At 38.2% G+C, this 288,358-nt stretch overlaps 5 protein-coding genes and 2 long non-coding RNA genes across 8 annotated transcripts; 4 read left to right on the top strand and 3 right to left on the bottom strand.

Moving 5' to 3' along the window:
* Positions 1-24,674: 24,674 nt before the first annotated feature.
* Positions 24,675-33,840, top strand: UCP1 (uncoupling protein 1). The gene is made up of 6 exons (XM_058550113.1): positions 24,675-24,864; positions 25,804-26,002; positions 29,984-30,184; positions 30,283-30,384; positions 31,173-31,353; positions 33,265-33,840. Exons 1-6 carry the CDS (start codon positions 24,739-24,741, stop codon positions 33,377-33,379), a joined length of 924 nt encoding a protein of 307 aa, XP_058406096.1. The 5' UTR covers positions 24,675-24,738; the 3' UTR covers positions 33,380-33,840.
* A 3,445-nt stretch (positions 33,841-37,285) lies between these two features.
* LOC131411347 (uncharacterized) lies at positions 37,286-39,785 on the bottom strand. The gene is made up of 2 exons (XR_009221544.1): positions 39,003-39,785; positions 37,286-37,913 (listed from the first exon to the last, which is right to left on the bottom strand). It is a non-coding gene; the product is annotated as an uncharacterized LOC131411347 (long non-coding RNA).
* A 26-nt stretch (positions 39,786-39,811) lies between these two features.
* On the bottom strand, positions 39,812-73,854 carry ELMOD2 (ELMO domain containing 2). The gene is made up of 8 exons (XM_058550112.1): positions 73,678-73,854; positions 71,746-71,774; positions 63,078-63,175; positions 61,305-61,434; positions 58,698-58,831; positions 54,586-54,654; positions 53,662-53,795; positions 39,812-41,037 (listed from the first exon to the last, which is right to left on the bottom strand). Exons 1-8 carry the CDS (start codon positions 73,817-73,819, stop codon positions 40,892-40,894), a joined length of 882 nt encoding a protein of 293 aa, XP_058406095.1. The 5' UTR covers positions 73,820-73,854; the 3' UTR covers positions 39,812-40,891.
* A 15,031-nt stretch (positions 73,855-88,885) lies between these two features.
* MGAT4D (MGAT4 family member D) lies at positions 88,886-133,069 on the top strand. Its single transcript, XM_058550111.1, has 11 exons — positions 88,886-88,985; positions 104,515-104,673; positions 107,269-107,406; positions 111,800-111,933; positions 114,418-114,464; positions 121,520-121,633; positions 123,362-123,437; positions 124,748-124,862; positions 127,408-127,538; positions 131,156-131,263; positions 132,899-133,069. The coding sequence occupies exons 1-11, from the start codon at positions 88,892-88,894 to the stop codon at positions 133,046-133,048; spliced, it is 1,266 nt and encodes a 421-aa protein (XP_058406094.1). The 5' UTR covers positions 88,886-88,891; the 3' UTR covers positions 133,049-133,069.
* Positions 133,070-150,908: 17,839 nt separating this feature from the next.
* Positions 150,909-192,939, top strand: CLGN (calmegin). The gene is made up of 15 exons (XM_058550110.1): positions 150,909-151,012; positions 165,766-165,918; positions 168,252-168,325; positions 168,988-169,046; positions 172,246-172,387; positions 176,278-176,359; positions 177,796-177,988; positions 181,020-181,209; positions 185,296-185,409; positions 185,534-185,684; positions 186,908-187,123; positions 188,219-188,344; positions 188,553-188,712; positions 189,968-190,068; positions 192,063-192,939. The coding sequence occupies exons 2-15, from the start codon at positions 165,775-165,777 to the stop codon at positions 192,141-192,143; spliced, it is 1,833 nt and encodes a 610-aa protein (XP_058406093.1). The 5' UTR covers positions 150,909-151,012; positions 165,766-165,774; the 3' UTR covers positions 192,144-192,939.
* Positions 192,940-198,685: 5,746 nt separating this feature from the next.
* SCOC (short coiled-coil protein) lies at positions 198,686-207,624 on the bottom strand. Its single transcript, XM_058550109.1, is given in 5 exon segments — positions 198,686-200,279; positions 201,743-201,826; positions 202,205-202,276; positions 207,434-207,584; positions 207,586-207,624. Coding segments are annotated over 5 exon segments (489 nt in total). The 3' UTR covers positions 198,686-200,136.
* LOC131411342 (uncharacterized) lies at positions 207,570-276,600 on the top strand. 2 transcript variants are annotated; one of them, XR_009221543.1, is made up of 4 exons: positions 207,570-207,883; positions 216,880-216,920; positions 275,667-275,836; positions 276,397-276,600. It is a non-coding gene; the product is annotated as an uncharacterized LOC131411342 (long non-coding RNA). The 2 variants fall into 2 exon arrangements; XR_009221542.1 differs by having other exon boundaries at positions 275,667-276,600.
* The last annotated feature ends 11,758 nt before the right edge of the window (positions 276,601-288,358 follow it).

Genomic DNA, 288,358 nt, shown 5'->3' with positions numbered 1-288,358 from the left:
GCTCTAGTACTCAGTTGTATATCATAGTTGTAGAGTTATAGCTCTTCGATGTGGGATGGCGCCTCAGCACGGCTTGAAGAACGGAGAGTAGGTCCATGCCTAGGATCCGAACCAGCTAACCCCAGGCCACCAAAGCAGAACAAGCGAACTTAACCACTGCACCACCAGGCCAGCCTCTAATTTTTATAGTTTCATAACAACTTCTAATATCTTAAAGATCAAGCATCTGCTCACATTTTCTTTTTCAGTTTTTTTTTTTATTGTGCACCTTTTTTTTTTCTTTAAATTGATGTCTTAATAGTTTGTAACATTGTGAAATTTTGGTTGTACGTTTTTGTTTGTCAATCACCCTATACATGTCTCCCTTCAACCCTTGTGCCCACCCCCTACCCCTTTGCCCCTGGTAACCACAATACAGTTCTCTCTGTCCATGTGTTGGTTTATATTCCACATGTGAGTGAGATCATGTGGTGTTTGTCTTTCCCTTTCTGGCTTATTTCCCTTAACATAATACCCTCCAGGCCCATCCATGTTGTGGCAAATGGGACAATTTTGTCTTTTTCCATGGCTGAGTAGTATTCCATTGTGTGTGTGTATATATATTGTCATAAATAAAAATAAAATGACATAAAATGTCATTTTGTCATAAATAGCCTTTATTATGCTGAGGTACTTTCCTTCTATACCCATTTTGTTGAGGTTTTTTAATCAAAAATGGATGTTGGATCTTGTCAAATGCCTTCTCTGCATCTATTGAGATGACCATGTGGTTTTTATTCCTCATTTTGTTGATGTGGTGTATCACGTTGATTGATTTGTGGATGTTGAACCATCCCTGTGTCCCTGGTATAAATCCCACTTGATCATGGTGTAGGAATTTTCTTAATGTATTGCTGTATTCGGTTTGCCAATATTTCGTTGAGGATTAAGCATCTGCTCACTTTGATATGCTCTTCTTAAAAAATGTCATTGAAAATGGTGTTGGGAAAACTGGACAGCCACAAGCAAAAGAATGAAAGTGGACCATCTGCTATCACCATTCACAAAAATTAACTCAAAATGGACCAAAGACCTGAAGGTGAGACCTCAAACTATAAAACTCATAGAAGAAAATATAGGCAACACACTATTTGACATTGGTCATAAAGGAATCTTTTCTCATGACATGCCTACACAGACTAAGGAAACTAAAGAAAAAAATAAGCAAGTGGGACTTTATCAGATTAAAGAGCTTCTACAAGACAAAGAAAACCAGAATCAAGATGAACAGACAACCTATCAGCTGGGAGAAAATATTTGCAAAACATATATCTGACAAGGGGTTCATCTCCATAATATATAAAGAACTCACACAACTGAACAACAAAAAAACAAACAACTCGATCAAAAAATGGGCAGAGGAAATGAACAGACACTTGTCCAAAGAAAGTGTACAGATGGCCAATAGGCACATGAAAAGATGTTCAACATCACTAATCATCAGGGAAATGCAAATCAAAACAACACTAAGATATCACCTCACGCCCCTTAGAATGGCTATAATCACCAAGACAAAAAAACAACAAATGTTGGAGAGGATGTGGAGAAACAGGAACCTTCATACACAGCTGGTGGGAATGCAAACTGGTGCAACCTCTATGGAAAATGGTATGGAGATTCCTCAAAGAATTAAAAATAGAAATACCCTATGATCCAGCTATCCCACTACTGGGAATCTATCCAACGAACCTGAAATCAACAATCCAAAGAGGCTTATGCACCCCTGTGTTCATTGCAGCATTATTCACCATAGCCAAGAAGTGGAAGCAACCCAAGTGTCCCTCGACTGATGATTGGATCAAGAAGATGTGGTATATATATACAATGGAATACTACTCAGCCATAGAAAAAGACAAAATTGTCCCATTTGCAAGAACATGGATGGACCTGGAGGGTATTGTGTTAAGTGAAATAAGCCAGAAAGAGAAAGACAAACACCGCATGATCTCACTCATATGTGGAATATAAAACAACACATGGACAGAGAGAACTGTATTGTGGTTACCAGGGGCAAAGGGGGTAGGGGATGGGCACAAGGGGTGAAGGGAGACATGTATATGCTGATTGACAAACAATAATGTACAACCAAAATTTCACAATGTTATAAACTATTAAGACATCAATTAAAAAAATAAAAAGAAAAAAATTTTTGAATGAAAAGCCCTACATATACACACAGGCAAAACATATGGAAAATATTTTTTTAAAAGGTGGTGGTGAGATTATGAGTGACCTTTTTCTTGATAGATTTTCTCTATTGTTTTTATAATATCTTCTGACAAATGAAAACCTTGAAATGTAAAAAAAAAAACACCTTAATAGATGAGTTCTGTAGAAGATTAGACAGAGCCAAAGAAATGTTGATAAGCTGAAAAATGTCTAGACAGAGAAAAAAAATGTAATAGAAAACAGCATAAAAGACATATGGAACTTGGGGAAAAGGTCTAATCTACATAATTGGAATCCCAGAAGAGGAGAGGAAAGAAAATGAGCAGAAGCAATATTCGAAGAGATAATGAGAAAAGGACACTTAGTTGAGTTGTCCACCGGCCCCAATCAAATTACCTATCCACAGAAATTAGCTCGTTTAAAACATATACTATGTTTGCATGTGCCAGGCAAGTAGAGGGCACAGGGGATACAATGATGTAGCATATGGTCCTTGAAGACCTCACAGTCTTTTGGAAGATGCGAATGCAAAAACAATTCCAAAACAATGGGCAGGTGCAATGGCGGGGACAAGCCAGGGAATCTGGAATCACTGAAAAGATCCCTAACCACTCTGGGGCGAGGGAGGATGAACTCGGGGACGTGATGTCTCCTCTGAGTCTCAGGAGTGAATGGGAGTTGGTTAGACACTGAGGAAAGAAGGGCATTCCAAGCAGAGATAGAAATCAGTTTGGTGTTATTAAGATGTAAAAATGTTGCGACTTTTGCTCCTTGTCTCATTTATTTATTTATTTACTTATTTATTTATTTATTGTTGAGGAAGATTAGCTCTGAGCTAAAACGTCTGTTGCCAATCCTCCTCTTTCTGTTGAGGAAGACTGGCCTTGGGCTAGCATCTGTGCCCATCTTTCTCTGCTTTATATGGGACGCTGCCACAGCACGGCCTGATATGTGGTGTGTAGGTCCACGCCTGGGATCTGAACCTGTGGACCTTAGGCCACTGAAGTGGAGCCTCTGAACTTACCACTATGCCAACCGGGCCAGCCCCTCATGTCTTCTCTTTTAAAATCACTTTTGTGTTTAGTTTTATAACCATGTTTAAATCTTTTTAACTGCCTTTAAAGCTGACTGCCAGTCCTTTCATATTCCGACTTCTCCATTTTTTTAATTGACAAAAATATTCAAGTTTTTATAATATCAGTCATTAGTAAATCTCAGATTAACATAGACAATGGGCATTCAATAAAACTTTGATCAATGCAAACCTAAAATGGCCAAATGTACTCAACTTTATCCATGTTTGTCTTAAAAACAAATTTTGGTGGATAACTTTCTTGGACAAGTGTAAAACTTTTCTTGGAAGGTTTTGTTTTGCTTTGTATCATCTTACAAACAAATCACGGTCCCAAGTGATACTTTTTGAATAGATAGAAGCTTCAAGGGGAACTTAAGTTCAAATTTAGTTCTTAAGCTTTGAGTATGAAAACCCCAATCACTACTATACCAGAAGTATCAATTCATTCAACTAAGTAAGCATTTTCATGTGGTTTGAACCATCCTTCTTAGGATATTCTAGAATTTTTTTCTCTTTTGAATGCAAAATATTTAAGCTTGACCTCCAAGTATTTAGATATAACAAACTCTTTTGCTTCATTTTAACATGGCAACCTATTAACAGATTATTTTTTATCTGTTTTTCCACCTATTCAAGATCATGATCTTTAAATAAGAAAGCTGCATTTAGAGCTAATAAGCAGATTCACATGTAATGTCTGTTTAACTGAGCTTGTGACACCTAAACTAGTAAATTGTAAAAAAAAAAAAAAAAAAGAAAACTATTGATAATGTATACACAAGTGACGTTCATCTCAATATAGGCTGAAGCTTATATTACTACAAAAAAGATTATTTGAAATAAAATATAGTGCCCAGTTTCCAAAAAATGGATAATAAGCTAGGGCAAGTACAGGATAGAATCACATCCAAAATGAAAATATGGACGGGCTTAGTCACGTTGGAAATTATCCTAATCATCTGTACCAGGATGGCAACTTCTGCCCAACAAATTACAAAAGCCGTACGTATGCAAGTCATCCATAATAGAAAAGATACGGACAAAAATAAAACTTCTGTTAATTCAGACTTTAATACATAGATAGTTGGATCTCCCAAAAGAAATGTAGGGCATTGCAAAACAAAGTTACCATAAGAAAATGAAAAATCTATAATGAATATAGGTGGTTTTTAGACAAATTGAGTTAATAAACCAAACAATTTGCTAATAGAAAAAGCCACAAAGGAAATAATCCAAAGACAGATTTTTAATAATTCATTGCATAAAAATACAAAATCTTGAAACAGAATACAATGGATAAGTTTACCAAAAGTTAAAGGTTGATGAATGCTATTGAAGTGCAAAATGTTCCCTAACACAAGGGCATTTGTTCACAGCCGTATCAGGAAGATTTTCATGTTTTCTCAAGAACAATCTCAAGAACACCAGGCAGTTGTCATTTCGGGGCTGGTTTGTTTGACGGCTCTGGGGCTGAGAAGAACACTTATCTCAGGAAACAGTCACATCCCTCTGGTTAAACTTCAGAAGTCCTGCGGCTACGTTGCTTGATTTTCTATGCCCTGACTTCTCCAGCAGCTCTTTCTAACACCCGATGGCCTTTCTTGGTTGATAATGACTGGAATTCTGTTCTTCCGCCGCTTATTCTCTTACTCGTCTCTGTACGTGTCAATGTCGCCACTCCTGAAAGCTGTGGACAGTGAAGGCGCCAAACCTGGTGGGCTCCTCCCCTCGGACAACACGATAGGGGCACTGGGGCGGGTTTCCCCGAGCCGCGATCCCGTCGGGGTCCCTAACGTGGCCGACATCAGCATGGCAGGAGCTGGGGCGCGAGAGGATGGTTGCTCGCCTACCTGCCCGCGGTGATGGAGGCTGGGAGGGAGCGGCGCCCGCCTGGTCCAGCAGCGTCGGGGGCAGGATGCTCGGCCCGGGCGGGCGCAGACCCTGCGGGCTCAGCGCGGGGCCAGGAAGCCCGCGCCTGCCCTGGATCCCTTCGGGCCGGAGCCGCACTGCGACCAGCCCAGCTACGCCGGACTGCAGCAGGCCCCCTCCTCCAGCTTCTTCCTTGGGCTCTTAATTTTGACCATCTCTCCAGGAGCTGGCCTACTTGTTCAAGTAATTTTTGCCAAAGAGGATGTAGCTATTTCTGAGCTTTGCATATGTTATAATTGAATCACTATTCTCTTTTCCATATTTATCATCACTCTAATCAGCTTTATTTTCTCTTTTCCATATTTATCATCACTCTAATCAACGTTCTCTACAATAGGGAAGTTTTCTGGTTTGTTCTCCAATCACTGATTTAAATTCCGTTAGTGCCTCTAAGACGGCAAATTCAGGGATGCAACTTCATTTCTGATTCCTAGTTCCTTTCTGTAGGTCTGTCAGAAAACGTATTCTTAATTATTCTTGGGGCTTCTGCATCCTGGGCTCAGGCTGTGGATCTTACAGTGTCAAGGGTGGTTGAAGGCTCTGGGAGCAGCCTGTCTCTGTGGCTTTCATGCTACATCTGGGCAGGGAACACTGCTCTGAAGCTGCTTCTCTTTCCTGGGGACTGGGGGAATGGGAGAGTGAGGTGAGTGGGCAGTCCATTCTAAGTTAAATGGACTCCCTCTCCCTTTCTGGGACTTGGGTTTTTGGAAACAATAGCGGGTAAGGAAGCATTTTCAGGACAACTTGTCCATTCCATTCTACCTTATATCTCCTAAAGCAATGAACATAAAGCCAGCTACCTGCTTGAATGAGGTGAAGGGAAAGAAGAAAATATGGGGAAGGAAAAACACCAAAAAATAATATTTCCAAATATTAAGTAGCCCTATGCAAATTCTGTTTATTTCTGTCACTAAATCAGATTTCCTTTTGGCTATCGAAATTTTGATTTCTCTACATTTCTTCTTATCGTCCCCAGGTCCCTTTTCTTCTCAACTTGTCTGCATCTCACCCTCTTTTCTTTTTCATCTAAGTATGATTTCTTTTTAGACTTTCTGCTTCTTTTTTCAAAATTCGTGTCTTCTTTACACCATTTTTTTGTGTGTGTGAGGAAGATTGTCACTGAGCTAACATCTATGTCAGTCTTCCTCTACTTTATATATGGGACACCACTGCAGCATGGCTTGATGTGTGGTATGTGGGTCTGCACCTGGGATCCCAACTCAAGAACCTGGGGCCACCGAAGTGGAACACACGAACCTAACCACTACACCGTCCCCTACATCATTTTTAATACGCTGTACAATTTTTCTTACATTTTTTTCTGACTCCTGAAGAAAGAAGTTCTCTTTCCACCATGTTTCCTCTTTGTTTGTTTTTCTGTTTATTCATTTTTAACCCGAGGGTGACCTATACAGACTCAAGGCCAACAGAGGTTTCTGTGGCTCGTCTTTGGCACCTGTTATGGGTTGAATTATGTCCCTTTCCCCACTAAATTCATGCACTAAAGTTGTAACCCCCAGTCCCTCAGCATGTGACTTTATTTGGGACTAGGGTTGTTGCAGGTGTAATCAGTTAAATTAAGGCGAGGTCATTAGGCAACATGCATGAACCTGGAGGACATTATGCTAAGTGAAATAGCCAGACACAGAAAGAAAAAAACTGGATGATCTCACTTATATGTGGAAACTAAAAAAGTCAAATACATAGAAACTGCGAGTTGAACAGTGGTTACCAGGGGTGAGGAGGCAGAGGGAATGGGGAGACGTTTGTCAAAGGGTTCAAAGTTGCAGTTATGTAGGATGATGAACAAGTTGAGATCTAATGTACAGCATGATGACTATAGTTAATAACACTGTATTGAATACTGGAAATTTGCTAAGTATATTTCAAGTGGCCTCTCCACAACAAAAGGAACAAAAAGGTTAACTATGTGAGGAGATGGCTATGTTATGAGCTTGACTGCAGTAATCATTTCACTATGTATATAAAATTATCTTCAAATATATACAATTTTTATCAGATGAAAAAAAAAAGATGAGGCCATTGGGGTAGGCCCTAATCCAGTATGACTGGTGTCCTCATAAAAAGGGGAAATTTGGACACACATCAGAAAAACACCACATGAAGGTGAAGGCAGAGATCAGGATGTTGCTTCTGACTCCAAGATTGCCAGCAAACCATCAGAAGTGAGGGGAGAGGCATGGAACAGATTCTTCCTCATAGCCTTCAAGACTTTCACCCAAAGCCACATAAATCTATCGTGGGAGGTCAAAACTGGCCACCCTGAAATATGTCTCTTTACCTTGATTATTTTCTCTGACGGACATTTGACCTCCCCCAAACTGCCTAAAGAATTTAACATAGAAGGCCTGTTTCAGGAAGGAGCCACTACCATATGATAGCTATAATATAATGTAAAATGGATGCTTCAATAGGAAAGGCACCAACAAACCCATCTTATCAAAAATTCTGTCTCTCCCAGGCCTCATTCTCTAAGTGGCCCCGTAAAGGATTGTCAGACAAACATTTGCATTTCCATCTCCATGTGAATTGTCTTCTTCCCCTTTGAAATCCCCCATAGCTGTCTCCTCCTCCACCCTCAACATCCTCCTTTGTCTTTATCTAAATCTATTTAAGGTGAAAAACATCTGCTATTTGTTGAGAAACTCAGTTTCCCTGGTTTCTCCCATGTATACATGTTATTAAACTTTTTTTGATTTTCTCCTGCTAACCTGCCTTTTTAATTATTTGGCCAGGCATAAGAACCTTAAGGGAAAGGGTGGAGGGAGATTCTCCGTCTTCTCCAACACTATCAAAGACAGAAAATGAACTTTGTCACTTCCCTGTTTAAAACCTCCTCGTTACTCAGGAGATAATAGGATTGAAGCCTCCAGATTTGCCCTGCCTCCTTAGGCTCAAGTCTAATCTCTTGCTTTCCCCTGCCTGGCCTTTTGTAGTCCAGAAAAAAACAATAAGCTTTTATTTATCTAAACTTACAATGATGTTCCTTGGCCCCATGTCTTGGCTGTGTTGTCTCGTCTGTCTGGCATGACCTTGCTCTCTGTGTCCCATGCCCTGTCCCTTGCCTGGGTAGCTCCTACTCACTCTTCAGGAGATAGATCCATTGACACCTTCTTCAGGAAGCCTCCCAAATGCCCATAGTCTGTGTTAGGTACCCTTCTTCTCTATTTCCCAGTCACCTGGGTACATCTCTAACACTGTACTTAGCATATTGTATCATAATCATCTATTAATGTGTCCATGTCATCAAACCTTTGCACAGTGCATACAGCAGGTGCTCAATGCATAACTGCATGTGGAATCGGACATTCATTGAATAAACAGTTACTCCAAGAATGTCAGAACAGCTCCGCCCAATGGACAGATACCCCAAATGCCAATCCCCTTCATACCCTACCAAGAAATTCTGAACAAGAGAGTTTAGCAAAGGATCTAAACCAAGGGGGCACACCTCGAAAGGGCAAAGGCCCACAAACAAAGAGGAGAACATATGCCAAAGGATGGCTTCTGAGCAAGCTCACCTCCAAGCGAGCTACTTCATTACGAAATTCAGCTGAGCAACAAAACCCTCCTGGAGCATGACCAAAAGGTCATTCTACAGAGCACAGGAAAATAGTGGAAAGCAAGCTTTATTCTCCTCTCTGTGAGATTCAGGCATTTTAAAATCAGTCGCATATGTATTTCCAAAAAGATCATTTTAATCACACAAGTGAAATGTAAAAAAGAGAGCTTTTATGGAATTTTAAGCACACAAATATATTTGCACATTATAAAGAGTGCATATACCCCAGATGTTTTTTCCCTGTCCTCTCCCTTCAAACACAGCACCCTGGGCACCTCAGACTGGGGAGACACTGAATTCCCTTGGGGAGGTTCCCCATTACCTGCTCCCTTAGCATTTTCCTCACCATACTCAAACAACAAAGTGAAAACAGTTAATGGAAGTAATTTCTTTTCTTTATTTTGCCCTGCTCCATCACGCTGTGGATGAAATAAAATCTATCTTATTCTTAGAGTGAAGGCTTCATCGTTCCCAGACACTCGGGATCAACAGCTCGCCTCACAGGAGCTGCAGTCGGTCTATTCACAGTGAGTGCAGCGGCTGAGAAACTCCTGGTGCGTCTCTGACTCACATGTAGTGTTGGAAATAAGCAAACAGGGTTTGAAGCAACAACCCGGAGACATCACAAAGTGATCCCATGTGACCTGAGTTAGCCTTTGCTAATTTCCCTGGTGTCTATGTCACATTCACAGTGGGGCTGCAATCCCCGACCTTTAGCCAAGTCCTCTCTGCCAGGCAGGATGCACCACTCTGCAATTTCCATTTGTCTCGGAGATTAGGAAGTGGAGGGACGAGGGAAGGAGAGGGTCCTGGAACTGGGCTGTGACCTCTAACCTGGCAACCACGTCCTCATCGGAACAGAGGCTCAGCTTCCCCAGCCCCAAGAGCCTCAAGGCTGATTCTCAGCTGGAATGTCCCCATTTCACCCTCATGCTGCTCTCGCTAAAGAGATCTGGCTCTTTCACCCTGCCTGCTCTCACTAAAGAGATCTGGGTCCCAGTCCTGCTTCTCCTATGTAATAACTGCATCCCAGGGTGGGTCACAGTCATGAACACAGGATCTCAGAGTGCGAAGAGACCTTGCACATCTTTTAGTGAAAACTTTACTTCAATGCTTTGGTTCCCTACAAACTGCAAAGTGTATTAATACACAAAATTAATACATAATTTTGTGTATTAATAAAAAACATAATTGTAATGATCATTGATTATGCCCTTTCTAGGTGCCACTCTGTAGTTACTATGCTATTTAATTTTATCCTCACAACATCACTATAATTATGATTACTCTCTCCATTTTGCAGACAGGAAAACATAAGTGTAAAGAGATTAAATAAGTCGCCTTATGCAACTTAGCAAAACGGCAGATTCAAATCTAGGTCTTTCTGACAATAAATTTGACACTCTGAATTAATATTACACCAAAATACCTGAAATTTAACACCTGTAGTGATGAGAACTCATTACCCCAAATAGCATCCCGTTCCATCTCCGATCACATTGACTAGTAGAACATTTTTTATACTTATCTAAAATCTGTCCACCTGGACTTTCCACTCCTCAGCACTAAGTCTTTTTCTTAATTGTGTTCAGAACAAATGTAACCTGTCCGCTGGATATGCCTCCAAGTCATCTGAGGACAAGAACGTTCTATTCTCTAAGTCCTCTCTTCCTCTTCATTCTCTGGTCTCTCCACTGGGCCTCAATCCCTGTAAATCTCATTTTTCTAAATCTCATATATCAGCTTCCCCACCTCTTCCAGTAGGTTATATTGAAGATGAAATGAAATAAAGTGATTTTTAAAGTAAAAGTGTTTTATTCTTTTTTTTGGTAAGTTCCCTAGTAATGTATACAAACCAAGTAAATTTTTAAACAAGTGATTTGTAAAAAAACTTTTGATATGACTTATTGGAAAAAAAAGAATATATCTAACCGTTATACACCTTCAAAGCCTAGGAGAGTATCATGTCATAAATGTATTGGGAAGGCAGCTTGGGTATCATGTCATGATTGAGAGTCTGGGGCTCAGACAGATCCTAAGTGTACCATTTAGTGGTTACGTAACGGAGATGTTACGTAACTTCTGAGCCTCTGGGTTTCGTCATCCATGAAGTGGATGTACAATACGTACAAGAGGACATCCTCAGAGGGCTGCAGTGAGGACTAAACGTGTTCCATTTTGTGAAGTGCTTAGAAGAGTGTCAGGCACTTGTTAAACGCTATATAAGTGTTTGTTAAGTGTATGAAGTGGATAAACCTTTCACAGGGTTATGAGGATTATGTAATCAGGTGCTTCCCACAAAGAGTGATCTATTTACTAAAAATAACCTGATGATGCAGGAATATTCATTGTAAGAGTGAAAAATTTGAGGTTCAGAGAAGTTAAGTAATTTGTCCACGCTCATCTAGCTAGTAGGTATCTTAGAATTTGAACATGGGCCTGTTGTTCTCTTAATCACTATGCTATTCACCTTAATCAGAATGGAAATGGAATATTTTCTCTTAATACAGAGCTTGATGGTCTCTCTGTCTCTGTGCTGGGCTGGACCAAGAAAACCCCATCCTGTCCTCTCCCTACTCCTTCCCAATTGCTAAGGGCAATCTCCCTTGCCACTTCCATATCAAGGTGTGCTAGTAGATACCTATGAACCACTGACATGCACAGCCCTTCAGACAAACCCAGATATGCACACCTAGATCCCAACTGAGGTTGGTACTCCCACTAATTTGCTGTAATAAATATTAAGCTGTAAAAAGCATCATCTTATGTATGACTGTTTCATATTTTGGCTAATTATTTTAGGGAAGATATCTAGAAGTAGAATTATTAGATCAAAAGATATAGACATGGTTCAACGTGTACTGCCAAATTGTTTTCCAAGAGAACTATGGAAATTTATAATGCCATCATTAATATAGCATGATATTATAATTATCATATTTTTACATTCACAATTTGTAATTATAAAATTCATTATTTATGTATCCTTATAATATTAAATTAAAATGTATATGTAAATGTTATAATAATTATAATTTTGGTAGGGTCAAAGTATTAATTTATTAGGTGAAAGAAGTAAATTTCCTTACTAGTGATATTAAACATATACCCTGTATTTTTAAAATTTGTATTTCTTCTTTTATCAATTGTCTCTTCTGTCATTTGCGCATTTATCTATACAACTACGACATGGTATTTCCTACTGGTGGTTGATGAGAGAACTATGGGAAAGTGTAGAACAGTATTTTATGCACAGCTTTGTTAGCCTTTTTTATTTAATGTGAAGGCATTTTGTGTAACGATTCCGAGTGACCACAGTTTGAGCAAGTGCTGTTGTAAATGTTTCTGTAAATTTTAAAAGAGGAAAATAGGAGTTGAGTACGTTAGGAAAGCGCCGCCGCTCCTCAGCTACGTCATGAAATGTCCGTTACCTTTACTCACACTGACCTATTCTTTACTTCTTCTGCTTTGTGCCAGAAGAGCAGCAGTCTGACCCTTTGGGGACGCCACCCTCTCCCCTACTGTGCTCTCGAACCTGAGGCAAACTTTCTCCTACTTCCCAGAGCCTCTCAGAAGGGGTGAGGTAGCCTGCTTGGAATCCAGAACCATTTTCAGAATCTTGAACTCCTGCAACCTCTCATGAGGCTTTTGACTTCTGCTTCTTCTCTGACCCTTAGTACTGGCCTTGTGCCTAGCACATCTTGGGGGCTCAGTCACTACTGAACTAAACTGAAAACTGTCTCCTGGAGAAGTCTCTAACTGACCACGTCTATTTATATCCCAGAGGCTCATGCTGTCATTCTTATGATCTCAAATAAGTCAGCCTCTTTATCTGTCACAGCTCCCCTGTCCTACCTTTCCTTACCATCTTGGACCCTTCCTATTTCCTAACAGATCTTTTTCTCACATTCCCTTTCGTTCTAAGAGCTTTCATTTCACCTTCTCCTCTAGTTGTCATACTCTGCCTTTAAAATCTGCAAACGTGTACCTTATGGAAACAAAACAACTTTTAGTTTACCTTGCCTCTCCTTCAAAAATGTACTGTGACTTCTTTTTATAGTCCAAATCCCAAAATTCTATACCCACCCACTGCATCCAACTCCTCATCACGAAGGTAGCATTGGAAGGAAGGGCAAAGACAGAATGCATGCCACTCCCAACTTCTCAGAAAAGTAAAGTTGGTGTTCCAGCTTAAAACAACAACCATTTCTTTATATTTCACAGTTTTATGGGTCAGGAAATTGGGCAGGGCTCAGCTGAATGATTCTTCTGTCTTGTTGACATTGATGATGATTACTTGGTAGTATTCAGCTGGCAGGTGGGTTTATCTGAAGAGTCCAAGATAGCTGCACACTCATGTCTGTTGCCTTGGTGGGGAGGGCTAGAAGTGCCTATATGGGGCCCCTCCAGTATGACAGCCTCAGAGAAGTTGTATTTCTTATATGGTAGCCCAGGGGTCCAAGTGTTCCAAGTGAATAAGACAGAAGCTGAAAGGACTTTTATGATCCAGCCTCAGAAACAACATAGCATCAGTTTTGCCTTATTCTATTGGTCAAAGCATTCACAAACCTGCCCAGATACAAGGGGAAGGGACATGGACCCTCACCCTTTGATGGGAGGAATTCACGATTATGCTTTAAAACCACTACAGATGGAACCACTGTGAAAGATTCAGGGGCAGGGTTGGGTTGTGGGTTGGGGATTAACCGGTTGATAGCAGAGGATCACTAGAGTTAGCAAGGAAAAATGCCCCCCTCTTATACATTTAGGCATACTATACTGAACATTCTCAATCTCTGCTTAGACATCAGCCTCATAACCTAATAACTCCACCATAGCTGCACTCCCTAATATGACCAACAATGTTAGAGCCAAATCCAACAGGCTTTTCTTTGTTTTTGTCCTCTTTTGACATTTCATTTAAACTTCACACTTGACCCTTAGTCAAAACCCTACCCTTCCTTATTTTTTTTTTTTTTTAAGCATTGAGTCTTTTTTGTGTGTGTGTGAGGAAGATCAGCCCTGAGCTAACATCCATGCTAATCCTCCTCTTTTTTTTGCTGAGGAAGACCGACCCTGAGCTAACATCTATTGCCAATCCTCTTCCTTTTTTTTTTCCTTCCCGAAAGTCCCAGGAGATAGTTGTATGTCATAGTTGCACATCCTTCTAGTTGCTGTATGTGGGACGTGGCCTCAGCATGGCCGGAGAAGCGGTGCATCGGTGCATGCCGGGGATCCGAACCCGGGCCGCCAGTAGCGGAGCGCGAGCACTTAACCGCTACGCCATGGGGTGGCTCAAATACCACAGCCATTGAGTGCCTCAAATACCACAGTTCCATGACTGGATACTCTATTTCTTTTCCTAACTTTACCTTTGACAAGGCCATTTGTCCTAGACCATAACTCTGGGTACCCCTATGGCTTGGCCCTTGACCCCTTTTCCTAGTCCCACTGTACTTCCTCCCATGTAAAGTGCACCTTCTTTCATCACATCCATATTGCTGACTCCCAAATACCCCCCAGCTCTGATTTCTTACTCTCTTCGCATATTATACGTAGTTTCCTATGGTAGCTCTTTGCCTATGATAAACACCCTTCTCTTCAAATAATTCTAAGACTTTAAAAGCTGATGTTATCTTCTTGCCCCTAAAATCACCTCCCCTTACCAATTGTCTTATAACAACCAGCGGGCACCATCGCTGAGCCTACTACGCATGTTCTTAAACTTAGAGTCATCTCTGAAAATCTTTGACTCCATATCCAATCCTTCATAAAACTGTATTGTCTACCAGATTAAATGTGACATTTATGTGGGAGCACTTTACAATCTGTAAAGTACTACACAGGCATGAGGTGACAGCATGAAGCTACATTCAGAATAGATTTTCAGGGTCGGCTCTCAGGGCCTCATTTGGCTTCTACAGCTTCACATCTGTTATGAGAGGTTCGGGGATTTGATCGGAGATGTAAAAGACACTCTCCACTCCAAACAAATGAACTGAAGGTATATTTTATTATATAGAGGATAGCAAAGGTGATAGTCTGCAAACAGATTCGAATAGGTCAAATATTAAGAGGGAAAAAACATCAGCTCAACTGGAAAGGGGAAAACATCAACATCAGCTGAAGAGAAATGACACAAATCAACCGGAAAGAGAAACAACAGGTTGACCGAAAAGAGAACACATCAGATCAATTACTTCATATCAAATCAACTACTTCACATCAAATCAATTACTCACAATATCCACACCCCACTGCTGGGAGAGTTCTGTCAATCGACGTGGCTGGGCAAGGATCACACGTCCTGGGCAAGGCGCCCCTTCCACAGGTGGAACTCTCATCAGGTCTCAGTTTCCAGCAGTTTTTATACCATCAATAATTTTCAGAGTAAGCAATTACAGAGTTTGCAGAGCAAGAATTTAGTGTTTCCATGCACAAATGGTTATCAGTGGCGTACGTGCACTGAGCCCCCTGGCTAACGTCCCAGCCCAGTAATTGTGTACATGCATTGTTCTCTCTGGTCATCGTCCTAGCCCGGCACAGATGGCCAGTCCGTCCCGCGCTATGACGCCCAAAGAGCCTTGAAATGTTACAACTTGCAACTCTTTCCATGGGAGAAAGGCCAGTTCCCGGGAAAAGGCCAGTTCCCACCACACAGAAAGCAGCTTTATATTTCTTTGTGCACTGGTGACCATAGGTCAATGGAGCGGCCAAACATGGCTGTACTCATGTTAAGACATTTTTGGCCGTGGCCATCTCCATTAACCATAAGACACCATATGCACAGACAATGAACTTCGCACACAAGTACATAAGGCACATCCAAGAACCCAGCATTCAATGACTACAATAATTATAAAACTATCTCGCAATAAAGGACCTAAACCTCAAGGTAACCAATCAAATAACCCCTTAGAATATGAAATATTATTAACTTGATCTTGCAAATCATGTACAGCATCAAAGATAACATTAGTTTGATCTGATACATTGAAACAGCACATACCTGGTATTTTAATACAAGGTGTTTGATGAAGAAGAAACAAATAGTCTAAAGCAGCTCGTTGTATAAGAGTCTCTCTACGCAGTTCTTGTAATTCCTGAGATATAGCTAAGAAGGCTCTAACAGTATCATTCATTACGTGTGTCAACAAGCAGGAAAGGTGTTCAATTTGATGATGGTTGTCTACAATCAAGCCAGGATCAGGTAGTAGGAGGGCAGCAAGCGTTGCCACAGTAGAGATGGGAAGAAGGTTAACATGAGGGTCACAATCGGTAGTGAGTGCTCGTCTTACTCAGGAATTCTTGGTAGGGAAGGCAGCTATAAGGGGAACTATTGGGCCAATACCACATGCAACAGATGTGTCAGTTGGAATGTGTGAGTATGCAGCATTATCACATAACCAGAAATATCCAGTAGGTAATCGTGAGGGGGTAGGAATACTAACAGGGACAGTCTTATTATAATAGAATGGAATATATGTACAATTAATACAATAACATGTAGTAGAAGTCACTCCTGATATAGGCATAGATACTAAAGAAGGAGGAACAGCGACTTTAACATGCGACACATTAGATAAGGTAACACCTAGACCTAACAAATTAGCTTGCAGAAGTCCGGAAGGATTATTACTGTTTCTGAGACAAAAAGCAGTTTCATTAAGAACTGTATGAGCTAGGCCCGGCCCCGTGGCTTAGCAGTTAAGTGCGCACGCTCTGCTACTGGCGGCCGGGGTTCGGATCCTGTGCGCGCACCGATGCACCGCTTCTCTGGCCATGCTGAGGCCGCGTCCCACGTATAGCAACTAGAAGGACGTGCAGCTGTGACATACAACTATCTACTGGGGCTTTGGGGGGAAAAATAAGTCAATAAAATTAGTAACAATAAGAACTGTATGAGCTAAATGTAACCACAGATTAGTGTTTTTAAGAGGAGTAGTGGCATTAGGAAGGGTGCTAATAAATCGGGTTTCTTTAAGAAACGGGGAATCTGGATTTCCCTTCTTCCATTTAATACAAGAATATCAGCCCCCATCACGGAGTGTAGCAGAAGGCAGGGCAATAGAGAAATTATAACTAGTTCTGTGTGACTGATCAGATATAGGCTTATACCGAGAAGTTGCTTGATGTTTCTGAGACCAAATTTCTCGGCCATTCATAGTCCAGGTTATAGGTCCCACTGGTGTAGAGCAGTTGGTCCAGCAGTGCAGGGTCAAAGGTTGTCCTACGGAGACATTAGTTGGTGTGGAGGGCTGCAGCAGACATGGAGGTGCAGCATAGCATAGCGAACACAGCAGGAATATCTATTCACGCAAAGAAACAGAATTTTTAGGAACATGATATAATTGTTCATTTCCTGGATACATAACTATGAGTGTTGCAGTGGGCCCTTGGGCCACTACTGCTGCAGCACGGGGAGCCGCATTGGGCAGATGTATCACCCACACTTTTGCTCCAGGTTTCCATCCATCCAACCCAAATCCTTGCATTTTTCTTTTAGTTAATTCCGTTGGAGGTTGCCCGTGTGACACATTTGGAGTCAGGAGGGGAAGTACCAATAATTGTCCCATTCATTTCCCAGACTTTATAGTTAGTACTGTGTCACTATCATTATATAATATAAATTTTATTTCTCCTTGGTAATCTGAATCAACGACTTCTCCTAGTATATCAATATCTTTTGCTGCTAGTCCAGAGCGTCCTTTTAACAAACCAAAAGTGTTTTTGGGAAATTGTACCCCTACCCCAGTAGGGACTATAGACTGCTTCTTAGGGGGCAATTGAATAGAATAAACAGTAGATAAATCCAATCCAGCCGCTTCGGCCGTGGCACGAAAAGGCGGTTTAGCAGACTGAGTCAGGGGCCAATAGGTTAAGGTCATAAACTCATGGGTGGCGGTTGCCACTTCTGTAATATTTGCTGGTAATAGTCTTGACAAAAGAGTCTCATGAGGGCCTAGTGGCCTGTTATTTAACATATTTAGAGCAGTACCTAGATGGTTGTGCCACCCCTTTAATGAGCCATGACCAAGTTTTCTCAATTGTTGTTTAAGCAATCCATTCATTCGTTCTATGAGGTCTGCAGCTTGGGGGTAATATGGTATATGATAAATCCATTCTATATAATTTTCCTTGGTATAAGTTTGAATCAACTTACCGGTAAGTGGGAACCGTTGTCACTCTGAATCTGCCTTGATGTTCCATAATATAACTTAATTGTATCTAATAATTTTATGGCACTCTGTTGGGTGGCCACTTTAGCTGGCATAGCCAATAAATAACCAGAATATGTATCAACAGCAGTGCAGGCATAAGTATATCCACAAGAATTTGGCAAGGGTCCAATAAAATCTATTTGCCAGGTATGGGAGGAAAATAATCCCTTTTGGATATGACCTTGGTAGAGGTGTGGAACTCCCCATTTGTTTAGCTGTTGGCATAACTGACATTGTTGTACTGCAGTGGCAATATCATCATGGGTGACAAGGATTCCCCTTTGTTGTGCCCACCTGTATGAAGTTTGTTCTCCCAGTGTCCACTCTTTTCGTGGAACCATCGTGCTAAGCCTGGATTGTGCATTGCACGAATCTGCACCAACTGATCAGCATGAGAATCATGCTTTCGTTCTGCAAAAATTAAAGAACTGTGAGTATCAACATGAAATACAGTAACAATTGTGTTTTGACACCATAACCATATGTCTTCCCATAATTTCTTTCCCCATATTTCTTTATTATTAATTTTCCAGTCATGTTTTTTCCATTGTGGCATCCATGTTGTCAAACCTTGCGCCACCACCCATGAATCAGTATATATATGACATTGTTGCCCCTGTTCTTGTTGAAGTGCCTGATACACCACATAAAGTTTAGCATATTGGTTATTCATATTATCTCCGGTGGTGACAATTGTTTGTTGGGTGGATGGGTTATAGGCAACTGATTTCCATTTCCGTGAGCCCGATATCATTTTGGCAGAACCATCTGTAAACCAGGTATGTTTTTGTTGTTCTTCAGTCAATTGATCATATGAGACACCCCATTTAACGGGAGATTCTGTTATATCAATCTTAGGTGACATAGTTGGCTCACTGCTATATTGAGACACTTGTTCACGTAATAGAGACAACCCCTTTGGACCAGGTTTGGCCCGATCCTGAATGTATCATTTCCATTTGATGATATTAAATTCTTGTGCTAGGGGCCGGCCCCGTGGCTTAGCGGTTAAGTGCGCGCGCTCCGCTGCTGGCGGCCTGGGTTCAGAACCCGGGTGCGCACCGAGGCACCGCTCCTCCGGCCATGCTGAGGCCACGTCCCACATACAGCAACTAGAAGGATGTGCAGCTATGACATACAACTATCTACTGGGGCTTTGGGGGAAAAATAAATAAATAAAATCTTAAAAAAAAAAAATTCTTGTGCTTGTCCAATTTTGTGAGTAACAGGCATGCTATGAATCCATTGCATAATGGGTATTTGGGGTCGCATAATTATCTCATGTCCCAGGGTAAGGCTTTCTGAGTCTATTAGAGCCCAATAGCAGGCTAACAACTGTTTTTCAAAAGGACTATATCTTTCACTGGAACAGGGAAGCTTGCGACTCCAAAATCCCAGAGGATAACATCGGACACCTTGTTTTTGCCATAAACTCCAGCTGGCATATTGATCAATGACATCTACCTGTAATTCAATGGGTCCCGGTTTAATTGGCCATAGATCTAAAGCAGTCTGAATAGCATGCTTGGCTGCTTCAAAAGCTTCTTTTTGTTTCATTCCCCATTCAAATTCATATTTTTTCCTGGTGACTTTGTATAAAGGTGCAAGGAGCCAACTTAAATGTGGAATATGTGCTCTCCAAAATCCAAATAATCCAATAAATTTTTGTGCTTTCTTTTTATTACAAGGTGCTGCCAAATCCAATATCTTTTGTCTAGCTTTAGGTAAAATTTCTTGTTTTCCATTATTCCAAAGTATTCCCAAAAATTTAACACTTGAACTTGGGCCCTGGATTTTAGCTAGATTAGTTTTCCATCCATCCTCCTCAAGTGTGTCCATTATTTTTTCTAACTGTTGTTGTACCCTTTCTTCTTCCTTTCCTTGGATCATAATATCATCTATATAATGCACTATTTGGACATCATCAGAAGCAGGTACCTTTGCCAAGGTTTCAGCAACCTGTCGATGGCAGATAGCGGGGCTATGCACAGATCCCTGAGGAAGTCTAGTAAAGGTACATTGTTGAGCCAGCCACGTGAAAGCAAACTGTTCTTGGACACTTTTAGGTATAGGTATGGTGAAAAAGGCATTAGCCAAGTCTATGACTGCATACCAAGTGCCTGGATAACATTGCACTTTTTCTATAAGAGTAATCAAATCAGGGACGGTAGCTTGAATAGCCAGAGTCACTTTGTTTAGGTCTCTGTAATCTACAGTCATTCTCCATGTCCCATCACCTTTTTTAACAGGCCAGATAGGATTATTCCAGGCTGTAGTTACTCTGCGAAGGACGTTTACAGCCAAATAATCTTCTATGGTCTCAGATATTTCTTGTTGTTCTCCAGGGATGCGATATTGTCTTTGACCACTTGCATGGCAGGTGGAATTTCTACTTCATGATGCAACCATCCCACAATTACAGCATTAATATGAAAAGACAAAGCTCTAATAGCAAATTGGTATCGTCCATCAGCCAAATTTAATGTCAATCCTTTTAGAATATCAATCCCAATTATATATTCTGGTATTGGCACAATCATAACTAGATATGTGCGCCGGGGTAGTTGCCCAATTTGGATAGAAAGATTAGTGGTAACTGCCTGGACTTCTTTTCTTCCCAATCCAGTTATCAGAATTGATGTACCTCGAAACTTAGTTGGATTCCCATGGATAAGGGTGGCCTCTGCCCCTGTATCTACAAGTGCCTGCACACTAGTTGTAGATTCATTCTTCCAAAATATTTTAATTGGTATATGTGGTCTAATATCTTTTCTTATAGTGGCACTAATCGATACAGAGGTTTGGCCTTCCCTTCAATCACATAAGTCAGTAAGAAGAGGATCTGAGGGAGGAGGTGGTGCACTAGGTGCAGTAGGCACTGGGTTGGAAGCATTCTCTATACTGTCCCTTTTATTTACTTGTTTTACATTCAGCCCTTTTTCTTTATATAGTTTCCATAATTCTTTAGTGTCAACTCCATCAATCTGGTCTTTGGGTATTCCTGCCTGGAGTAGGGCCAGACACATATCACCTCGAGTAATTTTATCCTTTTTAAAGAATGTTTCGCTTTTTTCCCTTCCTGGAGAGTTTTCAGTTGCCTGCCAGTCTGCCAAGTCTCCCAGCTGCATAATCTTATCTGCAAGTGTTGATATAGGGTTTTCAGTTTCATTCATGAGAAGGGTTGTAATTATTTGTTTGTATGCCAGAGGTGCAGTCTTTATCAACTTGTTTCGCACCTGGACACTTAAAGTCATTTCCTTTAAAGCTTCACCACACCCCAAAAACATAGCCCATTTCATGGTTTCTTCTCTCATCTTTTGGACACAATCTTTTAAAGTACACTACGGTCTGTTAGTGTCTGGCCACATATCATCCGTGGGGTATTTATCTTGAGCTCCTTTCACTGCAAGAGCCAATAAAGTTGTACCATCAGTGTCTTGTCCACGATCATTTGGGGGGTGAGCATTCATGCTCCAATCTCTGAAAGCTCCCCGTATTACTGGATCATTGGACAGAGTTACAAATTTAAAAGCATCTCCTGCATCCAGATTAATTCCTGTAGCGCCCATATCATATAGGCGAACAAGCCAGGTTATAATGGCTTCTCCAGGCTTTTGTGTAGCCCAGGCTAAGATATCAGAAATTTCTTGTTGGTTAAAATCCTCAATCACATCCTTCCTTACAGAATGATTACCATCCATTTCCACCCGCCGACGGCGAAGAGGACGTGCCTCTGTGCATTTGGGCGGTTTTTCCTCTTCCTCATAATCAGTTTCAGAATCATCATCCCAGATATCACCATCCCATGTGTCCGGATCCCATTTAGGGCCGGCTGATGCTACGGCCATATGAACTTTTCGTTCATTCACCTTTCCTCTCCTCTTTCTATATTTATATTTGGCCACTCTTACAGCAGCCTTTTCTGCTATAGCTTGGTAGTTGCGAGCCCGATCTCCCAACGCATGATATTGACATTGAATCATAGCCAAGCGAGACTGCAAATCTGAATTTTCTTTCTCCAAGAGTACCTTCTCTCTCTGTATCCTATCCCTATCTTCTATAGCCCGACGATAAGCAGTCAACAAACACCAACCTCGCCGTGCCAAAAAAGAAACATCATCTTTCTTTTTCCTTTCTACCGTCTGCAAAGCTTTGGTCACATCCAACGGTTCAAATTGTCGCAGACGAGCATCCCAAGCTTCACATAGCCCTGACCTACGAGCCCACTCCCCAGCCAGAGTGCAAAAGGGAGGGTCCTCCCATCCTGGAATCTCTTCCACCTTGGCTTCAGTTACCTTTCGTTTGAATAGGAAAGCCATCTCCTTAATCGAATCCTGCTCACAGCGCCAATTACGTTATGAGAGGTTCAGGGATTCGATTGGAGACATAAAAGACACTCTCCACTCCAAACAAATGAACTGAAGGTATATTTTATTATATAGAGGATAGTAAAGGTGATAGCCTGCAAACAGATCCGAATAGGTCAAATATTAAGAGGGAAAAAACATCAGCTCGACTGGAAAGGGAAAACATCCACATTGGCTGAAGAGAAACGACACAAATCAACCAGAAAGAGAAACAATAGGTTGACCGAAAAGAGAACACATCAGATCAATTACTTCATACCAAATCAACTACTTCACATCAAATCAATTACTCACAATATCCACACCCCACTGCTGGGAGAGTCCTGTCAATCGACGTGGCTGGGCAAGGATCACACGTCCTGGGCAAGGCGTCCCTTCCACAGGTGGAACTCTCACCGGGTCTCAGTTTCCAGCAGTTTTTACACCATCAATAATTTTCAGAGTAAGCAATTACAGAGTTTGCAGAGCAAGCATTTAGTGTTTCCATGCACAAATGGTTATCAGTGGCATACGTGCACTGAGCCCCCTGGCTAACGTCCCAGCCCAGTAATTGTGTACATGCATTGTTCTCTCTGGTCATCGTCCTAGCCCGGCACAGATGGCCAGTCCGTCCCGCGCTATGACGCCCAAAGAGCCTTGAAATGTTACAACTTGCAACTCTTTCCATGGGAGTAAGGCCAGTTCCCGGGGAAAAGGCCAGTTCCCACCACACAGAAAGCAGCTGTATATTTCTTTGTGCGCTGGTGGCCATAGGTCAATGGAGCGGCCAAACATGACTGTACTCATGTTAAGACAATGTCTTACCAGCAGCTTACCCTGCCTCTCTCCTTCTTCCCCATCCTCCAGTTTCCCAGTCAGGCCAACAGAACGCATTCCCATATAGTCACCCTGCTTTCCCCAACATCTTTGCCTTCATGCATGCCATTTACTTGCCTCAAGTGCTCTTTATTTCAACAGGTGTTTGCAGAGGAGAAAACCCACAGTCTCCTCCTTCTCCTCTCTGTTTATCCAGAGCCCATCCTACCTTTAAGGTTGACTTCCTCAAGCATGACCTCCCTTGAAGCCCCTTAGGAATGGCTTCTTGTACAGTACACATAACCTGGTCTTAAAGAGGATTTGGAAATCATTCCCTAGGAGCTTCACGTCTTATTTTTCCTGTTCCTGGACCAAAAGAATAAATGCACGCTCAAAATAAATCTTTGCACAAGGCTAGAAGGAGGAAAAGCTCCTCCCACAACGAATACACATTACAGTGTTTAATAACCTATCACTATAATTGGTAAGTTAGCAGCAGGATTTCATACCGAGGGTAGCTCTGGAACCACATTCTACACAGACGGAAGCAAAAGTGGGAGTAAAGATGAGTAGCCCAGGGTCACAGAGCAGGTAAGCTGCAGAGCTGCACCTGGAGCCAGGTGACATACCTGCCACTGTCCTTTCCTCTGCTCTCCCCTAAGAAATGGAATTGAAAGGAGCAATAAAAGGAGCCAGTGCTCTCCGCCTTTGTATGGCGTTTTAGCAACTTACTATTTGCCTTCTAGTGTGTCTATGATCTCAGTTGACATTCTCTTACAAAAAGTTCAAAAGAAACACTTTATTTCTTTTAAAAGTTCACAGTGTTCTTGGTTTCTGCCTGGGATTTTTCCAGGATTTGGTGGTTGGAAATGAGAAAGGAGGACGAGAAGTTAAAAGGAGAGGAGAGAGGAAAAGGAAGTCGAGCCGGGAGAGTGCCTGCAAGGTTTCTGGGGAGTCAGGAATAAGAGGAGCGCCCCACTCTTGCCTCGGAGAGCTCCAGCTGGGCAGGACCTTTTACCAGGATCACTGCGAGATCGCCCTTGCTTTGGGGAGCCCCCGCCTGCTTCCCTCCCTAGCCCAGGGCGCGCAGCCGAGCTGTGGCAGAAGCCTCGGAGGTGCCAGGCGCTGGAGGTGCCCGCTGCGGTGCGCCCTCCTCGACGTCCCGAGCACAGGGCGCAGACGGCCAGGGGCGCAGCGAGGGCTTTCGGGGTGAAGGGTGACTCTCCAGGCGCGGAGCGAGGAGGGGAGAGCGGGAGGGACCCGGCGCCCCAGGACACGCCCCTCGCAGGTCTCAAGCCCGGGTCTTCTGAGACCTCCAGCGGCGGGCTACATAAGTCACCCGCGGCGGGCGGCGTGCACCGACTCGGCCGCACTCTGCGCTCCGCCTGCTGTGGAGGGCGCGGGGCCCGCCGAGGCTGCCAGCCGCCCCTGCCGCCCTGAAGTCGGGGAGGGCGAGTTTGCTGCCTGTGCCGGCCGGGAGCGCAGAGACGGAGAACTTCTACCCTCCGGGCCGCAGCCCTTCTCCCCTTGCACCGGAGCCTCGCTCCGCCCTGAGTTAGGATGGTGGGGCCCACAGCCTCGGACGCGCCCCCGACCTTGGCGGTCAAGATCTTCTCGGCTGGCGCGGCGGCCTGCGTGGCGGATGTTATCACCTTCCCGCTGGACACGGCCAAAGTCCGGCTGCAGGTGGCGAGCGCGAGGGGGCTGGGGAGGCGTCTAGGGCCGAGAGGGGACGCCTGTTGTGTGCGCCCCTTTGATTCCGGCTTCGGTTTAACCACCGTTTCTCAGTTAAGTAGGGGAGGTGGCCACCTTAAAAAACAGCTTGGCTTGTCACAGGACTGGAGCTTTTAGGGTGGGAAACTGGAACGTTCCTGGGATTAACTGAAGAACCATAAGGGTCACGGAGGATGAGTTGCCATGACTACGGCCAAACTCGCCAAAAGTCAGGGTGCACTAAGTGTTCTCAGAGCTGAGACTATCGGCCTCTCCCGAGTTTACAAGCTAAACTCTTTCTCCTTCTTTCTTTGATTGAGCAGGGGCACTTTCCCATCCTACTCCCTTAGGGGTTCTGGAGAGTTCTCCGGGGTAGGGATGGGAATGTTCAAAATGTGCATTCTGGGGCCCCTCCGGGTAGCGAAGCCGTTAAGTTCTGGCACTCTGGTTTGGCAGCTGGCCGGGGTTTGTGGCTTCGGATTCCCCACGCAGACCAACCCACCGCTTGTCCAGCCATGGTGTGGCAGTGTCCCATATAAAGTAGAGGAAGAGGGGCAAGGATGTTAGCCCAGGGCCAATCTTCCTCAGCGAACAGAGGAGGATTGGCAACAGATGTTAGCTCAGAGGTAGTCTTCCTCACACGCACACAAAAAAGTGCATTGTAACCAGATTCTCTCTCAATCTCTCTCCATAGATAGATATAGATATAGATGATTAAATATAGATATATTGGCAGAGATGTTCCTGAGAAGGGAAAAGGAACTGAAAATAGGAACACAATGAAAAAAAAATCTTGGCTTAAGGTTTCTCCACAGAGGACAACCTGATGCCAGCCTTCCTTTTTTCCTCACCAGGTAGGACCCTCTTACTCAGTTTTCACTTCCCTCTGACCTGTACCTTTCTCATGTTCAGATCCAAGGCGAATGCCAGGCCTCCACTGCTGTTAGGTATAAAGGTGTCCTGGGAACAATCACCACTCTGGCAAAAACAGAAGGGCCAATGAAACTCTACAGCGGGCTGCCTGCTGGCCTCCAGAGACAAATAAGCTTCGCCTCTCTCAGGATTGGCCTCTACGATACCGTCCAGGAGTTCTTCACCACAGGGAAAGAAAGTAAGCCATGAGCATTCCTGGGAGGGCAGATAGTCAGAGAGACATGTCCTGGGCCCAGCTCTGTCCAAAAAATGTTACACACAGGGTAGTGGTCTTCATAACAAATTGGCAAGCCAGCATCAATATTTGAACTACCCCCCCCCCCAAATTAGCTTGGTACTCACTGTTCATAGAAAGAAAAAGAAGTGTGCAAAATCGAGTTTTCAGATGCAGATTTATACTTGTAAAAATCACCTAGTCCGTCACGGAAGTTTTGCGCCTAATTTGGATGTCTGTCTGGAGAAGATGGATGGGCTGCAAAATAATGTTTAACTCCAAGTTCCCCGAACAGCGAAGTCTCACAGAAACACCTGTGGAGCTTGTTAAAAATCCAAAAGCTGAGAACTACCATGTCCCCTGAATCTGAATGGTTCAGGTTGGGACCATGGAATCTTTGGTAAGCTTCCCCAGTAATTTTGGTATGCAACAAATTTGAAACCCTTTGGTTTGAAGAGAAGAAAACCAGACCTCATGAGGAGAGTTGAAAGGACAAGACAAGACTCATTTCCTTTAAGAGGTCCCTTGTTAAGGTCTCTAATGCTGGGGAAGAAAGGGAAGAAAAAGTGGACTTAAGCTGCAGTGAGTTTGTTTAGGGGAAGAAGAAAAGGAAACTAATATTTCTTGAGTGCAGTAAATACCAAGAATTTCTGTCAGTTTAGCTAGCGTTTATTGGAGTGCTTCCTATGAGCCAGACACTGTTCTAAGTTCCTCAGATACATCACCACTGGAAAGGTACTATTATTTTTATTCTTTAACAAATGGAAAAACTGAGGCACAGAGCAGTTTTATAACTGGCCCAAGGTCACACAGTTGGAAAGGGGCAGAGCAAGAGTTCAAACCCAGGCAGTCTGGCCTCTGACCCCACGCTCTTAACCACTCTCCTGCCCCCTAAAATTTGCATGTGATTCTGTGCATCATTCAACCATACAACAATGCTGTGACATACAAAGTGTCATCCCCATTTTCAGGTGGGGAAACTGAGTAGCAAAAAAGTTAAGTAATATCAAGACCACTCAGCTAGCAAATATCAGAGGCACTTTCTTGTGGAGCAGACAATCCAGAGAGAAGATGTACTGATGGTAAAATGAATATGATAACTGACCACCTAGGCAGATTTCATCATTTCTGCTTTAAGGAACATTTGGATAACATGACTTTATGGGACAAGTTATAAATACTCTTTATACAAACGTATACATTTAAGTTTATCTACACAAGTACTTCCAAAGTAAAGATAAAGTCTGGATGTTTTTAGGTCAACAGTGCATTGTCATATTTATAGATGTAGCAAGAGAAGAAACACAGAGGATGTAAAGCTGCTCATTCTAGTGGTTTTCTTCACAATTGACTGTTCTCACAAATTGTTGCATACTTTAGACACCAAATTAATAGGGCATATTTTGGCAGTATTCTATGCTATGCCTATTCCGTTCATTTAGCTAGCTTTATTGAGTGGCCATTAGCCAGAAACTGTATGAGATGCACAGATGACAGATGCTTCCCTAGGCAAGAGCTATAGTTCAGAATGTGGGGTGTGTGGGGACAACAAGTTAATAGATAACTATATGCTGTGACATGTGCTGTGTTAGAAGTAATTACAGGCAGTTGGGCACATGGAAGAGGAATATTTAACCTAGCCTTGGGGGCATGGTTATGCAAGATTTTCCTGAAGAATTGATGTCTGAATTGAGTCTTTTTTTTTTTTTTTGTGACGAAGATCAGCCCTGAGCTAACATCTGCCAATCCTCCTCTTTTTGCTGAGGAAGATTGGCCCTGGGCTAACATCCATGCCCATCTTCCTCCACTTTATATGGGACGCCGCCACAGCACGGCTTGCCAAGCGGTGCGTTGGTGCGCGCCCAGGATCCGAACCGGCAAACCCCGGGCCATCGCAGCAGAGCGCGTGCACTTAACCGCTTGCACCACCGGGCCAGCCCCGAGTCTTGAGGGGCCAATAGGGGTAAACGGGCAAAGTGGGGAGGAGAGACCTTCATTAGAGTGAAGGTCATGTACAAAGACTGAGAGAAGAGTGGCGAGAACACACAGGGCAGAGAGGGAGGATGTGCTGGCAAGGAGGGAGAGGTGAAGCCAGAAAGGAGCCAGATCACGAGAGACCCTACAGGCCATGCTAAGGAATTTGGATTTTATCCTTACACTGATGGGAAGTCATTGAAAAATGTTAAGCAGACGAGTCGCATAAATAATTTCATTTTCAAAAGATCACTTTGGCTGTAGTATAGAGAATGTATAGAAAAAGGGGAATGAAGGGGTAAGTTAGAAAGTAAGAAATGATGGGGGTATGCTAAAGCAGTGGCAATAAGGAAGGGGAAGAGAGGTCAATCAGAAAGATTTAGGGCCGGCCCGTGGCTTAGCGGTTAAGCGAGCGCGCGCTCCGCTGCTGGCGGCCCAGGTTCAGATCCCAGGCGCGCACTGAGGCACTGCTTCTCTGGCCATGCTGAGGCCGCGTCCCACATACAGCAACTAGAAGGATGTGCAGCTATGACACACAACTATCTACTGGGGCTTTGGGGGAAGAATAAATAAAATTAAAAAAAAAGATTTAGGAAGTATAATTGAACTTGGTGGACAACTGGAAGTAAGGCATAAGGGAAAGGTAGGAATATAAGATGACTTTCAAATTTCGGGCTAAAGATATCATTCATTGAGGGAGGGAATACAGAAACTGCCTTAAGGGGGAAGGTAAGATATTCAGTTTAGGATGACAGGTAATGTCCAGTCGGCCCGTGAGCTTAGGAGAAATGTCTGGATTCCAAGGAGTCATAGGAGGAACTCTCAGTATGGTCAAACAGAGCAGAGAGATCTAGGGTGGAAAAGTGATCCATGCACCCCACCATAGAAGCTGATGGGTTTCTTTAGTAAAACATCTTCAGCGGAGTAGTGGGGTGGAAACTAGATTGCAGAGGGTTGAGGAGGAAATGGACCATGAGATGTGAAGACAAAGAATATAGCCTCTCTCCCAAGGAGCTTGATGGGGAAATGAAAAGGGGGTTGGAGGATAGGATGAGTGCATCAAAATAAGATGATAAATGTAGGCCAAGAGTGAAGGGAATTGTAATCACATGATCCTGCCAATTAAAAGATGGTTATCTATTACCTGCTCAGCCCCTGGCCAACCATGATGAGAACAGAGTACAATCATAATAGTAATGAAAAGAATTGCTGCACTTCCTATATGCAAGACGGTGTATTCAGTGCCATATTGGTATTATTTTAACTCACACAATGACTCTATGAGGAAGACAATATTATCTCCATTTTAGAGGTCAGGAAACAGAATTAGAGAGACTGAGAAAGTCCTTGAGGAACAAATGTTATTGATCCATACTTTATATTTAATTATAGGAATGGGCATTGGGCTCCAAGACTATTTGTAGTTTTATTAAATGATATCTGTCTTGAGTAACCTAAGCTAATTTTTCAAAATTTCAAGTCAAAAATCACTTTATTAGCTTCTTTGTTCTTATTTTTGTCCCTTTTGTAGCCTGACTCCACTTGACATCCCATATCAGGGCAGTTTGTCCACTTAGGCTTTTCCTAAGACCCCTAAGTCCAGTAATTAACATTATCATTGATGGGAAGGAGACTAAGCATTATTGGTGACTGGTGCCTCCTCCCAGTTGGGAAGTACTGAAAAAGAGAGCTAAATGTAGGAAAGAACTAAGGCACTGTTTAAATAGGCATTATGTTTTCCTTTTCCTTGAAAGTCTTCATTTTTAAAAATTTTGGTCAACATTGAAGTCTTCTAGCTCTACTATAATTTAGCACATATTTAGTACATGATCCACACATGCGCAAGCATTAGGGAAGTAGGAAAGATACAAAGACACAACAATATTAACCACTAAAAATTAAAAAGACAGATGCATTCTGGGTCGATTTTTTTTCTTTTTTGCTTGATAAATATTTTTTCTCTCTGAATAGCAACAGCTAGTTTAGGAAGCAAGATCTCAGCTGGACTAACGACTGGAGGAGTGGCAGTATTCATTGGGCAACCCACCGAGGTTGTGAAGGTCAGACTTCAAGCGCAGAGCCATCTACATGGTCCCAAACCTCGCTACACTGGGACTTATAATGCTTACAGAATTATAGCAACAACAGAAGGCTTGATGGGTCTTTGGAAAGGTAACTAACTTCAAAGTGGATTTTATAATCATTAAAACACATATATCCAATTAGCATCTTATCATATAATGGATTTATTAAACATTTTCTTTTCCTAGGGACCACTCCCAATCTGACAAGAAATGTCATCATCAATTGTACAGAGCTAGTAACCTATGACCTAATGAAGGAGGCCCTTGTGAAAAACAAACTATTAGCAGGTAACTTTCTTTTTTATATAAAAAATAAAAAATTTAATTTTTAAAATAATTATAAATATAAAAATTTACAATTTCATCTTGGAACTTCTCCAGCTACATTATACTGAATCCTCTAATTGTAATAGTTTTCTCTTAAAAAATTTAAGTACTTTTGAACATTAGATATAACTTTTGAGAAGCAGAAAAAAACCAAAACCCTGAGTTTTTGAAGTTTTGCCACAACAAAATTTTTCTGCAACAAAAACAAAATGCAGCTGTATTCTTACATCAGCAATTATTCTCATTTAATACTAACATATGGGATTTTTGTTAGCATCTTATTCTTTATAAAGCAGAATTCAAGGGGTGAGTCCAACCTGCACTGTACCCAAATGAGCTGATTATATAAGGAGCTCATCAGTGGTTTCATCCAAAGAGTAGTACCATTGGATCTGTTCCTAAAAATAATATTCTAACAGGTTCTAGAGGCATTGAAACTCTCCTTGGACAATGACTTTAATACAGTAAAAAAGTATTAGATGCCTGTGTATTGGGCTTTATGCCATACCCTAAGGGCACAGAGAAAACTGACAGGTTATTTTCCTAAAGCACTTAAAACCCACTATACCATGTACTATTTGCCGTCTTTTTCTAGTGTAAGTGTAACCTTCCTTATTATATTTTCTTTATGTATCAGACACCCATGTTGACCTCCTGTTATCAACAGCTTTACAAGGATCTGACAGATAACTAAAAACTAGAAGCCCCTCCCCAAAGTGATGTTGACCTGTTTTATTGATCCATTTTAGATGATGTACCTTGCCACTTTGTGTCAGCTCTTATTGCCGGATTTTGTACAACAGTTCTGTCCTCTCCAGTGGATGTGGTGAAAACCAGATTTGTTAATTCTCCACCAGGACAGTACGCAAGTGTGCCCAACTGTGCAATGACAATGCTCACCAAGGAAGGACCGTCGGCTTTTTTCAAAGGGTGGGATATGATCTTTCATATGTATAATGTTGTGTTCAGGGTATCTGTGTGCTTTGGGACAATGTCTCCTCTAAACAACTGGCATGTAGCTGACCAGCCTTAGTAAATGCAGTGTACTTAGTGTCTACTTTTCCTTGCCATAAATTTCTCCAATCCACCAGTTGTGCTGTGCCTGAAAATTAAAGGCTGTGATATTAAATTTTTCTCAGCCTTGATCACAGGCTCATTTGAAATCAGTGACCTCTCCTTGGTCCCAACCTATTGGAAATGTAGACAGTATTTTGCCTTCTCTGGGCAAGAGAACTATAAAGTGGAGAGAAATCATAATGGAAGGCTATGAGAAAATAAGATTCGATTTTCACTATTTTAATTTGATAGACTCCGATTTTTAGATTATATTAAAGCAAAACCAGAAAAAAATCATTGCCATTAATCTAGGAAAGTGATGCAGAAAATGATGTGGTTTGGGTAATTATTATACTCACCTAGAAACCAGTATTGTGTAGTAGATCACATTTTCCCATAAAACAATATTATATTGGAAAATACCTTCCTAAGAAAATACAGTAGGAACTAATTTATGGGTATAAGTGTCTGGTTTTGTTTAAACTAGCAATAAAATAACAAAATTCTATAGTCCTTTAACATTATAAGATGATGCCTCAAACCTTAACAAAATAAGCATAAATGCACCATACACATTACACAAGGTTCCAATTCACCATAATCTGTACCTATGATACATTAACACAAATGAAATATATTGTAAAATTAACTTAAAATGGATATACCAGTTATGAACCATTAACCATTTAACAATACTTTTTTTTTCAAATTTAAAACCTTTTGGGGATACATGCTACAACAAAGATGAACCCTGAAAACATTATGCTAAATAAAATGAGCTAGACACAGAAGGACAAATACTGTTATGATTCTACTTACTGAAGTAACTTTGTAGTCAAATTCATAGAGACAGAAGGTAGAATGCCAAGGGGAAGGGGTAGTGGGGAGTTACTGTTTAATGGGTACAGAGTTTCCGTTAGGGATGACCAAAAGGTTCTGGAGATGGATAGTGGTGATGGTTGCTCACAAAGTGAATGTACTTAATGCTATTGAATTATACACTTAAAATGGTAAATTTATGTTATGTATATTTTACCACAATTAAAGCGCACACACACACACACACACACACACACACACACACACACACATCCAGGAGTCAGGAGAAATATGTTGAGAACTAAAAAAAACAAAGAAAAGCCTTTGGAGGATGATTTTTATAGGCCAAGGCAGATTTAATTGATGACATCTTTTTCTCCTGGAATATTTCATTGCTGCCAACAGGCATTCAAAATCAATCATTTGGTCTGCACAGTCTGGTAGAATTCTTAAAAACAACCAAAAAACAAAAAACTGCACTTAGCCACTTGCCAGTCTAAGGACAAGAATTGCGAAGACCTAGACAGCCCTCTTTTCTTGACTCTGGAAAATGGTCCACCTACTCTCACTGCTTCTTTGCTTTCTCCTCTTATTTCCTCTTTTAATAGTTTCCTTTCTCCCATTAAGAAAGCAAAGCAAAACAAAACAAAAATTTCCCCTCTTCTCAAAAAAGAAGGAGTTATTGAAAAAGGCCATGTCAGAAAGGATACATGCTCTGGTTTGGTGGGAATGAAGGATGTTTATGTACTTGTATAGGTGTGACCATCTGGGTTTTGTTGTTTAGGAGCAGTATAGGACATGTAGATGACACTTTATTTTACGCAGAGTAGGGGAAGATGAAGAATGGGTACTTTTAAGCATCTTCACGTGAGAAGAGTGGTAAAATGAGAAGCATAAGCTGCCTGTACTGTAATAGCTTTAAGAATTTCAAGCAGACTAATAGAATGGTGACATGCACTTTTCCAGATTTGTACCTTCCTTCTTGCGACTCGGATCCTGGAATGTCATCATGTTTGTATGCTTTGAACAGCTGAAGCGAGAATTGATGAAGTCAAGGCAGACCATGGATTGTGCCACATAATCATCTTCAGGAAAAGGATGTAACATACCAGTGGGAATCTTTGCTGACTAGATAATTTAAAGAAAATCTGTTCACTTTATTTCATCCTAAAAAGATAAAGGAATTCTGGTAGAGAGTTGGACTTTTTTAAAATTAATACCCATTTCTTGCAACTTTTATTCTCAGTGTTTTAAGGAGGGGAAAGCAAAACAGTCAGTATACGCCCCGGCAAATGTAATATCCAGATAAGTTACTGAATTTGATTGACTTTTTTGGGAGGGATGGATTTTATGATTGAATATGAAGAACTTTAACATGTTTTAATTATAATTCAAACTGACGGAAAGGAAAACTGAGTGAAATGCATTTTATATTTATAGATACTTGAAAATGAACAGTTATCAAAGAAAACATTACTGTTTTCTTTTTATTTATTAATCCAGTTGTCAGTTAATATATTCAATACAGTATTGCTAATATCTTTAAAAGTTTGTCTTTTGGGATCTATATCTGAATGTTAGAGTTGAAGTTCACCTAGATTACAGAATTTCCCAATAGCAAGTGAGGGTCCTGAGAATCAATAGGCATAAACCTACTTTAAATGTTATTAGTACAGATTTTTAATTTTTAGAGTCTATATTTTATGGCATCTGTAACAACTTCTAATCTAAGACACTATATTCATTTGGGCATTATTATTATTAGAATCATGGTATCCACCCTAGAATTATAGAATTTTTGAGCTGGAAGGTACCTTTGGTTAGATAGAGGAATAGTCTGAGATTTCTACTGAGATAAAAATGAATCTTCATGGCATCTTTCCAGGAGAGTTAAATTCATCATTAACACCTGTAGTAACTTTTTCATGCCTACAATCTGAGTGCAGAAGAGACAGGGAAAGAAATAAACAAGAGATAAAAAGAAGTATAAGACAAAGCCCAGGCTTGTTTTAAGCCAAAAACAAGGAATGGCAGCAGAAGGACCAGTAAGCCTACAGGCTGTCAGGCGTCCTTCTATTTCTGTTTTCATCAGCTCCACATTACATTTACTGTTGTTTTTTTTTCCCTCTTGACTTCATGAGGTTTTTCCGTGCTTATTTTCCCCAGTTGTTACCTGTAAAAGCATCTTGTAGCAGATGCTTCAGTATCCCGCACTCATCACTTTGCTCTGACCACTTTAAGGCACACTGGCTCGACTTTCTATAGTCATGTCAGCACCTGTATTTTTTAGGTTCTTCTTCTGGCTACCAGAGCCATCTTTGCCTACCTGTGCATGGTACACTAGAAGAGTAGGGAAAATAACACAGCCAGCCCTTGATCAATAACTGATGGGAGTTGGTGTGTAAATCTCTCAAGCCCCTCACCCTCAGGTGGAGTACCTGTGAAGGATCAAAATCCAGTTACACGTATTTTGCTCAGTACAAAAACCCTTTATGGGATGACCTCACTTCCCTCTCAGTTCCCCACTCCCTCATCAGTGTTTCCTGGGATCACCTCCCCAATGAATTGCAAATCCTTGTCTCAAGGTTGATTCTGGGGGAATTCAAACTAAGAAAAACACGACCTTAGGGTGGCATGTTTCTTTCAAGAATAAGGAAGAAAACATAAAACTTCATTTCTTTGCTGGGGTCCTGCTCAAGCAATGGGCAGTAGTGACAAGATGCTCTCCCTGACCAAACTCCAGTCAGGCTCCTCTGAGCTGCCTTTTTCGGCTAGGTCTCGTCCTTGGGTGTGTCTGCAAGAGCCCAATTTTAGCAAGAATTCTGTTAAATTGGGTTAGCCAGAACCCCTCACCCTCGAAATGTGATCACCCTTGATATCTGATCTCATTCCTCATCCCTGCCCTTGATATCTGCTCACCAATTCTTTTGGATTTTCTGTGTACACATGCATACCATTATGAACAGTAACTTTTCTTTCTTTCCGTCCGTTTGTTTTACTGCACTAGGTAGGATCTCTAGCACAATTTTGAATAGATGTGCTATGACAAGTCGGATTATTCAGCAAATGTTCACTCCTCGCTCCTTCCTATCACAGTACATTTACCTGTTCTGTTGATGTTGGGCTTGGCCATTGACTTGCTGTGACCAACGGAACGTTAGTGGACATGATGTGAGCAAAACCTTCAAATACGTTTGAGCAATTGGGCTTGTTCTTATGCTTCTGTCACACCATGAAAAGAGCATGCCTCAGGTAGCCCACTGGTCCCAGATGAATCAGTCACATGAAGCTGACCGGAACTGAACTCATGGCCTAGATTTAAGTCCAGCCGAATCCAGCTGAGATTAGCAAAGCTGCCTGCTAGCCTACCCACGTGTGAGGAGGAAATTTTTTGTGTGTACCAGTGAGAATTTTTTGTGGTTGGTTGTTATACATTGTTATTGTGGCAGTAACTGACTGATACAAGTGGTGACAGAGGACATCCTTTCTTAATTCTGATCCCAATGTTTTACTATTAAGTATATTTGCTACAGTATATTTTATAAAGATACATTTTGTAAAAGTAAGATAATCCCTATTTCTCCTTTCCTAAAAGTTTTTAATGTGAATGGACGTTGAATTTGTATTAAATGCTTTTTCTGCATCTATTAAGATTATCATATGATTTTCAAGTGTTAATGTGGCAAATTACATTAATTTTATTCTGTGCGTTAACCCTACTATTATTGATCATACATTAAAACAGCTTATCTGTATCTATATATGTAGCTCATTATTTATTATATATTAAATATATTTCTGGATTCAGTATGCTAATATTTTATTTAGGTTTACTGCATCTAAAGTGACATGGGCATGTAATTATTCTTTTTCATACTGTCCTAGGTGGGTTTTAATCATCAAGATTATGACAGTCTCATGAATTGCAGAGTGTACACTCTTTATTATTTGGAAGGTTGTGAAAACTGACATCATTTTATTTTTCAATGTGATAACTCACTGGTGCAAGCCATACAGAACTGCAGGTTTTTTAGTGGAAAGGTTTCTAATTGCTAAATCCATTTAACAGTTCTAAGACTTTTTGCTTCCCTATTTCTTCTTGTGCAGTTTTGGTAAGTTGTATTTTGCCAGAAATTTTTATAATTCGTCTAAATTTTCAAATTTTTGATAAGGTTATTTTTAATATATTTTCTTTTCAATATCCGTAGGATCTGTAGTGATGTTTCATGTTTCATTCTTGACATCATTTATTATATCCTTTCTTTTTTATTCTTAGTCTCACCAAGGTTTATCAATATTGTTAGTCTTTTCAAGCAAAAACTTTTTACTTTTGTTGATCCTACTGTACAGATGTTTTATATTGTGTGCGTCTAAGCTCTTATCTTTAGTATTTCCTTCTCTATTTTCTTTAGGTTCATTTTGTTGTTCTTCTTCAAACTCCTTGAGATGATTGCTTTGTCTTTAATTTTTAGCCCTTCTTTTTTCTAATACATACATTTAAAGCTATAATTAATACTAACTTTAATAAGTACTGCTTTAGCTGTATCCAACCAGTTCCACACGTAGTATTTTTGTTTAGTTCAAAATAAGATACACACACACACTGGAATGCTTTGCAGCTGTAAAAAAACAGAAGAAAGCTATGCATTAATATAAAAATAGATCTAAGACACATTGCAAAGTTAAGAAAAACATTGCAGTGCAGTATGAATTATTCCTATCTTTTGTTAAGAATGGGGGGTGGGGGAGTGGCTTCTTTTCTGATCTCATAACCAATTGTTCTTATCCAATAACATCTTAAATAGGTAATTATTGGATGAGTTAAAGTCACAAAAATAAAAAAAATTTCTGCATATTCTGATTTACTCCATAGAAACATGATTAAAGGATTATATAAAGAAAAGCACTGTTTCATGGACATAAATGAGTTAAATAAGGGATGAGGAGGATGGGAAGAAAGCAGGAGTATTAACAGAAAGGCTTATAATAATTTCAACATTTTTATTTGCTCACAACATTCTGAACAAAATGACATCACATTTCAACTATTGCTTTTACATAAGAAGTTAATTGATTTACCCACAGTAGACAAAAATCTATTTCTTTAAATTGCCAACTAGCACTTTTTCCCCCAGGGAAAGCTACTGCTTAGATATTTTTTGAATACTTTGTTTAACAGAAACATAGAATCTCCTTATAATAGTAATGTAGCAGTTAGGTTTTACCTGTACTACATTTAAAATTTTTCTTGTCAAAAGCTGAAGCCAGAAAAAAAAAAAAAAAGCTCACTCATGATTTCTCTCAGATTTTTAACAATTCCATTAATCTTCATTAAGAAATTGCTTGTGTGGAGAGGTTCATAAATATGAAAATGGAGATTAAGTCTCCCCAGACTTGTTATAGAGAAGTTGGGTGGACTATTTATCCTGAGAAAATAGCTGCTGGTCCCCAATCATTTGTTCAAGAAGGTTAATAAACACTATTGCCCTCTAAGCCAAACCTCTTCTCTTCTGTGCCTGATAATGTGTCATCTTTTCTGCTCTGGCAATGAGCGTTCCACTTTTCACACCCATATGCTTCTACTTTGAGCAAATCTTTGACCAAGTTCTATTTCACTGAATGCAAAGAGGAGAAACAGTACATAAACAATTATGAACACTGGAATAAAAATGAGAAGTCCATATATTTTCACATAGAAAAATACATACAAATTCAAGTGGCTCTTAAAATAGAAAAAAAATCAGAATGGGGATTTTCAAGAAAAAGTTTCTGTTTTCTAAACTGTAAATGGTGCCAGTAAGACACTGATTTTTATATTTAACTATATCACCATATTTATACACAAAGAGAGGTTGGTCTAGGTTCACTGTTATCCCCTGATTTCTCTAATTTCTTTAAAGATTGTCTTTCAGAACATATTTGAACTACAACTATTGTAATTATATTTTTAGACTATTCTGGCCACTGACATACTCTCTTCAATCTGGCATATACAAAAATTCATTTCAACATTGATTCACTTTTTTGCTGCTAAAACAAACATAATTTTCCTGCTACTTCAATTCTATTACTACTTTGGTATTTTATTAATTATTATAGCAACAGGTAAGATTCTAAATATGGACTGTAAGACTACATAAAATTCAAACACATATGTTGAAAGCAAGGAAAAGTAGAAAGGCAGACACAATTACCCTATTCTTCTTTTCATGTATGTCACTATCACATAAAAGTCAGAAGGCTCATGTCACATTCTAATTTACAGCTGGTAACATTTAGCTTGGCTTCCAGACTATCAAATCTTAGAATTTGTGGGTGGTTTTTAGACCAATTCACTATAGAATTATCTGAAATTATTACTGATTTTTTAGGCAAAAAGAGAACAATATCTACATTGTACAAACAGACGTAGATTTACAGAACATATTATTGAGCAAACTTTCTAGGGACATTTTTTAAACATTATTAAAAAGTTTTTTTCTCCCTCGAAGGGGAAAAACTTAATTACTTAAGTTTCCCCTTCCATACTTCATTCATTCTTTTATTAAGCATACAAATAAAGGTTTAAAATCAGATCAAGATCTCAGCTGTTGAAAGATTAAAATATAAAGATAAGTATTTCAGCAGGAAAATTAAAAGACTAACAGAATTGTTTTCCATGTAATAGTAAACATCTTGAGAAAATGAACTTTAAGGGTTATTACCTGATCCTTATCAGGATTTTGCTACATCGCATGGAACTTTAGCTGGATAATAAAGCATTGAAAGCAATAAAAAAATTAATATACTCCCAAGGTTGAGAAGTCCCCTACAAGAAACCAATTTTTAAATTCCTATAATACTGAAAAGCTAAAATGTTACTATTATAATAAAATAAACCCAATTTAAAAAATAGTATTACCTTGGGGCCGGCCCAGTGGCACAAGCTGCGTGTGCTCCGCTGTGGCAGCCTGGGGTTTGCCAGTTTGGATCCCGGGCGCACACCGACGCACTGCTTGGCAAGCCATGCTGTGGCAGCGTCCCATATAAAATGGAGGAAGATGGGCATGGATGTTAGCCCAAGGCCAGTCTTCCTCAGCAAAAAAAGAGGATTGGCAGATGTTGCCACAGGCTGATCTTCCTCACCAAAAAAAAAAAAAAAATAGTATTATCTTGTAGGGAAAATAATAATTTTAACACATGCACTTTTAATGTATGTGCTGTACAACACCGCATCTGTTGTTTTCCAATAGGATATTTTTTACCACTCTTCTCTTTGGCAAGTTTGAAGATAGGAGTTTATCAATAGACACGAACAAACCCTTGCAAGTCGCAGGTCTCGCTATATCACATAAGAGCAAGTCCTTAAACACTTGATATATACCAGGTTAAAAGGTGTGCTAAATAGCATCATGTTTTAGATTAAATTATGTCTTTAACAGGTTGGTTTCTGTAGGATTTAAGGAGAACTTGGTAATCAGATGAGCCTATCTTTAAACTCTTTCAGTTTTGCTCTTTCAGAATTTGCTACGAAATGCACAGTCATCATCCTCAGGCTACTTTAGAATCCCACAGACCCTTAACTCAAAGAATACCCATAAAGTCCAGAAATCATTATCTAGAAACACTATGGAGTCAAAGTAAAGAGAAGCAAGAGTTAACAGTAAGTCAAATAAACCAATGATATTTAAGCAAGATTTTTAAAAAGCTTTAAGTTTTCCTCTTGTTTAAGTTCAAAGACAGCTTTATTGAAATAGCAACTGTCCTTTGAATACAATGAAGATTTTCTTAGCACATACATCTCTTTTCATAAACACACACAGGTAGAGAGGCCTCATAAGAGGCCCTCACATCAAGCACTACAAAGGTTCTTTTCTACAACTGATAAAAAGCAAATACTGAAGAGGGGAAAATGTCTTTAAGCTTTAAAATAACACTACGACATTTTAAAGTGTGGTATTTAAAAACAAAAAAGCTAGGCACCAATACTGTCATTCTCTCATTAACTGTAATGCTAACTAAGCAGAGAAACCAAAAAGGAGACCATGATTCTTCATCCTCTCTGACATACCTATGTTCCCATTGCTACTAATGAAGCAACATTATGATATGTGATTGAGATGAAAACAAAGAAAACTAGGAAGAACGACTCTCCCTGTTAATTAACCTAGAAATAAAATAAGACAAAGAAAATAAAAAACAATCATTTCCAAACTGAAAACCAAAAAATCTTAAAAGAGCTTTGAAAAGATACTATCTTGACAGCTACAACACATAAAAATGAAAACTGACTTTTACACATTTTAATCAACCAATTTAATACAAATACCTGATTTGTACTTTGACACTAAATGGGCTAAATCCCAAGTTCCAAACTGTAGTTCAGTGACTCACAGAGTGGTTCTTTGGAAGGACAACGTACCTTTGGAGGACAGTGTATAAACAACTGTAAACATACACTGATTGTCCACTAGCTTTCTTAAATAGAATTTCTGAAATATTTTTGTAGGAAATTATATATAAGAAGTGTAATTGATCAGATAATTTCTATTATAACAGATAAATTCTGTAGTGTGTGCAACATGTGGTAGAAATAGAAGATACAATGGATGATTTATATCTTTAAAGCAAGTGATACATTACAATCCAGTAAAAGTCCTTTAATCTTTTCATGAAACTTCTCTCTATATATGTTGAAGTACATAATGCTTTCTGGCTTTTCTTCAAACCAAAACTTATCAAATTCATAGACAAGGTAACCTGCAGTTAAAGAAAAATAAAACATAAATATAGTGCTCAATAGTGAAATCACATCCAAATCATCTCGTTTTCAAAGTATGTAACCATACTTTAAATTCCATAGTAGGATACAATAATCAGAAATCATCTTAAGCTACTAGAAACCTGAGGAACTTTACAGAAATATTTTCGTATGTTCAAAATAAAGAGTAATTTCAATAAAATATTTAGTGTACATTTACAATTCGTCTCAGAAATCAATAAAATTCATCAAACTTATCAGGTACAGTAATTTCAGAAGATACCTTGAGAATAGCAAAAAAGTGATACCCAGAGAAACAAAAATGAAAGCAACAAGAAAATGTTGGATAAGGATAAAGTAAGGAAAGCTGTTTTGTACTTGATTTCTAAATCTGAGTTATTTCTACTTTTTTCAATGAACTATCAGCATCTTCTCCTTTTAAAAAGAATATATGAACTCTAAAGAAGCTTAATTAACGTTTTTGTTTTTCAATATTCTCATTACAGTAGCCAAATTAACCCTCAAAATGTTAAAAGTATTTAATAAAAACAAACACGTAGGGGATGGCCCCATGGCATAGCAGTTAAGTTCGCGTGCTCCGCTGCTGGCAGCCCAGGTTGGGATCCCGGGTGTACCAACGCACCACTTGTCAGGCCATGCTGTGGTGGCGCCCCACATAACGTGGAGGAAGATGGGCACAGATGTTAGCTCAGGGACAGTCTTCCTCGCCAAAAACAGAGGAAGGTTGGCATGGATGTTAGCTCAGGGCTGATCTTCCTCACCAAAAAAAAAAAAAGAAAAAATACAACAAAACATGTAAATAGATACATTTATAACAACAAAAAAAATGTGAATGTAAAACCACTCCTAAACCCTATTTGGATTCAACCAAGTATATTAATTAATCATTTAACAAATGCTACCACAGTGCTCGCCACGTGCTCCTCCACTCTCAGAGCAATCCTATGACACAAGTCCTGTTATTCTCATTTTACTGAGGAGGAAACAGAGGTACAGCGAGGTTAAATGACTTGCTTAAACACATAGTTTGCAAGTGGTCTCTATTATGTTATAAATTAGACTTTGTTCCACCAGAATCTCATTTTCCCCTCTGAAAGGCTTTTCAAAAGAAAAAGGACAGAAGTGACTTATTTAAGATAAATGAGGGAAAAAGCCAGTGACTTCACACAAAAGTGTGGCTAGACTATCACAAATTGCCTAGCATGAAAAAAACATAAATTCCATTTTAAAACATTAGTCACAAAGCAAACATTAACAGTTAAGAACAATGACATTTCAACACTGAAATATCACTTACAAGAAGGTCAACTTAAGAAATACTTCAGATTAATCTCTTGATATATGACAAAACAGATTTTTGTCAACCAGGGTATGTGAGAAAATCAAAGAAGAAAGCCTCTTTGAGCTGAGGGATGCCATCTGCTTCTTGTTCCCAAAAGACAAGCTGAGAATGGCAGTCTGGTAATTATTAATAATACTATTATTTTTGTGGTGAGGAAGATCGGCTCTGAGCTAACACTTGTTGCCAACCTTCTTCTTTTTGCTTGAAGGAGACTGGCCCTGAGCTTACATCTGTGCCAATCTTCCTCTATTTTGTATGTTGGATGCCTCCATAGCATGGCTTGAAGAGTGGTGTAGGTTCACGCCCGGGATCCAAACCCACAAACCCAGGCTGCCAAAGTGGAGCGTGCTGAACTCAACCACTACGCCACCAGGCTGGCCCTGTAATTATTTTTAAGTAATATTTTTTATCTTTATTTCATTCGAAACTCATTTTGTGTATACACCAGGACAATAATACATCTATAGAAGTTACCCATATATATATATAAATTGAATCTGTGCTCTCCTCGACCCCGAATACACTGATAGAGAGGTACAATCAAAAAATCTGGAGATTAATGTTCTGGGTAGTAGGAAAAGTCAGACATCCACCCAAATTTTATGGTATACCATTTGTTTTAGTATTTCCGGCTATTAGGTTTTAGCTATTCATCATTCTTAAAAGTCCTTTAAATTGTTTTTCATTACTTTCGGGAATGTGGTCTATTCAAACAACTATATAGGGTCTGGAACAAACTACTCAAGTATAAAGTACTAAAAATTTCTTGCTTCAGAATGAGGTTATTGGTCTATAATGTAAATTGGTGTCAAAGAAAGACTGACTCAAAGAACTAAGACTATAATGGCTAAGTTGATTTAATGAGACATCAGGAAATTGCAGGAGATAATACCAAAATTCTAGAAAGCTGGCAAAGCCATACATGGCATAAGACTCCTCAAGCTTTGCAGAAAGTGATAGAAGAGTTGTTTCCACAAAGCACATCTACTGTCCTTTTGACTCTACGAGGTTTAAAACACTAGACTCAATAGAAATACCACACAAAATTTGTAAACTTAAAATTCCCCATACACTTCCACTGCCTCTAACCAAAGCCACAGGGCACTTGAGGTTTTTGTCATAGAAGTTAAAAATAAGGAACCATAGGAACAGGGATTAACTGTAAACCAGCCTGAAGGATCTTATTGGGGTGATAAAAATGTTTTAAAACTGGACTATGGTGATGGTTGCACAACTCAGTAAATTTACTAAAACTCATTGAATTACACAATTAAAATGGGTGAATTTTATGGCATATAAATTATACCTCAATAACGTTGTTATTAAAGCCATAACTTTTTTGTTATACAAACTTGAGGAGTTTTTTTGGAACCAACAAACCAGCAGTTAGCAACCTCCTAGGATGACAGCAGATATCTGCTTATATTTTAGATGTACAAGAGGGTGACAACGGAGCTAAGAAGCTAAGTTACTACTCACTGTTTCCAGCCTTGCCTATAGAGAAAAACAACAACAAAATGGCAGGAGGGATAAAGGGGAAAAGGGGGAGATGGAGACAGATCACAACAAAATAAAAAATGTAAAGGCTAATCTCTTCATAGATAATCTCTTTCTTCTAGACAGAAACTATGACCTTGGAACTGATTCGTGCAAACAAACTGGGCCCACTCCCCCAACAAAAAAGGTATGTGTGTCCAAAAGATGAGATTTCAAACTATTTTCTAGTTAGAGTGATATCAGCATCACGGCAGAGCAAGCTCTTCCCTTAGACTCTCCCCTCTAAGATACAACGAAAAGGACATTCATAATCCAACTCACAAGACGTCTGAGAGACCCACGCAGCCATACGTCTGAAGGTGGAGGTGCTGGACCCCCCTGGAGGAAGTGGAAGGAAGCAAGGGGATCTCCTCTCCCTCTTGAACACCAGTGACCCAGGGCACAGGACCGTGCATGGCTCTGAGAAAAGAGGGGAGAGGCAGCTCTCCACAGAAATACCTTTGCTCTCCAAGCTCCCTCACAGCCCATGGGAAAGCCCGATACAGAGGTGGCTAAGCTATTGCAGGGGTGTCTTCATCAAACCAGCACCTCAGGAGAGCAGACAGTGAGGGCAGAGCGAGAACACCCCTGGGATCTCCCACATGAAAGAAAGCACCCCTCCCCTCGCCCTGCGCTCCAGCTCAGCCAGTCAGCCAGAGTGCCTGCCCATACGTTAGAAAAGTAGCAGCTGTGAGCAAGCAAATTGGAAATCGCAGACAGGACCTTTCAGAGTAGATTCTAAGGACAGGCACAGATGCCGGGGGTTGCAGCAGGCTCAGAATACACAGCTCTTGACCCTGTGGTGGCAGGTGGAAGCTGCGACCAGATACTATCATTATGCAAAGGTACAAATCCACGCCATCGAATAGTAAGAAGAAATATATTAATACTCCAGACCAGAAGGAAAATGACAAGCACCCAGAAATCTATCCTGAAAGCACAGACATTTATAATCTAAATGACAGAGAATTCAAAATAGCTATCATAAAAAAATGAGTTACAAGAAAATACAGATAGTTCAATGAAATCAGGAACAAAATTAATGAACAGAGGGAATTCTTTGAAACTATAAAGAAAAACCAATCAGAAATGTTGGAGATGAAAAACACAACGGATGAGATAGAGAAAAATCCAGACTCCCTGAACAACAGAGCTGATATTATGGAAGAGAGAATTAGCCGTCTGGAGGAGAGAAATATAGAAATGCTTCAGATGGAGGAGGAGAGAGAACTAAAACTAAAAAGAAATGAAGAAATTCTCTAAGAAATATCCAACTCAATTAGGAAATGCAACATAAGGATTATAGTTATTCCAGAGGGAGAAGAGGAGAATGGAGCAGAAAGCTTGTTCCAAGAAATAATAGCTGAGAACTTCCCAAACCTGGGGAAGGAGCTGGAAATACAAGTAAAAGAAGCTAAAAGAACTCCTAATTATATCAATGTAAAAAGACCTTCTCCAAGGCATATAGTAGTAAAGCTGGCAAAGGTCAATGACAAAGAAAAAATATTAAGGGCAGCAAGGCAGAAGAAAATAACATACTAAGAAACCCCTACCAGGCTTTCAGCAGATTTCTCAGCAGAAAACTTACAAGCTAGGAGAGAGTGAAATGATATATTCAAAACTTTGAAAGACAAAAACTTTCAGCCAAGAATACTCTATCCAGCGAAAATATTCTTCAGATATGAGAGGGAAATAAAAACTTTCCAAGATAAACAAAATCTAAGGGAGTTCATCACCACAAGACACCCCCCTACAAGAAATGCTCAAGAAGGTCCTCATACCTGAAAAAAAAGGGGGGTTACAAAGCCTTGAGCAAGGGGATAAATAGGTAGACAAAATCAGAAAATTGCAGCTAGACAAAATCAGAAAATTGCAGCTCTCTATCAGAAGAGGTTAGCAAACACTTAATTATAACACTAAAGATAAAGAGAAGGAAAACATCAAAAATAAATACAATCTCGTCATTTTATCCACAAACTCACAACACAAGATGGAATAAGTTGTGACAATAATAACTTAGATGGGGAAGAGGAATGGGATGGAATCGGCTTAGTCTAGGAAATAAGGAAATAAGAGGCTATCAGAAAACGGACCATCTCATCTATGAGATTTTTTATACAAACCTCATGGTAACCACTAAACAAATAATCAGAACAGAGACACAAATGATAAATTAAGAGAAAACTGAGAAAATCATCATAGAGAACTACCAAAGTGAATTGATAGTCCAAAATACACAGGACAAGAAACAAGGGAAATGCAGAACAACCGGAAAATGAGTGATAAAATGGCAGCATTAAGCCTGCATACGTCAATAATCACTCTAAATGTAAATGGATTGAATTCTCCAATCAAAAGACACAGAGTTGTGGGATGGATTAAAAAACAAGACCCAACAATATGCTGTCTCCAGGAAACACATCTCAGCTCCAAAGACAAACACAGGCTCAGAGTGAAGGGATGGAAGATGATACTCCAAGCTAATGGCAAATAAAAGAAAGCCAGTGTTGCCACAGTTATATCAGATAAAGTAGACTTCAAGATAAAACAGGTAATGAGAGACAAATACGGGCAGTATATAATGATAACAGGGACACTCCGCCAAGAAAACATAACACTTATAAATATATACGCACCCAACACAGGAGCACCAAAGTACATAAATCAACTATTAACAAACCTAAAAGGAGATATCAATAACAACACAATAATAGTAGGGGACCTTAACAACTCACTCACATCAATGGATAGATCATCCAGACAGAAAGTCAACAAGGAAACAGTGGATTTAAATGAAAAACTAGAACAGATGAATTTAATAGATATATACAGAACACTCCATCCAAAAACAGCAGAATACATACTGTTCTCAAGTGCACGTGGAACATTCTCAAGGATAGACCATATGCTGGGAAACAAGGCAAGCCTCAATAAATTTAAGAAGATTGAAATCATATCAAGCATCTTTTCTGACCATAATGCTATGAAACTAGAAATCAACTACAAGAAAAAAGCTGGGAAAGTGACACATATGTGGAGACTAAACAACATGCTACTGAACAACCAACAGATCATTGAAGAAAATAAAGGAGAAATCAAAAAATATCTGGAGACAAATCAAAATGAAAATACACCATACCAATTCATATGGGATGCAGCAAAAGCAGTCCTAAGAGGGAAATTCATAGCAATACAGACCCACCTTAACAAACAAGAAAAACCTCAAATAAGCAATCTTAAACTATACCTAACAGAATTAGAAAAAGAAAAACAAAGCCCAAAGTCAGCAGAAGGAGGGAAATAATAAAAATCAGAGCAGAAATAAATGAAATTGAAACCAAAAAAACAGTAGAAAGGATCAATGAAACAAAGTGCTGGTTCTTTAAGAAGATAACAAAATTGACAAACCCTTAGCCAGACTAAGAAAAAAAGACAGAAGGTTCAAATAAATAAAATTAGAAATGAAAGAGGAAAAATTACAATGGATACCACGGAAATACAAAGGATTATAAAAGAATACCATGAAAAACTATATGCCAACAAATTGCACAATCCAGAATACACAATTCTTAGACTCATACAACCTTCCAAAACTGAATCAAGAAGAAATAGCGATTCTGAATAGTCCAATCACAAATTGGAACAGTAATCAAAAATCTCCCCAAAAATAAAAGCCCAGGACCAGATGGCTTCGCTGGAGAATTCTACCAAACATTCAAAGAAGATTTAATACCTAGCCTTCTCACACTATTCCAAAAAGTTGAAGAAGATGTTAACACTTCCCACCACATACTACGAGGCCAACATCACCCTGATCCCAAAGCCAGACAAGGAAAACACAAAGAAGGAAAATTACAGGGCAATATTGCTGATGAACATACATGCAAAAATCTTCCACAAAATATTGGCAAACCAAATACAGCAATACATTAAACAGATCATACACCATGATCAAGTGGGATTCATACCAGGGACATAGGGAAGGTTCAACATCCACGAATCAATCAATGTGATATACCACATTAACAAAATGAGCAATAAAAACCACATAATCATCTCAATAGACGCAGAGAAAGCATTTGACAAGATCCAACATCCATTTATGATAAAAACTCTCAATAAAATGGGTATAGAAGGAAAGTACCTCAACATAATAAAGGCCATATATGACAAACCCACAGCCAACATCATACTCAACAGGGAAAAACTGAAAGCCATTCCTCTGAGATCAGGAACAATACAAGGGTGCCCACTCTCACCATTCTTATTCAACGTAGTACTGGAGGTTTTTTCCAAAGCAATTAGGCAAGAAAACGAAATAAAAAGAAGCCAAATAGGCAATGAAGAAGTGAAACTCTTGCCATTTGCAGATGATATGATTTTACATATAGGAAACTCTAAAGAATCCATTGGAAAACTATTAGAAATAATCAACAACTACAGCAAAGTTGCAGGGTACAAAATCAACTTATAAAAATCAGTTGCATTTCTATACTCTAATAACTAACAGAAAAAGAACTCAAGAATACAATCCCATTTATAATCGCAACAAAAAGAATAAATATCTAGGAAAAATTTAACCAAGGAGGTGCAAGACCTATACAATGCAAACCATAAGACATTATTGAAAGAAATTGATGATGACATAAAGAAATGGAAAGATATGCCATGCACATGGATTGGAAGAATAAATATAGTCAAAATGTCCATACTAGCTAAAGCAATCTACAGATTCAATGCAATCCCAATCAGAATCCCAATGACATTCTTCACAGAAATAGAACAGAGAATCCTAAAATTCATATGGGACAACAAAAGACCCCAAATAGCTAAAGTAATCCTGAGAAAAAAGAACAAAGCTGGAGGCATCACAATCCCTGACTTCAAATATACTACAAAGCTATAGTAATTAAAACAGCATGATACTGATACAAAAACAGAGACACCCATCAATGGAACAGAATTGAAAACCAAGAAATAAAACCACACATCTACAGATAGCTAATCTTCAACAAAGGAGTTAAGAACATACAATGGAGAAAGGAAAGTCTCTTCAGTAAATGGTGTTGGGAAAACTGGACAGCCACATGCAAAACAATGAATGTATAGCATTATCTTTCACCATACATAAAAATTGACTTAAAATGGATCAAAGACTTGAAGGCAAGACCTGAAGCCATAAAACTCCTAGAAGAAAACATAGGCAGTACACTCTTTGACATCGGTCTTAGAAGGATCTTTTCAAATACCATGTCTACTCGGACAAGGGAAACAAAAGAAAAAATTAACAAGAATGCATCAGACTAAAGAGCTTCTGCAAGGCAAAGGAAACCAGGAACAAAACGAAAAAAAAAACCCACCAAATGGAAGAAAATATTTGCAAATCATATATCTGACAAGGGGTTAATCTCCAAAGTATATAAAGAACTCACACAACTCAACAACAAAAAACAAACAACCTGATCAAAAAATGGGCAAAGAATATGAACATTTTTCCAAAGAAGATATACAGATAGCCAATAGGCATATGAAAAGATGTTCAACATCACTAATCATCAAGGAAATGCAAATCAAAACTACACTAAGGTAACACCTTTCACCTCTTAGAATGGCTATAGTCACCAAGACAAAAAATAACAAATGTTGGAGAGAATGTGGAGAAAAAGGAACAGTCACACACTGCTGGTGGGAATGCAAATGGGTGCTGCCAGTATGGAAAACAGTACGGAGATTCCTCAAGAAATTAAAAACAGAAATACCATACGATCCAGCTACCACACTACTGGGTATTTATCCAAAGAACTTGAAATCTATAATTCAAAGAGACCTATGCACCTCTATGTTCACTGCAGCATTATCCACTGTAGCAAAGAAGTGGAAGCAACTCAAGTGCCCAATGATTGATGACTGGTAACTATATACAATGGAATACCACTCAGCCATTAAAAAAGACAAAATCGTCCCATTCGCAACAACATGGATGGACCTTGAGGGTATTATGTTAAGTGAAATAACCCAGACAGAGAAAGACAAACATCATATGATTTCACTCATATGTGGAAGATTAATTAACACATGGACAAAGAGAACAGTTTAGTGGTTACCAGAGGGGAAGGGGATTGGGGGTGGGCACAAGGGGTGAAGGGGTGCATTTATATGGTGACTGACAAATAATAATGTGCAATTGAAATTTCACAATGTTATAAACTATTATGACCTCAATAAAAAAATAAATAAAAATATTACCTTAAAAAATTATTTTCTAGTTAGAATAGGCTCCTTCTAAGAAAAGCAGGATCTTAAGACATGAAACTTTTCTAATGGTAAATGGCATGAAAATCAATTTTGGTGGGGAATGTTCTGCATAAAAGATGGATGATGGATATATGTGTGTGTGTTTGTTTTAAATGTTTTAAAAAATTTGAAAAACATAAGCTTCACTGTTTCCAGGGTGATCCACAGCTCTTACGGATCTGAACTGATAGAAACAAGGCAACTGAGAGAGTTCTGTAATGACTTTCCTACTTCAGATATTACTTTGGTGCACTTCCTAGACAGGAGCCAAACGAGATGTTAGTGTTGAGGGCCCTGGAGATCAACAGCAACAAAAATGCTCAAGTTACCCATCTTTAGGGGAAAAATACTGGACAGAGGTCCTTTTGCACGGCTTTCCTACCTATAACACTCCCGTACTTATATTTAAATGGTAAAATGCTTAATTTGGGGAGAAGTTTTTTGGTTGTTTCTTTTTATACTTGTTCTATGTTCGATAGGCAGCATTAAACAAGCATAAATTTCAGAGAGAAAACAAAAATCAGAGGCAGTTAGCAAAGCCCCAGTAGTTACGGCACTATGCTACAAGTCAAGAGAGATTTAGGAGTGGAAATCAAACAAGATGAGTCGGGGGAAACACAGTTCTCCAGCAACAAGATGAAAGAAAAGACTAGAGAACAGGGAGGAGGACTATGCAGATTTGGATGAAAATCTGTTCAAAATGCCTAACCCCCAACAAAGAGACTGGCTGAGTCTGACCCAAGGCAGGTCGAGGGCAAAGGGCTCTTCTCAACTCATACAACAAATATACAGTCTCATAGTCTATACTAACAGATGTGCTGAGGCTATTTTGACCCAGTTTCGTTATTTATATCTGGGAGAAGCAAGGGATGCAGACAGTCTCCAGTACAGTCAGGAAGGGCCAGGAGGATATTTAAACAAAACAACAAGGACAACTTTGGAGTGGTAAAGGAAAGCATCTCACGCCTACTAGGAATCTTCAGTCTACCTAGAGAGAATCATCAACAATGGTCCTAGGGACCTGAAACATCTGTCCGTCCATCTGAAAACATGTCTCATTGACTCCTACTTTGTGTAACCATCTCCGTAAGATACTTTATCCTTATCCATTAAAAAAAAAACCTGGACACAAAAACGCGGGTGCTAAAGAGAGAGGTTGGGCTGAAGATATACATTATGGCATCAGCAGCACACAGATGGTATGTCAAACTGAGGACTGGATAAGATCCCAGAGGCTAAAGAAAGGAGTGGGCCCAGGGCTCGGCTCTGAGGTGCATAGTGGATGAGGAGTCAGCAAAAAAGTCTATGGAAAATCTAGTGAGGCAAGAGAAAAGCCAGAAGAATGTGGCAGCAGAAAAGCTGAGACAACGTTTCAAGAAGAAAGCCATGGCCATTTATGTCTAGTGCTGCTAAAAAGATCAAATAACATGAAGAAAAAAATGTGGCAAGTGGATTTGGCAAAAAAAAAGGCTGTTGGTGTCTTTGAAAAAATGAGCTTCAGCAGAGTAATGGGGAGAGAAACTAAATTGGAGTTAGAAAAAAACTGGAGGCAAGGAATTGAAAACAGCACTTATGTTATAAAAGTTTTATGATGAAGGGGAGCAGATATGTGGAGTGGTATCCGCAGGTGGATGCTGCACTAAGGGAAAGTTTTGTTTTGTTTTTGACAATGAAAGCTCCATAAATGCAGACTTTGCCTTCTTCTCTGCTATATCCACAGTGCCCAGAACAGCATCTGCCACACAGCAAGTGAATGAATGAACGGGAGATACAGAAGCAGGTCTGTAGTCTGACAGGAATATGCCAACAGAGAAGGTAAGATGAACAATGGAGACAAGAATGGATACGTGAAGGAACAAAGGCTCTGATAAGACTTCCCAGAGAAGGTCATGTCTAAACTGAGATTGGAAAGATGAGTAGACATCACCTGGAAAGCAAGGAGGGAGCAGGAACAGCGTTCCAGGCTGAGGGAAAGGCCCAGAGTCAAGAGAGAGGATGATATATTTGTGCAACTAAAAGAAGACCAGTATGCCTAAATTTTAGACTGTGGGGGAGTTCATGAGTGGCAAAAGATGAGTCTGGAGAGGTTTCAAGGTGTGGATTACGCAGGGCCTTGAAGTGGCACTTTTTCAAGAATTTTAGGCAGTGAAGTAAAACGACTAGATTTTCATTGTAAATAACTACTTCCAATGTGGTGAAAAATTGGAAGAGGATCATCATAGAAAACTAGTTAAAAAGCTATAACAGTAACCAAGTAACAAAGGCCTGATCTCGCCCAGTTACAACGGGGATGGGTAAAAGTAGACAAATGCAAGCGAAATTTAGGAAGCAGATAAAACCAGAATTAGAGATTAAGTAAAGGTGAAGGAAGTTTGAAAGAAAGAGAAAGAGGGTGAAAGTGAGACTCCTCTCTCTCGAAAGAACGAGACAGTGTGGGATAGAGAGACACCTTCAACAATGGAGCAGAAAAAGTTATGATTTGACCATTTATTATCCAAGTAGTTTCCCATATTCTACCAACATGCAAATGACATTCTAAAGATACAAAAGGGTCAGGAAAAGTAGAGTATGAAGCTAGGCTAGTTTTGAATTCTTTGATATTCTGAGCAATATCTTCAGAAGATGGATTCATTCAATTAAGCCTTTAATGTTCAAATATCATCATAAAAGTTAATGGAACAGTACTAACAATGACTGCTTTAAAAACAGTTAAGTATCCCCAACCTAACATATGAAAATCTGGCCTTGAAAAAAGGGGGGTGAAAAGTTCCTTTAAATTAAATTTCCTTAGAAGAATAACAAAATAATCTGCAAATGGTCTGTCCTTGACTCAACAGCATGCATTAACCAGTATTCAAGAGGGAAAATTCATTTTATACTTGACCGAAAATTGATGCCTACAGAAAAACTGTAAGAATCCTAAATTTGTGTACATGTGCAAAAACTGCCTTTGAATTTTTTTTAATCAGCAAACATAGAAAGAGAAGTACAGGGGCCGGCATGGTGGCACAGCAGTTAAGTTCACGCACTCCGCTTTGGCGGCCCAGGGTTCACAGGTTCTGATCCCGGGTGTGGACCAACACACTACTTGTCAAGCCATGCTGTGGTGGCATCCCCTATAAAGTAGAGGAAGATGGGCACAGATATAAGCCCAGGGCCAGTCTTCCTCAGCAAAAAGAGGAAGATTGGCATGGACGTTAGCTCAGGGCTGATCTTCCTCACAAAAAAAAAAAGAAAGAAAGAAAGAGAAGTAGAAAATACTCTTGGGGACCCATCTTCCATTATTTTCCTGTTTTCCAAAGATCCTAAATAATAAAATGACAAGCATAAGCTGTATACTTGACAGAGGTATTAAATTTTATATTATACTTTCCTAATGATTTAAAAATACTCTTAGAAATATCTAGTTCTAACTCATTTTAATACTCACAATAAAACTGATGAAAGTGTTCCATTGTTGGCACACCAGGAACAAAGTTGTAGAGATGAAACTTCAAAGCTTCACTCTTCAGCAAGCTATAAGCCATCTCTGTAAGATTGATTCCAACTATTGCATAAGAATACCTAAGTCAGAAACATTACCAGTTATACCAGCTAGCCAAATAGTTCATAAAATAAATTTAGAATTAGGCAAGTAATTAGTAAAAAGTTACTTGGATCCATTTCTAATATAATATCGATTTTATGATCATCTCTACATACTAAGAAAAATAAACCAGAATAGATAAAAATTTTTGTTCTTTAGAGGCTGTTGATCTTCTGGATATAATCTAAGAAATAAAAGTAAAGCTCTGGTCACATGAATATCTAAAACCAAAATCCTTAACAAAAATTTAAAAGAGTACTACATACACTCATTGATTTCTAAAATACACTGGGTAATCTGACATTTTCCCCTCCATTATCAGGGTATTTATTTTTATGATGTAATATTGTTACAATGTTTTTTCAAAGATAGGTATCACCGGAATATAAAAATAAAATAATAACAGATAATAATATGACCTCAATTTGCATTTCACTTCACAATTTTCAAACCTATTTCTCATTTTCCTATACCTATTTCAAAGCTATTTCCTATTCCTATTTTCAAATCTATTTCTCAAAAAATTTTTATAAAGGTTCTTATCTCCATTTTATAGATAAACTATATCTTGGGATAAAAATATACTAAAATGCATACAAAATTGATTTATGATCACATTTAGCCTTAAAAATAATGTAGCATGCAATACCCTTTATAAAGTTCTTATTAATTAAAATAATCTCATTTTTAAAAATACCTTGAAATACTTTCAAATTCAGATCATCTCATCAATTTAAATTCAAAAGTTTACAGTTTCTTCCAGCTTACCCTAATTTTGGATGATTTGAACGGGAAAGAATCTGATGAGCTTCACTGGTATAATTTTCACTGAAATACCTAAAAAAGTTTAAGAAAGATAATGAAATTAACATATGTCATTCAAATTGAAGATATCCAGAAGCAATTTAGAAAGCTACTGCCAAAATGACAGTCCTAGTACTGCCACAATGATCCCGATCTCCATCCCAAATCACTTCAGTGATTCAGAAATGCTTCTGAATCAAAAGTTACTTCTGAGCTATCGGGCCATCTAGCATAGGACATGGGCCTTGGCAAGAGTTTAAAGTATTTTAACAAAGAAATGATCTCATAAGAGACTTTTTATCTACTTTAAAAAAAAAATCTAGAGTTCTTTTTGTTTATTTGTTTGTTCTAAATTTTCTATAAAATAGTCAATGCGTACCTGTTGGGACACTCTTCCTTTCTCCTAGGCTTATTACTTCTATTACAACTTAAGTCTGTATTGTTTAATGTCATTTTCAGTGCAATCAGAAGAAAGTCAATAACCTTCCTTTTGCACTAAAAAAAAACCCTCCTTGACCAGTGGTGTAACTAAAATACTGGCCATAAACAGAAGTATTAGCAGGTACAACAGAGAAATATATAAAGCTATCTATTTGTAGGCTCATACATCCTGTTGGCTTGTACTAACGCAACCTCTTTGAGTTCTTGGAGATAGGGACCAAATCTTCTGTTCAACCTTTGGATCACCTCATAATGCACTGGTACTCATACACGTATACATACATGATGACTGACTGGATGTTTACGTGAAGATAAGAAGGAGAATAAAAAATGGATTTCTATGGTCTATTTAAATTTTAGAGGGCAAAATCATTGACATTTTCATAAAGCATAGAAATTTCTAACCAAATCCTCCCCTCTCTATTTTTCCTTCTATAGATAGAAGACTATAGACTTCCATTTTTCTTCACTGGTTCTAATTTTCAACTAATTAAGGCAGGGGTTGTTAACTTAGAAGTCCATGAATAAAGGATCATTCATGAATGAAAGGGGATCCATGAACCATCTTAAATTATGTATAAATTTTCCTGTGAGTACATTTTTTGGGGAGAAAATATACAAAGCTTTCATCAGATTCTCAAAGGGATCTGTGAATCTCAAAACAGGAAAGAGTCCTGTTTTAGTGCAATGCCTTCCTTACATACTTTTTTTTTTTTTTTTTTTTTTTTTTGTGAGGAGATCAGCCCTGAGCTAACATCCGCCAATCCTCCTCCTTTTTTGCTGAGGAAGACGGCTCTGGGCTAACATCGGTGCCTATCTTCCTCCACTTTATATGGGACGCCGCCACAGCATGGCTTACCAAGCAGTGCGTCGGTGCGCGCCCGGGATCCGAACCAGCGAACCCCGGGCCGCCGCAGCGGAGCGCGCGCACTTAACCGCTTGCGCCACCGGGCCGGCCCTTTTCCTTACATACTTTAATTTTTCTACTTTATCCTTAGGTTGGCTCTAAAATGCCTACAGTAGACTATTTATATTTGCATTTCATTTTTTTACATGATACTCCTAATACAATTCAGTATTACATTAGTATTTCAATAATCAAGCTACCCTTAAAATATTTTATCTGTAACACAGGACAACTTTTAATTTTCTTGCTGAACTTATTTAGTCAACCCCTATCTTAACAGTGTCTAACGAAAACAAACACCTATGCAATAAGGAAAACTATTCCTTACAATAATCTGCATTAACTAACTTCCTTCCTTTCTTTCTTCCCTTTTCTTCTTTCCCTCTCTCTCGTCCTACATACATTTTTGACCTAACATATATTCTTATTTTCTGCTTCTATTCCTCATCTACTCCGATTTCTTCAGTCTCTCCTGAATTCATTTTCTGTACAATATCCTTTCTTCTTCTATGCCTCAGCATTCATTTACCTAAAGCATCGTTATCTATAAAACCACCAGCTATCTTTCAAAGCAACAAAACATCTCAAGAGATTAGATGACAAAAACCAAGCAATTAAAAAAGTCAATTACATAAGAGTATTTGAACAGCTTGCCTGCTTCTTGACTGTATCTTTATTTTGATCCTGAAGAGTCACAGCTCCATACACAGGACAATAAACGTAATTATAGAGGAATCAGAGCTAGCTTTATGTTTTCAACCATTTCTAGTACATCATTAGCAATCAAATAATTATTAATATATGTGAATCTTGGTCATTTTTCAAATGAATAGATACTAGCTCTAAATAGAGTAAAAATATCTGTAAATCATTTAAAGGTCTATCAGAATCCCTTACCACAATACTGAATCAAAGCCTATTAAGTTATTCAAATTTTAAGCTAAATTCTCTTCTGGCAAATGCTGAAACATCTCGATTTCTGAGGAAAAGAGCCAGAAGCAAGGTTACACAGAAAAAGTTAAGAAAGAAAACACCATAATAGTGTATATCTAATTGAGTTTCAAATATCTGTATACTTTACAAGTACCAAGAAGAAAGACAGTCTGTAAAGGCTAAGAACAAAAGATTCATGTGTTCTGAAAAATAATGAATTTTAAAATATTTTATAACTTTTCCAAGTGGAAATAAACTGCATTTATTCTACTTAAATTCCAAATGGAAGTTTCCATTTATCAAAATGGAAAACTGGCAATCTCATTTTTTGTAATTATTATTATTTTTAAGACTATTGCGGTTTATCTCTGGGAGGCAGACTTACAGGGAACTGTCATACTCATAAAATTTAGGTATTACAAGGGCCAGCCGGTGGTGCAAGCGGTTAAGTGCGAGCGCTCTGCTGCGGCAGCCCGGGGTTTGCTGGTTCGGATCCCAGGTGTGCACCGATGCACCACTTGGCAAGCCATGCTGTGGCGGCGTCCCATATAAAGTGGAGGAAGATGGGCATGGATGTTAGCCCAGGGCCAGTCTTCCTCGGCAAAAAGAGGAGGATTGGCAGATGTTAGCTCAGGGCCGATCTTCCTCACACACACACAAAAATTCAGGTATTTCAGAAAATTAAATACTTTTGTAACTGAAAAAATTATAGATATTGAAACCTTGTGTCTTCTATTTTCCCCAAAAATAGGCTTATCCATATTGACCTAGCATTTTTTCGCAATATTAACATAATTTAGCTCAGTTTCAGGACTAATTTTTTCATGGTAACAATTATCCAAATTTTGTTAATGGTTAAGTTTCCCATTCCAGGCATTTAGAGTCTATAAATCACAATTCAAGGACAGATCCAAGCACTAGAATTTCTTCATTTGTATATCCATATCCCTATTAATCTTCCAATTTACTTTCTAGAATAGTTTTGGTTATCAATTCTTTTTTTTTAAATGAGGTTTATTTATTATTTTTGTGTGTGTGTGAGGAAGATCAGCCCTGTGCTAACATCTGCCAATCCTCCTCTTTTTTATTTTTATTTTTTTGCTGAGGAAGACTGGCCCTGGGCTAACATCCATGCCCATCTTCCTCCACTTTATATGGGATGCCGCCACAGCACGGCTTGCCAAGCAGTGCGTTGGTGCACGCCCAGGATCCGAACCAGTGAACCCCAGGCCGCCGCAGCGGAGCGCGCACGCTTAACCGCTTGCACCACCAGCCGGCCCCTTATCAATTCTGATTTTAGTTACATATTTTGGGATTTCACAAGTATTAAAGAAGAAAAAGAGCGAGTTCTTATAGGCTCTACAAAATCAAGGATTTAAATCACTTGTCACAGATGTTGAAGAATAAGTGTGAAGAGACTTTACTATCATCTTATCTGGTTATATTTCCCAAAATGGAATCAGAGAGCTAAGAGAGAAGAGGCAAGAAGATAAAAAGAGTAAGAAAAGAGTGTACATAATTCCTCAAGAGGTATCAGAAAGGAGGTCAGGAAGAGAAAGGAAGAGGAAAAGTATTCGTAAGTAAAGAAACCACACACAGTATGTTTCCAATGTCTTCATACTGTTGCCAGCACATTAGTAAATACTTGTAGCACTGCAGCTATTAAAATTCAGAGATAGTATGATACTAGTATCATACTAGTATGATACTAGATCAATTCTTATTAGAATTTAACAAAATTGGAGACTACATGCAACTTCATTTAGAGAAGAAAAGAAAGTTTATTTTCACTTACACAAGATTGATTAATCCAAGTATGCCCATGCCTCTGAAGTCTGTTTTGGGATCATCACCCTGGAAACCAATGTCAGCCCATTGCTTGGAGATTCTAGCCTTCAACTTTTTCGTAGGCATCAGAAGATTCCAAAGCTGTATAAACATTTGCTTCCATATTACAAATAATAGTGATGTTCTTAACTTACCAAGACATTTTTCTTCTCATAGCTGATATACTAGTAAGTTGAATGCTTTCAGTTATACAACTTTTATACACAAACCATAGGTTCAAGAAAGACTCTATTTAGAGAACTTTTCAATTATCCTAAAAAAAAAATGTAGCATATTTATTCCAATTTAAGAGATTGATATAAGGAACAACAGATTTTGAAAAGGTAACAAATACACAGAAATCTAAAACAATGAGATGTCTTTATTCACTAAGCAATACATATAGATCAGAATTGGTAAACTGCTTCCTCAAGAAGAACACAGTGTTAAGCACTTGGCCCTTGCTTCAGACACTAGACACTTAAGTAGGCTCTATTAGAACAGTAGGTGATTAGTTCCTAATTAGAAGAAAGAAACTAGGTCTGAGATAGGGAGGGGATCATGAAGAAATAATTCTGATAGTATTCCAACCTATATGATCATTATTTTACAAATTTTCATAGTTTTAAAAGAAAAAATAATGTGACTTGGTTTCACATTATTATAAAATGTAAGAGATCTAAGACACAATTTAAGAACAATTACCAAACATTAAATAGCAACAAACTAATCAATGCAAAATAAAGTTTAAAAGTGTTAATCAGTCATTTTCTAAATTCAACACCATAAGTCATCAAACAAAATAGACATACAAAAAAGTTGACAAGAAAGGTTGTGAAAATTTGCAAAACAGAAATACTCGAATTTTTTTCCATTTCACTACCATTTCAGGCATTGTTGAGTAAAGGACTGTTAAAGAAAGGAGTAAAATAAAATGTAAAGACCTGTGACGTTACTTTAAGACAGGGTCAGGACTCTGGCCCTGAAGCTAAATCCAATCACGGATTGGGTTTTATCTAGTCCCTTCTCTTATTACTAACACATGCGATTTGCTCACATTAGGGTCTCTCCATGACTTCAGCAAGGGGTTTGATTATGCCAATCATAAGGCCTCAGTAATGTGGTGAGAGACACAGTAAAACCACTAATTCTCAAACTTTAATATGCATAAGTATTAAATTTCTGGGTTCCACCCCTGGAGATTCTGATTTGGTAGGGCAAAAGCGGAACCTTGGATTCTAAATATTAAGGGCTGGTTACCTTCAGTGAAGATGGTCCTTCGACTACACTTAAAGAAACACGGATCTTCTCAGCTCTTTACGCAGAGAGACTGCTGAGTATGTGTAGCAACTGGGTGGCTCACTGCTGGCAACCGGCTCCTCGCCTCCAAAACTGAGTTTCATAGTGAATCACCAAGATAAAAATTTCCTTGACTAAAATGCTAGCACTTGTATCTTACCCCTTCAAAAGGGAAGGTGTTGTGTAGAAAGGGTCTGAAGTTAAGGGAATAATGACAATGAGGAGGAGGATATAAACAGCGGTCAAGCCTCAGAGAGTGCCAGGCACTATTCTAACACTTTCAATATAAAAAGTCAACCCACACCAACAGCCCTTTGAGGTATATATTTTTACTATCCTCATTTTACAAAATCAAAATTTTTAATTTTAAAATTAGGTAAAGTGCATATTTATAATACTTTTCCTGAAAAAAATAAAACGTTTTATCGATTTTAAACTTGTCTCTTACTGTTACTCAGATATTATCAACGTTTCTTTCTACAACACTTTTAGTTACAACAAACTCCAAACTCCAAGTGCAATGTGTTGTTTTCTCTAACTTTAACCACTTAAAAACAAAATTAGAATAGGTGTATTGGACGGGCAGGAGACTCAGCTCTAGTTCAGAATTTACCATTCTAGGACCTAAAGCAAATTACTTCTCCGCTGGGCCTTAGAATCCCTGTCCCTAAAAGGAAAGTACTAGGATAGATGATCTGGAAGGCTTCCTCCAGGTGTAATATTCTCTAATTTTGGCATCTCACCAGCTTTATGTACTTAAACTTCAGAAATAAGAAACAGGAAAATTCTAAGTAAATTTCTTTACTTCCTTAATTTTTAAATCTATTGTGGCATTATTTGGCAATTAACATTCCATAAATACCAAAAGATCTGACATAATAATCTGAAAAGAGACATTCACATTCACAATTTGAGAGTAAGCTGAAAAAATGCTTAACTTATGTGAGCAACTCATATAAAAAGTAGGGGGAAAATCTGAAGCTTGTGGACTCATACTTTTCAGTTGAAAAGATCTCCATAATTTTATAATTTATTTCAGAGTTAAATTAAATTAAAGCATTAAAATAAAATTTGAATATATTTTAATGATGCTTATCAGAAAATTATAAAAAATAGTTAACTAAAAATCTTTCAACAACATAATAAAATTCTCTAAGGGGCAAAGAAACTGGATGGCTGTATAAACCGCTAGAATCTGCAGACAGACCTCCCTAGCTCAAGCCTGATTTATTTTTCCAATGTTCAATAACTCCAAATACAGAAAACAAAAATTTACCTTGAGAAGCAGCTTTTCATGTTGCATGTTATCAGAATCATACGGCTTTTTTCTCACACTTTCTACATCCAAATAGAGCTGTTTATAACCAGATATCTGTAGTAAGCATGCCTTCATGCAGATTTTAAAACTGAAAATGATAAATTTATTATTTTTTAAAATTATACCTTTTATCACAATAAAGTAATGCTTTCCACAGCCTGTGGTTCACATGTCTATTTAGAAAGCATTTTCTAGCTTTCAGTTTAGTATAATAAGCATCAGGAGCCTGAGTACACACAGAACATTATACAAAGTATCATGCAGGATATGACAGAACCCGGTCTAGAAAGAGGGCAAGATATGGTAGGAATGGCAAACTTTGCAATTGCAAGGATGTGTCGTCTTCTTCTTTCCATGTTTTCTCTGGGCAATCTCATACATTTCCAAATCTTTAGGGCCAGATATTACCGACAGACCTAATTTTCAAAGTATATGATAACAAACAGCTCCATGACAGGTTATCCCAGTTCTCCCAAATACAATAGGTTATCTTCCCTGAAGAAACAGCTCTTTTTTAAGTAAGTCTCTAAATCTATTAATGACATTACTAATCATTAGTTCCCCAAGCTAGAACCCTCCAAGTTCTGACCTTCCTCTCTCCATCAACAATACATCAAAAGATCCCTGAATCCTTATCCTTTCTTATCCCTGAAATGTCCCTCAAAGCAATCATATATCCATTTACCCTGACGTATTTATGGCTTTGTTATCTCTTGTCTGAATGACTCAGATTCCTAACTGTTCTCTCTGTCTTTATTCCCTCTACCAGCCTCCCACATCCCCAAATTTACCCTCCATCTTCCTAAAATATATATCTGATAATGTAGCTTGTTTGCTAAAAAAAACTGGAGGACAACATCTAAATCTCTCAGTAAGGCATGCGAGACTCTTTGCAAAGTATGTCTAATCTTGCACTCCATTCACTTCTCCAACCACTGCTCTGCACCTATTCAGTGCTCCAGCTACAAAAGACTCCCTGTGGTTCCCAAATACTCAAGTACTTAGTGTCTTGTTGGCACTGCTCCTCTGGATGGACTGTCCTCCCCTACCCACTCAACAAGGTCCAGCTCAAACGTCACCTCTTTTATGGAATTACCGTCACAGTTCTCTCCTGCACCTTTCCCTGTTTCAGCCAAAATAAATTGCTCCTTCCTCTGTATTTACACAGGAAATGCTGAATGAAGAAAAAAATGCTAAACACTTATTATCTCAATATACTTGTGCTGGGAACACAAAAATGGAATGAGTCAAGTCCTTCTCTTAGGGAACTTAGAATTTATTAGGGGAAGAACAAGAGTAAACCAATGATTACGGTACAGTGCGTTAAATGCAATGATAGAGAGCTCTAGGAGAGGACAGAGCAAGGGCACTGACTCAGACCGGAGAAGCCAGGGACGACCTTCCTGGAGGAGGTCAGAGAAACTGAATTTTGAAGGACAAGGACATAGTGGCCAAAGTTAGTTACCTTTGGGAAAGTAATGGTAAGCTACCTTAAAGGCGGCAGATGGTAAACTGGCAATAGTACCGGCTTGGGAACCAAGAGATACAGGTCTTAGTCCTGCTTCCATCACTCACCTCTCTGGACCTCAGTCCTCATCTAGTGAAGTGGAAGGGCTGAACTAGATGATCCCCACAACCCTTTCAGCTCCAATGTTTCACAACTTAGTGTGATCTCCACACCTCACAGGGTGTACGTGCACAATAAAAGAGAACCCTGTAAAAACAGCATACCTGGCATCCTTCTCAGGGTTAATATTCTTTTCCTTCATTATATCTTCTACACATTTGTCCACGTCACTCTGAACAACAAGTGTCGCTTTCTGTAAAACCTATTTATGTGAAAGAAAGCTGAATGAGAAAAATCCCTTACAGTTAAAAAAGGACAGTAAGTTTTGAGAAATTTAGTCAACTTTACAATGCATATAGTAAAATGCAAATCAAAACCAAATTTGTTTCAATTTTTCACTAGGGCTAAAATCAGAAATAAATAAGTTAAAAGAGAAGCAGCATGATGCATCAGATGCAGGCTTCCTTAACTGAGAATCAACAGGTTCTCAGCCGATGAGTTCTTAGCAAATGAGCTACCACTACTGTGTGCTTATGAAGCACATACTTTTTATAAAATTTAAAAATTACATAACAAAAATATATGTACAAAAAAATTTTAATGCCGAAGTCAAAAAAATTTTTAAATGCAGAAGAGCAAAAAGAAGAAAACTCAATCTTGAATCCTACCACTAGAGGTAGCAACTGGTAACAGATTAGCATATATGTTTTCAATGTTTTTTCTATGCATATAAAACAGATTTCTTTAAATAATATGTCCTATAAATGTGCACTGGATCCTTCTTTTCAACAAACAAGCAAGTGCAGGCCTTCCTTACCCTTAAAAAGTTTCTTTAACTCTTATCCCTCTGTAAGCTACCATCAAAATCCTCTTTGGCATCCTTTCTACTCCAGGGAAAACACTCTAAACTTACCTGGAGTTATGCCTCCGCATATCCTGGGCTTTCTTCTGGAATGCTCCTTTCCCCAATTTCTAAACGTATCAATCCTCCCATTTTTAAGCTAGCTCACATATAGGTCCAGGAAGCCTTCCCTGATTCTATTCAGGTGGAAATAACGTCTCCTCTCTTGGAATCCTCATAATAATTTATCTGGAACCTTTCTATGACCCTTACCACTTTCTATATTATAGTTATTTTTATATATTAAGTGGAAAAATCTTTGAGGACAGAGATTGTATCTAGTTCATCTTTTCATATCCTGCCTACAAGAAATAATTGACAAATAATTATTGGAGATATTTAACAGATGAAAACCTTAAAGGCAACTGTTTCAGTAAAAGATATGTACAGCAACGCGCACAATGATTTTAAAAGAAGGAAAGAAGGGAGGGAGAGGGAAGGAAGGGAAGAGAAGGACAAATTCCCAAAGGAAATTAAAAAGTGATAAGGAAAATGATCAAAGACTAACAATCAGTAGGGATACAGATATGGTCAAGAAGGTCTAGATGGCAAATCCTGGGATCACATGGCTACAGAAAATGTGAAGCTTAAAAACCAGCACTAGTAAAAGGGTCACCCTCACTATGGGTGGAAACCTTTTGCATATATAACAAACTTCCAAAACATGAAAAACCTAGTCAAATGTCACCTCCTCTGTGAAGCCTTCATCAGCCTTGGAGTTAGCTATTCCCTTTCATGCTCACACCTCAGTTTGAGAGCACTTACCACACCATATCTGTTTACTTTTCTATATTCTCCATCAGACGTTGTCACTCTTATGTACTCTTAACATCATGAATGAATGACTGATTGAATGAACTTGCCCAAGGCATATATAAGCTTAGAGAGAGAGTTCAGACTAGAAACCATGTCTAGTCTCTCAGCAAACACTTTTTCCTGTTTATTCTATCACTATTTTTAAAATTGAGGCATAATTTAAATACAGTGAAAAGAACGGATATTACATATTCAGCTTGATCAGTTTTTTTGTGTGTGTGTGAGGAAGATCAGCCCTGAGCTAACATCCGTGCTAATCCTCTTTTTGCTGAGGAAGACCGGCTCTGAGTTACCATCTATTGCCAATCCTCCTCCTTTTTTTTTTTTTCCCCCCAAAGCCCCAGTAGATAGTTGTACGTCATAGTTGCACATCCTTCTAGTTGCTGTGTGTGGGATGCAGCCTCAGCATGGCTGGAGAAGCGGTGCATCTGTGTGCGCCCAGGATCCGAACCCGGGCCGCCAGCAGCGGAGCACACGCACTTAACCCCTAAGCCACGGGGCCGGCCCCAGCTTGATCAGTTTTGACAAATGCATATACCCAAGTAATCCACTTTCCTATCAAGACACAAAACATTTCCATCATCCCAGAAAGTTCCCTCATGCCCCTTCCCAATCAATCCCTCCTCCAAGAAGCAACCACTGTTCTGATTTCTATCACTGTTAACTGTGTAGTGGGCACATAAACGGAATCATGAAGGATGTACTCTTTTGCGTCTGGCTTCTTTCGTTCAACATAACATTTCCAGGATTCATCCACATTCTTGATTTTATTAGTAATTTGCTCCTTTTAATTGTTGAGTGGTATTTCATTGTATGAATAAACCTCAGTTTGCTTATTCATTCCCCTGGTGACGGGTATTTGCATCGTTTTCAGTTTTAGGCTCTTATGAATAAAGCTGCTACAAACAATCTTTATTATATTTTTTGTAAATATATGTTTCATTTCTCTTAGACACCTAAAAGTGGAATTTCTAAGATATAGGATAGATATATGTTTAACTTTTAAAGAAACTGCCGAAACCATTTTCCAAAGTGATGGTACCATTTCATGCTACCACAGGTGTTCACCAGCTCTTGGTGGTGTTAGTCTACCTCATTTAGGAAGTTTCATTACCCTGTTCTAGTGGGTATGTAGTGTCCTCTCATTGTGGTTTTAATTTGCATTTCCCTGCTGACTAATAATGTGGGGTACTTTTTCAAGTGCTTTTTGGCCATTTTTATTTAGATTTTTGTATATGTACATATATATGAATACATATTCCATTTCATGTATGTGTACTATATATGTATACATATTCTTCTATACACTATATACATACGTGTATATGTATATATATCTTTTTAGTTACTTTGTGAAGTGACTATTTGAGGCTTTTTGCCCCTTTTAGAAATGAGTTGTCTTTTTATTACCGAGTTCTGAAACTTCTTTACTAGATACAAGTCCCTAATCAGATACATATGCTGTAAGTATTTTCTCTTAGTCTGTAGCTTGCCTATTCATTTCTTAAAGGCATCTTAGATAAGAAGTTTTTATTTTGATGAAGTCTAATTTTTCAATTTTTTTCTTAAGTGGTAGCACTATATCTTCTCTAAAAGAAATCTTTGCTTAACCCATTGTGGAAGATATTCTCCTATGCTTTCTTTGAGAAGCTTTAGTTTTAGTTTAAACACAGGTATAAAGTCCATATCAAATTAATTCTCATATGTGGTGGGAGACAGGAGTTGAGCTTTGTTTTTTTCCCCCATTTGGATATCCAGTTGTTCTAGCACTATTTATTGAAAAGACTTTGTTGTCCTCATTGAATTGCTTTGGCATCCTTGTTAGAAATTATGTGTGGTCTATTTCTGGCTTCTTATCTGTTATATTTATATATTTGCCTAGAAAGTCTTGAAGTCAGGTAGTATAAGTCCTCTAAAAAGATTATTTGGGCTACACTAAATCTCTTGCATTTCTGTATAAATTTGAGAATGAGCTTGTCACTTTATTCAAAAGTAGCTTGCTGGGATTTTGATTGGAATTACATTGAATCCATAGGTCAATTTGGGGATTTACATCTTAACAATATTGAGTCTTCCAATTGACGAATACAGTATATCTTTCCATTTTAACTTTTCTGAGGAAAAGGAGTTTTAGTGAAGAAGTCTTGCGTATCTTTCATTAAATCTATCCTTGAGTATTTTAAATTTATCCCTGAGTATTCTGGATGCTACCATAAGTGGTACTGATCTTTTTTTGTTTTGCTTTCCAAAAGTTTGTTGGTAAAATACAGAAGCACACGGTGTCCTGTGACACTGCTAAATTCACTTATTAATAATGCTAGTAATTTCTGTAGATTTCTTAGGATTTTCTACACTCACAAACTATGCCATCTGTTAATCAAGATAGTTCTCTTTCTTTTCAACCATTATGTCTTAGATTTCTTTTCCTTGCCTTACTGTACTACCTAGGTGATCCAGCACAATGCTGAATAAAAGCGGAGAGAGTAAACATCCTTGCCTGGTTCCCACTTGAGCGTGCAGAGCATTCAACATTTCAGTGTTATGTATCATGTTAGCTGCAACTTTTTCACAGATGGCCTTTAATAGGATGAGGAAGTTCCTTCTACTCCTAGTTGAGAATTTTTAATCATAGGTATTGAATTCTATAAAAATAGTTTTTCAGTATCTATTGAAAAGCCAACCCTGGTGATCTAGTGGTTAAGATTCAGTGCTCTCACTGCTGCAGCCCAGGTTCGTGTCCTGGTCAGGGAACCATACCATCCCTCTGTCGGTTGTCAGACTGTGGTGGTTATCTGTTGCTAGAATGCTGAAAGCTATGCCACCAGTATTTCAAATACCAGCAGGGTCACCCATGGTGGACAGGTTTCAGTGGAGCTTCCTGGCTAAGACAGACTAGGAAGAAGGACCTGGCCACCCACTTCCAAAAAAACCTGTCCATGAAAACCCTATGAATAGCAGCTGAGCATTGTCTGTCTATTTGTCGTTGTCTTTATGTTGAAAGTATGTTTCTTAAAACAACACTCGGTTAGTTGGGCCTTGATTTTTTTATCCAACTGTCAATCTCTGGTTTATTCTCTAACCTTTTGGTAGGTCTTTGATTTCTCAAAAAAAAGAAAAACAAAATAACATGCTCGACGGAGGAGAAATATAACCCATTACAACATTTTCTAAGTTCTCAAGTGTCCCACTGCTGTGAAGGTATATTCAATACTGAAATATATAGTACTTAAAGAATTTCTTAGGTCAGCAATTTTAAAACTTCCTATTTTAACCTCAAACCCAGGTAAGCACCCAAAGACCATTTTCCCAATGATGTTTACTTTTGAGCTAAAGAAAAAGGAGGTGATAATAGAGAATGAGAGCGTACCATATACAAATCACTTAGCATATATTTTGTAAGAAAATAATATATGCTTATGCATATGATTTTATTATAATAAAACATTCGATGAACATAAAAGTACTATAGTCTTTTTTACTACACCTACCTTGATAGTAGGTTACAAATTATACGACTAGCACACATTCATAGGCAGCAAAAATCAACAGTGAGTTTCACTATACAAGCAAATTTGAAGAGATTCTATATACATTTGTGTTAGTATATCCACAGGGTGTGAATCCATCATTTTTGAATCACAATGTCTACGTGGTTATATACTTAGAGGTTAGATACTTAAAGTCTAGCTTTTGGAAAATTAGAGACCAAAAAATATGCAAAGGTACATCACTATACCATCAACCCACGGACAACTAACCTGATGCCATAAAACTAATTTATTATCCAACAGCTAATATGTCGTCATTATTATTTAAAAGCTAAGACAGCAGCTGCAATCGAAAATCACAGCCAATCAAAAACACTATTAGACTGACCAAGTGTTCTGTCCCTAAATTTCAAAATTTTCAAATACCTGTATGTGCATAAGGACAGTGGGGCTTTGCAACATTACCATACACTGCATGGCAGCCACACTTCTTAGCAGAACACTGAACAGACTCCTCAAATTCTAATAAGGTTTTCATTTTCATTTATAAATTGCAAAGTTTAGCAACTCTTAATATATAATTGATAAGTAGTCATTAGTCTAAAGTACAAGCAAATGTGACTCAATTTTTAACAATCAAAGAAAGAATGTCCACCATGGAACAGCTGACCATATTACCACTGCTTTAGGGAATTGGCCTTAATAGAGTAAAATCACTTTTATTCACAGCAATCATCGGTAATGTTAAGCATTTAAAATACCAAGAGGTTTTCATGACTATTTTAAACTTCTAAAAATCTTGTAGTATATACTGGTTTAATTCCATTAATAGTTCTAGTAACTACTATTTGTTAGACACCTATCATGTACTAGGCATTCTCTTAGACTGCTTTCATATTAATATCTCTAATCATAAAACCATGTGAATATTAATACTTCCTTTTACAATGAGAAAATAAGTAACTCACACAAAGTCAAACAACTGATAAGTGATAAAATCAGGATTTGAACCTAGATTTTTTTCATACAAACAAAAAAGTAGATCAGGTGATTAGAAATATCACAAAATCAGAATTTGATTTTACTCTACAAAATAAATGAAATATACATGGGGCCACCCCGGTGGCATAGCGGTTAAGTGTGCACGCTCCACTTTGGTGGCCTGGGGTTCGCCGGTTCAGATCCCGGGTGCGCACTGACGCACCACTCGTTAAGCCATGCTGTGGCGGCATCCCATATAAAGTAGAGGAAGATGGGCACAGATGTTAGCCCAGGGCCAGTCTTCCTCAGCAACAAGAGGAGGATTGGCATCGGATGTTAGCTCAGGGCTGATCTTCCTCACAAAAAAATAAATAAATAAAAATAATAAATGAATATACAAAGGAGATGCAATATACTCCATAAATTGTATATTTAAACTGATGAGGCTTCCTCCATTTGTTTATTCACAAGTTTATCTTAAATTTAACACTTCAAGAAAACAAAGCTTCTATGACTTAATTCAGTAAGGAATTAACTACCCGTTTGTTGATCATTCTCTTTTTAGTATGCCCTACAAAACACTATTAGCAATTTATACTTTTTAATAATAAAATCAAAAGAATACAATTTTAATGTTTACTTTCCAAGTGAACTTTTAATAGCCGGTAAATGACCTAAAAAATAGTGAACATTTTATTTTTCTTTAACTTGCAACCACTACCTTAAAGTCCCCAAACACTTCAGCCCACATTTACCTCTTCCTTCTCTAAATGCCTATTTATAATTACATTCAATACCGGTCTTTACTTCTTTCACATATCCCAAAGACCCTGGTGGAATGTGGAATATACGGCAATCATGCACACTTTCGTCAAGGACTTGACCAACGCACTAGAGTTCTTAACAAGTAACATCTTATGAATGGTCCCACTTAAGTTCGCATAATCTTACCACACATAAAATCCCATCAGTAAACTCTGTGACCAAAAATCTTGTTACACTCAATTGTAATAATAATAGTTACACAGATAGATGTGACACTGAGTTCCTAGTTCCAGAACCTCTCCACAGGTTCATCGACAATTTATGATATTGTTGCTTTGTGAAATTGCATCCTAAGTTCCAATTTATAGAGCTATATGGGTGGATAAGGCATAAATAAATTTTTAGAACCAGCAACTTGTTAACTTTCTAGATACCTCCAATCTCATTAAAAAAAATAATATTAATCACTCTCTAAGATTGTGAACAAAAGAGCAGGACTCTAGACTCCTACCCCCAATATTCATTCATGTATATGAGTTATTCTTACATTGACCATTCTTAAATAAAAGACTGAATGTAAATCAGTAAAGTACCTATCTTACAGGTCAGTCTCCAAAACATTACTGATATGCTTGCAACATTCAACAACATCCATGCTCCTTCTGGCATGAATCAGTATTTCATATCAATATCACTGGACAGTAGCAAGTCAACATTTTTTGACCCCATATTTTTGATCCACATTGTACATCACGACCAAGCACAAACATACATGGATATCTAAAATATATATAGATGCACACTCACATAGATAACTAAAATTAAAATTTCATGAAACAATAGTTAACCTTATTATGACCAATGTTTTCTAATTATTTTCTATCCTATTCCTTTTGTTGTTGTTGTTTAATACTGGCTGTGATCTACTATGAGATTTCAAACAATGGTCTAGACAACCCATACTCTACCTTTGCCACACCAAATAACCTATGCATATATAGAAAAAATGTGAACTACTATAGGAAAGTACAGCATGCAGCAGACTGAATTATTGGTCCCAATTTTTCACGCCCCTGTAATTGAATTAAATACCCACATGCCTACCACGGCCTTATGGTGGGCATAGTGCATTTCTCCACCCCTTGACTTGGGCTTGGCCATGTAACTTACTTTAGCCAATGGGATGTTAATGGACATGACATAAGGAAACTTAAAATATGTCTACGTGGTTGGAACTTCAACGATCCACTGTGACAAGAACATTCCCCGGGTACTCACTACCTTTTCAACCTGGGTCCCAGAATAAGACAATTGGAACAGACCTGAACTTGACACCAGCTTGAAGAGGAGTCTCTCCAGCTGGCCCACAGACACATGAGTTAGAAATAAACAACGTATTATGTGCCCCTGAGATTTTATAAGTTTGTTAGACAGAAAAAGCTGACTAACAAATAGCATAAAGTATGACTTATCTTGGATCAAAAGGTACAAGACCAGGGTTTTCTATAACTATTCAAAATTGCTTGCTTTTCTGTCACATAAGAACCTGTCCTAAGGACACAGTCTAAGAGAAGGTATTCCCCCTCAGACCCTGCTTTCCCAAAAGCTAACAAGTTTTGAGGCAAAATAAACAAGCAAAACCACGGAACAGGACAAATTATTCAAATATCTTCATTGTGTACGAGTAGCACACAATAGAGAAAACGTTTTAAAAATAGAATGTTACTTCTAACGTGGAAAAATTTCACTCAATACTCTTTATAGCAAAGATTCTTCTAGTAGGACATTAAAAATAATTAATTCTAAAATTGAGGCATTCTCTTAAAGAAAAAGTATCACCAAGTTAAGTTTTCTAAAATTATCACCTTGATATGATCCTACCTTATTCTTGGAGTATGTCAAGGAATTTTCTGAAATGAAAGAAAAAAACAGAGAATGTTATCACTTAAATGCTGTTGTGAATTATTCCATAGACAAATAGTATAAATATCAAGCCAGTAATAAATTACTTTAATAGAACTAGAAGACATAATTTCTACACGAACAGCAAACATTTTTAAATTTTATCCTTACGGTATAGAGAACTAGAGACAATTCCAAACTCCTCAACCCAACACAACATACCAGAGCCAAATTGGAGAGACGAACCTAATTTCCCCAAGGTCATTTGTTTCTGTGTGGAATGCCAAGTGTCTACTAAGCACTGCAAATTCATCCATGGCTGCCTCAGAATAGCTTGGGTCTCAGACACTCAACTTAAGACTACAGTTGAGAGCTCTCTACGACATTTTCATTTATTAGCTTTACGGAGTAAGTGTTTAGATTTGAGGAGCTAACCACCGAATCATGCAACAACAAAGGGGCAAAAATCAAAAGGCCTCAGATTATTTGGCCAACCATTCTCTAACCAGACAAATAGCAACATAGCTTCTCCATTCTTGTTTTCTCTTTCAAGAATGACAAGAATATTTTTACTGGTCTATTTAAAAACTTTTCAGGCACTATTAGTAAATACTAATAGTCTCCTTTTTCTCAGAAATTTGAAAAATTCCAGAAAAATTCTTTTGCCACAAAATAAGGCCTTAATATGTTCTTCCCCCATACTATGAAAAAACCAACCAATATTGCCAAGATTTCTTATCAAGAGGTACTTTGTTCTTCTCAGAGGAGTCGAAAGGGCAAATCAAAAGAGCAGGCAATAATTTAAGTCAGCCACAAAGTTGTGAGAAAACTAGGGAAGTCATTAAACCTCAATCACCCAGCTGCCCTGAGGCCTACTCCCTCCTTGTGTCTGTCATTCTTCCCGTGTTGTCTTGGACAACAACACCTGCTCCCCAAATCTTACAGGCAGGTATTTTTTAGTTGAAGCACACTTGTTCAACACAAAAGAGGATGGTTAAGTCATGATCTTCCATTTAACACAGTCAACATGAACTGCAGCCCATCCCTGGTCTTCCTTACTTTGGCCAAACAGAACTGACCTCAACCATTTTTCTCATTCGTGTTCTAATTGAAAGTAATATTTTCTATTAAACATTGAAAGCTGATGAATTTTAGAAGGTAATAGAGCAGCACTGTTCAAGAGAAATATAATGCAAGCTAAATAAAATGTGAGCCACATGTGCGCTTTAAAATTCTCTAGTAGCCACGTTAGAATAAAAGAAATAATATCCAAAATACCATTTCAACATATGAATATAACCAGTATTGAGATATTTTTACTTTCTTTTCTCATATAAAGTCTTTGAAACCGAGTATATATTTCATATTTCTGCACATCTCAATTCAGACTATTCATATCTCGTGTTCAACAGCCCCATGTGACTACTGGCTGCAATACTGGACAGTGCAGATTTTGAGCCTAATAATCTTTTCCAGGGATCACTAGATACCTACTATTGTCCCTTCGTGATTATGTAAGAGATTAAAAGATTGATGAAGGATGCTGAGTATAAAAATGGACCTAGATCCAGACAATCACTCTTCCCCACCACTTCAGCAGAAATTTCAAAGGGCTTACAGAGATTTTTCTGTAGAAAATAGGTTGCAAATATAATCTAAGGTACAACTGATGAATTTCAGGAGCCAGAGAAGTTAATTCTTTGCACACATGCAGAATTAAGTAACAATCAGTTTCTTTTTCTATAAAATCACAGTTTTAGAGTTGGTAGGATTCAAAGCTAGATTTCAAAGATTATGCAACTGAGTTTAAATGACTTGATCAGGATACACAATGAGTGCATAAGTATTGAAAAAAAATATTCATTCAGTTAAAATTTCATTTGCTTTTAATTATTCTTTTAATAACATTACCTATCCTGTGTGTCCTTTGTGCACCTACATAGGTATCAAAAATTCGCTGCAATTCACACTTTCCAGTCATCTGTCGTAAGAGCCATTTCATCCAAAATCGAAAAAAGTGCCCATAGAAGAACTCCCACAAAGAAAAAAACATTTTTTCCTGGAGAAGGAAATATATGACATGTTTAGTGGCCTTAAATTGGTTTTTAAAAGGAAAAAAAATTATCCAACTCATCAAATCCCAAATTATATTAATATCTATTATGTTATTCCATTGTGTCTATTTTGTAGTAGTGTTTAGACATCTAAGAATAAGGGTGTACTATCCACAATTTCATTAAATGATGGCCAAATGGTCAATTTATCATTTTAAAAGTTAACTGTAAAAATCAAACTACTTACTTAGATTCAAGCTCTCAGCTCCCTATTTTAATTTCTCATTCTTTCAGAATGGGGCTCAACAGTTCAACTACAAAAGGAACCCAATTAAGCACAATTAAATCAAATCTGCCACATATCAGAATTGTTTTTATAAGGAATAGGCTCTTCTCAATCCCTGTGGATAATTCCAGTTACATCTGTCCCGCAGTCAGGTGACGCCAGCAAATAAAAACACTACATATGGCTTACAAATTGAAGTATCAAGTTGAACACGTAGTGAATCACACCCTGGCTGATTGTTGATGTTCCATTCAACAAGTGAAGGGCAGAAATACGAAAGAGAGTAATAAACTACAACCTCGATAAAACTGAATCTTAACGCCATAAGAAAAATCTTCAGCTCCTAAATGAGGCGGGATGCGGGGAACGCAAGGGAGGAGGAGTTACTTAAAAACAAACAAAAAATGCTCATCTCCTTCCTGCCTTAAACATTCCCCCAGACACATCATGTCTAGACTGGGGCCTGAGGGACTGTCAAATTCGAAATGCCCGCAGGTCAGTGCAGAAACAATGCACAGCAGAGAAGGGCTGAACTGTGACTTGAAAATGAGTCCATCCAGTCCGCGCTCATCAGGACAAAAGCAGAACTGCCAAGCGGAGGGAACCGCAGCTTCGCGGCGCCTGAGCGCCCCTGACTTCGGGGAGTCGCGGCGCCGAGCCCCCCTTCCGGGGCCTGGCCGAGCCCAGCTCGCGCGCCGCCCGCCAGTGGGAGGGACCGGCTCGCACAAAGCCCCGCCGGCCCGGGCGCCCCGCGGCTTTGCCGTAGGACACCGCGGGGCTCGCGCAGCCCGCGCGCCCTCAGCGCAGCCGCACCGCAGCAGCGCGGGGCGAGAGGAAAAGAAACAGCGGCCACCTCACAGGAGCGGAAGAACTAGGGGGACTGGAGCTGCCTCGGTTTCCCCAACTGCAAACAGCCGGCAACGGAAACGATGCTACTCGCGGAGCGCTCCCTGCAAGCACCGCGACCCGGAAGTCAGGAAGCGGGGCCACGGGAACGCCTTCTCCGGGACACTGCCCTCCCCGCCCCCGCCCCTCTGGCCTCTTCCGATTGGCTCGTGCTCCACCAATGGCTAACGCTGAAAGGCGGTCGAGCGGAGTTGCCCCGGCGCTCGTGATTGGATGCTAGGGACGCCGGACGGTTTCCCTGGCAACAGCAACCTGGAGGCACGCCCCGCGCCAAAGATGAGTCTCTTCTAGAGCAGCTGTTGAGACTTTTCTCGCCTTAAACCCAGGTCGTTGGCCCAAGTTGAAACCGCATATTGCTCCCAGATGCCAAGCACGGAAGAAGCACTGTGCTTTTGGTAACTTTCATAGCGCCAAGATTATAAAAGCGCTTTCACCTATATTTAACCTTAATTCTGTGAAGTAATTATTAATAGCCCCACTTTATGGATGAGGAAACGGAACTTAGGTAAAACAACTTGTCCATGGCCAATACGTGGCAGATAAAGAGAGCTTTATATGTTGAGAAAAGAAGTTTGGACTTTATCCTATAATAAACATCTAACAGTTAATTCATCAAACATTTATTCCTTAACTGGTTGTTTTTCTTGAAAAAGTTACATGCTTTAAAAAATCCGACTTCGAACAGTACGTTCATTAATTCAAAAAGTATTTGTTGATTGGCTATTATGCATCAGGCAGTGTTCCAAAAGGGAGTCATAACTAAATAAACGCAAATATTTAGTATGTCAGGTGGTGCTAAAGAAAGGGGTATTAGGAAGTGAGGGGTTGGGGGTGGGGAGGCATACGTACAATGTAGTCGGAAGAGTCTCCAGGCTTTAGACGGACAAGCGCAGAGTACTCCAATCGGGAGCATACTTCATAAGTTGGAGGAATAACAAGAAAGCGAGTCTGGCTGGAGGAGAAAGAGCAAGGGGAGAGTAGACTGTAAATACAAAGGACGACTTACATTGCAAAATATCTTCCCCCCATCCACCCAAGTCTCCCCCTCCCCTCAGCCCCCTTGTTGGAAAGCAACCAGTATTTGTTTCTTGTTTATACCTCCAAGAATATTCTATGCAAATATACATATGTATTTTCCTCCATTCCCTTGTTACACAAACTGAAGCAGCAATACACACTTTTCCACACCTCAGCTAACATCTTTTTAAAAGATACTAATTGTAAAACACCAAACATGTGAAGGGTGCATAAGCCTTCATCCCTGCCCCACAGAAGCAACCAACAATCAATTTGGTGATGAAATCTGGACATATACTATAATAATAAAACCATAGAATCTTAGATCTTGAAGGGAACTTAAAGATCATCTCATTGAATAATTTTTATTGTAGATAAAAAGATTCAGAAAGGCAAAGTACACAGCCAAATTGGCAAATTAGGAAGTAGAAACTAATTTGCATTTCAGGGTCTCTCCATTACTACACAACGCATTCATATAACAGAAAGTGAGATGATCCTGTAATACAATTATATAATCCTTTTACCTTTTCAGTGTGCTGTACGGAGAGTAGGGAGTGCAGAGAGGAACTCTTCTTGTCTCCACGCCGCCTGTTAGCCCACTTCTATCCATGTTTTTCTCCAAGACAAATGCTAACCTGTTTGGTCAGAACCTGAGAAGTTGATTGAACTTCATTTATTGGATGCAGGGTCACTGGACGTTAAAATGTCAGGTCCACGTGATTGCCTGTTCTCTTTTCTGTTAATTCATTTATGTGTAACAGAGAGAGAGATTAACCCAGTCCTGCCCCTCAGGGAAGATCAGCCTTCTCTCTTTCTCTCTTATGCTCTTTGATTTTCTCTTCCATGTGGCTGGCTGTGGTGGTCCTAAGTCCTAAGATTAGAATTCTGGCTTCAAGGAGAAGGTGGGACCTACTTTGGTCTCTGAGCTAACCTGTATGCTCCTATCTGGCCTTACACCTACCTGGAAAAGAGAGGCTATAGTGTAATGGAATGTGGTTGTATTTTTGAGTAGTACTAAGGAATCTCTGCTTTCTTGAATTCTCAGACTAAACAACCAAGGCACTGTTGATTTTAGAAACTGCTTAATGGAAAGAGTTGTTTGGTATGACTATTAATGGACAACTCAGCATTTGATCCATAGAGGATCCAAATTAAATATCAATGCTCCTTTTGGAATGTGTGAAGTCTGGAAGGCAGCAAATTTATACTAAGAAGGAAAATTTTATACTCCATATACTAACAGTGAAATGGATTACCTCTATGGAAGCATAAAAATATGAAGACAGCAGTAACCCTGATTGGTTTTATGATGCTTTGTGTTGCACTTTCATGAAACTATGTTAGAAGCTGTGATTAGGGGGAACACCTTATGTATGGGTTCCCCATATGATGCTTTTAATGGGAGAGCAAGGAAATATACAGAATGCCAAGGCATATTTGTTCTCACAGCTACTAGTAATGGGCTTTACCAATGAAAAGGAAGTTTAAGCTATTCAGAATTAAGCTAATGGGCTGGGATGAAAATGGTAACCAGAACAAAGGAAATAAATATCGAATCAGGTAGAACTATTTATATGACTGTTTTTTAAAACAGGCAGAGGGTAAGGGAGAATAGAGAAGCAGGAAATTTGACAGGATCTCTGCAAAGGGTTTGGTGGCACATTAACAATAGTTGAGAGAAGGGAAACCTCTAGCTCCTGCATCCGCCTCACCCAAGTACCCTATCAGATCTGTTCCAATTATCCCAGCCTGGATGGGATAGCGATGCTGTGATGCTAGTGATGCTGAAGGGAGATAGGGAAATAAGGTGTGTTTAGCACAGGTAGTGATTTTAACTCATCTATTAAGATTGTGGGAGAAAAGGACGATTAACTTGAGGATCGAGAAATTTTTATTTGACCCCCGGTTCCGGGTCCCAGATTGAATGATATAATGTCGAGTGGCAGAGAATAGTGGAAAACCTTTTTGAGATTATTGAACGATCATGCAAAATGTACCATAATACCAGCAGGGGAATGGAAAGGCAATAATAAGGTGTGAAAATCGAAGTTTGGGTCATATGGGAATGTTATAGTAGGAAGCAACAGAATCACAAAGAAGCTGAAGATGGAGAAATAAAAAAGAAAGAAATATCTAGCTCTTGCCTTTACCTGAATAGGTAATTAGAAGGGATGTGATGAAGGTCCTTGTCACCACCATCTTAAAGCCAAATGTCTTCAAGAGACAGAGAAGTCTGCCCTTCATATGGGTTTAACTGGACATGCAAAATGAAAGCCCTGAGACTTGCTCAGATCTTCCTTTGTAGTAAATATCAGGCAGTATCAGATTCTGGAAGGACACAGGAAATCTCATCTTTCATTAGGAACCAATGGGAGCAGAAGTGCTAAGCTCCGCTAGTGCTGTCTATGAATCCTCTGTGGTCCAGGAGAAAAAGAGAAGGCTCTTGCAAATAGCTGTTAACTATCATGATTTAAACAAGGTAGTTTCCATGATTTAAACGAGTGTCTGTTTAAACACTTGTTTTAAACAAATGTCTGTTTTACAATGCTAGGCATTGTAAAAACTGTATAAGAGCTTCAACAAACTGGGATTTTTTGTGTGTGTGATAGATTTAGCTTAGCTTTAGCTAATCTTCTTGATTTCACCCTCAGAGAGAAGTCAAGCACAGTTTGCTTGTACCTGAGAAGGAATGTAATATATGTTTATGGTCCTTCCCCAAGGATATCTGACTTCTCCAACTCACTGCCACAGTTTGGTGAGATTGCATTTAGACATGATCAAAATTAAGTTAACTTGTTATATCCATGACATTATGATCATTTCCCCTGTGGATGAAGAAACTCAGATTTGAGAGCTGTAGTGGCACAATATGACTAGCGGTATGGTTAATCAATCCAGCTAAGATTCAGAGCCTAGTGCAATTGGTGAAATTTCTAAAAATAACTTCACACCACTAGAGGTATTCTGTAAATGGTAAATAATAAATCACTCTCCCTCCAGGACCCTGCCAATAAAAAGGAGGCACAATGCCTTGAAGGACTATTTGGCAAGCTATAAAAAATATATAATGGGCAGTGGCCCAAGTATGCTGCTGAGACGTTTCTAACACATCCACATATAATTTTAGAAGTTTGTGACACCAGGATACATGGAAATGGGAGGCTTTGGCTGAAATATAATACTGCCACCTTGTGGCAACCACTGGGATTTTTGGACTCAAAAAGTTCCTGATCATGGCGCTGGAGAGCCGGTTTGCCAGCATGCTGTTGGGCTGTAATGAAAACAGTCCCCATAACTTAAGAGCAGCAAATTAAGATCTGAACTACCTGTGATGTAATATGGCTGATATCAGAAAGAAGTTGTGATAAAAAGAAAGTTTCACAACAAAATTCTCAAATGAAAGGGAATTCATGTTTCAAGAGGTGTCTCTGAGGAGTTATAACACATGAGCAGGTAGCATCTCTGCTTTAGGACTAATTAGCAGTCCACTTTTGTTGCTGAATGGTCTAAACCTCACGGCTTTCTTTCCACCAAAATAAAACAAGTTTCTTGATTTATCCATGAGAGGTTCTGTATAGTAGGAACCCTGATATAAATATTAGCTACTATTTGCCCTACGGACAGTAAAAACCCAGTCAAATAGTAATGCAAAGGGAAGTTCATGCAATGGGCTGAGTTGAGAGCAGTATACATGAGAGTGGAGGAAGAACTTAGTTCCTTACCTCAGGGCAATGTTTGGATATGTAAAGAGTCATAGGCAGTAACCAATATGAGAATCTCGATGAATGAACATTAAGAATACTCCCAGTGCAGGGGATGCAGTTGTGGAAGGCCCTACAGGACTTCCAAGGGGGGATTATAGCAGGTCACAGAGATGCCCACAACAAGAATCGAGTTGGTTCAAGAAGGGGAATGTCGAGCTGATGCCCCACAATTTCTTAGAAGTAGCCACCTGGGCAGTTTAAGTGGGGTACAGTGGTGCCGAAGCCATGCAATAGTGGGTGGAATGATGATATATTCCACTCATCTCCTACCTAAGCTGCTAATGTGGTAAGAGACTGTTGAATGCTAACAAGAACATCAACAACAGAGTAGCAATTTAAAGATGGCCTTTGGAAAAATCTCCTGGGCACAGGGATCCAAACATATAAGCCAGTGAACTATATAGGATTGCCATTTGCAGCCCCTAGAGGATTCAAATGAGTTTGACATTTACTCTGTCTTGGGCTAAAGCCCAAACACTTGTCAATGGCTATTTGGTTCCCTATCATACATGTTGCTGGACCAAAGAATGCATTCTACATAGCCAATGTTTAGAAATACACCCCCCAAATCCCAACATAATGTGGACATATCATATTCCTTACCACCTATACAGTAGTTGTTAAATTGATACTAGAACAGGTAATTGAAACATTATTGAAAATACAGTGTAAAGATATGGTAGGCTGGCTAGATCAGTTAGGTGAATGTGTGCTTTGTCCAAATACAAGTAGTAAAGGGAGAACAGTTTTAAAAAAGTATTTAGCGAAGTGATAGACACAGAGAGCAGACTGGTGGTTATGGGTTGGGGGAGGCGGGGGAGGGTTGAAATCTGTGAAGCTGGTCAAAAGCTTCAGTTGGAAGCTTCAGTTGGAAACAAACTTCCAGTTATAAAATAAGTAAGTCAGGTGGCGTAGTGGTTGGGTTCACATGCTCTGCTTCGGAGGCCCAGGGTTTATGGATTCAGATCCCAGGCACGGACAATATGCATCGCTCATGGGGCCATGCTGTGGTGGCATACCATATACAAAGTGGAGGAGGATGGGCACAGATGTTAGCTCAGAGACAATCTTCCTCAGCAAAGAAAAAATAAATATAAGTTTTGAGGATGTACAGCATGGAGACTTTAGTTAATAATACTGTATTGCAGATTTGAAAGTTGCTAAGAGAGTAGATCTTAAAAGTTCTCCTCACAAGAAAAAAAATTCTGTAACTATGTATCATGATGGATATTGACTTATTGTGGTGATCATTTTTCAATATATACAAATATCAAATCATTGTGTTGTACGCCTGAAACTAATATAGTGTCATATGTCAATTTCACCTCAATAAAAATAAATAAATGCAAAGGTTTTTGGGTACTGGAGATGGGAATGAAGAGGTAGAGGATGGTGCTTTGATAGAACTCTCTCTCTTTCCCATGGTGCAAACTTTTATTTTATTGGATCCTGTGTTTAAAAGACTGTCACATTTGGATGACTCAATGGAAGGGAAAATTGCTGCCCAAGACACCATTTCTATTCCTTTGAACATGAATGTACATATTTTTAAAGAAACTCCTGTCTTGGCTACTGACTTCATATTATGTGGCCAAACAAGGATTGAGTATATGTCTCACTCCATTTCCCTCACTCTCCCCATATAGTGGGGATATACAGTCATGTGTCACTTAAAGACGGGACGACGTTCTGAGAAATGTGTCATCAGGTGATTTCGCCATTGTGCGAACATCACAGAGTGTACTGAAGGGGAATAAAATTTGCCGCCCCAAAATATGTCTCTTAAACGTGAGGATTATTTTAGGCTGATTATTTTTAAGAAACAAAAGATTCGGAAAGTTTTTCTTGTTACCTCCTCCTTAGCTACCTAAAAGAATTCAGATTAAAAAAACCTGTCTCAGGAAGCAAGCTATCATCTTAGCATAACGTGAACGAGGTGGTAGACAGGGAGGAACCTAGAAAAGCTTGTTTGTTAGGCTCTCTTCTGTGTTCTTCTGCTTCTGTGTGGCCAAATACTTGTTTTCCAAACATTTGCTCCTTGTCACCTACCTGTGAATTGCCTTCCATCTCTTTGAGGTCCCTGACTCTCCCCACTCCCAATATCTTCTTTTGTCTTTAGCTGAGGATGGTATTTAAGTTGAGGGCTTTGGCCATTTTGGCAAGTTACTTGGTTTTCCTGGGTTTCTCCCATGTACACATGTTACTAAACTTTTGTTTGTTTTTCTCCTGTTAATCTGTCTCATGTCAATTTAATTCTTAGACCAGCCAGAAGAACCTAGAAGGGTAGAGGAAAATTTCTTCCACCCCTACAGTACTTACACAAACCTAGATGGTGCAGTCTACTACACACCTGACTTTATGGTACTAATCTTATGGGACCACGTCATATATGCGGTCCGTTATTGACCAAAAGGTCACTATACGGTGCATGACTGTAGTTATATCGCACTTGACCAAGGCAACACTACCGCTTCTTCCTGGGAATCGAAAAAGGGGTAGGCTCTGGCAAGTTTCCTATTGCTGCCCTCTTTATGGATTGAGAGTATGGCTGAACCAGAGACCCCTGCCTGGGGAGCCCAGATCTGTATTCTGACAAGTGATAAATAGAAAAGAGATAAAACATTAAAAGAAGGAAAAGAGGAGAACAAATGAATGACAATGCTGGGCAAACATACTGTAACTCTTAGCCCTCAAGAGCATCTGATAGTAAGAGAATAATACAGCTATTTCTCTCAGATGTAATGTCTTACTGCTTCCAAGAATAGTGAGGCTTCAGCCAGCCCACATGATGCTTTTGTGTGAATTCGTACAAGATGCCTTCCTTACTCTGAACAGACACAGTCCTGCACCGGAGTGCACTTGGAGCAAATGCTGATTTCAGGCCTCACCGAGGCAGGGCCCCTTGGTAGGACACAGCTGTCACACCCATATGCCATATGCCACTCTGAGGGTGGGCCCTGCGATCTGTGTTTCACAAGGTTTCCAGGTGATTCTTGTACATGCTAAAGTTTGAGAAGAACGGATGTCGTAGATGATCCATAAAAGCACCTTTCAGTATGTCATTTTCCTGAATTGTGCTGAACAGATGGCACTCACCCTGGGTATGGATGACTTATTTCTAAGTAACTTGAAGCAGAAAATAGGGGCCAGGACAACTGGCATTTTATCAACAGTCATTATCTTTCAGATTGTTTTCACCTTCAGGATCCTACACATATGTGAGAGTAGAAAAATCTGTCCCCACGCAGTTTACTTTTCTGTGCTAATAACAGTTGTGAGACCACTATTTAGACTGAGGTTAACTAAAGAAGGCTTGATGACTGTTTGTAACGCTGGTAACATCCCCAGAGGACACTCTTTCTATCCCTATTATTTTAGCAGATATTTATCTTTAGCCTGGCAATTCTCTGCTTCCCATGATCTGAATGTGACACTAATTTTTAGAAACGAATCAAAAAGGGAAGTCTGAAGATCTTTGAGAATGCTATTGCATTCTCTGTCTACTGGATATCCTGGAGTGATGTTTATTGTTGGCTTAAACGGTAGTAGGTAGTGACTTCAAGTGGTTAGTGGTGAATATTGCTGAATCGGACCACAGGCTTGTGTTTCAATCAATACCTTTGATCTGTAAAACACCCTGAAATGCACAGTGGGGAACATGATGTGAAAATGTGTAGGACACGATCTCTCTCTTCTAGAGGCTCACAACATGGTAGAGGAAATAAAATATGTGCATAACAATAAAATATGATGCAGATTGAGTGCCCTGAGAGAGGACCAGGTCTACAAGAGTTCGAAGAAGATAGAGATTCCTCCATACATGGGTAATCAATGAAGGGTTCATGGAAGAAGTGGCATTTCAGCTGAGTCTTGACTACTTTTGATAAGTAAGAATATGAGTGTTGGGGGGGGGGGGCAGTCCTTGTTTGAGCATGAAGAGAAAGGTGGTGCCAAGAAGAACCAGCAGGTGACTATCTGTGTCTCGAGCACCTTGTTCAATGACTGGCACAGAGTCAGTGCTCAATAAGTATGGGTTCTGACTCACAAACAAACCATTGATTGCACAGCAGGTTTTTGGTTTTTCCTTTTTTTGGAAAAAAGACAAAAGAAGAAGAAATAACCATAATGTAAAAATCGATTGGAAGACACATGCTGATTTCAGAAACATTAAGATAGGAGAGCAAAGTGGTTTTTTTGAATCTTGAAAACATGGTATTTGGTAAATTTGAGTGTAGTAGAACTTTTAAGTCCTAAATAGAGGCGTATACAGCTAGAAAAGGAGAATGGAACCAGATTGTGTCAGGCCCTGGATTCCAGGCTAACACTTGATTTTTAACAGAGAGTCACTGAAGGATTTTTGAGCAGGTAATCTGCTGTAGGAAAATAACAGTTAGAATCAGTGAAAAATTAGCACTGCTTCCAATGAGCAACAACAGAGAACCAAAATGTATTGAGCACTTACATAACGACAGGAAATACGCTAAGTGATTTTGAATGTTATTTTAACTCAGCAAGCTTGGACAGATAGTCATCCCATCTTACTATTGAGGAACCCAGGCTCAGACAGGATTAAAAACCTTTCCCAACATTACTCTGCTAGTGAATTGTGACGTGGTTTGCTTTCCCACACAGGATAAAAAAAGTTCCATATTTAACATGGATATTCTATTTTCCAGAAAGGAAAAATACTCCCTTCCAGTATTAGAAAAATAATACTATACTCCTTCTTAGTTACACTAATTTCTTGAATCCAGAAACTAGTAATTGACTTATTTGGGAGGGAGGGGGTTTAAATGTCTTGAGAAACATTTTAATTTTGATTTTGGTTAAGTTGATGTGGCAGAGATGGATAGCTGACCACTGAAGATTTGCAATCTCTTCCCATGGCAAAGTGTTGAAGGGCAGCAGCAGCTGCCCAGCCAGGGACTACCTTTCTCAGTTCTTTTGCATCCAGTTCTCACCAATAGAATTTGAGCAGAATTAAGGTGTGTTAATTCTGGTCCAAATTTCTTCTCCACGTGCTTTCCCCCGATGCCCCAATGCGACAAAGGGAATTCCAAAACCCAGAGGAGAAGGGATCCACATGATGGAAGGAACTGGGACTCTGAGAGATCATGTGGAAAGCTGCCGGCCCATCAGAAACTGACTACTTGAGCAAGAAACATTACTTGAGCAAGAACAAAACCTCTATTTTGTTAAGCCATGGAGGTTTAGGCGTTTATCTGTTCCCGGAGCTGGTAGCATTTTAATTAGTCAGTTGCTAATATGTTTAAATCACCATTATGAAATAAATAAATAGTGAATATGAAGAAAATGTGTTTATTTGGATTTGTGACTTGGATTATATAGTTATAAAGATTTGACTTATGAGCCAGCCTTGATGGCCTCATGGTTAAAGTTGAGCACTCTCACCACTTTGGCAGCCTGAGTTCACTTCCCACTTGTGGAATCACCCCACTCATCAGTCTGTTGCCATGCTATGGCAGTGACTCACATAGAAGAACTAGAACAACTTTCCACTAGGCTATACAACCATGTACCGGGGCTTTTGGAAGGGTAGAAAAAAAAAAAGGAAAATTGGCAACAGATGTTAGCTCAGGGCAAATCTTTCCCTGGGAAAAAAAAGAAAAAAAGAAATATTTAACTTATAATGATATATAGTTTATAGTAAAATGCCAAAATGTATAGAAATTTTAAAAAGCAGTAAGCTTGCCTTTTCACTCTTTGGATCTAAAAGTATAAATGCAATTACAAAGTCTCTCTGCATTTGAGGAGTTTGTCACACAAAGCTTAAATGTTTTGAGTAAATTAATTATTCTTTTGTGCTCAGCATCATGATTTCTTCCAGTTTCCAACAGAGATGGACTACGTGGATAAATTAAAGCACTAGCTATTCTTCCATTAGATCTCCTGGTTTACTCCCTCTGATACCAGGATAATCCATTGATACTCAGAAGCAATTAGGGATAAATTTAGAAAGATTTAACAATTAGAAACTCTTGATTATTAAACTACTTTCCTTCAGCTTAGCAGTATCGAAAACAATCCCACAAGTGTTTTTCTGGGCACATGTCCTATTAGACTTGTTTACACTGAGGTTTTTATTTGTTATGCATTAGTGGCCTTGTCAATTATCAAGATAATCAAGCTTATCAAAATTTTGTTTGGCTCTCATTGTTTGCACTGACCTACCCACAAGGTTTATGTATGTAGGCTCATTGCAATAATGGATTGTTTATTTTGAGAGATTAGGTTCTTAAGCAGATTTTTCTCCTCTGTTTCCCATGGTCCCTGTGGAAACATGCCCTCCAGCTTCTGCCCACAGCCAGCTCTTTTCTCCCCAGAGCTTGTCTATATGGCACGGCAAAGGAATAGGGAACCTTCTTTTCCCAGGCATCCATGCACAAATATCCTTCCCTAGACCATTAACCTCTTTAACCATTGATGCTAATATGTATAAGTACATTTCTTAGGACAACCACCAATAATTCAATCTGCTTTGAATATATTTCTCCCTCAACTGTGGATGTAACTTAGGCTCATTTTAGGGACCCCTACCTCCAAGCACATTGGGATATGTATCAAAATGAAAGACAGAGACCCTATGTTGTCCTAAAAAAATAAAACAGCCAGTTATTTTACTAGGAAAATGGGTTTATTTGGGAATAGCAGAGGAATTCCAATTCGGGAAAAACAAGATACAGCAAAAGCCACAGGCAAGTCCAGCAAGCAAAGGAGAGGAATGTTACAGAGAGAAAGAAATTTTATAGCGAAAAAGAAGGAAGTTGGGAGGGGTTGTTTTGAACAAAAGTCCATTGATGGAAAACGAGAGCTCAAGATGATGATAGTTTCTCATTGGCCGAGGTGCTGGGGTATACGATTTCTTGTTGGGGGTGCAATGTAGACTTCCTGTTGGGGTCTGTGATTGATAATTCTTCTATAGTAGTGCCTGAGGGCTCTCCCTTCTGGTCCCCCACTCCATTTTGAATGAGGTTTCCTTTATTCAGTTTCACACCCTGCATATTAAAGGAATTCAGAGAAGGGGAAATCAGAGTGGCCTGCTGTAGTCAGGTTTTGATTCAGGAAACAGATAAAACTTGAGCGAGAACTTGAGATGTGGAAAAGATTTGAATGATCAGGGAGGAGGCTGGGCATCCTGGGCACAGAATAGACATCAAGGGAAAAGGCACAGAAAGAGCAAAGTGAACATGACATATTCAGGATAGAACAAAGTGGAGAGTCTGGCAGGTCTTGGAGGCATGTAAGAGAGTATTGGGAGATAATCTTGAGAAAGCAGAGAGGGTCCTGATGCCCTTGAACTTTATCATCCGGGAAGAGTGGAGCTACTTAAACAGGAGTGACAGCTGACAGTAGTGAACTAGGAAGATTATCTGGTACTGCAGTGAAGAGAGGACTGCAGAGGGTAGACATGACAGACAGTGCAACCAGTTTGAGTATCACTGTAATTGGGTACTGGAGTAGTAAATAGCAACAGGGCTGAAGATTTTACAAGTGATGGGATATAATGAAAGAGTAAATTGATCAGAAGAACTACAGTACCATTGATAAAAACCAAAGGACTCTGGGAAGATAGCTAGCTTGCTGAGAACACTTGAACATCTTGGATTTGATGTGGGACATCCATGCAGAGGTGCTGGGGTGGGCAGTTTCATATTCAATGTGAAACTGGAGCTCAAGTAAGAGGACAACGATTTTGGAGATATCTCTTTGTGCTGAATAGCTTCCTTTCTCCACTTCAATCTACTCTATATTTTTCTCCACCCTGCTCCATACCCCAAGAGGCAGGTTTGTATGATCTAGTACATCAAACTGAACTTCCTTGCCTTCTGGCTTCCAATAATGGGAAGCACTGGAAAGAGACTGAAGGGATGAAGGAGAATAAAGTTGAGGTATTTATTCGTTCTAGCTCCCTCTTTTGGGATCTGGTTGGGTCACTGCTCAACTGAAGGCCACAACTCCTGGCCATTAGCGCATGAGAAAATACAGCTTAATAATGGCATCCTCAGGCTGGCATGTGTTCAAATCTTTCTTCCTCTCAACCGGCCAGAAACCAGCCCAGCCAGTGGTGCAGTGCTGGTTTGAAGTAGAACACTCATTACCAGACGCTGCCTGTCAGTCCCAAATAAGAAGAGTGATCAGAGTGGACAACTCAAAGAGCAAACAACTTTAAAGGAGCCCAAAGAGAGTCTCACCCTACTCATGTTCTCCTAGTGTTTCCCAGCCTTGGGTAAAGATCTGAGAGACTGATACCTTGAACTTCGCAAAGCTCAGTAGATCTCTCTTAGGTTGCTGCTCAATGTATACATAACTTTTTTCTTTCACAAAAGTTGACTCTCTGCTCCTTTGGTAAGGGAGGGGGGTACCAACAAATGAAAAATAAAGATAAGGGGATTAGCTGAAGGTCTGGGGTTGGTCACTTCCCACACAAAAATCTAAACCTCTTGAGTCATTTGGGAATTTGATGGCTACCATTTACGGCTCATAATCTCCAAGTAAAGATACATATTTTCTTTAGGAACTTATTATCTATGTACAAGATTTGTAGAGGAACCACTGCCAGCTGTGTAACCTGAGGCAAGTTGCTCAATTTCACGATGGCTCAATTTTTTCAAGAGAAAATGAAGATAGTAATAGCATATTACGTAGACGCTATTGTCATCTTCATATTATACTTTAAAAAACTGGGATGTTGTGAGGACTTAACGAGATAATATTTGCAAACTGTATAGCCCAGAGTCTGGCACAAAAGTCACTACTACAGGAAAATAGTTACTGAGCGCTCCTCACGTGCCAGGCAGTGGGGAGCTGTCCATAGTGGATCATATTTAACTACCAGCAGCTCTAGCACGTGATTCAGGGTTCTAAGTGATAGGCCGCACACAACAGACAAGGGCTGCAGAAATTCTGCAAGAAGCGAGCTCCCGAAGAGGCGGTATGCTGGGGTCGCAGCGACACTGTGGGGAGGGGGGCGCAGGGGCGCGCGCGTCCAGGGCGCAGGCGCCGTGCGGGCTCATCCTCCGCGGCTCGTCGCCTCCACCCGCTGCGCTGCCGGCTGCCTCCACCCGGCCAGCTCCATGAGGACCCGGCAGGTGAACTTGCTGATCGCGCTCGTAGCCGCCATGCTCTTCAGCTTCTCCTGCTTCTGCATCTCCAGGATGACTCAAACCAGTAAGCGGCGGGTGGCTCTTCCCGCCTCCTTTCCCGCCTCCCCGGCTTTGGGGCTCCGGGATTGCTGGGGCGGCCGGAAGAGAAAGGGGGCGACGTGGGAACCTGGCGGCTGTCGCCCGCCCTCGTATTCGGGGCGTTACAGATGTAGCCCGCCACGCCCTTGTCCGGCCGGCGGTTAAGCTGTAACGGGGCCCCCGGTCTACCCGGGCCGCGGTGACGCCGGCAGGCGCGCGCGCTGACGGATCGGCCTGCCGGGCCTCCCGGGCCCATCTTGCCTTTGCGTGCTCCTTTTCCCTCCGAAGGTTCACGGGCCCAATCTGTGCCCAGCCTTCCTGCCATCTCCCATCCCCGGGGCATCTTTTTCCCCATCGCTTCTGGAAACGTGTGAATGTCTGACTTCAAGATCTCCTCTTAGCCAACATCTTTCCTCTTTCGTGTTCTACGTTATATTTTTGAGCCACACTTCAAGGCTCCCTCAAATATTTTTTGCGAAGCTGGAAAGGGATGAGATGGAGAGAGACACAATCGACAATTTAAGAGCACTGGTTTAGCACCCGAACTTGCTCAAAGAGACCATGCGGCTTGCGTTACCACTTTGAAACACCATGGTTTTAATTTATTGCTGTCTATAGGGTTGCCAATTTAGCAAATAAAAATAGAGGTTACCCATTTAAATTGGCATTTCAGATAAACAATGAATAAGTTTTTAGTATAAAAATTGTATGGGATATATTTATAGTAAAATAATTGTTTATCTGAAGTTCAAATTTAACTAGGTTTCCTATATTTTATGGTGTGATGGCAGCATGATGGTTTCAGTTTCTCTGGAAGATGCCTCTGTGTGGCAGACATCCAATGCTGGCTCTTTTGTGGGGTGGTTTGTGGCTGCTTCTGGGGGCCTACTGGGGTCTCCCCACTTCCTATTCCCTGGTTGGGACATCCGTCTCCTGCCTGAGCTCCTCCTCCCTCCCTCTGCCCTAGCCACAGCCTCTTGCTGCTAGAACTTTCTTGCCTAGCAGGTGACCCTCTTCAGGTATTCACTTGAGCCACAGCAAACTCGTGCATTTGCTGCTTCTGCTGCGTGCCCGCAGGCTGCCTGGCAGATGTTCCCTCTTGGCTTAGCAATTTCTCTCCCTCTCTCCTGTCCCTTTTCATCTGGCAGCGTGAGACATTTTGTAGGTCCAGCACTTCAGCAATTTTCAGGGTATAAAGGCTTCCCAGCCCCTGACTTAGTGGAAAGAGTGGTCCTTCTGGAGCACCTGAACTTCATGAGTGAATTTTTGGGGGTCTTTCTTTTCTTGGTGAAGGGAAAGCACCTTCTCCCCCATCCAAGTGGGAGGTGATATAAATATAGATATGTATGTATACTACCAAGGTATACGACCTTGTGGGAATATGCCTACAAAATACCATGGAGCAGAACTGGTGGGGGTAGCAGCTCCCAGGTGTAGCTCTAAGTCAGCAGAGTCCAGGATCCAAGGACTCTTGGGCTATTCCAGACAGTAACTGAAATGTCTTGTGAAATTTGAAATATATGTAGAACAACAATGCATGGCAACAATTACAAGAAAAGGTAGAGGGTAAAGGGAGTTAAATGATTTAAACGTGTAGCGCTATTGAGAAGCGAGAACGTAAAACTTTGTATTAGACTGTAATAAGTCGAGGATTCATGTGGAAATGTCTAGTCTAACCACTAAAATCATAGTAAAATAATGCATAACTACATCACTAATTATATTAAATGCTCCAAAAAAGAAATTAAAATATTTTCTTACTGCATAGAAAACAAAACTCAGCTTGATGATGCTTACAAGAGACACATTTAAATTTTATTTTATTTTATTTTTTTTATTTTTAATTTTTAAAAATTTTTTATTTATTGCAGTAACATTGGTTTATAACGTTGTATAAATTTCAAGTGTACATCATTATACTTCTATTTCTGCATAGATTACATTATGTTCACCACCCAAATACTAATTACAACCCAACACCACACACATGTGCCGAATTATCCCTTTAGCCCTCCTCCCTCCCCACTTCCCCTCTGGTAACCACCAATCCAATCTCTGTCTCTATGTGTTTGTTTGTTGTTGTTATTATCTACTACTTAATGAGGGAGATCATATGGTATTTGACCATCTCCCTCTGACTTATTTCACTTTGCATAATACCCTCAATGTCCATCCATGTTGTCACAAATGGCTGGATTTCATCATTTCTTATGGCTGAGTAGTATTCCATTGTGTATATATACCACATCTTCTTTATCCATTCGTCCCTTGATGGACACTCAGGTTGCTTCCAAGTCTTGGCTATTGTGAATAACGCTGCAATGAACACAGGGGTGCATGTAGCTTTATGCATTGATTTTTTCAACTTCTTTGGATAAATACCCAGCAGTGGAATAGCTGGATCATATGGTAGTTCTATCCTTGATTTTTTGAGGAATCTCCATACTGTTTTCCATAGTGGCTGCACCAGTTTGCACTCCCACCAGCAGTGTATGAGAGTTCCCTTCTCTCCACATCCTCTCCAACACATGTTGTTTCCTGTCTTGTTAATTATAGCCATTCTGACGGGCGTGAGGTGATATCTCATTGCAGTTTTGATTTGCATTTCCCTGATAGTTAATGATGTTGAACATCTTTTCATGTGTCTGTTGGCCATCTGTATATCTTCTTTGGAGAAATGTCTGTTCAGGTCTTTTGCCCATTTTTTGATTGGGTTGTTAGTTTTTTTGTTGTTGAGATGCATCAGTTCTTTGTATATTTTGGAGATTAAGCCCTTATCAGATGTATGGTTTGCAAATATCTTCTCCCAATTGTTAGGTTGTCTTTTCGTTTTGTTGATGGTTTCCTTTGCTGTGCAGAAGCTTTTTAGTTTGATGTAGTCCCATTTGTTTATTTTTTCTATTGTTTCTCTTGCCCGGTCAGACATGGTGCTTGAAAATATGTTGCTAAGACTGATGTCGAAGAGCGTACTGCCTATGTTTTCTTCTAGAAGTTTCATAGTTTCAGGTCTTACATTCAAGTCTTTAATTCATTTGGAGTTAATTTTTGTGTATGGTGTAAGGTAAGGGTCTACTTTCATTTTTTTGCATGTGGCTATCCAGTTTTCCCAACACCATTTGTTGAAGAAACTTTCTTTTCCCCATTGTATGTTCTTGGCTCCTTTGTCAAAGATTAGCTGTCCATAGATGTGTGTGTTTATTTCTGGGCTTTTGATTCTATTCCATTGATCTGTGTGTCTGTTTTTGTGCCAGTACCATGCTGTTTTGGTTACTATAGCTTTGTAGTATATTTTGAAATCAGGGAGTGTGATACCTCCAGCTTTGTTCTTTTTTCTCAGGATTCCTTTACTTATTCGGGGTCTTTTGCTGTTCCAAATAAATTTTAGGATTCTTTGTTCTATTTCTGTGAAAAATGTTGTTGGAACTTTGATAGGGATTGCATTGAATCTATAGATGGCTTTAGGAAGTATGGACATCTTAACTGTGTTAATTCTTCCAATCCAAGAGCACGGAATATCTTTCCATTTCTTTGTGTTGTCTTCAATTTCTTTCAGCAATGTTTTATAGTTTTCCGTGTACAGCTCTTTCACCTCTTTGGTTAAGTTTATTCCTAGGTATTTTATTCTTTTTGTTGCAATTGTAAATGGGATGGTATTCTTAATTTCTCTTTCTGCTACTTCGTTGTTAGTGTATACAAATGCAACTGATTTTTGTGTGTTGATTTTGTATCCTGCAACTTTACCGTATTTGTTTATTACTTCTAAAAGTTTTCTGGTGGATTCTTTAGGGTTTTCTATATATAAAATCATGTCATCTGCAAATAGTGACAGTTTCACTTCTTCCTTTCCAATTTGGATCCCTTTTATTTCTTTTTCTTGCCTGATTGCTCTGGCTAGGACTTCCAGTACTATGTTAAACAGGAGTGGTGACAGTGGGCATCCTTGTCTAGTTCCTGTTCTTAGAGGAATAGCTTTCAGTTTTTCACCATTGAGGATGATATTAGCTTAAATTTTAAAGACATAGAAATGTTAGAAGAAAAAGGATGGAAAAACATACACCAGCAAACCCGTGCCGAAAGAAAGTTAGTGTAGCTATATTAATATCAGCAAATTAGACTCTAAGGCCAAGTGCAACATAAATGTTGAATAATCATAGGAAAGCTTCATCAGCAATCAAGGCAATGCAAATTAAAAACATGAAATACCATTTCATTCCATTCCGGTTTTTTAAATTAGGAAATCAGACATTTGGTGAGGATATGGAACTGCAGGAATTCACACACACTCCCCTTGGTGGGGGAATATTCATTCGACCACTTTCGTTATGAAATATGAATTTTCTATGTCCAGCAGTTCTGCTACTAGTCAGGGCTGAAACTGGTCTGCACCCTCACCAATGGTTTATGGCCAACTTCTCTTCTCACTGATGAGTACCCATGCCATACAGGTTGTTAAATATTTTAAATAATATTCCTACCACCAGATATATTCTAGGGAAATTCTTGAACATGTTTAGTAGGAGACATGTACCAGAATATTCTTGATAGCATTTTTATAATTGTTCATCAACAGTAGAAGAGATAAAATGTTGTGGCATAGTCAATATGGTGGCACATTTTACAGCAGTAAAAATGAATGAACTAGAGCTTGGCTCATCAATATGGAGGAATCTCAAAAACATAAATTGAGCAAAAGAAGCAAATACAGAAGAATACATATAAGTTTTATTTTATTAATACCTAAAACTAAATGTGAGTCATCTTGCAAAAAGTTGTAAAACCATAAAGAAAAGCAGTGGATTATTAATACAAAATTCAGGATTTTGCTTACCTGGGGGTGGGGAGGAAGGGGAATTTGATGTTGGAAGGAAACAGATGGAATATCTAAGGCTAAAGGAGTAGTGGGTTCATGGATGTTCATTTTTATTGTTGTCTTTTAAACTGTTTTATATACTCTTGTAACATCTGAAATATTTCATCACAAAACCTAACGCATAGGGGACTACTCACAGGGCATGGTACATGATGTGATTTGATTACTTTTGTGAGAGGAGTAATCTGAAATGTATTTTGCCTTCTTAATTTCATCTCCAACTAACTGCCTCAGATAGTCTTTCTTTGGTACCATATTGGCTACAAATAAAGGAATAATAAATTGAAAGTGTCCTGCCAATACTTTAACTCCATGCTGTTGCCCCTTCTTTTTACCCCTCAAGTGAATTATTTGCTTTCCTCTAGATACGCCATACATTTCACACTTACTCATTTATGTTGTTTTCTTAGTCTGGAATGCTCTTCCCTGTCCTTTGCTGTATGGCAAAATTCTTTACATTCTTCAAATGCTTACATAGTCCCTCTTCTCTGAATCTTTTCCCACCTCTCTCCCCTACTCCTCAGTCCTCCTTGAGAATCAATCATTCTTGCCTCCCTTTGCCCGTGGCACTTGAGGATAATTCCATTTTAACAATTACATTATAATTAGTTGTTTAAATGTATGCTCCTTTCCCCCATCCCTTGCAGCCTGATTGTCAGTTAATTTAGAGCAGGAACCTGACTTTATCCATGTTAATTTACCAATCACATAGCACAGAGAGTGGCACATGGTAAGTATTAGTTGGAAGAAAGAATGACTATCTCAGCATGCTTCTCGTTACTGGAGGTGTTTAGTGAATGAAATAAGGTGGAAAGTCAGGTCATGACCATATTGTATGCTAAGACGAGTAGTTTGGACTTTGAATCTTCAGTGAGCATTCAGGGAACGATTTAAAGTGTTTGACAATGTTTCAAGAAGATTAAATGTGGATTGGAGGTGAGAGACCAATTAAAAGGCAATTATAATAGTGCTGCTAGAGGCAGTGAAGACCTGAACTATGGTAAAGTCAATGATGAGAAAGATAAAACAATTAAAGAGGTCTGTAACAGTCTTCTCAAATTTTAACCTGCATACCAATCACCTGTAAATCTTATTAAAGTGCAGATTCTGACCCATTAGGTTTGTGATGAATCCTGAGATACTGCATTTCTAATCAGCTCACAGCTGGTGCCATCGACCGACCTTCGCTGTCCAGTATGGTAGCCCCTAGTCAGGTGGCTGTCGAGTGCTTGAAATGTAGTTACTGCAATTGAGGAACTGAATTTTTAATTTTATTTTAAGTAATTTAAATTTAAAAACTGAAGCAGTGCAAAATATTTCTCCATTAAGCGAAATTTTACTGTTTTGGTAGGACTACATTTCACTGTAACTGTTAAAGTTTAGCATCTGAATTAAGATATACTGTGAGTGTAAAATATATCCAGGATTTAGAATACTTAGTACAAAAGAAGAATGTAAACTATTCCAGTAATTACTTTTTATGTTGATTACATGTTGAAAATATTTTAGATATATTGGATTATATTAAATATGTTTTTCACAATTTTTACTTTTTTTTTTGGATGAGGAAGATTGTCCCTGAGCTAACATCTGTGCCAGTCTTCCTCTATTTTGTATGTGGGACACTGCCTCAGCATGGCTTGATGAGTGGTGTGTGGGTCCATGCCCGGCATCTGAACCCACGAACCCCGGGCTGCCAAAGCTGAGTGTGCGAACTTAACCACTACACCACCAGGCCGGCCCTCTTTTTATTTTCTAAAATATCACTACTAGAAAATTTTAAATTACAAATGTGGCTTGCATTTTATTTCTACTGGAGAGCAGTGCCTTGGACCTTTGCTGTGAGAAGCAAAGGTCAGTGGTCCTTAGCATCTCATCTGGACCCTTTTTTATCGGTGGAAGTCATATTGGCCCATTGCATACATGGACTAGTGTTTCTTTTCACAGTTTCACCACGAGGGACTCAAAGCATCAAATTATTGTTTATTCCAAACTTTTTTTGCAAAATAGTGTTATAACATTTCATCCTCACAAAATGCGTGTGTGAATATGCAAGTAATATAAGTATTTTAAATGGAATATTGATGAATTGAATTATCAGGTAAGAATAGACAAGAAGCAGATCCAAGACTAGAGATTATGTCCTTTAACATTTCTGTATGGTTGTTTCTGCAAATACTGCTTCCTCTAGAGAAAACTCTTCCTTTTCGTATTTACCAAATTGATCCCTCAGAGACTGACTGACACTGTGGAAGCCCAGATACGTTGCATCACCCATGATATATCAACTCCAAACATGTGATCCATTCTGCAAAGAGACTATTACCTGGGGAACCTGATAACGTAGGGTTATACTGGGTAAACTACTTCCATCTCTAAAATTTGTAAGCATCTTCAAAGACTACCCACTGTATGAATATTCAAGATTTATCTGGGATAGTTGCAGTTTTCTGATTAAAGCATGATTCAGTTTAAGAATCACTCAAATCAGTTCCTATGCTGGCAAGTCTGTTTATTTGTTGTTTGTTCATTCATTCATTCAGTGTATATTTGTGTAGGAGCTATATGGTAGTCACTGTTTCAGGCATTAATGCTTTTTCCCCTGCATTATTATATCTGACATTTAGATGACAATGTGAGACAAAAAAGTAAGTAGAAGTCTAGAACCCTGTAAAGCAAAACATTGAGTGGTTATCTTCAAGCAGTGGGATTACAATGGGTTATTTTTCTTTTCTGTGCCTTTTTCTAAAATTTTAACATATATATTGCTTCTCTAAACAGATGTTTGAATATTTTAACAAAGCAGCCCAGGTTGGAAGCTGCTTTGTGTCCTCATTTCCTCTGGGCCATATGCTAGTTCCGTTGTATCAGTTAGAATGCAAGTTCAGATGTGTTAACAACTGAACATTGTTAAACAACAATGGGTTAACATTTAAATAAGGAGCTAGTGTGGAGATTTTCCTCACTAACCTCATTCCAGGCTTTGGGTTCCTTCCAACTTGTTGCTCTCCATCTCTAGGGTGTTGTCTTCATCTGCATGATCCGGGATGGGTCACCTGTATTTATATTCCACCAGAGAGATGAGTAAAAAGAGGAAGGGAAAGATACGTCTCTTCTCCTTAAGTGTCAGATCCAAAAGGTACACACATCAACTTCTACTCACAGCATACTGGATACAGCCTAATCACATGGCCAAATCAAAGGCAAGAGACTCTGAGAAATAAAGTATTTAATTGGGTGGCTGTGTACCCAGTTGAACATTCCACCGCTATAAAATGGAAGAACGAGTATTAGTGGGTGACTATGAATGTCTGCTAGAGCCTTCCAGGTGTAGAGACTTAAGTAGATAGGAAGATCTCCTGAGTCCTGTCTTACTGTAGAAACTGCATGGAGAAGGAATGAGGGAAAGAGAAGGGTGAAGAGAGGAGAGCCACACAAGATTGACTGAAGAGAACAGTTGCCCCCCTCTCTCTCTCCTCATCTTTTTTGTGATCCTTTAAGACCTCCAGCTAAGTCTCTGTCCTCCACTTTGCCTTGCCCCATCTCTCAGCCTTTTCTCCTTGAGCTGGTGTGGAGGCCAGGAAACAGTGAACAGCAACTAGGGAGAAGGGTATGTAACCAGTAATTACATTTACTGTAGACTGGAACCTGTATTTCGGTAAGTATTAATGATCAGAACAATAACAATAAAAATAAGGTTTTGAGTTCTTTCCATTTAAATCTAATAATTTAGCACTTTTTTTTCCACCTCTTCATCTTCCCTCCTCCTCAACTCTCTGGTCTTTGCTACTTTAATCTAGAATTATAAAATTTTTTCTAATAATTTTCTTTACCATGTACATCTTATTTAAAAATTTTTTTGTCTTTATATTCCATTTTGTAACCATATTTACAATAACTATTTACATTTAATCTCTATATTTAATGGTTTTATGGGTACCTCTCATACTTTTATACCATGTTTTCTTTACTTTGAATTCTTTATTTTGATTCCTCCCTCAGTTATCTGGAAGACATTTTTGAGTATATTTTTTCAAGAACGATATGTAAGTACCATTTACATTTATGAGAATGTTTTTCCACTGCTTTTACGCATGAATAAAAGCTTATCTGGGTAGAAAATTATTGGATTACAAAAGTTTTTCCTTTAATTTTTTATCCATTTTGCCCCTGTTGGTTTTCCACTCCCCCTGTAGCCGTATATGCGATATTGAGTCATCCAGAGCTGTAGTCCAGCTGGCTTATTCAAGAAAGCTGAAAACCAGTTGTTGTTACAGTCTTGTTTCTCAGGAACACCCTTTCTACCCTACCTCAACCTCCCATCCTCCCACTTCTACTCTAATACACACTCGCGCGCGAGTGCACACACACGTATCCTTTGTATGCTCCTGACTTCTTTGGGCTATCTCCCTGACTATGGCAAACACCACAGGTAGTCTATCCAGAAGACAACCGCAGACTCTTTTTTACTTACAGAACTGTGATTTTGTTTGGACCAACGATGCATTAGCTAAAATTACTAGATTTCCAAGACTGCAGCTAATTCAATAGGGAGCTCCTATTGTGTGCTCAGGGTAAGACCTCATCCTCCCAGCCTCCGTGCCTCTGTCATCAGGGGCCAAGAGGAAGTCCCAGAGACCCGAATGCTCAGAGTAAGACCCCCACCCCTGGCCTTCACATCTCCATCAATAAGGATCAAGAAAGAACCGCAGAGTTCCTTGTGCCCCTGACAAGATACACGTCCCTTTCTCTTCCCAGCATTCACAATCTCGTCGTCGAGTTCTTCCTTGAGACCATCAAGGCTGATTGCATTAAGCCCTTTATCCTGGCTTCTGACTCCCAGGTTGCTCCTCCTTTTCTGGACTCTAATCCCCCTGGATCTACATATTGTGCCCCCATCTTTCCAGCTCTACCCCCAACCCTTCCCAACACCCCAAACCCTTTGTGCTCTCTGGAGCTCATGGTCATTATTAAAATTGCCTGTGTCTTCATCCTTTTCTCTAAAGTTTCCTTCACCATCTTGTTCTCACTGAAATTTGGCTCTTCCCTGAGGACACTACTTCTCCTGTGGGCTTTCTCAAATAGCGGTTGTTTTCTCTCCCACACCACTTGTACTAAGGCAGGGTAGATGTCCTCCTTCCTTCTCATCACTGCTTCCAAATCTTTCTGCCACCTTTCTTCCCAAATGCCTCAGCATTTACTCTAATGATATGAAATGATATCCCCACTTTCTCTCCTTGTGCAATCATCTTCAAACTCGTGGGTCACTTTCCCTCATTAGCAATAATTTCTTTGTTTCCATAATCTCCATTTCAAGCATCCCAGTCTCTGACCACCACCTCCCAAATTTCCAGGCCACTCTCTTTAATACCCCAACTCTGACAATCCTTTGACACATCAGGATCTACAATCTGCAGATTCATCTACCTTTTCACACCCCTCACCCACCATGTTCTTCCTTACCCAGTTTAACTTCCATGGACAATCATAATAATTCCTTGGGATACACCCTCAACTCTCTTGTTCTCTCTCACTTAGTCATATCCACTTGGCTAAATCACAGTCCTGGTGAAATCCAGTCATCTGTACCCTGTTCTCTCTCACTTAGTCATAGCCACTCGGCTAAATCACAATCCTGGTGAAATCCAGTCATCTGTACCCTGATGACTGAATGTGACTGGAGTGAAATAAACAGCCATAGTGACAGTCTCACTTCAAATTCATAACCACTGACCTCAGGTGGGTCCTGCAGGCTGCTTCAAGATCATATTACACTTTCCTGTCCCATCCATCCTCCTATTTTCCTAGAAAATTATTTCATACTTCTTTCTTTTCAAGTCTCTAATACCTTGTCCCACCCCCCCCACACACACACTCAGCTGATGGCTATGCTCCCTATTTCACTTAGAAATAGAAGCAATAAGAGGAGAGCTTCCAAAAGTTCCATAATCAATGGGAAGGTCACCTTAGTTAGGGTAACTAGTGCCTAGTTACTCTGTGTTCGGTCTTATTATTATAGCTACAACTGTCCGTGCTTCTGGCTAAAGCCCACTCCTCTGTTCATCTACCAGATCCCACCCCATCTTGTCTACTTTCACGTGTGTCATCAATTTTTCTCTCCTGGATCATATTCATCAGCATACAAACATGCTATTTTCTCTCATCTTAAAAAGGAAAGTGAAAAACTCTCTCTTGACGCCACTCCTCACTCTAATTACTGCCCCATTATCCTACCCCCTCTTACAGCAAAACTCCTTGAAAGAGTTGTGCGGACCTCCTGTCTCTAAGCCCTCTCCGCCTGTTCTCTCTTGAACCTGCTCCAGCTAGGCTTCCACCTTCATCATTCCACAGAAACCAGTCTCGTCAAGGCCCCAGGGAGTGCGCATTGCTAGGTCTCTTGATGCACTCTGAGTCCTCATCGTCTGTGTCCTGTTCAACAGCATTGACAGTTGATCCCCCTCTTCTCCCTGAAACACGTTCCTCATTTGGTTTCCAGAACTCCGCACACTCCTGAGTTTTCTCCCGCCTCACTGCTAATCCATCTCAGCCTTCTTTACCGGCCTTTTCTCGTTTGTCCAGCCTATAACTTGGAGGGCCCCAGTATTTAGTCCTTGGGCCTCATCTCTTCTCTATGCGTCCTCATTCCTTTAGTGATCTCGTGGATCTAAACACAGATCTTCGTGCATTCATATGTCCAGACCAGGCCAATTCTCTGTACTCCAGACTCACATGTGCAGCTGCCTACTGAGATGCGTAATAGGCATCTCAAATCTAGTATGTCCCAAACCAAACTCCTGATATTCACACCAAAACTTGCTTCCCCCATCTTCATAAATGGCTACTCCCTTCTTCCAGCAACTCCTCCATCTTTTCCTAACCAAGTGATTTGTATGTGAGGAGTAAAGTGTGGCTGGGATCCAGCAGTGCCTTTTACTAGTCATTGTCCTTTCACTGGAGGTGGATTGAGGGGGGAATCCATATATCTTGTGCCACCACCCATTCACTAGTGAAGACGACAGATCTAGACCCTTGAGTTCTAGTGGTTGTACCACAGCAAGTCAGGACTTCTGTGCAACACCCACTGCTGGAAAACTACCAGAACTCTCAATTTCTGAAATGTTTAGCCAATCGAGTCTTTCCCTAGACCTCCACTGTCGTGTTTCAGCAAGCCCAACTATCCACAATACCCGAATCTACTTCTTTGTGTGTGAACTCTATTGATGCAAACCCTGTGGACCCATATAATATGAAAATGTTTTGCATTTGGGGGACTCAGTGTCAAATAACTGGAAATGGGGAATCACTAATGACAGAACTTAGGGAACCAGCTGAGTCTGGGTGAGGACTGGAGTAGAGAGGATCTCTCCAACCCAAGGGGAAGAGACAAAATATCTTGTTCGAGAGTAGAGAAGCAGTGGTTTACTTTCCTCTGTTGTGTCTTGGGGTGGATGATCCATTGAGGCTTGGCAGAGAAATATCAAGATATTAGTTTATTAGCTGCTTCGTATCTTCAGTCAGGTAGCTCAGGCAAGACACAAGTTTTGTTCCAAGCTGGCCTGTCTGAAAGGTGAATGGGACCAGCAAGATGGATACACAGTTCTGTCAAGAGGGGTCACTTGTGCCTACGGCCAGGGATTCAAGACCTCTAAGAACCAGACACTTAGGCACTTTGCTGGATTTCAAGACTGAACTCTCTGCCCTAGGCTAAGGCTAGTGTGAATCGAGGCAGGGATGAAGGAAACAGCAGGAGATAAGACTGGGATAGTATTTTATCACTACATTTTCTTGCTCCATTTTATAAGTGAATCTTAATTCGTTTGCTCTCAAATCTATAATACAGGCCCTAATCTCTCCCTTGAACTTCAAAGTCAGATAGCCAAATGTTTGCCACGTATTTGGATGTCTCACAGGCGTCATGACTACCTCTGGCCCTGCTCCTTTTTCTTTTTTCCCAATTCAGATCCAATACCAGGTTAGAAATCTAGTAGGCATGTTGGAAACATAGGAGGGATTCTCGTCTCCTCTCTCTCAGTCGGGTTACTAAGTCTTTTCCAGTAAAAGCTCTCAGATATTTGTCATATTCATCCCCTGTTTCCCAATCCTTTCTGCCCTGGTTTATTCTTTTATCATCTCTCACATGAAACTATTATAACTGTAGGTTCCTAACTGGTGGTTTCTCTGGCTTTAGTTTTGCTTTCCTGAAACAATCCTCTATATGGCCACCAAAATGATCTTTCTAAAACAAGTATTGCACCTAATGGTCTTCAGCTATGCTTCTCAATTGAAATAGGTGTGCCCATGATAGTCTGTAGTGGTGTTCCAAAACATACAAAGTCACCTGAGAAAAAAATTGGGGGGTAGTGGAGATTGACTCCATTATCTTTACATGAAAACAAATAATACTGTGGAATGGGCTACAAAATTTGCACACATTTTAAAGAAACTTCACAGAAATTCTATGAATATGATGGGTTATTTCAGGTTATGCCTTCATCTGCATCCCTTTTATTTAAATTCACTGGCATTAGAGGTTTTTTAGAAGAAAGGTTTGAGAAACACTTGTCTTACGAAAAAGTTGAAGCTCCTTATCAGAGCTTATCAAAAAGATCAGCATAAACAGATCCTTCTTTTAACCTCACTTCTGAATTTTCCCCATGTTGTCCCTGAGATAATGAACAGCTTCTAGGTCTGCAGAGACTGCGTTTTGAATGCCTCTTTCTCACACTGTGTTTCAACTAGAATGCCTTTTCTTCTTCCCTTGACTGTCTAACTCTCGCTCCTTCATGGGTCCGCTTAGGCATCATGTCATCCAGAATCCTCCAACTTCCTGTCCTCTCCCCTCCCAGCTGTCTAGATTCCGTCCCCTGTACATACTATTATCACTACATCCCAGGGCTTGAAACCTTGTTCTACTGTGTCCATGTCTCCTCCAAGGGGATATCTTCCATTTCGCTCTCCTAGAATGGGCATTTTAAAGTGGACTCCTGGACCTTCTCCCAGTAGCTCATTTCCTCTCTCAGAAGACGAGGAGATTAATCTGAATGGTGAGATTGGTCAGACCTGACTTTTATTGGTCACATTGATGAGGAGGCAGAACCAAAATGGCAACTTGGGCCATCCCTGACTCGTTCTCTTGTAATATCTGTCTTACATACTCTCTGAAAGAAGGGCCAGCTCCCTCTTTACGTTTTCCTCCAAAGTAGTAAGGACGTGTGATGTCATCCCCTTTGTGGCTGCGGCTCCACTGTTGTCCCGCTTCTCTTTCAATGACAGGGTGGGAGTAGGGGTACGTTAACTTGGGTGGGGAGGTAGGACATCCCAATGCACTCTGCAGTACACCCATTGTCAGAAAGCCCCGAATAAAGCTGATAGCCCCTGTTTGGGGTTGGTGTTATCTCTGTGTGTGCTTAATTAGTTAAAACTCAAGGAAAAGGGAGTCTGTAACATCAGAAAGATCACAGTGGTTTAAATTATCAGTTAAGTTAGTTCTACCAATTGGTCTATACATTTCCAAAGGAAAGTTTATCCTTTTTATTTTTGTATTTCCCTTGGCACAGAGCACTTGGCAAATAAGTGGTGCTTAATTTTTTATTTGTTAACTTTTTTCTGATTATAGAAGCAATGCAACATGATTTTAGAAACAAAAGAATTTTGTAAAAATAGGAAATAAAAAGTGATCCAACAAACCAAAGATTATATGTTAACAAAATATAAACTTGTACACTTACTCTTCTCTTTTTTACTATATATACATATACTTTGTTTTACAAAAAGGAAATTATACATAGTTTTGTTTAAAAAAAACAGTTTTTACAACATTGAATATTCTTGTACAAGGTGGTTTTCATAGCTGCATGGTATTCCATTTTTACATGAATGAAGAGTAGTCCATTGATAGATAATATTTATTAGACATTTGTCAAAGCATTTTTTCATGTGCTTTACCACTTGGTTTACATGCATTATCACATTACATTTCACAGCTCTGAGGCAGGGATTTTTATATTTTCAGTTACACATGAAGGAACAGAGGCTAACAAAAATTAAACAGCTTATTGAAGGTTTGCCGCAAATATTAAGTGGCAAAACTGGGCTTCAGTTATACGTTATATAACACCAGAGCCGTCAGAGCTCTTAAAATGATATTCTGTAATCTATTTAGCATATTTTCATTGTTCAGCACTTAGGTTGTTTCTGATTTTCTTATAATGATAAACAATGCTGCCTATGTTGAACATCCTTAGAGCCAAATCTGTGTACATATTTCTGGTCATTTTCTTCAGATAAATTCTTAGAAATAAAATTTTTGGCTCAGTTGGTTTTTCTCTCTAATTACGAATCTAATACATGCACAAAATGGAAAATTTGGAGAACATAGAAAAGCACAAAGTAATAAAGCAAATACCACTGGTAATTCCACTTTTCAGATATTTTTAACATTTTATTCTTATTTTCAGTCTTTTAGGTGTGTATATATATGTACATATATATTATATGTATATAGCACTATATATATACATATATAGAGAGCTATATATATATAGCTATATTGAAGCATATATTTTACATTTTTGTTATATGTTATAGGAAATTGTATGATACCATTGTATGTGTATGAACATAAATGTATATGTTTTCTTTGCAGGTAATCAATTAATTAATTGTAGAAAGCATATTTTGGAGTTTAAGGAAAATATACTACGTTTAAAAAACAAAACTGAAAGAAATCGCCAAGAACTGGTGAAAGCCTTGAATAAAATGAAGTATGAAATTACACAGAGAGAAACTCTATTAGCAGACTTAGGTTTGTGTTGCTTTTGTTTTCGTGTATGGTGATTTGTTTGTTTTATGTTTTGTGTTTGGAAGTTTAGATTTTATGCTTTCTGATTTTATTTTATTTTATTTTTTAAATTTTTTTTCTTTCTTTCTTTCTTTTTTTTTTTTTTTGTGAGGGAGATCAGCCCTGAGCTAACATCTATGCCAATCCTCCTCTTTTTGCTGAGGAAGGCTGGCCCTGAGCTAACATCCATGCCCATCTTCCTCCACTTTATGTGGGACGTGGCCACAGCATGGGCTAACAAGCAGTGAGTTGGTGCGGGGCCAGGATCCGAACCCGGGCCGCCAGCAGCAGAGTGCACGCACTTAATTGCTATGCCACGGGGCTGGCCCCGTATGCTTTCTGATTTTAGGGCATTTCTCCCAGTAAATATAACTAAATCAGTATTTGTCCTTTTATTGTGAGACATGCAAAAATCAGGTAAGAGACATCACTGATACACTTCCTCCCATCTCTACCTCAAAAATGATCTTCCTGTGTTTTCTCTCTCTGTGTTGCACCAGCATCCATGATCCATCCAACAGAAGCAGCCAGAAACCTGAGCATCATCTCTGACTCCTCCCTCTCCGTCTTGCATCCTTCCATGTCAGTCAATAAGCAATCCTGTCGATTCATAATCTTACGTATCTCACAAGCCTGTCCACATTTTTCCATCACCATCTCTACTACCCTAGTCGGGCCACCTTCGTGCTTCATCTGAACAGACTCCTATTTTTTGTCTCTCTCTCTGGTCTTGTACCCACCTCTCTATTCTCACTGTAGCCAAAGTGAAGCCTATATTGTCCTGTATATCAACCTTCAGTGGTTATATACAGGACAGGATTTCTCTAGGATAAAAAGTCCTGCCTCGTGCTTCTCCCTTTGTAGTCAGATGCTTCCCCCACTCTTAACTCCTGGTAACCACCGATCAGTTCTCCGTTCCTCTAGTTCTCCCTTTTCCAGATGCTGTACAAATGGAATCATACCATGTGTAACCCTGTGAGACTGGCTTCTTTCACTTCGCTAGATTCATCCAAATTGTTGTGTGACCAGTTGTTTTCTTGCCTTTCTGTTGCCAAGTAGCATTCCACTGTATGGTTGTACAATGGTTAGTTTGTTTATCCTTTCACCAATTGAGGGACGCTTGGGTTGTTTTCTGGTTTTTTTGGTGATTAGAAATACCTGTTGCTATAAACATTTATGTACATGTTGTTGTATGAAGAGAATTTTCATTTCTTCAGGATAAATAGCTAGGATTGATGAGCATGTGGTAAGTGTATGTTTAACTTTATAAGAAACTGCCAAACTGTTTTCCAGGGTGACGGTACCATTTTGCATTCCCTGCAGCAATGTGTGAGAGTTCCAGTCACTCTAGTTTATGATAGACATTCTGATGTCATGGTTTTAAGTTCTATTTCTCCAGGGACTAATGATGTTGAACGTTTTTTATGTGCTTACTTGCCATCCATATATCTTCCTTGGTGAAATGTCTGTTCAGATCTTTTGCGTGTTTTTTACTTGGGTGGTTTGTTTTCCTGTTGAGTTTTGAGAGTTCTCTGTATATCCTGGGTACATATCAGGGGATATGTGATTTGGAAATATTTTCTCCCAGTCTGTGACTTTTCTTTTCATCCTCCTTATGGTGTCTTTCAGAAAGCAAAGATTTTTAGTTTTGATGAAGACCAATTTATCAGTTTTTATGTATTATGCTTTTGATGTTGTATTTAAGAACTCTTTACCTAGCCGAGGGTCATGAAGATTTTCTTTTATGTGTATGTTTTTTTAATTTTATAGTTTTAGGTTTTACATTTAGGCCTATGAAACTTTCAAGTTGATTTTTATAAATGGAGCGAAGTATAGGTCAAGGTTCAATCTTTTTCCTTTGGATGTCCAAGTGTTCTAGCACTGTTTGTCAAAAAGGCTGTCCTTTCTGCATTGAATTGCCTTTGCACCTTTTCAAAAATTAATCGACCATATTTGTGTGGCTCTATTTCTGGATTCTCTATTCTGTTCTATTGGTCCATGTATCTATTTTTACTGTAATAACACACTGACTTGATTACTGTATTATATATTATGAATTAAAATTGGGTAGTGTGAGTCCTCTAACTTTGTTCTTTTTCAAAATTGTAGAGGCAAATTCAAATGAATAGTACAAATGGAGTCATTAAATGTTGAGGGGCTACAAAATGAAGTTATAAAGATATAAACTTTAATGATGTGGTCTTAATCAAAGTAGCAGAACAGATCAATTATAGCCTGATTCAGTTATACTCCCTTTTTTGGAACTGACAGTTCTGTTAGTCTCTGATTGTATAGCTCATAGTGCTAGGCTTAAATATTACCTTTTAAATAAGGTATAAATATTTATATATTTAAATAAATATGAATCAGTAATATTTGAGCTATATTTTGTAGCCTTATGACTTTCATAATTTACATTTAATAGTATTTCTTTTATATATTGAATACTAAATTAATCTGTGAATTAATTTACAAACTCTCATTTAAGAAAATTGTACCAGAGGGAGAAAAATCCCTATAGTTGTGAACTCAGAAGCCCTATTTTTTTCTCTCTTTCAGTTGAGAAGAAAGTGAATACATCAGATAAGAATGAAACAGTATCTAATACATTTGAAGTCTTAAAGTTCTTTTTCCCTCATCTAAAGAGAGTAGGCAGAATTTATCCTGATGTAATCATTGGCAAAGAGAAAACAGGCGGTAAGAAAACTTAGAATTGGAAAATCAAAACAGATATTTTGATCTTTGGGAACCTGCTTTTAAGTTTTAAAATGTAATCCATTAAAATGATACTCAGGTTGATATATGGACCACCAACCTATCTGGCATTAATTTGGATTACCAGAAATCAGTATATTGTCTGGCAGAAAAAATTGTTCACTAAGTATTGGGAGACTTGAATTCAAATTCAGTTTAAATACAGATGCTTTGAAAATAAGTCAGTGTAAGTCAGACATACATTGAGCATCTGCTAAGTGCTTGGCAACTCTTTTCTCCCTTGGTTTTGATAAATCTATTCTTAGCTGGTTATCTTTCTATTTCCCCCTCTTTCTGGGGACCAAAGTCAGCAAAAGCTTTACAGAAGAGGTGATGTTTGAGCTAAGCCTTGAAGAATGAGTTCAAGCTCACCAGGTATAGAAGAAGAGAAAAAGCATTTGAGTTAGAAGCAGGGATATTGAGGCCAAGTCTCAGAATGCCTGCCATTCTCAAAAACCTCGTTCATTCCAATGAGTGAGTCACTCTAGGTCGGAGGCCAGCAAACCAGAGCCCACGGGCCAAATTTGCTTGTTTTAAAATAGTTTTGTTAGCGCATAGCCATGCTCATCGTTTACTTGTTGTCTGTGGCTGCTTTCACACTACAACAGCAAGTTGAGTAGTTGTGACGGAAACAGTATGACCTAGGAGCCAAAAATGTTTACTATCTGGCCCTTTGTAGAAAAGTTGCTGACCTCGCTCTAGGTGCTTCCTAGGGAATCAGCAGTGCTGTTCTATGTCACATGCCTCTGACAGGCCTGTTGTGTTGGGATGGGGGTGCTGGATGACATTGTTTAATGTTGACTGAATTCTCGATGTGTGCCATACACTGAGTTATTACGTTTTCTTTCATTATCTCTTTTAATCTTCACAACCCAATGCATTAGGCCCATGATTATCTCTATTTTACACCTGAAAAAAATTGAGGCTTGGAGAGAGATTAAGGAACCTTTTGAGATCACACTTGTAAGTCTTTAACTGCATCAGATTCCCTCTTAGGAGTATTTTGATTGTGGCGTATAAATATGCACATATACCTGCTTATACTCGTGTGTTTGAATGTATGAGAGAGTGCATGCTGGACAAAAGCTAGAGTTTACAGGAAGAGGAGTTGAAAGACACAGAAAAAAACCCAATTCATAGAAACTATACAATATTAGGTACCAAGAATAAGCACAGCCTTGGAAAAGCGTCAGCAAAGACAAGCTGAAGCCCATAATATAGAGTGAGAAGAAAGAGGGAGAGAGATGTTGATAATTGGGAAGAGCAATAGAACTCCTGTGTGGGGGGTTGGGGTGTTGAGATAACCCAGTAATCAGAGCTGTGTTAAATCCTGAATAATTTTCCAATTTCCCAACTGTTTCCTGATTTCCAGCCATGCTGTATATATACTGATCCTTCTTGTGAGGCCCCTTTGGTGTCTTTTCTTAGGTTCTTGGGAGGACCAGCTTGCATATAACCTTTCATTACCAGAGGTAATATAAAGGGAGATTTCGTTCCTGGTAACTAAAGCATTCTAACACATAAAACATTTCCAAAAGTATTGCAGCCCGTAGCATGGCCTACTGGGGACTCTATCATCAGTCTTATTTATTCTATCTTCTGAGTATATCTCAAATAATTTCTGCTCTTTATAGCCTCTCTATAACTACTTTTTATTGAGCCCTTCATTTCTTGTCTTGTCTATTTCTATAGACATGTAGTTTTTCTCATGACTTTAGTATTTCTAAAGTCAGTCCATACTTTCCTCAAAGGTAAGTACTAAAATGACTAACTCATCTTGCTCAACTCTTGCTCAGAATCCTTCAAGAGATCTTCAGTGCATACAGGATGAAGTTAGCTCCTGGACGTGGTATATGAACAATAGGCTATATCTTTTAAATCTCAATTTATGCCACTTTCTCCCCTTTCCAGCAACCCCAGACCACTAGCAGTCTCCACAAATAGACCAAACTCTTTGAGACCTCCATGTATTTGCACATGCTGGTCACTGCTTATAATGAGCACACCACCTCCTGTCAACCTACAACTAATTTGTCATGTAAGTCTCTTTTCCAGTATGACTTTTCAGCTTAACTGACAACCTTTTTGTGAGGTCTCTCATGTCCCCTCATTTAACAAGCTTCTGCCCTGTGCCAGGCACTTGCTAGGCCCTGGGGATATAGTGGTGAACAGGACATGGACCTCACCCTCATGGAGACAAATGAGAGAGCAATTATAATATAGAGTGACCAATGCTGTGATAAGGGAAATGCAAGGGTGGGCCAAGTAATCTATTCTCAAGGAATTGGGGAGAACTTTCTGGAGGAAGTGACATCTAAGCTGAGACATGAAGAGTAAAAAGAATTGGAATAGGCTAAGCAGGGGAAAGGTAGGTGATGGATAGTGGAAAAGTGGAGGATGGTTGTCCAGGTAGAGGAAAAGAAATGTGAAAGGTCTAACAGCAAGAAGGCCTGGAAAGAAAGTGTGGCTTGTGTGCACAATTGGGACTGGAGGTATGGGCAGTAAGACATGGGGCAGAGGCCAAATAATTCAAGGGGCTTGGCCGTTCTTTTATTCATCCCAAATTTATTGACATTACTATGTGCCAGTCATTACATTAGTGCTGGACTTATAGTGGTGAGCAAGATAGCAGCAGTGTCTGCCCTCACCAAGCTTACATTCCAGCTAGAAAGACAAATGGGTAAAAACAAAAAGGATGATAAGTACTATGAGAGACGAAGTAAGAATACATAGCTGGTACACCCAACCTAATTTAGAAAGGATGAGCAGAATTAGCACAAGGAATCTGAAGAATGAGTGGAATTAGCACAAGGAATCAGAAGAATGTTCTAGGCAAAAAGGAATGGCATGTGCAAAGGCCTGGAGATGAGAGAGTGGTATTTGGTCAATTTGAGAAGCTGACAGATGTTAAGTAAGACTGGTTTGGAGTGAAGTAGTTGAAACAGAAGAGGTAGGTCTGGACCAGGTCATTAAGGGCCTTGTAAACTTTTGTAAGTGTATTCCTTGTCCTAAGGCATGGGAAGCCATTCCAGGAATTGCATTTTAGAGTGGATCCCGCAGCTTGAAACTTGACTCCCGCTTCACATCATCCATAAAAATCAATTCCATTTGCATTGTTCATCTAAATATGAAAGGCAAACATAAACCATCTGGAAGACATTCAGGGGAATATCTTTATGACCTGAAGATAAGCAAAGATTTCTCGACAGGAATCAAAAAGTACTAACTATAAAGGAAATGGTTAATAAATTGCACCATATTAAAATTAAGAATTTCTATTCATAAAGAGGTAAAACATTGAAAAGGAAACCAAGAGTGGGAGATGATATTTGTAACACACATAATTGACAAAGGGGTCATGTTCAGAATATATAAAGAGCATCAATAAATCAATAAGAAAAATGCAGACAACTCAATAGAGAAATAGGCAAGAGCTTAAATAGAGATTTCCCAAAAGAATACCCAAAGGCCAAAAACATATTTTTATATATGTTCAAACTCAGTAGTAATCAGGGAAATACTGATTCCTTCTGTTCTCACTCAAGTTCAATATTTTTTTCTTAAATAAATGCTTCTCAGTCTGTTGTATACCACGGTCCTGATTGTTTTGACAATTTTTTTCCCAGTTTTATTTTTCTTCTTAGGGAGAAGATTTTCTGAGTTCTTCACTCAGCCATTCTGGAAGTCCTTATCCCCAGCTTGAAGGTGGGGAAATTGAACTGGAGAGGCTGTGTGTCTTGCCCAAGCTCATACAGCAGGCACGGGTGCAGCCAAGACTTAGTTTGGGCAGAATCTTAATATTTATTTAGGATAACATGGAGTCTCTTCTCCCAGTGCTTCAGTCATTATTGTGCATTAAAAGTCACTTAGGGGCATGGATTCATTCCATCAAATCATTTGGAAATTACTTCATACATTTTTTTCACAGATGAAAGTATTTCATAGTATTTTTCCTATTTTGAGTTCCAGTTTCTCATTAGGAAGAAGAGTAGAGAATGAGCCAATGTATGACATTTTGTATCCAGTTAGATGAAAGCTATAATAAATGGAGAGTGGTTAGTTTTATTTTTTTCCCAAATCCTCCAACATGAGAATATCTTGGAGTCTATTTAGTGCATTTACTAACAATCCACTGCAAATTGAAATTTCCTCAAACGGAAAATGAAATATGTGATATAAATTAACAGTAGTTTGAAGTATTTTTGTAATACAGTTTCAAACACTCTTTTTATGACCATACAACTAACCCAAACATAGAAATAAGCATAGATATTAATGCTAAATTATGTTTTTCTCTGTGGTTTGAAATGATGATTCCATACTCCTACGTCTGCAGTTTCCTTTGCGCTGGGCATTTCCACTGTTAACAGAGGAAATCACAGTTACCTGAAGCAAACACTGACCTCTGTTATCTCCAGGATGACTCTTGCAGAAGAGAAGGACTCTGTGGTGATTGTCTCTATTGCAGATGTATGTATGAAAAATACGTAGCTCTCCTCACTCCCAACCTGTAGTCTCCAAATACTCTTCCTCCATGGTAATCCCTGTATCATTTTGAATTTTTTTCTTAAATTTAAAAAAGCAGTTCATCGATGCCTTTTTGGGGTGACAGACAATATATTTAATACTTGTTCGACACCACCAAGAAGAAATTAAATACGTAAAGCTAAAAAGAAAATAGAATGGTTCCATGTGGAGAAATAGGATTGCGTTGTTAAATATGTTAATAGGAGCCTTGTATACGATATGGTCCAGAAATTACATTTACAAACACAACAGTAAAGTTGAGGCTGTAGTAATAAAATCTGCCCAGCCCAATAAAAGGTTGATATATGGATCAGGAGATAATTTACGTTAAGTGACAATAACTACCATTAATTGAAGAACTCTGAAGGATTGTGGACAATTTTTATATACATTATTTATAACCTGCATTACATCCCTGTAAAGTAGGTATTACTATTCTGATTTTACAGATGAAGAAACTGGAGCTTAAATAAAGTAAGTGACTCATGGAGTAATTAGTAGAACAGATTCAAATCTAAGTCCCTCTAATGGCCCCAAAGTTTTCAATCTTGCCTCTAATGCCACAGAAAACCATAAAGTACTATATAAATATTAACACCGTAAGATCTTTTGGGGGGAATTTGGCTGCATGTATCAGATTTAAAATGTGTATATCCTTTGTCCCAGAAATCTCAATTCTGGGAAGTTATCCCAAGGAGATAAACAGGCAAGAATTTCAAAATAATAAAAATACGACAGTATAGTAGTACAGTAGTTGAGAATAGACTCTGGGTCTAGATAGCCAAGATTCAGATGCCAGCTTCTGCACTTCCTGGCTTGTGAACTTGAACAAGTTACTTTGCTCCTCTGTGCTTCACTTCCCTTATCTGTAAAATAGTGATGATCATATTACCCATGTCACAGGGTTGTTTTGGAAATTAAATTAGCTAACATATTTGAAGTGTTTAAAATCATGGGTGGCACGTGGTAAGTGTTCAATAAGTATTATTTCAAGGATTTTAAGTGCACTGTTGCTTTATAAAAGCATGATATTGGAAACAACCAAAATATCTACCAACAAGAGGCTGATTAAATACTTATGTCTACATTGCAATAATCTGTAACCATTGAAAGGAGAATAAATATCTAAATTCACTGACATGAAATGATGTCCACATCATATTGTTGAGTGAAAAAAGTTGCAAAGCATCACGTTTAACGTAATATTATCTATGTAAAATGTGATAGAAAGAGAAGGAAGGAAGGAAAGAGGAAAAAAGATATACAGACAGATGAAATGTATAAAGAAAAAAAGAGAATGAGCAATGATGGTCTCCAAAATATAAATAATAGTTATCTCTGGATGTTGGGAGTTAGAAGGATCTTTGTTGTCCTTTCTTTATACTTTTCTCTATTATTTGACTTTTCTGTAATAAACATGTCTTTGAATGCAGAAAAAACTCCAAACAAAATAAGCAATTGAAGAATAGGAAAATATAAATAAAAGATTAAACAATTATTCTCTCCAAGTTTAATTTCTTAATATTGGAAGCATATACATAATCTCCAAAATGTTTTGTCATATTTCCCTGTGTTACATATTATAATCTTTATTTCTTTGCTGCTGACATAATGCACATCTGCCTAAAATGTTTAGACCAATAATAAAATATTGGGGGACCAAGTTTAAAATGGAATATAGAATACTTAAGAAGTGTAAATTTAGTACTGTGTTTAAAATATAATAAGTTAAACAAACTAATGATATACATTCAGAGTTGCCTTTCAGAGTACTCAGATTTGACAATAGAACTATCTTTATTCAAAATATTTTCATTATCCCAAAATATATTGGGAATGCTTGTAGGCCCTGAGGCTACATCTTGTAAATGCCATCAGTTATGTAAAAAAAATTATCTGAGAATAAACCACTAAAAGCTATTTACAAATGAGGCTGTCATCTAATCTAGCATAATGTTAGATGAAGAGTAGACAAAGTTTGTTGATGAAAAAAAATTTAGGAGTCAAGCTGAGTAATACTGTCTGGAAAAATGTGGCGTAATTTTGAAGTAAGCTTGTTGTCATATAATACGAGTAAAATGAAGACGTTTTCAAAAAGATCGATTCTTTGAAATAAGCTATCCCAATTTTAAGACAAAGCTGTTTTAGGTACATAAGTTTTTGCGTATTAATTTAAAAAATTTTTAAGTGTAAATAATGTGTGGTCATATTTCATAATGTGACAAAGGGAGAATGAAATATTTTTGGTATTCAAGTCAGATCTTTTAGACACATGGATATTTTAAATTCTTTTATGGAAAGTGAAAACACTAGAAATGATTAGGACATAATGACATTCCACACATAAACTAGATTTACATGTAGCAAACGTGTTAGTAAAACTATGAAACATGCTTAGTTTCAGTAAAATATTTTTCTCATTTTTAGAGTAATGAAGATTATTTAAAATCTGTTGTTGACATGATTACAAAAAAGTAAGTACTGTTTGATAAATTTAAAAATAGCTATTCTTTCATTTTTCTATCCAATTATATTATTTTATTAGTGACCATATTCTTTTAATGAGTGTAGCTGTGCAGAAAGAACCTGTAGTTCTGTCTAAGCTGTAATGAAGTATAACTTATAATTTTCCCCAATTTTGTAGGTTATCTACCTATTGAAATCCATATTTTTCATGTTATTATTGTTATAATATCTGTTCTCCCATGAAATCCATTGCCTCTGAGAGAAGCCTACTGGATTATTTTTAAAACATTCTTGGGGCTGGCCCTGTGGCGTAGTGGTTAATTGCGCGCGCTCCGCTGCTGGCAGCTCAGGTTCGGATCCCCAGCGCGCACGGACGCAGCTTTGTCAGGCCATGCTGTGGCGGCGTCCCACATAAAGTGAAGGAAGATGGGCACGGATGTTAGCTCAGGGCCAGTCTTCCTCAGCAAAAAGAGGAGGATTGGCATGGATGTTAGCTCAGGGCTGATCTTCCTCACAAAAAAAATTCTTGTGTTCCTTGCTGTATGAGGTTACTTTCACTGCATCTGCTTACAATCTCCTGCTGTACGCAGCCCGGGAGATGCGAACACATACAGATGAACCAATATGAAGTTATTTATCAAGCAAGATGTTTAATGGATAATGGAGCTAGCCTTTCAAATCTTTATGTTCAAGTGGGCAATACAACTGGTAAAAATAAAACAAGTCATAGCAAGAGAGCTAGTGTTAGCATAGTAGTATGAGTAAGGCACTATGAGAACATAGGAGGAAGTATTTCACTCTACCTGCAGATATCAAGAAGGACTTGTTGAGAAGGTAATAATTGAGCTGAGCCTAAAGGTGTAAGCAGACAATCTTCAGGCAGACAAACAGAGAAAAGGAATGCCTGGCAAATAGAATTGCTTGAGAAAGCAGAAAGGCCCAAAAGGGAGCATGCTAGATTTTTGGAAATATAAGTATATCTTGGAACATGGACATTTGCGATTAACGAGGAAGGATTGGTGGGAGATAGGGCAGGCCGTGATGAGATCATGAAGAGCCTTATGGACCATGCTAAGGAATAAGCACTTTATGCTGCAGACTAAGGTTGCAAACATGGCCTTCAAGCTGAATCTGGCTAACAGACATGCTTGGTTTAGCCAGCAAAGTGTTTTGTTTTGTTTTGTTTTTTCCTGAACAAATAGCTTCAGTGGATGAGGCCACGTTATTCTAGTCAAAGGAATTCCAGCTAATAACTGTAGAATGAGTAGAATTAGAAAATCACCATTTTGAAACGCAACTGATTCAGGCATGTCATTAAGTGACAGGTGGATAGGGAACTTTACAAGGAAGGTGTACCAGTCAGCGTCCAAATGGGAAAACTCTTGGTAGTTCAGAAAGAGTGAATAGAGGAAATTTAATACAAGAAATTGGTCACAAAGTTTACAAAGGCTGAGAGAACAAAAGGGAGAAGAAGGGAGGGGAGAAACATAAAGGGAGATGGGGTTATATGAGATCTGGCCTTGGGCTGCACCTGCTGCTGCACTGTTGTAAATGCTGCGACAGCAGGGTCTAGTGGTGCCACCTCTGTCGGAACTGGAGCCTCCACCACGCTGTCGCTCCTGCCAGTGCTGACATCACTGCTGCTCCATCCTGCTGCTGCTGGAGACTTCACCTGAAACCTGAGTAGGAAGAATGTCCTCCTCGTCTACTGCCTTCCAATCTCTTGTTACTTACTGCCTCCCATTGGCAGAACCTACCTGGAAGCTAGCTAGCAAAGGAGCCTGGGACTGTGGTATGCAGACCCTGGGCCCTACAATACATGCAGAGCGGGAGTGCTAGAGTGTGGGCTCAGAGCAGATGGGCGATCAGCACGAAGGGATCAAGTTCCCTCTCCTGAACCTTGGATCAAGCACAGTATCACTGGAAGCCAGACAGTCAGGGATCTCGTGCCTCCTGTTTTGATGCAAATGAAATACAGAAATGAAATAACAGAGAGAGTCATTGCCCACCACCCTCCAAAAAACAAAACCAAACAACCTTGAATCTAATCAAGCCTTTAGAACTAAATTCCAGTTTGGAGCATACACAATGAATAGAGGAAGCAATCTGGAGCAAACCACCAGGATGTGGGACAGTCTATAGGACAACTGAACCCGTTCGTTTAAAAAGACAGTTGCATTTAAGAAAAGAAAGAAAGAAAGAAAGAAAAACTAAAGTGACTGGTCTAGATAATAGTTGTAAAAAGATATAAGAGAGGGCCAGCCCAGTGTGTAGTGGTTAAGTTCAGCATGTTCTGCTTTGGCAGCCTGGGTTCATGGGTTCAGATCCCAGGTGCAGACCTACACACTCATCAGCCATGCTGTGGTGGCGACCCACATACAAAATAGAGGAGGATTGACACAGATATGAGCTCAGGGCTAATCTTCCTCAAGCAAAAAAAGAGGAAGATTGGCAACAGATGTTAGCTGAGGGTGAATCTTCCTCGGGAAAAACAAAAAAAAGATATAAGAGATACTCGATTACAATGAGAAGATTTTTGTGGATACTCATTTGAACACCCCCCTCTCCATTAGATACTTGTTAGACTACTGGGGACATTTGACTATCAACTGAGTATTATGTGATGTTAAATAATTATTCTTGGTTTTGTAATGTGTGATAATGGCATGTGGTTATGTAAATGTCCCTTTTTGATTTTCGCACTGAAGAATTTAAGGGTGAAATATGATATCTAGGATTTGTTTTAAAACACTTCAGCAAAAAAAAGTGAGCTGCATAGATGAAACAAGTGTGGTAAAAATTAATGGTGGTTGAAATCAGGTGATTTGAGATTCATTGTATCTCTACTTTTGTGTGTGTTTGGTAATTTTCATAATAAAAATTTGAAACGTGTATTAGACTATTCTCAACAAGCTTAATGATGGGAAGAAAAGTTAAAACACACTAGCTTGAGGGAAAACTTATGTTTGGGGAGGTTTTGAGATGGGAGTAACTTGAGTGTTTTATACGTGCTCTAGTGGAGAGAGAGAAGCTGATGGAGCGAGGTTTGCGGGGAACTGGATGCAAGGTACACGTGGAGGAGATTTAGGCAGGACTAAGCTAAAACTAAAGAAAAAAGAGATAAGAACAAGTGAAAGAGTGGAAAAAAATAATTAGTTTGGGGAGGAAGGGTGAAATGAAAGAATTCTCTCCTTAAAGGTTGCTCTCTTCTCTGCGAAGGAGGTAAGATCATATGTTGAGAATGACGGATTTGTTGGTGGTAAATGAATTTGAGAGCAGTAATGAAGGCTTGAAGTAGGTGATATGCACATAGGGAGATGGAGTTGAGCAAGATAAAATAAAATACCATGTATGTATGTCAAGTTTTCCCCAAAAAAGATTCCCCAGAAAAAGTTGCCTTATACTTGAATCCTTAAAATGTTCTCCTGTCGGGATACCCTCTCAGTTGCTTTATTCTCAATAATAAACCACTGTTTGGAGAAAACACATTAGCCTTAAATGACTTATGTCTCTGCTAGTTTGGTATCCTTACAAGGGATTCTTGACAGAATCAGTTAAAAAGAAGGCAAAGGTTTACAGACAGTTCCTGGGGATATGACCACATAATTGCAAGACTTTTGAAGATGACTTTAAAAAGAATTATGGTATGTGGTTATTTGTGGAGATCACAAATGAAAATGTTACTCAATGTATGAGAATACTTATGTTTTGCTATAAAATGTTCAGAGACAATGCCACTGATTTCAGAAATTGCTGTGTTTTAGTTAGACTTGAAGATCAAGTGTACCAGAGAACTATGTCAGATGATTCAAAAAGTGATTCTAGTGAGGATAAGGGTATTGATGTTAACAATGCAGGGTAAAGAGTTGGAATAAAATTGGGTTTTTTTGTGAGAATAGAATAAAACTATAATTTAAAAATAGCACATTATAGAATATGAAGTTTTAAATATGTGGTTGTATCTAAGTTAATGTAGACACATAACTTTTCGTTTACATATTCAAACATATATTTAGTCCAAAACCCTTTTTCTAGGTCTTGTCATTGGCAGTAATGAGGGATTGCTCTATATTTTATTGGCCCTAAATTTGAGATGATATAGTAATTTTTAAAAGATGGAACTAAGGTTATATATAACCTTACATGAAACTGTATATAACTATGTATTTATACCAAACTGTAGAGCTGTAAGGTTTTCCACTCTTATGTGACTATAAGGTAAAATCATTCATCTATAATAGCAACAACCTACAGTTATATCATTTTCTCCAGTTATTGGCAACTAGCAATTCCGGTATCATTATCTCAAAGACTTTTAACGCTATCCATAACTTAACAAGCCAGGAAAGTGTTAAAGAGTCCTAGAAAGGTGTCACACACAGCATTCCAAGGGTCTTGCTTAAGACAGATTGAATAAAACCGTGCTGGAATCTTTCTCTCCATCAGTAAGGGGAAATTATACCATCAAGGTAGAAATTACTTGTAACTTGACTTTTGTTGCTTTGGACTTTGGATGAAATTGTCTAGCGGGCAAAATTTACTTATTAACCTCTGTAATCCAGACCTTTTGATGATTACATATACTGCAACTTGATGTTATTTTCACTTGCTTCTGCTATTCTTAATTGCTATACAAAGTCTTAAGGCTTAAAGTTGTACAATTTCACTTTAAAAAAATGTAGACGTTATGTTACTAAAGTTTTACCCCAAAGCAAACAAGCAGAACTCCCCATTTTTTATTCCATACCAGCATTTTCTACTCCCCAAGGAACATATTAGAATTAGTTTTTAAAAATCTTTCCATTTGATATACCATAAAATCAGAGGGCAGCCAGTAACATTTTCATCCCCTATCCTCCCCCATTTACATTCCCACCAAAATAAATAAATAAATAACCATAGAGCCTGAGAAGAATTCGTGTGTGTCTTTTGAACGTTCTTTCCCTGCCAGGTGTGTATTGCTATTCCAGTTTTACAGTCGAGGAAATTGAACGTGAGAGAAAGTAAATGACTCACACCAAGTTTGAAGATGAAGGAAGCAAAATTGGTGCATTTACTTTTCTGGGTCTAACCCCACATTCTCTCTGGCACATGATGCTACTCCTACCCCATGCTCATGATACATACCTATTATTAAACAGCTGGAAACTATTTAAAAAGCAAGTGAAAGGAATATAGCTGTCCACATTCCAAGGACTCACAGCTAAAAAAGCATGTGCCTTCTTCTTTGTGTGTTTATACATATTCAGGCAATCCTTGATTTGCATGATAATATGGGACCATAAAAATGGTTGTGCAGGTTGCAACCATGCAAGGCAATATTAACAATCAATGGGAAAAATTACAGTTGTTCCATCACCTTAAACATTTGTGAAGACATTCAATATTCTCTTACTGTCAACTATAAATGTTTAGAAAACTGAAAAATATAGTAAAGCCAATATTCATTTAGTAAACTGTCATTTAAAACATGAGAATTATTGATAATAAAGTATTTTATTTCCTTTAGAAAATTTATCAAGAGTATAGTTTAAACAGTATTTGCCTTCTTCTTGTCATATAACTTAAAATATGGAGCGAACATCTTTTTTATGCCTCGGCAAATTGTCATATCCTTTCTGAGTTTGGATCAGGCTCCCACGTTTTATCATTTGAATTCTCGATGTTATGAAATATCTCTGAGCATTCCTTTAATGTGAAGGTTTTCGCCAGCATCACGTCCTATGGGACATCCTCTTCACTACAGCCACTTTCCTCGTTTATGTCAGATAAGTTCACTTCACTGAGTGCCTGTGGCTGTGTATCTAGAGTCTCTCTGAGTGGCAGAAGTGTCAACATTCCCAGGGTCAGCTCTCTTCTAATCACATCCCAATTCACTTCCAGCGTTATCCCTGTCTGCGCTTTCATCTGTTGGCCAGTTCCCTCTTTTGATTATCCATTCTTGTTCAATGTCACATGGATTTGTTGCTGGGAGACAAGGAAGCAACACAGCTACATGTTTTGCTGTCTGTAAGTGAACTGAATAAGAGATGCACAGTGACCAGTCACCAAGAGACTTTGAAAGAAGTGACAAGATGATTATTTATGTAATCATAATGATGATGATTATGTAAGGATTTGTGAACTGAAGAGCCAGCAGCCAAGTTGGTACTTTATGCAGCTATTCACAGTAAATATACCATGATGACTGGGAGACTGGTGTTACTTAACTACAACATGGCAACTGAAACCTATGCAAATTGGAATTATGCAAATAAACGCTGCCTATTTTGCACATAATTGAGATCATGCATATAAACTCTGTCCTGGTTTTTCACCTAATAGTATAAAATAAACATTTTCCTGAGACTTTAATATTTTAATAAATAATGTAATGCCTAAATTTAGATCTCATTTAACATCATATTATTTATCTCTAGAGGAAAACCATTTGAAATGCTCTGCGTGGTTTCCCATCCTTTACCTTGATGGTACAAGATTTATATTACAGTTTTTTAAGCAATATTTTATGCATTTTAGTGATGTCCTTGTTGGTCTATAAATATTAACTTTTAAAAATAAATATTCTAAAAATTATACATATATTCTAATAATTATACAAGTGTCACACTTAATCCTTGCTGTGGCAGTCTAGTTTCAGGAGCCACATTGCTATTAATGTGGCTTATTAATAAAACTTAAAATTATGCACTTAAAAAATCATCTCTTCTTTCTCTTTTGCAGTTACTGTATTATGCTAACTCATTAGTTTCATTATCTTGTATCTGTCAGAGTACACATCTGATTGCAAACTTAAAAAATTCAAAGTATCTATAATTTTTATGAGAGGAAATGAATTTTATATGGTATATTTTAATTTTTTGATATGTCTGTCACTAATTTATAAAAGAAATACTTTGGCTAAAAAGTATTAGTTTTATGATGTTGATATCATGCGTCAACGTGAAATAATTCAAATAAAAATTTTAGGTGGAAATGAATAAGGAAATTCTTTTTTAAGTATTTGTGTTATTCTGGTAAATCAAATATTCAATTACAAGCCTCCATTTACTTCTACTTATAGATTCAAAAGGCAAGTGAAGTCTGGATCCTTAGAGGTCATTTCAATACCTGCCTTCTTTTATCCAAACATGTTACATGCCAAACCACCAACTGAGGACTCGCAAAAATTAAAGAGGTATGACATTTTAGAAAATAGTATCCTTAAATAACTAACTTCACCTGATGAAATGTTGGTCTCACCATCTAATAGATCCTATTTCAAATACAGCCAGCTCTTGTTGGCTTGCAAAAGCTGACTATGCATTACTTCCCAATTCTGTGTTCAGTGACATCCAGTTGGTAGCATGAAATCAGGAGCATTTACACGACGGAAATGGGCAAAAGCTACAAATCAGGCCTCACCCCCTCCCCTGTCCCCACCCTACAGAGAGACAGTTGTTGAATATTTACCACCAGCACACCACTGATTATCTATATTCACATTTACGGACAATAATTAGCAAAGGCATAAGGAAGGAAAAAAAAAGCCTTGGATTATAAATCATTACACCTGGATTCTAGTCCCAGCTTTTCTGTGTCCTGATCAACCTAGGCAGGTGATTTAGCCTTTTTTTCTTAGCTTCCTCAACTTTCCAGTGTGTATCATAAAATCGATATTACGTGTTTGGAAAAGTCATTGTGAGAATAAAATATGATAGTATTTATGAAAGAATTTTGAAAAATTAAAAGCTCCATACATATACAAAGGATTATTATTGTTTGGTTATAAATGTGGTAGTATTACAAGAAATGTAATAATTTGGTTCCTCAAAACTTAATGGAGCAAAAGACATGTCAGAATTCAGAAAAAAGTCTTATCCCAGGAAACTTATTAGTGCTGTTTTGTTTTAAAATAATCAATAATATGTCAGAATCTGGAAATCTTCCAAGAATTTTGTTTTGCTTTTAATCAATGACCCACATTATACCCAGTTTTTAGAGTCATAAAGCTGGGAGTCATTCTAGATCCTTGTTTTTCCTTCTGCCCTTTATGTCTCTATCATTTCTTTTTCTTAATCTCTCTCCATATCATCCCTCTCATCCCCATTCCTCTGCCTCAGACTTAGTTCAGGGCCTTCCAGATCTATCTGCTTTTCCTAATCATAGCCTAGCCTAGCTTCTCCTTCAGTTCATTCTCTATGCTGTAGCCAGAAGACTTTTTCATATGAGATCAAGTCCAAAGTTTCCTGCATGTCATAAAAGATCCTTCATGATCTGGTTTCTGCCAACCTCACCATCACCAGCTTCCTTTCCATCAACTCTCTCTGCTCTAGATCTATGGTGGCATGCTCTCTCATACTTTTCGTGCCTTTGCCACACTCTTCCTCTGCACTGAATGTCCTACCTCCTTCTCCTCCACCCTCCCCACCTTACTGTAAGTCATCATTGTCAGTATCTTTATATGGCACTTATCTAATTGGTTTAATGTTGTTATTTTTCTATCTTTTCATACTAGGTTACTAGACCCAGAAGGGCAAAAATACATTTTATGTTGCTCTTTGTTTCTTCAGGAACTGGCCTAGTATCTAGTTTAGTAATAAATTAGAATAAAGTTTCTTTATACTTTCACCTGAACAAGACCTAAGATCAGAAAGAATATTAACTTTATTATGTAGATCAAGATTTAACTGGACCAAAACGTAAAATAAATGGATTATGCCTATCTTAGTTTAGCAATGGCAGATACTGTCCACTGAATAAAGATGGGAAACTTTTTAGTGTGACATATTCCATTTCACTTAATGTAGATAGTACTTTATGTTAGCAAAGTATAAAAAAAAGTTTGTTTTTAATTACTGAAGTGTGCTTATAAATAAAAATTAAATAATGGCAAATAGTAACTGATTTTATTACTCATCTTTAGTTGGCAAATAAAACAAGTTTTGGATATTTGTTTTTTGATGCTGTATGCCCAGCCCAAGGCCATGTATTATTTACAGGTAAGATCTTGGTATTTATATATATATAATTTAAAGTGGAAGTATTATGTTCTGCCTCCATCCTTTGATTCCGTCCTTCCTCATTATATTCCTTCACCTTACTTTATACTCAGAAAATAGAAAATACTCATTACATTAAAATGCCAAAAGGAAGTTTAAAATTGATTATATATGTGTCTTTTTGCTGGGTTCACTATTAACAGAGGAAATTATAGTTTCCTGAAGCAAACTGAAAAAAAATTCTCAAATTAGAAAAAAATGGAAATTGTACTGCCTACATTTCTCTGTCCACGGTTTATTAAATTAAACAAGCATATTTTGAGCACTTATTATAATATGTCCACGTATATGCATATCATTGCTACCCTACATTGCTTCACATTTTATGAGTAACAGTTCTATGGTGCCTTATTGTATTTGTGAAATAAATCAGTTATATATAGTTTGTACTCCCTAAATTCCTGCATATTGTTAAATAATGTTATGTTTCCCAACAGTAGGTATATACCTCACTACATGAGACAATGTGCAGTTGTGAGAAGAGTTTGCGGAATATCACTGGAGAATAGAGAGAGAGGGTTAGAAAAAGGCCTGAAGCAAGGTCTTCTCTTTTACTAAAAAAAAAGAATCCCTTTGATTCCTAGTTAGTGGCAATGTAATAGCAACATGAGAATCCAGCCAATGTACTCTTCCCAAATTTGAAACAACACAATTCTATTTTGTGCTCTGGTACTGTGCCCAGGGACTTCCACATTTCTCCTAATCATTTATGAGGCCTTCTTAGTCTATAGACTATGCATAATATATATTAAATTAAAAAATAAAATTCTAGGTCCCCCCCCCCCTTCTTATGGAGAACTATTTTGAGGCTTACTGGCACCGTCATTCTAACCAGCTAGTTGTGGATGAGAGTACTAGTTCCGTTTTGTCCTCTCTTTGCCAACCACAATATCTGGCAGTAGAACAGGGCACCTATCATCTAAGCATAAAGCTCGGTAGCCTTAAACTAGAAACTGAAGTATTTGTGAGGACAAAAGTGGATTCAAATAAATAGACTCTTCCAAAGAGGATTTAGATTGGATGTTACATATTAGTATTTAGGAAAGAAACAGATCATCTCTGGTCTCAGAATCAGAAAATGAAAATTGACTAACAGTAAATACCCTCAGTGAATTGAACTAAAAATTAAATTATTACCTCATAAAAACATTTTTTCAGTGTATTCTTTTGGAATTATTTTCAATGTCCCAGCTAATATCTTATTCAATGGAAGAATCAAAGGTACTAATGTCTTTTTGGGTTTTTTCCAGCTGGAAGATGATATCATAGCTAAAAAGATGTACTTTACAAAAATCACGGATTTTTTACATAATATCACTTCAAATAATTGGTTTTATGTTGAGTTTTCAATTCTTGGATTCATCGGTAAGCAACGGATCTATTTTGTGGGGTCATGCTTTTTTTAGCACACAGTCGTCTTAAAAGTTCTTGAGAACTTGTCAGAGTTTGTTACTAAATGGAAAGGAATGGCATAATTTCTATAAAGATACTATTACTTTAATAGTAAAATCAGATTCAAGGATCTGAATTTCTCAGAAAATGTATTTTTAAACCAAATTTTTTTCTAGATGGACAATATAAATAAGCAGATTGACATATATACACATATGTTATAAAAACATAAGATAGCTACCTCTTTTTAAATGCTTGCTCTGAATCTGGCATACATGTTAGCTCAGTGACTAAGATGTACTTCTCTCTATTTTACATAGAAAAATACTGAAACTCAATGAATTGTAGTTGTAGAGAAAGGAATTTTAACTTAGGACTATTGTATTCTGAAGTCTCTGCAATTTCCAGTATGCCAAAACTGACATATTTTAAAAAATATAAAAATATGTGAATTATACCCACCACAAAAAAGTTCCCGAAATTGTGCCCATGATGTGATTTTTTTTTACAATTCCTTTGTAGACTTTCCTTTTCCTTCCTTCCATTCTTTCCTCCCTTCCTTCTGTCCTTTTTTCTTTTATTTGACCCTTGAGGCAGCAAGTTGAATTACCGTACTCATTTCATGGTGTATGTCAGTGTTGTTTCATGCAGGGCCCTCAATTATTTTATTCTTTTGTTTTATGCCCAATCCCTACTCCCACTTCTTCCCACCCCCATAGGTTTTCTCTCTAATATGTTCAAAATATACATATAAATATACATATATCCACGTAGAATATTTGGTGTTTAGCGTGTTTGTACCTGTTTAAAATTTACGTAAATGGCGATGTGATAAGACTATTCCTGTTCCTTACGTTTTTGTCCTCAAAACTAGATTTTAAAACTGTCAACATGTTGCTTTATGTTCATTTAGTTCATTGTTTTTTACTGCTGCATAAGTGCTACATAATAATCCATTTGACTTATCCATTCCCAGGGTGGTAGACCTTGATTGCCTCCAGCTCTCTGCTGCCACAAAGAAATGAAGTGACAAATATGTCCCCTGGAGTGGGATCACTGAGGGCAAAGATAGCTGGGTCTCTAAGTACTGCCAGACTGCTCTGCAGATTGGCTGTACAGTTTATACCCTCATATGCAGTGCTTATGAGTTCCTGCTTCCCCAATGATTGACAACACTTGATTCTATCCATTAAAAATTTTCTTTGCCATTGGGAGGAGTGTAAAGCATTTCTATGATTGCTGCTGAAATCCATCTCTTCTTCACATACTTACCTGACTACTTTCTTTCCCAAACTTTCTGTCAAGTGACGTGGAATCCAATTTTAAGGCCCTGAAGGAAAAATTATAGGTAACAGTAACACCTGATGAGAATCTTGGAGAGGAAATAATTTTGTTGATGTATTACTTTGAGAATTTTAAATTCTTTCTATCTTCCTCAGCAAAGTCAGGTATGAGAAGGGTAAAGAATATTCACGTTTTGATCACAAGAGCACACTGAACAAGGAGCACCATATATGTGATGCTGAAGCCTTATTTAAGCTTAAATTTACAAAGGCTTTTTTGTTGTTGTCATAATGACAGTTCTGTTATTCAATATTTAACAAAAATACAAACTTGCTAAATAGAATTTTTACAGCATGCTGACAGCAGATAAGGAAAACATAAATACTGAATCAAGTATTTCTATTGTTAAATCACTTGCTTTGGTTACTATATAAATGAGTGCCAAAAACTTCAAATGCACCTGTACATTTGATTAAGTGACCTATATAGACTCAAGTCCTGGTGAAAAAATGAAGTGTGCTTACATCCTACTCTCATACTTATTAAAAATGATTAGATGTATTTTACACTATTTACTTTAAAGTGAACATTTACCTGAATCTTATACCTTCAACTTCATTTTAAAATTAAAGATGCAATATATTAGAAAAAAAATTGGACCTATTGAAATCATACTTTAAAATATAGTAAATCTTTCAGAAACATAAATATAAAAGAAAAATAACATTCTTATAAAACAATGCTCAAATATTGAAATAATACTGTATTTTAATCAAAATTAAGTACTAAAAGTGAAAAATGTGGTAGATTGAGAAAGTTCTACAAAAGTCAGGTTACAAGTCACAGTTTCTGAAGAATTAAGTAAAATCTTATAGCTCCTGTACTTTCCATTTTATTTACATATCTTTCACTTGATTTAGACAATTGATCCTCATTAATCAGAGTTGATTTCCTGAGAGTATTCACTATTCTAAACCTGCTTCGCACTTTTTCCCCCCAGAAGTGGTAATCCTTAATTCTTAAGCAGATATATTATTTTGCTTTATTATTCTCCAACTTCATCAGTGTAAACTTTATTTAAATAATTTCTAAGGAGTAAGATATATTTAATTTTTAATAACTTTGTGCTCTTTTCCCATGTTCATGGAATGAGCAATTATGTATAAGAGTTGTATTATTATATGTAGTATAAATACTCAAGAGTTATTTGGATTTCTTCACTTTTTCTCCATAGGAAAGCTATTCAAATCTGAGGACTTAATTGACTTTGTACGTTTTTTTTTAATGTTTTACAAAGATAAACCTATAGACTTGCTTTTGGGGGACATTTTTCAGGTAAAGATGTGTAACACAGGAGAAACAATTGTGAGTATTTCTTTACTTTGTAAACATCAAATATTTTAGGAAAATACTATCTATCTAATGTAATTACCTAAAATTTGTTTACCAAACCAAATTTGATGAGTGCATCAATTTTTAAACTTCCCATATCCTAAATTTTTACTGACACTTATACCTACTAAATGAAGTAATGAGGCCAAAAATGCAGTGAAAAGTGGAAACAAAGGGACAAACAGAAAAAACAATAATAAAATGGTAGACATAAATCCAAACATGTCAATATTTACATCAAATATAAATGACCGAAATACACCAATTGAGACAGTTTATCAGGATGGGTTAAAAAACACCATGCAATTATTTGCTGTCTATACTCAGTTCAGATATAATGATATAGCTAGGTTAAAAGTAAAAGATGGAAAAAGATATGCCACGCAGGCATTAATCAAAGGAAATCTGTAGTAGCTATATTAATATCAAAGTAGACTTCAGAGCAAAAAAAAAGTTGACCAGAGATCAAGAAAGATACTATATACTGATAAAAGGGTCAATTCACCAAGAAGACGTAACAATCCTAAAAGTGTATTCATCTAACAACATAGCCTCAAAACACATGAAGCAAAAGATGGCAGCACTGAAAGGAGAAGTAAATTAGTTGAAAATTATTGTTGGAGACTTCAACATTCCTTTCTCAGTAAGCAACAGAACTGGTAGGCAGAAAACCAGCAAGGAAATAAAAGAACTGAACAGCACCATCTACCATCTGGATTTAATTGATATTTAAAAAACACTATATCCAACAATAGTAGAAAACACATTCTTTTAAAATACACTTAGAACATTCACCAAAATAGACATGTTTTGTATCATAAAACAAAGCTTAACAAATTTAAATTGAAATCATAAAAAGTATATTCTCTGACAATATGGAATCAAATTAGAAATTAATAACAGAAGGATAACTGAAAAGTCTACGAATACTTGGAAATTAAACAACACATTTCTGAATAAACCATGAGTGAAAGAGGAAGTCTCAAAGGAAATTAGAAAATACTTAGAACTGAATGAAAATGAAAATACAACTTATCAAAATTTGTGGGATGCGGCTGAAGTACTGCTTAAGGAGAAATTCATAGCATGAAATTTTTATCTTAGAAGAGAAGAAAGATCTCACAGTAAGCTTCCACTTTAAGAAACTAGAAAAAGAAGAGCAAAATAAACCCAAATTAAGCAGAAGGAAGAAAAAATAACTATAAAACAGAAAATAACAAAATTGAAACTATAAAAGCAGTAGAGATAATCAGTGAAACCAAAGCTGGTTCTTTGAAAAGAGCAATAAAACTGATAAATCTCTAACCTCTAATCTCTAACCTCTTTCTTTTCTAAAGAAAATCCGAAGGCATAAATTACCAATATTAGAATAAAAGAATCTTATGACATTATCTATCTATCATCTCTCTCTCTACCTATCTAATTTGTGTCTATAAATCTAACAAAATATGTACATTATCTATATGCTGAAAACTTCAAAATGCTGATAAAAAAATAGACATACGGTGATCATGGATTGGAAGGCTCCCCATAGTAAATAAGCAAATACTCCCTAAATCGATCTATGGATTTAACATAATTCCAATCAAAATCTCAGCAGGATTTTCTTTGGTAGATATAGACAAGCTGATTCTAAAATTTTTAAGAAAAGGCAAAGGAACTAGATTACCTAAAATGATTTTGACAAAGAAGAATAAAGTTGGAAGCATCACACTACTCCTTTTTTTTTTTTTTTGGTGAGGAAGATCAGCCCTGAGCTAACATCCATGCCAATCCTCCTCTTTTTGCTGAGGAAGACCGGCTCTAAGCTAACATCTATTGCCAATCCTCCTCCTTTTTTCCCCCCAAAGCCCCAGTAGATAGTTGTATGTCATAGTTGTACATCCTTCTAGTTGCTGTACGTGGGACGCAGCCTCAGCATGGCCGGAGAAGAGGTGCGTCAGTGCGCACCCGGGATCCAAACCCGGGCCACCAGTAGCAGAGTGCGCGCACTTAACCGCCAAGCCACGGGGCCGGCCCCACACTACTCCATTTTAAATCTTACTATAAAGCTAGAGTAATCAGGACAAGCCTTCATAGGCAAACGGGTAAACATTTAGACCGATGGAATAGAACAGACAGATCAGAAGTAGTTCTGCAACATATGGCCAGTTGCTATTTGACAAAGGAGCCTGTGCAATTCAAGAGAAAGAATAGTCTTTTCAACAAATATTTATTGGATCAGTTGGATATCTATATACATATAAAAAAGAATCTCAACCTAAACATCACACCTGATACAAATATTATTTAAAAACAGATAATCTATCTAAATATAAAACTATAAAACTTTTAGAAGAAAATATAGAAAAAAAATCTTCTGGACCCAAGACTAGGTGAAGAGTGCTTAGACATGACGCTAAAAGCATCATCCATTTTTTTAAGTTGATAAATTGGACTTCATCAAAATTAAAACCTTTTGTGCTGCAAAATTTACTGTTAAAGGGGTAAGATGCCACAGACTAGTAAAAAGTATTTGTAAATTCCGTATACAACAAAGACTTGTGTTCAGAATATGCATAGAATTTTCAAAACTCAACCACAGGAGAACAAACAACCCAATTAAAAGATAGGCACAAGACTTGCACTATCAGGGCAATTTCTCCCTTACTGCAGTAAGCAATGAGCTGAGCTTTGCTTTATCAAGGGTTATTTAGGGGGCATTTTGGGGAGCTAGCATGTGACAGTACCATCCCACTGAAACTTTTATTAATAACTTAGAAAATATTATCATATTTGCTAAATTTTAACTCCTCAACTAATTTTATCTGACCTTAATTTAGTTTCAAATTAAATTAACTCTTGATTATTTAATTACTTAACAGTTATAAAAACAATCCTTTAATATATTTTCCTACACGTCAGTTCTGAGTACAAATGCATTTAAATAATCCTGCCATTTTAAAAATTATTATGTATATAAATTTGAAAGGTATTTTTATGAATTTTCTATGTATACAATATATAAAATAATTCTCAGATAGTGATCGTAATAATTTTAAATGTTTATTTTTAATAGTGGTGTCACAGGTTATCTTTCTTATTTTTATTTTTAAGGAGATTATCCAAATTCTTTTTCATTAAGTATAATATTGGCTCTTTGTTTTAATCATATACTTTTTACTATTTAAGAAGAAATTGAGGAGGGTGTAATTTAGTATAGGAATTAATCAATGAATATGGGAAGAAAAAGAATAATGTAGTCTGAGAGAAATGGATAGACAGGAAAAGACTAAAAGCTGCATTTATGTTATTGGAATAAAAAGAAAAGAGAGGAAAATTATAGTTGGTACAACAGTAGCCTGATTTTCTAAGACAGATTTCATAAAAATACATGCTTTTAACTAAAACCCTCTTCTATCTCAACTCTTTTGTTCTATTATTCTTATGAAGAAAAAGTTAAGAATTAAATGTTTTGTTTAAATTTTAAAATATTAATATTGAACTCTGGCAAAAACTAATATAATAAAAATTCTGCCCTCAGTAAATGCAATAAAAAGGAATATTTGGGTTTTTACAGAAGTTTGCTGTTTCTCTTACTTTTTCCCCAGGAAAAATGTATAGAACGAAATAAGCAAATTCGTATTCGATATAAATCTTCTCTTTTCCAGCATGCGGGTATACAGTCATCACTCCATGGAAAAGAACAATATTTCAAAGTAAGATTTTGAAATGTGACTTGAGTAATATACAATGTTTCATGAACTTATAAAATATTATTTAGAAAAGAAGTGTTGACAAGATGAGAAAGTATGGTTGTTTAAACACAATTCATCTTATGACAGAACTGTATGTTGTGAAGAACAATCGTCTTTTCAAGACCTAGGTTATCTATCATGGATAGAAAAATCCAGCCTACATAAACTTCTTTGCCTTACTGCTCCCAGCTGTGCAATTCAAATAATAAGACTAAAAAAGTGTTTTGAAAATCATAATACAACTCATTATTTTAGTCTAATATTCAAAATTATACAAGCATATTTTAAAAATAAAATACCCTTATTATTAGATTTAAATGTATCAACATTCTTATTTCAGACCACTGTTTACCAGATGAAGAAAAATTCAGGGTTTAGTTTTTAGTCATTCATAAATTTTCCATCATTTTTGGAAACAATGTTATTTATAATCTACTTAGTATCTTGGTGGGGTGGAGGAAGCAAAGACTTCAGAGTCAAAATACCTAATTTTTAGTTATGGTGGCCCATGTACATGATATTGGGCAAGCCCTAACACTCGTTTGAGTGTTCTTCATCTATAAAACGAGGAGTTTAAATTAGATGATCCTTAAGATTTCTTCCACCTTTGGAATACTGTTGACATCTCTACCCTTCTTAGTTTCTTCACACAATAAAGCAAATGATTGCTTTAATCTTTTGTCAGTTGAAATGAGAGAAATGCACATATACATCCTCCCATCATTTCATCCATTATTTATGACCTGCCCTCTTTCCACCATTTCTCCTTTATGTGTTTATTGTACTGAACTCTTTGGAACAGTGCCTGGAACACAGTGTGAACTCGTAAATGTTAGCTATTAGCTATCAAGCAAGGAGGAATTCAAGGTTAAAAGTGTTTGTTGTTTCAGACAAAGAAGTGTCTGGAATAATGAAAATTTAACTGTTATGAATCTTTATGCGAAAAGTAACACCATCAGAATACATAAAACATAGCCGCAGATGATGTGGAAAGAAATTGGTCTATACCATTCTATTTGTTGGTGCTTTTATAGTAGAATTCTTTTCTTCCATTATATATTTTTTTGCCATAAAATATTTTAACCTTACCTTTGTAAATTCATGACAGATTAAGTAGAATGTTCATCTAAAGACTCATTTTGATGTTATAATCTTAGCTTTTTTCCTTTTATACCTCATAAAATAGATAGAAATAATGACATGTCAAATGTGATTATATTTAAATTATTTTAAAAATTTCTAACAGGATATCTATTATTAGGAGTTTCATAATTCTAACACTTTCTTTAAAAATGATTGGAATAATTCTTTGGAAAAACTGGCATAACAAGAATTAGACTACTTCTCAACTTTCTTCATAGTGGATAAGAGACTATATCACATTAAAAAAAGTTAAACCTTCAATAATAAAGTGGTAAGTATGAAAATGGATATGTGTATAGAAAAATTATCAGATACATGTTAATCTTATTTGATATCCTCATGTTCTCTGTATTTTTTTAGTTTTATATATATAAATTTCTGATACACTCTCTAATATTCTGTTTTAGAAGTACCAATCAGTATTTCTTTTTCCCTTTTTATCATATACTGTAGATGTACAATGAATTTGGAGACAATAGATCTGAGTTTGAAGCCTCATTCTTATCAATAGATGCAACAATATGGATGAACTCTAAAACATTATGCTACATGAAAAAAAGCCAGATGCAAAAGACTGTATACTATATGATTCTATTTGTATGAAATTCTAGAAAAGGCAGATCCTGATATCTCATGATTTTAATTTGCATTTATTTATTAACCATTGATGTTGAGCATCTTATCATGTGCTTGTTATACATATTTGTATATATAAATATATATAACGAAATATATATATTTTGTGTGTGTGTGAGGAAGATCAGCCCTGAGCTAACATCCATGCCAATCCTCCTCTTTTTTTGCTGAGGAAGACTGGCCCTGGGCTAACACCCGTGCCCATCTTCCTCTACGTTATATGGGACACCACCACAGCATGGCCTGACAAGTGGTTTGTCAGTGCTTGCCCAGGACCCGAACCCGGGCCGCCAGCAGCGGATTGCATGCACTTAACCACTACGCTACGGGGCCGGCCCCTGAAATATATATTTTTTATGAAAAATGTATACATTTGTGTGAAATGTCTATTCAAATATCTTCCCATTTAAGAAATTGGAGGGGCCAGTCTGGTGGCATAGTGGTTAAGTTTGTGTGCTCTGCTTCGGCAGCCCAGGGTTCTCAGGTTCAGATCCCAGGTGCAGACCCATGCACCACTCATCAAGCCATGCTGTGGCAGCATCCCACATACTAAATAGAGGAAGATAGGCACAGATATTAGCTCAGGGCCAATTTTCCTCACCAAAAAAAAAGAAAGAAAGAAATTGGACTGTTTGCCTTTTCATTTTTGATTTGTAATAATTCTGTATGTAGTCTGACCAGAAGTCTCAGCTATGGCTTGCCCTTTCATTTTCTTAATGTCTTAGTGTCTTTCAATGAAGAAAAGATTTTAATTTTGATAGGATTCACTCCACTCAAACCTCCATTCTCTCAATATAGTTATATCATTGGTTAGCTCATCATTCAATGATTTTATAATTATGAGACTATAAACGCTTTTACACTTAAACTACACCGTATACTCTTTCTACTCTTTATTACACAGCTTTTTTTCTTTGCAGTTTTAAATTTGCTTTATTTCAATATACTTTTCACTAATTCAACCTCAAGTTCTATGTGAATTACCTAAATCTGTTCTCGATATATTCAGACATTTTTAAAATCGTGAATGAATGTTGATTACTGTCAAATGCTTTTCTGCATTTCTGTCATTTCCTAATCTTGAAAAATCTCTCTCCTGGAGCCTTCTGACCAGCTCCAGCAGATATCTTAAGAACCTCTTGGGGTTCCTTTTGTCTCTCTCTTGAGTTGATTCTCCTGTTCTCTGCATCATTCTTGGTTTACTTGTTTGCTTTAGTAAAGCACACCCACCAGTAATTTCTTGAGAAAGATTGTGTGCGAGGTAAATTCTTGGAAAATTAAAATATCTTAAAATGACTGCAGTTTATCAAAGTTAGTTGTTAGATTGGCTAGGCAAAGAATTCTGAACTGGAAATAGTTTTTCCCCTCAATTTTTGAAGATATTCGAGAGTGTAGCTGTTGAAAAATTGTTAAAGCCATTCTAATTCCCATTTCTTTGTATAAGAACAATTTTCCCATCTGTAAACCTTTAAAAATGTTCTTGTATTTGGATTCTACAGTTTCATGATGATGGTATGAGTCTGTTTTTATCTATTGTGCTTAATATTTCGTGGATTTTTTAAATCTGAAAACTCATGATTCGATTCTGGAAAATAATGACAAATTATTTTGTTGATGAATTTCCCCCTGTATTTTCTATGCTCTTGCTTTTCCTAATTCATTTTGTTTTATTTATTTTTTATTGAGGTAACATTGGTTTATTTTCTATGCTCTTTTTAAGGAACCCTCTTTGAAATGTTAGATTTCTTGGATTAATGTTCTTTCTCTCTTACTCTCTTCTACCTATTTTCTTTCTATTTGCTTAATTTTCTGGGAGTTTTTCTAAATTTTATCTTATATCCTTTTTATTAGTGCTTTTTTTGTTTGTTGTGGGGGATGGCTGTTTTCATTGATTGGTTGGTTTGGTTGGTTTTTGTTTGTTTTTGCTATTATGGTTTTAATTTCTAAGAACTCATTTTGTTCTCCTAATGTCACTGCCTCTTTTTATAACGTTTGGTTCTTATTTTATGATTGAAATAGTTCCACTTAACCCGCTGAGGATTTTAATGGTTTTTAAAAATTTTTTTTTTTTAATTTCTTCTAATTTCTATTTTCAACAAGTTCCTTTTTTTATTGGTCTCTGTTTTTATGTTAAAGGGTTTCCTCATATATCTAGTGATCCTAGGTTATATGTTCAAATGGAGAGAGAAAGCTGAGTGGAGGCTCTGAGCACGTGGCTGGACTTGTCACTTTCACTGACTAGGTGGAGTGGCCAGGTGCTTTCCTTAGCGAATCCCCTATGTTAGTATCTTTAAGTCTTCCTTAAATTTCCAGAGAATTTGGGAGCCAAAAGGGCAAAGATAGTTGGGGCTTTCAGTGTTCACTTTGTCTATATTCACTTATTTGTCCTGTTTTTCGTTATTATCCCTACTCTGGTTTGAGTCTAGATACCCTCTGTTTTCCTTTTCAGAGAATTACCCATCAGAAGTGGAGAAAAGACAGTCACCTGGCTTCCTGGGGTGAGAGAGGGTATCTAGAGCTCTCAGACAGACTTGCAAGCCGTCCGCATGGTTTCACCCCATCTTCATCTTCATTTCTAGCAGTGCCGGGGGGTTTGCCCTACAGATGGCTTCTCTGTTTCCCCTGGGAGCTTGAGATACAGCTTTCTCAGACCTCTTCCATTTTGTTGCCTTTGTCTTCTCTCCCACTCTGTTTGTAAGATTATGTATTTTTAAATGGCCCTTAATGCTGTTTTAAGTGTGAGTTCAAGAAAGAGTAAAAGTAAATACTTGTGTCTGATTTACCATCTTTATTGGGAAGACTACTAGTTCATTCTTGAACATGTCCATTTTACTTTTCAGCCTATTTGTTCATTTTTTAACTTCAGTAAACAAAATTTTAATTTCCAAGGACTTCCAATTGATTCTTTTTATGTATAGAATATCCTATCTCTCTGAGAAAATTAATTCCACTTAAACATTAGTACATTAGTATAAATATAATTTGTTGTTTTCACTGCTTCCTATACTTATTGTCTGTTGTTAATTCTGCATCATTGCTATCCTATTCTTCATTCTCCTCTGCTTCTCAGGGGAAAAACCGGGAATTACACCTCACAGAATGTCTTTTCCCAAAAGTTCCACGTTAGATTCTGTCAGTGAGAGATACTTGCAGTAGACATGGAAGACAGCTGAGAAAGCAGCAGTGACCTGTTGTGTACAGGAAATTGAGATCACAGTTGCTGCTAGGCAGCTGAGATCACTGGTGGCTTCCCCTGGCTTCCAGGGTTCTTCTGAAAATGGCCCACTGCTCTGCTGAGGCAGCTGAGAGCATCTGCAATGGCTTCCCTGTGACCCCTGTACTTCCAGATTTCCTGAAGGTGGCTCTCTGACCTTTGCTTCCCCAACATTTCCAACGGTTGAGTGCACCTCTAGTTTACGCTGCCTGCATTAAATCTGTCTCTTTATCAAAAATACCTCAAGTGGCTTCTGTTTCCTTGACTGAACTCAGTTTTGGTTCTGCTGCTTCTGGTGTTTCCAGAAGCCCCTTCCAAACTGAAATTTTGTTTCTTTCTTGTTTTTGAGACTCTCTATTCATGTCTGTGAATGCTGAATCTGTTTCTGTAGCCTTCCTCCAGTGTTTGTCAGGGAGGGATGGAGTGTTCTACTGCTCACGGTGTACAGTAGCTTTTCTTCTGAGTAGGAAAGACCTCATTCTTCTTGGGTCTTGCTTTTCTTCTCCACATCAAATACCCGCACTTACTGCTTCTGCTGGGGAACAGTTGTTTCTGATGTCTGCTGATTGGCATAAGCATGGATATTCCAGCTGTGGCTCTGCAGTTAACCCCAAGGCACCCGCCTGTTCCACTATATCCACCACCTCTGAGCTTGGGTCATCTTTAGAGCCACTCCCATCTTTTTAGTAGCTGGCTCCTATGTGTTTTGGAATTTGAATTCCTTCCCTTCCAATCCAGTCTCATTTATTTTCTACCCAGTACTGCCCTCTGAATGATTTATGTGGATGGAAGTGTGTCCATACAAAATTACCTTTTCATACTTTAACAGTAAAAGAAGCACGTAATATATAATCAAATGTACGCTTTATTTTTGCACATACCACTTCCCCATGGAAATGTGGGTGCATTCCCATGAAGATAACCCTGCACTCTATAAGTTTCAATTAGAGGTGCATGATGGTGCAGATTTTTTTTCATTTTTTAGTGAGACTGAGATCAGCAAAAGTTTGAAGCACAGATGAGATATGGTAGGGCATATGTGGAGTTTTCAACATTGTAATGTTCAAAGATATCCAAAATCTAAATATGATCCCCAGCTGCTCTGTGAAAATAAGGTATCTCAGGTATCAAATTTCCCAGAATCCTTCATCTGTTACCAGTTAAGTGTCTTTCTCTTTTCATAGCTCCTTTCAAAATGCTTCCCTTCTTTTCTGCAAGAACAAAAAGAAGACCATCACCACTGCTTTTTCCCTTCCCAAGTTAGGAGTTTGAAATGCTTTCAGCATCCTTCACTGAAACCACATTTCCCTATGGAAAACCATTTCAGGGAAATAATGGACTGTCCATTTGCTAAGACTTTTAGATATTTCAAATTAGATGTTTCCAAACTGATGAAAGGGTTGCAGAATGGATTATCCCTTCCATTTCCCAAATGGTGCGTTTCAAAAGGGAATAAAATTCAATTGTATATGATTCTCAGTTTTGTTTCTATTTACCAAATAGTATACACAAATACGGGTAAAAATTAATAAAAAGAAGAGCTTATAATAAAAGGCAACAATTCCCTGCACTTCCCTAGCCCTATCTGACTCACCAGAGGCAATGACATGTAATCATTTCTTGTTTAAATTCTTCTGGTAGTTATGTTTATATCTCTAAATAATATGCTTATGCTGCTAACTTTTATTTATCCATATTATTATTTTTCCTACAGGATAGATGAATATTTAGCTCAGATCCTTATTCATTTTTATTATATCTTAGTCAGTTTGGGCTGCTGTAATAAAAATACCATAAACTGGGTTGCTTAAACAAAAGAAATTTATTTCTCACAATTCAGGGGGCTGAAAAGTCCAAGATCAGGGTGCCAGCATGGGGGATTCTGGTGAGAGCACTATTCCTGGTTTGCAGAAGGCTGTCTTCTGGCTGTGTCCTCACACGGCCAAGAGCAGAGAAAGCTCTGGTCTCTTTATCCCCTTATAAAGGTACTAATCCCATTCATTAGGGCTCCACCCTCGTGACCCATTTATCTCCCAAAGGCCTCACCTCCAAATACATTGGGGATTTAGGCTTCAACACAGGAATTTGAGAGAGGGGGACACGAATATTCAGTCCATAGCATACTATTACTTTGATCATTTTGCCCCTCTCTTTTCTAAGTTCTCTTTTCTGAAAGTCTTAATTATCAAATATTAAACTTACTGAATTGATCTTCTTTATGTCATACCTTTAATTTTCTATTTTCCATCACTTGTTTTTCTATGTACTAGGTTGGTTCCTTCACTAACTTTCAACTTTTCTATTGAATTTTTATTTTAATTTTGTTCATTTTTATCCTAGCATCTACTTCTTTTGTAGATATAATTTTTCTCAAAATATCTGAGTATTAATTAGATCTTTTCATTAAGCTTTTTTTTTTTTTTTTTTTTGGTGAGGAAGATTAGCCCTGAGCTAACATCCGTTGCCAATCCTCCTCTTTTTGGTGAGGAAGATTGGCCCTGGGCTAACATCCGTGCCCATCTTCCTCTACTTTGTATGTGAGAGCTTGCCACAACATGGCTTGATAACTGGTGCGTAGGTCTGCGACCGGAATCCAAACCTGCAAACCCTGGGCCGCAAAGCAGAGCATGTGAACTTAAGCACTATGCTGGCTGGCCAGTCCGCATTAAACATTTTTAAAGTTCTCTTCTGTACACTGAATTAGCGGTTGTTTCTGTGATCAGAGCAATCTATCTGCTTGTTTATTTTGCTCTTTCTCAGTCGTGTTGCATGCTTTCTCAAATATTGAGTGATTCTTAGTTGTCTGTTGAATTTATTGAGCTTATACAAAATGTTAATATTGATCCATTTTGAGGGATAGCAATATGGGTAAATTTTATCCCCCCACCCCAATCCCCGAAACTGCACTTATCCTCATATTCCTTTATAAAAATGAAAGGAATGAAGCTTCCTGGGAGTTTTTGGTACATGGGTAGAATTTGTTGGGTTTTAGAGTATATGAGCGGCTAGGTTGCAATTGTTTTGTGTTGAAGTTTCTTTGTTGTTTTTCCTAGTGGTTTGAGAGAAGGGGCACCAACATGCCAGAAGATAGAGACCTTTGTTCTGAGGCACCTGTATACATACTGCCTGCACTAGTTATATCCAGATGGCTCATTCAGCTTTTGTTAGAGAAGACTGCGTATGTGCGTTGCCTGGGGCATAAAGTGCTGGCTGCTCAGGTGTGGGCTACGGTGCTCCCAACACAGCCTCTTATCCATTCTCCAGGGTTAGCCCCGTTTAGCTTCCATCCTTCATCAAATCTGCCATCTCTGTTGTAGCCCCCATCCCGGGTGTCTAGGTCACAGATTCCTCAGTCCCCACTCTTCCATTAGATTTATGCCTTTCATAAATCTGATTAAATGTCTCCTGGGCCAAGAGACTCCCTCCCATTCTTTACGTTGTTTTGGAGTTACTCCTTTTCTATTCATTTGCTATCATTTCAGTGGGGTCTAGCCGTTCACTACCTTAAACCAAGAGTTTGGATATTTCATTTCAATTTTTTTCAACTTATAATTTTATTAAGTAAAATAAGATTTACATACATGCCCTGGAGAGATAAATGTCTCCTCTTTTCTTTAATCAGGGGGAACATAGCAACACTTTTGTTGCTCTGTTTTCCTTAATAGTCATTCCTTTAAGTCTTTTGAAAAAATTTTTCTGCAAAATTTGTTCCTTAACCAGTTGAATTATATGTTACATTTCTCATAAAACTTTTTTTAATGTTAGACAAATTTTCTATACTTTATTAAGCAGAAAAATAATCTAGTTTATCTCTATTCATCTGGCTTATAGTTCAAAAATAATAATTTAATGAAACAAACATTCATCTTAGTGATGAATTTTTAGTTTTTAAAATTTTTAAATTTTTGCCTGTCTTCAATTTTAATGTTCTTTATCATTTCATGTTCTACATATATAATAAACATAAAAGAAATTTCTTTAGAAACAACTGAAATATTTCAGTATTAATTTCTGAAAACTCAAATAAAATAAAGTTTTTCAATTAGTTGATAAGCAAGAGAACAGTGTGTTTTTCCATAATTTGCTAGTACTTCATCCTACATGAAAAGTCATTTTCATTTTATGGCAGTGCACTAGGCATAGGGAAAAGTGTTTCAGTGTGTTGGAGGTAGGGTTGCCAGATAAAATACAGGATGGCGAAGTAACCTTGCATTTCAGTTAAACAACGACTTTTTTGTATGTATGGCCCATTTGTTTTGTTATTGCTGCTAAATCTGGTCAGCCTAGTTGGAGGTGATGGCGTAGAAGGAGACTTCCCATCAAAATGCTTTAACTCAATTATTATTTAAGTTTATGCCCTTGACTTTTATTGAAGAATGATATACAGAATGTTTGCATTTTCTTCAAAACTGTTAAAGTTTTATGTTTCTCTTTTACGTAAAGATATGTACGACAGTTTTCTCTTAGAATTTGGAGCTAGAAAAAGATAATCTTTCTCAAAGAATTGTTGTGATTCTTTTAGCCCACTGTGGATATTTTTTTCCCTTTGGCTAACAAGAAAGTCAAAGCTAATTTCATATGAAATGTAGTACCCTTGTATCTTATATTCACAGAAAAATTTCTCCGGTTCTCATTTTCTGTTTGGTCTGATTTTCTTTCATATATTATTGTTAAAAGATTACTGTATTTTCACTTTGTTACCCTAAATCATTTCTATATTTATTTAAATTTTAAATTATAAAAATAAAATAAAATTAATGTTTTAAAATATTTGTACCTTATCTACAACAGTTTGTTGGCTGTAATGACAATCCAACCATACAGATTTCCCAGGTATCCCAGTGATGGAAATCTACTTTCAATAGTTTTAACACCATGACAGTATTAAAACTGATGTTGTCTAGTACATCTTAAGAATTATGTATTTTGCCAATGTAAAGTTATTGTCTATTCAATAGGGGGAGGTAGTGTCAAAAGGACAGGGTAAGGAAAGAATATTATCAAGAAATTGTCATGAGGGGCTGGCCCAGTGGCATAGTGGTTAAGTTCATGTGCTCTGCTTCAGCAGCCCAGGATTCATGGGTTCGGATCTCAGGCGTGGACCTATACACCACTAGTTAAACCATGCTGTGGCGGCGTCCCACATACGAAATAGAGGAAGATTGGCACAGATGTTAGCTCAGGGCCAGTCTTCCTCACCAAAAAAAGAAAAGAAAAGGAAAGAAAAGAAATTGTCATGAAAAATAGTTACATCTTTACAAATTAATATGTTATTTCTAGATGTTACAGGTTTCTTATTTCTATTTCAGAAAATATGAAGATAATAAGCATAACAAGAAGAAACTCTGTAACACCTTGGAACCTCAGATAACATTGTTTTCTAATGGCATCTTTCAGAAGTGGTAATAATGAAAATATATAATTATATAGAAGAGAAAACAATAAACAAACTAATGGACTTGGAAGTATTACACTACCTCTTATGTCAAGAAAAATTAGAACATTTATTTATTACTTACTGTTACAATTTAATTTAAAAATAGTAAAGGCAGGGGAGTTTTCTAAAATGAAGAAATGTATTTTGTTGACTTAGTGATGCTGTCACATAATCTCAATAAATAGCTAAAAGTTCAGAAACTTCCTATTGTCATGGACAGGTTCTTTGTGAATTGATATATGTTCTTATCCATTTTGTTAAAACATCTGAAGAAATAGTGCAAATTTAAGCAAGTTTGGGTCTGAGAGTACAGCCACAATATTTTCTTGTTTTTAACAAATGCATTTAAAACTATAAACTTACCCCTAAGTGCCATTTGAGCTGATTACCAAACATCTCGATATGTATATATTTTGATAGTCATTCACTTCTAAAGAGTCCATACTTTCTCTTATTATTGCCTTCTTAACTCATGGGTTATTTGGGAGTGTGTGTGTGGGTTTTTTCTCCCCAAATATATGGGTTTTTGCCATCTTTTATTGTCAGTTTCTCATTTAATTACATGGTTGTTACAGAACTTTGTGTGATAAAATTTTATAGTTGTTATGAATTCTTATGTTTCATATGAATTTGAAAAGAATGTATAGTCTCTGTATGCTCCCTTTAAAATTTGTTGCATTCATTTGATTTTATAAATGTTAGTTTTATGCTTTAAAAATATCTTCTTAAAATATTCCTATTTAATGGGTGCAGTGTTCTCTTATATCAGGCTTTTTAATTTACTTGTTCTTCTCTTAAATCCTTACTAATTTTTGTCTGCTTGATCCATCAGTTTCTTACAGGAGTCTATTAAAATCTACTGTTCTTCTTGTTATTCTATTGAGTTTTATGTTATTTACTTTGAAAATTAATAAGAGATATTTCTTCTTTCTTATCCTTCAGTCAAATACGAAAATCTTAATTCATACTCCTGTATTATCTTTGAGTGTCAGAACTTCACACATTTACCTCAGAATGAATTGTATCACATACCAATGTATAAAGAGAAGATAAAAGATAAACTGTTCACGTGTGTCCATTTTATTCTCTCCTTTTAGAGGAAAAGAAGCTATATGTCAACTATATCTCAATAAAGTTGAGGGAGGGGCTGGCCTGGTGGCATAGTGGTTAAGTGCGCTTGCTCTGCTTCGGCAGCCTGGGGTACACAGGTTTGGATCCTGGGCGTGGACCTACACACTGCTTGTCAACCCGTGCTGAGGGAGGCGTCCCACATATAAAATAGAGGAAGATGGGCCCAGATGTTAGCTCAGGACCAATCTTCTTCAGCAAAAAGAGGAGGATTGGCAATGGATGTTAGCTCAGGGTTAATCTACCTCACCAAAAATAAAAATAAAAAATAGAGTTGAAGGAAAAAAGAAGAAAAAAACACATAATATGTATGTTACAAAAATTTTAAATTTGATTTAAACTTTGAATTTTTAAGATTAAGTCTGCCAGAGCATATTCCAGGCTTATATGAAAAATTAAAACTAAGTCCAGGTACAGCCTTTCTTGAACAGATGGCAACATTTCTTGAAAAGGTGCTTACTTGGACTTCTCAGCCCACCATCTAAGTCTGGAACAAAATACCCAGAGGGTTGGGACCATAAACTGGAACAGTGTTAAAAGACACTGTTCAACATATCACTGAAGTTTACCGAAAAGCTGAGATGATTCCAAGGGAGTGCTGCTTTGGCGCTGAGAAAGAGGCATTTGAACTCTGACCAAAATACCGAGAGTGGCAGATACCAGAAGGAAAAGAGATAAAGAAGTTAAAAGACAGTGCTAAAGATTCCATCTGATAACTGCTGTCCTAAATGAAATGAATCCAGGATAAGAGAGTTTTGGTGGTCAGTACAAAGCATTTCTAGAAAATGTCCCTAATGTAGCCAGGAGAGATGCCCTGGGGCTTCCATCCCCATCCCTACTGCTCCCAAATGCTGGCTGTTTGGAGGGTCTCACTCGCCACTCATGGTTTTTGATCAGATGTGTATGAGGAAGGGGAGATGTGGAGAACTCCCCCACCTTCTGGTATATAGCAGAGCAAATAGTGCTTGTTGGTTGGTTTAGGCATTTGTTTTACAAGCTTCTTACTGACTTTGTTTCTTTAAAATCAATTTTCTTCAAACGTGTATGAAGGCAAATGATGTATTTAAGCCCCTGAATCAATATAGCAGGTAAGTTTGAGGAAATCACATTCAGACCAGATTCTACTGAAATCTTTTTTTCTTAAACATTATTTTTGAAGTAAAAGCTCTGCAAACATTGGAGACATGATAAGTGAAATTCACTCTGTTGCCAAAATGTCTCTCAAGTATTGAGACAACCCACCAACATCTGCATTATTTACTATTGAAGTAAATAGTAATATGGTAATATTACCACCAGCCGTGGTGGTCTAGTGGTTAAGATTCCACACTGCGGCCTGGGTTCATTTTCTAATCAAGCAGCCACACCACACCACCCATCTGTCAGTTGTCACACTGTGGTGGCTGCATGTTGCTGTGATGCTGAAAGCTATGCCACCAGTATGTCAAATACCAACAGGGTCACCCATGGTGGACAGGTTTCAGTGGAGCTTCCAGACTAACACAGACTAGGAAGAAGGACCTGGCCACCCACTTCTGAAAAAACTGGCCCTGAAAACTCTATGAATAGCAGCAAAGCATGAAGAGCATTATCTGATATAGCCCAGGAAGGTGGATGGCACAAAAAGACCAGACAGGGTTCCACTCTGCCGTACACAGGGTCATTAGGAGTCAGAATTGACTCGATGGCACTAACAACAACATTACCGAGAAGGTCAAATACTGTATGATCTCACTCATTAAGTGGTAGATAATAACGACAACAAACAAATGCATAGAGACAGAGATTGGATTGGTAGTTACCAGAGGGGAAGGGGGGAGGGAGGAGGGTGAAAGGGATAATTAGGCACATGTGTGTGGTGATGGATTGTAATTAGTATTTGGGTGGTGAAGATGAGAACATGATGTAATCCATGCAGAAATAGAAATATGATGTACACCTGAAATTTATACAATGTTATAAAGCAATATTACTGCAACAAACAAAAAAAAAAAGAAAAAACAGTTATGAGATGAAAACTTTTAAATAAAAATTCTGTGTACATCCTTAAAAAAAAATACCAAAAAAGAAAAACAACAAAACAACATTACCAATAGTAATAGTAACAGTAAATGTGGCTACAGTCTTGGGTAGAGGGGAAAGAGATACCTTCTACTAACGTAGGTGTGTAAAAATATCTTGGAGTTTGTTGTATACTCTTATATGGACCTTTTAGAACCTTGCGGCAGAATTGCAACAATTATGAGAAGTAGAGAAAGTTAGTGAGAAATAACAAAAAGGCACAAGCCCAGATGATTGCACAGGGGAATTAACTAAACTTTTAGAAACAAGATAGTCCCAATGTTTTAAAATTGTCTCAGAGTATAGAAAATAATGGAAAATTTACAAATTATTTTAATGACATAAGTATAACATAAATACCCAATCCTGATAATGAAAGCACAAAAAAGAAAACCAGACCTTTATCATTTATGATGATTAATGCAAGAATCCTAAATGCAATATTAGAAATAGATTCCCAAGCCACATTAAGAAAACAACACACCATGACCTGGTTTTTAATACCAGGAGTATAAAAATCTGGTTAGGATTCTTACTAACAGGTCTAAGGAGAAAAATCATGATTACCTCCACAGATGCTGAAAAAGCCTTTGAAAAAATTCAGCACCTATTTCCTATAAAAACATTATAGAAAATTGCAACCAATGGATACTTCCTTAACATGATAAAATTAAGGTTGCCAGATAAAATACACATATGAAAAATATATGTACTAAAAATTATTTGTTTATATGAAATTAGAATCTCACTGGGTGTCATGTATTTTAATTTGCTAAATCTGGCAATCGTAGATAAAATGTACATGCTTCAATCCTAATGCTTAGAAATGGGGGGACAAGGAAACTTTTGGTGGTGATTGATGTGTTTGTTATTTGTTTTGGTGTTTCTTGGGTGTATACATATGTCAAAAGTCATCAAATTGCATGCCAAAGATACCTCAGTGAGCCTGTAGAAAAACGATAGGACCATGTCAAAAAGACACAAGAGCTAGCTTGAAGAGACTCTCATTGTCCAAATCTGGGACAATTTTGGCACCACAATAACTAAGCATAGTAATGGATTATAACTCATTGAATAAAATAAAGTCATGATTTTATACTAATGATAGATTCAATGGATGGGTGGACGGATGGATGGATGGGTGGATGCATAGATGGATGGACAAGAAATAAAAGCTTTTTTTTTTAATATAATGTTGCTTATAAATATAGAGAGAAGATGGAGTTAGAAAATCACTATATTTCAATCATCATAGTAAAATTGCATCAGGCAAAAATGATCAGTGGATGCTAAATCTCAGGGTGGAGGAAGAGGGAGAGTAAAGTTTAATGAAGAATAGGGCATTTGCATAGTCTCAAAGTTTATTCACACAGATAACTTATTAATTACAAATGGAAGAATAGTAACTTATACAGTAGAGAAAGCAGACAACACCTTAAACAAGTTTTTAAAATCAACATCACCAAAAAGAGGCAAATGGATATGTGTCTCAGGTACATTATTCTGAAAAGGTCACAAATCACTTATAAGATATCTATGATAGTTAATTTTATGTGTGAACTCGGCTGGGCCAAGGAATGCCCAGATAGCTGGTAAAACATTATTTAGGAGTGTTTCTGTGAGTATGTTTCTGGAAGAGATTTGTCATTTGATTCAATAGACTGAGTAAAGAAGATTTGCCCTCACCAATGTGGGCAGGCATCATCCAAACCGTTGAGGGCCCAAATAGAACAAAAGGCAAAGGAAAGGCAAATTCTCACTCTCTCTTCTTGAGCCGGAACGTCCATCTTATACTGCCCTTGGACATCTGAGCTCCTGGTTCTTGGGCCTTTTAACTTCGGGACTTACACCCATGGCCTCCCAGTTCTCAGACCTTCAGGCTCAGACTGAATTATACCACTGGTTTTCCTGGTTCTCCAGCTTGAAGACAGCAGATTGTGGGACTTTTTGGCCTCCATAACCATGTGAGCCAATTACTATAATAAATCTGCTCTTATAGATATCTATATATATCTCCCATTGTTTCTGTTTCTCTGGAGAACCTTGACTAGTACAATATTCCAGCAAAAATTCATAACTTGCAACTAATCATGAATAAGTACCAGAGAAATCCATGTTGAGAGATACTCTATAGACTATTAACTGGCTTTTATACTAATACTAATAAATACTAATGTCATGAAAAGCAAGGAAATATGGAAGTACAATTTCAGATTAAAGGAGACTATAGACACACGAAAACCACACGTGATATTTCATACTAGATTGTATCCTATACTGTAAAAGTGCTATGAAGAACATTATTAGGGCAATTGAAGAAATTAGAATATTGTCTATAGATTAAAATATTAGATCAATGTTAAATTCCCTTAAGTAGATCACCATACGGTGGTTACATGAGAGAATATCCTTGGTCTTAGGAAATATATACTGAATTATTAAATAGTAAAAGGGCATGATGTATGCAACCTATTCTCAAATGGTTCAGAAAAAGATAGAATAGATAGGTAGACAATAAGAAAAAAGAAAGAGATAAAGCAAATGTGGCAATGTGTTAAAAATTAACAAGTACTTTGGGCAAAGAATATATAGGATTTCTTTGTACTCTCCTCCCAACCTTTCTGTATGTTTAAAAGTATTTCCAAATCAAAAATAGAAAGTAACAACATCAACGGCAAGAAAAAACTTTGGGGATACAATTGAAGAATCCTTTTCCCTTACTCTTCGACTAGGACCTCAGTCTAAGTTCATTTACCCTCCAATTTACATCTCACTTTTTCAGAAATGGAACGGGTTGTTATGAAAAAAAAGTCTTCTAGAAAAGATAAATGATTCTGTTAGGATAGGCTAGTTTATGCTGCGGTAACGTATAGCCCCCATATTTCAGTGGCTTACAACTTCAAAAATGTATTTCTCATTCACAATGCCAGGTTAGCGAGCAGGCTCCACTCATCAGGTCACACAAGGACCAGGATGACAGGTGCTGCGTCTTGGCATGTGCTTCCGTAATCACTGTGGCAGCAGAAAGGACGGTTAGAGATGAGCACCAACAATTAAATGCTTCCATCTGGAACTGACACACATCGCATTTGTTCATATTTTATTAGTTAAAGTAATCTGTGGCCATCCCTAAATTCAAATAGGCAGAAGTACAATCCTGCCATGTGCCCAGAAGATAACTACCAAAGAAAAATCTAAAAAATTTGTTCCTGAAATTATTTTGACTATTTACATTGCCTTAATAGACATAAAAGTTAAAGTGAAAAGAGAAGGTAGAAGGAAAGAGGGTGAAAGAAGGCACCATTGCCTTCCCCTGGACCCCCAGACCACCACCTCCTTTGTCACCACCACTATTTGGTGTATTTCTGTCACGTTGGTAAACTGGACACATTTGCCTTCCTATTCCCTTCATCCTGCGTAGACATCCCCAACAATGTTTTACTTTTTTCCTGGAGCCGGAAGCTTTGGAACCACAGCCAGGTACCTGTGGCCACATGCAGATCAGGCAGGCTGACGCATCTTGGGACGTCAGGAGGATATTCACGTCCTGACATTCACATTGCACTCACAAATGATATCACTCAACATATGTCATATTGTGGCCAGTGGTTAGTGCCATCGAGTCGATTCAACTCCTGTCGATCCTGTGTACAGCAGAGCTGAACCCTGCCCGGTCTTTTTGTGCCATCTTCTCACCTTCCGGTGCTATATCAGATAATGCTCGCTGCTATTCATAGGAAGTGGGTGGGTGGCCAGGTCCTTCTTCCTAGTTTGTTTTAGTCCAGACGCTCTGCTGAAATCTGTCCATCATGGGTGACCCTGCTGGTATTTGAAATACTGGTGGCATAACTTTCAGCATCACAGCAACATGTAGCCACCACAGTGTGACAACAGACAGATGGTTGGTGTGGTTCCCTGACCAGGAAACGAACCCAGGTGGTGAGATCATCAAATCTTAACCACTAGACCTCCAGGGCTCGCTATTGTGGCCAGTTATCTTTCAAAAATTACAGTTGATCCTATCACTTTTCTGCTTAAAATAATTTGATGGCCCTATCTGAAGAATGAAGTTTAAATTCTGTTTCTTGACATTTAAATTCCTTGATAGTTCCAATGTACCATTCCATAATCATTTTCTACTAATCCTTCCCATGCACTCTATTTCTAACTAAAATGGGCTACTTTTCATTCTCAGGACACCTCATGCAGTCACCATGATAGCAACAATGCCCCTTTCCTTTGCCTTCATAGCGCAGGTCCAATGGCACTTCTTCGATGAAGCTTTGTTTCATTTAGGAAGAATGAATGGCAACACACTCTATGCTCCCATAGCATTTTGTCCATGCTGCTGTTGTATAATTTATCATATATTATACATATTTGATTATATGTCTATTTCTCTAACTATATTATTAGCTAGTTGAAAGCAGGGCTCATGTAGTTGTCTTTGCATCCCCCAAATTTTCACACACAGCTTAGCACACAGAAGATAAATCTTCAACAAATGTTTGATGAGACTTCCAGTAAGAAGTACTGTACATGAAATAACTTGAACTTTACATTCTGAATTCCTATTAAAATAGTCATTAAAACAGATAAATAGGTATCCTCCTAAAACAACACTCCAAACTGAGAATAAGAATTAAGTGTATATCAGAATCTTGGAGTTTTAACAAATTTTCGCATCAATGCGTCAGGGTAACGGCCCATTTAGCTCTAATTCCCCATTTTTAAATTTTTAGCTTTCAGCTTCTTCATTGCAAACTTTCAATGGATCCTTCAGAAATTCTTCTCTAGCAAGTCAATCATATTTGTTATGGGCCACAGAATTACATTGAATAATAGAAGTTGGAAAGACTGGAGAAAGAAATTAAGAGGATAATATTGTTACATAGTACCTCAAATAAAAATTTTTTAAACCAATAAAATTAAACACTATATAAACATGCTTCAGAGGGTGACACTGTCAAAAATCTAGAAATAGTGGCTTTACTGCTGATGCAATGTGAAAAATATTCAGTGATCTTGGCATCTAGCCAATAACATTGTGCACAGAGCATCATCAATCCTCTCATCAGATACTCTTTAATAGGGGTATCACAAGTCAATTAAATATTTTATTCTTCCAATAACATTGAAATCATTATACCAATTTCAAAGTCGAGATTTACTATAAAATATAAGTAGTACAAGCTCCATGACCCAACATCTACGGGCAGAGGCTTGTGATTCAATACTATGTTTTTGCTGTATTCTTATTTTTAGCGCGTTGGTTAAAACTTCAGGCTCTGAGAGAGTTAAGCCTGGATTTGAACCCTATTTCCACCATTTACTAGTCAAAGGCTCGGCATGTAATTATTTTCAGTTTCTTCACGTGGGCTGTTGTGATGGTTAAACGAGAACAGGAATGTAAAACCCTTAGAGTACAGTGAGCACAAGAAATGATAGCAATTCTTAACAGCATTTCAAGAAGAAAACATAATGTATTTATTAGGTTAACATTTAATATATCTGTATTTATCGTACACAGCACATGAAATAGGAAGCCTCGCCCTGACCACAATGACCTCTCATCTGTTAACAACATACCGAACTCTAGGAAAGGCCTGGGGTACCAACTGGACGCTGTTCAAAAACGGGATTTACATAAAATTCAGGACCCAATTATGCGCAATAGGAGGCAGACCCCCACTGCTTGCAAAGAGGGCAACGCGCTCTGCGGGAAGGAAAAGTCTTGGGACTAATAACCAGACATTCCTCCCCTGCCAGCCCAGTCCACGCTACCATTGGCCCGCGGAAGCGGCGCGGCGCGCGGTGCCGGGAGCGCGCCTTACGGCGGGCGGGCGGCGGCATTCGTAGCGCAGGCTCGCAGGGCGGCGCCCCTCGGTGGCCGTTGAGCCCCCCGGTGCAGGTGCGCGCGGCACGCGCCTCGGGCCCCCGCCTCCTCCCCGCCTGCGGCCGCACGCGCATGCGCGGTTAGCAGTCGCTGCTGGGCGGCCGCCGGCGGGAGTGGTCTGGGGAGACTTAGGGACCAAGTGGCAGCCACTCGGACATCTGAGCTGCCACTGCCGAAAACAGGCCCCCAAGACAGGTGCGTGGGCAGTAGGCCACTTTCCGCTGTCCTTTGCGCTCGCGCTGGGGTGAGGAATCGGAGTCGTTGCTCCTTCCCCCGGGGCGGGGGTTCCTGGGCCGCGCCCCTTTCTTTGGCGACCCGCCAGGCTGAATAGGTTGGGGCCGGGTGAGGGGAGTGGATGTTGAGTTCGGGATGGGGGCGCAGCGAGCGAGGTTCTTGGGCGGGCTCTCGGCCTCGGGAGAAGGAAGGCCATCCTGGGCGGCGGGAGTTGGTCACCTCGGGGACGTTGGGTCCTCCAGAACTGTTGTGTCCTCCTGTTGCGCTGGGCTTGGGGCGGCCTCGGGAAGGCCAGGTGCCCTCCCCAGCCCGGCCCTGAAGACTTAAGGGGCCCCAGGGAGCCGAGTCCGTTACTCCAGCGGTTAGCATTTCAGCCCCGTTCCACGCTCGAGCCCCGATGCGCGCTCCCGAGGGGTGTGGAGGGGACCCAAGGCGCGTCTGGGCGCTGCTCACCCCACCGGCTACTTCTCACAGAAACGCCAACAAAAGTCAAAAAGGCTCAGCTTACGCAATCCCCACCTCTGTAACGGTGAAGGGACCCAACCCTCACAGCGATGGTGGCCTGTGACTCCTGGCTACTCCCTAGATGCGCAGTTTGAAGCGCGGTGTGCGTCGCTGGGGAGGGAGCGAGAGGGTTGGGTTGAAACCAAGGAAACCCTAATTAATAGAGACTCATTATCGCCTAAAGCCTGTTTACGATCAGTCAGTCACTTTAGCTGAATTTATTTATAGCATCTGCCCAAGCAACAAGGAAGAGGCATTTGCTTGGGATTTAAAAGCAAATGGCAACAAAGCTCAGAAGGGGGAGAGAGAAAGTAAATAGAATGGCCATGGGAAGACGTCTCAAATTAGAAGAGTTAATTTATATTGAAACTGATGCATAAAAGCCATCAAAACCCTGATCTAGTCTTATGATTTTCCTTGCTCTGAAATTTTTACATTATTCTTGGTCATTTAATCACTCTAGGTAGCCCTCCTTTTGGTAATTGTAAGTTTGACTTCTTTTCAGTTTATAATTTTGCCTTCACATCTAATTGGTTTGATCTTCCAATCACATTTAGACCTTATCCCTAAATTCTTAGAACAAGATAGTCTATATTCTTTATCTAGTTGATAAAGTTAATTATTGTGTGCGAATGATATGAGGATGTGATGGATCTGTAGAAATTGAACAGTGCAGTGTTTTCAGTACCTAATAAGTTTTAGTGCTCATAATTAGAAAGCTAGAATTGTCAACTTTAGTGGACTAGTTTAGATCATCTAGTTTAAAACTTTTCACTTGACAAATGAAAAAACAGGCCCAGAGCAGTTTTAACCCTTTGCCTTTTTCATAATAGAACTAGAAACTTAGTGTGATGTGCCAAGTTCAGTGTACTATTTATTATATCATTCTGTAGTTGAGTTTCTGAAGCTGCATGCAATTAAGACTTGAAATAGTGATTTTCAAACATGACTTTTGAGGCATACCAGTGTTGAGTCCTCAGTCAGCCATTAAAAATGAAGAGCAGAAAGGCATCTCAGTTGTAAGAAAGAGCATATAGAACAGCACAAATGTGTTAAATAGGTGAGTGTTGAAGGGAGTAAAAGAACTGAGTGTTAAAAGGGCAGAATTTATGCTGAGAACTACAGAGAACTATTGAACATTTTTATAAACAGAATAAGACTTGTTTTTTAGAAAACTCATGCTAGAGAGAAGGTGGAGGATGTATTTGTAGACTGGCAAGACTAGAAGTGAAGAGACAAAGTGGGAGTTTACTAATCCTTTTCAGAAATGATGGGTTCCTAAATTAAGGCTGTGGCATGGGGATAGAAAGGGACATTTAAGAAATACCCAAATGCATTTAGCTACCAATAACATAGGAGGTCAGTGAGAAAGAATAGTCTTAAGATAATGGCAAAGTAACTTGACTGGTTCACTGGATGTGCAGTTAATGGGAGAAAAGAATTGAGATAGAGAAGCAGGTTTGGGAGGAAAGACCAAGTTCAAATGAATGGAGGCTTTGCGACATCCTTGAAGATGGGTAGTGATTGAAACTAAAGTGTGATATCTGAGCTGTGGATGAGATTTGGGAGTCCTTAGCTAGCTTTTATAGGTAGAAGCCAAGAGTATATGTAATGTAAGAAGAGAGCCTGGGACAGAACCCTCAGATACAGCAACATTTACAGAAGATTAGAGCAAGTGCCCATGAAGGAGGCAGAGAAAAGAGAATCAAGAATCGGGAATGGTACCGTAGAAACCAAGGGAGGAGAGGGCTCCAAGAAGGAGGCAGTCAGCAAGGTCAGGAGGAGCAGTAGGCAACGGGACTGCCTTACTGCACTTAACAATTAAGAATTGGCTGGTAGGAACAATTTCAAAGAAGCTAGAATTAAGGAGTACAGGAATAATAAAAATATTAATTTTTCATTGCTGCCATAAATTACCACAAACTTAGCAGCATAAAGCAACACGTTTATTTTCTCACAGTTCCGTAGGTCAGGAGTCAGTGTCGGCAGGGCATCATTTTTTACTAGAAGCTCTGGGGAGAATTCCACTTCCTTGCTCATTCAGGTTGGTGGCAGAATACAGTTCTTTGTGGTTGTAGAACTGAGGTTCCTGTTTCCTTGTTGACAGTCAGTTGAGAGCTATTTTCACCTCTAGAGACCACCCCCAGTCCTTTTCTCATGGCTCCTTTCCCCCATCTTCAAGGTCCCTATGGTGAGTGGACCTCTCATTCTTCAAATCGCATCTGCCCATCTCTCACTGACTTCCTCTTCCACTTTTAAGGGCCCATGTGATTATATTGGGCCCACCTGGATAATCCAAGACACTCTCCCTATTTTAGGGTCAACTAATTAGCAACCTTAATTTCATCTGCAAAGCCCCTTTTGCTATGTGAGGTAACATGCACAAGACCCAAGGATTAGGGTATGGACGTCTTTAGGGGGTCATTATTCTGTCTACCATAGGAAGTTAGAAGTATTAACAGTTAATGAAGATGTTCCTTCTAGAAGCTTTTGTTAAGGAAAAGTGATACCTAGAAACACTTGTATTATCTAGCATGTGATAATTATAGTTTATCCCTGAGCTTTTTAACTAAGAAATGCAAGTATCTTCTTAAATATCCTGAAATTTGTGTAAACACTGTGTAAAATTTTAAAGTGTCATAGAAATATAAATACCATGAAGTTGTTAATTTTATATTTTTATGTAGCCTTAAGCTACGTAAAATCTTTCCTGCAAAGATTTTAAAGGCCATTTAGCCAACTAACTATATGTGCACAAAATATAATGTGGATACACATAAAAATGTGGCTTTTAAAATATAAAACCCACAGAAACTGGAATGGATATCTAAAGGATGGAACACAATAAGGAAATATTTAACCTTGTATTATATTTTATAGGCCTAGAACTTTAATGCCATATAGTGAGGATTAAAGTATTAAACTTTCTGACCTTAGAGCCTTAATGAAAAGAATGTAGAGCTTGAAGCTAGACCTAACTTTTGAGTCGTGCCTCTTCTCTTTCTCAGGAGCATTCTGTATTCTTGGGTAGGTTACTTATCTCCCTGAGCCTCACTTTCCTTATGTATAGTGGAATACTAATACCTTCACCATAGAGTGCTGTAAAGGTTGGAATTAGTATGCTGTACTGTAAGTACTCAAAAATAGCACTTATTCTTCTTGCTCTGCTCTTCCCCTTTCAGTTCCTTTGTCACAGGCTGCCTTCTTTGTCTTTGGCCTGGGGAAATCAATCCTTTCTCTCCTTTGCATCTCTGCTTTACATATGACTTTCTCAAGGAGGCTTTCTCTGACCCTCCCCCGACCATGTAAATTCAGTTCCCCAATTACCAACTCTTACAACTTCTTTACTTTTCTGTGACTTATTTTAGTTTACATGTTATACCTGGATTATTTGTTTAACATCTGCTTTCCATCCTAGACTATAAGCTCTTTGAGATCAGGGGCCATGTATGTTTTGCTAAATTCTGTAAATTCAGTGTCTAACAAGATGCCTGGCACATACTTGACAATCATAAATATGTGTTAAATGAATTAGTGAATGATAAATTTTACTACCTACTGGCTAACCTTCCCTGAATTTCTACATAAAAAATAGCTACATTTCAAATTGAGTCTTGCAGCTTCTTTGGAAGAAGGCTACCTCTCTTAGGTGCCACTATTACCTGCCTCTTCACCTCATTTGTGATCCTTCAAAGTGCATTTTCTATGTGCTACATAGCCAAAAAATTCCAAGAATACCCTCTTATTTGGTGAAAATTCATCCAGTTTTATTTTTGTGATGTAGTAACAGAAAACTTTAAATTTTTCTGTTTACTGTCTTTTCTGATAAAGTAAATTATGAATTGAGTTGTTAGAACGCTATAGCAAGATTCTGACATAACTCACAAGAGATGTTTCTTCATAGATGTAGAGAAGAATTTAAAAATATGGTTAATTCCCCCATATTAAATTAGATCATAAAACTGCAAACTTTCTAAACCATTATCTTCTTTCTGTATAGAAATGCTTTCACTGTGTTAAGTTTTAACAATATTCTAACAAACTTTAGAGAGCCAATGTTAGAAGCATTGACGTAGCTATTTCTCACTCATAAAACCACAGTTAAAGACATCTATTACATAAGGATTCAATCCGTCAATTTTCTAGGAGTTAAATTCTAGAAAAGGATTTTTCCCTCCAAGGACTTTGTAGACTTTTATAGACAGTGAAAATTCCCTCATTTTATTTCTGATTTTCCCCTAATTGCCTAGAAACGCTTTTGCTAGATGTATTGCTGCAGTGCTGCTGCAAACACATCTGAGATGGTTGCTTAGTAACATCTATTTCATCTATTTCCCTCCCCCATGTAACCTTTTCCCCCCTGTCATTTATGTCTTCATTCATTCATTCTGTAAATGTATCTCTGTTCCTATCCTTATATACCAGCACTCTTTGGGGCAATGAGAGAGAACTGAGAGAGAATTCCAGCCCTCGGTGAGCTTGTATTTTTGTCTTGTTTTGTGTTTTGCAAGTTGCTTCAGCTGTTCCTTTGGAACTATGTAGAGGTAGTATAAATCCTAAATAAACAAGTAAAGATGTCTTATATAAACATTATTTTGAAAGTGATGATATTTGGTCAGTTAAACCCAGTGCAGATTTAGTTCATTCTTTCTATCATTAGTACAACCAAATAATACTCCCCTATCCAGGATTTCAGCTCTGATCATTTCACTAATCTCAGACCTTAAGAAAGTGTCTCACTTTTATATAATCAGATCCAAACTCCTTGGAATGCTTTGTAGCACTTTGTTGCCTAAGCTGCCTTAAGTTGTATTTTCAACTATCATTTCTGCTGTTATGGTTCTTTTCCCACTTTTTGCTGTATTTCTTGAGTATTTTCATTGTTTCTAGGTCCTTCTGATTTAGAAAAAACTACTTAGTTTTATTTAACAGTATGTGTTAGTTAAGGTAATGCTCAAATAGAAAATAAAAAATTTTCAGAGGCCTAACACAATTTCTAGTTGCTGGTGCTCCTGAGGAGTGGATGGCTGTGATGGTTAATTGTATGTGTCAACTTGGCTGAACCACAGGGTGCCCAGATATTTGGTCAGAGGTTATGCTGGGTGTGTCTGAGAGGGTGTTTGAATGATAGGACTGCATAAATCAGATTGCCCTCCCCATTGTGGATGGTCTTCATCCAATCAGTTGAAGGCCTGAATAGAACAAAAAGGCTGACCCTCCAGTGAGGAAAAGGGAACTCTTCTTGCCTGACTAGTTGAGCTGGGACTTCACCTTTGGACTCAACCTGAAACATTGGCTCTTCTTGCATTTTGACCCTGCTGGCTTTCAGACTGAAACTTATACCATAGACTCTCCTGTCTCTCAGGCCTTCAGACTCAGACTACATCATTGGCTTTTCCAGGTCTCACTTAACTCCACTTCACCTAAATCACACCTAACTCCAAGGAAAATATAGTCTAGTCATGTCCCCTTGAAAAAGAGAAAATATCTTGTTGATCAGCCAGCAGTCTCTCCCACACTTTACAACAAATATTGAGTATCCTGTGATTGTCTTTTCTTTTAGTGTTCTAGCTACCTTTGATGTGGGATTGAGCATTACTTCGATAGCAGTAAATGAACTGCACTTTGTAATTTGTGATTTGGGGCTGGCAGTGGAGATTTAGGAGTGCTTTTAGGTGATGTTGGTGAAATTCCTTGAGGTAGATCAGGCTGCTTGGTCTTGGTTTCAAAGACTGGGGAGAATGGTATGTTATACTTGGCGAGAGTTACTTCTGCTTCAATTTGTTATTGAACCAGCCCAGAAGCAGCACAGAGAACATACAGGAGACAAAGATACATGCAAATGGATATATTTCTCTAGTGCCTCCCTTCTTCGTTATGAAGGCACAAATGGTATTTTGTGATTTCAGCAACCTGTATGAAGTGAGGAATACACATAAAGCGTAGAACCCTGGGCTTGCTACCTTTTATACATTTGTAATGAAGGGACGGGGTAGCATCAGTACTAAATGTTCTACCTTATACCTTAGAAACAAACTCTTGCTGCACTAAAATTGCATAACTTAGGTTAACCATATAGATCTGTAAGGAAATAGAGGACTTGAACAATACTATAGATCAACTGGACATAATAGACATATAGAGAACACCCTGTCTAACAACAGCAGAAAGAAAACTTAATACCAGTTAATTGAAAGAAATATTAATACCAGTCTTCTTCAAACTCTTCCGAAAAATTGAAGAGAAGAGAATACTTTCAAACTCATTCTATGAGGGCAGCATTACCCTGATACTAAAGCCAGACAAAGTGAGTATGAGAAAACTATGGACCGATGTCTCTGATGAATGTTGATGCAAATACATATTTTTCTTAAGTGCATGTGAAATATTCTCTAGGATAGACCATATGTTAGGCCACAAAAGTCTTAATACATTTTTAAAAATTTGAAATCATACAAAATATCTTTTCCAGTTACAATATAATGAAACTAAAAGTCAGTGGCAGAAGGAAAAGAGGAAAATCCACAAATATGTGAAAATTAAATAGCACACACTTAACCAAAAGATCAAAGAAGAAATCACAAGAAAATTAGAAAATATCTTGAGATAAATGAAGATAAAACCCCAACATACCAAAACTTATGGGATAGAGTGAAAGCAGTTCTAAAAGGGAAACTTATAGCTGTAGATGCTTATATTAAAAAAGGAAGCTCTCAAATTAACAACCTAACTTTACACCTTAAGGAACTAGAAAAACCAAAGCTAGCAGAGGAAGAAAATAAAGATTAGGTGAGAGATAAATAAAATAGAGAATAAAGAATAGAGAAATCAGTGAAACCAAGAGTTTGTTCTTTGAAAAGATCAAAATTGACAAACCTTTAACTAGATTGAATAAGAAAAAAATAAGACTCAACTAAAATCAGAAATGAAAGAGGGGACGTTACAACCAACTTTTAAATATGAAAAGGGTTATAAGAGAATACGATGAACAATTATATGCCAACAAATTGGATAAGCTAGATGAAATGGATAAATTGCTAGAAACACACAACCTATTAAGACTAAATCATGATATTAAAGAAAATCTTAACAGATCTATAACTAGTAAGGAGATTGAATCAATAATCAAAAACCTCCCAACAAATGAAATCCCAGGAGCAGATGGCTTACCTGGTGAATTCTACTAAACATTGAAAGAAAAATTAATACTAATGCTCCTCAAACTCTTTCAAAAAATTGAAGAGGAAGGAACACTTCCAAACTCACTCTATGAGGGCAGCATTACCCTGATACCAAAACAAAAGAAACTACAAGATAACTATAGACCAATATCCCTGATGAATATTGATGCAAAAATCCTTAACAAAATACTAACAAACAGAATTCAACAGCACATTTAAAGGATTATACAATATGACCAAGTGGGATTTATTCTTGGAATGCAAGGATGGTTCAACATATGAAAATTAACCAAGGTAATAGACCATATTACCAGAATGGAGGAAAAAACCACATGATCATCTCAATTGATGCAGAAACAGCATTTGACAAGATTCAACACCCTTTTATGATAAAAACACTCAACAAACTATGAATAGGAAGAAACTACGTCAACATAAGAAAGGCTATGTATGAAAAACCAACAGTTAACACCGTGCTCAATGATGAAAGACTGAAAGGTTTTTCTCTTAAGATCTGGAACAAGGCAAGGATGCCTGCTTTTGTCACTTATATGCACCATACTGCTGGAAGTCCTAGCCAGAGCAGTTAGGGAAGAAAGAGAATTAAAAGACATCCAAATTGAAAAGGAAGAAGTAAAATTGTCTCTGTTCAGACAACATGATCTTATGTGTAGAAAAACCTAAAGATTCCACCAAAAAAACTCTGTTATAACTAATAAAAGAATGGTGGTTGCCAGGGGTTTGAGGGAGGGGGAAATGGAGGAGTTGTTGTTTAATGGGTATAGAGTTTTAGTTTTGCAAGATGGAAAGAGTTCTGGAGATTGATTGCAGAACAGTGTGAGTATACTTAACACTACTGAACTGAACAGTTAAAATTGGTCGAAATGGTAATTTTTATGTGTATTGTACCACAATTTAAAAAATCTTTAAAAATGGCACAAATTAATTACTTCAGTGTTTTGTGGTGTTACCCCGTTGTCAGGCCTCTCAGAGCTCCACTGCAGGCTGACAATATCTTACCTCTCTCTTTAAGAAATGATATGTGACAAATGTCACAGTTTTGTTTGGAGCTTGATGACGTGTTGGCACCATAGTGTGATAGACTTCTATGTAATACTGTGAACGTCATGATGTAATTCTCAGTTGTCACCTGGTGCATCATTGAATAGTATTAGAACACTGCAGCATTAAGCAGAAACTGTTAAGTCTGTATTTCTGATTTTAAAAAAAAAAAAATAGCAACAACAACCTTGGACTATATCATTTTCTTAATGAAGACTGTTAGCCTGTAGAACTGCATTGTCTGCAGAATGGTTTGTGACCAATTGCAGTTTATTTTTAAGTATTTCACTTTTCTAGTAAGGTCGATATGGCTGTTTCTGGGAAAATATCTTTATAGCTTAACACTAATAATCACCTAAATTTTTGAAATTTCCAAGAGGTTTGAAAATATAGGCTGTTACCATTTTTGTGACTCCTTTTCATTGCTTTATCAATAAGCATACAATAATGCAGTGGGGGTAAGACTAAAATAAGAGATGGCATGGTATATTGATGTAAAGTTTTGGATTCTAATCTTCATTTACATTTCCAATCATGTGACTTTGACCAAGATTTTTTTTTTAAATTTTTTGTTTATTGCAGTAACATTGGTTTATAACATTGTATAAAATTTCAGGTGTACATCATTATACTTCTATTTCTACATAGATTACATCATGTTCACCATCCAAATACTAATTACAACCCATCACCGCACACATGTGCCAAATTGTCCCTTCCGCCCTCCTCCCTCCCCCCTTCCCATCTGGTAACCACCAATCCAATCTCTGTCTCTATGTGTTTGTTTGTTGTTGTTATTATCTACTACTTAATGAGGGAGATCATATGGTATTTGACCATCTCCCTCTGACTTATTTCACTTTGCATAATACCCTCAATGTCCATCCATGTTGTCACAAATGGCTGGATTTCATCATTTCTTATGGCTGAGTAGTATTCCATTGTGTATATATACCACATCTTCTTTATCCATTCGTCCCTTGATGGGCACTCAGGTTGCTTCCAAGTCTTGGCTATTGTGAATAACGCTGCAGTGAACACAGGGGTGCATGTATCTTTACGCATTGGTGTTTTCAAGTTCTTTGGATAAATACCCAGCAGTGGAATAGCTGGATCATAAGGTAGTTCTATCCTTGATTTTTTGAGGAATCTCCATACTGTTTTCCATAGTGGCTGCACCAGTTTGCACTCCCACCAGCAGTGTATGAGAGTTCCCTTCTCTCCACATCCTCTCCAACATATGTTGTTTCCTGTCCTGTTAATTATAGCCATTCTGAAGGGCGTGAGGTGATATCTCATTGTAGTTTTGATTTGCATTTCCCTGATAGTTAATGATTTTGAACATCTTTTCATGTGTCTGTTGGCCATCTGTATATTTTCTTTGGAGAAATGTCTGTTCAGGTCTTTTGCCCGTTTTTTAATTGGGTTGTTTTTTTGTTGTTGAGATGCATGAGTTTTTTATATATTTTGGAGATTAAGCACTTATCAGATGTATGGTTGCAAATACCTTCTCCCAATTGTTAGGTTGTCTTTTCGTTTTGTTGATGGTTTCCTTTGCTGTGCAGAAGCTTTTTAGTTTGATTTAGTCCCATTTGTTTATTTTTTCTATTGTTTCTCTTGCCCGGTCAGACGTGGTGCTTGAAAATATGTTGCTGAGACTGATGTCGAAGAGCGTACTGCCTATGTTTTCTTCTAGAAGTTTCATAGTTTCAGGTCTTACATTCAAGTCTTTAATCCATTTGGAGTTAATTTTTGTGAATGGTGTAAGGTAAGGGTCTACTTTCATTTTTTTGCATGTGGCTATCCAGTTTTCCCAACACCGTTTGTTGAAGAGACTTTCTTTTCTCCATTGTATGTTCTTGGCTCCTTTGTCAAAGATTAGCTGTCCATAGATGTGTGCGTTTATTTCTGGGCTTTCGATTCTATTCCATTGATCTGTGTGTCTGTTTTTGTGCCAGTACCATGCTGTTTTGGTTACTATAGCTTTGTAGTATATTTTGAAATCAGGGAGTGTGATACCTCCAGCTTTGTTCTTTTTTCTCAGGATTCCTTTAGCTATTCGGGGTCTTTTGTTGTTCCATATAAATTTTAGGATTCTTTGTTCTATTTCTGTGAAAAATGTTGTTGGAACTTTGATAGGGATTGCATTGAATCTATAGATTGCTTTAGGAGTATGGACATCTTAACTGTGTTAATTCTTCGAATCCAAGAGCATGGAATATCTTTCCATTTCTTTGTGTTGTCTTCAATTTCTTTCAGCAATGTTTTATAGTTTTCCGTGTACAGCTCTTTCACCTCTTTGGTTAAGTTTATTCCTAGATATTTTATTCTTTTTATTGCAATTGTAGATGGGATGGTATTCTTAATTTCTCTTTCTGCTACTTCATTGTTAGTGTATAGAAATGCAACTGATTTTTGTGTGTTGATTTTGTATCCTGCAACTTTACCGTATTTGTTTATTACTTCTAAAAGTTTTCTGGTGGATTCTTCAGGGTTTTCTATATATAAAATCATGTCATCTGCAAATAGTGACAGTTTCACTTCTTCCTTTCCAATTTGGATCCCTTTTATTTCTTTCTCTTGCCTGATTGCTCTGGCTAGGACTTCCAGTACTATGTTAAATAGGAGTGGTGACAGTGGGCATCCTTGTCTGGTTCCTGTTCTTAGAGGGATAGCTTTCAGTTTTTCACCATTGAGGATGATATTAGCTGTGGGTTTTTGACCAAGTTTTAAAATCTTTCTATTTTCAGTTTGTAAATTGAGAGTGATGATGCCTATCCTATTCGTGTCCCGAGCTGCAAAGATTAAATTAGCTAGTTCCTTTATACAAATGAGTGATCCTAGCCATAGAACTTGAGAGAAGAAGCAAACTTTCAAGATAAAGTGTGTTCTAAACTTTTTTTCTAAAGCCTTGGCAACTATTTCTGAAGGCAAGTTAGGAAGAACTCTCATATAGAAAACAAATAAAATTGGGTTGCTCTGGTTGCAGTAGGAGTAGACTTCCAGAGGGGGCACTGCCTGCTTGGCTTCCCCTTAATTCTTCCCTGGCGGCTCAATACACCAGAGTTCAAACAAAGCACTTAGAATGTATTTTTTCAACAAATTAATTAATAAGAAACTAAAGTGTGTGTTCATTTTGAAGGAGAAGATATGGACCTGAAGTGATATTAATGTTTGTTATTACTATTATTATTTTATGCATTTCTGTTTTACTCAAATGTTATTGATAGCAAGTCAAGCAAAACACCTTTTAATGCATTGTATAAATCATGGAAGGCTCTTAAACTTTTAGAACAATGAAGCTTTTGGGGTTAACCATTAATAAGCAACTTGCAAATGTTGCTTATTAATTCCTGTGTCAGTAAGTGAAAATTAAAAGAAATAAACCTATCTTATTTTTATTGAGTCAAATTGATATGTTGACATTTACTTCCTATCCCAGTTACACCTCTTTTTTATGATTCAGAGAGGCTAAACTCTTGTGACAGATGATAGTGTGCATCATTCTTTGTGTTGTCTTTGTCCATAAAGATGGTGGTAATACATCTTTCAATATAGAATGTTCGTATTATGGTAGATTGGTGCTGATTTTTTTGAAAAACATGCATTTTCAAAGTAAACTTTAGAGTTGTAGCTAGTGACCTTTAGAAGAAGTCAAGGCTAACTGGCTTGCAAATTCGTGTGAAGTTTTGATTTCATTAAAAAGGGTTCTAATCAGTTGAGCTAACAATTGGAAAAATGGTTTTATAATCTGATGTGTCTTTTTTAAAAACAGCTTTTTTTTTTTCCTGAGGAAAATTTGCCCTGAGCTAGCATCTGTTGCCAGTCTTCCTCTGTTTTGTATGTGAGTTGCCGTCACAGCACGGCCACTGATAGACAAGTGGTGTAGGTCCGCTCCCCGGAACTGAACCTGAGCTGCCAAAGTGAAGCACACCGAACTTAACCACTGGACCACTGGTGCTGGCCCTAAAAACAGCTTTATTGCTACATTATTTGCATACCTTCAAGTTTACCTGTTTAATGTTTGCAATTCAATGGGTTTTTATATTTATTGAGTTTTGCAACCATTACCACATTCCAATTTTAGAACATTTTCATCACCCCAAAAAGAAACCTTGTACCCATTAACCCTTTCTTCCCACTCCTTTCCTTAGGCAATCACTAATCTATTTTCCAATTCTATGGATTTGCCTCTTTCTTTTAAATGGGATCCTACAATATGTGGTCTTTTATGACTGGCTTCTTTCACTCAACATGTTTTTGAGATTCATCTATCTTGTAACGTATCAGTACTCCATTCAGTTTTATTGCTAAATAATATTCCATTGTATGAATATTCCACATTTTGTTTATCTCTTCATCAGTTGATGGACATTTGGATTGTTTCCACTTTTTGGCTATTATGAAAAATGTTTTTTTTTTTTTTTGTGAGGAAGATCAGCCCTGAGCTAACATCCATGCCAGTCTTCCTCTTTTTGCTGAGGAAGACCGGCCCTGAGCTAACATCTATTGCCAATCCTCCTCCTTTTTTTCCCTTTTTCTCCCCAAAGCCCCAGTAGATAGTTGCATGTCATAGTTGCACATCCTTCTAGTTGCTGCATGTGGGACGCCGCCTCAGCATGGCCGGACAAGTGGTTCGTCGGTCTGCACCCGGGATCCGAACCTGGGCTGCCAGTAGTGGAGCGCACGCACTTAACTGCTAAGCCACGGGGCCGGCCCCTGAAAAATGTTTCTTTAAACATTTATATTATAAGTTTTTGTGTGGACATCTGTTTTCATTTCTCTTGGGTAGATACCAAGGAGTAGAATTGCTGGGTCATAAGGTAATTCTATTTTTCACATTTTGAAGAACTTTCATACTGTTTTCCACACTTCATTTTACATTCCCACCAGCAATATGTGAGGATTCTAATTTCTCCGCATCCTCCCAACACTTGTTATTATCTCTTTGATTATAGCCATTTGGGTAGATGTAGAGTGCTATCTTGTAAATCCAGTGTTTCTTAAGCAGACCCATATAGGCCCATAGATATGTTGTGGAGGATCTAAGAGTTCTCTCTAAGAATTTACTTCTTTTAAAAAAAATTTTCATGTTGATGGTAACTTTGAAAAAAAAGTATTATAGCTATCCTGTGGATGACTGACCACCTATAACCAAGGACTGCCACACTGTTTCAGTGTCTAAAAGTCCACTGGTGCCAAGAGATAAAACTTGAATTTTTAACATGCTAATAGGAATAGAGGAGGATGTAATTATATAAATCATTTATTTCTGCCAAGGGGCAGCCAAATAATATTTGGCTTCTACTCATTTCAGTTAATGCTATAAGGAACAGAAGTTTTGCAGTATTTGAGTAGAGAAATAGTTTGAGTCTTCACAGTATTAGGGGAATGATAAATACAAAAGAACTTTATCGATAGCAGTCAACCAGATTGCAATAAACCCTGTATTTGGTTTTTTAGCTGTGATTTAATTTCAGCAAAAGACTATCACATTAAGTTGTAGTAAAATTATTTTTCCTTAGTTTTTTCTTTGTGTTTATATAAAAGTATTTTGGTTTTATAATGACAAAATTTCCAATTTTATGTTTATATACACTTAAGCAACATTGTAATAAAAAAGTAACTTAAGTGAACATTTAGGAATCATGATCCTTTTTTGTTTCTTTTAAAGGTGTCCACATGTTGTTTGAGTTTGGTAATCACTGTTATCTATATCTTTAGGTTTCATACCATTGGTCTTTGTTTTTAGAGGCAGGCTTGCAGCTGTAGAATCTGTGTCCTGTGAAATTTGGAGTTTGTATTATCATTGTTCAAATCATAATTTAAATAATTTTGGTAATGATTTGTTTTTAAAGCCATCTTAGAATAAAGGAAGTATTAAGGGAAATTATTTCTTTGTAAGTATACTTACATATATTTTTCACAACTTTGTTTTATTTTCACTGATTACTTTTAATTTCACAGATAATCGATATGCGTTTCCAAGGCTTTTGGCTACGTTTCGGTCTTCTATTCATTTCAATTCATGCAGAATTTTTGGATGATGGGGTTGAGATAGAAGATTTTGATGAAAAGTCAGAAGAGAATGTTGTCAATGAAGGTAGACTCTCCTCAGAGGTAAGGTTATTGAGAAATGAGCTATAAATTATTCCTTTACATGATACATAAGGGTGACTGATGTCTTAAGATTCATTTCTGTTTTAATGGTTTCATTTTCCAAGTAAATAGAAAAATGTTGCTTTTTTCCAACCCTTGTTGCTGTGTTTTTAGAGGGCCCGTGTGCTATGGAAATTTGCGCATGGCACTTAACACAGTTTTATTATCAAATAAATATGAGTAAGGTTTTGACTGTCAAAATGGGAGTTTGTCACCAGCTAAAGAGGACTAAGTACTTTAGCTAAGAGAAAGGTTTTCTGTCTTATTTCTGACACTGCCAGCCCTCTTCAGATAAAAGAAAAAGTAGTATAATTTGCCCTTCTCCTAAAAGTAAAGTAAGTGGCTTTTCTTTATTTCTCTGAGGAAAGAAAATGCTAAATAGGAGGATGAATTAGAAACGGAAGTGATGGTAAAATAAGCATTTAGTGGGGCTCACGCATGTTTCTGTCTCAGCATTGTTAAGATGTGTGTTTTGAGGTGGTGACTAGCAAGAGCCTGGAAAACTTTATAGAGGTTTTTGTACACTGACAATCCATAAGAGCCTTCATATTGAGGAATATTCACATCTAATATTGGGACAATCAGAAATTTTTTTTCAGAAATATTTTTGATGGTGAGAAAGCATCAATTGTATTGTGCTAACTACTGTTTAAAGGGCCAAGGAGAATAATATATAGTTGTTAGAGACTTCTTGGCCTCACTTCCGTTTAGAGTTTTTTATTTCCAAATGCAAGTGTTGCTAGCTGTTTAAGGTGAATATTCTTTCTCCTAAGTTTTAAGCTCCACAAAGACATTTCTTTTAAAACCTAGTTCTGTGATCCACAGAAAGTAAGTAATCAAAGTGCTAATGACTGACTTAGATACAGCAACTACAAAGGTTTTTGGAGGTTAATACTTCAAAGGAGTTGGCAGATACCTACCACTCTTAACTGTATTTGGTGATAATTTGAAAAGATGATAAGAAGTGGGAAAGAACAATTTTTGATGCTTCTAATTTTATAGCATGAGTAATCTAGATATGGTAAAGTACGAGTAAAGTATAAATAAAGGGCAAAATCAACTGCTGGTGATTTAAAGGGTGGTCGAACATAAGGAAGCCTCTTGTGACATCATTGTCCATTTTGCCAATCCATAAAAATATAGAGAACAGTAAAGTTGTAATTCAGTAAACTTCATAGAAGATTGGTGATTTTGGTAACAGAATATTGACCCTGTCAGTAATTATATGGAATTTTGTTTAATTACTGATTTTCCTCCCTTAGACAGGAAATCATGTACTCTCAAGGCAGGGTAGGGACAGTGAAAATAGAAAAAGTACTCTGCATCCTTTTCCCTAAAGGCAGAGAGAAGAAATCTCATAATCATACATATAAAAATCACAAAGGCAGATTCTAAAGGACCTAGATTGAGCTATTACTTGAAGCAAAATTTTATTCGTTCATTATCAGTTCAAATTATCTTTTGATAATTTGTCAATAAATTTAATCTTTTATTTTGTTGGTACGTTCTCGATAGTGTAGTGGTTAAGTGTATAAGCTTTGGAGCCAGACAGCCTGGGCTCATGTCTTTAAGTCCTACAATTATATTCTACAAGTTACTTTGCCCCTCTCCCACAGTTTCATCATATGTAAAATGGGTACAATAATAGTACTTCCTGCATAGAAGTATCATGAGGATTAAAGAGCCGCCACATCACCACCACCACCATCATCATCATCATAGCAGCTAACACTTACATGGCACTTGAAACAATGCTTTGCAGATAATTGCTTTGCCATGCTTTCTCTATTGAATCCTTTTCTTCTTTGGGTTCCTAATCTCTCAAAATGGTATTATCATCCTCCAGCCATGTAACAGTGAAATTGAAGAGGTAATTTTAAACTAGCCTATATGCTTACTAAATTTTTCATCTTACATGCTTTTGATCAGGCTGTTTCTTTTACTTCTAATGATTTTTATTCCCAGATATTGTCACCTGTTAGAAGCCTTTCAAAGCCATGTGTCATGTGTCTTAGGCCTTCTCTAATCACTTCTTCCCCCATTCCTCCCATGTTAGAAGGAGTCAGTGTTTTCTCTGTTTACACATATGGTATTTTTTTCCATCATCATATCTCTTATATTCTCTTGTACCTTATCACCACTAGGATACAGAGTTTTGAGGTCAGAGACCATGTTACCTTCTGTCTGTATTATCTATAAGCGCATTGCATACTAGGTTCTTAACTAGTGAGATTATTTAATTAAAATATTCGTGAAGATGAATAACTTTAGATTTTTAAACATCTATTTTCTAGATTAAATATAAGACACCTCAACCTATAGGAGAAGTATATTTTACAGAAACTTTTGATAGTGGAAGACTGGCTGGGTGAGTATTAATTCAAGAGAATTTTTTCCTTGATTAGCTGTTTTGAAGTTGTTGGTTATTGGCCTATGAAATTTGCCTCTACTGCAGAACTATAAAAAACGTTGAAGTACTTTGACAGTGTAAACCAGTACCTTAACACATTTTTGTTACTGATAGAAATACTTAATTTGAATAGTTATTCATTTATACAAAGAAAATATACAAATGAATTATGAATGTAAAGCAAAAACTTATAACATTTCTTCATTCCTTAGGAAAGATATTAATAATCTAATTTCAGGTGACAAATTCAGATTACTCTCTCATCCTAAATAATGGTGAAAACAATAAAAGTTATTATCCATTGGTTATTATATGCCAGACATTGTCCTAAATCGGTAGGTAGGTACTATCTTTATCTCCATTTTCCCAGTGAGGAAACTGAGGCTTAGTGTATCTTACCTGTGATCGTACAGCTGGTAAATTGCAGATTCCAAATTTGATTTAACTCTAGCCTTGCAGGATTATGTATAGGCATCCTTATTTAGGCTCTAAGTATTCATTTATTTTTGAATGAAAAGTGACTGTTGGGTTATCTTTTGTTGTGTTTCTAATATGCGTCGTATCTATAAATTGCAAGTTTTATTTTTAATGATATACGTTTGCTTTACCTTTATTTATAGGTGGGTCTTATCAAAAGCAAAGAAAGATGATACAGATGCGGAGATTTCTATATATGATGGTAAAAAATTTATTTAAATATTCAATTTAACCAGTATGACCCAGAGTTCACTAGCTTTTGAGATTGTATTTCTATTAAATATACATATATGGGGCCTGAGGCCCCATCCTGCTTCACAATAGAATGTTCAGGCTTTTGTCTCCTTTCCAATATTTCTGGAGTCCCAGGGTAATCCATACTTAAGCCACCATCCAGCTAACTCTGGACAATTGAATTTCCACTCCACTGCAGTTAGTCTTTTGCATTTCCTGAAGCAGTGTTTCCCAGGCTACTGCTCTTCTCCATTGTTTCATCTTAAGCATGGGCACACCTAGATCAAGTCATAACTTATGGCAAGATTCTCCTAGTGAGTACAAAACAGGATAATTCACGAGAGCTACAAGCAGTGTGGCTGCTCCTGGAGCCCCCATCTCCGGGCTTTTGTCCATTATCATTGGGTCTCTGATAGGATTATCTTCAGGCCTAGCTATAGAAAGAAATGTCCTGTGTGCAAGGGTCATCTTTTCTTCCCTAACAGGACTCCCCTGGAGTATGACAAAAGAATTTCTTCCTCCTTCTAGTCTAAAACCAGCCTCCTCAATTTTTATATCCTAAAGCAAGAGCAGCCTCAGTCAAGGTGACTGATAGTGGGAATTTCCTCTCTCTCAGAGGACCTCATGCCCCTAAGGATGTTACCTCACACTCAGACCCCAACAGGCAGTTTCATGAGAACAACAACAAAACAAATAACAGCATGTGCAGGATGTCAGCTGTCTACTTCCTTTTCATAGTTTCTGTCTCAGTGTGAGATAAAGATCATGCCTGCATGCCTTCCTTTGCAGTGTTCTCCATCCTAGCCAATCCTCTGTGCTTATATATGCTTCTATACTCCATAAAGAACTCTACCATATGTGCAGAACAAGCAATCCTGCGTTCAGTCTAAATCCATTTAGAGAACAGAACAATTTCCCCCAAAGAAACAGCAAGTCTGCGGAGATAAAATACTACCTAAAATATACCCACAGAAATACACACTATCCAACAGAATGCTTGGCCTAAAACATCTATGTTTAGGTTACTTTATAGTTTTTTGCAACTATTTTTGGGTAAATACTTGCTTTACATTTGTATTTTAGAAGAATCCATTGATGGAGTTTCCCTAAAGTTAAGATATAGTCTGTCTTACAAGTGAGTTTAAGTCTCTATGTCTTGCTGGACAAAAATGGTTTTTAGTGTTTAAATGATTTTTTTTCCCCAGTTTAATATTAAAAATCAAACAAGCAAGCAAAAACCAAAATTCTTAGCACCCAAGCTTGGTTTGTAGTCTTATTAAACATAAATATCCACGAAAATAATTTTCTAGCATATTAGATTTGGTATGACTTTTTGGCTGACTTTTTCCAATTTCTTGACAGCAACTTTGAAAAACACGGATTCTCTTAAAGTTCCAGGTCTTGAAAATGGTATTTTGTATGTCAGTATTAGCAGTGCTATTTACATAGTGGTTAGTTGAGACCCGTATCAGATTTCTTTGCAGGAATATTTCGTCTTCACAGTAGTTACTCACAGCTTCCATCAAGTGTCCCTTGAGTAAAACTAATTCCTAGCTTTTCAGGGGCAGATCTGTATGAAGCATTATGTGCTGGGGTACAGGATTTGCATTTGGAGGAGACTTTTAGCTTTTTCAGATTAAGTTATTAATAAAAGTATAGATGTTATAAATACCAATTCTTTAAGTGACCAACTTTCAAGATATCTTCTAAAACTGTGTGAATTCTTTTTGAAATGTATTTATATCAGAATTTATACTACCTGGTATTGTCTAGAATTTGGGTAAATGATCGATTAATAGAAAGTCATTGTTTATTTGAAGTTGGGGAAAATTTCTTGTCATAACTACCTGGTCACAAGTTTTCTAAAATTAAAGTGCTAGATGATACCTTTTTATAGCTGATAAGCATATGTACATAATTGCAAAAAAGGCCACATAGTTTTAAAAATCCTTTACTATCAATAAACCCTAAAGGTAAAGTTGTTACTTCTTAAAAGAAGACCTTTTGATTTGGTCAAAGCACAGGTTAGTAGTGATAATACAATTTATCATCAGTGTGAGAGGAGAAAAACCAAATAAATTCATCTTTTTTAGAAAAGTATAGTATAACCAAATTAGGGGGGAAAAAGGGAAAAGAAATCTGGAAACTTTAAAATATGCATTTTTAAAAGCCCAGTAAAGTGTGCACAGTGATAGACCAAAAAATACTCCAGTGTTCAGGTTCTTACACTGTTGTTTTTTAGAAAGAAAAAAAGTAATATAAAGAGTGTTAGTGATTCAAAAGTACCCCTTAATAAATATTTTAATTTGACACAATACTGGAAAATATGCAATTTTTGCTAAATTGGGTTTTCTTGGAATAGGAAATACCTATAATTTTTAAAACTAGAACATTTTATACAAATTAATATAAGTTGGTTATTTTCTATTCTTTAAAGCGTAAAGGAGAAAAGTCCAACACACAACTTTTGGATGACAGGTAGTGCCCCTAGCTTTGCGTTGTGTGCTGCCCATGACCGAATTTCAGGAGCTTTCTGGTCTTCAGCATGGGAAATTATGGTCCAGAGAGGGCCTAACTCAGCTGTGCTGTGCTACAGCTTAGTGCTTCTCCACTAAGTTCTGAGAGCTGATTGGCTTAGCCTGGGAAGGTTCATTGAGCGTACAATCTTCAAAATAAAATTTAAATCCCTACAATAACTTCTGCAAAGTAAGAAAAGTAGCTGATGAATACCATGATTTCAAAGAAATAGACTGAGGCAAACTGCTCATTTTGTGTTAAAGATGCACTTTGTCTCATATGTAATTTTAAAATCTCTCACTTTAAAAATACAATGTTGATAGACCCAATGAGAAACCACATTTTGTAACTTCATTCATTGATAGTCTTTCAGAGAAATCCAAACTGAGCCAGTTTTAGAAGTGCTTTAATCAGATACTGTAGTGTTTGTTATTTGTTTCCACAATTTTAGCTGAGAAAATGAAACCCTTCTCTAATAAGAGAAAAAAAAAGCAGGTACATCATACAGCTGGAGATGTTATTTTCTGATTTAGGTTCTGTTTTATTTTCCCCAAATCAGCCTTCATGGAAAAATCTTATTGGTCACCACTGCTGATAAATAATTTTTAAGTCAGTGTTTTTGGTTTTTTTTGCTTTGCTTTATATTTTAGGAAGATGGGAAATAGAAGAATTAAAAGAAAACCGAGTACCTGGTGACAGAGGACTGGTATTGAAATCCAGAGCCAAGCACCATGCAATATCTGCCATATTAGCAAAACCCTTCATTTTTGCTGATAAACCTTTGATAGTTCAGTAAGTTTTATTGTGCTTTTGAATACTTTTCATGAAATTTATATTAGCTTTTTATAATTTGGCTTCTGAATAAAGCTATAATGGGTATAAAATGGGCATAAAAATCCAGATTTTCCTTTTCAGTTTCACTTACTTAAATATACAGTGCATGTATACACATAAACACCTTGAAGTTTTGAGTGAAAAGTAGATTAGTTTAAAAATTACATAATATGCACTGTAATATATAAAATTCCGCCACTGTAAACTATATAATGCTTATGAAAATCACTATGTTTCCATTTTTATTTTAACTATTTTCTTAAAATTACTTGCTATTAAGATACTTACCTCAGTATATTCAGAATGGAACTGTAAATAGTGCTATTAAACCAGTGATGAGATTCAAAGGCAGCAAATTTATTTTAAAAAGGAAATACATGAATAGATCAGTGTCTTTCAAGCATGGACCCCTCTTAAAGGGCACGTGTCGTTATAGACAATCTTCCCCTCCCCCACAATGTGACATAAACTAGTTTTATTATGATGTTGCTTGCATGTGTACTATCATAATATTAGGTATGAATTCCTCAAGCTTACTTCACCTATACTGGTATAAAACCAAAAAACAGATCTATACAAATACAATTACAAAACCAGTAGAATTCAAATTAAAAACAAAGAAGAGGAAATGTATAAATGTTACTTTCTACCTTATATCAGAAGATTTGGCTGTCCAAAGTTAATACAGCATAAGGAAATATCATTAACTGTAAATTATATCACTCCAGAACCCCTTCGAGTTTTTATTAACAAGTTAAACATGTTCCTATGTGGTATAACTAAAACGCTATTTTGTATTTTAGAAATTAAAAAAAATATAGCATTTGGTGTAATTGGCTTAATTTTTCAGTTGTGATGTTTTGGCTTAGTTGCATTGTCATTTCAATAAATTTAAAATGATACATAATGTCAAAGAGCATATGACCATTACTTAAACAAGTTAAAAATATTGTCATAAGTACTCATTGTGACTAATATTTGAGCTTGATATTTATCATTATTCAGAGTTTGGTTTTTCCTTTTTCTTGAAAGTAATCTTATTCTGCTGAAACTTAGGTGGAATATAGTATTATGTTCTATTTTGACCTTTTGTGGCTTAAATGAATGAGTAAAGGAAAATAATATAAAGTTAAACTTCTCCAGAGCAAAATAAATTAAATTTAGTATTTTCAGAAAGTATAAATCACTGCTAGACAAGTAAGCAAAAGATAGCCTGCAAGATTAGAAGCAAAGATTGGATAATAAGTCTAAAAAATTATTAAAGCAATTGTGAAATTATTATCCTGACAAAGGAGGAGGACCAAGAAGAATTGAAGAGCAGTCTTTGATATGCTTGAAAACAGTTCAAAGGAGAGTGAATGTTTGTCTTCCCTTATATTGATAAAATGAAATGTGATAAAATTAAGAAATTTTATATTAACTACTATAAATACTATGGATTTATGACATAACTTTACTCTAAAGCTGCTTTTACCAAATCGTACATGTTAACGTGCATTATGTGGTCATGTAATTTTTAGCAACTAAGGACATTCTAACCTTGGAGATAAGGAAGCATATTTGCGCATTAAAGACTTTGAGACATTCTACATATAAAAACCTATTTTTAACTTTAATACTGTGTTTCCCAAACATATTGGCCACAAAAGTTTTTCCCCCTAACAATAATTACTCTTTCATAGAAGAGTTTGGGAAATGATACTCCAAAGAAAATAGCGTTAACATATACTCTGCATATGTCTTCATTTTTCCTGTGACTTAAGATGAGGAGCTGTCAAGCTGTATGATGTACATTTCACTAACCCTTTAATCCATTGTGAGTTATTTATACTAGTCCCAAATTAGTAATTTGAAAACTCTGAAAGTTTGCAATGTAAGAAGTAGACATAGTAATCGAGTCTAGGCATAATAGGACAACAAGGCTTTGTTTACACTTATGGAGACAATTTACAAAATTGTTCTTTCAGGTTCTTATATTTTCACAGAACCCTTTGTCCTTAGATCACCTATAAAAAAGCTGTATCTCTTTTTATTTTACCTAAAATAGTGAATATTTACCTTTGATTCACATTGTGTACCATTTCTTTTACTTTATAGTCTTCAAAGACATGTTCCATGAAAAAACATTTCTTCATCAGCTACTGCTTAAAATAAAAATATTGATAAGGCTTTGAGGAAAACAAACAAATTCCTTTTATTTAAGAAATTAAAAGAGGGGCCGGCCTGGTAGCGCAGAGGTTAAGTGCGTGTGCTTTGCTGTGGTAGCCCAGGATTCGCAGGTTCGGATCCCGGGCGCTCACCAACGCACCGCTTGTCAAGCCATGCTGTGGCGGCGTCCCATATAAAGTAGAGGAAGATGGGCACGGATGTTAGCTCAGGGCCAGTCTTCCTTAGCAAAAAGAGGATTGGCATTGAATGTCAGCTCAGGGCTAGTCTTCCTCACACACACACAAAAGAAATTAAAAAGAACAAAAGAAAACCTTTCTTCTGATCATAACAGAAGCTAACATTTTTGAGCATTTATTTGCCCATCGCTGTGCATGATATCCTTTAATCATCATAACAATCCATTGAGGTGTACCTATGGACAAGGTCCCTATATTACAGATGAACAAGTAGAGACTTAGAGCTTAAATAACCTGCCTTCACCTAGGTGTCACTAGAGTAAGTGGCAGAATCAAGAATAAATCTCAGGTCTTTCTGACTCCAAAGTACCTGCTTGTAACCACCACTGCAAATATCTTGAGAAATAAAGCAGAATAGAAAGTAGGGGGAAAAAAATCACCATAATCTGGCAACTCAGAGATAATCACTTAAAATTTTACTGTATTTCCTCTGTTTTTTTCAATATAAAATATATATGCTAATTGGGTTCAAACTGTCAAAGTTTTGTATGCTATTTTTTTTTTGCTTGTCACTAAAATTTCTTCAGAAACATTTCTTCAGAAACATTTTAAACTACAGTTCTTTATTAAAATTATATAGTTCCTGTTGCTTCTCTAGTTTTCATCTCTTTTTCTTTTAATTCATTAAACCAAATCTAAACCTTTTTGGTTTTCACTGTTTTTCACTTTGATAGCCATTTCCTCATTGATTTTTGTCATGTGTAATTCATCAATTTACCAAAAATCTCTTCTATACTGTTAGTAAGCCTATGTCTTATTGCCTAAATAAGACTATTTCCTTAAAAAAAAAAAACACTTTTGCTGAGAATTACACAGTGTTGTAAACCCATGAAAAGACTCTCATGTTGCTTCACTCTTTTAGCTGTTATACTGCATTTCCCATATCTCCTGGTCTGAAATAATCTAGGTTATTGATTGAGATTATGAAATCTCTTTACTGGAGGTATTTAATTAAATGTACATCTTATTTAACGTGGCTTAGGTGTAATTGAACTAAAAGACAAATTAGTAGTGAACTGGATATCTAAGATCATTAGCAATTTCTAGAAATCTGTTGCTGTAGCTGTGGTCCTCATGGTCTTTGTGTTTTAGTTTATAAAGAATATGTATAGTGCATACCTCATTTTAATCTGAAGTTTTCTATTACAGTTTTAGTCAAAGTATCTTATTCTTAATTCAACAGATTTGATGGAAAAAATTATTTCAACAAATTGGTTGGCTTTTCTATACTTGATTATAATCATTCTATTTTTAATATTTTAAGGATATGCATAGATAAAGCATTTCTGCTTATTCCCTATAGGTTGTGAATATGCTTTATATGAGCTTTCTAGTAATGTAAATCATTTATGTTTAAATGAGTTGAGAGTAAGACATTAGAGTTTGAAGAGCAATTAGTAATTTTTATTTATCAGCAGTATGATTCTTTTTCCCTTCATTTAGATATGAAGTAAATTTTCAAGATGGTATTGATTGTGGAGGTGCATACATTAAACTCCTAGCAGACACTGATGGTTTGAATCTGGTATGATATTTTAATGTTTAAGAAAACCTTATTAAAGTTAATAAGTATTTTTAAGGAGTAATTGATAAAACTGAAATTTTCATTTTCAACTGAAATCAAAAGGAACTTTGACAATCTTTATTCAACATGAGTTTATATAGCTTTTACAGTGTGCCTTCAAGTTTCATATACAGCTGTGTTACTTGATGGCATCAGCTTGTGTAATCTTTAGCAACATAAAAAGTTTACCATGTCTATAAATGAAAAATAACATGGTGCTTATAAATGCAATCACAAGATCAGCTTAGAGTTATTTTCTTTGCACAATAAGAATCAAAAGTTTGTTCAGAGAAGCAAGATAATATAGCAAAGCAGTAAAATGAAATGACCAAAGAACCAAGTAAATAAGGCAGGCCAGTTCAGGAGTTGGCAGCCCCCCAAGAATAACTGAGTTAAAAATGTTTTCATAATGAAGTAGGTTGTATTAGGACCATTTGGAGATATTTCTTATAGTGTTCTCCTACAGGAGGCTGTGTCAGCATTTCTGCATACAACAGAAATAAGATAAATGAGACATCGAGATATTTGTCAGAACGCGAGGCTATGCATAGGCTATGAAACATGGATTAAAGGATTCATGTACTATTAGTAGGATCAGTTAAAAGGGAGCCATTTGTGGTATATGTTGAAGCTCTTGTTTTGGGTATTCTAAGTTGACGATTCACCTGAAGGTATAATGACAATAATAAAATCAAATGCCCAAGTACTTTTCAAGCACTTTAACTGATTAACTCAGCTAATCCTCAAAGAAACCTTATAAGGTAGGTACTATTATTATCTCCATACTTCAGAGATGATGAAACAGAGGTTAAGAAATTTGCTCAGGGCCGCATACAGCTAGTTTGTGTCAGTGGTAGGATTTGAATCTCAGTATCTGACTCCAGTCCCATGCTCTTAACCAGTAGACCATGCCAAATAAAGAGAAGTCACTAGTGGTAAAGCAGGGAGCATGTCTCTGTGTCTGTGTTTGTGTCTGAAGCTCTTTTCACTCTGTGCTTAGGAGGGTCATTTTCTGGTGTCTTCCTGAAATATAGTAATGGATAATCATTGTAGTCTTAAATGTCATAAGTATGCTTTTCTCTATGCTTAATTTTCTTAATAAAATATTAATAGTACAGATTTACATAAAGTAATTAAAGCTTATTATGATGTTGCTAGGGTAGTTCCAGCTTCTCTCCTACATCTTCAGGAAGCAAGTAGTGTGTGCTTTTTTAAAAAAATATTCTGAAATAAATGGTGTCATTTTTCCACATCCTTTATTGTCACTTGTGTCAAGTAATTCTTTGGTGAATTAGCATTTAATACATTTTTGTAAACTCTACCCAATTGGATAGAATAGAGAAATTCATTAAATACTCTAATTCTGGACTAATCCCAACACTCGTCTCTCTTTGAAGGAAAACTTTTATGATAAAACATCCTATACCATTATGTTTGGACCAGATAAATGTGGAGAAGATTATAAACTTCATTTTATCTTCAGACATAAACATCCAAACACTGGAGTTTTTGAAGAAAAACATGCCAAACCTCCTGATGTAGACCTTAAAAAGTTCTTTACAGACAGGAAGACTCATCTTTATACCCTTGGTATATATTTTTAATTCATTCATTAATTCAAAAATATTTGCTGAACTACTGATATTTTCATGGCAAGTGCTTTGGGAGAAGCAAACATGGATCCTACTCATAAGGAGCTTATCTTTTTAGGAAAATAAGACATACATAATTATAGTACAAACAGAAAGTAAAGTGCCATATGAGAGGTGTGGACAAGGGACGGTTAAGAGTTCAAGAGCAATATTACTTCCAGTTTGGAGACTTGGAGAAAACCTAGTGAAGATTATATTTGAACTAGTCTTGAAGTGTAGATAGAATGTGGAAGATAGGAGGGGAAAAGGATATTTTAGGCACTATGACATTAGTGGTGCTGTAAGAACAGAAAACTGGAAAATAAGGTTAAAGAGGAAGAAGTCCTTAATGCCAAGCGAAAAGCTTAGACTTTACTCTATAGGCAGTTGTGGTTATTATTAGGTCCTACCTTGTGGTGGTAGTGGTGCACGTCCAAACTTTGAAAGAGAAAGCGTTGGGCAACCATGTGTTAGCGTACTTAGCTTTACTTAGGTAAGTAGAGTTTGCATAGACATTGAGGGGAGGAATATTATAAGGATTGTTTCCCTCTTCCCAAGCACTTATGGTTAGAGAGCTTTGGTCTGCCCATGGTTACTTAGAGTCCCAGCATGTCAGAACCTAACAGGACAATTCCATCCAACACTAAGGTATTACAGTTTTCTTTCCAAAGACTGCAGTTGCAGAAACAAGCATTTTGTCTGCCAAGGCAATGACCAATTGTATTTTTAATGTCAGCATTGATGTCAAATATCTTTTTCTGAAATTGGAATATAGTACTAGACGTTTTGGGAAATATAAAGTAAACTGTAGAAATAATGAGAAATTATAACTAGAACAATATCTGAAATGAATTTGATTAGACTTTGTGCAAACCTGATCAAAAGCAATTTGGTAGTATATATCAAATTATGTCAAAGGCCATAAGAGGTTTATGGCCTTTGAAACCATAATTTCACTTTCAGGAGTTTATCCAAAGAAAATAATCCAGAAGGCAGAAAATGACCTATGTGTGAAAATATACTGCAAATTTGAAGCAGTCCAAATGTTACAGTAGGGGTTTTCTATGTAATACAAAATGATAACTATGAAAATATTTAGCAACTGGGAAGAAATTCTTATAATATTAAAATGGAAGAAGAAAACAAAATTCAAATTAGAGGCACATTATGATGGCCACTAGGCAAATTAGGTAAGCAGATAGAAAAAGACTAGAAAAAAAGAACTAATTTTCATTAGTCACCTGATATGTACCTGGCTCTGGGATAGGTACCTTGTTTAGAACCATCGTGTGAGCGGAACAGTTTCTCTATTTTGCCTTAGGTTAAATAACTTGCTCTAGGAAACAATAGTAACTTGTAGAACTGGAATTGAAATTCAGTCTGACTCGTAAACATTTGCTTTTCTTACCACTATAAACAAAAAACTTTGCTGTGCTAGGATTCTTGAATGACTTCTTTTTTAAAAAACTTTCTATATTACATTGTTATAACATTATTCTGTAGTTGTTCTAAGAAACTTATGAGTACCTTAAAAGACTTTATAATCCAATGCCTTTTATTGTAGATTCATTTAAAATATTTAATACAGTTTTCTAAATGGAACTTTTTTTTGGCCAAAGATTTTGGACAAAGATGTTGTTTCACAATATGGATATTTGTCATGTGCTTTTTTGTTTTAACTGTAATTTTAAAAAATCAATTTCAGTTGCAAAATTTATTCAGAAGACATTCTTTTCAAGATTTTTTTTGAGAAATTCCTTTTATTGGATTAGGAAGGATATAGTACTTTTTTGCATTTAAGATCTTACTCTTAGCTCTGCTTCAATCTTGACATTTTTCTTTGTATAGTCATATAGTTTTATAATCTCAGCTGTAATAGAAGAGGAAATAATGGAGAAAAAAGAGAAGGGAGAAAATATTGAGTGTTTGTTTGCATTATTTGAGTTTGTATATAAATTGCAGTATTTGATTTTGATATAAATAATTTGGCATTGTTGTGACTGAAACCTCTGGAGATTGTTATTACTTGAGAACTATTTCTTCAGAAAGTGGTAACTCACTTACTAGGTAAGTCAGGATGATCCTGACATCTGCTGACAGCTCCTACTTCCTTAGCTTCTTGACAGCAAATGTTCTGCAGCTATTTTCATCTATCATTCTTTCCAAAGATATGAGTTTTACCCAGTGACACCCCCTGCCCCCACGTTTACAGATGGAGGAGAGAGCTTTCATTTTGTCATTACAGTGGATAAGAGAGTCCTTTATGAAAGTTGGCTTGGGGACGTCCCTTTAGAGAGCTAGAATTTACCTCCAAACAAACACACTGATAAGTGTAAGCTTGAATATTTTCATTCCATGAAATATTTTACACTACAGCTTATGAATCATTGAATTTGAAATGCCAGTGGACTTAAAAAGATTTCTAGGAAATGGTAGGAATGTGTCCATGTTAATTTCCTGATTTTGGTACCTAGGTTGGGGTTATGTAGGAGAATGTCCTTGTTTGTAGGAAATATATATTAAAACATTCAGGGATGACGTGTATGAGGTCAGTAATTTACTCTCAAGTGGTTCAGGAAAAAATAAAGTTCTTTAGAGTGTTTGCAGCTTTTTAAGTTTGAGATCGTTTCAAAAAAATTATTTTAAAATACTGAAGAAGATTAGCTTGTGCTCTGTAACTATAAAAGTGAAGCTGACTGGTTGTGTGAGTCCCAAACTCTCGGGTAGCTATTGGGTATTTTTTATTTGAGACATAATGGAGCATTTTATGAAGTTACTATCATTACTTAAAACAAAATTTTTTCTTTGATTTTAGGAAACATTATATCTAGGGATTTCAGCATATTTTGATGTCATACGTTGGTAATACCTCCATTTCTGGTTGAGAGAAAATTTTACCCATGAAGTTTAGGGTCATTTTATTATTTAGAAGATTATCTTTAAAATGTTTATCAATATGATAAGTGTAATGTATTTAAATTGATCTTTAGTGTTGAATCCAGATGACACATTTGAAGTATTAATTGATCAAATAGTTGTAAACAAAGGAAGCCTGCTAGAGGATGTGGTTCCTCCAATCAATCCTCCCAAAGAAATTGAAGATCCTGATGATAAGAAACCTGATGATTGGGATGAAAGAGCAAAAATCCCTGATCCATCTGCCGTCAAACCAGAAGATTGGTAAGCAAAGAATTTAGTAGCCAAGCATTATTTGCTGTAATTAAGTAATGAGATATAATATGTATGTGAAGCTTACAACCAATGAAACTTATTCTTTTAAACGTCAAAACTACTTATTTTGACTATTTTGGGTGAAATACTTTTCTAAAATGGATTTTGTACTTCCCTGCCTCTTATTTATCTTAATTTTCATTGTCATTAATATTTTAATTTTGTTGCCTTTTTTGATATATTTTTATTTTTATGCTTTCAGTGCTATACATGGTGAAAAAAATTCCATGACTCTAAAACACCAACGTTTTAATTTTAATTCCTAGTTAGATCTTTATCGTGTGTGTTTGTGCATATTTTATCTAGTTGCAGTCTTTTCAGTTAATGATTACTTGGCTTAAAATAGCCATATCCTCTGCATCTTATAAAACTCTACAGGATTCACTCATACCAGTTTGCTTAACCATAAATTTTTCACTAGCAGGGTATTTATATTGTTTCTATTCTACAGGATTATGAATTTTTCCTTAAAAGAACTGTATTCAGTTCCTGAGTTCCCATAGTTTGAATTCAGATGGTGAACTCAAATATATGTTCCACAAATATATATTCTTTACAAGAATATTCAGTTCATACCATTTTCTAATTTCCCTAGTGGTTTCTTCTTTGATCCATGTGTTTTTAAATGTGTTGCTTTGTTGTCAATTTATTGCTTTTCCAGCTGTAATTTTCATTTTGACTCCCAATTTAATTCTAGTATGATCAGAAAACATTTACAAATGTCAGTTACATCAAGTTGGTTGATAGTATTGTTCAAAACTTCTATATTCTTACTGGTTTTCTGTCCTCTTACTGAGAGAAGAGTATTAAAATCTTCAACTATGATTGTGAATTTGTCTGTACCTCCTTTGAGTTAGTTTTTGCTTCATGTATTTTGAAGATCTGTTACTAGATCCATTCATGGTATTTCATGACCTCTTGAGGAACTGATCTTTTTATTATTATAAAATATCCTTCTTTATAAACTCTTGTAATACTCTCTGTCTTGAAGTCTACTTGTCTGATATCAAATCAACACTTCTGCTTTCCTTTAAATCATGTTTCCATTGAATATTGTCTTCCATTGTTAACTTGCAATCTATATATATATGCCTTTATTTTTATTTTTTGGTGAGGAAGATTGTCCCTGAGCTAATATCTGTGCCGGTCTTCCTCTGTTTTGTACATGGGACGCTGCCACAGCATGGCTTGAAAAGCAGTGTGTATTTCCGCACCTGGGATCCGAACCCGTGAACCCCGGGTCACCAAAGCAGAGTGCGAGAACCCAACCATTATGCCTCCAGGCTGGCCCCTGTATGCCTCTGTTGTTAACGTGATTTTCTTGTAGGCAACCTGTGTTTGGGTCTTGCCTTTTAATTGGAGTGTTTTAAACTATTTAATTTAATTATTGATATGGTTGGATGTAAACCTATCATCTCACTACTTGTTTTCTGTTTGTCCCATATAGTCTGTGGTCCTTTATACAAAAATTTTTCCTAACTTCTTTTGGGTTGAGTTATTTTATTTTAGTCTTCTATTTTTTCTTCTCTGTTGGCTTAGTAGCTTTTCCTCTGTGGCTTATTGTTTTAGTGGTTGCTCTAGGGTTTACAGTATGCATGTTTAACTTATTTTGCTCTACTCTCAAATAATGTTATACCACTTCATGTTTAAATTAATCTTATAAGAGTCATATTTTCCCCCTTCCATCCTTTGTGCTGTTATCATACACTTACTTCTTTACAGTAGACCCCCTTACCCATGGGGGATAGGTTCCAAGACCCCCAGTGGATGCCTGAAACTGTGGATAGTATTGAACCCTATATATATATATATATATATATATATATATATATATATATATATATATATATGTTTTATTTCCTATATATACACACCTATGATAAAGTTTAATTTATAAATTAGGCACAGTAAGAGCTTAACAACATGATAACTTCTCTTTGGCATATCGTAATTGCCAGCATCACTACTCTTGCACTTTGGGGCTGTTATTAAGTAAAATAAGGGTTACTTGAACACAAACACTGAGATGCTGGGACAGTTGATCTGGTAATTGAGACAGCTACTAAGTGACTAATGGGCAGTAGTGTATACAGTGTGGATGTGTTGGACAAAGTGATGATTCACGTCCCCGGCGGGATGGAGCGGGACAGTGAGAGATTTCATCACACTACTCAGAACAGCACACAATTTAAAATTTATGAGTTGTTTATCTCTGAAATTTTCCATTTAATATTTTCCAACTGCAGTTGACCGTGGGTAACTGAAACTGCGGAAAGCAAAACATTGGATAAGGGAGGACCACTGTATGTGAATCTGTCCATTTTTTAAACCACTTTTTCTTTCTGTGCTTAATTTTGGAAAGTGTTCCTATTTCTTCAGGTTCTTGTTTATTTATAAACATTGGAGTTACTACCTATTCAGAACATAGAGTGTTGCTCCTGGATAACCAAAAGTGTTAACCTCTTAACTCTCTTGTAGGTAGAGAACGATACTGATTAGTAATGAAAATGTCTTTGCCCTCAGCAAATAATATAATAGGGAAGTAACTTGTACAAGGTAGGAAGAGCAGTATGGTTTTTTAAAAAATTAATAAAAAGTCACTTATTAGTGCATCACTTTCATGAATTCATACTATCAGAAAAGGTAGGACTGCATCCCTGCCCGTGGTCTTGCTTACCCATAAAGAGTAAGGCTGGGAAATAAGTTTGCCCTTAAATGAGAGAAACTGCATATAACAGCTTCACTCTGATTGGTGATATGTGTTAGAGTTTGTTTTATGAAGTGCTAAAAGAAATGCTCCCTTAAATTTTAAGCTCTGGTTACTCTGAGCCTTCAGAGACTCAAGATAACATTGATATCAGGCAAGTATAAGTCTTTACATATATAGAGTTGATTATTTCAGTTTATTTGGTTACTCAGATTTTGTTTGGAAAATCATATTGTAGCCTCTTGTTTAAAATTTCTACTTTTCTATAAAGATGAAAATTATATTAGTACAGTCATGCATTGCTTAATGACAGGGATATGTTCTGAGAAATGTCTTTAGGTGATTTCCTCATTGTGTGAACATCATAGATGAACTTACACAAACCTAGATGGTATAGCCTCCCACATACTCAGGCTAGATGGTACTAATCTTATGGGACCACCGTCATATATGCAGTCAATTGTTGACCAAAACGTCATTATGTGGTGCATGACTGTAGTTCTATTCAGTACTTACTATGATAATGTTTATATACTTTAGAATTTACTTTCTTAGTGTCATATTTTAAAATGAAAATATAAAATTACTAGAATTAAATATGGAGAGTTTAAAAAAAATAATGTTTGAATAGGGAAGATCTTTCCAGATATGATGTGAAATTGAAGAATCATAAAAGAAAATATTAATAAATTTCAACTACATGAAAATAAATGATTTGTGTACAGTAAAAAGAACCCCACCACAACCCATTCCAAAAAATACATGAGAAACTGGAAAAAATATTTTCAATTCGTATAGCTGACAGCTAGTTTCTTATTAATTTCTGATGTATTCCAGGGTATTCATTATAGCATTATTTGTAATAGTAAGTTTTTAGAAACACTAAATGTCCCTTAAGAGTAGATAGGTTAAATAAATTATGATGTATCCAGTAGAAAGTAGAAAACTATGCAACTGTTAAGAAGAATGAAGCAGATTTATATGTATATAAAATAGAGCTCCTAGAACAGTCTTGACACATAGTTGGCGTTCATTATATGTTTGTTGATGAATGACTGAGTTTTTAAGTGAACAAAAGCAAGGTCTGACATACTTTGTATAAATGCTATCATTTGTATAAAAAAAAAGGATATATACACATGTGCACAACGGAATATATACAAAAAAGTGGCAAGTTAGCAGAAGATTCAGGTGGATGAGAGATAGGGAAGTAGTAGGAACAAAGACAGAACGGTAGGAAATGCCTTTTGGTACCTTCTGAATTTTCTAACGTGCATTTTAAAGGTTTTCAAATAATTAATAATTAACATAAAATACTGTATTTACAGGGATGAAAGTGAACCTGCCCAAATAGAAGATTCAAGTGTTGTTAAACCTGATGGCTGGCTTGATGATGAACCCAAATTTATTCCAGATCCTAATGCTGAAAAACCTGATGACTGGTAAGCATTCCTCACCTTCAAATGTCAATTTCATATGTTTCTTACTTGCTTTGTTGTTACTAGTTCATATGATTGACAGAAGAGACTTAAGGTTACTATATTTGCGTTGTTCTAATATCCTAAGGAATGAAGACATGGATGGAGAATGGGAGGCACCGCGTATTTCTAATCCAGCATGTCGGATTGGGTGTGGTGAGTGGAGACCTCCCATGATAGATAACCCAAAATACAAAGGAGTATGGAGACCTCCAATGATAGATAATCCTGACTACCAGGTAATAACCACTTGTTCCAGTCCCATAGTAAAGTAAAAATTGTTTGACATTTCTGTTATATATCTAGTTATTGATAATGTTAACTTTTAGAAATTTGATTTGTAATAGTGTGCCTTAGCTATCTTAAGAAGGCAAAGAAAATAGACTTCAACTAATTTATATTTAGAAAGTAAAGCATTCTTTATTTAATTTTCTGGGGGAATAAAATTAAGAACTAAAGATCAGTCACTTCATACTATATTTTTCCCTAGTAATCAATTGATGATCAACAGGACTCACATTGTATATTTTAGTAATTGATACCTGTGCTTAATTAATGTGCTCCTTACTTTCTGGTGTTATTAAAATTAGGATGTTTTTTTCTAATATGAATCAGATATCTTTTAAATATACCTAGCTTTTTGGGTAGAAGTCCCTATGTTATCCATTTAACACTGTAGTTTTTATCTAATTATTCATTGACATTTTCTAGCATTTATTATATATATGCAGTTACATATTCTAATTGCTCACTGTAGTTTTCTTCATAGCATTTATCACAAAATGTTTATTTTGGTAACTTTGTTTTTAATGTCTGTCTTCCTCCTTAGACTTTAAATTCCATAATACAGGAACCAGGTCTGTCCTGATCATCACAGTATCCCTAGCACCTGGCATAGTGCCTGGCACAGAATAGATATATATGATGGTGGAGTGAGTCAGTGAGTGATCGTAGTGTCGAATTGATTTGATTTGGTTGAGTTTAATCATTTAAGATCTAATGGAACTTTTATGTTGAATAATTGTTCTGAGGTTCAACCATGATTGATTATTGATGCCTGTCATGGTGTATGTTGAAAGGAGTGGCTCCATTTCTGCCATACAGTGACCTCTCTGATTTGGGCAATTTTAGTGACATCTTGCCTTGAATAAGTTTATTAAATGTAAAAAACTTGTCTAAATTAGTATCACGTACTTGTGAAATGTACTCAAGTTTCTGTGTGTGTTTCATTTTCACTTTACCTTGTTTTGCAGTTTAATGTCAGTATCATTCATAGGGAATATCATATACAGAAGAAGAAGAAAGAAAAGTTTATTTCTGGTGAATTACTAATGAATTAATATCAGTTAAAGTTTTCTTTTTCTCCAGTTAGTATTGCTAATTTCATTCCGCAGCAACTACTTCTTGAGTAGCATCTATAATAAAATCATTTGAAAATGTCTTAAATTATTTTTTCTTCCAGGGAATCTGGAGTCCTCGAAAAATTCCTAATCCAGATTATTTTGAAGATGATCATCCATTTCTCCTCACCTCTTTCCGTGCTCTTGGTTTAGAGCTTTGGTCTATGACCTCTGATATCTACTTTGATAATTTTATTATCTGTTCGGAAAAGGAAGTAGCGGATCACTGGGCTGCAGATGGTTGGGGAGTGAAAATAATGGTAGCAAATGCTAATGAGGTACAGTATTTACCATATAGTAATAATAGGACTTGGTCCTGTTATAGATTATACAAATGGCCCTTAAAAAGGTAAATAAATGTGCAATAATTACTAAATGCCAAAGAAATGTACTTAAATAAATTTATGTAGACAGAATATTTAGCTTTACTATATTATGATACAATTTCATTATAAACTACATAATGAACTAAATATATATGTAAGTCTTCATTTCATTCACTAAATTATGATAGCACCATGGGATTTAATGCCTATTTGCTGTTTATAGAAATAAGACTTCTTAATATCTTTGTCACCTTGTCAATGCAAGGCCTAAGTGGTAATAGTAATCTAAATATTATTCATTTTAACTACTTTTCACTTAGGGAAGTGTAGAGATTTAATATTATTAAATTGTGTTCTAGTTTCTTTTCTCTCAAATCTTAACACTATTTAGAAGAGATAAAGCTAAATATTTCCACACAATGCACAATGCATTTTGGAGAATGTATCTTTAAAATCAATTATTATAAAGAAAAATTCGTATCTTACATTTGGTTTCTTTGAATATTAGCAAAACCCGTCAAAAGAGTAAGTTAAAGGTAGAGAGATTCTCGTTTTAAACTCTTAACTAAAACATTTGATGATTTTAGATTTTATTTTAATAAGAAACAATTTCCTTACTGAAGATTGTATGTGAAATGTGTTAATAAAAAAGAAAAACACAATAATTCTCAGGTTGATTTTATTAATAAGTCTTTTAAAAGTACAGAATGAGTTATCAGAGAGTTGTATATTTTTAAATGAACTAGATAATACATCCACAGAGTAATTCTATCCTAAAATTTACCAAAAAAGAAAATTGTCATAACTCTTGCTGGTAGGTTAGCAGTTTCCACCTATGTAGTAACATATCTTCTACTACGAAGTCTCAAACAGTGATGCATGCTGATAATTAAGGAGTTTAAACTTTACAGACTATAAGATGGGAAATTAAAATATTTTTTAGCTTATAAGTTCATCACTCCTTAATATAAAACACCTAGGTAAAATAAGTTTTTTTTTGAGGTTTGTAAAATCTGCATTGAATTTTTATTCTTATTTCTTCCATAGCCTGGTATATTTAAACAGTTAATGGCAGCTGCTGGAGAGCGCCCCTGGCTTTGGCTCATTTATCTTGTGGCAGTGGGACTTCCACTAGCATTACTTACTTCATTTTGTTGGCCAAGAAAAGTAAAGGTAAAGAAAATGAATTTCCTTCAACTTAAAAAACAATCTCTTAGTGTTAGGAGTTCTGTGAATGGAGCAAGTGGTTCTTAAAAGTAATAAACTAAATTTCCTATAAATTTTTACTGATAGTTCACTGTGTATGTCAGTTATTGTAAAAAACCTTTTAAAAAATAATGCTTTGCTTTTAGTAAAAATAGCTTATGTTAAACTATTACAGAAAAAATATGAACATGCAGAGTATAAAAAAACTGACATATGTAAACCGCAAACCAAGGGAGCACTGGAGCAAGAAGTGAAGGAGGAGAAGGCAGCCCTGGAGAAACCAGTGGACTTGGAAGAGGAAAAAAAACAAAGTGATGATGAAATTCTTGAAAAAGGTAAGATGATAATAGTGATTTAATATGGGGACCCTGGGCAAAGCTCATAAAAACAGCTGATTGTCTGGTAAACACTAGCTGTTGCACTTGCTTATTGTCCAATTTATACTGCCTGTATCCCCAAGAATGTGTGCCCATGGCAAAGTGGAGGAATCCTCCCTGCCTGGCGGTTGTACCCTGAGCAGCCATCCTGTTCATAGTTTTGGTCTTCTAGGAAGAAAGAGATTTAAGTATTGTTCAGTTGCTTCAGAGCCCAGCAACTATGAATCCCATATGCCTTTTTGTATAGGACTTTTCTTGCCTCTGAGAATATAGATGAGATGGAGGTATAGACTGTGGCCTCTGTAGAAGAGTGGTAGGTTCAGGGCAGGTGATTGCAGCAACAGAATCAACACCAAGTCTTCCGATGGCTGCTGTTTAGCAGAGAGTTTATCATATCAAATAAATAATTTAATCTTCTGAAAGTTTTGCTGAATCACATGTCCCCTTCTTACCCTATACTGAACTCCTGAAGATGTTAGAACTGAAGAACTGAGGCTTTTGGTGGCTCTCCATTGAGACCTCTTTACGCACATCTAGGTAGAAATAAAACTATTGATATTTGTCAGGTGTCCCCAGCCAAGTTCCAGATTGAGCCCTTTGCAACTTAAATTGTCTTGAGCACTATTTTTAACCTAATGTTTGATGAAACAGTTGACTTAAAAATGATACTCTCAGGGCTGGCCCAGTTGTGTAGTGGTAAGTTCGCTTGCTCCACTTCAGTGGCCCAGAGATCCACAGGTTCAGATCCCGGGTGCAGACCAGTGCACCACTTATCAAGCCATGCTGTGGCGGTGTCCCAGAGAAAATAGAGGAAGATGGGCACAGATGTTAGCTCAGGGCCAATCTTCCTCAGCAAAAAGAGCAAGGTTGGCAATGGATGTTAGCTCAGGGCTAATCTTCCTCAAAAAAAAAAAAAAACCCCATACTCTCTCAAAAAAAGAAATACACACACACATATGTATTCTTTGATTTTCATATTACATAGACTCAATGCTTAAGAATTCTTAAAACCTGTCCTTTTCTTCAAATATGATGATCTATTTATAAAATATGGTAAAATAATGAGTATAATTAATTTTTAAAAAATTTCTAATGGAAGAAATTGCTTTTAAATATTGGAATTTAAATAAATCCCCCGTATTGTATTGTATACTTTTCAGTAGCAAAATTCTAATTCATTGAGTCTTTGCCTTTAATAAAATCTGTATTCTAGAAGAGGAAGGTGAACCTGAGGAAAAGAGTGAAGAAGAAATTGAAATCATAGAAGGACAAGAAGAAGGTAATAAATCAAATAAGTCTGGATCAGAGGATGAGGTAAGCAACTCTTTAACAGAAAATAAAGTAGTTTCTATATATGATCATTATCAATAAAAAATTATTTCAATAAAAGCAGCAATCTGGCTTGTGAAGAATTTTTTGCCATATTTCTCCCGGCTTTCATAAGAGCTATATTGTTTTTAAAATATATCCATAAAGAAGGCAAGAAAATACTAGAATTTATATCATCTTAATGCCTAATGAAACAGTATAAAGTAAGCCTGTAGTTTACAAAATATAGAGCTGCATCTGTAAAAAATCATGACTTTATCATTAAAGTATTCCTTTGAAAAGTATGATAAAACAGACTATTTGAATATTTAAAGGGTAATTGTTTATTACGAGACAATTTTCTTTATAGCCATTGTGAAAACATTCTCCTTGTCTCAATAATTTAGTCATGTTTTGATACTTCATTCATTGGGTAGTTGAGTACTATCTGCCTGAAATGGTGTTTTTCTTAAATCTTGAATAAATAGTTTTCCCATTAACTTGATATGTCTAGTCCTTTTTGCATGCTGATATATAATAGAACTTTCCATAGTGCCTCTTTTTTCAGTCAGTTATTATGGAATCAGAAACCATCCAGGGTATAATTCAGAACCAGAGCTTTCTTTTTTCACCCAGCATATACCAAAAGCCTGTTTTCTCTACTTCTCTAGCCCTTTAAGAGCTGCACAGTCTTACCCCGAGTCGCCATCCTCACCACTGTTGGTGCTTAGTGTTAGGGAGGGAACAGAACAGACAGTTTTGTCTGGCCTGTTGCATGTGATGAAAAACTTTCTGTTTTGACTGTTTGGAGAAATCTCTTTTATTGTTATTGTTTCATTATTTTCTAAAGCTTATTCAGTACATATACCTGATTACTGGTCTGAACTGCCTTGTGAGTTTTTAAAGGGGTTTGGGGAATCATTATCTAGCATGAACATCTATATTCTGAGGGAGCCAGGTGAAGATAATTTCTTCCACAACAAAGTTTTAAACAGTCATTGTTTCAGCTGTCACTCTCTTACTAATAATACTTGCAATAATTTATTTGAATATGTATTCTAGTTATATTTTGCTTCACAAAATATTTTGTGTGTCTGTGTTTGTGTGTGTGAGGAAGATTAGCCCTGAGCTAACATCTGTCGCCAATCCTCCTCTTTTTGCTGAGGAAGACTGGCCCTGAGCTAACATCTGTGCCCATCTTCCTCTACTTTATATGGGATGCCACCACAGCATGGCTTGACAAGCGGTGTGTTGGTGCATGCCCAGGATCTGGACCAGTGAACCCTGGGCCGCCGCAGCAGAGCACACACACTTAACTGCTGCACCACCGGGCTGGCCCCTATTTTGTGTACTTTTAGTCTCATATATATTTGTCAGTGAGTGAAAATAAGCCAATTTTTGTATAGCATACCCTTGAGAAATAATTATAAGTATTTTGTATAATACCATATAACACCTTCATTATTTTATTTTGTTACGCAAGTTTGTGTATAAATGCTTATTCTGGAAGGATAAGAATTAAAGAAAAAATCCAAACCATGAATTTGATTTTGCCCTTTCCTCTCCCCTAATATTTCTCAAAGTACTATGTGCCAGAAGTTCTTAAAAAGTCTCTGTAAAACCAGCTCAGCAATTCTTTACTTGCAGGAATATTGTGATGAATAGTTAGTGCTTAATATCCCACAATGAAAATATTGTATAACCTGTTAATTATGACATTAAATTCCAAATCATAAAATTAAATCATGAATTCAATTGTTAGAGTATTCCTTGTCAGATGCATATTTGATAAGCAGTTATTCTAAAAATGTATTCATGCCAGTTAAAACACATCAAGTTATATACACACTCGATCAGCTGCATGAAGTAAAGGAACATACATTAAGACAGCATTTGATTTGTTAGAACATGTATTTTAGAGAATAAGAAATATATTATTTATTACTATTACTAGTTACCTGTTGTACGAAAGTAAACATTTTCATAATTCTTTTTTCTAGATGAAAGAAGCAGATGAAAGCACAGGATCTGGAGATGGGCCAGTGAAGTCAATACGCAAAAGAAGAGTACGAAAGGAGTAAACTATATTCAAGTATTTTTAATTCCCGAGAGAGAGATTTGGATTCTAAAATCATTTGCCAGACTGAATTTGAATCAATCTGCACATCTTGTTTCTAACATCTAGCAATGTTATTCTTTCAGACATTTACTTTAGTCTTTCTTTTTAAGAAAAAAAACTTTGAGGTTACCTGGTCTTTGAATTTAGAATAAAAGCAAGTGGCACGTTACATATCAGATTTAAGAGATTAATATCATTAGAAGTTACACAGTTTTAATAGTTTGGAGAAAGTTTTGGTTTGTACAGAGCGAAATAATATGCAGCAGCTTCACTGCTATTGGAAAAATCAGTTCTTGGAATTTCCTCTTAAACGGCTATACTACAATATAACTGGTAGCTCTCTGATAAAAATGAGAGTATGTTCTGTTGTACAGAGCTAAATGCAATAAAGTTTCTGTATGGTTATTTGATTCTATCAACAATTGAAAGTGTTGTATGTGACCTGCATTTACCTAGTTTGTGTCAAATTATAGTTATGGTCTGTTGTTCACTTAAATTATAGATTCCTTTAAAGGGGTGCTTTGTTGACAAGTCAACAAAACAGAAATGTCTAAGTGTCATTCATAGAATCACTGGTTAATAGGGCAGCGTATTTTACATTTGAATACAAAGACAATAGGTTTATCAAAACAAAATGGTGTACAGATTTTTTTTCAAGCTTTTATAGTTGTTTTATGCTTGAATGGCTTATCCTATTCACAAGATTGCTATGCGTACATTGCTCTTGAAAATAAAATTTAAATGTTTTCTTCTTTAAATTATACCCATTTTAATAGGTAAATTATTGTTGGGGGGCTGTAAGTTATTTTCTTTTATCTGATCTTTAAGAGATTCTAATGGCTAATAGGTAACAGTCATTATGCTTTGTATTTTTATCTTGCTTTTTTCGTGACAAATTCAAGTCTGTTATCTCATCTGGCTTGAAAGCGGCCTCTGAGGTAGGTACAGCAACTATTACTATTGCTCCTCTTTTTAAAGTAGTTGCCAGAAGTCACAGAACTACACTATAATGGAGCTGTGTTGTTCCATTTAAAATATTTTAAGAATTTTTTACGTTTGGGTAACAGGTTAGACCCTTTGGAAGGTGATCTAAATCTCTGAGACCACGGAACTACTTTAATACTAACCATCTAGAGAACTTTATACTAGTTGGGTAATATTTTGGATCCCTTCATGGAAACACACACCCATCCTTGAGCAAGCCCCAACTAAATGCCCATACACCTCCCCCCCAATAGTATATTTAGAGCTTATGTATAAAGAAAAGGAGTCTCTAGCTTCTTGTACTAAAGGAAGCCAAACGTAGCTAGTAATACTATTCACTCATTTTAGAGAGTGACTTGAAAATGCAAATAAGTGCTTTATTCCATTGCTGTGTTCTGAACTTTCATAAATTGGTGGTGGAAAGTCTTAACACTACATAGTTAACCATGCTTTGTATTTATTTAATACTAACTGAACTTAACACATCTTGCAAGGACTCCCTTTCTTGCTTTGTATGTGGAATGTGCACATGAACTAGACATGCTGAATGATTCTAGAGGAGAATGTTTCTGAAGGTAAACCGCTACTTCAGGAGATAATCCTTCCTTAATTTTACAGAAACTTTCTTGCCTGACAAGTGTCTTGTATGTGAGCTTTTTTTCTGAAGATATATTAAAGGTTTTTTTTGCTCTCTTGGTTGCAGATTCATTTTAACTTTAACGTTTGGTTAAACTCCATGAGCTTGCAGTGGTAAAATCTGATCAATTAGTTTTGCCAGCTCACTGCTACTTCCTGTGGATGTGCCCTCGGTGGATGTATCAAGGCTGACAGGTTTAACCAAAACTTAAGCTCTTATAAATATGTGTGTTAGATCCATGCAGTAGACAAAGCATATTCTTCCTTAGTAACAAGATGGCTTTTTCCTTTTACTCTCCTAATCTGACTTGATTGTTTAAAATGACTTAAACTTTATCCTTTTCTCTAATAAAGGAGAAAAATAAATGTATTTTGATTTTATTTTAGTTGGCCTTTTTAGAGGCTTTTTAACTTTACCAGGCTAAAGTAGCTTCCTTTTTCTTGAATATTTTTTTAAGATAGCCTTGCTTCCATTGATCATTTCTCTAGAAAGACACTTACTACTAGAATTAGTAGCCTTTTTGAAGTGTCCACATTTGCAAGAGACACAGGATGGAACTGCTTATATCTTAAAATTAACCACTAGCAATTAATTTAATATACCTTAGAAATTTAGAACATTAATCTAAAAATGGTTTTGTATTTGGTGAAAACTATTCAGAATAGTTAAGACATAAATATGTTACATTCGAAGCCTCTATGAAGTTTTTTCAGGCTATATGTTTTAACTTTAGCAGGATTTAGAGATGAGGAATTAGATGACTGTTATCAGATAACTACTTAAATCTCCTATGTATATGATTTATTACAACACAAATAGCATTTCTACATAAATTTTAATAATCTCTTCCCAAATTATAGCTCCCATGCATTTCCATAGTATGACAGCTAGAGGAGTTTAGGAAATAAAATTATCCCTAATCTGACAGGGAGATGAGGTGGGTTGATGGGAGAGAAAATGTATTTGGGGATGCATTTGGAGCTTGTCTCTAGAGATCTAAATGCATGGAAGACCAGTGGTAGTTTTAGAGAAGATAGGCAACAGGATAATTAGAAAATGACCTTTAAACACCTCACACAGTGTCTTACCACATATTTTGTGTTTGTTAAATGAACACAATTTTAAATTCTTTGTAAAATTGGGGAATATTTTCAAGTTTTAATAACTTAGACTAAACATTTGATAAGCCATCTATAAATCATGTATAAAATTTAAAACAAGTTGGGTACATTATACAATTGATTATAAGGTATCACTTTAGCTTCTGTCATCATTCCTTAGCATCCTCCTCCATTATAAGGTAAATTTGGTCCTAAGGCCAACATAAAGTCCTTGTTATTGTAAGTTTGTCTTTAAATACCATTAATCTCTATGATTTAAGTGAAATAAACTGTAGCTTACTTTTCCAGTAGAGTAGCTAAGAGGCAATTAAGTCATTCTCTCTTCCAATTCTTAACCTTTCATATAATCACATTCTCTTTTCTTTCATGATTTACAGGTGGTCTTTACTAAAGTAAAGTGGTCTTAACTAAAGCAATCTCTGGTCTTTTGCTGGTAATTTGTGTGATATCAGCACTGAAGAAATATCTGAGGACAGCCACTAGAGGGTGTTAACTCACGATAGGGAAAAACAAAATTATTGGGGAAAGTCAAGAAAGGCTTTACATTCTGAAGAATTAAGATCAATTTTGCTTTGCTTTGGACCACAAAATTAATTTTAGATTCTATATAATTCACTTCTCCTTTTTCTTTTGGAAAAGGGACTAGAGCAGAGGAAGAGTTAATGGACAGGAATAGAAATGTGACATTATAAACTGGTTGAACTACATGCTTATATGATTTTGGTTACTTTTCTACAAAATGTTTTGTTGATGCACATACAATTCCAAAATCCAGAAATCTCTGAAGATCAAAAGTTTTTTCATGTTTGATACCCAAACTCATTTGGCAGCCAAACCTCACCTCCCTTACAGGCTTTTATATAGTCTTTATTTATCACACTTAGTATTAAATTCATATATTTTGCTACAGAAATGTTAACGTATTTGATTACAGGTGCTACCCCAAATCAGTTGTTCCAAATTCTGAAACAACTGATCCCAAGAGTTCCAGATAAGGAATTAGTAGCTTGCTATAAGTAAAGTCCAAAGGGAATATAAAGAGGACAAATTTTGGATGGAATGCTAGTAAGTGTCAATATTGAGGGAAGTCCTATTGGGGGACCCTAAGGAAAATGGGTATGCTGGCTTTCCCTGGCAGTCATAATTCCACCAGCATTTAGAGCTAGGAAGTATTAAAGAAAAAATTATTCTGACACTTGCTCAAACAGTAAGGAAGACTTTATTCAGGACTGTTGTAATAGGTGCCAAGACTATCGCAATAGGGGAGAGAGATCAGGCTCAACTCTGAAGACAACAGACAACTGGGAATTTATAGTCAATGAGCTGGGGTTGGGGTTTGGTGGATGGAAAATTACTAAGAGGAGATATCAAGGGTAGGGGGATGCTTGCTAAACTGATTTAACAGGATTCTTGCTAAAGGCAGGCCAAGGTGATCAGATACTGAGGGTGGGGGAGACTTAACAGGATTCTTGCTGAAACTGGACTAGGCAAGCCAAAGACATGACCTAAGATGAGGCTTAGTTGAAAAGCGGGTTCAGAAGTGCCTGGCTAAAGTTTGGTCAAAGAGAGAGTCTTTGTCAGAAGCTAGACACAGCCCCTATGCACACTGTTCACCTATATTTCTAATATAGAAATTGATATCCTGAAGTGATATTATTGCCATAATGAATACAAAATATATGGCATTGGTTTACCATTTACACAAGCAGGTGGGGCATGTATTTCAGGTAAAATTTTGTCACTACTGAGTTGATAGCTCTAGGGGTAGCTGTTGGAAAAGCCAGAATGTAAAATGAATTGGGTGTTCCTTGATGCTTTTAGCAAGGTATCACAAGAAAGAACTCACCAGTTTCTAAGCAGAGATGGAAGGGAATAGAGAAAGATCAGATATTAGGAACCTCACACACAGGATTTTAGAAAAGCCAGTTGCTTCTGTACACTGAGTAGCTGAAAAGGTTCAAAAAAAAAATTTTTTTTTTTTTGAGGAAGATTAGCCATGAGCTAACATCTGTTGCCAATCCTCCTCTTTTTGCTGAGGATTGGCCCTGGGCTAACATCTGTGCCCATCTTCCTCTACTTTTTATGGGACGCTGACACAGCATGGCTTTGATAAGTGGTGCATCAGTCCACACCTGGGATCTGAACCTGCGAACCCCGGGCCGCCGAAGCAGAGCACGTGAACTTAACTGCTACACTGCTGGGCCTGCCCCCAAATTGTTTTATTTTTGAGGTGTGTGTGGGGGGGAAGCCCAGTAGGACTTCTCTGCCAGTTGTTAAGCCAAAGAAAGGGACCCAGCCCTGCAGTGATAATCTGGGTGCAACATTCCCAGTGCAGTCTTATTTTCAGTTGGTTTCAAGGTAGCCTCTATTAAAGAGAGGAAGGGTCCTGTGAGGGAGGAAAGAAATAAAGCATACTTTGAGAATTTGGTCTAGAAGAGTTTGATGAAGGTTCCTAGCATATGGAACTGGAAGCATAGAGAACAAAAGGCTGAGTTTTTGAGGGAATTGTACTACCTAAGACATTTGAGCTTGGCCTTAAAGTGATGAGTACCAAGCTCATATCAGCAAGAAGTGGACTGTTTTCACAACTCCCACAAAGGGCACACTCCTGACCTCTACTGCAGTCCGAGCCATGGGGGAAATGGATAAGGAATAACTTTCCAGAGAGGAGAAGCCATGGAAGGCAATGAACAAGGTAGTCCTTTGACAGAAATCAGAATCAGGGTCTAATCAATCAGGGAACCTCTCCACTATCAGGGACAGAATCTTCATAGGGTCTCCCAGGAGTATTCCACAATTGCTTTGAGTCAGTAAGTGTTTCCCTTTATTCCATTTTCCAAATTGACAGTTTTTATTTGGGTATCCTGTGCCCACTACACCACTATAAATGGGCAAAGGTGAGGGTGAGAGCAAATAATTTGCCCATCAGTTTGCTCACCAGACTATCAGAAACCACATCTACAACTGATGGACCTTGATAGAGATCCTGGATTTTGAGCTGAATCAGTAACTGGATGAGGAGGGGTTGAATATGTTCTTTGTGTGGGAAGAAGGTTGTATACACAGATACTTAATAGCAAGAGAAGAGGACTGTGACTGAGGCTGCTAGTTGCCACCAAAATCCTCTATCTGCTTCCATAGTAATCAAGTTGTAGCTGGAATATGGCTTCCAGCTAGGCACTACATTTCTCAGTGTCTCTTGCATCCAGATGTGATTAAATCTCCAAACCACTGGAACGTGAAAAAACATATGAGCCATTTCTAGGCAGGCCCAACACTTAACACCCTGCATCTGTTTCCCCATGTACTTTTTATGCAAATTAAAATAGTGATAATTAGAGTGACTTGGAAGCCATGGTTGAAAATGGCAGAGCCATCCTCGAGTCCCTGAATGATTATGTGGAACAAAGCCTGCTAGCTTGCAGTGCTCACCTCAGAACCATTAGTTGGGAGAGAAACTTCTATATTATTTTATATTCTTTATCACTGTGTCTCTTGTTTCCGAAGCTTAGCATAACCTAAAAAATACAACCCACCTTTCTCCTGGCAATCTTGGATCCTTTTTTGAATTCTTTGCTTTTATTTTTAAAATTAATGTATACTATCCTGTAACATTTGTTTTAATAAAAATATTATTCCCCTAAACATCCAGTAATAAGATATGCTACTTATCCTGTGGCTTTGAACAACTCTGGATACACCACTACACCACTATATATATATACACTCGTTACTTAGGCAACAATATCAAAACACAGACAATCTCTGAAACAGCTTTTTATTAAACAGCAAAACATAATTGCAACACAATTTTAAATGTTTGTAAGTTAGGTCACAAAAGGATGCAAAATGTTTGCAGTATGACTATTATATATTCATACAGCTAAAGTCAGCAAATCTTACACCAATACAAACATTATTATTCCATGATTAAAAGTATCCCAATTCTAATAACCATAAGCTATATTAGTGGATTTCTTTTTTATTTAATATTTTAACATTACACTTCTTATACTAATTTCCTTACCAAATAGAATCTACAAACTAAATTTTTAAAAATTGTTAAAAGAATGACTAAACCCTGCAAACCAAGTAGTTGGGTTTACAGAAAATTCTGGGAGAAGTAGTAAGAGCAAATACTGAGAAAGTATCCATTAGTATACATGTACAACTCTCCCGTTTTATTCATGATTCCGATACTAATACACTCTTAAGGGATTTTGCAAAAGTTGATCTGCTGGGTACTACAAATAAACCTTGACACCAAACTTTTTGTAACTATTCTCTTCTAGATGTGGTTTACATAAGGTTAGCCAAACTTAATCCACTTTCATATATATCCCCCAAAAGATCTGTCTGTGCCAGAGAGAACACAAACCTGGAGTAAAAACATTTGGAGTTGGTTACTACTGTTTACCAAGTACTTTTTCCATCCTACTTCTATGTTTCTAAAAATTTTCTATTTCAAACACACACACAACCAGAGCTCACCTTTTCAGATCTCAAGTGGGTTATTTTGTGCAAAGGGAAGTTTTTAACATCAAATCTTCCCAATATGACAATTCAGTTTCAAATAAAAATCATTTATATAGCCTCTGTTTTCAACTGATTCAAGAGAAACCAGCCACCCTATCTTATTACTAAATATAACAAGCCCTAACTGAGAAAGGATCTTATTTTGGTTAAGTGTCAACAATTAGAGTTCAGGTTACTCTCATAGGTGATTAACTATTGAAATTACTTTTACAAATGTGAAACCAATTTTTTCCTTAGAGGAAGGAAAAGGGGAATAAGCAAATGAGAAGAGGCACACGATGGTGGACAGGGTACATAAAGCTGTGCATTCAGTACATGATTTTGGTCACTTTTTCACAACATGGTGGTTATTTTCTTGTATCTCTTACTATGCCTAAAATAAAAGACAGTGCTAAACCTATAAATCAAATTCAGTAAAACATTTTCAAGTTTCATAAATATATGCATTTCTAATTATAAAGTCTCTACAATACATGTGCACGTTTTTATAGACTAACATAATACACAAACTCATGGAAGTCTTCTGTTATGCTCTTAATTTTGCCTAGACCTGACATTATCTTCATAAATATTCAAGGAAGCCACAAACAAAAGTACTATTACTTTTGGAATCTATCCAAGTTTTAAAGAAAAAATGATCAGCAGCAATTCCGTAAAACAGAAGGGATATCAATCCCTTATTTTCTTTTGCTTTTTGTGTCAGTTGTTTGAAAAACGCTAGAAGCTGACATGAGGTTTTCTATATATTGTCCAAGAACTTGGTTTTCTGATTTTAGCTTCAGATTTTCTTCCTTAACTGCATCTACTCTTGCAGAAAGATCTATATTAAAAATAAAAAAGCCTATTATCAATAAAATGGTGGCAATGAGTCCATATTATAAAATGCTTATTAAGATTCATTCATTAAAAAGATACCACAATCCTTAAATTTTCTGTTTTTTAAATTCAGAGTACTTTAGAAGTATACAAAGTAAACTCAAAATTTACTAAAACTTCTTAAAAAGAGATTTCACATTGGACTAATTTGTAAACAGCATTTACGTTGAGTAGTTAATTCTTAAAATGGTTATTTAAAAAAATATGGACTTTGTTTTTAAAATGTGAATTTTGGTTCATGTTTTATCAACATAAAACCATAATGTCCTCTCTAGAAATGTTTAAGAAAATGAGATAGGTGAACACAACTGAATTCATATACTGGATATAGACAGTTTCTAAGCAATTGATCATTTTGTATTTCCACATTAGCAAGAAACTCAAAAGACAGTTCTTGATGATCAAATAAAACAATATCTCCATTCATTCATTTAACAACTAAGTATTGGGTTGCCCTCTAGGAGCCAGGCACTGTTCTAGAGGCAACAGTAACAAGAAAGGTCCCTGTCCTTACAGAGTTTACATTCTAATGTGCATGGGGGCACATGTGCATTTGGGGGGCTTGGAGTGAGAGGGGAAAAAGCAAGAAGGGTAAGGGTCATGGGAAGCAAAAGGGAAGTTGCCCTTTTATACAGAATAGTCAGAGTTATTTTCATAAAGGGAATTTGACCAGAGACCAAAAGGAAGTGAGGGAATAAGCCATATAGATATGCAAATAACTAAGGGAAAAAGATTGAAGCATGGGAACAGCAACTGCTAAGACCTTGAGTGGAAGCATGCTGAAAGAAAAGCAAGGAGGTCAGAGTGTCTGAGGTGGAATGTATGAGACAGTATGTGTGACATGACTCTGAAAGGTCAAAGGGAAGTAGTAGACTTCTAGAGAGTAACCTGGTTTTTCTAACTGTGAAATGGGAAGCCATGGAGTGACATGATCTGCTCACTCGGGTGTCAAAAAACAAAAAACACAAGCTCTTAATTTCATTAAAAACCAAAAGATGTTTCAGTGGTAGTATTAATTGTATGCAAGACATTTAGAAAATGAAAAAACTCAGCTCAATCTCTTTTAATCTTGGAGGCTAATGCATTGTTTTTACTTTAGTATAAGCTTTATTGAAGTGGATTTAGTAACACAATACAGGGGCTTAAAAGGGGCTCTCATGTACAAATGGCATTCTGTTAGACCTTGAAGGAAGCATAGGAACACTACTGACTTCCTTATTGAAGCATATCTGCTTTTTAAAATCGCCAGCCAAAGCTATAGGCAGGAGGAGAAAAAAAACCTATTGAAATGGACTTTAAAGTTTATACTTTTTAAAACTATGCACACTCACAAAACTTAGCAACATAAATACTTACAGTTTCAATTAATTGGATGTTATTCAAGAAAACTACAAAATGCAAGCTAACCTTCAAGTGTGTGTTGGAGTTCCAACACTTGATTAATAAGTCGTGTTTTTTCCTCCAGTTCCACCTGATTTTCAGCGTCAACTGCTGTAATAAAAACATTCGAATTTACTATTAATTAACATTAGGTACCATTTGTGTAGTGTAGCGCTTAAAGATCTGCAAAATGTTTTATATTCATTATCTTACTTATACAAGAGCCCTGTAAAGTAAAAAGTTACATCCCACATTGCAGATAAGGACACCAAGATGAAGATAAAATGTTCTGCCAACATGTCAGAGTTCAGGAACGAAAGCTGCCTTAAATCCTTTCTAGAACTAGATGGGATATAAATAAGTAAATTAGCCAAGATCCAAGCCTTCTAAATATTGCTTCTCTGTTCTTTCCATTGCTTAATAAAGCACAAAATATTTTGTGCTTAATATACATAAAACCAGGAACATGCAAAAAGGAAAATAACATACCATCCATGTCAGCATTCATCATCTTGGGTAATAAACTTTTGGGCCTTGGATAGAAAATCCTTGATGAATGATCTGCAATAAGAAAAAGTTAGAAAAACAGACACATATAGCAATAAAATATAAGCTTGTTTTTCAAAAGAAAATTATATGACCCAATAGGACACTTTGCACATGCTTTACTGTTTCTAAGAATAAAGTAAACACTCAATGGGTAAATATGCAAAGGATATGTACAAATAATTTACAAAGAGAAGTATTAAGTAAACAAGAGAAAACGTTGAATTTCTTGGTAATCAGAGAAATACATAATAAAATACCACTATACATTTATTAAATTATTTTTTAAAAGATAATGATCAATGCTAGCAAAGTTATGGAAAAACAAATACAAATATTGGACACAAATTTTAAATATGTAACCTTTTTGGAAAGCAGTATGGTAATAAACGAGATTCATAAAAACATTGAAATTTTTTTTACTAAGTAATTTTAGTCTTAGAAATTTAGCCTAAGGAAAATTACAAAGAAGGAAAAAATTATAGAAAATCTTAAGTTCAACATTATTTATAACCCACTACATTGGAAACAACATAAACTGTCCATTTAGAGTCTGGTTAATTATAGTTGCAGTTTCTAATCAAGTGGCTACTAAAAATAATTGTGATGACTATAATAACATGGAAGAATGTTTACAAAATTGTATCTTCCTTCACTGATGAAAATTATGTAAAGTATCCATAAATATGGATAAAGAGAACACAGAAAAATGGAAAAAGCTCTTACATTTAGGATTGTGGTTGGGATGAAGACAAGTCTCTTTAAAAATATTCTTCATTATTAAAGTATTGTTTTACATATACTATTTAATACTTTTATACATAAAATTCAAAAGAAAAATACTAGGTATCTGAAACACCAATATGGAATAAATGAAAAATGTCCCCTTGTCACCTCCTGATTATGGTTAAAACAGACTAATTGGGATGTAAATAAGTATATAAATATTAACATTTTATTGTTTCTATAAAAGGCTCCAAAATATTAGAGCACAAAATTCTTGTGAAACATGTTCTGCTCTATTGCTAACATTCATTTCACATTCAATGTGCTCAAAATTTATTAAATAAAGCTACCACAGTATTACTGAAAACAGATTTGTTAATCAGTCTACTCACTGAAGCAGTTTAGACCTGTCAATGGTGTTACTCTTTCAACAAGTATTTTTTGAGCACCTACTATACCCCAGGCATTCTTATGCCTCCATATGCTAAACAGTGGAACCCAAACCTATTGAACAAGGATGTCCACATACTAGAACTAGGATCACAATCAAGAGTTATCAGTGTATTGTATATTCCCTCACAGCTTTAGCTAGTTGTGTGACACTTCAGATACTGCCACGAACATGGAAATTCTTAGTTTAAACCATCTCTCAAGTAAGATAACAGTCTAAACAAGAAAGATATTAAACATCCTTTACATAGCATTATTAAAGAATTAACTAGCTATAAATGGTATAAAATTAACTTAATGCTTAATAAATCTATTCCAATCTTCCAGCATCTTTCCACTTATCCAGCATTAGAGCTGCTCTCCCTCACATCTTTTTCACGTGGTTTTAATTATCAAGTTCTTTGTACTTCAGAGAAAGTATATATATATTAGTACATCTACATAAATTCAAGTAGACCGATTACTAAAAATTTTTTCAAAAGTTCTTTTTTTAAGTTATTCAGCCTATTGTAGTACTTGAAGACCACACTTCAAAAATTATTCCTCTCCATTCAATCAACATGTCTCTTCATAATTGAAAAGGAAGAGTGTCGGCGGTGAAAACTTTATTTGGCACTTCCCGGAGAAAAGAGCACTTTTCACGCTATTTCAACCACCAATCTGGCTAAAGAAAGTCTGAGACGGATGACAGAGGCAATAGCCAAAAGCAAAACTAAGTGATCCTGGGAGTACTGAGCAACAGCAGACTGAAACATGGCTATTTCCCCTGCTAAATAAGATAGAAAAAGTGCTTCAAATTTCTAATATTTAGTATTTTTAAGAATACAGCTAAAACAAAATTGTAAAGTTATAAGATATACAAGCCAAAGCAACAGATAATCATGAAATCAATGCACCTGATTTTGAAATCAGATATTGTATAGGGATGGAGTATACTTCTTTTGCTTATGTTTCAGTCTAATACTAAAATTAAACCAAAAAGTCTTCTACAAAACCAGACTGACCAGTGTAGAAGGTAAAGAAAAAGAAGCCAGTTTCTGAAATTTTGGCCACTATAACCCAAACAAAAGAAAATCTATGCATGTCTTATCAAGTTTGACTTCATCTGAAAAAATGAAAGAAAAAAAATCAAAAAACAGGATGGAGGGGGCTTAGAGGAAAAATTACTCTTAGAAAAACACATTCAAGACTGGAGTGGAGGCAAAAGCACAAAAGCCAGGCATGAGGACAGTGCCATAGGACACACTACACAACCCAAGAGAGCACTACTCACATCACAGTCTATGTAAGATTGCACCCCGAAGATTGCACAGTGCAAAACCCGCCCAACTATATGCAGCAGCCCTGTGCAAAAGGGCATTACTCTTTAATCAAGCAGACCAGAGCATTACCAGCTGCCTCTGCACAACAACGGAAAAGACAAGTAGCAATTTTCTCTTATTGTGTGATTAAATAGACTAGCCTTAAAATGCTACTCTTGTGCATATTTCAAGTCTCTCAGTAAATTTAGCGTAATAAACTGATTTATTTTATATATGGGATCAAAAGGTTTGTTGAGCTCTTTATATCAAAGTATTTTAACCATAGATTTTATTTTCTTTCAAAACAGGATCAATATTCAAACTTAGTAATGTCTACATTAGCACAGTACTATGTCATAATATGCACTCAATACAAGACTGAATTGTTCAATTATAAAATCCTTTTTTTCAATCTGCAGTTGCTATCATATCAATCCAATTCCATGTCAAATGTGCTGTTAAGAGTTCATTTTCAACTCCTGCTCCTACACATAAATGCAAATCTAACATGAAAAGAGGGAGAATCCAGACCAAAGTATCTCAAGTGTGAGGACACTGAAATGAATGTGGGGTGCTAAGGCTGCTCGGTTGATCCTAAATCTGCCTTAGTTCCAAAATGGATATGGTTCTCCGAGATTCTTCAACCCTGACCTAAGCCTAGGGCAAATCTCAAAAACTTTTCTCAAAAATTACAGCAAATTTTGGTGCCTATCTTCATCTAGCCTTGGTCAGTGGAAGAGAATCTAGAATTATTTTGATAATTTAAGTCCAGGAAACAGAAGGTATGAGAGAACAAGGACCAGGAGAGTGTGGCAAGCATTAGGACAGACCCACTTTCCACGCACACACACCTAACTGTGACCAAAAGCTATCATTTTACCAAGCATATCTCTATCTTCTTTTGTAGTACCCCACAACACCCCTCTTCTTAAGAGGCAGTTTAGCACCATGATTAAGAACATGAATTTAGATTACCTGGATTCAAATCCTAGCTCTATTTATAAGCTCTGGAGCCTTGGCCAAGGTTAACATCTCAGCCTCAGTTTCCTCATCTGTAAAATGAGGATGGTAACAGCATGTACATCATAGTTTTGTTGTGAGAATTTAATGAGTTGATATATATATATAATGTGCTTGCAACAGTACCTAGTACATAGTAGGTATTCAATAATGTTAGCTATTATCTTCTCCTTTAGCTCTAATTCAGGCCACAAAAAGAATTTTAGAAAAACCATCTGGTCCAGCTGCCCTATTTTACAAATAAACCAAGGCCAATGATGGCAATCGCTTACTCACCATCACAGTAGTTACCAACAGAGCCACAACTACAGACAATGTCCCAGTCTAGATTTTTCCACCATGCAACCACAGGTATGCTCACATCTGAGACCTGAGATTTTGAGACATTTTCCTGATATCTGTCTAACCTCAACGACCCAACTTTTCTGCATCTAAAACTGATTTTCATCACGTCATTCACTTAACTAGTGAACTGGTAAGACTACTACAATAATGTCACTGTGCACTAATATACTAAATGTTTGACATATATTATTAGTTCAGAAATCAACAGAAGGACATTGCAGTTTACAGATGTAGACACTCATCTCAGAAAGATTATGTATCTTGCCTTAAATTTCACAGCCGATGTCTATATCAAGATATTGAACCCAGGTCTCACTTCACAGTTTTTTCCATTATGTAATGGAAGACACTTTAATATGGCCCTATTCTAAGTTTGCCAAACATTTTGCAACCCTTAATGTCAAATTCCTTTGATATTTCGACTAGCTAAGCAACTGAAGATAAATTTCATTCCCTTCAAGCTGCAGCAACTTTCAACATAGTTTGTTTAGCTCCGTTCAAGTTCTCATTTGTTCCGGTTAGATACATCCGTTTAAAATTCCATAAGATTAAGGAACTGTTTGGCCAAATGAGGATTTGAACAGAAGCTAGATCCCCAGAGAGTGGCTAGCTATACTGAGTTTAATCAGTGAGTACAGGCACAGAATATAGAGGCATAGCTTTGGATTCTCAGGTACAGATACGGCGTTGGGAACATAGCACAGCATCCTTCACATTGTTACGTCATAGTACTGGAATCGATAAACTGTATAACAAAAGTCCTGCCTTTCAGGAATGGATCCTCTTTCTCCTTTCCAATCTTAACTCCCCAAAACTTGTTCGGCAGGACCCTTGAGAGAAGCCCATGAGGACACTAACCCAGGAGCTGCTTTCAGACCCTGGAAGGATGTCGCCAGCCCTTACTTTACCGCTCACTCGCCTCCCTTCCCGCCTCGGCGTCCAATCCCATTTCCCGGGCTCTGGGCAGAGCAGCTACGGGCAAGCCCAGGCGTGCCAGGTCCCAGCCCACCCCAACGCCCCTCCCGCAGTCCTATTTCAGGGCGGGGGGCCGGACAGCGGCCTTTGGATCAGGAGCGGCGAGGCGAGGCAGCAGGATGTCCGCGTCAGGGGCCGCTCGACCCTCCGAGCCCAATAATGAGGAGAAGATGAGAAAAAGAAGTTGCGCAGGGGTTCTGCAGGGAGCCAGGCCCCAGGCCGCTCTTCCCGGCCCCGGGGCGCCTGGCCGCCGGGCCGCGTCTAGCCCGCCCCGCCCTCCAGACCCTCGGCAGTACCGAGGCGCCAACTCCAGACGCCTGGGGCCAGGCCCTCCGCGGCCCACGACGGCCCTCACCTGCCGTTCGAGGCGCCGGGAAGGGAAGGGATGGGCAGAACGCCTCAGGCCGGGACACTTGAACCAACTGACACCGGCAGCTCCGTCCTCTCCGCCCACAGAGCCTGCGCCGAGACGGGAGTCCCGCCCCGTCCCGCCCCGTCCCGCCCCGTCGCCCGCCAATCCCCACTCAAGAGGGCACGCCTGCGCATTAGCTGCCCGGCTCCCCAATCTTCCTATCTCAAAGGTCCTGGATCCACCTTTCTGCCATAACAAAAGGACATTGGCGTCCAATCAGGATTGAGATCCTTATGGGCGGGCCCGGGAAGAGCAACAGCCAATGACAGCGCGGAAGCTAATTTAAGCGTGTGAAAGCCAGTCCAAGCCAAGCAGCTCTTCAGTCTCAGCAGGACTCAGAAAATTGGGGTCAGAAATTCAGTGCGGAAAATTCTGACAGCTGTCAGGAAGGAGGTTGGTAAAAACAAACGCTGGGCGAGAAAGAGATGGTTCAAATTCAAGAAAAGGGCATTTACAGACATTGAGAAAGACAGCCTTTGCAATACTGTAGTTCAATTCTAAAAGCAGACTTTTCCAAATTTTTTTATTTCTCAAATCAGAAAACCATAAGTGTACCTCTAGAGGATTGCTCCTCTCCTCATCCTCCCCAAACTATTATTAAATCTATAGTGCACCTGACCATTTAATAATATTTTAGAATTGAGAAAATACCTTAATAGTCCTTTGATATATAGCACTTTCAGTCACCTTATCCCATTTGATCCCCACAGAAACCCACAGAAAGAAACTGAAGCTTAAGATAAATAAATGTCTTGCTCAAAGTCGTACACGCAGCGTGAAATGCTGTGTTGCCAGGCTTTGGGACGTGATGTAATCTGGCTTGATACTGTTCATAGATATCTAGCGCTTGATATAAAGCAGAATCCTGCTTGTTTTTTTTTTTTTTAATTTTTTGTTTATTGCAGTAACATTGGTTTATAACATTGTAAAAATTTCAGGTGTACATCATTATACTTCTATTTCTGCATAGATTACATCATGTTCACCACCTAAATACTAATTACAATCCCTCACCACACACATGTACCGAATTATCCCTTTCACCCTCCTCCCTCCCCCCCTTCCCCTCTGGTAACCACCAATCCGATCTCTGTCCCTTTGTGTTTGTTTATTGTTGTTATTATCTACTACTTAATGAAGGAAATCATACGGTATTTGACCTTCTCCCTCTGACTTATATCGCTTTGCATTATACCCTCAATGTCCATCCATGTTGTCACAAATGGCTGGATTTCATAGTTTCTTATGGCTGAGTAGTATTCCATTGTGTATATATACCACATCTTCTTTATGCATTCGTCCCTTGATGGGCACTTAGGTTGCTTCCAAGTCTTGGCTATTGTGAATAACGCTGCAGTGAACACAGGGGTGCATGTACCTTTACAAATTGGTGTTTTCAAGTTCTTTGGATAAATACCCAGCAGTGGAATAGCTGGATCATATGGTAGTTCTATCCTTGATTTTTTGAGGAATCTCCATACTGTTTTCCATAGTGGCTGCACCAGTTTGCACTCCCACCAGCAGTGTTTGAGAGTTCCCTTCTCTCCACATCCTCTCCAACACATGTTGTTTCCTGTCTTGTTAATTATAGCCATTCTGAAGGGCGTGAGGTGATATCTCATTGTAGTTTTGATTTGCATTTCCCTGATAGTGATTTTGAACATCTTTTCATGTGTCTGTTGGCCATCTGTATATCTTCTTTGGAGAAATGTCTGTTCAGGTCTTTTGCCCATTTTTTAATTGGGTTGGTAGTTTTTTTGTTGTTGAGAGGCATGAGTTCTTTATATATTTTGGAGATTAAGCCCTTATTAGATGTATGGTTTGCAAATATCTTCTCCCAATTGTTAGGTTGTCTTTTCGTTTTGTTGATGGTTTCCTTTGCTGTGCAGAAGCTTTTTAGTTTGATGTAGTCCCATTTGTTTATTTTTTCTATTGTTTCTCTTGCCCGGTCAGACATGGTGTTTGGAAAGATGTTGCTAAGACTGATGTCGAAGAGCGTACTGCCTATGTTTTCTACTAGAAGTTTCACAGTTTCAGGTCTTACATTCAAGCCTGCTTGTTTTTAATATTTGCTGAGTACAAGATAGTAAACACCTCATTGTTTTGGCTTTGGCACATTCTCCTCAGTTGTAGAGGTGAGCCTTATGTCCACTTGTTTCTTGACTTTTTACTTCTGGCACAGTTTGTTGACATATATCCTTAATCTTTTTAAAGAATATATTTTAAAAATCTTGCATTCAGTGTTTGAGAACGCTACATTTGGCTGGAACTACGATACACAATTTGAGGAAATTTATTAGAATGCAACGCAGGAGCTAAATAAATGGAAAATAAGAGTGAAAGATCCAACATAAATCTAATAGAAGTTTCAAAAAGAGAGACTCGAGAGAATGGGTGTGGGCAGTATTCAAAGAGTAATAGCTAAGAATTTTTCAGGATTGTGGAACATTTGACTTCTCAGATCAAGAAGCACTTATTCTTGAGCATGATTGAAATAATTCCGTCCCTGGACACATTGTGGTGAAACTGCAGCACACCAAAGACTAAGAGAACTATTAAAAGCAACCTTTTTTTTGCTAGAAAAACAGGGTTTTTTTTGTTTTAAGTAGGGTAAACTATACATAACATAAAACATTTATCATCTTAACCGTTTTAAAGTGTACTGTTCAGTAGTGTTAAGTATATTCACATTGTTGTGCAACCAATCTCCAGAACTCTCTTCATCTTGCACAACTGAAACTCTATACCCATTAAACAACAACTCCCCATTTACCTCTACCCTCAGCCCCTGGCAACCACCATTCTTTCTGTCTCCATCAATTTGACTACTTTAGATACCTCATGTAAGTGGAATCAGACAGTATTTGTCTTTGACTAACTTGTTTCACTTAGCATAATATCCTCAAGTTTAATCCGTGTTGTAGCATGTGTCAGAATTTCCTTCCTTTTTAAAGCTGAATATTATTCCATGGTATGTATATACCACATTTTGTTAATCTGTCAGTGGACACTTGGGTTGCTTCCATCTTTTAGCTATTATGAATGCTGCTAGGAACACAGCGTGTTCAAATACCTCTTTGAGACCTTGCTTTCAGTTCTTTTGGGGATATATCCAGAAGTGGAATTGCTAGACCATATGGTAATTCTATTTTTAAAATGGGGTATTGGGGCCGGCCGGGTGGCATAGTGGTTGGGTTTGCGTCCTCCACTTCGGTGGCCCGGGGTTTGAGGGTTTGGATCCTGGGCACAGACCTACACACCACTGTCAGGCCATGCTATGGTGGCATCCCATATGCAAAATAGAGGAAGATGGGCACGGATGTTAGCTCAGGGCTAATCTTCCTCAGCAAAAAGAGGAGGATTGGCAATGGATGTGAGCTCAGAGCCAGTCTTCCTCACACACACACACACAAAAATGTAGTATTGACACAAGAACAGACCAAAAGAAAATTAGAAAGGAGAATACCTGGACCTGGAAGTTCGTATACAATAAAGGTGTCTGGTAAGGAATAAGTGTTTGTGAGGTGGTGGGAAAAAACTATTATTCATTACATTGGGAATGTAATTGGTACAATAACTTCGGTAATTGGCTATAGAAAAGACAAATTATAGTGGTTCTAAATTGGCTGTTTGTATAAAAAATGTGAAATTAGATTCTGATCTCACACCACAAATAAAACTAAATTCCAAATGAGGTAAACGTGAAATGTGAAAAACAAAACTCTAAACTTTTAGGGAAAAACAAGTGTCTCTATGACGTCACCATGGGGAAGAATTTATTAAACCAGACAAAATAGTGCCATTCACTAAGGAAAAGATTTTAAATTTTGATCATTTTATAAACAGAAGAGTTACAAGTTTTATAAACAGAAGAGAAGACATTTTTAAATCCGTTAAAAACAAGCCACGGGCTGGGAGAATATAGTAAAACTCTGAAAATATAAAGAATTCTGATGATTGAAGATAAAAAATATTCAAGTAACATAAATAGGCTACTCACAGAAGAGGAAAACTAAATGGCCAGAAAGATTCTTTTATATGTTTACTTTCGCTAGTAATCAGGGAAATTCATATTACAGCAAGATAAAATGGTCAGTTCATTAAGAAGATGCCAAATCCTAACAGTGCTACAAAATAGCACTGAAGCAAAAACTGGTAGAACCGAAATAAGCAACTATTCCACAGCCATGGTTGGAAAGTTCATCACTCTCCTCTGTAATTTGTAAAACAAGTACACAGAAAATCAGTAAGGATACAGAACCCAGGTCCCAAGTTTGCCTGCACATTTGAATCACCTGGGAATCTCCTAATAATTCCAAAGAATAGGCTACACCCCAGACTTATTAAATCACAATCTCTAGGGATGGGATACTGGCACTAATATTTCTGGAAGATACAAAGGTGATTTCAACAGAGTGCAGGCAAATTTGGGAACCATTGCTATAGAAGAGCTGAACGATTCTATCAACCAATTTGACCTAATTGACGTTTTTGGAACATTCTATCCAGTAACTAGATAACTGGCGTTCTTTTCAAATGCACATGGAATATTCACCAAAATGGACCATATTCTATCATAAAAACAACCTCCACAAATTTTAAATGATTGAAATCATAACAAAATATTTTCTCTGTCCACAAAGGGAATTAAATTAGAAATCAATAACAAAAATATATTTGTAAAAACCCAAATAGTTGAAAATTAAACTACATGCTTCTAAACAAACTATGGGTCACAGAGAAAGTCACAAGAGAAATTAGAAAATATTTTTAATTAAATTAAAATGTAAATGTAAAAATTTGTGGGATGCAGCTAAAGCAGTACTTAGAGAAATTTCTTTACCATTAAATGCTTACATGACAAACAAGGAAGGTTTAAAATCAGTGTTCACTTTAAGAAATTAGGAAAAGAAGAGCAAATTAAACACAAAGCAAGCAGATGGAAGGAAACAATATAGAGCAAAAATAAATCATATTGAAAAACAATAGGAAAAAATCAATGGAACCAAAAGGTGGTTCTTTTAAAAGGAACAATAAAATTAAAAGCTCTAAGCAGACTTATCTAGGAAAAAAAGAGAGAAGACACCATAAATTACAGATAGCAAGAGTGAAAGAGGGGACATCACTATAGATTCTACAGATATTAAAAGGCTAATACAGGAATATTATGAACAACCTTATGTCAATAAATTTGATAATTTAGATGAAATGGAAAAATCCCTTGAAAGAAAAAATGCAGAAGCTCACTCAAGAAGAATAGATGATATAAACAGCTTTATATCTATATTTTAAAATGTCATTACTAGGTTAACTTTCCCACAAAGAATACTCCAGATACAGATGACTTCACTGGTAAATTCTCCCAAATATTTTAAGAAATTATATCAATTCTACACAAACTCTTCCAGAAAATAAAATAGGAAAGAACATTTTCCAACTCATGAGAACAGCATTACCCTGACACCAAAACTAGACAAAGACATTAAAAGACCTAAAACCAAACACAGATACAAAAGTCCTTAACAAATTATTAGGAAATCAAATGCAACTACTGCCCCTAGACAGAGAGCCTGGGCAATTGTGATTCTGGCCCCATGAGTTTCACTTCTTTCAGGGATTATGGTCTAAAGCTGATTCTAAAATTCATATGGAAACACAAAGGGTCTACAATAGCCAAAACAATTTTGTAGAAGAACCACAAAGTTAGAAGACTTACACTACCCTATTTCAAGTCTTATTATAAAGCTAAAGCAATGAAGTAAATAGAGTATTGGTATAGAGATAGACACATAGATAGATGAAGCCAAACAGAGTCTAGGAATAAACCCACACATATATGGTCAACTGATTTTCAACATGGTACCAAGGTAACTCCATGAAAAAGGATAGATTTTTTTTCAACAAATGGTGCTGGACCAATTGGATATCAGTATGGGGAAAAAATGAACCTCAAACCCTACCTTATAGCATACACAAAAATGTTAATTCAAAATGGGTCATAGACTGGAACATAAAAGCTAAATGTATAAATCTTCTAGAAGAAGACAGAAAGAAAATCTTTGTCCCCTTGGTGTTGACAAAAGTTTTTGCAAAAGGTCACAAAAAATAATAACTATAAAAAATAATTAATTGAACTCTATAAATATTAAAAATTTCTGCTCTTTGAGTGACTCCATTGAGAAAATGAAAAGATAATCTACAGACTGGAAAAAAATAGCCACAATACATTATCTAACAGAGGACTTGAATTCAGAATATCTAAGAACTCTTTCAATCAATATTAGAAAAACATCCCAGTGAAATAATGGAGTACTAGTCAGCAATAAAAAGGAATAAACTGCTGATATGGATGAATCTGAAATATATTATGCTGAGTGAAAACAGCAGACAGAAAATGTACAGAGTGTATGATTTTATTAATATAAAGTTCCAGAACAGACAAAACTTATCTATTGTGATAGAAGTCAGATCAGTGGTTGCCTGGGGTTGAAGATGGTGGACGGCTGGGTGCAAAGGGACATGCAGGAACTTTCTGGTGTAATGGAAATATTCTATAATATCTTAATTGGAGGGGTGATTACACAGTGTATACAATTGTCAAAAGTCATCTCTTGTAACTTAAAATGTGTGTATTTGATTATATATTATTTTTCCTCAATAGAACTGATTTTTTCAGAATGAGAAGACTAGCCAGGATTTCTTTAGGGTTTGCAGTATGCTAGGTATGCTATATGTGTTATTGTACTCAGTCTTCAAACAATCCAATCACCTGGATGTTATTAATCCCATTTTACAGATGAGGAAATCAAGGCTCAAAGAGTGTCTTGTCCAATGTCATATAGCTAGTGATAGGCTGAATTCAAACCTATCTTTTTATCTGTAAAATGAGTATCACAATACCTACTTTATTTAATTGTTCTTAGGATTGTTAGAATTAAGTAAAAATAAAGCACTGCAAAGACTTTCCAAATTGAAATGACTTTGGAACCGCAGCCCAAAGAAAGTGGGTTGAAACTTGCAGCCTCAACCTAACCAACTGAAGTACCTACTAAAACAAAAATATCAACACTCCCCATAGGACTTAAACAGGACCCAGGGTCTCATAATGTAAGAATGAAAATGTGGATCTAATCCACAATTACTCAGCTTATGAAGAACCATGGAAATCTCAATTCACATGAGAATAATAATCAACAGATACCTACACTGAGATGACACAAATGTAGAAATTATCTGGAAAATATTTTAAGCAGCTATTAAAAAAAAACTTCAACAAATAATCATGAAAAACCCTGAAACAGAATTATATATATGATAATTGAAAGTATAAGCACCATAATAGAAACTATAAATAAGAACCAAATGGAAATTTTATAACTGAAAAATAAAATAACTAAAATTAAAAACTGTCTGCAAGGGGCCGGCCTGATGGTGTAGCAGTTAAGTGCGCACGCTCCGCTGCTGGCAGCCCAGGTTCGGATCCCGGGCGCGCACCGATGCACCACTTGTCAGGCCATGCTGTGGTGGCGTCCCATAAAAGTGGAGGAAGATGGGCACAGATGTTAGCCCAGAGCCAGTCTTCCTCAGCAAAAAAAAGGAGGATTGGCATGGATGTTAGCTCAGGGCTGATCTTCTTCACAAAAAATAAAAAATAAAAAAATAAAAAACTGTCTGCAAAGACTCAATGGCAAGATGGAGATGAAAGAGGAAAGAGTTAGTGAACTTGAAGATACCTCAGTAGATATTATCCATTCTGAAAACAGGGAGAAAAATGATTGGGGAGAAAAAAAACCCCTCAGGAATGAGGGACGACAAAAAAGATCTAACATTTGTGTCATGAGAGTCCCAGAAGGAAAGGAAAAAGAGTATGGCACTGAAAAATATTTGAAGAAATAATGGCTTCCCAAATTTGGCAAAAGGCAATTTCATAATGGGAGGGGATGATTAGGAAAATAATGTCTGAAAGGCTCTGGGGGTTTGGTATAATAAAAAAGACTGCTGAGAAACACTGATCTAGACATTAAGTACCAACATTACTAACAGCACAAAGAGAACCTACCAGATAGCATTTAGGAAAGAAGAAAGCACCACCACCTATGAAATAGTCTTGCCAAAAAAAAAAAAATTGCAACCTGACCTGATCAAACCCATAAAGTAGCAATTTAACGGGAAATACAGACGACAGAGAAATATGTTAAATCTACCATCTGGATAAACTTAGCAAAATCTGGCTATGGAACAAAACAACAACAGGATGAAAAATGACAACAACAAAAAACCAAGCCCTTTTCTTTAACAAATAAATTGCACCAGGGGAAAAAAGAATGGAAAGAAAAACTGTTATTAAAAGACGCTTAAAATACATATTTTTAAAAACAGACCAAAAACTTATGGTTTATTTTGGATGCATCCTTGGATGATAAAACTATTTTTTAAATGAAAATGATTGTCATAAAGTACGGTATGGTTATTTTAGAGCATTCACCTTTTTAAAATTTCGGAACCAAACATATATCTTGCTAGATAATTTAAACTTTAAAGGAAGTCCTTAGGCAAACTATCTAAAAAAGATAACGTACAAAAAGATAACCATGACATTAGAAAGCAATATATCTTTCACAAAATGTTGCAAACTGGATAAAACAGCATTGCTAATAATTAAGATGTGTCCTAGAATGAATAGGAAAAAAATCCTTGAAATAACCAAAAGGTTACAAAAGAGAACAGTACATCCAAGTGGATATAAAAAGGGAATTGAAATTTTGGCAAACTAATTATGAAATGAACATTCATTACTATATGTTTACTTTATACAGTGTTCCATATTTGCATTATATTTTTCAATAAAAGATGATTTTAAAATAGCCACAAAATTCCCTTCTTCTGAATAAAGAAAACACCCAAGTACAAATAGAAACCACTGACATTGCGCAGAAATATTTGATAATAAGATGAACATTCATGTGATCTGGAATATGCATATAATAATATTATAAATCATCTAAATAAAAGCACAAAATTAAAATGTTCTTCACAGAGAATGGAGAACTCTAAATTGAAAACTGTTGTTACAAGGCAATGTATTATGTGAGGAAGAAATGATGAATAATAAAATAGAGAATGTCCTAGATCATTTTGATGTTCCAGTCTGACAGGCTCTCTTCATGCATATAAAAACTTCTAAGTTGTCTTAAGTAATTAGAGGGTTCTAAACATACGGTAGATATTTTAAAGTGAAATATGCTAAATGGAGGCATTTTGAAAATTTTCAAGTGTAACCAGGTGTGTTCCCTGATAATTTAAGCTCATTAATTTGCAAAATGTGTTTCATCTCATTCCTAAATAAGAACTCGCATTTTCCTTTTTACTTATTTTTTTTTCCTTGAAAGGTTATTGCATTCATTGGAGAACGAGTGCTGTCTTGAATTTGGTGAGTAAAGAATATATTCTACTTGTTGAAACTTGATTTCAAAACTAGACATAATAGTATACTGTACTGCTATTTGGTTGTTCCTGTATACTTTTCTCAAGATTACAATTTCCTGATAACAACGAATAGTTGGCTAATTTGATCCGAGTCATTTTCATTCATTTGTTCAATAGAAAAAAATGTAATAAATTACCAGTGTATTTTTAGTGTTTCTCAAATGAGAATTCAGAAGGACTTCAGGGTCTCCATGGAATCAAGCTTTGAACTTTACGACAAAAATGAAAATGAGGAATGATTCTATGCAGTCTTGATGCTTATTTTTCTCTAGACAAAATATTGTTTAATCAGGGTTTCCCAAAGATTGGTGCTTATATCTTTGGTTGTAAACGATGAGCTTTTAAAAAATTGTTACATATTTTATTGTAATAGAAAAATATGAATAATACAACTAACCCTCAGTTTGCAGATGTTGTTGTTTAGAACAAAGCTAAGTTCAAAAATGATGTTAATTAAATGGTTAATTTCATGTGGCAAAAGTTTCGATGTTGGTATGCAAATGGCTGGTGTGGAAAACCCTGATCTATCAACAGTGCAACAAGCATTGGTTTGAAAAAGAGGAAACCCTGGTTCCATTTCTGGCTCAACTTATGTTTGTTCATTCAATTCTTCATATATTTCCTAGTTTAAAAGTTTAGTTTAGTGTTCATTATGATACTGTAGAGTATCCAGGTGTTTGAGATTGACCGTAAGGCTGTGGGGGATGAGTCACTTTACTATAGACCGCTGTTTCCCCAAATGAGGGCTTGGAATAGAGTTAATTCTGTTTCTCTAATATTGCATAAAATAACATTAAGGACTTTATCAAATATCACTACCAGTGAGTTATAGTGGATGTTTCCCCATGTCTGAGTCAGCCTTTGATGGTTTGGTTGTGTCTGACCATCTAGCCCTTGGCACCATGCCTGCTGTAGGTTCTGAAAGCTTTCCTGAGTGAGTTATCTTCGAGCTCCTCCATTCCAGCTTTTATGATTTTGGGTTTCTGTGATTCTCTACACACGGATCTACCAATATGAATCATTTCAGCCAGGTACATGTTCCACTAAATTTTTATAAAATAATCTTTTTTTTATGTACTGCACAAAGCAAATTATAGGAAAATTTGCTATAGGTAGTTTCTATTTGGGGAGAAAATTGATATGGCCTTCAGAGGTATTCTGGAGTCCATCCTTCTCGCAGAAGTTTCTTCAGAGGAGATCTCTGTGGATCTTTATGTTTCAGGGCATTAATTTCACTTAGAGCATTAGTTCTCCCATCTAAGGAGTTTTATGTTAAAATAAATTTTAATATTTTTTTCTAACAAGCGTCATTGTCTACAACCCAACTCAGCATTCTAACATTTTCTTGCAAGTATCTCTATGGTTCAGTTTTGGATTTGATGTAAAAGGTGTATAGTCTACTCTTAACATCACCTCAGAAAAGTGTCATCAACTTAAAAAAGCCACTGGCCCTTGCTGTGCTGCCAGTGACCATCTACAGAAGTGGGAATTATGGTGCTTGTCCTAAAGGTCTGTTGGGATGATGAAGTAAGAAAATCTGAGGCAAAGTTGCCTGGCATGGTGGTCTGTATCTAATTGTATCTGAACGGAAACTTCCTCTGCCTGATTCCTTAAATTCCTTGAGGGCACCAACGGATCTTCTTCATTAAGTAGCCCCGTTGCCAAGCACGCTGCCTACATGCGTGTCCATAAATATTAGTTGAATGAATAAATGAATGTTCTGCTCTGGGTCCTTACTTTTTCTGTCTCATAAAAAGCAGACGTGTCTGTGCTGCATTAGAAGATGACACTGTATTTCCACAGTGTCTTTTCACCTCAGAGCTCACATTACTTTCTATCAAATTATCTCACAGCCCCTTATCACATCCCAGAGAGAGGGCAGAAAAGCCAAAGAAGTAATTTTCCCTATGGTTCCAGTGCTGGCTCTTCACACAGACACACATGGAACATCACCTAGAGTGACAACTAGTGTCACCTCATCATAACATATGTCTCCGACAACGGTCAGCAGATATTCAGAATAAACTAAAAGACACCATGAATGTCATTTAGGGGCTATAGGTGGGGAAATGCTAGTGACTTAATCGCGTTTATTCTTTTCGAGATGGTACACTGGTGACCTCTAGTGGCTAAATTGATTCAAGATAAGTTTGTTTCACAACAAAAAATTTTACTTCATTACTTCAATCCTTTTGTTTTCCCTTCATTTAGTAACATTTTCTACTTGTGGAATGAACTTAATTATGCACAGTGATTTATATCTGTTCATAACCAAATATTATTTTTGCATTTCATAGAATCACAGAACTTTTGAGCTGAAACAGCTCTCAAAGGGATTTATTGGTTTTATTTCATTCTGAGCAGAAAACAAGGCCCAGATAAATAAAGTGACTTGCCTGAAGTCTCACCTCAGGGGTGGGACTACAAGTCTAATGGGTCTAAGGCTCTTTCCACACTTCAGATGACGGCACCCCAGCTCACATCTGACCACAGTGGCAGGAGAGACTCTCAAGAGAGAACAGCCCAGCTAATTTTATTAATGTGGTGTATTACGTTGATTGATTTGCGAATGTTAAACCATCCCTGCATACCTGGAATAAATCCCACTTGATCATGGTGTATAATCTTTTTAACGTATTGTTGTATGCGATTTGCTAGTATTTTGTTGAGGATTTTCGCATCCATGTTCATCAGTCATATTGGCCTGTAATTTTCTTTTTTTGTGTTGTCCTTGTCTGGTTTTGGTATCAGGGTAATGTCAGCTTCGTAGAAAGAGTTAGGGAGCTTCCCCCTCTCCTCAGAGTAACTGAAAACAATTACTCTGGAGTATCATAAAAATAAATAAATAAATAAATAAAATAATAAAAAAAAAATTAATTAATTAAAAAAAAAAAAAAAGAGAGAACAGCCCAGCTAAGCCCTTCCTGAATCTCTGAGGCACAAAATAGTGAGCAAAATAAAATGATGGTGCTTTACAACACTAAGTTTTGGATTACGTTACACAGCAATAATAATCAGAACAAAGAGTTTATTTAGGAAATTGCTCTGATTCTATAAAAAATACTGAATGAAAAATATAAAATAATGTACACTTCTTAAATACTACTGGAATCTCAGTTAATCTTCTATTAACAGGCAATAATAACGGCTGTAACAAATCAAAGAGCTTTCAGTCCCAAAGAATACATGTTCCAATTGATAGAAATATAAGTTCTTCTTCCTTCATTAGGCTGTGAATTTTAAAGATATGTACATTTTGAAAATATGAACCCAAAAGAGGACATATATGTTCTGCATTCTATAAAAATCAATGAGTCAATCTCCATCGAAAAGTATACTTTGAACTCCTAATGTGTTAGTCACTTAAGGGAATATAGGAGTCTCTCAAAGAGTTTATAATCTAGTTGGTAAGACACATAGAACTCACATTAGATAGAACAACTGTAAAATAGGATGGTACTGAGTATGACAGAACTTTTGAGAGAGGAGAGAGCAGTTGGGCTGGGTTACGAAAACATAGAACAGGGCGTGGGGCATGGTGAAGAGAATTTTCTGACTAGTATGCTCGTTATTCTCCCAACTGTAAATTCTATGAGAGTGGGCAGTGCTACTGCCTTAATTCCTACACTATCTCCAATACCTGGCCCACTATAGGGATGCAATATAAACATATTGAATGAATGGTTGAATGATACATGTTTGGAAGTGGTAGGAATATCTAGAGTTTGAACCAGAAAGAATTAATAGATGAAAGAGTGAATGAGTGAATCAGCTGGGGAGGGCATGGAAAGCCAAGTAGGAATTTGATACAACAAATTCCTAAGGTGGTGAGTGACATGTTTTCTAGAAAGACTTGTGTAGAGGCAGTATGCAGGGTGAATTGGCAGGAAGAGACTATGGCAGGAGAACATAACAAGAATAACAGCTAACATGTATTGAGTTCTGTTTGTAAGGTGCTGTACTGAGCACTTAACATAAAACATCTCATTCAGTCCTGACCGTAATCCTATAAGGTAGGTACTATGATTATCTTTATTTTGCACATGAGAAACTGAGATTCTGAGAGGCTAAGTTATATGACTGTATACGACTGTTACAATAATTCAGTTGTGAGTGGTAAAGGCAGTGGAAATGGAGAAGAGAGGATATTACCATAAAGATTTTAAAGAAAGTATAAAAGCAAGATGTGTTAAGAGATTAAATCAACTGCAGAGGATAAAGTGAGGGAAGGGTCAAAGGTGACCATGGTTTTTAGTCTCAGGTTCTAGAGAAATGATAGTACCATGCTGCAGCTCTGCCACATGGATGATTAGCCTATAGTCCCTCCAGCTCTTTTTAACCCAAGGTTCTGACAGAGAAGTCAGCCCTGCTAAGCTGTCCATTGTATGAAATAAATTAAATTCTCTCCTTGCAGCTAGAAAGGTACTAGTTATGTGCCAATCCTGAGATAACTGAGAAAGGAGTCACTCAAATCCTTTTCTGTGTTCCATGGTTCATTTGAGGAAACCTGGCTGAGAAAGGCTATGATTATTTAGCCGATTTCCTTTGGAAAACTGTATATCATTTACTTAGCCTGTTTACCCTTGTCTTTCCCTGGTCTAGTAAACCACTTCAAAATACTGACTATCTTTAACCAAGAAAGTACTGGTTCCAAAGTTCTAACTTTGACCTAGCAAGTTCCTAGCTCTGAGCTCCCAGATCATTTGATGTCCTAGTCCATTGAATTTAATTCTTGAATTCAATAGCTTGAACTATTCATTGTTTTGTTTTCCTGTTTGTTTTCTCTATAAAGAATTTTCTTGAAAAGATTTTTCCCTTCCACCAGTAACTTCCCCTTCTTAAAATGGTGACCTCAGAATCTAGACTTTGTAGGTTGGTCACACTGTACCACTGTGTAAAGAGCCCAGAATTTCCAGGACTCTACAGGCCTTTCCTGAAGTGCTGATGCTTCCCCTTTCTCAGCACTTGGGGTTGGTGCCCTTTCCCTGCCTTGTAATCCACTGAGACTGAGAAGGGCTTACCTCATGGTGACATTTCACTGGGAGAGTCCTGGGTGTTGACCAGAACATCTGTAAATTGCCTTAGGTCAATCACCAAGCTGATGGAGAAAGGTTTCTACAGCCTCCTAACCATAAGTCATTCACCTTTTGTATCTTTAAATATTTAAACTTTATGGAATTTTCTGGAGGGGATTATTAGGACTGAGGGGGTGACAGAAAAAGAAAAATAATTGCTATTTCAGGTAGAACAATAAAGAACTGTGGGTGGATTTTTAGCTAACTACAACACAAAAGTTCATATTTTGAGCTTATTTTTTGCATATTAGCAGTGACAATTTAAAAAAACTTTAAAAATGATTTGTTTAGTCAGGAATACTAATTGTAGAGAATCTTCCATTATAGATCACAAATATTTTTACTATATTTGGAAATAGATTTTTAGTACAAAAATCATTATAAGATTGTACTATGTAATGTCATCTATAAGATAACATTCATTCAGTGCTTACGAGGTGCCACATGCTTTTACAAGAACTATCTTACTTAATTCTTACAAAATTTTTATGAGGTAGCTACCTGCTATCCCCATTCTATGGATGAGGAAACTAAAGGTTAGAGAGATTAAATAACTTGCCCAATGTTACCACAGCTAGCTGAGCAAGGATTCTATTCCAGAGACTTTAACTGCAGAGCCTGGAAACTTAATTATTACTCGGTGCTGCCTAAGGAAAAGGCATACTCCATATATGAATAATAAAAAACGGAAATACCAGCCTTAGCAGCAATATTTGTGTGTGAACAGTTAATAGACTTAGCAGCAATAATTGTGATATGCAAATTATAAGTACCTAAACCTAAATTTTTCTCAGCCAAAGACTTCCTTCCATGTACTTAAACTAATAAAACTGTAACTTTTCAAAAAAAATCATTCAACTCTGATTAGTGAGACCCTTAAGCCAACAGTACAATAAAGAGTATAGTCAGTGGCTGGACCAGAGGAGCAAAAAGTGCAAAGTTCAGGCCAAGAGATTAGGATGGAGAAAAAAAGGAGGATGACCTAGGACAACATAGATATGAGAGAGAGAAAGTGGAAGGGAGGGAGGATAGAGCAAGGCATGGAAGGGAGAAACAAGGCCACAGAGGGCAATCAAGAGTGGATAAAAGCCAAGGCAGGGAACAGAGTGGATAAAAAAAATGTGTGGAGGGAATGAGGAAAAAGGGAGAAAAAGAGAAGGCATGAGTTACAACGAATTAAGGATGCTACTGTGAATCGACTTCTATTAGAATGTTGGAAATGAGACCAAGTGTGGTGGTGTTTTCCTTAAAACAAATGTAGGAGGATGGGTTATGAAAAATAGTGTAGTGAAATGACAAAGACAGCTCTGCTCTGTGTCACCATTTTGTCACTATGGTATATCTCATATGTGGAAGTTAAGATCATAATCCTAACATGAATCCTGAATTTGAGATCCATGTCAAAATACCAATGTTTGGTTTATAAACATCCCATCCTCTGAGAGAAATTAAGGTTAACAATTCTGGGGGGCCTAGCCACATGGTAATAGGAACACATGCTGTCTACACCCACCTTCCATCCAGTGGCCATTCACTACAGGAGGAGCCCAACTTGAGGCTTGAACCAGACGCCCTGAAGTTACAGCCTGAATCGAATACCTGGTATGTAGTAGGCTCTCATTAAATATTTGTTAAATGGGTGAATGAATAAAGGAATATTTAATTTTTCCTTGTTGGTCATCTTTCGCATCTCTCTTTTGGGGACTAATGTATAAGAGAAGAAGAAATGAAGTGAGCCAGCCCTGATGGCCTAGTGGTTAAAGTTTGGCACTCACTGCTTCAGCGGCTCTGCTTTGCTTCCCCGTCATGGAACCACACCACCGGTCTGTCAGTTGCCATGCTGTGCTCATGGCTTACATAGAAGAACTAGAATGACTTACAACTAGCATATACAACCATATGGTGGGGTTTTGGGGAGGAAAAAGAAAAAAAGAATACAAAAAATAAGGAAGAAATGAAGTGAGTGAGTATAAGTGAGAATTGAGGAATTGTTCCAGATTGGAGACTAAAGCGACATGACAATTAAATGTAATGTATAATTCTGAACTAGATGCTTTTGCTATAACAATATTATCAAGACAACTGGTGAAACTTAAATTCACTTTGAAGATTAAGTGATAGTAATGTACGAATGTCCTTTTCCTGATTTTGTTGGTTGTATTGTAATTATGAAGAGAAAGTCCTTGTTTGTAGGAAATACGCACTAAAGTATCCAGGGGTGATGGGGCATTGGATTGTCAGCTTACTCAAATAATTCAGGAAAAAAGAATCCTTCTTAGCCTACTTGTAAATTTTTGGTAGTTGAGATTGTTTCAAAATAAAAATAAAATTAAAACCCATAAGACACGACTGTGCTGAAGGGTGGCATTTACAACTTCTGTCTCATCTCCCCTGTTCCCCACTCTCTGTGCCTTGTGTGTCCTGTAACTAAATTTGCCACTTTCTACGTTTTATTTTTCTAAGACAACTTTTTGCACACATCACTAAAAAGGCAAGAGGCAGTAGTGAGGTTTTGATAGATGTCCCTAATCCTAGCACTGGTATTTTCATATCTCAAAATCAGCACTCATGTTAGGATTAATATCTTACTTCCATATAGTAGAAAAACTCTGTTAATCTTATTTTTTTAAGAAAAAATTATTCCATAAATATAACATAAAAATGTAATAATAATCCCTTCACACTAATAAATACATTTTTCCAAGTTCTCTTCTCATCCTATTCCATATACATAAATTACTTTCACACGGTTGTAATGAAAACATAGATACAAGTTTACATTCCACCTTTCCTGTCTGAGCATATTCCAATATTGTCACAGAGCCTCTGGGGCTCCTCTGGCCCTCTGATTCCATGATTACATTTTTGAAAGACTGACCTCATAGCATAACTAGGGGACCATATTTCATTATTCAATACCTGCAATGCGGGCACCTTATTGCCTCTACCTCGTCAGAATAATGCACTTATGCTATCTATCTGGTAATTCCTATCCTGATGCGCTGTCATTTGACAGAGGCTTTGAAGTCACTGGGACCTGGGCTGGAATCCCGGGTCTGCTTTGCACAAGTTACTAAACCTTTCTGAACCCCAGTTTTCAATCTGAAAAACAGGGATAATAATATGAATCACATGATATTTGTGAGGATTAAATGAGATAATGAATGTGAAATTCTTAGCACAGTGCCTGGTATGTAATAAGTTCTCAATAAATGTTTGTTATTATCATTATTCATCTAAGAAATACGTGACTAGTTAGTAAAATGTGGGCTTACTCAAATATTTAATTTTGTGACTCTTGGTTTTATTTGTGACGAGCAATGGGTTATTTTTTAGATAGTATCGAGTAGCCAAAGAGTTAACTAGAATTTCTAAAGAAACCAACAGCTTTTCTAATTATCACCAGAATTGAGAACCTATAGGAAAAGTGGAGTGACAGCTGATTAATCATCTTGCTCCAACACCTGCTTTAATTTTTCTGCCTCGCAAAAAAAAGTTGAAAAAAAATTTCTAAAAGATGTAATCATTGGAACATGACAGAAATATTACACACACAGTTTGCTTATAAAAAATGATCAGTTAGCTACGAATTTGCCTAATTCCTTTACAATCAAATGATTATACATTCTGGAAAAAGAGTAATGTCCCAACTTACTCTACTACAAAATGGACCAATAGAGGAGTTACTGTTTGTGTTAGTAAAAAACATTCTGCAAAAGCTGTTCTTTGAGAAATTCCTTGAAATATAGGCTCCTGCTGGGCAATTGTGTGCTCGATGATCACTAGTATTTCACAGAGAGGTACTGGCTGAGAAATTTAGTGTTTAGGGGCCAACAGTCACTGCTAACTGTGACTGAGTCTCTCAAATTACACATTGATTACATTTTATTTACAGAAAGTCTGTTTTTACACTATTTTAGAGCAGAAGAGACAAGAAACCACTGTGTAAGCTAAGGAATGTTGTAATAGCATGAAGCTCAAGCCATTTAAAATTTTAAAATAAAAAAAGATATGAAACGTTGAAAAAAATCTTCTAAGTACTTTTCTAAACAAAGCTTTCTAAATAGTTATTGTGACCTTAGAAAAACTCACTAACCTTGCCACCAAGAATGAAAATGAAAGCAAAATATTCACATGGATGAGAAAATAATAGTAGTCTTTTGTCTGCTGGGAAAAGGTAGTGAAGATTCTCAGGAGTGATAAGAAAGGAAGAATGTGTTTTAAAATGCAGGCTTTTTCAAACCGCTTTTACTAATATGCTACCAGCAATGAGAGGACCACGCATGCGCACAGCCAAGTACTCTGAGCCCAAGTCATTAAGCTGACAATGAAACGTGTGTGTGGAGAAACAAGGGAACAATGACTAAATGGGGAAGAAAGCCAGTAAGAGCTGAAAAGGGCCGGCTGTTGGCCGTGTGCATCCCAGGAAGGCGAGTGGCGGGAAAACCCAGGTCACTGGGATAGAAAGACGGCAAAGGAGACGTACTGTTCTCCCGGACCATTCATGTGGACTGCCACTGAGTCCCTCCGTTTCCCATGTCAAGGACTGAAAATGAAGTCCTCGACATGGAAAGCAAAACGTCTTTCTGGAACAGCTTTTACAATAACTCTGGTTCTGTGATTGGAGTGCATATTATTTCCAGTTGGGTCACTCATAGCTTTGGGATCATTTAAAATTTGCATTCCTAGTGTTGAGGGGCACCACCGAAGCTGGTTCATCCAGTCTGTACTGTTCTGTTAGAGTTACCCTCCTTCTCTCCACACTCCGGATTCTCTTTGAAGGCTCACAGAGAACCTTCAAAGGGTCTCTCAAGTGAACCCACGAGTCTCTAAGGAAACCAGGCTCTGACCCTCAAATTTGAACAAGTCAGGCAGAAGAGAGGCCTGTGAGGGGAAGTGTGGCCAAAGCTGATCCAATCCAACTGGGGCCTTTCTGGAATGAAGGTCCCTGTGTTGGAAAATAGCCACCTGGCCCCCTTCTCATCAGGAAGAGGACCTGGGAGAGGTCACCCTCTCATTAGCTCAGGAGCTCAGGTAAATCAATTTCACCGCTGATTATGTGAATCTTCTCTGGAATTTTCTCTAGAAAAAAAAATTAGCACAATTATGGAGGATTTCATATAAACAACGTAAAAATTCTTACTCCTTTTTTTTGTTAATCTAATGAAGAAGAAAACACACATTGCTGATACAAAGCAACTGATGGATGGTTTTGTCTTTTAAAGGAAGAGTCAAAATATTAATACTTATCCTTTGATGAGAAAATTAGAGAACACTCTAGATCACTGAAAACATTTGGATACTGCCCTAACACTCCATTTCTTAAGCTTGTTTATTAAAAATAGTTTTTGCATTATGCTAGATCATTTATTTCAGTTAAGTGGATTTCCTCTGATTGAAGATTTTTTCGCAGAAGGAACACTTACAATTTCTAGCAATACATTAGTGACCCTAGAGCCATACCACTCTCAGAAGCTACTGAGAAGCAGAGTTAATCTTCTTTTTCTTATTGAATCTCTTATGCTAAGTCTCTAAGACATTTTGCTGGGCCAGGGGAGGTATTCCTAATGCCACTATCCATATTATCTTCAGCTTACAGGAACAGATATTTCATTCAGCCAATGTCATTATCTATACTTATATGGATCCCAAATGCCAATTAAGATTTGCTGAAACTTTCTGCCATTGCTGGTGCAATGAACACACTTGTTCAATTCCACTAAAAAAAACCATTTCTACCATACTAGAGATGATCATTTTTGACATCCCTAAGGATGTCTGGATAATCTTTTAAATTAATATTCATGGCCAAATTCATTGGAGGGTGTAAATTGAGATGATGTAGGGAGGGCTTCACTTACCCTGACCAGCACACATGGCAGACGCTTGCCTCATCCTTGTGTACTTATTTAATGCTGCCTCCACTCTGGGACTCTCCTCTGCACAGTATCCTTCCAAGAGGTCCAGTGTAACCTGGCAAAGCCATTAAGAGCATTGCAGCAGACATTCATGAGCACGGTGCTGGCTGCAAACACTGGCTCCATTCACCATCAGAAAAGAAAGGCCTGCTCCCTTTTCATGGACGAGACTGCTGCAATGGCTCAGTGTGTCTACCAGCTGGGTAGCCACAAGTCTATTTCCTTCTTTAGTCTGCATTATAATGGAGGGTGAGATGAAAAGGAATACAGACCCTTGACACCTTTTACTTGGAGTGCTAGCTAATGCAGGGCCTCATGTCTGATCTTCTGCTTGGCTGAGGGGGTGGCAGATGGCCTTCTCAAAGCTTTTCAAACCCAGGCTGCTTTCGGCAGGGCATGAAGCGGGTATTGTTACATTTTCCGCGTAGTGGTAGGAAGCAACCCCAAATAAAAGCACACGACAATTGTGCCACTTCTCTGGGAAGCTTATTACAACCTTACAATGAGGGCTAATTGGCTGATGCCAAAAGCAGACGCAGAAGCAGCTCTGAATATTATTTAGGAGAGGTTTGGAGAGAGCAGAGTCAGGAAGGCGGCTGAGGCATAAAGGAGAACGGCAATGGGCAGAACATCGGTGGGGAAGAGGTGAGGGCTGGGAAGAAGAGGAAAAAGAGGAGCTGTATTATTTTTATCAGAAAAACATCATGCTCTTGTTTAAAGAGCTTGTTCACATCCACCTCCCTCTTCTTCCGCTTGTGCCTCCTTATCAGAAGAACGTCAACAGGCAGTCCAGGCTTACAGAGCAGTGTCCACAGGACACTGCCGTTACCATGACAACTGATGTGGACAAATCTTGGAGCTTTTTAAGAAACTTTTGTGTGACCTCCTTGAAGTGGGCAGAGAAGGAACTAAAATGTACTGAACACTTACTGTGTGCCAGGTTAGTTCTAGAAGCTTCCTTTATTATTTCCTTTAATCTTCAAAATGATTCTGAGACATATTCTTATGATCATTTTGCAACAGAGGCAACTGAGGCTCAGGGACGTTAAATAACTGGTTCAGAGTCTAACAGACTCAAATCTAGGCATTTCCTACTCCAAAGTTCAAGCCCTTTCTGCCACACTACCTGGGGCCAGTTCTCCAAATAGCCAGGTCCTGTCTACTACCTGGCGTGTGATAGTGGTGGTCAACAAATGTTTTCTGAAAACAGAACTAAACTGACCCAGAAATGGAGATAGGAAAGAAACTCTAAAGAGGAGAAATAATTTAGGAAAGCTGACCCTAGGAGTCAATTCTCAGCTAGGCGCTGGCCTGCCTAACTGGCCCTCACCCCAATATACACACACACTCAGTCAGAATTCTTTGGCAAATATGTGTTGAGTGTCTGTTGTGTGCCAGACATTGTGCTAGGTGCCAGAAGTGCAAATATTTTAAAACCCAGGTTCTGTCCCCTAGCAGCTCACAGACTGTTGGGGAGGACCCATGCACATACAAGTATAATATGTTGGGAAAAAATATAGGTAGAGGTAAGCTTGGGGTTCTCAGGAAGGAGAAAGGAAACATAACTCAGCCTGGGAAGGTCAAGGAAGGCTTCCTGGAGGAGGTGATGCCTGAGTGGATTCTTAAAGGATGAGTAGAAATTAGCCAGGCAAGAGAAGGGTGAGTGGTGTTACTCCAGGCAAAGGGAGCAGCATGAACAAAGTCCAGAAGCAAGAAATGGGCAGTGTGTGCATGGAACCTTGTGTTTTGTATTGAGCCCAAACTATGTGGCAGGAAATGACACTGAAGAGAAAGGTAGGGCCAGGAGGAAGGAGACTTTAAATGCCATGCTAAGTGTCTTGGACTTCATCCAGCAGGAGATGCAAGGCATTGACTGATCTCTGCAGGGAGAGGAAGTGATATGGTCAGTGGTAGAGGATAGATTTGAAGGGATAAGAATTGAAATAGGAAGAACAGTTGGGAGGCTGATGCTGTGGTTCATGTGGGAGATAATGAGCGCCTGAGCAGGGGAGTGGTGATAAAGATGGAGAAGGTTTATTTGAGAAACATTTTCAAGGTCAGTTCAACAGGAATCAGTGATTGGTTGGATTGTGAAAGATGAGAATGGAATGATGACACATGAATTTCTAGCTTAAGGAACTGGGTGGGTGATGGGACCATTCATTAAAATTATGAATCAGGAGTGGGAGCAGGTTTGGGGGTAGTGGAGGGGGCAGATGAGTTCATCTGACACCTGGAACATATCCAGGTGTCTAGCAAGCATTGGATTATCAATCAGAAACGCAGAAGAGAGATAAAGACAAATGAAAAAGATTAGAGAACAGAAGTCTGAAAATAGTTTCTTCTGCAGTCATATCTGTCCTGCAGATGTGTTTTGTTTGGACTTTCATGATATTGTTTTTAAAATTAGGATTAGGTTAAAAAAATGGAAAAATCAGGACGTTGCACACACAAAAAATCTGTATTTCTGGTATCTCTTGAAAATTCTGCTTATTTGCATTTCTATTCTTCCATGGCAACAGTCAGCTAGAAGTGTGAGGCACCTCTGCTCTCTGAGTAGGGCACATGCTCTCCAGGGAACCTTGGGCCTCACCTGGCTGGACCCCTGGCCTTGAGGCTCAGCACTGGTTGACATGTTATTATCACAATTGCTCTGTTGTGTTTCTTACAGTAGAGTTAATAGAAAAACTTTTCTTGTTCGTTTATCTCAATCAAAAACAGAAAATGTGGGGCTGGCCCCGTGGCTTTGCAGTTAAGTGCGCGTGCTCCACTGCTGGCTTCCCGGGTTCGGATCCCGGGCGCACACCGACGCACCGCTTCTCCGGCCATGCTGAGACCGTGTCCCACGTACAGCAACTAGAAGGATGTGCAACTATGACATGCAACTATCTACTGGGGCTTTGGGGGAAAAAAAAGAGGACGATTGGCAATAGATGTTAGCTCAGAGCCGGTCTTCCTCAGCAAAACGAGGAAGATTAGCACGGATGTTAGCTCAGGGCTGATCTCCCTCACACACACACACACAAAAAAAGTAGAAAATGAAATCTAGTCCAAGAGGACTGTGCGTTTCAAGGAAAACGGTAGTGAGAAATGAAGAATATTCCCATATACTTGATATGCAAACAAAGCACATCCTTTTTGAAAGAATTAAACCTGAGACACCGTTGTGAAAGAAACCATATTAAGAGCCACATCTGCTCTATTTAAAAGATGCATGATGACTTTCCATTTGTTTGTATCTTCTTTCATTTCTTTCATCAGTGTTTTGTAGCTTTCAGTGTATGTCTTTAATATTGTTAAAATGTCCATTATACCCAAAGCAATCTACAGATTCAATGCAATTCCTATCAAAATCCCAATGGCATTTTTTTACAGAAATAGAAAAAACAATTCTAAAACTCATATGAAACTACAAAAGACTCCAAATAGCCAAAACAACCTTGAGAGGAGAAAAAGAACAAAGCTAGAGACATCGCACTTCCTGATTTCAGTGTAATAAAAATATATTACAAAGCTATAGTAATTAAACGGTATGGTACCGGCCTAAAGACAGATGTATAGCCCAATGGAACAGAATAGAGAGCCCAGAAATAAATCCATGCATATATGGTCAACTGATCTTTGACAAGGGTGCCAAGAATATACAATGGGGAAAAGATAGTTTCTTCAATAAATGGTGTTGGGAAAACTGAATATCCACATGCAAAAGAATGAGTTTGCTCCCTTATCTTACACCATACACAAAAATCAACTCAAAATGGATTAAATACTTAAATGTAAGACCGGAAGCTGTAAAACTTCTAGAAGAAAATATAGAGGAAGAGCGTCATGAAGTTGGTCTTGGCAATAATTTCGTGAATATGACACCAAAAGCACAAGCAACAAAAGCAAAAATAGACAAGTATTTGCAAATCATATATCTGATAAGGGGTTAATTTCCAAAATATAAGGAACTCCTAAAACTCAACAACAAAAAACCACTAGTAACCCAATTAAAAATGGGCAAAGGACTTGAATAGACATTTCATCAAAGAAGACATACAAATGGTCAACAGGTATGTGAAAAGACGCTCCATGTCACTAGTCATCAGGAAAATGCAAATCAAAACCATAATGAGACAGCACCTAACACCTGTCAGGATGGCTATTATCAAAAAAATAAAAGACAGCACGTGCTGGGGCCAGCCCCATGGTGTAGTGGTTAAGTTCAGTGTGCTCTGCTGCAGTGGCCCTGGTTCATGGGTTCGGATCACTGGCGTGGACCTACACCACTCCTCAGCTGTGCTGTGGTGGCAACCCAATAAAAAATACAGGAAAATTGGCACAGATGTTAGCTCAGGGCGAATCTTCCTAAGCAAAAATAAAAATAAAAGAAGACAGCAAGTGTTGGTGAGGATGTGGAGAAATTGGAACCTTCTACACTATTGGTGGGAATGTAAAATGGTGCTGCTGCTATGGAAAACAGTATGGAAGTTCCTCAAAAACTTAAAAATAGAACTCCCATGCAATCCAGCAATCCCATTTCTGGATATTTATCTGAAAGAATTGAAATCAGGATCTCGAAGAGATATTAGCACTCCCATGTCCATTCCTGCACTATTATCAATAGCTTAAGATGTGGAAACAACCTAGATGCCCATCAACAGATGAATGGATAAACAAAAATCTGGTATATACATATAATGGAATATTATTCAGACTTAAAAAAGGAAGAAATCCTGCAATATGCCACAATGTGGATAAAACTAGTGGACATTATACTAAGTGAAATAAGCCAGTCACAGGAGGACAAATACTGGATGATTTCACTTACATGAGGTATCTAAGATAGTTATACTCACAGAAGCAAAGAATAGAATGATGGTTGCAGGGGCTGGAGGGAGAGGAAAAGGGCAGTTGCTAATCAACGGTGTAAAATTTCAGGTATATAAGATGAATAAGTTCCAGAAAATGATGTACGACACTGTGCCTATAGTTAACAAAACTGTATTGTACACTTAAAAATCTATTAAGAGGGTAGATCTCATTTTAAGTGTTCTTATCACATTAAAATAAAATTTTTTAAAAAAGATGCATGATGAAAAACCTAACAAACTGAAAAAAGAATTGAAATTTTAATAGTTTGTTTTGGAAATTGAAGAAATAGTGATGATATACCATTGCTTCTTTCCCACAAATACATTGCCTAGCCCCTAAAAGTGTTTGAATTTGCAATCTCTGTTTTAGAGTCACTGGTATACAGCATGGACAATGAGACTGGGACTAGGAGGAGTGGATGAGATCATCCAAAGGGTATGTTTAGAGAAAGAAGAAAAGTAGGCTAAGGGCAGAATCTTGGGGAAACACTTGAGGAAAAGGGTTCCCAAAGGAGCCTGAGAATGACGAGAGAGAGGTTAAAGGAGAATCTGAGAAGTGTGGTAGCATCAAAGCCAGGGGAGCAGAAACAAAGGAAGGAAGGAGAGATCAATACCATCAAAGGTCTTTGTTCTGCACTCTATGTCTCCCAACCAGATGGGAGGCCACCAGGTATCATAAAACTTAGACCAGAGATTTCCAAACTACCTAGGTTCACAGTGCCCGAAAGTCTAAGTAATCTTTTTACAGTGCTCCAAGACCAATAGAAACACCAAAGAGTTCCATGAATTAAGTATTTATGTCCAAACATCTTAATATGTATTTATGTTCTTAAAACTTAGTAACCATTTGAAAAAATACTACACCTAAACTGAAAGAAATTTCATTTTCTTTTTAGTTTCATTCTTAAATAAACTCAATTACTTACTTATGGGATGTGTGCACCTCTTGAGCACTTCACGACTTCTCCAACCTTGTCAAACTGACACTCTCATTATTTGTTCTACATTGATTTTTATGCAGAACTTGCCTTTTATCACAGCAACTGCAGAAAACCCAGTATCGAAAGAGATGTCATTGAAGGAAATGTAGCTTGATCTTATGTGAAATTGTGAACAACCTCTAGCTAGTTGTTCTCACAGTGTCTAATAGAGGTGGAGACAACCCATGGAGACTCTGTGGGTTTGCTGCAGTGCCCCGGGGCACCTTGGCACACAGTTTGGGAACCATGGGGTTAAACACTATGGGCTGGTCTAGAATCCTCACTGTCATTTATAACCTTGTTTTCTACGGAGACATTTGGCCTGAAATCCATACAACTAACCTACAAATGAATTTATGGAGCACAACTGGTTTGTGATTTGAATAACTGCTACCACTGCCACCAGTTCTCACAGCTGCAGACTAACAGGAAATAGGATCACCTAAATAAAGCCAAAGCTAAACCCAAGTCTAACTAATGCCTCAGTCCTCTCCCCAAACAAACCTTCCCCAGAGTTAGCAAATATTTTCTTCTCCTTTCTCTTGTCATCCTCTGACTAAGAGAAACAGTGTCATGATGGCGGGGTGTGGTGGTTAAAGGAGACAGTGATTGGGTCTGAAGCAGCCACACTGGGAATCAGCACCAGAGTACTTGAGGTCTGTATATATTCAGAAGAAAAAATGAGTTGTCCTTGTATGATAGCCTCCATATCCAGCTTCAAATACCACACATGGCTAGCCTATATGCACCTTGGGCAAGTCACTTAACCTCTCTGGGCCTCTTTTTCATATACATGTGTACACGTATATACACATGTGTATGTATATTAAATATAATATGTAAGAAATTGGACTAAACTTTTTTATAATACAAGCAATATAGCCTTTTAATGCTTTACTCTTGCATAGACTCTATGATTTGAATGATGTCTACTAAACAAGCTGCACTTATTTCATAATAATTGTTCTTATTTTTATTTATCAAGGACCACAAACCTCTTATTAACAATAGCCAACCAATGCTACCACATCAAATTGATACAATTATCTCCAAAAGTCAAAAAAACTTGGTGTTTCAGTTCATTTTTGTCACAAGTATATGAACAATTTCCATCTGCCATCTTGGAATACCAAAATGGCACAAATTAGTACTAGTCCCTCAGCCCGTGCTGATTACCATGCTGGAGCATCCCTTCAGGGCCTTTGTGCCCTAAGATTGTGTGACTCTTCTAACCAAGGCCGAGGAGGTCGCTAGTGGGAGCAGGGAGCCGTTGCAGCCTTCCCTCAGTGCCACCACCCTCACTACCACCCCAAGAGTACCGCTTACCCCGTCCCTGGTATTCAGCGTTTGCACCCACGGCCTCAGACTCGGTTAGCAGGCAACTGCAATGGAGCCCCTCTCAAAACCATCGCCAATAGTGGACTGGACACCTGAATTCAAATCCCACCCCCTCTGCTTTTGTCTGCGCTGGGAATGTGAGGATAGCAGACGATGAGACATGGAGGGCAGAGTTGAAGCGACGCCAAGGGCTGGATGGGAGAGCTGTTTCAGAAAGGCTGGTTTCCCAGCCACACCGACGGTCGGCTCTCAGGCCCAGCCCATGTTACAATGGAGAAAGAATCCTGGGCCGGGGCGAATTCGGAGCAAGCAAGCACTCTATATGAACTGCACCCGCCCACAGCATATAGAGCTCCCCACATGCACGCTCATCGCTCATCGTGCCTTCTAGAAGCCAAGAAACAGGTTTCCCTTGTCTTTGTTTCCTTCGCTGCCTTCTGCAGCTCTGTCGTCTTCTAAAACACCCTGGTGGGAGCATGTTAAGGCCAGCGGTATCCCACTTCTTCAACAGCCCCAGGACGTTGTACCTTTCCTCCCCTCATAAAGGCTGAAAATGCTCCTCTTTGATTTTCAAAGCCCCCAGAATGTTTATGCAGTGCCAGGAGGGGAAGCTTAGCGCCGGCTGGCTGGCGGTTTGTGCTAATTGTCTGGCCGCACTTTAGAAAGAGGCTTTTTGAGTCTGAGCATTTAGGGAGAAAGTGGAGAAGCGTGGCTGTATGAAAGAGCAATTGATGTTAAATATTCATGCTCTGCTCTCTATTAATCAAAATCAGTAACCCCCATTGCTTAGCTGCAGTCTTGCCGGCTTCTTACTATGATTGTGCTAAAGGAACTTTGGTACAAAACAATGCCAAGAACACAACACACACACACACACACACACCTCCAAGACGTAGGTGCTTATAGGTTTGAAGTGTTTCCAGTTAACATTGTGCAACTCAGCACTGTCTGTTTTCTCTGGGATGTTGAATGAGCCAGGGATTCCTTCTGTCAGCATTTTAGAACCACTACCTCCCTTTTCTTCTTCTCTCATGTTGAGTTCAGCAAACTTTGTCCTTGTGTAAAAACCAGACATTTTCTTAAATAATTCTTGAAGTAAACTGCAGCACATTCCAGTTCATTTTTCAGAAATGATAAAATTATTTTACAAAATACAGAAGAAATTGACTATAATTGAACAAAATATGGTAATAATATCATAGGTTGTTTTGATAACAACTTTGAGGTCATGTTTCCTGAGCTTTTAGGAAATAAACATTTTATATTTTTATTTGTCAATTTGTTTTAAAAAGTACATGTAATACAACCACAATAACTTTTAAAATAATCATTTAATTTAAAAGGAAAAAGAAAAATAGCTCTTAATTTTAAAATGTTGTTTTATCTTTGTAGCTAATATTTTTTCAAGTTTTCTACAAAGAGTATGTTTCACCGCTGTAATTAAAGTTATATTTTTTAAAAAATGCTGAGCAGTTGCTGAATTTTATATTTCAGAATTCATCAGGTTCTTCCCTACCTGTGTCATCTGCCAGAGAAATGTTGGTGAATGTACTGTCCTCTTCTTCCTCTTTGCTGAACCCATCCATCTTGTTCACTTTTCGGGCCTGTTAGTGAGAAAAATGAGAGCAGGCAAGAACAGCAGTTCTCTCATGTGATCGCCCTTGTTAAATCATTAATAAATGAGCGTCCCGGCAGGTGCTATCTGATCCTAGCGCGAGCCACCCTCTTCCTGCTTTCCACTTGAGAAGTTCTTACCAGAGTGTTGCGTTCCTAGCCGGAAATGATTAGAGACCCAAGTTAAAGAGTTACAACCCTTTACCTGAAGCTGTTGAGCTGGCATTACTGACTGCTGTACCCTGGCCAGATGCCAAACCTTGCCTTCAATCCAGTGACAGTTTCCTTGGGCTGAATTGCTCAAAAACATTGCCCAAGAAGCACTGGGAGGAGATTGGGGGAAGAAATGGAATTGTATATGATTAACATATTTTTTGGACACCTATGATAAAATTCTCAAGGATTTTGATCAGTGGCCTAGCAGCATGACTTGGGGGCAAGTCATCTAACCTCTCAGAGCCTCAATTTCCTGTCTGTAATATGAGGATAAGTCTGTTGTAAGGATTAAAAGTGAATAACGGGCACTTGATAAATGTCAACCACAATAACAACCACAAATGATCAGGCACATGTGAAGAAATAAAATTATGTATTGAGCTCATTAGTGTCCTCTCATATTAGTGTATATATACTTCACCCTCTGAAAGTTCATTAAAATGACAGGATCTTCCTCTCTATATCTGGAGGAGCCCAAGGGGAGGGATGTTGGCCTTGCCAGCCCTTAGGCCAAGGGGTCTTTGTCAGAGGAGGAAGCATCCTTTCACAACTGGTTTTTCTGGTCCCCTAGTCCACATTGATATACATAGACAAACCCAAAACTATTTTAGAATTTCAAGTCATCACACTTTTGGGGATAAAAATCAACCAAATTTGATGATGAATCTTAAGCAGATATTAAAATTGAGTTACTATATACTACATTCTGCCCTAAGTGCTTTTATATATAGGATTTTTGAATTCACCCAAGTTCATTGTTGCTATATCGAGCAAAATGGATGTGAGCTGTTGGAAATCTTGAATGTTAAAAATTAAATTCACTAGAACAGGATTCCCCCTAATTTCCCAGTTACAGTCTACAAATATTTAGTGCCTAGTCTATATAAGTGGGACACTTTGGAGGGTTCAAAGCAAGAGATAGTTATTGCTGTTGATAAGCTTGTAAAAAAGCTCAAAGGCAAGAGTCCTGGAATTTGAGAGAAGGAAAAGAGTATACCTGGCTGGCAGAGTTTGAAAGGCTTAGAGAAGGTGACATTTGAGATGCATGATCAATGACATATGGGATCCAATAGGCAAAAATGGCCAGATGGTGAATGCTTTCTCAGTGAAGGGGCATGGGCAAAGGTTCAGAGATGGGACAGCATTAGGCACATTTGGGAACCAAGAGTGAAAGATACATGTAGCTAAGAGGTGGGAGATAAGGTGGGATATAGGTTAAGGTCATAACAAGAGAGCTTTGAATGCTGCACTGTGTTAGTCCAAGTCCTCTAAGAATTGGACACTAAGATGGGATTAAAAAGGTGAGAGAAATAGGGAGGGAGCCAGGAAAGGCTGGGAAAGCCATCAGACCATGTGTAGGACTGACCCAGAGTGAGGACAAAGCGGGATGGAAGGTCCAGCTTGTCTTTCAGACTAAGGAAGTTTCGACAAGGCTGTTAAAGAGTACTCGAGCAAAAGTTGACCGTAGGAGAAGTCCTATGTCTCCCAGGAATGGCCTCCCTTATCATTTCTGCAGCATGTAGTTACTGGCTAGGAGCACCTGGTGGGAAGTGAGGCCTCTGTGCAAATGTGGTGATGAATCTCAGAGCACAGCAGCTGGGACCCTTGGTCAATTACACTCTGTGTAGCTGGAGGTCTACAAGGTACATGCTCCTGGCCACCATGAGCTGCTTTTTCTAGAAACTGTATATATAACCATGGACCAATACTTTATGAGGCATAGAAATACTTCTCTTGCCTGACCCATCTTCTGTCAATCCTAGAAATAATAGCACATACTTAAAAAGTGATTACTATGTGCTAGGCAACAACTCCATGAAGTAGGCACTAATATTATCCCATTTAAAAGATGAGGTTGCTGAGGCATAATATAATAGTACACTTAGAATCTGTCTCCAGACTCTCAATCACGACATGATACCCAAGCTGCCTTCTCAATATATTTATGACGTGATACTCTCCTAGGCTTTGAAGATGTATAATGGTTAGAGATGCTCATTTTTTGAAAAAAATAAAAGACATGCAGCCAAGTAAGTGGTGGAGCTGGGATCGGACTCCAGGCCCCCTGGATCCAGGATCTGTGCTCTTAACCACTATATTAACAACTCCTAATAAAATAATTGGGTAAGGGAGAGAATGGAAGAGAAAACTTAATCAACCTGGCAAAAGAATTTAGAAACCAAAGGGTGCATTTGGTTTAAATTGCATATTTGGCTGTTTTTGTTTGTTTGTTTGTTTGATTACTCATGGCCAGTTGTACTTTCTGTTAGGATTCTCCCAGGCATTTGATTCTTTGCCTTCTTTCTGATTACCTTTAGGGACATTTCTCATGAAGAATCTACCCTAATGGACAGGGGAATGAAAAGAGATAAAGCTCAAGTCAGTCAGCGTTGCTACTATCCCCACGGTTGTTGGCTAAAAGTTATGATGGAGAAGATGTGGAGTGGAGAATTATCCATGGATTTAAATTATCCATGGTGAATATTTACCCGTATGTTTTCTTCTAATAGTTTTAGCTCTTATATTTAGGTCATTGATCCACTTTGAGTTAATTTTTGTATATGGAATGAGGTTGGAGTGCAGCTTCATTCTTTTGCTTTGGATATCCAGTTGTCCAAACATCATTTGTTGAAGAGAATATTCTTTCCCCCATTGAATGGTCTTGGCATCCTTGTCAAAAATCAATTGGCCATAGATGTTTGGGTTTATTTGTCGCATCTCAGTTCTATTCCATTGGTCTATATGTCTATCCTTATGTCAGTACCACCCTGTTTTGATTACTGTAGCTTTGTGGTAAGTTTTGAAATCAGGAAATATGAGTACTCCAACTTTGTTTTTCTTATTTGAATAATGTTTTGGCTATTTGAGGTCCCTTACAGTTTCATAAGAATTTGAAGATTGGCATGGATTTGGCAATGGATTCTTAGATTTGACACCAAAAGCATGAGCAAAAAAAGAAAAAAATAGATAAATTGGACTTCATAAAAATTAAAAACTTTTGTGCATCACAGGACATTATCAAGAATGTGACAAGGCAACCTACAGGATGGGAGAAAATATTTGCAACTCATATATCTGATAAGGGTTTAATACCTAGAATATATAAAGAATTCTTACAATTCAACATCAAAAAGACAACCCAGTTTTAAAAATGGGCAAAGAACTTGAGCAGATATTTCTCTAGAGAAGATATACAAATGGCCAATAAGCACATGAAAAGATGTTCAATATCATCGGTCTTTAAGAAAATGCAAATCAAAGCCACAATGAGATACCACTTCACACCTACTAGGATGGCTTTAATAAAAACAACAACAAAAACGGGAAATAAATGTTGGCGAGGATATGGAGAAACAAGAACCTTTGTACATTGCTGGTGCAACCACTGTGGAAAACAGTTTGGCAGTTCCTCAAAAAGTTACACATAGAGTTATTATATGACCCACCAATTTCACTCCTAGGTATGTATCCAAGAGAAATGAAAACATGTGTTCAAATAGAAACTTGTATATGAATGTTTATAGCAGCATTATTCATAGAAGCCAAAAGGTGAACACAACCCAAATGCCCATCAATGGGTGAATGGATAAACAAATTGTGATATAGAAATACAATGGGATATTGTTCAACAATGAACAAGAGCGAAGTACTCACACATGCTACAACTTAGATGAACCTGGAAAACATTATAAGTAAAAGAAGCTAGATTAAAAAAGTCACATGTTGCATGATCTCTGTCATATGATATATCCAGAATAGGCAAGTCCATAGAGCCAGAAACAGATTAATGGTACCAGGGGATGGGGGAAGGAGGGAGTGTAGAGTGCTTACTTAATGAGTATGAGGTGTTTCTCTCGGGTGATGAAAAAGTTTTGAAACTAGAGAGAGGTGGTGGTTGCACCACAATGGGAATACGCTAAATGCCACTGAATTGTATTCTTTATAGTGGTTAATAGTATGTTATATGAATTTCATCTCACTTAAAAAAAAAGATTAAGGGGCCGGCCCGGTGGCATAGCAGTTAAGTGCGTGTGCTCCGCTGCAGTGGCCTGGGGTTCGGATCCAGGGCACACACTGACGCACCGTTTGTCAAGCCATACTGTGGCGGCGTCCCATATAAAAAATGGAGAAAGATGGGCACGGATGTTAGCCCAGGGTGTCTTCCTCAGCAAAAAGAGGAGAACTGGTGACAGATGTGAGCTCAGGGCTAATCTTCCTCACAAAAAAACAAAAACAAAAACAAAAAAAAGATTAAGAAAATCCAATTAGGAAAAAAATTACCCATGGTTTGCCTGTCTCTCCATAGTATAATTGAATGAATTACATCTAAGTACCCCAAATCATAACATACTCTACAATTTCAATTCAACATAAGACTAGTCTACCATGTATCATAAAATTAATAAGGCTAGAATGGACCTTGTGTCCTATCTGCCATGTATCATAAAGATACAAATCTTTATTGTAATACAATCTTCCTAAAAACAAGATTCAAAAGAAAACACTAAGGTCAATATGGTTATATAACAAATCATCTTCTCTCATTTTGAAGTGGGGAGTGTGAAATATAAATGTGTGTATGCACATGCACGTGTGCATGTAAATGGGTGTGGGAGGTAATAGAGCTGAAGAAAGTATAAAATGAAGAGAATTAGCATACTAATCAGGAGTCTCACACTCCTTTTGTCACGATCTCAAATATCAATAATGAAGCACATTGGAAGTCAGTGTTTGCATGGGTTTTCTCTTTTTCTAAGCAATAACCCAGGAAACATCTCTAAGGGCTCTGAGTACCAATTATGACATCTGAAGTGTATGGAATCAGTAGATTCCTGGAGAGAAAGTGGCATCTCTAAAGGAGGTGCTAAGCATTCCTCTGCTGTATAAAAGTTTCGCTTTCTTTAAGAGTCATTTCACATGAAACTATTTGGATATTTTTGACAAATAGTGCAAATTGGATTAATTCAGCCCATTAGCAACAAAGAGGGAATGTGATGGCAGAACTTTATTTTCATTATATGTAGCTAATAATAATAGCTAGTATTTATTGAGTGATTATTCTATGCTTCGCACTATTCTATGTGTTTTACCTATAACCATCTCATTATTCTTCACAGCAACCCTATAAGGAAACAGAAATGTGTAGACAAGATGGTTTGCCCAAGACCCACAGCCAGGAAGTCATGGAGCTAGGACTCACACCCAGGCAGTCCAGGTCCTAAGCCCAGACTCCAAGCACCATGGTGCATGGTGTCTATAATACACAGGCATTAAAATACGCAATATGATTAATATTGTATTTTTACCTTAATATGTTCATTTTGAAGGTAAAGATCAAACCCTAAAATACGTAAGAAAGGAAATTTTAGCTTTTTCTTCTTTAGGCTACCATAAACCAGTTTAGCTATTAATGTGGTTTTTTAGGTAAAAATGTCTCCTTAATTATACCTTGTTTTAAATGAATTTATCTCTTGGTTTTCACAGTGTATTTAAATTATATGTCATTTAAATCATGTATTCAATTTTCAGTAAATATACTTTAATATGTTAACAGCTCACATCAAGGGATCTTTACGTAAAAAGTTAGCTTTGGCAATAGGGTGATGAGTAGAAACACAATTCCCAACTTCACTGATGGATGTCCTCTCATAAGATATCAGCCTGGATTCTTCAGCGTCTGCAGTAGTGAACAATGACATTCATAATATGCTCTTTTAGATGGGCATACAACATGTATACAAATCCTGTTTAGTAATAGAATTTGATAGCAATTAGTAAAAACAAACAAACGTGTAATAAATATAATGTTTTGTGATACAACACAAGGCAACAAGGGGTTAAGTAATGTTAGTTAGTAGCTCCTGTTTTGCCCAATTACTTTTAGGCAATCCACTCATGGAGCACAAAGATGGCAGATCTCACTCTAATCATCAAATGTTATGTGGCTTCACTGTGCTTCAAGGGTAAATACTGTATTTCTTTAAATGGCTTTCAAGACGCCCAGTTCTGCTTGGGTAACACAAGAAAATTTAAGGCAAATTTTAACATATTTTATTTTATATGTTGCATTTAACTTTTAGTTAGTGTTTAAACTGCCTAGATTCATTCAACATTCATTCAACAAATATTTATTAAACACCTGCTATGTGCTAGGCATTTTCCTAGGAACTGGAGATACAACACTGAATGAAAGAAAATACTTTCTATCGCGGAGCTTAGATTCTTGGTGGGGAAAACAGACAATGATCAAACAAATACACACAAATATATATACTATATGTATATACAAATATGTACAGTAGTGCCGCCTTATCTGAGGTCTCACTTTCCGTGGTTTCAGTTACCCAGGGTTTCAGTTACTCGAGGTTGACTGCTGTCCAAAAATATTACATGGAAAATTCCAGAAATAAACAATCATAAGTTTTAAATTGCACATTGTTCTGAGTAGTGTGATGAAATCTCACACTGTCCCACTCTGTCCTACCCGGGATGTGAATCATCCCTTTGTCCAGCATATTCACACTGTATATACTACCTGCCATTAGTGACTTGGTAGCCGTCTAGGTTATCGGATCGACTGTCGTGGTATTGCAGTGCTTGTGTTCAAGTAACCATTATTTTACTTAATAATGGTCCCAAAGCCAACTTTGTCACTAGTTATTGTTAATCTCCTACTGTGCCTGATTTATAAATTAAACTTTATCATAGGTATGTATGTATAGGAAAAAACATAGTATATGTAGGGTTCAGTACTATCTGCTGTTTCAGGCATCCACTGGGGGTCCTGGAACGTATGCCCTGCAGATAAGGGGGAACTACCATATACCCAAACGCACATACATACAATGGAAAGAAGTGCTGTGAAGGAAAATAGTGCAGGGTAAAGAAGACAGTGACAGGAGTGTGGTGTTATTTGATACGTTGTGTCAGGGAAGGTCTACCTGAGAAGATGACATTTGAGCAGAGACTAAAGGAGTTGAGGGGGCAAGCGTGCGGACATCTGAAGGAAGAGCATTCCTGACAGACAGACCAGCAAGTACAAAGACCTAGAGATGGGAGCAGGGTTGGCATGTTCAAAGAAGGTGCCTGAAGGACAGTGAGGCTTGAGTGATATCCAGAAATACAGCAGGGAGCTGACCATGTAGAGCCTTACAGGCCTTTTCAAGTTCCTTGGGTTTCACTCTGTGAGGTAGGACCCATTATGCAGAGGTGAGACATCATCTGACTTTAGGTTCACTTAGGATCATTCTGATCATTGTGAAGAAAATTGACTGTGGTTGGAGAGTGGGGAAGGGAGGAAGGGCAGGATCAGGGAAGTGAATTAGAAGACAGCTGCAATAACCCAGGCCAAGAGGTGGTACTGATTTAGACATAAGTGATAGCTGTGGAGGTGGTATGAAGTAGTCTAATTATGGATATATTTCAAATGTGGAATCAACAGAATTTGCTGATGTGGGGAGTGAGAGAAAGAGAGAAGCCAAGGATAACTGTAAGGTTTTTGGCATGAGCAACTAAAAAGGAGGTAGCATTTGCTCAGGTGAGAAAGACTGTGGGAGGAGCACATGGTGGGGAGAGAAAATTAAGAGTTTGCTTTTGGACACGTCAAGTCTGAGATGCCCTTAAACATGCAAATGGAGATGTTGAGTAGGCAGTTGAATATGAGTCTGGAGTTCAGAGCAGAGGCTGGGGGAAATATGAACTTGGCAGTTGTCCGTGATAGATGGTACGTAAAGCCATGGGCCAGGTGGGATCATCTAAGCAATGGTATAGACATAGCAGAGGAGAGGATGGCTTGTGAATGTCAACACTTAGAAATCAGGAATATGAGAAGGAATCCAGGCAGGAGACTGAGAAGGAACAGCCAGCATGGAAGGAGGAGAAGCCAAATAGTTGTGTCCTGGAAGCCAAATGAAGAAACCATATCTAAAGGACAGAGTGATCAACGGGGTTAAGTGCCGTTGTCAGGTCAAGTAAGATAAGGGCTGAGAAATGATCACGTATAAGATGTTTAAATGAATGCCTGGTTTCAGTTTTCTCCTCCAAAAAGTTTTTAACCAATGAGAAAGACTCACAGCTACAAAAATAAGGAGCCGAGGAGTGATCAGGAAACAGAAATTATAAAGAAAAAGGCAACTTGGAGAACATGAGCAAGATCTTTGCAGCAGTGTAGATTGGAAGCAGAGAACAGGATGGATAATGTTTATTTCCATAGCTCAGTGGTGGATCCAGAATTTCTCTATAGGAAGAATGTAAGGTCAGCATTCTGATTGAAAAGGGCAACTGGGTGACTTGTCTTGGAGCTGCATTTTACATGAGATAAAAACAACGATCAGGGGCCAGCCCGGTGGCGTGGCAGTTAAGTTCGTGTACTCTGTTTTGGCGGCCTGGGGTGCACGGGTTTGCATCGGGTGTAGACCTATGCACTGCTCATCAAGCCATGCTGTGGCAGCATCCCACATACAAAATAGAGGAAGATGGGCACAGATGTTAGCTCAGGGTTAATCTTCCTCAGCAAAAAGAGGAGGATTGGCAATGGACGTTAGCTCAGGGCCAATCTTCCTCACCAAAAAACAACAAAAAAATTGTCCTTATTAAAGAACTGGGGAGAGGGAGGATTATAAACTTCCCCCAAGCGTCCCCTTGGAGCCACCACTGCCCAGACTCTGGGGCTGCCACATGTAGATGTGTAGTTGTCCCTGTACAGAGCTGTCTGGTAGGGGAAAGCGGGGCCTGAGATCCATCCTATGCTCTGCCCGTTAAGCCGTGTCCCAGACCTCACAGATGGGCCTTTTTCTAATTTTCATATATGCTAGTGGTGGCCCTACATCAATGCAATGGAAACTATTTTTTTCATCTCCAACAGGCACAAACTGTATTTGTAAATTAAATTCTTGTATTAAGGAGAAAAACTGCCAGCACTCACTTCCCCACCTGAAAATTCTTCCTAATCTGTAAAATATTTTTCAAGGTGAGCTATCCTTATTTTCGTGTCCATAGCCTTACTAGGCATTTATTAGTGTTAATGCCTCCAAAGACAGTTGCCTCTTATCATTAAAACATGTCTGCTGTCGAGGAGACATATAAAGCCATGAATTAAATCTGACTTGAGTAATTTCACATGCCTTCCTAGGAACGAAGAAAATGATACTTGCTTGTGTTGAAACTCTGCAGTTTATCTGAAAAGCTTGATTGGTGGCTTGCTAAGGTCAGTAGGTTCTTATTATTCTGGCTATGTTGGCTCCCTCTAGTGGATAGATTATGTGAACATTAATTTTGCATTCTCTTTAACAAAAAGCTTCAGTGTTTTGAAGCCTTGAAAGCTTTGCCTATTCCTAGTGAGTAACAGATTTCCTGTGATTATATGCTGTGTATACAGAGGACGCCTTTGGGAGCAGTAGGTTGGGAGGTACCAAGGAAAGGACGGTCGGGGTAGCAGTGGTGATCCTGTAAACACATGTCGGACGGAATTGCTGTTGATGGGCAAAGGGCTTTTTAAAACTTTGTTTTAAGGTATAACATATATACGGTAAAATGTGCAAATTGTAAGATTATAGATATATAATATATATCCAACACCCAGATCAAAAAACACTACCAGCACCTCAGGATAAGACTTTTTAAAAATTAGTTTGCTTATTAGAATTCAAGTCTATTTTGCAGCAAAGAAAACAACCTGTAGTTACAGAATCGCTGCCAGTAGTCTACCCAAAGGAACTGTGAGGAAGGATTTGTTAAATGCATTGAGAAGAAATTATGTTGGGTGCAGGGGTCGATTCCAAGGTGGCACACAGATATTACTGTCCTCCACTCCAAAGTGAAAATTACTCATTTTTCTCCCTTTGCTCGGTTGCAATCTCTTTGCTGTCTCTTGAACAATTTTCCAATTCTATTCCCTCTCTTCAGTTCAAAACACTTTGATTGAGTATTGTGTGCTCAGGACTGTGGGTACAGAGGGGAAGAAGTTATGATCTCTGCCCTCCAAGAACTCATAGACTGGTTGCATTTAGAGCAAAAAGAGGAAATGGGTGATTCCAACCCAATGTGTGAAGTGTGACAATAATAACAGCTAACATTTATAGAGGACATCCTCATATCAAGCTTTTCTCTCAGGACATTACCTGCAGCTCCTCATTTGAGCCTCATCACTATTACCATTACGTTACTCATGAGGAAATGAAAGCACAGAGAGGCTGGTGATTTGCCCAAAGGCAATATGGCTGCTGAGTGTGACTGCCAGGATTTGGCTCCATTGCCCACACTTGTATCCACCGCCCTGCAGCTGTTTCTCAAGCACGGTGTTGGAGGCACGTGCAGGGAGTGAAGGGATCAGGGAGATCTTTGACTGTCTTGTTTGTTGAGGCGCCCGACCAGGAGCTACACTCAGCACTACAGAAAAATATGCCAGTCAGCGTCTTTCTCCGACACAGCCCTAGTCCAGCCCCCGACTTGCTATCTTACAGACACGAGGAAAGCTGCCTGCACCATTGTAAAACGCCAAAGGCATGTTTTATTTTCATATGAAATATAGCAAAAATTATTCCAGTGAACACTTCAGTATTCATTGTTATGGCATGAATTTCTCCAAATCACAGATAATCAACAGAATCAGGTGTCAAACAATTTCTATTACATTGATTAAAATTTCTATTTAAATTGATGAGTTAAAGGTGCTACCCATCTATAAATGATTTGTTTTTTCCAGCATAAAAAAGCACGAAAGCTACTTGAAAGCACTGTAGAAAGCATCCCTGTAACCTCTGGGAGTTTCAAATAGTTCAAAACGGATCAGTGTAGTGGTGCAAGATTTTGAAATCCCACCTGAGGGTGGTGTTTGCATTTTCCTCTTGCCAGAATTTTCTAAAGCAGGCAAAAACTCAGCACAAGGATAGCAGAGCCTTCCCTCATAATCGCCATCAGAGTCTTTTCTCCTGGAACATAGACGAATTATGTCCATCTACATCATTGTGATATCTTCATACTTAGGCTCCTCGGAGGACAAGGACCAAATTTAACTTACATGGAATTTTATTTATCAAAGGCTAGGTGCAGATGGGAATAGAATAATTGTAACAAGGTTTAGTGGTAGTTATGATGGTGTTAGTGTAGGGAGTGGTTCCCAACCTCTTCAAGCCATCTTACATGACATCAAGGTATGCTGTAAAAAATGAAGTTTGTGTAATTGTTTGAAGAGAAAATAATGGCAGGAACGTTGGGTAGTCCCAGTAGTAGTCAGGCCTGCCCATCTCAAAAGACCCAACCACATTGTGAGCAGTGATATGGTTTCACCAATTTAATGTTAGCACATTGAGCTTCATTGAGGTTACAGCTTTCTGTTATGGTTTCATAGCTGTATAAGTATTGTAAGCACAAAAAATTTATGTATTTGTATGTTTATACATATCATGAAAACAAGATGATATAAGATGTCAATATTATGAGTTGACAACCCATGAGAAGTTTCTCTCCTTAGAAGGGGGGTCTGTATATCACTCAAGCTTGAGAGACACTGTATTGTAACCCTCGGGCCTACAGAGTGAGACAAACACAGGCCTTGCTCTTCAGGAGCTCACATTAACAGCATTCATCACAGTGGACAAAAGTGAAGAGGCTACACACCAACTTTGTTGAATTCATGACACTACATTTATTGCTATTTGTTTTTTCTGCTCTTTGACGCTCTTTAGAAGTTGTTAATCAGTAAATAGTTTTTTTCTGCATTTCCTATCTGGATCACCTAAACATCCTGGTTGATTTTTTTTTTTTAATGTGCATACAGTAAAGTTCATTCTTTGTAGTGCACAGTTTTATGGGGCTTCACAAATGCATAGAGTCATGTATCCACCACCCCAGTACCATATAGAACATTCCATCACCCTAAAAATTACCCAGTTTGGCTCCTCTGTAGAAAACCTCTCCCCTTTCCTCCAATTCCTGGCAACCACTGAGCTGTTTTCTATCCCTATAGATGTGCCTTTTCTCTAATTTCATAAAGATGTAATCATACCATATATAGCCTTTTGGGTTTGATTTCTTTCACTTACAGAATGAGTTTAAGATTCATTCATGTTATTGTGTGTGGATCAATAGCTTATTCATTTTTATTGCTGAGTAATAGTCCATTGTATGGATATATCAAGTTCATTTATCCATTACCCTGCTGAAGGACATCTCGTTGTTTCCAATTTGGGATGACTATGAATAAAGTTGTTATAAACATTCTTACATAAGAATGTTTATAGTGTTTATATGTATATAATGTTTTTGTGTGAACATAAGTTTTCAATTCACTGGGAGTTGAAATCCCTAGGAGTGGGATTTCTGGGTCATGTTGTAAGTATATGTCTAAGTTTGTAGGAAATGACAAAACTGACTTCCAGCATGGTTGTCCTATTCTGCATGCTGAACCACAATGAATGAGAGGTCCTGTTGCTCTGCATCCTCACCAGAATTCGGTACTGTCAGGTTCTTTGATTTCAGCAATTCTAATAAGTATGTAGTGCTACCACATTGTGGTTTTCATTTGCATTTTCCTGGTAACAAATGATGTTAAGTGTCTTTTATATGTTTATTTGCCATTGGTATCTTCTTTGGTGAAATAAATGTTCAGATCTTTTGCCCATTTTAAAAGTTGGGTTGTTTCTTTTCTCTTTGTTGAGTTTTAAGATGTTATCAATTCTGGATACAAGTTTCTGTCAGCCAAGTGATTTGTAAATATTTTTTCCCAGACTGTACCTTGTCTTTTCACTTTCTTAACTATATCTTTGGAAGAGCAAAGATTTAAGTTTTAATACAGTCCAATTCATCAATTTTTTCTTTTATGGATTGTGCTTTCGGTGTTGTGTCTAAAAACTTATTGCCAAAGCAAAGGTCATACAAACTTTCTGCTATGTTTTCTTTTAGATGTTTTATAGTTTTATGTTTAGGTTTATGATCCATTTTGAGTTAACTTTTATTCAACGTGTGAGATATGTGTAGAGGTTTGTTTTTTTGCATACAGGTGTCCAATTGTTCCAGCATCAGTTTTTGAAAAGACTCTCCTGTGTCCATTGCGTTACCTTGGCAGCTTTGTGGAAAATCAGTTGACTGTTTTTCTGTGGGTCTATTTATGAATTCTCTATTCTGTTCCATTGCTATATGTGTCTATACTTTAGCCAATACAACACTATCTTGATTACTGTAGCTTTATAGTAAGTCTGGAAATCCTATAGTGTGATCCTCAAACTTTTTTTTTTTTCTTTTTCAGAATTGTTTTGGCTGTTCTAGGTCCTTTGCCTTTCCATATAAATTTTAGAATTCGCTTGCCATCATCTATAAAAACTTATTGGGATTTTGATTGAGACTGCATTCAATCTATAGATCAAATTGGGGAGAAATGACACCTTAATAATATTGATGCTTCCAAACCATAAACACAGCTTATGTCTCAGTATATTTAGATTTTCTTTAATATCTTTCATCTGTATAGTTTCCAGCATACAGATCCTGCACATCTTTTGTTAGATTTATACCTAAATACCTAGCTTTTTTGGTATAATTATAAATGGTATTACTTCTTAATATCAAATTCCAATTATTCATTTCCAGAATATAGGAATATGATTGGCTTTTGTATATTGACCTTTTTAAACTTACTTATTAGTTCCAGGAGTGTTTTCGTAGATCTTTGGAATTGTCTACATTGACAACCATGTCTTCAAATAAAGACAGTCTTATCTTTTTCCCTTCAAATCTGTATGCCTTTTATTTATTTTTCTTAGCTTATTTCAATGGCTATGACTTCCAGTATGATGTTGAATAGGTGTAGTGAGAGTGGACATCCTTCCCTTATTCATAAACTAAGGGGAAAAGCATTCAGTATCTTACCCTTAAGTATGATGTTAGCTGTAGGTTTTTCATAGATTCTCTATATAAGGCTAAGGAAGTTCCCTTCTATTCATAATTTTCTGAGAGTTTTATCATGAATGGATGTTGAATTTTGTTTTTGCTCCTACTGAGATGAATATATGTCTGTGTGTGTCTATATATATAAATATATATATATATTTTTTGGTTGTTAATATGGTGAATTATATTGATTGTTTTTGAATTTGAATCAGCCTTGTATTCCTGGGGTATGGCATAAATCCCAATTGGTCATGTATTTATATACATAGCTAGATTCAATTTGCTAATATTTTGTTGAGAATTTTTGACTTTATGAGATACCTTGGTCCATAGTTTTCTTTTCTTGCAATACACAGTCTGGTTTGGGTCTTAGGGTAACGCTGATCTCGTAAAATGAGTTGGGAAATATTCCCTTCTCTTCTATATTCTGCAAGATACTGTGTATAATTGACATTATTTCTTCCTAACATGTTTTGTGGAATTTACTAGTAAAAGCATCTGGGTTTTCTTTTTGGAAGTTTTTAAACTACAAATTCAATTTCTTTAATAGATATAGGACTATTCAGGTTAAGTATTTCTTCTTGAGTGAGTTTTGGTGGTTTGGCCTTTCAAGCCATTGGTCCATTTTATCTAAGTTGATGAATTTATGAACATGAAGTTTGCAGTATTCCTTTATTACGCTTTAGTGCCAATGAGATCAGTATTGATGTCCCCTCTTTCATTCCTGATATTGGCAAATTATGTCTTTCTCTTTTTCTTGGTCAGCCTGACAAGAGGCTTATCAATTTTATGACTTTATCAAAGAATCAGCTTTTGGTGTAATTGATTTAATGTAGTGTTTTTATGTTTTCAGTTTCATTGAAGATTCTACTCTATATTATTTCCTTTCATCTTCTTGCTTTAGACTTAATTTGCTCCCCTTTAATTTCTAATGGTGGAGGGTTAGGTTACTGAATTCATATCTTTCTGTAGCTCTTTTCTAAATAAGCATTTAATGCTATAAATTTCATCTAAAGATGCTTTAGCTTCATCCTACAAATTTTTGATATGTTGTATTTTTATTTTCATTTAGTTCAAACTATTTTTCAATTTCCCTGAAGGCTTACTCTTTGAGCCATGGATTATTTAGACAGATGTTGCTTAATTTCCAAATATTTGAGTATTTACCAGAAATCTTTCTATTATTGACTTCTGGTTTAATTCCATATGGTTTGAGAATATACATTGTATATTTTCTATTCTTTTAAATTGTTAAAGTATTTTTTGACTGAGAGTAATCTCTGGTACTTTAGAAGAATGTGTATTTTGCTGCTGTTGGATTCAGTGCTCTATAAATGTCAAATGGGACAAGTTGGTTGATGGTGCTGTTCTGGTCATCTATATCCTTACTGATTTTCTGCCTATTTATTCTATCAGTTTCTGAGAGAAGAGTGTTGAAGTCTCCATCTAAAATTGTAGATTTGTCTATTTCTCCTGTAAGGTCTACTGGTTTTTGCCTCATGTATTTTGAAGCTTGTTGTTGGATGCATACATGTTTAAGATTGTTATATTTTCTTGGAGAATTAACTTCTTTTTCATAATGTAAAATCCTCTTTATCTCTGATAATATTTCTCTGTTATGAAGTCTACTTTGTCTAAAATTAATGTAAATACTTTGTCAGTGGTTGCATGATATATCTTTCTCCATTCTTTTACTTTTAACCTAAATATGTCTCTGTATTTAAAGCGGGTTTCTCATAGACTGCATATACTTGGGTCTTGCTTTTGTTTAGTCAATTTGTTCATTTCTGTCTTTTAACTGGTGTGTATAGATTGTTCACATTAAAGGTAATTATTGATATGGTTGGATTAAAATCTACCATCTTACTAGCTTTTTAAATTTGTTTCACTTGTTATTTATTTTTCAGCTCCTTTTCTGCCTTCTCTGGGTTTAATTCAACATTTAAAAACTTTTTTAATGGTTGCCCCTGGGTTTACAATATATATTTTTAAAAATCTGAATCCACCTTCAAATAATATTATGCTATTGCACTGTAGTTCAAGAACCTTATAACAGTATATTCCCAATTCCTTTCTCTCTCTCTTGTGCCATTGTTCTCATACATTTCACTTTTACATATGCTATAAATGCACAATACTTTATTAATATTATTGCTTTAAACAGTTATTTTTTAGAGCAATTAAGACAAAAATGATTTTATATGCCCTTCATTTATTCCATCTATGACACTCTTCATTTCTTGGTGTAAATCTAATTTTCTGACATATATCATATTCTTCTATCTTGAAGAATTTCCTTTAACATGTCTTGTAAGGTAGGTCTGCAGCTTGTAGGTAGGGCCCTACATTTTTATTTGTCTGAGAAAGTCTTTATTGTTTCTGTACTTCAGAAGAGCATTTTTTCTGGATGTAGAATTCTGGATTGACATTTTTCTGCCTTCCAGCACATTGACGATATCATTCTATTTTATAGTTTCTCACAAGATGTCTGCTGTAATTCTTATTCTAGTTCCTGTGTAGGTAATGTGTTTTTTCCTCTAGCTTCCTTCAAGATTTTCTCTTTGTCTTTGGCATGTCTTTGTGTTTTACTTTTTGTTCTGTTGCTTTATTTTTTAATTCTTCTTGGTGTTCTCTGAGCTTCTTGAATCTGTAGTTTGGTGTTTGCCACTAATTTAGAAAATTTTCAGTCATTATTTCTTGAATATTTCTTCTGTCCATTCTCTCTTTTTTCTTGTGAGATTCTAAATTATACATATGTTACACTATTTGATATTGTCCCACAGCTCTTGGATACTTTGTTCTATTTTTTTCCCACTTTTGTTTCTTCTTGTATTTTAGTTTGGGTCAATTTTATTGACTATATTCAACTTCATTGATTCTTTCCTTGACTATGTCAAGACTACTTATGAGCCTGTCAAAGATATTCTTCATATCTGTTACTGAGTTTTTGATTTGTAGTATTTTCATTTGATTCTCTTACTGTTTCTATCTCTTTACTGAAATTATCTATCTGATTTTGCATTTTGTCTACTTTTTCCATTAGATCCTTTAACATATTAATTATAGTAATTTTAAATTCCCTGTCTGATAAATCCAACATATGTCCGAGTCTGGTTCTGATGATTGTTTTGCCTTTCCAGACTGTGGTTTTTTTCTTGCCTTTTTGTATGTTATGTAATTTTTTTTGTTGAAAGATGAACATATTGTATAGGACAACAGATATGAAGTAAATATTTTTTACACTCAGAGATGAACAAGCCTTTCCTTCTGCTAGGCCTAAAATGTGAGAGTTTGTGTTAATCTAGTCAGGAGTTGGACTGGGAGTTTGTTGTTGTTATGGTTACCCTCAGTACTCCAGAGGCTTCAAATTCCTCTAGTGACACTTTGTAATTATCTCCCCTCTTGGTTTTGGGTCTTCATTTGGATTAACCCTTAGAGAGAGTCTGTGTCTTTCAGCTCTCTCAGCTGTATTCCACTGCAACTCTTGTTAGCATGGTGGTAGGAGACAGGGAAAGGTTGACCTCTTCTGTTCTCATGAAGCCTCAGCCTTAGAAGGACACTGGAAACCTGGGTGTCAAGTGTTCCTGCCCCTTCTCCAGCTATAGTGCTGGACCTAGCAAGTATTCTTTCCCCTCCCCCACTGGAGAAGCTTCTTTTTTCCCCCTATTCTCTTCTCCTAGCTGCAGTCAGTTTCCACCAGTGCCCTCGGGGTACAGTTTTGATCCTTTTCCCTCTGCAGATTAAGGCTTTGTTGCGTAGGGAAGATAAAGGAGATATAGCCAGAGGACATCCGGGCAGTGGCGGCTGTGCTTCTTCCCCAGCTAGCACCTTACAGGACATTTTCTTAGGATTCTCCCTGATCTTCCCTGTGAGCACCTGGTGTTCCCAGAGGCAAAGCCTACAAGAGGGTGTGAACCCTCCTATGTCTGCAGCCCCCTGGGACTTCACACTCTCATGCTAGCCCACACTTGGCCTTTAGCAATTCTTTAAATATTTCTAGTTTAATCTTCTTACCAGCTTTTATGGGATTCGGCAGCATCTGTCTCAGGTAAGCAAATGTTTGAATCCTGTTTCTCCCTGCAGGCTTTTGACTTTCTCTTGGTTTTAAGTTAGTTGTTTGCCTGCAATATTAGTTCTCTGACAGGTTCAAGAAAAGTTGTTAGTTTGAAGTTTATCCAGGTTTTTTTCTTATTATGGGTGGAAACAGTGTGTTTTTCAGCTCTTAAATCTCTGAGCTTTAACCACAACCATGATTTATGTTTTAAAATTTAAATTTCATCAGGATTAACTTGATTTTGAAAGTTCTGGAGGATTTTTGCAACAGCTCAAAAACATCTTTCTAGGTATATTTGGAAACTAGAACTAGGAATCACCAATGAAGAAGGTATAAAAATGTAATGAAATAATATTTTGGGTTGCTAATTTGTATATTCTTTTCTTTTCTATATGTCTCTCTTACTCAAACTTGGTGCTGATTCTGTGTTTCATTGCCTCAAGGGAGGTATTTGGTAGGGCAGAAAGAAGTAACTTCCAAGAATTTCTGGGTTTTGTTTCCAGAAGCCTGAGCCCATAGTAGAACTTAGATGGTGTGCAGAGAAAGAAGAATATAAGGGTTTATAAGAAGAAGCAAAGAAGATAACAGAAGGAAAAAGAGCCTTTCCCAGACTGGAAAAAAGGCTCCTGGACCAGGACTGGAGATCAAGAGAGGCCTTGGAATAGAATAGGAAGGAGGTCACAAGAACCCATAGAGAAAGTGCTGCATGCACTATCTAGGCAGACAAGAACCCCAAGCCACCTTACAAAAGATTCCTCTGTCTTAGGTGTGACTTGGAAGCAAAAAGTACCACCAGTCCTTAGGACCAAAGACAATGGGAGTCTTATTGGAAAACTGTGGGACAGATGACAAATCCCAGAGTTCACTCCACAGACATCTTAATACTGCAGAATATGCTGGACACCTGACGTGACCTTGAGAGAGGGAGAGGAGGCCCCAAGAATGACAGAGATTATATTTTCTCTTGAGCCTGGAGAGATTAGAGCTCAAAGTCAAATATAGTAGATTTCTAAAACAATAGAGATTTAATATTTTTTGTACACCTTAATTTGTGGACTAAGAATCATACCTGCCACTAAAGGATTCCATTCCCAGGGACCTACTTATCATTCTATTTTGTTGAAAATGTTTTGGATTCTTGTGACTCAAGATTTTTTTCCATTCCAATGCATCTGAGGGGTTCAATGTGCCCTCAATTGTAATGATTCCTTATGGGGTGGGGTGGGGTGGAGTGGGGTGGGATTGTAGAGACAGTAGAGGAAAGGTGCTTTGAATAAATTCCCCAGGTGATTCTGAAAACTCTTCCTCCCCTACACTAACCCCCTTTGCCCACCCCTTCCCTGAGAATCCCTCTTCTCTTCTCTTGGTCTATGGGTTTTTCAATGAGAACACTGAAACAAAGGCACAAATTTGACTCTTTTCAGCAGGAGGTGTGTTCTTACAAAGGTGCACCTAAAAACCAACATATTTCTGTGAAAACTTATAGTGCTATGTACATAAGTTGAAATGGTTACTGCTATTTGCTTCACAAACAACTAAAGTGTAAGTGTATTTGTGAATCTGTAGCTAGGAGAGGAAAAAAATCCCTGGATTTCCTCCTTGGGAAGTGGTTATTGACCTGGGAAACTGTCCTCCTTCTGACCCAGCCTCCCACCGAGGTTGTAAGAAGGATCAAGTGAAACACACAGAAGCATCTGGAGGAAAATGTCCCCAAAGTGAACAATTGAGAGAATTACCACAGTTCTCCCATTCAGTTCTGTTGACTGAGGCCCGGTGTTGGCTACTGATGAGAGGTCCTTGACATTCCCATAGCAGAGACCTGTGTTTCTTGCTGATGTTTCTGCCAATGAGACTGCAAGTGGCTGGGAATGAGCAATGGGGGGGATAACACATTTTATATTACGCTTTCCAGAGCTTCCATCTGATGCCACTGTGGAGAATTACAGTTAGAGACCTGGTTGTGGGACTCGTTTTCTTATTTTTGGACATGTTCCACCACCACAAAAGGCCACAGCAACCTGATACCTTCAAGCTGCTGCACACGTTGCACCTGTTTCTCTTACCTAATAAAATCGTATTACAGCACTTCTTCTTGAGCCTGGGGGAAGACAAAAAGGCCTGAAACCAGGAATCTCTTGTAAATTGAAGCAAAAAGGAAGAACCAGATAAAGTAGAGACTTCTAAAAATCTAGGTTAAAGTTTTCAAAGAGCATGCTGAGAAGAAGGTTCTCCGTTGTGGTTTGTCTGTGGAGTACAGAAAGCACCGAGATGCTACCAAACAGTGTGGGTGTCACTGTCGACACACTGAGAGGGCCTAGTTGCTGCCCAGAGAGGCTGGATGTGGGCTGCTCCTTGGACCTGCTAGTAGAAGACATTTCTGGGAACAGAAAATGCACATCCAGGGATGGGATGAAATGTTTCTGCGAGTTTCTGCCTATTACACCATACTCGTTAGAAGCTCAAGTTATGGAGTTAAAACTGAGTTTGAATCCCTATTCTACCACTTACTAGTTATGTGACCTCTGGTTAGTTACTAAAATATAAAAAAGGGATAATATAAAACCTATCTCAAAGGGCTATTGTGAGGATTAGATTAGCTAATGTAGGGCAGAGCCTGTAGAGCCATACGATACATGTTAGATATTGTGAGCTATACTGTTCTCTTTGAAAATATTTAAGCTACAGTCTACCACTTTGTACCATCACTCAAAGGTCACTTCCCCCTAGAAAAGGAATGTCTGTTGACATCAAGGAGAAGCGTAGAGATTTGCATTTTTATTATTTCACTCACTGAGAAGAGAGAAGATCACATTCTTTTCAGGGGATTTGTTGGGGTCAAAGAACCAGATACTTTACATAGGAGTCCCAACATATTATGGGGACACTGAATTGCCACGTTGCCCTCAGATTCTTGATAGAAAGTGTGATCCAGCGTTTGATTCTCTTGGGTTCAATGGACTCAGACCCATTTGGTGGTACGGGGTTATTATAAGAATAGATAGGAAAGTAAAAAATGGCAGAGAACCATCTCAGCAGTCACATGGCCATGCCTCCTGGAGAACTGGAGGGGCATTCACAGCTGTACAGGATCTCAGGTCCCAGTGGCCCTCTGGCCCTGGTCATCTCATTGCCCTCTGAGGCCAACTTCTCATTGCTCTTGAGACTAGTGTCTCCACTGAACACCTGGCCAGCTTCTCTGCCAACTTCTACATCTGCTGCTTATGCTTCCCTATCTCCTTGAGATTCATATGCAAGAGAGAGAATCGACCTGAGATATTTGTAATCCTCCAATGTATAGGGCTCCTGTTATGGGGCTGAGTTCTCACCCATAGGAAGCCCTGGAATCCCAAAAGGACATAAAGATTGGGACCCAGTTCTTTCCTGAAATGATGACTTACTGGTTTTATCCTTGGCTTTACTTTGTACATTAGCAAGAGTCTGGAATTTAATAGCCACCTCCCCTAGGATACAACCTTAGGCTCTTGAATCTGAAATTCCTCTCTCTTCGGTGCAGATAGAAGATTTGCAATAAAAGAGATGACTTTTCTGCTCTTATTATTACTCTCTGTGCCAGCTCATACGCTAAGTTTAAAATCCACATTTCCTGTTGGATACTTTTTGCTTGCAGAATAGACTTAAGGTTAGTGACTGTTATTTATTTGTTCAAGCAGAAATGCAACAATTTATGACAATACATCAAATGACATGAGGATCCCCTGGCATGAAAAGATGGAGCATTGACTCAGTGAGAGTTACTCTGAGTCCTCACATGCACATTCCAACTGGAGGTAGGAATAGAACCTAAATGACCATCATTTATTATGTCACTTTTACTTAGTTAACATGTAAAATGTCATCTCAATTTTACGGAAAATTCATGTGAAGGCTGATGTGACCTTCAAATGAATTTCTTTCTTGGTAGTTCTATAGGTTGCAAAATTCCTAGATGGTATAATGACCAGTACCTTGAATTGGAAAAAAAAAAAAAATCAGCAAAGAGGCATTCTGCCCTGTGGTAGTAACAACTACAAGTTTATGAGATGAGACAACAAAAATCCTTAGATTTTAGGATAATTTTACTCCAAACTACCAATTAAATATATAATTATGTAATCACATATGTAAATCTGGGTCTCCTTTTATTTTCCATGCCCCTGGTTCAAACACGTAGGGTATTTTTAGTTCCTGTTTTTTCTTTTTACCAAGCTTGATCAGTGAACGAGAAAGTCTTATCAATCATCTACTTGTTGGAAAGCAAGGAGCTTTTGAACCACATAGCACATTTCAAAATTAGAAATGCCCCCACTTAGGGGCCCACGTCAAGACTTTCAGGAGGCAGTTGTCACTAGATCTTAGGTCTGACATATGTCTTTGGGTAAAAGCAGCTAAGAAATGTTCCTTGAGATGGTGTGGGTGGGAAAAGCAATAAAAATGGTATTTCTATTTTTTAACAAGTAAATTCCAATTCATATTTGCTAGAAAGCTATATAGCTGTTTCTCACTTAAATAAAGTGCTCCTTCTAAAATATTTGCAAATCAAAATTATTTTAAAAGCAAAGCACATTTCCCAATGACACATTCTCAAGAAGCATCCTCATGGGATATTTTTGGTGACAAAAACATATTTTATTACTACCACTAATAATCACTAACATTTATTGAGGGCTTACTATCTGCCAGGCATTGTTCTAAGATCTTTACATAATTCTCTCATTTTATTTCCCACAATGATCCTAAGAGATATGGTCCCAATTTCCCAGATACAGAATCTAAGGAAAAAGAGTTAAGTGACCAGCCGAAGGTCTTATAGTTGAGGTGGAGAAAGGATGAACCCAAGCACTGACCCTGAGCCACCCCCTTAATCACACGACTGTGCTGCTACCAACACACACCCAGGTTTGCTGGAAGGAGGCGGCAGTTTCGTAGTCTGTCAGACACTGAGATAAAATCCACTGTAAGTTGGATTGTGGGGCTTCAGGTCTCCATCCTCACTCCTGAGGTCATCCTAGGAACTTATCTAGGATGGCCCTACTGTTTCTCTTGGCTTTAGACTCACTCGTGGTGGATGGTTGGGAAATGTTAATTGCACGCTATAGAATCATTCATTATAAGGATATGAGTCACCGTTTTCCCTCGCTAGGGGTATTTACAGAATTGGTAATTGAATTGAATTGAATGCAGATGTTATGGTTTCACAAGTGCTACTGAGAAACTGTTGCAGAAATCAGAAAAATGAAGATTTTAAAAACATGTTTTATTAATGATGAAGCTGGATTGAAGGGTAAGCCTTCATTGTGGCCATAGTCAGACTCCCTAATGCTTTTCCCCAAGTCTAAAACTTAGCACAGCTCACTCAGGGAAGGGTTGACTCTGCAGAACATACATACATAGCAAAACAGCAGCGTCAACTGCCTCTACTGTGTCCCTCCTTTGGAACAGAGTGCGAGCTAGGTCTTTAGACCTGGCCCTAGCAGCAGGTGGGCCCAGAGCCCCCCCCCCCATGAGGCCACCCATGAGGCAGGAGGTGAGCCAAACACACCCACCCTCAGATAGGGAGATCCAAAAAGAAAGGGCTGAGTTACATGCTTAGTCCTTCCAACTTCACCAGGCAGATAAGGTACTACTTGGCCCTCAGGGAAGAATAAACAGGGCTGAGAGATGGGCTGCAGCTACTTCCCAATGCTTTCAAAAAGGTAAAGTTCCTATCATACGGTCCAAGGCCAGAACCCTATCAGGGAGAGGGAAGGTTCCCTCAAATGCCAGAAATTGTGTTGAATGTTCTGAGCGTGCTGGTTGCTGCTTTGGTAATGAGTTCTTACACGTGTAAAACATGGACACAGATCCATTGCCCATGAAGTGAAGGTTCCTGAAGGGTTTATTGTTCTTTGTGATTTATTTAAGATTTGACCATAACCTTGCGATAAAGGAGATACGAATCCAGCTGGCAGCATTAGGTAGCTGAGAACACACTCATCATGGCATCCTAAGAACATTGCTGTCAAGGGGAGAAGCTGGCTATTTTCCGTGTCTGAGAAGCAGCAGCAGCCTATTTGAAACAAGAAAGATTTAGAGAGCCTTTGATTAATACTGAATTACTTTCAGGATTTTAGGAATTCAATAATGGAGCAACCCAACCAAGTACAATTAGTTGAAGACCAATTCGATTTGATTTTTCATATGGCAAGGATAAAAAGATATTAATGTATAAGAATTTACAGTCATTCTCCTCCCCACATTTTAAGGGTGATTTTTGTTTCAGTTGCTCAGTTCCTATGCCTTTGGTGTGCTGGTCAGGAAAATGGGTAGAAAAGAGAATTGGGAGAAAATGAAGAGAGGTAACTTGATCTACATAGGAAAAGGCATAGAGTGAGCTAAGCCAGCAAAGAAAACATCCACGACCAAAGAAGGATAGCAAGAGAGAGGGAAGGAAGGAGTGACAGGAGAGGCAGCCTGGGCTGGAGATTTTGGAGGAGAGGAAGAGAGAAATTTGAGCAGCTGCCATGAGCTGTGGGATTTGGGGGAGACAGGAATAGATAAGCAGATTTGTAGCAAGTTTGCAATAGGTACTTCTGAGTAACTTCCTCTTACCCACATGAAGGAAAGCCTTAATAAAGATCTTAATCACTCTTCAAGATTTTGGAATAGGATTTATTTTTTTCTTGGATAAGTTATCATGAGTGGATAGGCTTTAAGGAATGGCAAAGAAACCCAAATATATGTGAGTCTTTCTAGAGTGAGTCTTCTCGTGGGTACTAGCACCAAGTTTGTCCAGACAGTATAAAGTGGAGATTGTAAAAGGATTTGCCTGGGAGGTGGCCAGAGTGCACAGCAGGATGTGACAATCGCTCAAGCACAGAGTGGTAACAGGGATATGTTAGAAGGTGGCCCTCGGCAGAAGCTAGAGATCTGAGGTATAATCACCTTTCTAGTTGTTCTTCGCCAACACATTTCCTGTGACCTATCAATGGGCTTCCCTGACTGAGATTTGTGAATGGTCTTTAGCACGTTGTCTTTGGACTTTCCATTCTGAAGGATGTTTACAGGAGAATGGCCTGCTGGTGAGGTGAAGTTCCAGCTGCTGGGTATAGGCTTGTAGAAAGTCACTGAGCTGGGATTCTGAAGTGCAGGACTTCAGGATCAGCTCTGGTGCTGTATGTCTGTTCATCTGCTTGCACTCAATTTCCTCACGTGAAAAACGACAGTGTTAGGAAAATGACATCCATGATCCCTTTCAGCTCTAACATTCAATGATCCCTTTCTAGGTACTCATTCCTTACTGCAGCTATTGGTGCCAATTTGTCCTGCCACAGAGGCCTGGCCAGTTCCCCTTCCCTATTCTATTCACGTCGTGCCCCTGCAATCAGACCTAAGTGGGGTGAGCAAGGACAGTGGGGCCATGGCCAGAGCATGAGAGCTGCATGCTCCTGCATCGTCAGCTCTAGGCTGGCTGGAGGAGGGAGAGGGCGTCTCCTCAGTGACCCAGGCACTCCCGGAATCACAGACCCTACACACACACACACACACACACACACACAGATTGAGACAGTAGAGCCTGTCTCTGGAGCTCAGACAGCTTGCACAGCAGGAGGAGGCAGCTTTGTTTTTCTCCAGATACTTCTTACAGCCACTGAAACAGCAACTGGATAAATAGAAGAGGATGACGCATCAACTCTGAGGAGATGTGCGTGCATGACCGTGCGTACGTGAGTGTGTGTGCACAAACAAGCCTGCGAGCTGCAGACTGCCACGTGGCCCTCAACCTCCAGGAATCAACACTCAGGCTCCCAGAGCCAGAAAATCTGAACGGAAAGTGGCGTCATCAAAGCAACCTGGCAGGAGGGTGAGATGAGGCCATGAGCACAGTCACGCCCTCAGCTCCTCAGAGCATTCTCAGAGGTTGCCCTCTGGTCGGCCCTGGCTATACATGTCCTGCTTCCTGCAGTGCACATGCGATCTTTCTGAATGAAATACCAGAAATCCTTCCAGGCTCTGTGAAAGCATCAGCTAAGTGGCATTTGAAAGTCCTAGAAAATGAGTGGGGGAAACAGAGCAGGTGTTTTGTTCATTGTGAAAGGCAAACGCTGATTTGGAAGGTTTTGAGGTAGGGAACGTGAGCCAAACTCAGTACTGCCAATTTTTAATTACCAGCACAATTAGCAGCCTGGCTTAACAAGAAGCCTATTTTGTCAAGCTCTGTTTAAGAACCAGCGGATTGCAGTGATCACACCAAACAGGTGAACAGCACAGTGATCATATCCCACTCTCGAAAAGCAGTGCTCTGCCTACACAGTCCTGGGCTTGTAGCAGTCCCTACCACCAGCAAGTATTTGATGCCCTCTTCTTGGCCCTGACTAAATTGGCCTAAGGGCAGGGCTCATGTCTCTATGAGGCCATCTGCCCTGCAGTTGATCAATCCATATTAAGTGAACTGTACTAAATCAATATGATATACATCATCATTAACTTCTTGGAGTCCCTCTGTCTTCTTATCATCACTAGTCATGACTATCATTTAAAATAGTGTTGAACTATTTAATGTAAAAGCATTCTACCCCTAAAGCTTACTAAGTAGCATCTCCCTTGGGGACAGGATTTCTGTGGGAGACCCAGTGTCCAGGAGTGCCCATCAGGCCTTGGAATGCCTTGGCTTGAGTCCTCTTGGTAGAACTAGTGTATGGTTTAATATGTTACTCAAATCAGGCCTAAGAGACTCAGACTGGTCCAGAATGCTCCTCTGGGGTGTACGAGGTGTCTGAGGAGCAAGAAGGGCCCAAAAACAACAGCAGAGACTGTAGGCATTTTTGGACCACAAGACTTTGCCTCTGGGGTTGAGTCAAAGAAGCAGAAACCAAAGACTTTGATCAGTTCCCGCTCAGCTTTCACTGAGCCTGTGGACTTTTCATTCCTGGGTCAGACAGGTGTTGGCTAATTCTTCTCCAAAGCTAACCTTAGGGCAGTCATGGTGGAAGGAATCTCAGATTCCTCAAGAGAAACCTAGGCGAATGCCCACCTATGCTACGATTCTGATTTCAGCTACTGTACCATAGGACGGACAGTGGACTGAGTAGTGTTAACTGCAAAGTAACCAAGAAGATCTTGCCCCCAAATATTGCCTCACTTAATGCCTAACTCCACCATTATAAATCCATTTGCAAGAGACGGGCCTAGCTTTTCTTTGAGAGTCATCTGCAAATACTGTACGGGGAATGCTGATCATTCGCTACCTTTTCCCTACTGATACCTACAAATGTACAAACTATATTTCCTAGGTTTCCTTACCAACTGGCTTCCAATTAGGTTATGCGAAACGGAGGCCCTAGCAGGAGGTCAGAGAGGCGAAGGGGAGAAGTTGGGGTGTTTCCACCCATCTTTCTCTGCCTCAGGTGGGGTCTCTGATGGTATCCATGTTTCCTCTGTGGTCCCAGCTCCCAGCAGGCAGCTTGACCATGGCTCCAGTGTCCTCCAGGTGGTTCAGGCTCTTCTCCCTCGGTACCTCCAGCTCAGCCAGCTCTGGTGGTCTAGTGGTTAAATTCAATGCTCTCACTGGCGGCCCAGGTTCGTTTGCGATCAGGGAACCACACCACCTGTCTATTGGTTGTCACACTGTGGCAGCTGCGTGTTGCTGTGATGCTGAAAGCTAAGCCACTGGTATTTCAAATACCAGGAGGGTCACCCATGGTGGACAGGTTTCAGCAGAGCTTCCAGACTACACCGACTAGGAAGAAGGACCTGGCCACCCACTTCACAAAAAATTGGCCGTGAAAACCCTATGAATAGCAGCAGAGCATTGTCTGATACAGTGCTGGAACGAGAGAGGATGGCACAAAAAGACTGGGCAGGGTTCTGCTCTGCTGTACACAGGGTGGCTAGGAGTTGAAATCGATTCCATGGCACTAACAACAACTTCCAGTCTAGCCTCCAGCTCTAGCTGTTACTCATCTCTGCCTCATCACCTCCTGTTGACTCCAGCTCTTCCAACCTATGTTTGTAGCTAGTTCCCCAATTAATTCCCTTCAGTAAACTACCTGACTTGGGTTCTGTTTTATTGTCTCTACCCTGACTCATTCAGAGAATTAGCATATAAACATATTATAAATAAGCTTAATAATTTTTTTTTCTCTGCAAGACCTACAGTAACAGAAAAGTCCTGGGGAGCTCAAGAAAGAGGGACTCAAAGGGGAGAAAAGGATGAAGAATTTTCCCCAGGTTTTGTCTACCCTACAGAAGGACCCTCTGACTCTAGTGTTGTGTGGGAAAGCCAAAACCTCACAGCCCCCCTGTCACCATCCTGCTGTCACCACCTTACTCTCAGGCTTCATACCATGGAATCTCTGCCCTAGCTGAAATCTGTTTGCTGGCACCCATGATTCCTGAGCTCCTAATTGCAGACTTTTGCACATCCATCCTCCTCCCCTAGAACAGCATCTCTCCTACTCACCTCTCTGTCTATGTGGCTCTTCCTCCTTTGCAACTCTGCTTAAAGCCTGAAATCTGAGCACTCTGTTCCTGTGTCCTTCAGCAAGTCATAGGTGCAATCTGAGCCCTAATGGTCTTGTACTCTTTCTTTGTTTATTTTTGCCAGAGATCTTGTAGTTTTAATTGTACATGCTTTCCTATTTGACCAATAGAATGTTAAGGTCTATACAGCTAGGAGACCATGCCTACTATTTCTTCTGCTGCCTGTACCCCTCCCTCAGCCTTCCAGCCCCCAGCAATTATAACATTGAGCACTGCTCTAGTCTGTTCAACAAATATTGATATGCTGCCTAAACAAATTCCCTCAACTAGGAAGAGAGGCTTATATCTATTTGTCAGGACAGCATGCTTTCTGTGGGAGCAATGCTGGTCTGAAAAACCTCAGATCTGTTCTCTCTTTGACAGACCACCCCCAGTAGAATGCAGTCTCCAGGCATGAGGTTGGCTCTGTCATTATTTTTATTTCTCCCTGGGCCTTGCGTATTTAAACCACATTTGCAATGCAGTTGCTTTTCCCCCAGCCCAAACCTCCTGAAGGGGATTCTTGCTGATGGCATCTACGGCAGAGACGAGCTCATGCCTGAAGAGATAAATTATTTAGGGTGAATGGTGCCCTAATGGATTGTGTGATCAATAATGCTTAGAATAGTACAGCAGCGGACAAATCACGGAAGGGCTAGAACGCGTGTCTACATCATTTTGAGAAGACGGGTCCACCAGATAGCAAGAGGAAAAAGAGGTACTCATGACGTCAACCTCAAAATGGTTCGGGATGAGGAGGAAAGTGCAGCATTCCTTTTTTTTTTAATTTAAAGGAACAGATCAGCTTTTAGTCATGGGGATCAGCGCACCAAAATGCCCCCAACGTTATCCACTTAGCAAAGATCAACCTTACTGCTCTCATCTAGCGAAGAGTCTCTGCATGTTTCTGAGTTTTCCCAGAAGCTCTGCAGAGAAAAAGCTGAATTTCTCCCTGTGTGTTAGTACATGGCCTGCCTGTAAGTAATGAAGACATCAGTATCTGTTGCTTAGAGTGTTAATTGCTTCACTGTAGCGCTTAGCTCCTGTTCCTAGGCAACATCCAATATCTCAATAGGCCTCTTTGTGCAGACATGTGATCCCACGTTTAAACTTGCTCAAGACTCTGCTCTTTTTGCCTCCTGGAAAGCTCCTCTGGGCTCTCCAACTGGAATTTCAAACTCAACATGTCCAGAACCAGTGGCATTATCTCCATCTCTCTCCCCTGCCTCCTACCTGCTACCTCATTGCCCATTGCCCCCCATCCCCAGAAAAATCCCTGTTTTTCCTCTTATCTACTGTCATCCTATCCATAGCACCAACATCTTGTAGTCAGCCATGCCAGAGCACCATACTCTTCCCTTTCAAGGCCCAGCTCAAATGTCACTCCCTCCCTGAGGCCTCCTCTCAAATCTGAACCCCCACGGTACTTGGGTTTCTCCCACAGTATTCATCATATTCTAGCTGATGTTATGGGCATTTGTATATGCATCATCTCTCAGATCACACAATGAGCCCCTTCAGGGTATGGACCAGGTCTTAATCGTCTTTGAATGTCCCAAAGAGACTAGCACAACACTGTGGTAGACTTTCAATTAGAGTTTGTTGAATAAATGATTGAATGAACAAGTCTACAAGCAGGCAGTGGAGGTGGCACAGGCAATGTTTGTTTTCTTTATCTTTGCCTATACCCCCAAAGTGGGCAACAGAGAAGAGTGGGAAGGGATTAAGCCACATCAGAGGAATTCTAGGTGAAAGGTCTCCAAACTCGGTTTCCCTAGACTGAGCTCCACTTCCCCTTTCCTGGTTTCTTTTAGATATTTCACGAAGACAGTAAGAGTTCCTAGTATTGTTCCCATGGCTCCAGCTGAAATGAGGAACTCAGGAGACAATCCTGTAGAAAGGGGAGAGGATCCTGGGCTCTTCTGGGCTGGTTTGGGTGTGGAGAAGCTGTACAAGACATTCCCAAGGCTCCAGAAGCCTCCAAAGGAAAGAAAGAAATCAGGGTCCCAACCACAAGCACTGAAAAGTGCTGAGGGTCACCACAGTTGGTGGCTTCTCTAGTAACTCATGTGCTCCAATAACCAAGCGAGGTTGGTGGCAGGACCACAGGGCCTGAGATTTCACTTCCACGTGCTCACATAGGCTTTGTCTCATCTTTCTGAATTGATGGGGTTGTCTTGGTAGACAAGGTAGGTGACAAAGAAAGACAAAATTATTTTTTACATAAAATTTGTACAAGTGCCTATCCAGTAGTAGGACACTCAGTAAACAGTAATTTCTTTCTGTCACCCCCTTTAATTGGTGTAATCCAAGAAGTGCTCCTGGGTGTAATTCTCAAGAAAAGGCTTTTTGCATAATCTCTAAAGAAAGCTTTCCTTCAAGCTCTAGGAAAGGGGCAGTAATGGATCTGCAGGCAGCTCCCCAGACTAGGTTTCAGTAGCAACATCACATTGAGTTCCAACATGTGTGGCAAAATCTCTCCTTGTTATTAGGCACTGTAAGGCTCAATTGTTGTAGTGAGAACTTTAATTTTGTATTTTATCACTTGGGTGCAATTAAGTTTTCAAACATAAAATTGAGCTAATGTCATCTTTGAGCATTTCATTTAACTTTTTTTTCTTATAAAGGAAACCGCCCTTGAATATATTTGGCTGTGTGATTGCACAGTCAAATAAGGACACATTTAAATATTCGACTGGGTAACTGTATCTACAATCTCCTTTCATTACTGGCTTCCAACACTATACATGGATAGGAGCACCTACCTTGATAACGTTTGTTGATATTCACTTTGGTCTCTTGTGAATGACATAAGCATTACTTAGCTGATTTATTTCCGCTTCTAATCTTAGCAAATCACCTGATTATCATTGAGGACAATATCCATTCTGGAGATACTGTTCAGGATGACTTCAGGACTAGAAATAATATCTGGCTTATTTTTAGTGCATTTTACCTAAGGATTTTAGATATGAATGGGGAAATGAAAACCTTTGGATAATCAACTAACTCTACAGAGTCTTACACTGGTTGAAAGCCCATGCCAAAAATCAAATCCATAATTCCTGATTATTCCTTCAGTTCCTCCAATTCTTTAAAGACAAGAACCTCAAAGCACTGTATTTCCTCAATACCTTTTGGCAACAAGATTCTCCTTTCCTGTATAACTTTTCTCCTGGTCCATAGTAGTCTTCAACAACAAATCATTGATGAGGGCATGAAAGAATGAAAAAAAAATGAAATGACAAAGACCTCTTTGACCTTCTGTGGTCAGAAGATTCAATGACCTTGTCTCATAATTTTATAATCAGAAAAAAAAAACCCAGCTGACCCAAACCATTGCTTGAGAAATCAAAAGCATGTTATGTGTGCTTTTAGCAATTAAACTTCTTTTTAGAAACTTAACTCCTCAGAAAAAGAGTGATTATGTAATTCCGTGGCAGGTTGACAGTGTATGGGAAAAAGTGTATTTTGCATATTATCAAAGTTCAACTGTAATTCATTGTAACCACAACGGAGACCCAGGTGTTCACTTGATTTTCTAAGGTAGGCAGGACTGGGCAAAGACCTACCAGAAGAAAGTTCTCAGGACCTTGACCTCACTCCAGCAGGAAATGGTGTTGGTGACAGAGTTCTGGGGGGCACTCAGCGTGAGGCTCTCTAAAGCTGACATCCAGCACAACTGTTCTCTCTGAGGAAAGCTATATTAAGAGCTTGACCCTCTGTGGTAAATAACACGGTTATGAGATTATATATAGTGGTGAAGTGTTGGCTGGATTGAATGTTTATGAAGCCCATGAGTATAGAAGCATCGGAGGGAAGATACTTTGGAATTTCATATACTCCATTCCCGCTGACTCCACAGAGATGAATTGAAGATGGATTATTTTTTAGCTGAAAGGCTAATTCAATACTTTACTGTTTTAGAACATACTAGAAGCAAGAAGGAAAGAACGACAGAGTTCTTTCTACCATACATTCCTCATCAGATACATTCATCCTCGTCTCCTACAACTTCACCTATGCTCCCATCTGAAAAGCCCAGGCTAGTTCTCCACCATTCTCCATCTCCAATTCCATCACGCAATTCATCTTGGGTGACGACTGCCTTTCTCCCTGGGTCATAACCTAAATGCCTTTGCTGTTTTTTGTAAGCTTGGCTCATTGTGGCAAATGTCGCTTCCTCAGGTTCCAGTTTTTTGAGACGTGTGTAATGTAAGAAGATGGCTGCCTAAACCAACCAGCTCCTCAAGTCTGATCCATTGACAAAAATGTCACAGGTATTACGGAGGTGCCAGCCCTCTGTCCTGAGATGGTGGCTCGTTCCAGAAGAAGGCTGCCTTGCATATATATACAATGTGTCTGAGGACAGGAGATAAAGAATATTTCATCTGAAAACACCACGTTAATCCATTTCCTTAAAGCCACTTAGATGCTAAAGAGCAAAAGCAGAATTCCCACTAGCGCTGTTGACATTTTCTGCCTCAGAATGATTCCCTTTCTATCAATAAAGTGAGTGCTTTACAGTGCCTGGGCTTGGCTTGAACAGCACGAGAGAGACCAAAATACTTTCCATCAGAACCCTCTCATCACAGACAGTCCTCCATCCGCACGCTCAGTAGGTCTTGGCTCCTTCCCCACCCCACATGCCCTGCATAGCTACCCAGGTTTCTCTGCAGTGCCATTCTGAGCCTCTGCCAACATCCAGTGATGAGGCTGACATTCATTAGTGCTGATTATTCATGTGCTGTGCTTTCTGAGCTGAGGCCAGGCGCTGCAGAGCACCTGGAGGAGAAGCCCAGTTCTGACTGCTCTTTCCTCAGCCTTCTAAAGAAAGCTGTAAGGCACCAGCAAGTGTGCAGATGCAGGCTCTAGCCTTGCCTATCCATCCTCCCAAGTTGTGTGGACTGAGATGGGGAAGGGGGAGCAGGAGGAAGGAAGGAGGTCAGATAGAAGTATCACGCCTCTCTGACAGTCCAGCTCTCTTTATATATGAAGCAACACTGGTTCTTTGCTAACAAAGCTTTAGTCACTGGGAGCCTTATGCAGTCAGATAATTTTGCTCGCAAATATGGCAGAGAAGCTGCAATGTGCTTGCCAAACCTGTTGCCTTTTTCTCCTGGACCCACAGCTAGATGACTTTTCCCAACCTCTTCAGTTAGATAGAGCCATGTGACTGAGCTCTAGACAGTGCAAGACGAGAGGAAGTGATGTGTATTACCTCTAAGGCAGGCCCATAAGATCTCCGGCATGATCCTGCACACTCTCTCATCCCCATTAGTGGGCTTACTGTCACCCAAGGTGAACTTGGGAGCCATGCATTAAATGCAGAGGCTAGGTCCCCAGATGACTGTGGGGAACCAATGGGTTGTGAAGTGAGTGAAAAATAACCTTCACTGTGTTAAGGCCTGGAGACTTTGAGTTGTTGTTATAGCAGCTAGCCTTACCTACCCTGACTAATCCAATCATCTCCTTCCACACCAGTCCCCAAATTGTGTGGCTGTTGTGCCCAACTTATTATATTTGGAAAAATAAAGTCTCCAAACTTATAGATCTTTACAAAAGGCAAATGACATTACAATTCTAAGGCGAGGGGGGTGTGTGTTCAAATCCTCTAGTCTTAGCATTTATTTATATCCAGTACTGCTCAAAGTAAGTAAATTCCATGGTAAAGCTTTGATATTTCTAGTTTAATCACAGATTCAAGCTATAGTAATATTTGTTGATATAGAGTCTATTCTAGTTAGTATTCTTTTTAGCTTCTAACTTTAAGAAATTCCCACTGGCAGCTGAAGAGTCTTAATTCCTTCAAAGGGACAAATGAAAAAAAGGAAAAAAGGAAAAGTGTGGTGGCAATTATGAACTGACTTCTTTTTTCCTTATAAATTCACATGACTCCTGAGTTGGTATTTAGCATTACATTTATGTGTGTAAGTTTCTTGCGGACAAGGCCTATGCTTTATCATACTTTATATCCCTCACAATGGCTAGCACAGCATTTTACAGTTTGCTGGATATTTTAAAATAAAATCAATCTCTATCTTTTTCTTGCATCCCTTGGATCATCCCTCTATTCAGTCATTTTGCATTTCTGGCCTCAAGAAAAGCAGAAATCAGAGAAAAGAGGAGTAACTGATTAGCCATGGGGAGGAGCTGAGGTGGAAGAAAGCCCCAAGAACTTAGAGGCTGGTAGGTCCCTGAGAAGTGTTTCTACTCCCCCTTCCAGGTTTCAGGCTGGTCTAGGATTAGGGAGGAAAGACAGACGCCCTCCCTACCCATTTTGGTTGGTTCTGCCAGGAGAAGGAAGGGACCTGCATCCAGGTTCTCAGCTAGAGCTCAGAAAGCAACATGATCCCACAATATAATGCTGTTCTCATGCCCCAACATGGTGTGGGGCACTGGTAGGATCCATGTGAGTGGCAAAGAAATGGGGAAAGATTTTGGACAGCCTCTTGGAGATTTCTGAGGCCCAGAATTGTGTGGCAGAAACAGTTAACACCTATGTGCCCAAGAGGTCCTGGAAGTAGCTTCGAGAGAGCTGGATGTGAAGGAGTCTTGTGGTCAGGAACAAGGGATGAGTCAGCAGCCACCTGGTGAACCAATAACTGAAGACCAGATGGCAAGGTGGACTCCTTGGGGGAGGCCAGCATGGATGGCGAATGATCCTGAGGACCAGATGTCCCCTCCCAATACCTGGCCCTGTGTAAGCCTCCAAAATTGAGAGGCAACCCAGGGAAAAGCGAGAGGGGAGAAGCCAAATTAATTGAAATGAAATTTCTGCAAACCCAGAGGAATGGAGGCTTAAAGAGCAAAAAGTAAAACAAAGAATTATATTTCTGACACACCTGAATATATGGAATGAAATTGATACTTGTGAGCCAAGAAACAGGGGTTTCTATTAACCTTAAAGAAAAGGCAGAAGGATATTAACTAGTATTGCGATTTCGAGAACAATGAAAATCCCACTTTCTCCCTCACCTCTATGCTAGTGTGTGAATTTCCACTATGATAGCATTTTCTTCCCTCAGATTTAAGATTTTCTTCTTACAATACACATCCTGTGGAGGGATGTTAACCTTTTAGTTGCTTATTCCTTAATGTGAATCGGTTTATCCTGTGTTTTTCTGACAGCAAGGTGCAAGTAGGGGTTATTTCCTAGAGAAGAGGAGGAAAGAAAAAGAGTGTGAGGGATGGAGAGAGAGGAGGGGCGTGGGAGAACAGAGAGAAGGAATGAATCAAGGGACAAAATAATGTGCAAAACGAAGAGGAGAGTAGTACCTCTGAACCCGAACTTTGCCTACCTCATAATTTTGGGTAGGAGCAGCCAGAAGGACAGAGCTAACTTTGTGTTATTAAAAGCTGCCCTGCTTCTGCTCACGGTGGCCACCCTTCCGGCGAGGTGTGGCACTTGACAAGATTCATCTCTAAGTGCTGTGTGGGCTACGGCAGCAGATAGCAACAGCAGTGCCCATGCACCGTCACTAGCCCTCATTCCCTCTGCAAATCTCACAAAACCTTACAAACTAACGAATTCATTAAGCCCAACAGTACAGCCGCGAGGCAGGTGCCTATTAAATCAATTAAGCACCGATAAACATTATTTCAGTATAGAGACGGTGCTCCTACCAGGCAGAAAATATAATTCAGAAAAGTCCCAGGGCTTGGGAAATAGTGGCTTTCTCTTGAGGACTTAAATCAGCCTTTTGTGCGATGAGGCTGCAGCAGGGACAGAGCATACAAAGCAGGTGTTCGCTGTGAAGTGAATCTGAAAAGTTAAGCCAGGGTAGAAACAGGTAAATAAAAAGCGAATGTAAGACCTAAATCCCACAGCAAGGCCAGTGACAGGGAGAGAGTCACTCGGCAGCCACAGAAAGATACTATTAAGAAGGAAGAAAACAATGCCTAGTCCTTTGTGTACAAGGATAGTGAATTATTAGGTTTTTTCCTCATCATGACCTTGTGATATTGAGCAGCCTCCCCTCAGACAATCAGTGTTGACATCAGCTACATGCTCAGATCAATAGACATTTCAGAGGACGTCGAGAAACTGTGTTCTCACAGGCAAAGCAGGCAGCCTGCCTACCTTGTCTACCCGCCATGTCACCTGCTTTGCCGGGAGATTAGGATGTGGAAATGGGTCAGTGTCCTTCAGTGGCATCAGTGAGAGAGGCTTTTCCACTGCACTTCAGGGATGAGCCAGTCTGCGGGTTATTTTCCACTAACCCAGGCACGTGGCCATTCATTAAATCTGGAAATAAATTATGCACGGGGCCCCAGGGGAACTGTATTTGTTTTGCATGGTTCTAATTCAGCACATCCAGCTAGAAAAGACAGCCGCTCCCCCCTTACCACTTCTGAGAAAATAAGTTGTTGCTTATTTTCAGCCTTTCTGCCTTAAGAGATTGCCCATTGCTGGTCTGGGATTAGTGAACAGCATTTCTCAAAAAGAACATGCTCATTAAACCCATTTTGGATTTGATACTGGTGAGTATCGATGCCAGTGGGGGTTGTGAAGACCCCCCTCATGATGAGCCTGCCACAAGGAGATACTGATTCACACCTAGGCAGGTGGAACTCTCCTGCTGGAGTTTGTACCATGTCCCCAGAGCAGTGAGTCTGAAATTTTCATTGTATGAGAATCTCCCAGGGAACTTGTTAAAATTCATATTTCTGGGCCCAGCTCCCAAAGAGGCTGATTAAACAGGTCTGTGGCAGGGACCCAGGAATCTGCCTTGTTACAAGCCCTTTGGTGATTTTCCTGTAGGTAGTCGTGTGACCACACTTTGAGAAATCTTGCCCTGAGCCAAGCCCAGACAGCAGGCAGGGCAACATGGAGGACAGAACAGTGTCTCTTCCTATTTTGGGTATCACCTTGTCTTTCTGCTATTCTTGATCACTCTCAGCCCTTGCCCTCAGGATCCTTCCTGCCTGGATTTATTCTGTTACTTCCTTGCCAGATCTTGCTTGGCCAGCCTGACTCTGACCACTGACTCCTTCTGGAGAACATGCGTCTGTGTGGCTTCAACCCCAGTGTGGCAGTGTGTGGCAGATGTCATGTTCACATGGGGTGATGGTGTACAGTGATAGTTAGGGCTTCAGTGATTTCTCTCATGGTCTGGGCTACCAAGGTTACTTTTTTCTAGTACTTTACCCCTTACCTGCCAACTGAAGTTACCAGACATAAGCTATAAACTCCCACCCAGTGTAAACCTAAAGGGGAGGGATCCACATCATTACATTATAAGCATTTTCTTCAAGAAGGAAGGAAATATACTACTAAAATCTCCCAATTATCTGCACTAATGAAGCCATGGCACAGATAATCCAATTATTTTTTACTTTGAAATTAATTGCATGGTTTCTTGACAGCAGATATGCTTCCTAACTGTGCCTTGTTTTTACTGGTGTGTGGCTGATATTTCCTAAGCCATATGCCAGCTGGTTGCATGGTGCGATGGGAATGTGTGGGATGGCCAGGGGAAGTTAGTATGGGATTTGATTTCAAATTTATTATGATAACTACATTTATGCTCAGTGTGTAAGCTTTCAAGTCATGGGGACTAGACATTTGGACACAGAACACTTTTGACAACAAATAATTGTAAGAGCCAGAACATGGGCCAATAGCTACTTTTAGCTGTGTCTGGATCGGCAGAAAGGGAAACATATGTGATACCAGAGTTGATATGGATGGCATCACCAGGTCTGGACATCTACACGACAGTGTTGCCAACATTTCAGGTCATGGGGGGTTGGGTGGGATGGCTTGTATGGTCCCTTCTAACCTTGAAACTCCATGAACCTAGAACTGCAAACCCAGTGGTCAGATATGGGTCTAGAGAAGAGGGCAATCCTTAATATAGACTCCACTGGCCCAGGAAACAGAACACAGCCACAAAAATTTCCTGCTGTCAGAATTTGGACTCATTTCCTCCAAGTCTTTGAACAGGAGAAATCAGTTGGTTGGTCAGCCAATTAACATGTACCCAGATGAACTCTCCAGGGCCCTGGTCCTTTTCTGGCAATGGGCTGGGTAATTGTGTAATTAGAGAATTGCATCACGCGTGTGGGGAGCTTTTATGCTTAAGCATACACTGAAGCAATAGTGTCTTAAATCAGGAATCACTTAGTTTTTATGTTGATATCAGGTGCTTCCATGGCAGGTAAACTGAGAATCGTAAACTGAGTAACTGAGGTTACTGCCCCCTCCTAAATACCTTTCCTTGATATTGACATTGCCTGATTTTCCTGTTCATAGATGGAGAGAGTCACTTGGAAGTTGGAGGAGATGAGCATTCCAAGTGGAGTGACCTGGCCTGACACATCTGGAATATGTGCCTGAGACTGCCACCTTCAGCATTACTTGGTGCTTTGGAAGCCAAGAAAGTTACCATACCTGCCAGTGTGGGTTTTAGGCTCTGGTTACAGGTGTCTCTGTTTTGAAGTACTTTGGATCCTAAAGGGTCTTCTTTAACTTCTCAGCTTAACCAAAGGGGTAGAAAAGTTATGGCTGAATTGGGGAAAGCTAAGTTAGGCATTGGTTTCTGAGGACTCATACTCTAACTTTTCTGCTGCCTGAATAACTTCTCCTTCCTTTCTGAAGAGCACCCAGCAGCTGGCTCTGCTTGACTGTCCTCTTGGTAGCTGTCTCCATCAATCCTGTAAGTGGGGTCGTCCTCCCATCATGGTGGCCATGGAGATGCGTCACTCAGATCTCCACTTAAGAGAACCTGCTGTGGGGAGAATAGCTGATTGACAGTCTCTAGCTCCTGCACCTTTGGCTCCACTATCGATTTCTGAACTGCTCCCAGCCAATGAGAGAGAATGGTGGGGTTACTAGACCAGTCCCGTCCTGCATAACTTGGAATTCTCTAATGAGCAACTTTGGCTCAGGGCCTTCCCATCGACCTGGCCACAACTTACCTAGAACTGCACAGTGGTCCATAGTTCTTCCTACTCACTCCTTCCTTCCCTCTCTTCTTTCATAGGTGCCAGACCTGCGTTGCAGTCTCAAGACTCTCCCTGCCTATTCCTGCTCCTCTTTTATTCTTTGAGGGGTTTACTCCAATAAATATCTTGCACATCTAATCCTGTGCGGGTATCTGCTGCTCAAAAGACATGAGAGACACCAAGAGATGTCTGAGAAAGCTGGCAGTAAGATGGAATTTTGAAACTGGGTTACTCAGGACCTAGCTGACAAGAAGGACCCCGTCCTGAGTAGTATGTGGGATAAAGATATTCCCTAGCACAAGGTGGCAGCCCAATTGTTGAAGATTTCATGTGTGGTTACCTAGGAAAACATTCTGGTAGAGGAGAATGCCTTTGCCTGTGCAAAGATTAAGGTATTTGAGAGATATGAGAGGGAACATGGCCTACAAGGACGGTGGAGTTTGCTTGTTGCTACTAAATTGTACTGGTGGCCTGCAGGGGAATAAGGAGAAATTGAGAGCAGTTAACATACAGATAAAAGCTAAGTGTGGGAGCCAGAGGCCATGCTGGTAGTTTATAAAGAGGCTTTCATCTCCTGCAGTGGAAAAGCAGACACAGTTGAGGAGCAAACTCAAAATCTGATAGTTAGGATTGTGAAGCCCCAGTGATGTTTAAATGCTCAGCCAAGGCAGATCTATTATGGGATCAAGGCCCTGGTTGGGAAAACATGAGACCCTAAAAGCTGGGATGGGGACATCTGGGTGGATAGTCTCAAGAATTTGATTCTTCAGACTCCCTGAACCCTCAAAACTTTGAGAGGTAGCCCCCTTCCCCGCCAGAGTCAGAGCTAGCATTTTTCCAATTCAGAATGATACTGTAGAGTCCTCTTCTTAGCAAGGTGACAGGTGCCCACCTCAGGAGCTGTCCCATTTCTTATTCTGGCTGCCAGGCCAATAACTAAGATTAAATTTCAGCATAATCCAACTGGGGATATATTGGGTTTCATAAGGAAAGAAAAAGATTATATCCCAAAGCTGCGAGAATTAGCTAGCATGAACCGGCAGGAGCCAGGGGAGCACCCCTGGAATTAGAGTTTGAACATGCTTGAGCAAGATAGTTGAACTTAAGACTGAGGGAAAAACAGATGGTCAGCCAATGAGAGTGCTGCTTAATACCCACAATCAGAAGAAGGCATGAATGGAGGAGCAGGAGCAGAGGGTGGTCAATCCAATGAAAAGTCACTGCCCTTTGCCTTATTTCCTGGACCTGAGAAGATTTTCAGATGTGGATCCTACTGACTAAAGAGGTGGCCGGATCCCTAGGCAGAATGACACTGCGACACCTTGGCAAGTATGTACCATGGTGATTCCTCCAGTTCTTTCCCAAAGAGACCTACATACACTGAGGAAAGGAAAATACCCAGATATTTTCAGGACTATCAGACACAGGTCTGAGTTGGCATTGATACCTGGAGATCTGAGGTGTTTTCACAGCTCCCCTATTAGAGTTGGGGCTCACAAGGCCAGGAAATAAAATCCTGGCTAAAGTTTGGCTCACAGTGTGTCCTCTGCATGGTCCCTGGATCCACACAGTAGTCATGTCTCCAGTCCCTGAGGATGTAATTGGAATTGATACACTTGGTAATTGGTGTAACCCCATGTTGGATCCCTGGCCTATTGGGTAAGAGCTACCACAGTGGGGAAGGCCAAATGGGCGCCTCTGAAATTGCCCCCACCCCACCCTGTCCCCAGCACAGATAATAAATCAGAAGCAATATCATATTCCAGGGGTGGCAATTTGTGTCCATTAAAGACTTAAAGGATACAGGGGTGGTGGTCTCCAAAATATCTCTCTTTAATTTGCCAGTCCAGCTCCTGCAGAAACCAGGTGGATCCTCGAGATTGACTGTTGTCTGCTGCAGACTTAGCCGGCTAGCAATCCTCATCAAAGCTGCTGTGCTAGACATGACTTCATTGCTAGAACAGATTAATAAGCCTCAGGTACATATTACATGTACCAGTACATGACTAAAAAACAGTATCACTGTAATTCAATTTTCTTCTAGGGTTTTTTTAACTCACTCACCCTCTGCCATAGTATAGTCCCAGGAGATCTGGACCATCTGGACATTCTGCAGAATGTCACATTGATCCATTACACTGATGACATCATGTTGATCAGGAAAGATGAGAAAGAGGTTGCTACACATCAGAGGAGTTGGGAAGACACATGCACTCCAGAAGGGGGATACATGAAGAATCAGGGAGCTGCCCCCACAGTGAAGTCTCTAGGCGTCCAGGATATGCCCTCTAAAGTAAAAGACAAATATCTTGCATCCTCTCTCACAAAAAAATGAAGCATTACACCTGATAGACCTCTTTGGCCTCCTATGGAGACAGCACATTCCACACCCAGGAATGCTGTTCCAGCCCATATACCAGGTGACACAGCAGACTGCCAGCTCTCAGTGGGGCCTGGAGTAGGAATGGGCTCTGCAGCAGCTCCAGGCTGTGGGGCAAGCTGCAACACGGGCCATTGATCCAGCAGACCCTATGGTGTTCGAAGTGTCAGTAGTATAAAAAGATATAGTGTGGAGTTTATGGTAAGTCCCAGTGAGAAAACAACAATGCAGGCCTCCAGGATTCTGGAGGAAGGCCATGCCTCTACAGTTAAATTTTATATCTTTTGAGAAAGCTCCTGGCATGTTTCTGGGCATGTTTCTGATGGAATGCTAGACCATGGGGCATCACGTGACCATGCGACCAGACTGTCCATTGTGATCTGGGTTCTGTTGGAACTGCCAAGTCATAAAGTCAGACAGGCTAAGAAGTAATCTATTGTAAAGTGGAAATGAGTGGGACCAGAAGCATGAGAAAGTTGCATGGGCAGGGAACCCATTGTAACACATCCCAGTTGCACCAGTGCCTATCCCCAGCTCTCACCTATTGCCAAAGGAGGGTCCTATATGACCAGCTAAAGGAGGAGAAAGTCCAAGCTTGGTTTTTGATGGGTCAGCTTGTCAAGAACTGTGAAGGGTCTGAGATTTTACCCTGCTTGTAAGCTAATAGGTTATCCTGCCACAGTTGTATGAGGCTAGCAGAAGATATGAGGTCAAAGAGAAAGAACTTTATTACTCAGCACAACAGCAGTATCCAGGGTGTGAGCATTTTTTTGCACCAGTTCCCTGAGCTCCAATTCCTGTAAGGCAATGCAAAGAATGCTAGGTAACACATGCACATATAGTGGGTTGCATACAGGAGAGAAACCTTGAGCTTAGGAGACCCAAATCTTCTATAGTAGACAGTGAGTGTGTCTGCTGTTTGCTCTGGAGGGACACACTATCTCTGTCTTCGAAGGCTGTTCATTATACAAACATCCTAGAGAAGATGGTCTGGAACAAAGGCAGTCAGTGCCTCTCCTTGCAAACATGCAGAAACAATAGAGACCCACAGAGAATTGTCTCTCATGTGGCTTGATATGGGATGCAAGTCAAAAATGAATGGCAGCTATATTACAGCCATATTTGGGGGGTGACCTTGAAAGACGATGAATAAGGAAAACCTTCCCAGTGGGCAGAGAAGCGAGCAGTGCACCTAGTCATCCACTTTGTGACTTGAGGTGAGTATATATAGAAATTCTTGGGTTGGCCAGAAGCCTGGGAGTAAAGGAACTGGAAGATTGGTGAGGAGTCCTGGGGTAGAGGCATGCAGTTAGACATATGAGGTTGAGCATTAAGTGTCAAGATTCTTGTATCACACTTTAACACCCATTGAAAAATCATCCTCACAGAAGAGGTACTGAACAACCAAGTAGACAAAATGACTTGGCCAGTTGATGTTAGCTATTCTCTGTCATCAGCTATCAGAACTGGCATAATAGACACATGAGAGGAGTGGCCACAGGAACAGAGAAGGAGACTACGGATGGACCCAAAAATTTTGACCCAACAGCACTTAACAAGGCTGATCTAGATACTACTGCCTTGGAATACCCAATCTGTCAGCAACCAAGATCAATATTGAGTCCCTGATGTGTTGCTACTCCTCAAGGATACCAATGGACCATTTGGTGACAAGTCACATACATTGGGCCTCTCTCATCTTGGAAGGGTCAGCAGTTCCTCTTCACAGGGATAGATACCTATCTCAAAATGAATTTGTCTTTCCTGCTCACAGAGCCTCAGCCAGCACCACTATCCAGAATTTTATAGTATGTTTGATCCACAGTCTCAGAATCCCTAACAACATAGCATCCAACAGAGGATCTGCTTCATGGTGAAAGAAATAAGGGAGTGGACCCATGGGATCCCTCACTGTATCACATACCACACCATCCAAAATCTGCCAGTCTCAGAATTTTGGAACAACCTTCTAAAAGCACAGCTGAAATACTCTGCCAGGACAGGATGCTGTTCTGCATCCTGAGTTCAGGATGTAGTATGTGCATTAAGTCAGAGACCCCTGTATGGTTCTATGTCCCCAAAAGGAAAAATTAATGGGTTCAGAAATTAAGAGATGGAAGCAGAATGACCCCACTTATTACTCCCAATGACTTACTGTACTTCCTGCCCCCATAGCTCTGAGCACTGCAGGTTTAGCATTCTGGTCCCCAAAGAGGCATACTCTTGCGCACAGCAAGGCACTTTCTGTGTGCGCTTGTTATGTGTGTTTATGGGATGTGTGTGTGGTAGTGCATATATGTGTTATATGTGTAGACATGAGAAGTTTCAGCACGTCACGTGTGTGTTATATGTAGTCAGGTGTGTGATTCGTGGCATGTGGATGTATGCATGATGTGTGTATGTGGTGGGGCTGTGTACGTATGTGGAGTGGAGGTGTGTTTGTATGTGTGTGCTGTGTGTGGGTGGATGTGGTATGCATATATATACACATGTGTGATGTGTGTGTGTGAGTGATATGTGGGTGGTATGGGTGGTGCATGTGTGTTCATGTTTGTGATATGGATATGTGTGTGATGTATGTGGGGTGTGGGAGGATTTCTGTAGGTGTCTGATGTGTGTGTAAGACATATGTGTGCATATGTGTGTTTTGTGTGTAGGTTTATGTTTAGTGTGTGGGAATGTTTTTTATGTGTGTGATGTGGGTACATGTGTGTGTTTTGTGTTGGGTGTTTGTGTAGCGTGTGTATGTGTGTACAAGTGTGTACTGTGAGTGTGGTGTGTATATTTGTGTGATATGTGGTATAAATGTATGTGTATATGTGTGGTATGTATTTATCTGGAGTGTGCGTCTACATGTATGTAGTATGTCTAGAATTGTGGGTGTGATGTGGGGTGTGGGTGATTTATGTGGGTGTGTATTGTCTATGTATATGGTGTGTGTGTACAAGTGTGTGCTGTGTGTGTGATATATGTGCATGAGTATAGTGTGGGGTTAGTATATATGTGCAGGAGTATATGTGTGTGATATATATGGATATGTGTATGTGTGCTGTGTGTGGCATGCATGTGTGTGTGGTGCATATATGTGTGTTTGGTACATGTGGTATGTGTAAATATGTGTGATACATGGTGTTTGTATGTGTCTGTGGTCTCTGTGTGGTGGGTATGTGTGTGATGTGTGTATATGTGTGTGTTGGGTGTGTGTACATGTGTGTGGTGTGCATGTGTTGGCGCATGTGGATATGTACACATATGTGATGCATGGTGTGTGTGTGTGGTCTGGGTGTGGTATGCATATGCACGTCGTGTGTGTAGAGCACATGCATGTTGTGTGTGTACGTGCGTAGGGTGTGTGTGTGGTCTTCCAGCTGAGCAGTAAGCCCTTTGGGGGAGCGGCTAGTGTCCTTTTTCTTCTCACTTCCAGAGTACCTCTTCACTCAGCAAGATCTGACAAGAGGCCATTTCCCAAGTAGCTTGAAGGCTGTGTGACTCCCATAGTTGTCCTTGACAACCGCGCTCCAGCACCGCCTCCCGCATACATCACACTGCCCAGTGTTGGGCCGGGAACTAACCAACCGTGATATTGGCAGTCATGCTCGTGTGCTCAAACCACCCATGTGCATGTGAGGCAGGGCACAGGCGCACAACTGCACACACCACCCAATCTGGGCTCCAAACAGCACTGCATTCTTAACGAGCAGACTGGCTCATTAGAGGGAAATGCAGTCTATAATTCCACGTTATGTCGCCTTTTGGCTCAGTTTTTTCTTTGCAGACACCAGATCTCATCTATCGGAAGCTACATATGGCTCATTAAAAGGACAGAGTTAGGGAGGGGCAACAGCAGGGCTCGCAGGCCAGATGCCACCATCCTCTCCCTCCCTCTTTTTTATTTTCAGCCTTTAAAATGTTTTCATTTCTTGGTTTAGCCTTGTCTTACCCACTCAGGATAAACTGTGGACCCATAATAACTACCATCTATGACGTATCTCCTCCGTGCCAGGTACGGTTGTATCTGATCTCCGATCCTCACGACAACCCAGCAAGGTCAGCATTCTCATCCCGTGGTACAGATAAGGAAACGGAGTCTGGGAGGTTAATGGGCCTGCCTGCATGGAGGAGTGTGGGTGGGAAGCCAGGTCTGTCTGGCTGTTCCCACTGTATCACTGACACGTGGGGCCACGCACATGATGGTTAGCACTTAGCATTGTCTTGGTCCACTGGAAAGGGGAAGAGAGGAAATACTGTATTCTCATCTAAATTTCTCCTGAAATCTGGAAAATCCCTATTTTCATATTATTTCTCTTGGCATCTCCATAAGCCAAAAGACAAAAATTAAAACCTAGAGACACCCACAAAATGCCCCAGCTATTTATGACCCCAACCAAGAATGCAGTGACCAAGAGCTCCTTTCCTGCCAGCTCTGTCATCACTCTCTGTTTTCAAGGGACTGGCCCCTTGGCCACTGCTGATCCACTATAGCAGTAAACCATGCCCTGCATCAAATAAGCACACTCTCTCCATTTATTTCAGTTCAGTCACCTGGGATTTTCAAAGACCTGTTTGTGACAGAGGTGTGCTCTGCTACAATTTTCCTCCTATCATCTAAATTGGCTCTTCTCTCCTTTGGCTCCTTAAGAAAAACCTGTTCCTGACTGCAGTGATGTGTCTGTTGCAGAGAGGCAGGAGAAGAAATATAACACAATGGCCATGAACACAGCTTTGGAGTAAGACATCAGATTAAGATCCTATTTATACCAAATACAAACTTTGAGATGCAATTCACTTCGATTCTCTAAGCCTCAGTTTCCTCATCTGTGGTTGTGATGAAAATAATGTATGCAAAGATCTCAACATGATGTCTGGCACATGGGGAAAGTTTGAGATGTTAACTATTATCATTAGAGTTTTCAGTTGGAATGAATAGGAGGCTGTGTGAAATTTGCATGATTGTACTTATAAGCCATTGATGATGCATCCATTTAGTTTTCTACTCTGAAAGAACATAGATTTGATTAATTATAACAAGAATTTAAAATATTTCCATTATTCAGAAATAACCTACACAGAGTCTAAGTTTGTCCCTTCTTTGCCAGTCTTTTTTTTTTGGAGAGAGAGATAAATAGCAATTATGTAGTCAGATTCACTGGCTCTTCCTCTCCTGGTAACAGGCTAAGGCTTAACCTTGATTAAGCAACGGCACATCTAATCCAAGTTCTCCCACCTTCAACCCAGCCCTGCTCCCCCAAGCTCGGCCCTGCACTAGATTCCACTCCCGCTTAGTATAACATTGCCAAAGCTAAGCACCCCTCGATTTTTCTTTTAAACAGTTGTCTACCTACTTGAAGTTGGACCATTTTATCTATTCCACAGGACAATCCTGCCCCTTAGAAAATGCTTGAGCACATTAAGTTGTTTTGAAATGCCATTTCAGAAGCAGGGTCCTGAATCCAGTCCATGCCCATGTATTTTCCAGCTAAATCACACTGGCATTCTTTCACAGCCCGGAAGTGCTTTCCACTTGCCCTTCCTGTGAATGCAAGTAAGGCAAAATCTCTTGACAAAGCAAATTAGGAGTAATAGATGGGTTTTTGGCACTTCCTGTGACTAAAAGCAAATCTATTTCTAGATTATAAAGTATGAAAAGAGAGACAGATCAGGTTGACATTGAGGAAAATTGAACACTGATAAATGAATTGCTTTCATTCAGTCTCTCAAATTCTCCCTCTCTCTTTCTCTCTCTCACGCACACACAACACACACACACACATCTTTAAAGGGTACCTGTTTCCTGCAGATCATACTTAGGTTAATCTCAATTCAAACACAGATGCACTGAGGGCATTAGAAGTCAGTCGCTCTCATTCACAAAGCTTTAGATTCCTCTAAATTATTAAAACTGGACAATGGACTTCCAATTTTGTGCCCAGACCTACTCACTAACAGAATGACCTTCTTGTTATGGGTGAAGATATATTTGATGCTAAATTTGCTGAAAATTTTAACAGCATTCAATCTTGAGACTGTGAGTTACTGCATCCTACATGTGTTGGTACCTCACTTTGATTAAAAATGGGATAAATCTCTGGGAGAGTCCTTTGACCCAAGGCCACGTTCCTTTCACACGAAGGTCATACATGCACTAATTGGACGAGATATAAATCGTGTTTCTCTCCACATTCAGTTTTAGATCCTGACCTGTTTGTGTCAAGAAATCACAGGAAGCCCAACTTATGTCATCAAGCTTGGCTCGATTCACAGATGATTTCCTTAAATCATAGAATGATATTAAATGCAATTCCAAAATAAGGAATGGAAAGTTCAAAGAGACTTTTTTTTAAAAAGTGTTATAGACAAGGCAATGGGAAGCTTGACTCCGTTTGCTTTCCTGTGTCAGAAATTTTGAGGACACGAGAAAAATAGAACTCCCGCTGGTAACCCGTCATGTTCTCCCTAGGAGAGGTGATATGGAAGAACTATCATTTTGATCAGTTGAGCAGCTGGTTTCTCCTTGCTTTAGGATTCATTGGTCTGGTCGCTAATTTCTATAAAGTTTAGAAATGTTGACCTTTAGTAAAATGGGTAGATCCCATTTTTATTTTTCCTGTTAAATGTTTATTTTGAAGATTTTGAAGAAAATTGTGCTAGGATAGTTTTCATTCCAAGATGCCCATTCTCTAAATATATTTAAATTCTCTTAAAAGTAAAATAGGCATACCCACAGGACAAGGAAATATACAAACCTGTTTCCTGAACAGTCGGTGCAGTCTAGACACACATGAACAGAAGCCAACTTCGTCCACCCCCAGCCTCTCATCTCCCAAAACCCCAAATAGGGTTATCAGATAAAATATAAGATGCCCGGTTAAATGTGAATTTCAGATAAACAACAAATCATTTTTTAGTATAAGTTTGTCCCAAATATTGTATATACTTTTTCCTTTTCTAAAGCTGGTCACCCTACCTCAAAAGCCTTTAAGCAAATGCTCCACAGCTGTCCTGAAGAGTCAGCACTAAAGAGACTGATAATCCCACAGAATCAAGAGCAGGGAGGTACTTAAACATCATTAAATCAACCTTTCATTTTACAGATGATCAAACAGAGGTCAAAGAGATAAAAACCATTTTCTAAGAACATATAGCTCCCTGCCTCTGTCTCCCAGGGCGATGCTGTTCCCTCTAAGGAGCATGCCTCCTTCCACTGTTCCTTGATGAGCTGGACTCTGACTTGAGAATTAGCACATGGACAAGTGCACCCCGTTTCTCTATGCCTCTGTCTACTAAAGCAATAGGAACACAGCACAATTCTATCACCTTCCAGAGAAGGGAAATAGAACTGGCAACCTTCATGGGCAGGGAGGTGGGGAGGCAAATTACAGAGAACAAAGCACAGATTAGCATCTCAATAAATTATCCTGCCACATAGGCTTCAGATGTCAGGTTTTCTTAAAGTGGGGGCACATTCATGTTAGTAATTTGTGATTACTGTGGTTAGTTACAGACTATTCCCCCTGGAGACCTTCCTGAGTCACAGAGAAAACAATTTATCTTTGTTAGCCAAGTTGCAGTCCTACCTAGAGACCTGCAGGAGGATGAATTTAAAGGATTTCCGCAGAACTCTTCTGAACCTTGGAATCTATGAAAATTTAAACAACTAATATTATAATGTTCAAACCTAAGACTAGAATAATTGCAAAAGTAGCTCAGTGTTGTTACAAAGCTTCAATATTACTCAAGGCTTTACAGAATCAAGGAAAATCCCTCTAAAGGCCATGGGAATGCCCTGGTTGCTTTCCTGCAACATCATAAGGAGAGTGTCGTGTATTTGGTTGATGATGATTAAGGATGCTATTTATATGCGTATAGGACACTCAATTTCCTTACGGTTTGCAAGGGATATATTCTAGAGAGCGGTCAAAACAGGAAAATGCGTTGCTTACCGATAAACAGGGATAACTGAGGTCGGAGACCAAGGTACCGAGGTCCCCCAATTTCCTAGAGACTCTGCAATGGCTCAAGGGGCTTCATTTCCAACTCTCCCATTTGCGTGTCTTCTGCTTTCCCTAAGTAGCTGATTAGGGGGCAGGGAGAGTGTTCAAGTGAAGCGCTCCACATCCCCCTGCCTGACGTGGTCCTAAGTTGGAGACACGGAGAAGGTCACTGGCTCCCCGGCCCTGGCTAGCTGCATGAGGGACTTGCAAGGCACAGGCAAGTTCTCTAGGACCCAGGGTGACAAAGACTGGGGCTAAAAAGCAGGAAATACAGCACTGCCTAAGGAAGCTTCCCACATAACCCAAAAAACAAAAATTTAAGCCATGAATCTTATCGTTGGAATTGTTTCCCATATTTGGGGACTGGGAACGGCTTTGGAGCTTATCTGGTCTATCTGTTCATTTAATCAGTGAAGAAACAAGGGACTCATTACTAGAAGTAATTTTTCAGACTTTATTTTTAGGGGAGAACGCTTCTTCCCCACACCTGTGGAGGGAGACTCTTTAGTGTAAAACTCCTAGCCTCCCCCCCACCACCTGTTACTTTGTCTCAGGGAAGAAAGAGTGACTTAATATGACAAGGACTTTTGGAAGAAGAAACTAGGTACATGTCACCCAGCCTCTTCCTCCTCCCTCTTTCTTGGGAACAAGTTGTCCACTGGAAGTGTGTTCTGCTCTCCTCCTTCAGAGAAGGCACTCCCCTTGTAGGGAGGGGACAAGATGGTCTGCTAGGGTATAAGGCTGTTGAGTAAGTTTGCTCAAATCTAGTATTCAGTATGTGGAAGACCACTTGTCTTCTGAAACATATAAGCCACATTCTTGAACACCAGCTTTGTAGTAATATAGATAAAAATTTGGCCTCCATCTGCCTTAGTCTTTGGTCTTATTTCTCAATTGGTTCTGAATTCCAGCAGATTTACTGTGACTCCTCAAATCCCCACATTCACGTCAGGGGTTCCTTTTTTTATTTTTTTTGTGAGGAAGAGTGGCCCTGAGCTAACATCTGTTGCCCATCTTCCTCTTTTTCTTGAGGCAGATTGTTGCTGAGCTAATATCTGTGCCAATCTTCCTCTATTTTTGTGTCTGGGACGCCACCACAGCATGGCTTGATGAGCAGTGGGGAGGTCCATGTCCGAGATCCAAACCTGAGAACCCCAGGCCGCTGAAGCAGAGGGCGCGAATTTAACCACTACGCCACCAGGCCAGCCCCACGTCAGGTTGGGTTGGTTGGGTTCATAAACATTTTCAGGTCACAAACCAGTTTGAAAATCTCGTGGACCCTCTCCCCATAAAAATGAATTCCCTGAAGCCCCTATGTGGGCTTTAAATACCAGTTTAAACACCCCTGATTCATTTTCAGGATGAATTATATACATTGACATATAAAGCAAGTCAGAAAGATTTAATAAGCTCTTTCTAGGAGTTTATAAAAACACTGGTATTTGACAAACATCTGCCATACTAACATTCACTCACTCTGGGCCCACGTCAAGTATGATTTATTTCATTAATTAAATAAGCAATTACTAAGGGACTGTTATGTGGCAGGCGCTCACTTAGGCACTAAGGAGGGACACAAAGAAGGACAAGACAATATTCTTGGCCTCAAAAAACCCCAAGTCTAACAGG

The sequence above is a fragment of the Diceros bicornis genome, chromosome 11 (genome assembly GCF_020826845.1).
Source record: "Diceros bicornis minor isolate mBicDic1 chromosome 11, mDicBic1.mat.cur, whole genome shotgun sequence".
Taxonomy (NCBI): domain Eukaryota; kingdom Metazoa; phylum Chordata; class Mammalia; order Perissodactyla; family Rhinocerotidae; genus Diceros; species Diceros bicornis.
This window is presented reverse-complemented; position numbering and strand designations above follow the sequence as displayed.

Excerpts from the sequence above, each read along its gene's own strand:
- UCP1 (XM_058550113.1), top strand. The coding sequence starts at position 24,739 with ATGGTGGGGCCCACAGCCTCGGACGCGCCCCCGACCTTGGCGGTCAAG. Across the intron at positions 26,003-29,983 it reads CTTCACCACAGGGAAAGAAA|CAACAGCTAGTTTAGGAAGC; the intron begins GTAAGCCATGAG and ends CTCTCTGAATAG. Across the intron at positions 30,185-30,282 it reads CTTGATGGGTCTTTGGAAAG|GGACCACTCCCAATCTGACA; the intron begins GTAACTAACTTC and ends TTCTTTTCCTAG.
- ELMOD2 (XM_058550112.1), bottom strand. The coding sequence starts at position 73,819 with ATGTTTTTTTCTTTGTGGGAGTTCTTCTATGGGCACTTTTTTCGATTT. Across the intron at positions 63,176-71,745 it reads TGACATACTCCAAGAATAAG|GTTTTACAGAAAGCGACACT; the intron begins GTAGGATCATAT and ends TCACATAAATAG. Across the intron at positions 41,038-53,661 it reads ACACTTTCATCAGTTTTATT|GTTACCTTGTCTATGAATTT; the intron begins GTGAGTATTAAA and ends CTTTAACTGCAG.
- MGAT4D (XM_058550111.1), top strand. The coding sequence starts at position 88,892 with ATGAGGACCCGGCAGGTGAACTTGCTGATCGCGCTCGTAGCCGCCATG. Across the intron at positions 114,465-121,519 it reads GTTGACATGATTACAAAAAA|ATTCAAAAGGCAAGTGAAGT; the intron begins GTAAGTACTGTT and ends TTCTACTTATAG. Across the intron at positions 123,438-124,747 it reads AGGCCATGTATTATTTACAG|CTGGAAGATGATATCATAGC; the intron begins GTAAGATCTTGG and ends GGTTTTTTCCAG.
- CLGN (XM_058550110.1), top strand. The coding sequence starts at position 165,775 with ATGCGTTTCCAAGGCTTTTGGCTACGTTTCGGTCTTCTATTCATTTCA. Across the intron at positions 181,210-185,295 it reads GCCGTCAAACCAGAAGATTG|GGATGAAAGTGAACCTGCCC; the intron begins GTAAGCAAAGAA and ends CTGTATTTACAG. Across the intron at positions 185,685-186,907 it reads TAGATAATCCTGACTACCAG|GGAATCTGGAGTCCTCGAAA; the intron begins GTAATAACCACT and ends TTTTTCTTCCAG.